Genomic DNA, 284,262 nt, shown 5'->3' with positions numbered 1-284,262 from the left:
GCCATTCATATTGAAAGCACCTTCTCTCTGCATATATATATATATATATATATATATATATATATATATATATATATATCTTCTGACGCGCGCCACTGGTGGTACCGCTACACGACGCAGAGTGTCCAGAGGCATGCGCGAGGGGAGCCTTGCTGAATACAAGCATCAAACTTCGCGTTTTTCAATACTGACAAAATGTGTTGTCGTTAGTTTGCTTCGATGCTAATCGCGTTATCGTCGACATTCGTCGTGAGTTTCCACCGGAATTTCTGATTCATGTTGAATAATCTACATTTTTCAAATTTATTCGGGAACGATTAATTCCATACTGCTTCAGTAAACCTCTACCAGTGTGCTGTAAGCCAATATCACGTGCATTAGCTGTGACCATGTCTTTCAGCTAACGAGAACTCAAGGTTGCAGGGCAGGTGTAACGACTCAGTGAAAAATCAGCCTGCCGGATCTGTGGCAATGCCCGAACGATGTCGTATACCCCACGCAGGTGACTGCCGCCATGCTGCTGCCCTGGCACCTGCAGACCCTCGTGCGCGAAATGCGGCGCACAGGCCAACGGCTCAGGGGACTACGACGCGTGTGCACCGGTGGCGCGCAACTCTCTCCGTCTCAGTACAAGGCCGTGCACGAGGCCTTCGGCGAGGGATTTCAAGCGCTGGCCAACGTGTACGCCATGACCGAGGCGACCACGGTGCTCTGTTCTCCTTCCCGAGAGCACGCAACTGGCTTGGACATGGGCTTTCCGGCGCCTGCAACAAAATTCAAGGTGAGCTCGAGCGCATTTCTGTTTTCTTTACGGTCAGACTTGGTTGCTTCGTGTTGTCGCTTTTATGCACGTGACATAATACGCGCGATATTTTGGTTTATGCAGCAGGCATAATGCGTCAGCGAAATGCTTCTAAGCTTTCAGGGCCTTCAGATATTCCATACTAAATGCGCTACAGTCAAAGGCCGAATAAAGAAGGCACCACACACGTTTTTTTTTTTTTCATTCCTGCTCGTTCGTCGCGCTACCATCATTTCATAATGGGTTTCTTCCAGCTTGCCCAAGTGTCAACTTTAGCAGACATCTTTCATTTTGGAGAATTTAAGGGTCCTTTTCCGCAGTGACTATTAATCTAGTGAGAATACCTACAATGCACTGCACAAAGCGAGATGAAATAAAGAAGACGAATGAAAGCGTGGTGGCGGTCACTCGCGTAGCCTCACACAGCCGCACAAATGTTCACGAATACGCCACTAGAGGCACTCGCGCATAGTCTCTATCTGCAATGTCGAAAAGGCACTGCAGTGCTAATCTGGGCTTGGAGTCTGACCCTTCACGCTGAAGTTGTTCGAGGAAAATCGCGTAATAGCCTCGTCTCAGTAGGTTGTCCTTAGAGTGTTCCTGGTAATGAAGAAATCCAGTACACAGGCAGAAACCTGATAAGCGCTTGTCCTGCGCAAAGTGTGCAATTGTTAAACTTCCAAGTATGAACCAACTAGGCTAACAATACGTTATGTTAAGGCTTGAAATGTCTGCGAGCGCCAAATTTGCGCCCGATCGAAGGATGGTTTTATCGTCCATTTCTTCCAGTGAGGTTGCTCAATATTAGCTCAGTATAGGTGGACTAATCGCAAATTTGGTATGCTAATGGTACTTTTCAAAGACAAGGGGTAATTTGAATAACGTTTTTTCCCTTTTCTTTAATTGCGCGCTTCGGGCCAAATTCTCCGTTTTAAAGAGCTTGATAATTCGCCGCGTACTTACTTGGCACTTGCAAGGTTGGAGGTATAGAAGTGAAGGGAGGACGGGCTCTCTGTATAAGTAGTTACATATAAAGGGAACTCTGACCAAAATGAAGATCTTTGGGTGAAAGAGAAGGGAACAGGTGAAAGCTTTAAAGTAGTGTTGTGGCGCTGTGTGAAGTGACCGTTGTAATTTGGTAGCAACGGCTGGTTTGAACACACATCGCATGAAGTTATGAGCGCACAGAGAGATTTTTCAGCGGCACGCTTGTATTTCGCTCGCACACGCTTGGAAATATTCCCCATCACCGATTCGATCTACCTGAATGTGAGGGTGCTGACGAATGGACAAAACAAGGATTCTTGTTTCACCCATAACAATGATAAATGTTTTGTGCATGGAAAAGGTTTTCAATGTGCGTAAAATAATAAAATTGAAACTACTGTTACACTTGCTAACGCAATATGTACATTTCCCGACAATTCAGGTGGTCGACAGGTTGACGGGGGAAAAACTGGGCCCCTATCAAACGGGCGAGCTCTGCTACAAAACGCCGACGGTGATGAAAGGCTATTACAAACGACCCAGGGAGACGGCCGAGTTCTTCGACGCGGAAGGCTGGTGCAGATCAGGTACAGGAGGATGTTTAACAACGCCAGCACTTTTGTGTGAACATCAATGGACTTTTAAAAACCCCAGCAAAAATAACCATTAGCGCGTTCGTAACCTTGTTCTAGTGATTACTGGTATGCAACAGATACTAGTTAAAGAGCGATGCTTTGCTACCACCGGGACACGCATCTTTTTCGCAACACACTATGTACACCAAATTAAGCGTCAGTTGAAGTATAAGGAGGCAGACTGTAGCATAGTGATGAATAAGCTAATTACTTGCTAATGTGAAAAGTGCATATTTTTGCTAGGGCACAGGCCGATCAAAATTAGAGCAAGTCTGCCTACTCCTTGTGATCATGCTGCATTCCATTCTCGCGCTAAAGTCTTGTATATGTAAGTCATCAGCTCTTTATTTGGAACCTATATTTTTTAAAGAGGCCTTTTTTCTTTCGATTATATGTACAATCCGTTTGTATATCATTTTTTAATCGCTTATTAGGTTCTTGCGACGAGACCATGAGCATTTCTAAGTCTCCCCTTTTGTAATTTTGCTTTAAACGTTATCTTCACCCACAAAACCAAAAAAAAGAGCTGTGTGGACTTGCTCACTGACTTTCATTTATTTCAGAAGTTCCCCAACATGTCCCTGCCACCCTGTTACGACCAATCAAACAAGAGAGAGGTTCACAGGAAGTTGAAGGCTTGAAGTGAAAAATGGTACAATAAAGATGTCACTGGAGCCGATGTATCGAGAAGCATGGGTCCTATACTCGCGGAGAACTTTTCTTGGCTATGAAGCGAAAGCTACAGGGCCGGAGCTTCTGCACATGACTGTATTCGTACGCAGTGCAGTGCGGGCGCGCTCGGCACCGGTTTCGGTTTCGCCAACGTCGTACAACCTCTCTAGTAAGGACAGATACAATCAACTCGGCGTGAGTCAATGTTTATTCACATCCGATTTGTACCAAGTTCTGAACAGTGAGCATCGTAGCCTGCGTCGGAGCTTCCATTCATCCGTATGGCGTCGGTTAGGTTTTGCACGCGCTACCGACGCTGGCGTTGGTAGAGCCGCGGCGCAGCAAGCGGCTCGCTCGCTCACTCGCTTGTACATGCTGAAGGTTGCGATTTCCAGATGGGCTCGCTTGGTTTCCGCGCAGACGCTGCAAACACTTTTTCTTTATGCTTCAACAGTCTTTTGTTGTTGAGGTTGGTCAACGGTCTCTCAGGGGAGTTAATTGACGGGGCAGCAAGCGACAAACACTCACTAGAAGACACAGAGTTACTATATGGTTATATTAACTCTATGCCAGAAGACGGGCGTGATTTCGCATTTGGTGAATGTGCAAAACGTGCGACGGTTTCGGGGGCGCTATAACGTGAAACTATTCCAAACTTTTCTATTCCAATTCTGCAATCAGCCCACCGCGATTGGTCAAAAACGTTTTTCGAACACCCCCACTTCAGCTGTCTGTCACGCGACGTCACGAAAACCGCGATAGTTCCCCATCTGATATGACGTGTACACACTGATTATGCATGATTTGGCCGAACAAAGCAAAATAGTTATTTCTAATTCGACGCCTTTTTGCCATTAGTCCTCGGCTATTGGTCAAAAGTTTTCGGGCTGCTCCCACTTCACCTGCCTCGCACGCGACGTCACAAAACCACAAGAACTTACCGCGTCAAAGTGACGCGTACGCGTTAAACATGCAACAATATGCCGAACAAAACTAAATTTTCTTTTGAATAGCCGCAGGCTGCACATTCCGAAAGGAATAAACATGGCTGCCGCCGATCGCTCCGGCACTGGCTACTCGCCCCTGCCAGAGAGCATGGGTTTATTTGCGTGTAATAAAACTTTTTGTGTGGCTGTGTAACGTTTTCGAGAACTTTCGGTACGTTTACGACCTCGTTCTGCCAATTCTTCTTTGCTGAGGATCCGTTTTAGCGTCATTCTTAAGCTTCCGTTGCATGCCGCCGCGATTGTCGACGAGGCACCACAAGCTAAGTAAGAGAAAGCGGACCAATCGCAGACGCCGGCCCTCTTCATCCAGTTATCGATATTCAGTGCAGTGGCTTGGACCCATCGAATCCCTCTCCACTTGAGCATGCTTCTCGCCTCTTGTGAGCCAATTAGATAAGACAAGCCGCTCAGTGCAGGCAATGTTATTCGTTTTTCAAGCAAACAAAAGTGGCCTCCTATGAACGAGGGGAGCATCTCATTGTTTGTTCAGACAACCCTGCGGGTGACCGCCCGATGCTTGCGTTAGCGCTTACGCAGATTTGACGTCAGAAGATTTGAATAAAACTTATTGGAATAATTTTACGTTATATGGCCCGGGTGTGCTAAAACTCGAAAGAGAACACTAAAAATAAAATAAAATACCAATAGCTGACTGGTGAAGATTACGTATCGTTTCAAACTAGGTGCTGTAAAAAACAAGAAGAATATTGTTTTCAATTTTCCACGTAAGAAAACGTCAACAAAAAGTGCGGGACTACTTCAGCAGCGGTGAAAGAAGTGCGCTTAGTTTCCTTAGTCTTCGCTTCATAGTCAAGAAAAGTTGTCCGCGACTATATTGGCCCATGTTGGCTCCTGCGACAATACTTGTCTTACTGCTGCCGATCGCTGCTAGAACTGGTGTCTCTCAATATGCCTCACCTTTCATTGCAATAGCATTTGTATTCACACTCCAGGCGAATTCCTGCCGTCTGCGTCGCCGTCACCGTCGGCGTCGCAGTGAGGTTCCGTATGAGTGAAAGCGTGTGAGGGAGAGCCGGCGAACAAAGTTCAATATCGCGTGCGCCAGCGAGGAACGCGGCCCGGATGCTTGCCCTCTCCTGTAGCGCGCGAGGCAGGGGGTCAGGCGAGGGAGGAGGGGCTTACATATTCTGTCACTGTTAATTTAGTTAGCAAGCGAAAGTTTAGAAGTTTACACGGCCGATAAAACTACTATCCTTACTTCGTATAGCTATTTACTAGTTTGCTATTGCAATCGGTGCTTGACCTTTCGGGTGGAACTGCGAATTTTTTGTACACCGTGAGCCATGCCCATGATCGTATGTCTGTCTCTTCCCTTAGGCGACGCAGGCTACTACGATGAGGACGGGCGTATCTACTTCGTTCAGCGCTTCAAAGAGATGATTAAGTGCATGGACAACCAAGTGGTTCCTGCCGAGCTCGAAGAACTGTTGCTGCGAGAGCACTCGGGGGATATCATTGACGTCTGCATCGTCGGCGTACCAAACCAGGACTACGGAGAAGCACCGGCCGCCGCTGTCCAGGCACGATGCGCAGATGGCACGAAGGACCTTGCCGAATTGTCCAGGCGGATAAAGAAAACAATCTCCGGTTTGTTAACTTTTGCCTGCGTCTGGTAAAGCTGAGCGGCTAAAATTTCCAAATTAATACATAGGTCTAGACATGCGATGATTGCAATGGATGCGATTGGAGCATTCAAAATTGTTGTCTAGAAACTGCAACATGTTCGTGCTAGTTATTCTCATGGCTGCCTAGAAACCGGAGCGGTTTTTTTTTGCTACTTTCATTTACTTTATTTTCACATGACGTAGTAAGCCTGAAAAAATATCAGTGTCTGCGGAAGAATGTAATTTTTGTATTCCATCGACGCGGCTCCTCTTCCCGCTCACAGCGCGATTCCTAGGTGCAGCGTCCGATGCCGGGCGCCACTGACGTGATCGCTGCGCCGTAGAGTGTCTGGTGGGAAAGCGTCCCCTGCGATGTGTTCCGGGCTGCTGGCGAGGAGTCATACGTCTACGTGGTGCTCCCAAGCGAGATAGAGGGCGATCACGTCAAGGCGTCAGCTATAGTCGCTGGAAAAAAATTTCAGAGTACCGCATTCGTTTTCTTTTCCCCGCGCCGCCGACGCGTTCATTGGCCCAGCTGTACCACGTGAGTTTGGAGTGCCATATACCTTCCAAGCGCCGGGCGGGCCGGCTGAGCGCAGGCAGCGCAGGTTCCCTGCGTTTTTGGTGTTCCGATTGTCGCGCTCGCGTTTGACTGCAAGGAAATCATGCCTGGCTGCTGCGCTTTCGGATGCAGCAACCGAACTGAGTCTGGAAAGACTTCTTTCTCGATTCCGACCAGGAAAAATGACCGAGGGCGTCGTTCTGCGTAGTTACACAGAATCGGGCGGGAGAACTTCAAGCCTACAAAAAACACCCGCGTGTGCGAGGTATAAGTACACTTTGCTTGTGCTTTTCGGCACTGTTCTAGAAGATATTTAAGCGAAGTGCACGAGGTGTTAGTGATGCTACGAAAATAGGAGTTCATTGCAGGGATCGCTCGCGTCTTGCACGTTTGACGCGGGCACACGGGTACGCGTTTGTTGCTCAACACACGCGGTTATTCCGTGCTCGTGGCACGCGAAGGCACACTTGTCGCGCCAGAATTCCGCGTCCTCACGTGCACCAGGTACTCGCATGATTTCTCCGCACACGTGAGCGCGCTCTCGCCTCGAATCGCTCGACTCATATGGCACTTGCTTTTCGCAGATCGTGACGATCGCAGTCAATAAAAACATGGTCAATACGAGGCCCATGATACTTCCTTTTTTCCACTTATCCTTTGCTCATTTATACATACGCATTTCGAGCTTGAAACCAATGGCCAGGTGATATTAACAACACATGCTTTAAATTTTGAGCTTGTAAGCCGAGCAGATGCAACGAACTGAAGTCAGCATACATATTATGTTTTATGTTGAAATGCTACGGTGCATACCCAAATAATGTTGTGCTTGATGCATAACAAGAAATACCAAACAAGAGAACACCCAGTAGCTTTAGTTTCACTCTGTCACTATGAATGTTACATAAACCGCTATAAAAGCACAAGAATTTTATACATCGCCTATGTAACTTAGAAAAAAGAAGTACTGCGTCACCAGCAGGCGTTCCTGCTTTTTTTTTTACACAGGCAGCAAATCTTGGCAGTCATAAACCGTCATAAATAAGTTGAGAAGAGTAGCCGCTCATGGAACGCACTAGACAGCCGCGTTCATAAATCGCAATGTAGCAAACTCTCGCTCATAATCAATGTACAGAAGTACATATACGTTGCTGCAATCACGCAAATGGCTCGTATTGGTCTTCCCCAAGATTTAGTGGGCAAAATGGTCATCGAAGTTGGTTTTTACGCCCGCTGTGCACAGATCGTGTTACGATCACGGCGCAAACACCGGTGCGCACATGGCAGTCGCAGTGTGTCGTGCGTATACAGCGGACGAAGTCGCCCGGCAGAATCGAGAACGCGCGGTATCCGTTTGCAAACTAAATTAAATGTAACCGATTTAGCTTGTGAAATTATACAGTAAACGTACGTGCCTGTGACACTGTCAGGTGTTAGTTTCGTCCTGATTGGAAACATTCAATAGAAGCCGACAACGGTCCACGATGTGCATGCCCAAAATCACAAGCTTGCCTCATTCTGGCTCGAAGTGGTGAAATGTTTCCTTCGTAGCTCGCTCCGCGAAAGCAAAAAAAAAAAAAAAAAACGCGTGCATAAGCTCCCGATAGCAGCACTAAGCTGCTGCCCACAATCGTAGCACAGTTCCAGCAGTAGACACGATCGGTGTGCAAAACAACCACCGGCTGCATTACTTCGCACAAAATATAACATTTTATTTTCGTTCTTAGCAACCATTATCTCCGGGCACAAAGTATTTGTACTTCAGTAAACACTCAACAGGATGTGTCACCGAATATCAAGCTTTTCGAACACGGCGGCCTTCCCGCGACGCAGTCGGCTTGGAAGGTATATGGTGGTGGCCGCTCAGTGCTGCCAGTCAAATCCTGACCTTTGCGGTACTCTGAAATTTTTTCCAGTGACTCTAGGCGTCAGCCCCATGATAGCGTCGGCCTTCATGGCGCGTCGCGGCCCGGCTGTCCGTGCCGATGACGACGTTTGGCTCGCGTAGATCGTTTCACCCTCCGAGAAGCCGAGTTCTTTGGTTCGTTCCGCTTGCTCAGGCGCATGTTTCGTCTTTTTGTGACTCAAGAGCATGTCGAGCGGATGAGTGGGCGGTGCGAACGGGGTGCGATAACGCTATCGCGTTCCACTCTTGAAGGCGAAGCTGAAGCGTCCTCCAATTTTTTCTTGTACGTGAAATGACGAATAATGTGCGCGTGTGCTTAGTGTACATTAGTCTTCTTCTAGCACTCAGCTTCTTCTCATGTTTACTGCAAGACGCTCACGTCATCTTGTTTTAAAGCGTAAATCTATACTAGGGTTGGAGCCGAGCTTCGCGTGCGTGTGAGCCTGCCATACTGCGCATGCGTCGCCCTCGCCGCCGCCTACTGCGGCGCATTCCAGAGCTGTGACGTGGCAGTCTCCGCAGACGCGCCGGCGCTGTGTGCGTCCGCTGCTACATTTAAGGCCTAAGCATAGTATGACGCAGCGTGAACTTTCGCACGCGTTACGTCACGTTTGCGGGAACAATAGCGCTTATAGTTCCACCCATGGTTCGACGCACTGGCGCCACCAACGTAACCAGACGTGGCCAACCAGGCCAACGCGCTCGGACGCCCACGGCGTCTGACGACGCTCGCCCGCGCGCCGATAACATCGGACAACGCGCCTTTACGACTGCGACGCCGCGCCGCACTGCGCATGCGCGAGGAGGGCGCACCGCGCCAATAAATGCGCGGGAGAGATGGTTGATGCAAGGTAAATATACCTGGTAGCGAAGCTTCCATAGGAGCCCATACGTTCAAAACATGGCGGTCCATCCGCGGTTCATGGGGCTTAGCGCCATCTGTATGTGGTGGGAACACTTCCGGCGGAAGAAAAAATAATGTGATGCCATGTCCGTTAAAAGCCGAAGTGACGTCATGTTATTTTCGAAGGCGCGAAATTTGTTTTGTTGTCCTGCTTTGGGAGCTATATATTCAAATGCCCCGCCATTCGACTTGATGGGCGTTTCGAGCTTTCAGCGTGGAAAGCGATGCAGGAAAAGGCCAGCCGTACGGTTGTCGAAATCGCATCCCTGCCCAGAACATACTTTCTTGGGTGCCGACGAAAGCTTTAGGTGTAGAGTGCTGATCCTATTGTCGGATGCCAAGCCCGTCGGCCAGCGCAGTCGCGCGAAAACAACTACACAATTAGCCGGCGGTCGTAACTCACTACTTTTGACTGAACAGATTAAGAAGCGATGAAGCTACCCGCGTCACCAAATTCAGACAAACTTCGACAAGCAAGAAAGCACAAACGGTGAGGGGGGCGTATTTCAACAGGTGAACTTTACGAGCGCGCCTCTCTGCCCATTTCAAGACGTGCATTGCATTGCGAGTGATAGTGGCGTTAACGCCCCCCCGTAGCGATGGCCGCTGTAAAGAAATGCATTTATTAATAATAATAAAATTAAATTGGTATTTTCTTAACTATTCACGAATATATAAAATTGACTAGGAATTTTATTTTCGTTGAATGAATCTAACTGTGTCTCGCTTGAATTAAAGAACGCGTATTTCTTTCCCAATGTTTGTTCCCTCCAAACATAGTCGCGCTTCAATCGCTGCTCCCATAACCCCCCATGCTGATGTCGGTGACAATCTGTACTGAACCGCTTTTCGCCCGAAGCTTCGCGACCTATTTGAATCGACCTTGGTTGATGCAGCGCGCTCCACATGTAGGTTAAGGAGAGTCGAGCCGCTGCCAGTCGGTGCAAAAGAATGGAAAATTAACCGAACATAAACGTACCTTTGCGCTACGTATATCCCGGCATAGCTAAGCTAAGCCACTGCCATATTTTTCTTCAAGGGAAGCTGGAGACCTAACAACAAGGCAGCCCAAATAGAAATCTTAGAAAATTCATGTGATTAGAGCATTGGAAAGCTGAAGGGTTGTTTAGTTGAGACAAATGACCGTGTCCGTGTAGATAAGACGTGGAAGAAAAACAGATTCTGTAAAATTAACCACTGAGAGGTGCAACCTCCAAAAAACCATATGACTCGTAAGTATACTCCCCGAAAGCAGATGAAAAGTTCACGTCATGGGCTAAACTTCTTTCTCGACGGCATATTTCTGCACTAATGCAGCTGGACGTTGGCTGACGTAGCAGGTCTTACAGTTTCTTGCGGCCACTCTCTGACACTTAAAATATAACCCATAAAAAAAAGCACTGATCATGAAAACGAGTGAGTGTTTTTGGAGAGCTCGCATACACTGATTATGAAATGTTCAACGTAAGCTATAAATTAGTAGCGAGATTATCGGTTTAATTGAGACAATTACGCCCATTGCCAAATCAATTCATTGTAAAAGAAAGCGATAAACCACTGTAACATGGTTTCATTCTAGAAGCGCGTAGCCTCTCCCCAGTTTCCGTTCATGTTTAATGCACTAGTACGGAGAGTGGTTTACTCTAATATCTAGGCTCGCTGTTCATTGAATGACTGGTGTTGTGCCTTTCTACAAAAACGGCTAACAAACATGTTGCGCTATCACTGCATTTAGGTGACATCTCCGCCTGCTGGACGCGATGTCCAACGCCTTCATCAGCTCTAAGCAGGCGTTTGAGCCGCCGAGTCCTCCTCTTACTGCGAGAGCAGCCCAGACTTCTTCTTCGAGCGGGCTTCTTCGAGCGGGGCAGCCCTTTAACGCGAGTGTGTGAAGGGCCCCGTGTCGTAAGAAATCTGGCGTTTGCATCGAACGTCGTTTCGCAAAAATCATTACGAACCACAACCACGACGGTCCTGAACCAATTGAATTACTCAAAGTAAAGTGCGTCAGAAAAAATACAACCTAAACACAACCTACAGACATGCTAGCGTCGGATTGTAATTTAATTATGCCAGAAAAATAAACCTGTTACACGCAAACTCAAACACAAAGCCCCTTTCCAGCGTTTCGATCATCCATATAGCAGCGCTGCCCGCTCGGTTCCTTGCAGCAACGCCATCCACATGGCGCTAGCCTACGCACATCTGTAAAGAAGGTGTGGTTGCCGGCAGGCGTAAAAAGCAGTCATGGATTTTTGAATCATAGGACTTTCCACTCTTAAAGGCGTTGCTTAGGTGTTTTCCAAATTTTTTACTATAAATGTATCAGAAATAAATATTGCACTATAGTTGCTATGGACAGATTAGGATAACCGCTTACCGTAGATGGAACACACGTGTCCACGAATTTGAAAGACATTTCATTACACATGTTTCGCCTGTGCAAACCTACTGAGGGCAATTTACGGAACTAGTTAGCTTCCGTTGCTGAAATAATTTATTTCGGTAGGCAACTCTATGACAAGCACTGACCAAATGTTGGTGGAATCGTGCAATGGGATGTTTTGCCTACGAAAAATTAATTAACTGTTTTCCGGATTTTTCTAATAAACATATAAAGATAATATGTGGAATATGAAGTGCACTGATCGAGGGTTCTTAATAAAGAAAGGTGCTTGAATTGAAATGAGTACAAAATAGTTTTTTACCGAGAAATAGGCATTGAAGATGTTGAAGCATTGAAGCATTGAATAGGCATGCGTCTATGTGTACAATGATGGAATCCTGGATGCCAATCAGCGACGTTCACTTGGGGGTGGCACTTTTATTTTCTAGTGGGCACTTGAAACGAATGACTTTGCATACTCAGTCCCTTTACGCATGACCTTGTTTATTTTATATGAAAGCTTTTATTTTGCTATATTATTTCCGCCTATTGGAAGAAAAGTTTCCACAAAGTTTTGTTGGACGACAATGGCAGTGAGTCTGCTTTACAGCTTGACAAATAATATTTGGACAACGTTGATACCGAAATATACGTAGACTGCCCAATGAAAACAGAATATTCAAAGCCACCGAAAAAGTGAAAGAGTGAAGGTGTGTCAGCCCAAAATCTCGCATTTACTGCTCCCAAAAACCATGCGTGTCGTCAAAGGGTTATCGAATGCAAGAAGACGTACAAAACCACGAATCACAGCTCATTGCCGCGTGGGATACGTGGAAATAAATTGTATCTGACAGTGCAAAGAACCGGCGGATTTGCATACCAATAAATATTTTCTATTAAGAAGTTGTAGAGACTCGTACAAAATTATTGTAAAAGAAAGAATTCGTTGTGCTGAGCAAAACGGGAACATCTTCATAACGTGCGCAGAAAAAACAAGGTCCACCTTCTAGTTGTCACCTTGTTGTCAACCTTCTGGTGATCGGTCACGTCCTTTCTGCTCGAAGGTAACTTACGAAGTCGGAAATAAAAAAAACTGACTTCGAGTGTTCTTTGAATTTCTGAACATCGGAATAAATATTGTCTATATCATGCACGTCAAACTGCAAGCTGACAAGCTTGCTAGGCCCGCTCTGGCATAGCTGCAGTTCTGCCAGGCAGTCGCAAGAGTTCTTTTCAAAACTGTTTGAGCTGAGATTGGAGCACAAGTCTTCAGCAGGTATACAGGCGCATAAGTAATGTGCACAAGACAAGCAGCTCAATTATACGAAAGCTCGAAAACCGCGTATTTATCTGCTGCAACATTTCGAATGTTCACTTGCGTTTCCCTACTGCAAGAAATTGCGTCATAAATTTTTACGGTGGAATCAGCTAATAAGCCCAAGTAAATGTTCGACTCCCCTTAAGGTACATAGAGACACATATGTCACAAAAAAATAAGATATGAACTATCAGAAACATTTTTGAAAAGTGTGTCAGTATTGTTTCGAAGGAGCAAATAAAGAAACAAACATAGTACATCGCTAATTTATCGGCTCATTGGCTTTGTACCTGAGGTGGTTAAAGGGTGATCCGCCTTTCTTGCGCACCCCGAATCGCATACGATTTCTAAACCTTTTTATTAGCTATTGCGTCGCGTTTGCTAGCTAAAGCAAAATATGAAATTTCGCATGAGCATTTGTTTAAATTATAGACTACTTCTCTTAGTAAAATTGTTTTTTTTTTTTGGTGACAATAAACTTAGATGCGCGGCAGTTAGGTGGTTAAGCCTTCAAAAGAAACTGCAGAAGCATAATGGATGGCATCCTGCTGAATCTGGCTGTTGCTGAAAAACGCCGTATGATAGCGCAATTATTGCTCATTTTGTGCTGGTGTGAAAGGCTGAACGCTGGCCGGTAGTCAACGTATCATGCATAACAAATAACATGACTCGCTGGCCTTTGATATATGCGGATTTACACCTACAGTCTTCTGGCACGTATGGTACTATGTGCATAGACGTAGTACGCCCATCTTTACAGGGTGTTTAGCTTAGTCGGGCCGCAATTTAAAAGAGACACGTGAGTTGCGAGAACGCAAGAATGTTCGCGGTCCTCTTGGACAGCAGAAACTATTTCTTTTACTATCATTTTAGGTAATTATTTACCAAAAGTTAATTACGCAACAGTTAAGGTAATAATTTAAACGCCAATACTTCAATATCGTAATTGTAGATCCTTCGGATAATCTTATTTTTTTGGGGGGGGGGGGCTGCAAAGAATGTACGCGAGGTTTGAAAAATTACCACGGGGTATACGCGCTTGCTCACGACGTCGAACTCAAAGGAAGTTAAGAAATAATTATCTTATTCCAAGTAGTTGAGCGAATACGGCCGTAGACGTTTCTCAGCTGTCGTTTGTAGCTTCACTGCTCGGAGCGCACCTCGAACCTTCTCAATTGTACACGTATTGATGAGTTGGCAGGCACGTTGCTTTTTTATTCATTGACGAAACGCCTCGAGCGCATTCTGGTATTGTCGCTCGGGCTCCAATGTGAGTAGTCATCACCGCTGAAACATCATCTAGAGCAATCAGCTAAGGTTAAACAGTGTGAAGACTGGACAAATCTCTGCTAGCCTACGGAAGACAAATACTAATTTGCGAATAGTCGACGTGTGCTGAGGTGCACTTCAACCTTCGTTCTGTTGTTCTAAGCGCGAGAAAAGATCGGCATCAATGAGTCCGGCTCCAGCAGTCAGGTCTTGATCCCGGCGCCGACAAGACCTGCACACTGGCTTAATAATGCACAATAAGAAGCAGGGTGCGTACAACGCTCCAGCAGGGAGCGCTTACGAAGCTAGATTTGACACGTAACAACGAGTGCGCATTTGTTTTGAAGCGAGACCAGCTGCACAACTATATAAACCAATCTACAACAGCGGGAATTAGTTCACACATCTTTAGGCAGCAGTAGCTATACTGTGAGGTTTTACAGGTGCTCCCTCCTGGTTCGTTTTTTTTTTGTGTGTGTTTGCCTCTTCGTTCGTTTAACGCAAATTCGCAAGAGCGAAAATTACTTGATGCGCCGTAACGTGACGATCCACTTCAGCCGCCGGGTTGCTTCATGCGCTTTGAAGGGACGCGGTACAATTTGATGCCGTAATTCCCTTTGCCGTTCTGACAATGGTAATCGCAGCAGTATCTGCGCTTGTTCTTTTTGTTCACACTCCTCACAGAAGAGCTGGAAAAATTGGAAAATAACGCTTTCAGGCGGGCCTGAGCCCAGTAAACGGAATAGTGAAATGGCGACGAGGGCCTACTCACTGGTGCTCACCGCCGCTGATAGGTGGCGCGACATGTACAGCCAAATTTCATTGCAGAGTGCCTTTAGAGCAGAAGATCCCTCCTGTGTGGGCGATTTGGCAGCGTGACTCATATCACGAAGTAGATTTGCAGCGGCGAAAGTATTGCTACACATGACCGTCTTAATCGTGCAACTCATATGAAGTGGCTATTCAAATATTCTGGTCTTTATGGAGGTCGTATTAAGATAGAAACGCAGTTGCAAACACAGGTCTACGCCCCTTCATCCAGTCATGATGACCAGGAAGTCGAAAGCTTCTATGAAGACGTGGAATTGGCGATGGGTAAAGTCAAAACAAAATATACTATTCTGATGGGTGGCTTCAATGCTAGGGTAGGCAAGAAGCCGGTTGGAGAAACGTCAGTGGGCGAATATGTCATAAGTTCTAAGAATAGCAGCGTAGAGTTATTAGTAGGGTTTGTAGAACAGAATAATATGCGGATAATGAATACCTTCTTCCGCAAGCGAGATAGCCGAAAGTGGAGGTGGAGGAGCCCGAAAGGCGTGACTAGAAATGAAATAGACCTTACACTCTGCGCTAACCCTGGCATCATACAAGATGTGGACGTGCTCGGCAAGGAGCGCTGCAGTGACCATAGGATGGTAAGAACTCGAATTAGCCTATACTTGAGGAGGGAACGGCAGAAACTCGTACATAAGAAGCCGATCAATGAGTTAGCGGTAAGAAGAAAAATAGAGTAAGTGCGGATCAAGCTACAGAACAGGTATTCGGTTTTAACTCAGGAAGAGGACGTTAGTGTTGAAGCAATGAACGACAATCTTAGGGGCATCATTAAGGAGTGTGCAATAGAAGTCGGTGGTAACTCCGTTAGACAGGATACCAGTAAGCTATCGCAGGATACGAAAGATCTGACCAAGAAACCCCAATGTATGAAAGCCTCTAACCTTACAGCTAGAATGGAACTGATAGAACTTTCCAAGTTAATCAGCAAGCGTAAGACAGGTGGCATGAGGAAGTATAATATGAATAGAATTGAACATGCTCTCAGGAATGGAGGAAGCCTAAAAGCAGTTAAGAAGAAACTAGAAATAGGCAAGAATCTGATTTATGCGTTAATAGACATAGCCGGCAATATCATTACTAATATGGATGAGATAGTTCAAGTGGCTGAGGAGTTTTGTAGAGATTTATGCAGTACCAGTGGCATGCACGATGATAATGGTAGCGAGAATAGTCTAGAGGAATTTGAAATCCCACTAGTAACGCCGGAAGAAGGAAGTCTTGGCAGCTATGCAAAGGGCAGCTGAGGAGGATCAGGTAACAGCAGATTTGTTGAACGATGGTGGGCAGATTGTTCTAGAAAAACTGGCCACCCTGTATACGCAATGCGTCGTGTCCTCAAGCGTACTGGAACCTTGGAAGAACGCTAACATAATCCTAATCCATAAGAAAGGGGACGCCAAAGACTTGAAAAATTAGAGACTTATCAGCTTACTGTCCGTTGCCTATAAAGTATTCACTAAGGTAATCGCAAGTAGAATCAGGAACACCGTGGACTTCTCTCAACCAAAGGACGAAGCAGGATTGCACATAGGTTACTCAGCAATAGACCATGTTCGCACTGTCCATCAAAGGATAGAGAAATGTGCGGAATATAACCAACCCTTATATATAGCTTTCATTGATTACGAGAAAGCATTTGATTCTGTCGAAACCTCAGCCGTCATAGAGGCATTACGGAGTCAGGGCGTAGACGAGCCGTATGTAAAAATACTGAAAGATATTTATAGCGGCTCTACAGCCACCGTAGTCCTTCCTAAAGAAAGCAACAAAATCCCAATAAAGAAAGGCGTCTGACAGGGAGATACGATCTCTCCAATGCTATTCACAGCGTGTTTACAGGAGGTATTCAGAGACCTGGATTGGGAAGAATTGGGGATAAGAGTTAATGGAGAATACCTTAGTAACTTGCGATTCGCTGATGATATTGCCTTGCTTAGTAACTCAGGGGACTAATTGCAATGCATGTTCACTGACCTGGAGAGGCAAAGGGAAGGGTGGGTCTACAAATTAATCTGCAGAAAACTAAAGTAATGTTTAACAGTCTCGGAAGAGAACAGCAGTTTACGACAGGTAGCGAGGCACTGAAAGTGGTAAGGGAATGCATCTACTTAGTGCGGGTAGTGACCGCGGATCCGGATGATGAGACTGAAATAATCAGAAGAATAAGAATTGGCTGGCGCGCGTTTCGCAGGCATTCTCAGATCATGAACAGCAGGTTGCCATTATCCCTTAACCGAAATGTGTATCTCAGCTGTGTCATCCCAGTACTAACGTACGGGGCAGAAATCTGCACAAAGTTAGGTGGGCGGATGAGATTAAGAAGTTTGCAGGGACAACATGGCCACAATTAGTACATGACTGGGGTAGTCTGGGCGTAATCAGGCTGATGATGATGATGATGACAGTTTCAATTCTTCCTGTCTTTTTAGGCAGGTGTCCTTGACCATGTCGCTATGTCGCTATTTTGTTTTTTCTCACAGAAAACTGCGCAGTGCACAAACACCTGTATGGCGGCGTCTTCTACGTGGACTCCATTCCAAAGACAGAGTCGGGCAAAACAAACCGTCCTGCTCTCCTCCAGAAATGTTGCATATAATAAAGTAGTTTGCCAGCCACACTGCTGCAATGCCTGTGCCATGGGGTACATATCAGCTAGACCACTAAAACAGAAATTTTTTTTGTTGTTTTTGTTTGCATAATTGTTTCTAACTCGTAACGCCTAAAACGAATACTCAGGCTATAAGAGAAGCCGTAGCTAAGGGCTCGCAACAGTTTTGACGGTGTCAGCTTCTTTAACGAACGCATGAACCTATGCCTACCAGGATTTTTGCGTTTCGTCCTGGTCTAAATGCGTCCGCTACAACGGTAAATCAAACCCATAATGAGAACATTATAGCTGGAGAACCAGAGCGGTGGGTATTCAGACGAAATTGCAATTACGCTGGAAACAAAGCAAATTATTTCAAATCTTTATGAGAGCATACAGCGCTGAAACCAGAATAAAATATCGGCATATGCCCCGTACCGCGTGGGTACAAACGTGAAATTGTACACATTTATTATCGACAGCGTGTATGCCTTCTATTATATACTTCGTACTCGTTAACAGCCCAATTAGTTACTCGGCCTCAGCAACATAGATTGAGCAGTCGAACTATAGCAGTTGCGAGTACTACGATGCATATTATGTACTATCGGCCAAAAAAGTAAACGGACCACGGCACCGCTGGCCGGAACGGCTGCGGGGCCGCACCGGGGCGCTGCTATCTCGCTCCGTGCGCTGACGGCGAGAGTGCCCCGAGTGACGCCAGACTTCGCCCTCTCTCTCTTACGGATCCTTGTCACGCTTGATAAATTTCTAGTGCACCGTTCGGTTGCTCTGCTGCTGACGGTCGCGACGAAGGGGACTGTGCATCGCCGGTAGTTTAGCACATGGCGCTGTCGAACAGTAGTGGACGGCCGCGGGGCGTCAAACCGCGCCACTGAGAAGGAACGAAGACTCGTTCTTAATGTTGTTTTGCTTATATTCACCATACCTCTCATATGAGTGCATTTCGCTGGCGTCCACCGCTGTTCGATTTTAGACAACACAACGAAAGCAGCCGCAACGGCGGCTACGGTGACGCGCGCTTGCAGGTGCCAAGCTTTACTGCCGGCGCGGGTTCTCTGTCGATATTACTTTTCCGGCATTGTCTCCAGCAGTGGGTTTATTAACTATAGCAGTGCGCCTATTCACACTGCTTTAATTCGCTACTTCAATACACAGTCCGTTATGAAACTCTCCTTATAAAAGTACCGTCAGAAAAAGATGATTGGAAAGACTAATCGGAAAGACAAGTCGCTCGTGAAAGTTTATTCACGGAAGAAAATAAAAATTGGGGTTCCATGCGTTGAAGAGGTCCTCAATGGGATGAAAATTCGCCGTCGTCCGCGATTACTTGGCCTACTCGCCTTGGCATCGAGTCATAGAGCGCGGCCACTAGCTCCGGACGTCCGCGTAGTGCTTCCCACCCTTCTTTCGCGGTATGATCCGCGGTGCCACAGCAAAAGCGCCAATAGGACACCGGCGTTCAATATTTCCTTTTAGAGCGCAGCTCTTTGGCGTCCGTTCCTGGGTTTCGCGTCGTCGTCGGCGTTGTCGTCGGCCTCGTAACCAGCTCCGCCCCCCTTTCATCCCCCCAGCGCTAGCAGCGACCGACTGATACCGCTGGATGCCGCTGACGCCGCTAGAGAGTCAAGATAACGTGACTGCATAGAACACCGTCGCCGCCATGCAGAAAGAGGAGGAAAGGGTCCCCCCCCCCCCCCTGTTCTTGTGTGGCCGATAGGGTGCTCTTCAGTTGCCGACGCGCCGGTTATTTCACGTAGGCCCCGGCACGTCGACGAATACGTGACCACCTTCCCACGGCTAGACCTGGTTCTTAGCGCTGCGGAAGCGAGGGTATCATATTGTTTGTGTCGGCATCGGCGGCGTTGTCCCTGAAACCAACTCCGCAGCTGGGGTTGACTCACTATCGGCGTCAGCGGCATCAGTCAGTCGCTGCTATCTCTTCCCTCCTCCCTTTATCGTGTTGTCCGCTTGCTGCGCGCGCTTCTGCCCCCATCGTTTGCCGCTGGGTGTACACGCCGCCCCCCTCCCCCCTCTTCCTGCGAGTCTCCGGTTGTCAAAGCGCCGGCTCGAACTTAATTCCTTTCTTCGCTCCTCCTCCAATGCAACCCCTGTGCGGTGGCAATCAGAGAGCCAGATCGGTGGCGGCGGATCTGTATATGTGCACCGCCCGAGCCGAAATTGCCGCTGCCGTTCGCCCTGTGCGGTGGCAATCAGAGAGCCAGATCGGTGGCGGCTTGACATAAAGACAAACAGCAATTTCCTAACACTTATGCGGGAGAACATCCCGTTCCTCTCGCTCGTAACGCGTCCCACGGCTGTGACAACCTCGCCAGGCACTTGTATAGATCTCGTCTTTGAGAATCAAGCATTGGTGTACCAAGTCGAACATATATCAGTCTATTTCTCCGACCACAAAGCTTCCTTCATGACTGTCAAGAACTGTTAGTGGAGTCTTTGTTAAAGGAATACGTGTGAAAAATAAAAAAAAAAATTCTGTGATAGCGCATACATGTGTTGCTCGATTTCTTTGCCTCAATCTATCGAAAAGGTGAAACAGCTTATTTGCTGCGCTCAAATTTCGCATTAGGAAGTAGCGTAATCGTCGGTAATTTTTTTTATTCTCTGGAACGGTGTCGGCGACGCGCTTTGTAGTGCGCGCTGCTATCCAGATATGGTTGTGTCCAGCCATTGGACACTGGAAGACTAGGAAATGTTTAAAAACGAGAACGGTCGCATTCGTTTCGTCGCAAAAATGCCATCCCGGGTGCCGATCGAGGAGAGAAGGCGCATCGTGCGGCTTAGCATAGAACGTGTCCCTCAGCGTGAAATCTGCCGCCGCACTAGGAGGAGCAGAACATCGGTGAACCGCATTATTCAAGCCTATAGGGATGAATACGGCAGAATTGCTGATGCTCAGCGCAGTGGGCGGCCAAGGCTTACAACGTTGGAAGAGGACCAACAGATAGTTGCTGCCGCTGTTGTTGACTCCTTTCTGAACGCCAGGGAAATTCGCGACGCACTGGACCTCAGTTGCTGCAGCGAGACTATCAGGAGCAGACTGCGAGAGGCAGGTCTCATGAACTGCGTTGCCGCTCAGAAGCCGCACCTGATGACGAAGCAGAGGGAAGAGCGACTGAATTTTGCCCGAGCGTTCGAGCAATGGACTGCAGAGGAGTGGCGGGAGGTCATCTTCACGGATGAGTCAACGTTCAGCACACGCTGGGACCAACAGCAGCGTCTGTGGCGTCCGTTGAACAGCAGGTACGACCTGTCATCCTTGCAGCTGAGGGAAGTTGCGGGTAAAGTTTGCATAGCTAGTCAGTGCTAAAAAATAGGGATTGTTTGCAACGCATACTAGCCTTAAGAACGCTGTACAGCCTCATTTCTCGTCTTACTGCATGACTACACGTAGGCGCAGTATTGACTACGAAGTGTTTCTTTTGCGTCATTGCATATTAGCGAGCTGAATGTTAGACAGGGTATGATTTAAGCGTTCATTATTTTCTTTTCTACAGCAGAGTGAGGTGGCTGCGCGTTAAGTTTTGTACCCGACGTATGTTAATGACTGCTCTCTCATATGCCCAGATATGACCCCGGCCACATCCACAGCGTGCTCAGCAGCGGCTGCTGCTCGGTTAGTGTTTGGGGCGCCATCAGTAAGGACGGCCTTGGCCCACTCGTGCGGATTGAGGGCTCGTTCACTGGGTCGAAGTACTGCGAACTCCTCGTCAAGCACTTGATTCCATACGTTCTGGACGGGCCATTCCGGGATGGGTGCTACGTGTTCCAGCACGACCGCAGCCCTGTGCACAAAGCCCGCGCTGTGAGTGCACTTCTGGAGAGCTACGCCGTGCGTCAGCTTCCGTGGCCGCCTAACGGGGCTGATCTTAACCCCATCGAGAACATTTGGGCAATGTTGAAGAAGACTCTTGCCTCACGGTGCCTGTGTGGTGGCACAGCGGATCAGCTTTGGCATGCCGTGAAGGAAGAGTGGGAAGCACTACGCGGACGTCCGGAGCTAGTGGCCGCGCTCTATGACTCGATGCCAAGGTGAGTAGGCCAAGTCATCGCAGTCTACGGCGAATTTTCATCCCATTGAGGACCTCTTCAACGCATGGAACCCCAATTTTTATTTTCTTCCGTGAATAAACTTTCACGAGCGACTTGTCTTTCCGATTAGTCTTTCCAATCATCTTTTTCTGACGGTACTTCTATAAGGAAAGTTTCATAACGGACTGTGTATTGAAGTAGCGAATTAAAGCAGTGTGAATAGGCGCACTGCTATAGTTAATAAACCCACTGCTGGAGACAATGCCGGAAAAGTAATATCGACAGAGGACCCGCGCCGGCAGTAAAGCTTGGCACCTGCAAGCGCGCGTCACCGTAGCCGCCGTTGCGGCTGCTTTCGTTGTGTTGTCTAAAATCGAACAGCGGTGGACGCCAGCGAAATGCACTCATATGAGAGGTATGGTGAATATAAGCAAAACAACATTAAGAACGAGTCTTCGTTCCTTCTCAGTGGCGCGGTTTGACGCCCCGCGGCCGTCCACTACTGTTCGACAGCGCCATGTGCTAAACTACCGGCGATGCACAGTCCCCTTCGTCGCGACCGTCAGCAGCAGAGCAACCGAACGGCGCACTAGAAATTTATCAAGCGTGACAAGGATCCGTAAGAGAGAGAGGGCGAAGTCTGGCGTCACTCGGGGCACTCTCGCCGTCAGCGCGCGGAGCTACGCGGAGCGAGATAGCAGCGCCCCGGTGCGGCCCCGCAGCCGCTCCGGCCAGCGGTGCCGTGGTCCGTTTACTTTTTTGGCCGATAGTACAAGACGATGAACGCTATCACGGGAAGCTGTCAGTATTTCACTCATTGTGACGTTGCACAAAAGTTACTTGCAGATGACCTTGCAAGTAAAACTGGCGCAATGAGTCTTCTTGTTGTCGCCTCAAAAAAAGTTCTGTTCTAGGAACATTTCGTTTATTATTTGCAGAGGAGACTTTTTGCCATTTATAATGAAACGCTTGAATCTAATTGTGCGGTTTTACGTCCCAAAACCACGATTTTATTATGAGGCATGCCGCAGTGGAGGACTCCAGATTGATGTTGACTGCCAGGGGATCTCCAACGTGAACCCGATGTGCGGGGCATGGGCGATTTTGCATTTCTCCCCTATAGAAATGCTGCCGCCGCGGCCAGGATTTGATCCTGCGACCTCGTTTCAGCAAAGTCTATGACGCAACTCCACAGCCGCTAAGCTACCGCGCCGGCTATAATGAAGAATTCCTCAGCCATTTCAAATAACAGTACCCATCGCAACACAGCTAGTTGCGCAGCCTGTAGCACCTGCCCATGTATCCCAAACATATGCACTGGTCAATGGTTACCGCATGCGTTTCCGGTGCACCTAGAATGGGCATTGGTGCTCAACATATGGCTCCAGTATACGCTTCATTTTCCTGGTTGGATTGGCGAATGCGCGATTTATGTTTACTTTAAGTAATATTTCATTTTCTTCTAATTGAATTAGCAATGACTTTTTCTGCACTATCTATTTTCTCTTTGTAACCTCACACAATGTGGGAAAGAAGACTTCCATGCTTCTGTATGGTATATCGTGGCTGTACCGAATACCCTGTGTCGTGCTTGTACAGCGGAAAGAATGAAAATGACTCCGATCTTTCTGAATGGTAACACACCTGAAAGCGATGGATAAAAGGAAGACGTGCCGTGTGTGTCTTATGCGTTGCTATCGTCCCTGTGTTTCGCTCTGCATTGTCTCAAACGCACTAGCCAGAGCTGCCATCTTGTATCCTACGTAAGTGTACCCTAAGAGAAAATATTTCCGTTATTCCTGAACACTAACAGTTTGTCAGAGATATTGGGAACTGTTGAATTTAAAAGTGAGAACATTCCACGAATGGCGCATTAGAACGTGACTAGCCTATGAATTAACCGCACAAAGCCGGAACACAGTTCTGCACAAAATGACACTCAAACTTGTTTTTCTTAGCTCTGGCCACGTATAAGTACAATGGTGCCAATAAAGCATGAAATGTTACTTAGCAAAAAAAAAGCAACCTTAATCATAATAATCATCATCAACCTATAAAATTGCCCACCAAGTGATCTTCAGTTACCCCTATCTTGTGGCGGCAGCTCATAACATTTTCTGCCTGCAAGCTTCACAATTTTATCGCACCAAGCGTAATTCTCTGCCGTTCTTGACAGCCCTTCCCTTCTCTTGTCACCCATTTTGTAACTGTAATGTACCATCTGGAACCTGCGTAGGCGTTAAATGCTAGCCCAGCTCCATTCATTCCCCTTATTATCAACTAGGGTATTGGCTAGCCCTGTTTTCTCCCTATTGGACACCACTGTGTCCCTGTCTCTAAACGGTAGGCTTAACATTTTTCGTTCCGTTAGTTGTGCGATTCCTTACTCAATTTCTTTATTACTCTCTCAGTTTCTCCGATATCTGTTAATTGAAAATCATGAAGAGGACCGACAAATAGAGTAGCACACTTTGGCATAAAGGTTATAAACATCGATAAAGTGCCTCGGAAATACTGTACTACGTTTCAATAGGTGGGCCTACATACGTCAATGGCGGCCTTGTCAGACTCGGCAGGTCACTTTTACCAGGTAAACAGGATGACGTCACGTGTTTTTGTTGTGCCCGGAAGCAGGCTTTAAAGGAAGAGACGGTAAAGAAAGTAGGCGCCGTCGTCTGACGTGCCTAGACATGGTTTAAAAGTTGAGGGGAAAAGAGTGGGAGAGTGAGAGAGCGACCAGAGAAAAATAATGAGCCGGTTTGGCTGCGCCAACCATCGAATATCGTGCGAAAGCACATTTTCTTCCGCCAACTTACGCATTACTAGGACCGACGACGATCTGGATTCGCTTTCCATACTTATTTCACACGCATGCGGGCGTACATGCACACAAGGCGAGGCGCAAGGGAAGAGTGACTAAGCAGTGCGGCACATGTGCATGTTTTGTAGGAAGTGGGTAAATATCCATGACGTCATTCCTGGCAGTGCGCGGGACCGCTGTCCAAGGAGAATGGAAGCAGAACCGGCCGTTTCGCCGGCACAGCAGACGAGGCTGGGATGCCCAGGGCAGCATCGAGAGGCTTATACACTGTTGCGAACTCCAGGGTAGCGTATCGTACTGCTGCCGAGCTGTAGCGACGCCTGCCTATCGAAGCTCGACCGACGTTACTATTGGCTAGCGTGGCGTTGTCGGCATGCTGCAGGCATCCCGTAGACCATGGCGACCAGGCAAGGACGAGACGATTTCTAGTGCGAAACTTGCACGGTTTATTCAAAGATTGGTTAAAGATGATAAGAAGAGAATGTAGTGATCTAGAAAAGTGCATTTCGGAGCGCCTTAAATTGGCTCTCTACAATCGTGGGAGGGATCTTGCTTCTGTCGTCTGATTCGCGAGAAGAGGGCCCCTCCTCCTCCGGTTATACCAAGCCTCTGGTTATACCGAGCCTGCTGGAAGAAAGAGGGCGTCCCGCCTCCGGCTATACCAAGCCTCAGGTCCCGGAATTGCAGACGCTTGTCCTTCTCTTTTGGGCGTTGCTGCTTCGCGGAAGTTCCCCTGTAGAGCTTGACAGTTCGAGGAAAGGGTCCCTTTAAAGTCTCTCTCTCTCTCTCACACACACACACACACACACACACACACACAAAAGAAGCCTAGAAACACTGCGGGGCTTCCGGCAGACACTCAAGAGGACGATGGCGAATTAAGAAGTCACGCTTCATTTCGACGAGGCACGGTGGGTGAAATCCTTTCTGCACGAGGTGTTAGACGCCAACCGTAACAGGAGAAGTCAGGCTTCAATTTGACGAGGCATGGTGGGTGAAAGTCCTTTCTGCACGAGGTGCTAGGTGCCAACCGTAACAGAAGTCAAGCTTCATTTCGACGAGGCATGGTGGGTGAAAGTCCTTTCTGCACGAGGTGTTAGACGCCAACCGTAACAGCATCTCCGGTGGGGGAGGAAGATCCCAACGCGTAGGGGCCAGCAGCCGCTGTGCGACGGAGCGGCGTTTCAGTAGCAGAATTCCCCTCAGAGGTGACGAACACTTAGTTCATAGCTGGTAGATTCCTGGGAGTTCTCATCATTCCTCGTGGCGCTCTTGTGACGTTTCTCCCTGGTCCGGTCCGGTGAAATTGGTCTTACAAGCAGGTCTCGCGACTTTTCGTCTCCTGCGGGGGCAAGCAATCACCCCAGAACAGTTCCGGACCCACAACCACAAAGCAGCGAGCACAAGGCCACCCTCCTCCGAGATACACCAGGCTCTTAAAAAAAAGAAAACCCGCTACACCTTTCCCATTCCTTACGCGCGGCCTCCTCCCCCCCCCCCCCCTGAACACTAGAAACAGCCATTTCTTGAAAGGGTTAAGACGAGGTTATTAAAATCAGCTAACAATCGACTACACTTAGGAAAAAAAACGTATGAACTAACGTAAAAATGCCACGGAAACCCGGGTGAGCATGAGGCTTTCGATACTCTAGGGGCAACGACTCAAACCGTCGGCATTGCCGTTAAGCTTACCCTTCTTGTAGCGAATATCGAAGGTGTAATGTTGAAGAGCCAAGCTCCAGCGCAAAAGATGGCCGTTTTTCGTAGGCATAGACTGCAGACAGGTGAGAGGACAGTGGTCAGTCTCTATGGTGAAACTTGAACCAGAAATATAGCGAGCTAGCTTCTGCACCGCCCATACTACGCAGGCGCATTCTTTTTCTGATGCACTGTATGCTTCCTCACGAACTGAAATCTTTCTACTGGCGTACAGTAGAGGGCGTTCGTTCTCGCCATCTTTCTTTTGACAGAGCACCACCCCCATACCCCTGTCGCTGGCATCACACTGAAGAATGAATGGCTTAGAGTAGTCGGGCGCGTTCAACACTGGCTGACTCGTTAGTGCTTTCTTCAGTATACTGAAAGCCTTTTCTTTTGCGTCATCCTACTTTACCGTTTGTAGTTCTGTTTTTCTGAGAGCATCCGTTAAAGAACTCGCAATCTCGGAAGAACGAGGGACATGTCTTTGATAATAACCCGCCAAGCCAAGGAATGACCTGATGTCCCGCTTGGTGCGTAGTTGTGGGAAGTTGCCTATGGCGGTCAGTTTAACCTCGGCAGGCCGACGATGACCTTGCCCTATTACATGACCTAGATAAGCTACCTGGGCGCGCCCTGATGGGCATTTGGGAGCCTTAACAGTTAAGTTGGCCTCTCGTAGACGACACAGCACAGTTCGCAGGTGTTGCATATGGTCCGCCCATTATGAAGAAAAGATTGCTATGTCATCGAGATATGGAAGTGCAAAGTCCTCCATTCTTCGTAGCACCTGGTCCATAAGGCTAGAGAAGCAATATGACGCATTCTTCAATCCAAAGCTGAGGACTTTCGGACGAAAGGTTCCCATCGGGAAAATAAACGCCGCAAGCCTGCTTGCCCTCTCGGTCAACGGAACCTGCCAGTACCCTCTGACTAAATCGAGCGTAGATATCAAATTAGCACTGCTCACATTCTCAAGCCTTCCCTCGATATGCGGTATTGAATAAGTTGGTCCTTCGTGATTAAATTGAGGCTGCGGTAGTCGATACATGGTCGCGGCTCCTTTCCTGGGACCTCAACCAAGATAAGAGGCGAGGTATAATCATTCTCTCCTGGCTCGATTACACCTAATTCTAGCATTTTGTTTATTTCAGGGGCCATGCCCTGACGCTGACGTGGTGAAACACGATAAGCTTTCGAACGAACTAGCTGCGATGAGGTTAACTCAATATCGTGAACGATCGCAGTGGTCCTGCCCGGTGTGTCTGAAAATACGCCTTTAAATTCAAACACGAGTTCCCTCAGTTCGGCCCTTTGATTTTGAACTACGCCTGTTCTACTAACATGTCAATAGTCTCGTGAATGTCTTTTGCGTCCGTCACTGCTGTTAACTCCGGAACGTCGACAGGCATCTCCTCAGGTTGGTAAAGGGACATGTTCACAATGGCTTCCGTCTGCTGGTGGGGTTTAAGTAGATTGCTGTGGTACACTTGGGTGGTGTCTCGTTTTCCCGGTACCGTGATTACGTAGTTTGTTTCAGATAATTTCTGAATTACGTCAGCCGGTCATCCCATTGAACCTCTAGTTGGTTTTCAATGAGGGTTTCAGGATCATTACCTTTTCCCCAACTTCAAAGCGTCGCGCACGAGCCGCCCTGTCACAGTAATGCGTAGCATTGCTTTGTGCCTTACGCATTACCTGCTCAGCAATCCTTGTGGCAGGGCTTACGTTCAATAACTTTCTCCTGCATTCTGCCTCTCGAGACATTTCAGGCTCCGGCGCTTGCCTGACCTATTCCTTAGCTCGCTGATAGCCTCGCTTAGTTGGTAAAAGTGACCTGCCGAGTCTGACAAGGCCGTCATTGACGTATGTAGGCTCGCCTATTGAAACGTAGTCCAGTATTTCTGAGGCGCCTTGTCGCTGTTCCTAACCTTTATGCCAAAGTGTGCTACTCTATTTGTCGGTCCCCTTCTTGATTTTCAATTCCTTAGGTCACTTTTACCAGGAAATACTCAAATATATATGAACAAAAGGCTAAAATAAGTTGTTATAAGTCATCACTTGCCTTTATTGACATGCCAGAGGTCAAACAGATGAACAAGGCTGGGGAACTCTAACTACTGTCTTTGCTTGGATGTGCCTGTCTTGTGGTCAAACTGCTAATTCATAAGTGCTGCTCGTGGAGTTTTTTTCAATAATCAACGCAGCCCTTGAGGCTCGATATGGCCACTAGACTTTACATCTATCGACTGAAGGGAAAGAGCAAGTATTACAAATCCAAGCTCATCAGCATGCACAGTGCTCTCTATTCAGCTAGGTTGAAGTGAAAAAGCAGGTCTTACAAAGCCAAACATTATCAGCATGCACAGTACTCTCTCTTAAGCTAGGGTTGTGAACTCTCAAGTGGACGAAATCTGGACGAGGGGGTGGGTGTTGGGTGACAAACGAGGTCCCTATCGACGACAGACATTAGTGCCACGAGCCGCCAGTCTGTATACGTGCACCGATGTTATTTTTTTAGTCTTACCATGCCAAGATTTACAACAAGAAAGGTGGTGTATAGTTACTTGGCTAACATAGTTACCAATACAGATATAGGTACTGTGAGCGGTTAGGACTTACCCACTAGAACCACGACAAAACAAAACTGCCTTTATGTTTACGACAATACTCACTCACAATGCTCACTGACCTGGAGAGGCAAAGCAGAAGAGTGGTTCTAAAAATTAATCTGCAGAAAACTGAAGTAATGCTTAACAGTCTCGGAAGAGAACAGCAATTTACAATAGGCAGCGAGGCACTGGAAGTCGTAAGGGAATACATCTACTTAGGGCAGGTAGTCACGGTGGATCCGGATCATGAGACGGAAATAATCAGAAGAATAAGAATGGGCTGGGGTGCGTTTGGCAGGCATTCTTAGATCATGAACACCAGGATGTCATTATCCCTCAAGAGAAAAGTATATAATAGCTGTGTCTTACCAGTACTCACCTACGGGGCAGAAACCTGGAGGCTTACGAAAAGGGTTCTACTCAAATTGAGGACGACGCAACGAGCTATGGAAAGAAGAATGATAGGTGTAACGTTAAGGGATAAGAAAAGAGCAGATTGGGTGACGGAACAAACGCGAGTTAATGACATCTTAGTTGAAATCAAGAAAAAGAAATGGGCATGGGCAGGACATGTAATGAGGAGGGAATATAACCGATGGTCATTAAGGGTTACGGACTGGATCCCAAGGGAAGGGAAGCGTGGCAGGGGGCGGCAGAAAGTTAGTTGGGCGGATGAGATTAAGAAGTTTGCAGGCATGGCATGTCCACAATTAGTACATGACCGGGGTTGTTGGAGAAGTATGGGAGAGGCCTTTGCCCTGCAGTGGGCGTAACCAGGCTGATGATGATGATGAACAGGAAACAAAAATGACAAACGAGCAAATTATCTGTCAGGCATTATAAAAGTGAAATCCGGTTGATTTATTGTTGTCCAGTAGAAAAAATGAAGTCGGGGCACTTGATCATCCTAATTGCATGAAGCCGGGACACTGGACATCTACTCAAAAGTCGGACATGCCCCGCTAAATTCTGGCCGTTTGACAGCCCTATCTTCAGCAGATGCAAAATAGCTTTGTGGGTTAGTTACCTAATTGGTAGTGCCCTACGACTATGATTTATGTCACTGAAATTTATGTCTTGCATTCGCTAGTCAATTATGTACGAGGCGTATGAATTGACTGGTAGTGCGCACTATAATACATTTCGTGCTGTCCATCGCTATACATGAGTACCTGATGAATCACTGCTGAGTAAGCTTGTACAATGTGCTGCTTGCTTTTATGATAAATTGTCAAGCTCCTGAAGCAATTTAAAGAAACTGAAAGCTAAACTTTAAAAAAAAGTAGACTTGTCTAACTAGTGCGGGTCTGAAAAATATCGTTAGCAGGGGGATTATAGCACCACAGCAATTAGATCTGTGTGAAGGTTTATTTTGGGGTCGGCATTTTGTATTATCACAACGTCAGAGTACAATGAGGGATTCCAGCAGGCTACACAAAATAACACTGGCTCAATACAGGGGTCCACTGTTGATGGCACTGGTGGCATGAGCTGTAGCAAAATTTGCAATTATGAACCAAACCCTAAATTGAAAACATAAAACAAGATTCCAAACCTCGATGAGCTCCACATGAATGATCGTGCTTGCGGATATTTCTAGGAGAGAATAAGTGCCATAAAGAGCAGAATTGCCAGGTGAGTCAGCACGCCCATGTCCTGCCAGGTGCAGTTGGCATCCTTGAAGTTGTTGAATCAACGTTTCCTGCTCCTTTTCCCACACTTATTAAATTTTAGAAAATGTCATGCTGGCTAGAACAGTAAAAGATGCAGTCTGCAGTAAAATGTTAAGCTATCAAAGGTGAAGCATATTGAGCATGCAAAGAGCTATGTGAACTGTTCAACAATAGAATATCGGGGAATTAGGTTATAGTAATCTTAATTCTAAATGAAAGAAAACCACTATGATGGCACAATATGCAGAATGCAGTGTAAATTCAATGTAAATGCCATGCATGCAAAGGTGAAGGGAGCATACCGAGTGTGAAAAATAAACAGTGCAGACTGTCTGCCAATCAAGATGTGTGAATTATAGAATTCATATTGAATGAAGTGAAGCATTTCTTAACACTTGCAAGCATAAAAAAGCACATAAAGATACGTATTACTCACGTCTTTTACTGCTGGAGCTAGGTAGCACGTCTGGTATACGAAGTACTGCGATGCACTTATGCAAGCAATATTCATTGTTTTGAAGAGCCGAAGAGCCTGAAACTTTTTGAAGGGCTACTTCCAGTGAAAAGTATGCCCCCAGCAATCAAAATATTTCCTTCAGCCTTTTCATTAAACAATGGTTGGCCTGCCCATGTAGCAGTGTGCTTTCCAGCACAGACAACAGTTGCTCTAAGCATAGAGTCAGTGCAGGACAGTGACACTTCAGTTTGTCTGGTAAAGCAGTGCGAGCATCTTTGAAACAGCTGCTTCAAGCATGATTCATAGATGTATTTTGTTTCACATTTATAGTCACTGGTTCCTACATGCACTACATCTGTGCTGTGGCTTTTATAGAAAAAAGGAGAAAAAGTTAAGTCTCATATCCAAAGCAAGTAATCACAGAAACAGAAAGACATGAAAAATATACTCAACGTTTCAAAGCTTAGGTCAGAAGGGCAGAATGTTTCATGTAGGTCATACGAAGTCATCATAGGTTATCATAGGTTATCATAGGAGACGACTAGTTTCCACACCAGAAGCACAAGCAACGCTCATTGATAACAAAACATGATACTTGGTTATAAAGTAAGTATCACATTTCTGCAGATAATAAATGTGCTATTGGATACCACTTTCGTCACTGACTTCCTCAACTATACTCGCGGAAAACTTCCTGTCGTTATGAAGGGAATGCTACGGGGGTGGAGGTTCCGCACATGTTTTACCGCGCCAAGTAGTCCGCCAGCGTTCACAGTGCTTTTTTGTTGCTCGGAGCAGCCGCCCAGTCGACGCAGCTTCCATGTGTGACGGTTTCCTGCTTGCCCAGACGCGGAAAGGAAAAGCCGTATAATTAAGCTAACTTTTACATTCAGCGGTGTGTTTTGTCTTATTTAACTGTTGCTAATGTGTTGTGTACGTTTTCACTTTCCCAATTTAAACTAACGTGGATGGAAGCGCGGGACTCTTTTCAGAAGCGCTCTCACTTGTGCGCTCTTTACCTGCGTAGCTTTTCCTTCATAGCCACAGAATTTTGTCCGCGAGTATAGGATACTCTGTTTTTAAGAAAAGAAAGATGCACTGGCATATACGCTAAGACTATGCGCATTCTACGACAAACTTCTCTGTCTACTAAGACAGTAAAATAACTACTGAAAACACATACCGTTCATCATATGTGATTAAATCCATTTCCTCATTTTTAATCTGTGAAATATCAATAAGGTCATCAAGCATAGGTGGTGCACATCCATGAACTGGTGAAGAAGTTCGAGGAACAGATTCTGTTTGCATTACAGCGGTCGAAACTGAAGCACATATTTGTGTACTTGGTAAACACAAAAGAACAAACATGCACAAAAACAATTTATAGGAATGTTGCCAGCAAAGCGTTTTAAAAATTAACTACTGCTACATGAGAGGAACACTTCAAATAAATGTGCACATAGAATTTAATACTTACCGATAGTTCTCACACATGGCTTTGTTGGCACTCCACGTGTGTACATTTGGTTCGGCTCAGTCTGTACACTGCTACTGCAGTTAGCCAAAGCATATTGTGATGTATTACTGAGCTCAACTTCTAGCGTCCTCTGTGTCTGACTGGCGCTACTATCACCTGATAAGGATTCAATAATTACACTGGCTGATGCACATGATCCAGCTATGGCTTCAGCAACAAGCTGCAAACAGAAAAATAGGTGAGATGTACAAAAGAGCTAGCATGCTAAAAGTCGCAGCAAGAACGTCATTGCTGTCGAGATGCGAAGCGAAAACAAGGATCCGGGGTCGGGAAGTCAGTTCCCACATTTCTGTACCAAATTACGTAACCTTTTATTTTTCACAAAATGAAACCACACGGCAGCTCTTGGCTATCCGTAACTACAACGGACCAATAAGGATGGGCTAGCGCTCGTGATGAAAATATTTTATAGGTCACCACGACAAAAGGCCGCGCGTTACACAGCTACTACCACAAAGTAAATACGTATCAGTACAAATAATAAAGCAGTCGTAAATAAACCCAAACCCGGTAAACATGGAAATGAGGATAGCGTAGCGACCTCAAATCCACATCAACAATGCGCTAGCACGTAGTCAGTGATACTTTCAGCCAGCGTTTTCTCGTGGCTTACGGCGAAGTTCAGGGTATGTTTTCCGTATTGTACAAAGCGCTCACGCAACCGGTAGCGTATGCCCGCAGTAAGCTGCCCGTGACAGGCGGCGGCCGATGAGTATTCTGTGAATCGTGACAATCAGCAATAGAGTGCTAGAGACCCGACGCTTCTCAAGTGTAAAAACAACATGCCCCGAGTGTATATATGTTGCACTGGGGCCGCGGCGCTCACCGAGCGTGATCTCGCCGATAACGGCACGTTAAAAATGCCGAAAGTGTCGCTGGCCAGGTGCCTGCGTGTGTAGATTGTTACTTGACAAGAGCTTATCCGTACTGTGAAGAAGAAGACGCGCCTCGCGGCACAGACACATCGCCAACGCGCGGCTCGGCCCCGCTCGCGCTGTTGATTACTGTCGCCTTTTTTGGACAGTGCTTCGGGCTGTCTCGCCGTTCCCGGTCGCCGCGCTTTTGCCTTAGGAGCCGCCAATAAACCTCTTCTCAATTGGTGGAGGTGCTGGGACTCAAACCCCGTCGCTTGTAACCCTGGAGCTGCGATCAAGAACGCTATCGCCCGCCATGACCGACAGCTCATCCCAAACGGCGCCGACGCCACAGTCCGTCACTTGCACCGGCGTTGCACGACAACGCGACCCCAAGATCTTCAGCGGTGCAGACGACGACGACGTAGAAGACTGGTTGGCGTCATATGAACGGGCGAGCGCGCACAACAAGTGGGATGATCCAGCGAAGTTAACCCACGTCATCTTTTATCTGGCTGGTGTTGCCCAACTCTGGTTTCACAACCACGAAAGTGACTTACCCACATGGTCAATCTTCAAGACAACCTTTACAGAAGTGTTCGGCCGACCCGCTGTTCGCAAACTGCGCGCTGAACAACGCTTGCGCGCCCGAGCACAGCAGACGGCAGAAACATTCACGAGCTACATTGAAGACGTCGTGGACCTGTGTAAACGAGTCAACGCGGCAATGCCCGAAGCTGAGCGAATTCACCATATACTGAAGGGCATCGATGACGGCGCTTTCCAGATGCTTCTAGCCAGGAATCCGCGCACTGTGTCCGAAGTCGTCAGCCTATGCCAAAGTTATGATGAGTTACGGAAGCAACGCGCTTCGACTCGGCGTGCTCTGGGCAGCGACGACTTGGTGGCAAGCCTTGACAGCATGTACGACTCATGCTCATTACTTCAACGGGTCAAGGACTTCGTGCGTGAGGAAGTTGCCCGCCAACTTTCTTTAGTCCCCTTCACTCAGGAGCCCACCTCCCGTCTTCCAAACACTCTCCGCACTCTCATCTCCGAAGAGGTCGCTCAAGTTGTCCCTTCCGCACACCATCAGCCGCCTGCAGCCACGAATCTCAACTCTGCTCTGGCAGTGCAGCCTGTCGCGACTCCTCCCACCTATGCGCAGCCAGTCCTGCCTGTGGCTGCGCCTCTTACGTACGCGCAGGCAGTACGCAGGCCTCCGCCTGCGTCTTTCGCGACCCATTCCCAACCGGCGCCACCGGAAGCCCATGCTTCATCTTGGACCGCACCGAGAGCTAATCCTTGGAGGACGCCTGATAATCGTCCCATCTGCTATTCTTGCTGCACTCCTGGACACGTCGCCCGATATTGCCGACGTCGGCCTCAAGCGTTCGGCGACGCCTCTCGGCCCTTCCAGTACGGCAGCCAGCCCTTTCGCCAATACGCCACTCCTTCCCACCAACCGTATGCTCGTGCTGACCTTCCAGAATTTCCTTCGCGTCGCTCGCCATCCCCTCGCCGACGCTCGCTCTTCCCAATGCGTCGGCGACCCGCACCACCTGACCAGGAAAACTGAACGTCGCAGTTCAAGAGGCAAGAACTGTGCCCCATTCGAACTGCCTAAGTCCTCGCGCCTGTCCTGCTAACGTGGTCGAAATTAGTGTAGAAGGTGTTCCTGCATTCGCTCTTGTGGATACCGGCGCAGCCGTTTCTGTGATAGCCGCCAAACTGTGCCGTTCGCTGCGCAAGGTGACCACGCCGCTTTCTGGACTGTCGCTTCGTACGGCAAGCGCTCAGCACGTCACTCCGCACGCAGCCTGTACTGTACAGTCGCGATCAATTTAAAGGTGATCGCGCGAGCATCGACCGGCGGCCTTCCAAGCAGCATAGCGGCCGATTTCGGAACTGCGAAGATAAAAATTGCGCTGCCTTCTTCCCCTGTTTTGCTCTTCCAGGCTGCAACCATCACCCCCAAGACCAACTCGCCACATTTTTGTGTTTGTTTCCCTTTCATGGCAATGATCTGTGTGCGTCGCTTCCTCATGCATATCTCGGCTAACAATGACGCCTCTGTTCAAAAGCTCATAACGCAATAGAAATGAATTCGCAGGTTATGCCGTGAATGTTGACGGGAGTGACAGCTTTTCAGGGAGCACCAAAAGAGAGAGAGGGGAGCTATCTGATGTTTCCCTCTCGACCGACGGTGATGACGTAACGTGGCGCTGCTCCTAGTTTTGGTCGCCGCTCGAGCGATCACCTTCAAATTGATCGCGACTGTACGTGTGCTTATTCACGGCATTGTTTACATAGTCGAGTGCATTGTTCTTCCCACCTGCTCGCATGACGTCATCCTCGGATGGGACTTCTTATCCCGTCATAAAGCCGTGATCGACTGCGCACGCGCCGAAGTTGAATTTTCCCCTTGTGACGCACCCTTGCACGAAGATTGTTACCGCCCTTCTAAACTTACCGTGCGTGAGGACACAGATATTCCACCTGGCTCCTTCGCTCTCGTACCCGTCTCTTGCGATGCCATCACTGATGCAACGGTCCTCTTCACACCTTCCGACGTCTTCATGAGCCGTAAATCTCTGCGACTACCCTTCGCAACACTTCACATGGCTGGCGGCTGTAGCAATATATACTTTTGCAATCCCCTCTGTGCGCCTATTACATTGCTCGTTGGTGAATGCCTTGGCATCGTGGAACTCCTCGACTCTTCGTCTTTGGTTGACGTCCCCGGAGACTCTTTTGATTTCGACTCCGGCCAGTCGTCTTCGATTTCCGCGCTTGAAGAGACGTCCAAGGATGCTTTCTCGAGTGCCATCGCCGATACCCTCACACCTGCCGAACGCGCCGACCTTCTTGATCTCCTGCACCACTTTAGAAGTTCATTCGACGTTTCACAACCTCACTTGGGCCGCACGTCGGAAGTGCAGCACTACATTGACACCGGTTCACATCAGCCGTCACGTCAACGACCCTACCGCGTCTCGGCCGAAGAGCGTCGTGTCATTACCACCCACGTGGAAGATATGCTGCGCCGTGACGTTATTCAACCTTCGCACAGTCCCTGGGCATCGCCTGTCGTTCTAGTTCGCAAGAAGGACGGGTCTATTCGCTTTTGCGTCGACTACCGTCGGCTAAATAAGGTAACGCGCAAAGACGTCTATTCTTTGCCGCGCATCGACGACGCCCTCGACTGTCTTCAGGGAGCAGAATTCTTTTCGTCCCTTGACTTGCGTTCGGGGTACTGGCAGGTACCGATGGCTGCAGCCGATCGCCAGAAAACCGCATTCATTACGCCCGACGGCTTATATGAATTTAACGTAATGCCGTTCGGGCTTTGTAACGCCCCTGCTACCTTTGAACGACTCATGGACAACACGCTGCATGGCCTCAAGTGGTCCATATGTCTGTGTTACCTCGACGATGTCGTGGTTTTCTCGCCTGATTTTCCGACTCACCTGCTCCGCCTCAGACTTGTTTTGACCTGTCTAACGAACGCTGGCCTCCAACTCAACCTCAAGAAGTGCCGCTTCGCCGCGCGAGAGCTCACCATTTTAGGCCACGTTGTGTCCAAGCACGGCGTTCTACCCGATCCTGCAAAACTTCGAGCTGTCGCTGAGTTTCCGAAGCCTCAGACCATCAAAGAACTTCGGAGCTTTGTGGGCCTATGCTCATATTTCCGGCGCTTTGTTCGGAATTTCGCATCGATCATGGCGCCATTGACTCAGCTTCTGCGCGGTGACACCACCCTCTCCTCCTGGTCCCCTGCATGTGACTCCGCCTTCGCTACGCTGCATCGTCTTCTCACCTCCCCTCCTATTCTTCGCCATTTCGACCCGTCGGCTGCAACTGAGGTACACACAGATGCCAGCGGGGTCGGTCTCGGCGCCGTCCTCGCCCAACGAAAGCCAGGCTACCCCGAATACGTAGTCGCCTATGCGAGTCGCACGCTGACGAAGCCTGAGGCCAATTACAGCGTAACCGAAAAAGAGTGCTTGGCCTTAGTATGGGCACTTGGCAAGTTCCGAGCATACCTGTACGGGTGCCCATTCGACTTGGTCACAGATCACCACGCGCTTTGTTGGCTTGCCAACTTGAAAGATCCCACTGGCCGCCTAGCCCGTTGGGCATTACGCATCCAGGAGTACGATATTCGCGTCGTATACCGCAGTGGGTGAACACACTCCGACGCTGACGCCCTGTCTCGTTCACCTTTACCTCCAGACTCGGCCTGCGCAACAACTTCCGCACACTCCATCTCATCTCTCGACATGGACTCCTTTGCCACCGCACAACGTCGTGACCCGTGGATCGCTTCTCTTTTCGACTATCTTTCTGGATCATCGACTATCCCTGTATCCCGAACCCTCCGACGCCAAGCAGTTCATTTTGCCATTCGTGACCAGCTGCTCCACCGACGCAATTACTCTCCTGAAGGCCGTCGGTGGCTTCTGGTGATTCCCCGCAGCTTAAGGTCACAAATATGTGCCGCTTTCCACAACGATCCACAGTGCGGCCACGCCGGAGTCTTCAAGACGTACGAACGAATTCGCCACCGCTATACTGGCGCGGCATGTACAATTTTGTACAAAAGTTTGTTCGGTGCTGTCTTGACTGTCAACGCCGCAAATCGCCGCCTTTACGCCCGTCTGGTGCCTTGCAGCCGCTCCCGTGCCCTACCACACCCTTCGATCGCGTCGGCATCGACCTATACGGCCCGCTTCCTATGACTCCAGACGGCAATCGGTGGATCGTAGTTGCTGTTGACCACTTGACACGCTACGCCGAAACTGCCGCTTTACCAAGTGCTACGGCACGGTATGTAGCCTTTTTCGTTCTACATCGCTTCGTGCTTCGACACGGCGCACCTCGAGAACTCCTCAGCGATCGAGGTCGCGCCTTCCTCTCCGAAGTCGTCAAAAGTTTGCTCTCTGAATGCCGTATTATTCATCGGACAAGCACGGCATACCATCCCCAGACTAACGGACTCACAGAGCGATTTAACCGCACACTTGGTGACATGCTGTCGATGTACGTGGCATCTGATCATGGTAACTGGGACCGCATCCTTCCATTCATCACGTTCGCGTACAACACCGCGATCCAGGCCACTACGGGATTTTCACCTTTCTTCCTCCTGTATGGCCGCCAGCCTACGCATACCATCGACACGCTCCTTCCATACCGTCCTGACGCCTCCGAGTGTCTACCTGTGTCCGACGTCGCCCGACAGGCCGAAGAATGCCGCCAGCTAGCGCGCTCCTTTACGGCCGAGCAACAGCAGCGCCAGAAAGAAAACCGCAGCGACACGCTTCCGAACACCACCTACGCCCCAGGCGTTCTTGTGTGGTTGTCTGTGCCTTTCCAGACTCCGGGGCTTTCCCCGAAACTCGTCCCAAAATTCGAAGGGCCTTACCGAGTCTTGGAGCAAACATCTCCGGTGAATTTTCTGATCGAGCCACTGTCACCATCTGAAGACTTGCGCCGGCGTGGACGTGACATTGTCCACGTCTCGCGTCTCAAGCCCTACCACGACCCTCTGCCTCCTGATTCTTAAGGCGCCAGGATGGCTCTTTTTGTCCGGGGGGAGATTGTGAAGAAGAAGACGCGCCTCGCGGCACAGACACATCGCCAACGCGCGGCTCGGCCCCGCTCGCGCTGTTGATTACTGTCGCCTTTTTTGGACAGTGCTTCGGGCTGTCTCGCCGTTCCCGGTCGCCGCGCTTTTGCCTTAGGAGCCGCCAATAAACCTCTTCTCAGTACCTTCAAATTCGTGCGCTGTAGGGCACCGTAGTGCAAAGCCCATGGCTTCAACGCGCCTATGCATCAACGCAAACGCCTGAAGCTATTCAGTTGCCTGTTTTATGCGAAAGCTTGTGGCTATACATTTGTGGCTAACTATGAAGATAACGGCTGCATATTTCAATAACCGATTAACGCTTACCTCCTTTCTGCTCCTCTTCGCGAAGGCGCTACGTTCTGGCAATAGCGGCTTGGAATGGTCAAAAATCGTGGGCACCGCGTCAGGCTTCAGCTTCCCTACTCGCGGCCTTGCACCTGTAGCTACGCCAAAATTCAGCGAGGGGCGCAGGCTCAACTCGTACCACTCATCTGTAAAATGCGCCGAGCACAGGAGACCAGTTGGCACGACGAACGGCGGCAACCCACTTCGCCCGTAGGCTCTTGTCGCCGGGAAAGTTGTGAAGAGAAAATGGTTGCACTCGTGAGAGTACGACGCAGCACGGCACAACCGCCCGACACAGTGCCTTGTGATGTCACGCTCACTGTGGCCAGCGCGTTCTGCCGCTGACGCGGAATTTTCAAAAAGTGCTGAATTTGATACTTAATTCACGATTAATTACGCGATTTTCTTATTCCTGCAAACTGGTTAAGAGCAAAATAAAGCACATGCTTTATTCTAAGACCACTTGTTTGCGTTTGTAAAATGACCGGACAATCCCTTTAATTAGTGGATTGTGCATTTCAGTGTTTTTGTGCATGTCCGCCGCTTCGAGCAGATAGCTCATAGACTATAATTGTGCAATTTTCCACGGGCAGTTTTTAAATATTTTTGAAGGTGTTTCCTGACATATCCGGAATATTGCCGCACAACTAGTAGGAAAGTCTGGTACAGTTGTTCATATCACACGTTAAAGCACGAGCATGCTGATAAACGAATTCTCATTCTTTATTTAGAAGCAACTTTAGCGGAAACTTTGATGCACTGAAATCGGCCTGTTAAAACAGATCTTCAATCTCCGCTAACCTGTCCTCCTTCCTAAAGTGTAAGCAGGAGTTGTATCACCCTACGACTGATCTATCACTATTTTATTCACTGTCCATTGTATAATTGAGCTTGTATATCAAAAACGCATTTGAGCAGGTTTAGCTAGCTAGTAATCAAACGCTTATTTCTGTCAATGTTACGGAGCAGCGAAGGAGCGGAGACACAGGTCAAACATCTACTTTGATGTAGCTTTCAACTTTCGCTCCTCTAATGAATTCGTTAAACTTGCCCTCGCTTTTCCTTTATGCATTTAGTAGACCATCCTACCAGACATGCTAACAACCCCGATCTCATTCTCAGGTCAAATTCCCAGGTTACTAGTGTCGTTACTGACATTGATGGATTCAGTGCTCACAAAATCTTGAACCTAACTATTAGCATCCCATCATACTTATGAACCCTTACTCCTAAGCGCCCCTTCAATTATTAGAAAGCCAACAGCACTGCCATTTTGCATAAAAAGAAGTGAGCCGTGCAGGCGGGACACAAGAGTAGAGAAGTGGATAAGACGTATTGTGCACTTCTCTACTCTTGCGTCCTGTCTGCACGCCTCACATCTTTTTTGCATAATAAATACTTACCAACTGGCTCAGCTTTCTGTCGTTCTGTGCACTGCCATTACCTCTAGTCTTAAGACGTTCTGCAATACATTCATTACCCACCGTGGTTGCTCAGTGGCTATGGTGTTGGGCTGCTGAGCACGAGGTCGCGAGATCGAATCCCGGCCACGGCGGCCGCATTTCGATGGGGGCGAAATGCGAAAACTCCCGTGTGCTTAGATTTAGGTGCACGTTAAAGAACCCCAGGTGGTCAAAATTTCCGGAGTGCTCCACTACGGCGTGCCTCATAATCAGAAAGTGGTTTTGGCACGTAAAACCCCAAATATTATTATTATTATTAATACATTCATTACTACTGTTTCCTCCCGCATTGTCGATGAAAACTGGACAATTTTCTAACACAATTATTGGCACTTATGCACGCTCGCATAACGCTAATCTCATTCCGACTTAATATATCAAAACCGTGGTGTCAGAGACATCTGCTAACTGTCCAAAATACAATTAAACGCTTGTTCAAAACAGCTAAGCAACTAAACATTCCTACATCTTGGTTAGGATAAAGTTCCTGCGAAACCGCATACTGTCATGCTGTCCGTAAAGGTAAGCATAAATTTTTTTCGTATGACTTACAGTCCCAAATGGCTAACAACCCCAAAATATTCTGGCGTAGCATTTCCAGGCTTCCTCTCCGAATATTTTAGCACTGCAGGATGAAACCGGTAATTCGATTGAAGAAAAATGTGCCATTGTTCTGAACAAGTACTTTCCATCCGTAGTTGCGATCGAAGACTGCTCAAATATTTCTAGTGTTGCTGAAGTCAACTATAGGCATATGAACCGCGATGGGTTAACCATGGAAGGTACGGCATCCGTAATAAGGAAATATAAAGTATTCACAAGCTCCGGTATTGATGGAATGAACCCTAAAATCCTCAAATTGACAATAATTCCTTGCGATTTATTCCTTTACCATATCTTCAACCATTTATTGTCCACTGGTACACTTCCGCAAGATTGGAAAAGTGGCAAGGTGATGCCCATCTTCAAAACTGGAAATAAAAGTCATGTAAATAACTATCGCCCCATAGCCGTGACTACCATCCCTTGCAAAATACTTTAACACATAACTGGCTCTAACATTGCGCAACATCTAGAAAATAACTGTTTCTTTTTTCAACAACAACATGGTTTTAGAAAAGACTTATGTGAAACCCATTTACAAGAATTCAACTTCTGGTATTTTCTAATATGGACGGTAACACAGAGACAGGCTGCATATATGTCGATTCTTCTAAAGCTTTCAGGCGTGCGACATCGCCTTTTAATTACTAAGCTGTCGTCCCTTAACCTTGATTCTTCAACTATATCTTGGCTCCGGAATTCTTCATCCTCACGCAGTAGTTTACTCGTGTTGATACCATCACCTCTCCGTTATCACACGTTACCTGTGGTGTTCCTCAAGGCAGCATCCTGGGTCCTTAATTATTTCTGATCTTAAGTTATGAGCTTCCATCACATATAACGTCTAGCTTTCGTTTGTTTGCGTGCGATTGCATACTATACCGTAAAATTATGACTCACGCACATCATCTGGTACTACAACCGCAGCTTGACACTACCACATTCTGCTGCTCAATGTGGCAAATGATGTTTAACACTGCGAAATGCAACCTAATGCCGTCCAGCCGAAAGCAGCTAAACACGACTTACACGTACTGTCTTACAATAACCCTATATTGTTAACGCCCAACTGCAAATACCTCAGCATTAACTTCACTTCTAATATTGCCTGGTCAACAGGCATCGAAAAAAATTACTACCACAGCATCAGACACACTAGGCTACCTGAAACATATCCTTCAGGCACGAAACCAAGCATACGAGACATTTGTTCCTCCACAACTTGAATACGCATCATCCATCTGGTCAACTAATCAAGTCTATCTAATCAGGTTACTGGAATCTCTGCAAAACCGCGCTGCACGTTTCATCGCTAGAGGTTATAACCGATACTCCAGCGTGACTAACACGAAGATTTCATTACCACTTTGGAATCACGCAGGGAGATAGCCATTCTATGTTTATTGCATAAATATTCTACAGCTTGCACGCAAATACCTTGCAACTGTCAAAACCACATAGCATAACTCGCAGACTTCTCAATCAACATAATTTCTTTTCCGCCGCACCCAAGCCTTTAACGCATCTGCGCTTCCACGTGAGATTACTCAATGCAAAGACCTCCCTGCTGTCGTGTGTATTCATGACCATGTGGTATTTAGAAACGAAATATTGACCGTCTAAGACTGTTCTTGCTAACCATATCAGGGGTTGAAATCATGTTTATACATTTCATAACAATATCAGGTAGGCCTACTCAAAGTTGTATAATATATAATGAGTATCTTATTTTTACAATTTTACATCCATGTTACACCTTATCAAGCATATTTTTTCATTGTATACTACCTCGTTCTCGAATTCCTTTTGTTTGTTTTTACGTTCTTGTTAAAAATTATTGTCTAGTTTCCCTCATATAGTAATTATACATGAAGCCTGCGAAGTATTTGCATATAAAATGTAGTGAAAAATGAAGATGGCTCAGCGCTCGTCCATTACTTAACGTGTCTTCACACTGAGCGAGAATTCGACCTAGCTTCGTGTAGCCTCAATAGCTAATGGGTCGAGTCGAACCGCGCCGGGCCGGGCCGGGCCTCAGACTTGCGGGCCCGGGTCTCCTACGGGCCAGGTTTAAAATCAGTGAGATGGGTTCAGGTGAGCCAACGCAAGACACTTTCGGGCTCAAGCCAGACCCTGGAAAAAAAAACCTCGCGCAGCACTCTAATTCGAACCTACGACCCGACGCTTAGAACCCGAGTGTCTTACTCACTAGGCTACACACCCGTCCTTTCCTTTAGTTACTGGGCTACACATTTTTTTTAAATACCGGTTTGGCAAAAGAAAATACAATGTGAGTATTACATGGCCATAAAAAACAACTAGTCAATGCCGGATCAGTGAGGTGTGATAAGAACGATGTAGGCTAGTCACTTTGTCCAAAGCACTTAGCCAATCAGGAGGATCACTCTGTGCACAGAAAAATTCGCGTATATATAACACACTTTCAATGAAGTATTCATGTGCTGGGGTCTGAACAATGCGCTCATGTCTAATATCCATACGCGTTCGCCACACACTGTGCATACACAGAAGCATTAACAGATCGACAGGCACTCCCTCTGGTTCCGCGCATGGCAGGAAGCGTATCCCGAAAGCACTTAAAGGCGATTCCTTTTTAAGGCTACGTTTTAGAATATATCACAAAAACACTGCGTCATGATAGTCCAAAAAGATATGCTCAGTCGTCTCCGGTTTTTTGCATATAACGCAATTCACAGACCAAGGTACAAAAATGCCTTTGCTTTGCAGCCACGGTTTCACTGGGAGAGTGCCTGTATGTAGTTGAAAAAAGAAAGATTTAACAGAAGCTCTTACCGGCATTCGTTTAACTCTCTTAAGAATATCTCGTTCTGAACCTAAAACAAATACTGTACGATACAACGGTACAGGCAAGAATACATCAAGAAGATCTTCGTACAACTTCTTACTAGTAACAGCGGCCAGATATTCACTAGAAAATCTTATTTTTAGTATTCGGAAAGACGCGACCGCTTCCCTTAAGAAAGCACTTAAAGGCATTGGCCCCGTATACATGGACGACACTACATAATCAGGCAATGAATCGCGCAGTCTGGCTTGAATCATTGTTCGCAGATAAGCATCCTTTTGGTCACGCAAAAAAAGAAACCTGCTTACAATCTGTTTGAGGAACAAATGTGACAACCCCAGCCCCCCATTCAACACTCTATGGAACAGATTACTACGACTTGTACGTTCCCATGTTGAGGCCCAAATAAACATCGCAAATATTCTATGCAGCTTTTGCACAGACATCCTCGTCAGACATAACGCTTGCATCACATAAAAGATTTTAGCGACTAAAAACAAATTACACACGGTGGCTCTTGCAAACATTGAAAAATTATGTCCTCCCCATTTGCCGGTCTGGGTTTTCATTCGCACTACTTCATTGTCCCAATATTCTTTGCTATCTCGATAATGTTCGAGGGGGAGGGCTACACATTTTACTGGGTAACATTTTTTAACTGCCGGGTTTTCTCGGTGTTGTCGCTTAGCCTCGGCCTCCTTCCTCCGCAGCGTCTCGTCCGGGCGCCGTCGGCGTTGAGCTGTAGCGTGCGCCGAAGACGCTGCAGAGCGTTCTTTCTGCCTCTGGGCCACAGAGTTGTCTTGACGCGTATGCGGGCCCACTTTGCTGTATTGCGGTTAAAGTTTCACAAGAGCTTCTCGGCTGGCGTTCTGACAATTAGCGCGCGTGGTCATGCTTGTACGATGTGAGGGACTTGGCGGTTCACTACAAAATCCCGCACGAAGTGGTACTACCCCAACTACTACACTTTGGAAGACTATGGCACAAACTCCCAGGATCTGTGTAGCTGTGTTAGAGTTAGTTCCAGCAGGCAAAGCTAACTGGCGGCCTTAGAATATAGCTGATTTTGTGCACCAATATGTGTGACTGGAACACAAGCAGGCATAGACATATTTCGCCATGTGCTGCTCAAAGTCTGAGGCAAAAGGAACGTGTACAGCTTTGCTAATGATATTCTTAAGAAAACGCATTCGGACTAAGGACATGAGTATTTTTATGTATATATATCGATGACGCCAGAATATCGCATCAAGTGTTCATATAATTTTTACTACAATCAAACGCGCTGGCCTGCACGTGATAAAGGCTTAAGGCTGTTGCATTCCACCTACTGAACACACTATTTCAACTAAACCCGCCTTCAGGCTGGTTTATTTGACATTGCTGTGGCCCGGGCGGACCAATAAAACTAGTTTCTTTCATTCTACTTGCTCATGTTTTACTCAAAGTCTACCGTTAGGTGCACATTCCTGCAGAATATACTAGAGCTGAACTTGCACTGAACGTTATCCACAATGGCTCAAACTCGACCAGGACGGCTGGCAGGGGCTGACAATCGTACCATTTAGGTTAGAACACCACTCCTTTATCCACCTTTGGCGGATCTCTCCAAATTACCGACTTGTTCTTGAAACATTATGTTTATTTCCCAGTATTATGGCCTTACACCATGTTGGCCAAAAACATCAGAACACGTTCGCGCAGCCTTATTTGCGGAAGAAACACTCTTACTTAAAAATTGTTTATTTATTAGGGTTACTAATGCACTATCACAGAATGAGTAAACAAGGCATTATGCTTCGAGGTTCGAGATCAGTGCGTTAACACTGAGTTCCCGACCTCGAAATTCGGAAATGAGGTCCAGTTTGAGGACTGCTTCTCATGATATGACTAATAATGATCGGGCCCCTCGGTTAATCCCCTTTCTTCTCGTTTATTACATAACGAGGGTCTCGAATCCGGCAACATTGATGCCTTCAGGTAGCATATGTGGGTTTATTGACCAGTTACCTTCACCCAACGAGATCACGTTCTCGTGACGCCTGCGGCAACAAGGACGTTCCACGTCCGCCGCCAAGGTCTGTGAGTGATGGCGCTGGCTAACACTCCCAGGGTTCTGCTAGTACACATAAATACCCAAGAAAGTGGATGGAGAAACAGCACCGCGGTAGCTCAATTGGTAGAGCATCGCACACGAAAAGCGAAGGCTGTGGCTTCGGTTCCCACCTGCGGCAAGTTGTTTTTTCATCCACTTTAATTTCCTTTAATTTATCGTTTCTTCATTACATTTATTAAGCACAAGTAATTTCCCCTATGTTGTCCTTGGTGTCAGTGTTTGTTGGCTTCTCATATGACTTACATAATGGTAGTTTCATTAACAGCCCCGGACCTATCTAATCTAAAAAAAATTTTAGTTCGGCACAATATGTAGGGAACGCAGACAAAAAGCACAGTCGGCTTGACAAGTAACTTCACTATACAAACATGCAAGTGTGCCGTGCGATTACATATTGTTTTGAATGCATGTATTCCCGTGTAGAGCTGGACAGCTGGAGAGCAGGAATCAGATGGCTCAAGAGAAGGGTAATTAGAGATCACGGACAGTGGCCTTCACCCTGCAGTGTGCAAAAAAAGGCTGATGATTGTTGGAGTTCACGCGATACATTTATAGCATACACATCATACACACTAGATAAGAAAATGTCAAAGTCGTTCTAGTGCTGTACCCGCCTTGGTTGCTTAGTGGTTATGGCGTTCGGCTGCCAAGCACGAGGTCGCATGATCGAATCCCAGCCTCGGGGGCCGCATTCCTGTGCCTGCTCATTGCGAAAACACCCATGTACTTAGATTTGGGTGCACGTTAAAGAACCCCAGGCGGTCCCTCTTTCCGAAGTTCCCCACTACGGCGTGCCTCATAATCAGATCGTGGTTTCGGCGTGTAGAACCCCATATTTTCTTTTAACGCTCAAGTGTATGGCTATAGGATGAGGAAAAGGCCAAAATGGAATAGAAGTCTGGCAGCTAACGCTACGTCGTTCATAGACAGAGGGGCTATTGTACATGTGCATGATTATCTATGGGATATTAAAATAGTATTACACTTGCGTGCATTTGCGAAAAGCTATATTGAACAAGTCGGAAAAACAGTGAATTATTTATCGATGGTTGCTGCGTTTTCGTTACCATAGAGAACTATATCATCAAAATAGATAAATTAACGCACTTGTTTAGCTCGAGTCATTTACTTGGAAGCATAAGTTTGGTGTCAGCATGATTGTATCAACATTTAGGAGGGATGATCAGCTCTGAAATGAGGAATATGCCAGATATTATTGCGCGATGGATGGACCTTTCCTTTCCGGGCTTAGTTGGACAGTAAGGCGAAATAAGGGTAATTGATTTCATGGTCTATGTATTACCGGCGGAATAGGCCACTGTGATAAGATTTCAATGATAGGGTTTGTCGCGAACAAATCTACTAGAGGAACGACGTGAGCGTGAAAAGGGACATCAGCACTCAGTGTATGACATTTTTGTAGCCTGTATAAAAGCGCAATGTCTGTATTTGTAGTGGTACTCCAAAACAGATGTGTGTAGGTCAGGTGCGACTCAAATAGGCCATTATAAATTAGTATCTTGATACATGTAGGCAAGAAAAAACGCAGATTGGCCAACATACTTGATGTTCTTGAAAATTTTGTCATGGCCTCGGTGATATTAATATCTCATATCTTGTTTTCTCGATATGTGACACTGAACCCATTTGCTTATAGCACAATGTCTAGTCCTGCATTACCCAGTACTGGGTATGGCTGTGATACTACGGGTTCCACAGTAGCTCTAAACCGCATCATTTCTTTTGAACTGTTCATGGTCAGCGACGAACGACGCTCTAGAACCACCGCTTATCAAGGGTATTATTGGCTTTTGATTTTTGTTCAATTATGATTGATTCAGAAAATAATGAGCTGATTTCTGACGCGTAGATAAGCAGCGACCGCTGTTGTCAGTGCGAACTGGATCCTTAACATAGGATTTCAATCATATAGAAACGAGTATGCCACCCTTCGAGTCGTGAAAAGCAATTGCTTTGATATCTGACGTACTGTTGTTTAAGAAAACTTGTTTCTTGTACTTCAGATGCTTCACAACAAAGTATAAGTTACCGCGAAACCTGTAGCCGTCATGTATTTGTAGCGAAATTCTGTGATTAAGCTTACTGAAGGCTTTTATAAATCTCCAGAGTGTACGCCGGTTTTTTAAGTCATCTAAAATAATTTTGTTCACCTATAAAATAAATTATTCTGTAGACTTTCCTTTCACAAGGATAAGTTAAGAAGCTAGAGTAAGGTTGCGTTTTTCAATGCACATTAAACAGTGTTAGATGCTAACTGGGGCTGTAGCTGCATGTGTGATCCTTCATCTGAAGATAACAGTATATTTTGCAATTTGAAAATGCGTAATAATGTTGCGCGCAGACAAAAAAAAAGATTCATAATATTTATTGAAACGGGCTTAATAACACTGCCGACAAGTTTAGCAGGTTGAATTTGAAGGCTGTCATTGTCGCTACTTTTCCTAATGCTCGAGGCGTAAATGAAATTTTGAACTTGAATCGCGGGGGCTAAACATGCACTTTTGCATCCGCTTGGTTCTGAATACATCAGAGAATGATAGGCGTATTAAGTGTTAATTACTCTAACAATGAATATAATAAACGCATTTGCTAATTTATGATCATATAATAGGTGAACCTCTAGGAAAGGTCATCTACCATTGTCATCGTTTTCGGATTTGGCAAATTTTCACCGATTCGCGAAGTTTTTTCTTTTAACGAGTTCAATGTGGGTCAGGTTACCCATGTTATCGGCGTGTGGTGGTCTTGTTATTTGACTTTAGCGTTTTTGAAGTTATGCTTCATGCAACTGATCTTGTTTCGATGTGCTTTCATATCCTCGAAGTTTATATCGTTACGGAAACTTTGATAGATTGTGCGCTTATGGCGTATTACCTTCAGGCAATGCTTTAATATCCATGAACTTGGCCCATATGGATGTTTGCGTTTGCGTTATAGAAAATTAACATTGCTGATACGCTTCCTATATATAGCGATATATACCTTATAATCATCCTAACATTATCTTAAATATAGGCACTTCCAATTACCTCGGCCAGGTGATGCTTTAAATTCTGTAGCGTGAATATGTTTATATTTCGAAAACGGAATGGTAAAGTTTCATGTTGCGTATTGTAAAATAGCGCGTGATGGATGAATATAATAATTGGTATACGCGACCATCAAAAGTCAGCAAAAGCCGGACAGACGGCACTACAGTCTTCGACGGCGCTACGTGGAGTACCAGAGCGACAGTGTCTGGGTGAGGACCCCGATAGGCCGACGAGTACTTAAACTTTTCTGACGCTATTTCCAACCCCGCAAGATCATTCGATGTATTGGCACCCTGGGCTTTGAGGTCGTGCCAGACGGCATTTCGCAATCATAGCGGTGGCACGCATGACCTGAGGTTGTCCACGTAGTGCCTTTAAACCTTTCGACGCCCACTGACGAACTCTGGGACTTTGCTTTTTATTATTGTTTTTTTATTAGCTATGCGTGCTTTTGTTTTTCGCGTTTGTGTTTGCAGCACAGGGAAGATGCTCTTTAAGCCTTTTTAGGTTCGTGGTTAAGTTTGTGTCTGCAGACCTGACCACGGGAGCGTCCGCCGAAGCGTCATCACGCCATATGAAGACAGATGAAAGATAGATTAAAGAATGAAAAATGATTGAGACTGAGTTAGAGAATAACAATATAATAACATTAATAACATAACATTATAGTAGAGGTTAATAATGACTAGTAATGAATAATAATGACTTGTAATGGCTACTAATGACTCCAAAATGACCAATATGTCTAACGACAGCTGTTAATGACCACAATTAATTAAAAATGAGTAGACATGTCTAGTAATTAGTAGTAATGACTAAAATGACTAATAATGACTACGAAATGACCAATATGCCTAACAACTTGTAATGACTACATTTCATATGAAATGACTTAAATGCTTAGTAACGACCAGTAATCACTAATAATGACTTGTAATGGCTACTAATGACTACGAAATGACCAATATGTCAAACGACAAGTTGTAACGACTACAATTTATTTTAAATTACTAAAAATGTTTGGTAATGACCGGTAATAAATAATGACAGAAATGACTTGTAATAAATACGAAATGACCAATATGTGTAATGACGAATTGTAACGACTAGAATTTATTATATATTACAATGCTTAGTAATGACCAGTAATGACTAATAACGACTGAAATGACTTGTAATGACTACTGATCACTATGATATGACCAACATGTATAACGATGGCTTGTAATGACCACAATTCATTACAAATGACTAACAATGCTTAGCAGTAAGCAGTAATGACCGAAATAACTAGTAATGACTACGGAATGACCAATAGGTCTAACAACAACTTGTAGCGACTACAATTGATTTTAAATGAGTAAAAATGTTTACAAGTATGCAGTAATGATCAATATTTCCTGAAATAACTTGTAATGACGATGAAATGACCGATATGTCTAACAACTTGTAACAACTACAACTTACTTGAAATGACTAAATATGCTCAATAATGACCAGTAATGCACAATAATGACTGAAATGACTTGTAATGACTACTGATGACTGATTACCAACAAGTCTAACAACAACTTGTAGCAACCACAATGGTTAGAAATGACTAAATGCTTGGTAATGTGCAGTAATTACTAATAATGACTGAAATGACTTGTAATTACTAATGACTAAGATATGACCAAGCTGTCTAACGACGGCTTGTGTTGAGCACAATTGATTACAAACGACTAATTATGCTTAGTAGTGAGCAGTAATGACTAAAAAAAGAAGACGATGAGCAAAACGAGAACAAGGTGACAGCAGGAGCCAACGTTTCGACAACTGGACTTCCGTTCAAGGCAACATATGCTTTCCTCGCCACAGTATACATAGGCGGAGTTCTAAAGTGGAGAGGGTGTAAGGCGGGTGGATGCGGCAAGGAACGCAGGTGTGTTAGCGGCGACTGTGTCGAATTGAGAATAAAGAAGTGCTGTGCAGCATGCCAGGGACACGACCATCTGTCAGCCGGCGTGTCAACGGCATGCACAGCTGCCCTCTATTGGCTGTTTCGCTGTTGGTCGTGGGCTATCGCGTCTCTGAAAGAGATAATAGAAGGAGCGGCAAAAACCATTGATCCTGAAAAAAAGAAAGAAAATGAAAGTAGTGAAATGGTATGAAAAATAAATAAATGAAAAAAAAAACGGAAACGCTTTGTCACCGAACTTTGTGTAATCTGTTTGTATGCGCGACGTGAATTGTGTAGTACTTTCTGGAAGACAGCCGGGAACCAGCGATTAGGCTGTAACCTTCGACGAGCAACGTATAAAAGCCAACGTGCTTGAGCCGCGGCTCAGATTCCGACGATCGCCGACTGTGCTCGCCGCTATTCTTGTGCTTTGAGTGTAGCCTGTCTTTCTGGGCACAGGTTCGGCCAAATGAAGAGCAAGTTTGGATTAACGGTTTTGCTACTGTGTTCTTCATCGTCACTGCAACGTGAAAATACGGTGGTTGAAATCAGCTGCTATAACACCAAATGGGAAGTATTTTATGCGAAGCATATTACTAGATCTAAACCCAGCTCCTCAGGCGCGGCGGTGTCGCCTTCAAGGCTGACCACGTGACACCATGACGTCACGACAGAGGAGAAACGGGGCTCCAACTCGCGCCGTCGCTCGCGGCGTCGCGGCGGTATATAAGCAGCTGCGCTTGTTTCTAGGTGGCTTTGGCTCAACTCTTGCAAGATGGGCTGGGTGGGAATCGAACCAGGGTCTCCGGAGTGTGAGACGGAGACGCTACCACTGAGCCACGAGTACGATGCTTCAAAGCGGTACAAAATCGCCTCCAGTGAATGCGGTGCTGCCTTAGAAACGAGCTAAGGCTCAGGCGTGCGTCGCTTGCTCAGGCGCACATTTCGTTGCCGCGCTGAACGCTGCGTTGCTCGACGCTCACCGCGTCCAATGCGGGGCGCGTAGTCGCTGCGCCGTAGCCCATTGTCTTGCACCCCTTGGCAGGTCGACGGGAACGCTGTCGCGTTCCACTCTTGAAGGCGAAGCAGAGTAACGCATGAGTTGTTTCTTTGTCTCGCCGAACCAAATATAGCCAAGCAACAGCAGTTCACCAGGCTAAACAGTGGTTCAACAACTAAAATAAAGGCTAGTATGCTTCGCATCCTGGGCTTAACCTTAGCTAAGCCACAGCCATTTTTTCTCTAACAGTGTGGCCCCCGGCGGCTTCACGCGCTCCCGTAGGCGGCGGATTGGACTGTCACTCCAGAAGCTTCAATACATAACCTCTTTGCATAGAAACGATGGCATGATTTTTAGCATATTGTTGGCTTGGATATGTTTGGCACGAGGCCCAAGACCCTGTCTTCTAACGCGTTCTTATGTTTGCGTTCGCGTCTCTGTCTTGAAGGGACGCGCACCGTAACTTGCTGCAATGGTGCTTGCGTTGAGCGTATGTAAGGCAAAAAACGCGGTTCTAAAATGTCTGTTCACTAACTTGTGCAGCAAATCCATGTTTATAGTATTCGCGCAGTATAGTAGTAGTATAGTAAGAGTCACGAGTATGGCATCCGTAACCGCAAACGTCACGTCATGGTCCTAACTGGTCGGGACAGCGTTGTTGTAATCCACAGACCCTGCCACTAAGGAATACGTGGCTAGGCATGGCTGATGAATAAGTAATTGCGAAGATTGGTTTTCAGTAAAGGTTTGTTACCAAGAACGGCGGGAGCTTATACTGCCGCAAAGGACGGATGCTGGGCGGTGACTCCAATCATTTACTCGGCACATCACACATCTACGCTGGAATTCAACTGGTTTCGCCAACACTTGCTTATTTTCTCTCGCCCCTAAGCTGCGACTTCGCCTGCAACCCGGGCCCCAGCTTTTCCCCTTTGTCGCCCGCTTCATTCCCAATCTGCTAAGACGGGCTTCCACTGATGCTTGCTCCTCCTCTTTCTCAATAAATGAAGGCATTCATTCCCGCATTCCTAAGTTACTGCAAAAAAATAGCTTGTCGTTATCTCCATAACCACCCTGTCTCTCACCTGGACTCTCCCATCGCAAAACAGAGTTGCTGTGTTGCAAATGGCTGGGCGTCACATATTAATTTTCTAGGAATGGCTAGTAACAAGGCGGGCAATTTTAGATGGGTGACGAGACAGTATAGAGAGCACCTTCTCTGCCATATCCACACTCAGTTCTCTGCTTCGTGAGCTACTATTAGCCGCTACGACGAAGTAGGAAATGAAAGAAACCTAGCTGGGCTGGTCACGGGCAGCTCTTTTTGGGTTCGTGATGCGTCCATTTCAAATATATATATTTCTTATCTAAACCTAAATGACAGCGATATAGGCGAGGTGAGTTACGGTAGCTCGTTGGCTTGGACTAACGACGCTCTTCACGCAGCACTTTCGTCTTATGCGTGTTTGCGAACGGGAATGAAAGACAGGAGGGTAACACGCCTTCCTGAAATGAAACAAATACAGTGTGGCCCGCCTCCACAACACCACCAAATTTAGGTTGGCCCACTCCAATAATACCACCTGCAAATCGAGGTTGGCCCTACCCCATATCCACCCAAAACTAACGCTGGCCCACCCCTCGATCACCTCAAATTTAGGATGGCCCACCGCAAATAACCCACCAATCAAGGTTAGTCCACCCATGTATCACCCCCCAATTCAGCTTGGCCCAGCCGCACATCACCCCCATGGTTAGGTTAGCCCGTCCCCACGGCACCCGCAAATTTAGGTTGGCCCACCCCCATATTATCCCCAAACTTAGCCTGGCCCACCCCTCTATCACCTCAAATTTAGGATGGCCCACCGCAAATCAGTCCCACATTTAGGTTAGCCCATCCCCATATCACCCCCGATTCAGCTTCGCCCAGCCCCATATCACCCCCATGGTTAGGTGGCCTACCCCCCACATCCCTCACAAATTTAGATTCTCCCACCCCCGTATCATCTCCAAATCCAGGCTGGCCCACCCCCCATATTCCCCCAAACTTAGGCTTACCCACCCCTATATCAGCTCAAATTTAGGTTGGGCCAGCCACATATCAGCCTCAAATTCAGCTTGGCTCATAACCAGTTCACTCCAAATTTAGGTTGGGCCACTCCCATATAACTACCAAACTCAGCTTGGCCCATCGCTGTATCACGCCCAAATTTATGCTGATGCCACTTCCAATTTCAATTTGGCCACCCCAACCCTTTTCATAAAGACCTATGTATTCATATGGGAAATGCGGCAAGTTTTGGGCGGTACAGACACGATTTCGCACGATTTTCCTACCAAATTGCTGGGGTACTAGCCGAAGAATGCTGCGCATTAAAAGCAACTGCACCGAGCGAGCGACGGCATATGTTGATCCTAAATACTGACGGCTAGCCAAGCTAGCTTCTCTGTAGAGCGACCGGGGCAGACACAGCACGGGACATTTATTCAAATGGTTTTTTTACGACCTCACCTACGGATTCATACCGCTTGGCTGTAGCGAACACATTAACAGTAGTTATTAATCCACACGCTCACATCTTCTCCTAGTTGGTGCATTTCTTATTTGGATGAATCTTTAGAAATAATTAAGCGACTCAGCTTAGCAGACCCTTTGTTCCGCACGAATGTTGCATAGGAATGGCACTGGCCACCGGGAGGCATTGTGGCCCAGGTGGACCTGATTCGCTGAGAGTATGTGTCGTCAAGGACAGGCGAAAGTCGAAGAAAACGGGCCTTCTAGAAGAACGCAATAAGAATAGCCATTTTGTTCTCCCAGGTTCCACGCTACAAAGCACGAAAGTTTATTTTTTTGCATAACACAAAGCTATGCGCAAGCTTCTAGTTATGATCTCCAATGAATAAAATCTTCATAAATGCGATGACTTAACAAATGAACACGACACTGCTATGCTTTAGGAAGGAAAAATAGAAAACATAATATTTCAAGAGAACCAATGAAAAACCAGAACCGAAAGCAAATCATGAGTTTTGTGTTTCTGCCATCTGGTGGGAGACTATAAAACTAAGTCCTATGCGTCCTTTTAAAAAAAACTGCGCCGCTGAAAAACCAGAACCGAAAGCAGATGTTGGGTTTCGTGTTTTTGCCACCTAGTGAGGGACTACAAAACTAGGTCCTATGTGGCTTAAAAAAAATGGCTGTGGCTTAGCTAAGGTTAAGCCCAGGATGCGAAGCATACTAGCCTTTATTTTAGTTGTTGAACCACTGTTTAGCCTGGTAAACTGCTGTTGCTTGGCTATATTTGGTTCGGCTAGACGGAGAAACAACTCATGCGTTACTCTGCTTCGCCTTCAAGAGTGGAACGCGACAGCGTTCCCGTCGACCCGCCAAGGGGTGTAAGACAATGGGCTATGGCGCAGCGACTACGCGCCCCGCATTGGACGCGGTGAGCGTCGAGCAACGCAGCGTTCGGCGCGGCAACGAAATGTGCGCCTGAGCAAGCGACGCACGCCTCAGCCTTAGAAACAGCTCGTTTCTAAGGCAACACCGCATTCACTAGAGGCGCTTTTGTACCGCATTGAAGCATCGTACTCGTGGCTCAGTGGTAGCGTCTCCGTCTCACACTCCGGAGACCCTGGTTCGATTCCCACCCAGCCCATCTTGCAAGAGTTGAGCCAAAGCCACCTAGAAACAAGCGCAGCTGCTTATATACCGCCGCGACGCCGCGAGCGACGGCGCGAGTTGGAGCCCCCGTTTCTCCTCTGTCGTGACGTCACGGTGTCACGTGGTCAGCCTTGAAGGCGACACCGCCGCGCCTGAGGAGCTGGGTTGAGCTCTAGTAATATGCTTCGCATAAAAGTGCGCAGCCGGAATCGAACCGCGGCTACCACGATGCACCACTACAGGTGCGCGCGACTCTACCACTCAGCCGCGGTTTCCGAGGCTTCGCCAATTGGTACGCTCATCATCTTATAGATACCACGTGAATTTTCACGACAGTGTTACAGAAAACGCTTTTGGGAACAGTGTTACGCCATGTGTGGAGAGTCGAGATAGGCATCAATCGAAAGCGGAGTCTCCGGACTACATACGCTGCACTGGGTATTACGATAGACGCTGCAGTTTAATGGCAGGCACGGTTCTTGTATCGAAAATCGAGTACAAATTTTCGTCGTTTCTACAGGCTTCCACTGCTAAATCTTTAACCGCTGTGGGAACAAAATTCTTACGTGCCATAGAGTGATCACAGCATTTGGCTCGTGCGGACTGTCTTCCATAAGACGTCTGTCACCTGCCTTTTTCGATAATCGACCTGCAGCGTTTGTTATTCGCGAAAAACCCGCTCGGTCCATTGAAAACGCGCTAGCTTCGTGCCGGGGCCGCTTGGGGCGCTAGTTGGTACGTGTCCACTAAAGCTGGATATGCGTGTAGTTAGGCCACTTAAGTTATGTTCGACTGTTTTCATTTGTTGTTTGCAACGACAACGGCCCTTTGTTTTACAGCAACAATGTCACTCTGGCCTTGTCGGCATTCGGGGAGAAATGGATAGCGGTTTGGAAAGGTAGTTGGAACTGCTTTGTCAAAATTTAGGAAATAAAAGATCAGGGCTCATTTTGACTCAGTAATAGCCAGGCAAGTCAGGGGTGAAGAGCCTGCGCTTACACGTCGTGCAGCGCTGTGTTGTTTTGTTTGTTTGACGTACGTTCTGCAGGGCCCAGGATCCCGAAGTTCGTCAAACGAGGCTCGACACCAGTACCCTTCAGGTTCTTTCAGCGTTCCTCATGGCCAGCGAATTGATTTCACCGGCCATTCCGAACTTCCGAGGCGAGGAGGAGCTGTTAGATACGGAACCTTTTCCTGAGCCTCCTTTGAGTTCACCAGACCACATCGAATCGCTCCACACCTAATTAGGGAACGCAGATGCAGATCTACCTCGTTCCCGAGGCGCGACACGTGCAAACTAGCTGGCGTCCCCCACCTCGCGCGCCGCAGATGGAGCTATTCACTGCTTGACTCTTCCCGAAAGTGTAGCGAGAGCCTGGCACTGTTCCAGGTAACCTGGGTCCCGAGGCAAGACGGCTCTAGTGCACCGTGAAGCCCTGGCAGCAATCCCCCCATCCGCCTTTGGGACAGCGCTTACAAGTCAGGATGGCAGTACCGCAGTGAGAAGTAAGCGCTCGGACAATTAGGGCCCAAGGAGCGACCCTGTGCGCCGGGTGTGACAGAATCGCACGGCCGCCTACCATTGGCCGAAAATGACGACACCTGAGCGGGTTCGCCGATTGGCCGAAAATGGCGTCACCTGAGCGGGCTCGCCCATTGGCCGAACGTGAAGTGAGTTCGAGACACCGAAGGGCTTAAAAGACACAGACCGGGAGCAGCAAGAGAGCATTCCTTCATTCATCTCTTTCGAGCTTCTTGCCACGGGCCGCAGCGTCCGAGTTGCTGCGGGCCCGTAATGACTCCATGACTGTTAATTTCTTGGTCCTCTCACTGTAAATAATGTAATTAAACCTCGAGTTTTTCATCGCGACGTCCTCCTCAACCTCGGCCAACTCCCTCACCTAACGGCAAGGTCCAAAATATTTGGGGGACAGCAATTGGGATTGTCCTCCAGATCCAACAGCACGCGCAGTCTTCGTGATGCTACGGACTTAACGTAGTATCAAAGAACTCAGCGAGCTCGCTTACTTCAACAACCCTCGTCAACAGTACATGATCAACAGAACAAGGAAAGACAGTATTACTAGTTTTACGTGAATTAGACAAAATTATGGCTTTTGATGAGCCTACCACAATTGAGAAATTGAATACGTGTCGGCCTGTAGGTGGGCGGCGGTCTTCGATAATCTGTGTGTCCTTAAATATTTTGCTGTAAAGAAGTGTAAAGAAGAAATACAGACTTCGGAATTTCTGCGAAAACGCCAGTGTAAAAATATTGCCTGTAGTTCAGGTCTGGTTAACCCTAGTTGAATTGCGAAATAAAGAGCTGCATGGCTACGCTTGTGGTGTTTGTGGTCAAGCGTTTGGTTTAGCTATATTGTATAAACATGACAAGGCACACTGTTCAGGTAACGATTAGGCTAGGTAAGTACTATTTTATTTGCATTTCTAACGCAAACGTCAAGAAAGGTTAGTTTCTTAACGGGAATAGATGCTGGCTGGTACATTTGAAGGTGTTCGCTTTCAGTGAAACGGCAAGGTGAGTAGCCGCACAAGGTGCACCTTGGGTGCCTAGGATGTCTTTGCATCTCCTTGCAAAAGGTAGTAAAGGACTCGCAGGACGGTCCGCTGTGCGCCGTGATCGTTTAGTACGCAGACAGCGAGGCGCACTGTTCAAGGACCGCAGCCCTGTTGGTCTTTCCAGATTCAGTCTTGGGCAATGAGTCCAGGAAGAACACACCGCCGTACAGGTGCTTGTGGAGGGAAAAATTTTCTGCGTAAATCGAGAACAAACAGAGAAATCTTACTTAAACGAAAACTACAAGAGTACTATTGTCGGCGTAAAAACTGCTGAGAAACGGCCGGCGTGTAGCAGATCATCATTGACATCACAAGGCCTTGCGGCGGCATACGCCACGTGTTCTACGAGATTAGTCTCGAACATACAGGGTGTGCCAGCGCACACTCAAAATTTCTTAAAGGCCTGCCTGTGGCATACAGCACAATTATATTTCGTGAGCTGGTCTACTCGAAGCGGCGGGCACTACTTGCACAAAAAATTTAAATGCCTAATCGCCTAATTAACAAAAATTAATTGCTTAAGATATAGGCTAATTGTCTTATGGCCCGTATGGTTTACAATTTACAAATTCCAGCCGTGGAGTTCGCAAGGCGTTCCACTTGGAACGAATTGTCAGGATGACACGAGTTTCAAGACATTAATTCGCGCACTTTTGGAGAAGAGCATTCGCGTTCCAGTCAGGGGGGGGGGGGACTCCGTATACATCCCATTGGCCGTTTTCGAGCAGACGCTCTTTCGACGCTAGCGCCAAGGTCCCCTTCAGTTACGGCCCTTACCAATGGGCGACGCATTAAGCAAAATGGCGGCGCACATGATTGTTTACGTTGTCATGGCAACAGCAACAGCAGCCGCGCGGCACCTCCTCTCCCAAACGTTTCTCTTTCCTTTTTGTTTTTATTATGCCGACCCGCTCCACCCCCTTTCCCCCATGCCGCGCGCGCCGCTCACTTTTTTTTGTTTTTACCCGTAAGCGGCGCGTTTTTTCTTTTTTATAGCGCGCTTGTTACCGCGCGCCACGCGCCAGCTCGCAAGCAATGCGCGCGCTACGCCGCGCATTGGCATTGCTTGCGAGCTGGCGCGTGGTGCGCCGTGGGCTACGCGTTGGCACGCACGCAGTCTTGCCCATACTTATATTATACCAGCATGTGCCGGGACATAGAAAAAATTCCACTTTCAACACAACAGATGTTTAGTCTCGCTTTATTGACTTCGTTTCCGAAAAGAGATTTTTCTTACATCGTGGTGTGATACACGCTCAAAAAATGAGCAAAAGTGAGAGGTGCATGACATATACAAGAGTACTAAAGACAAGAGTTCACAGATGGTGAAATAACAAAAGAAAGTGCTAGAAAACGCGAAGGCCATTTCATGTACATACATATAAAACAAGATTTTTATATAACGTCCTCAAGACCTAAATGTAGACGAGCTCCTGATATGTGCACTAAGATATTGCACAAAATTGGACGACGTGTATGACATAGTCATGACAACTATAAAAAGAAAAACTCACTAGTAATGGCAAAAACAATGACACGCAAAATACCTGAAAGATAGAATAAAATGCTAACATTGTTTGATTGAGAGCCATACCAAAAGAAAGCTTACTTATAAATCTGCACGAAAGTATATGAAATGCTTGACATGTTCATTACTGCTGAACAAATTGAAAAAAACATGGCAGAAAAAAATAACATTGTACTAAAAACTGAAACACACATTATCACATTATTTTGCACTTGGCCACAACTTGAGTAACGGTGGCAAGATAGTCGGCTTTTGCAGCAGCACATAGAAAACATTCGCAGAAAGGCTTATTCCTCAATCAAAGACCAGGTAAAACAGGCCAACACGACTCTTCTTTCTACCCGAATGCAATGCTTAGCAATAAAATTACGTCACCTAAGGCACTAAGTCGTACCTACTGGGCTCTCCCTTGTATAATAAACACGCACTACAAAAATCTGCATGTAGGACACTTGCAATGCTCATGCTTTCCAGAGGAAAAAAAAGCGTATCATGCCTACACATGAAGGTTGTTCGCGCGGTTTTCCCATCGGGGGTTACTGAGATAGTACACAAACACTAACAGTAATTTTGCAGCTGTTAGTCGGTTTGTAGAAAGTGATACACAGAAAAAGCACTGAGGGCGGTATGGAAAGCTGGGCAAGTTACTGAAGTTGCAGAATGAGACTTGGCACAGAAAAACACAAGTCACAGACCAGGTGACAATGAGGAGGAACATCTATTTGTCAGCTTTCTCTACCGGGAAGAGGCAAGTGTAGCACAATCAAGGCGCAACGACGTCCGGAGCCTCATGGAGTACACAAATGGACATGGCTGTATTCGTGTACATGCGCCTTCTGATGTCCTTGGGTCTGAGCGCTCACCTGTTGTCTTTAGGCACCCGGAACAACCTTGCAGGACTTGTTTTTGAGGTATTTGTGCACCACTGCACGATGCACGAGCGGTACGAGTCGTGAAACGGGTGAAACATCGCGGAGCACAAGCACACAGCTACCGAGGACCACAGAACTGACGAAACTAGCCACGTCGGTCAACGCACAGCAGCGCACGCATCTCGATGACAGTAGATAACAAAAATAAAGCGTTACGTAGCGGAATAAGCAGCAGCCGGGCCAGCGGGGATGGCACGGCGGCGCGGACGCGTAGACAGTCGAAGGAGAGGGAGTTGAGAGGGTATTACGAGAGAGGGCGTAGAGAGAGGATTTGAGCGTGGGGAAGGGCTTGGCCACTTGGATCGGCGCGCGTGCGCGCGACGATCTACGAGGCCGTGCAAGGGAAACGGATTTTTGCGTCGCCCATTACAGAGATGGCGCCAATTTCCTGTGCCACCGGAACCGGGGAGTGTCCCCCCCCTGTTCCAGTTACTTTTGCGCTTGAATGCATAAAACGACGTTTACTTAAGACAGTAACTGGTACGCCAATGCACTTCTCGGCAATGTGTGAGAATTATTGTCTCGAAACTGGTGTCATCGTGAGAATTCGGTCCATGTGGACCCGCCTTGCGAACTTCATGGTTAGAATCTGTAACTTGCAATATAAGTCATAAGGTAATCAGTTAAAAACTTAACTAGCGAATATCTATTGATTAGTCGATCATGCATTTCAATGTTTTTGTGCAAGCAAAGTCCCTCTCTTCAAGCAGACCAGCTCATGAGCTAGAATCGTGCTGTCTGCCACAGGAAACCTTCAAAAAATGTTGAAGGAATTCGCTGAAGCACCCGTTATACGGTGTATGCCTCGGTGGGATAATTAACGGAACTCTTCTTGTATTCTTTACCATCAAAACTGGTTTCACGGGCTCCTGCTCACTACCTTCGTACAGAACCTTGGTTTCAAGTAGGCTGGCTCGTAACACGTCATTCAACCTCGCCTAATACCTTTGCTGAAACATAAGATTGAGAAAACAAAAGGACAATACATACGTCCACCTACAGTGAACTAAAATTGCTTTATATACGCATACTTCAGTTCTAAGCGTTTTCGGAGATATTTGCGAAGAGCATACACAAGGCTTGTATCACTTGGTGGGCTAGTGGGGAAACTGTTGCAACACAAGCGGGAACAAACACATATGAAAGGCGTTCGTATTTATGTACACCCATGACCCGTAGTATACAGACCACCGACAAGCCGAAAGAAAATTTGTGCGTAATACAGATACAGAGACTGAAATGGAGGAGTGCATTGGAATGGTTTGCAATGCAAAGTTTGCATTGAAGTCCACGATTTCAAGTTAAATTCATAAATGGACGCCGAAATTGGCGTCTTCGTGAAATCTCTGGTCCGTATACTTTTTCTCAGGTTAGTGCATATGTTCATGCCTGTGTATAATCGTTCCCCACGATCTTTTCAATAAAAAGGAAACCATCAAAGTTTATCCTTTAATGCTCGGAACCCAACGTGCCGCCATAGGTCGGCAAATTCACTCATTAGTCCACTGATCACCCACATTCAGGCTCACCCGCAAGTCTGAGCCTAGATTAGAACGGCTAAGAGAAATTTTGGTGTTTCTGAGTCGGAGTGAAGCCTGGCTGAGCAAAAATTTGGCGAGTCTGAGTGCTGGTGGCCCTTCAGTAAAAAGTACGTTTTCTGACTCAGCCCGAGTGAGTTCTTCTAATTTCGCGGCAAGACGACGACGACGCTGACGGAGTGCACACGCCTCGTATGGGCTCCGTATATTTCAAACTCTTCTGGCCAAACAATCACCGCTGGACCTAAACTAACGTCGAAACCAGTTTCCGGAAGTCGTCAGCTACCGATCAAGACCAGTCCCGACGCCAGGGACTCAGGACAAGGGTTCCTACGACCACAAGATTGCTAACCCTAACAAGATCTTCAGATGCTCCGTCTGGCCGAGAAACAGGTGCGCCACAGCTACGAAGGTGCGCGGCGTCGCTGTCGCAGTCCCGGCTCCCGATGACTTCGCCCAACGACTCGCATCCCCGTGTGATCAAGTAAGCGCGCCGCCGCTCCCCTCATTATGGAGGTAGTAGAGGCTGAAGGCACGGAAATAGCCCCCGAAGAAGTTACCGTTGAAGCAGGGTGGCTTGTCAGCCACCGTAAGCAACGACAGACTACGCAGGCATCATCCCTACTCATACACGGATTCCTCCGTGCAACAGCAAGCGCACGCACCGAGAGTACCCAGCAGTCCGCACTACGCCCGCGCGCACTACGGCAACCACGACTTCCGAAAAACGATATCAAGATCGTGATAAGCCCAAGAGACGGTTTCAACGTGTCCAAATTAGGAGACGCCTAGATACGCGACTCAATACTACAGATCACGGGCATTGCAACCAAAGAAGCAGAGGACGACATTTACTGCTCATGCACGGATAATAACGGCATTGTAATTAGCACGCCAATCATGTCTAACGCCGAAAAATACTGCCGCATCCGCAGTCTCCCCATCGAGGCAGTCCACTACGCTGCTACAGCATACGTTCCACCGCCGGAGGACACAGCCAAAGGAGTCATACATAACATCCCTTCATATGACACGGAAGAAGACATTACCAACCGTCTCGTTTACAAGAAGAACCCTACGATTCTGCAGGCCCGACGCATGGGCAATACTAATTCAGTGCTCATCGTATTCGACGGAAAGCAAGTACCGTACCATGTCTACTACCGCGGAGAAGGACACAAATGATATCTACATAAGAAGCGCATCGAAGTCTGCGACATCTGCGGGACCGTCGGCCACAGGGCCGATGTATGCCCCACTCCAACCCAGAAGAAATGCAAGAGCTGTGACAGTAAATCCGCCGGCTGATCACCCCTGTCACCCTTGCTGCGCCCTCTGCGGCAAAGACCACCCGACTGGTGATAAGACCTGCCATCGCCGCTTCCAGACACCACACCTCCTACTCCAACGACGATGGGAACGCCTACGACTGGGACAGCAAGGAGCGGACCAGGAGACGCGGCCATCGACTTCTGCAAATGGAGACTCAGCTCTGCCAACACCGAAGTCGACACCACAGCCGCAGGCCCCCGAACACAGCAACTCACAAGGACGCAGTCGGTCTCGTGGACGCAGCCTCTCCCGAGGTCGCAGTCAGTCACAAGGACGCAGTCACTCCTGGAGCGGACAGGATTCAACACCGCCGCAGCAGCAAGGAAACGCAAGCCTTAGAACGACGACAGTTAAAGTGCAAGACGCACCCCCCAAGGTAAGCTGAATCAGCATTGTCTCCCACACAGGTCACACCACACAACCTATAGCAACCCCAGTGAACACAGTTAGTGACGCTACCATGCACAGCTTCATGCAGGAGCTCCGATCCTTACGTGCTGAGATACAAGACCTCAAGACAGAAAACGCTAAGCTCAAATCAGAACTTGCAGACACACAACCGAATCACTCACCATCAAATGCAGACATCCTAACTGTCCCTGTAATAGATTGCCCACAAACCACCCAACAACCAACCCCGCACAAACGCAAAGCTCTCGAACCAATCTCAAAAGCGGCAACATCAGCAAACACTTCAGAAGTAAATCTCAACTGTGAGGCCCTCACTGAGGTGCAACAGCGGATAGAACGCAATCTCAACGAAGCATTAGACTGTAAGCTTGCCACATTGCTCGAAGCCTGCATTGCAAAGGCTCTCGAACGCGCAATGGACAACCTCCTTACTGCGAAACTAGAAACGCTACTACTGTCCACAATTGAGCAAGCCTTTGCGGCAAGAGAACAACAGCGCCAAGAAAACATGGACGACACGCGCAAAGTGCTTCAGGACATGATCGCGACTCTGGCTCAAAATCACAACACCCGTTTGACAGAATTGGAAAACACCCTACTCCGTCCCATAGCAGGTCCCCTAAAGAAGCCGTACTCGCGTCCCGCCAAAAATGGCTGCGAGTAATCCAGAACGTGTTACCTATTGCATTTGGCAGTGGAACTGCCGGGGCTTCCGGCGAAAACGAGCACACTTAGAGCAATACATTACCTCTCTCGCACCACGTACTTCCCCCGATGTTATCGCATTACAAGAGACTGGAGAAGCGGCTAAGCTGTCGGGATACGCGGCATCCACGCAGTTGGCGATAACCGCAGGCCCCAAGTAACCACACTAGTTAAGCGAAACATTCCGGTCATACAGCATCACACAGGCATTGATACACCAGCCCACATTTTCCTGGAGATCATCCCGTCTGCAAGGCGCAAGCAACAGAGCCTCTTGATCCTCAATGTGTACAGCAGCCCCAAACAACATCGGTTTCTACGACTTTTCACCAAAGCAGATCAAGTAGCTAGGGGAGCCCCCCTGCTCATCGTAGGGGACCTAAACGCCCCTGCGGTGGCATGGGGATACCCAATGGACCGCCGAAATGGAAAACAACTATGGCTTGACGGACAGAATCTACGTCTTACTCTTGCCACGAATCCAACCTGTCCCACTCGTATGGAAAAGAGCGTTAGCAGAGACACTACTCCGGACTTGACATTCGCAAAACGAATTCCACAAGCAGACTGGATCAACACACAAGACAACTTGGGCAGCGATTTATTTAATCCTATTTAATACTTTTTTTACTATTTTACTGGTTTTGACTATTTAATCCAAGCAACTGTTCGAGCGGGCCCGCGAAAGCCTAAGGGCCGTCAACTCCACATAACGAACTGGGACGTTTTCCGGCAGGCCAGAGCCCTCACCTCTTTCTCGGGTACCCAACCCTCTTTCGAAGAATGGGTCGCATCCTTGCTGCAAGACGCGAGCGAAGCCACTAAATTGGTGCCTGAGGAAGCCAATCTGCAGGTGGCAGATAGCAAGTTACTGCATATGTGGGAAGCCCTCGCCAGTCTGCAACGCGTATACAAACACAAAAAGCTCAACCGAACGCTAAGGAAACGTATTAGTACTCTCACCCTTCACATCAAAGACTATTCACAACAACTTACTCGTCAAAATTGGCACAGCACATGCGAGAGCATGGAGCAGCAACCAAACCTGCCCAAAACGTGAAATATCCTCCGTTGCCTCCCCGATCCGGCCAACAGCAAGAACATGAGCAGCTGCCACACCTTCTGCTCCTTGAAGAGTCAGTTATAGCCAGCGAGGAAGCTTCACATCTTCTTGCAATCTTAAGACAGACTGGCATTGTCGACTCATATTGACATACTGCACGAACGTTGTCAGAGGCGCTCAGGCAGAGCAATCTAAGAGCTAAATCGCCAGACTAACCCCGCCTGTTGGTATAACCCACCGCCATCGCACGATTGTCGGTGCTCAATGCCACGATGCTGGCCGTCTGTGTCCTCAAGAAGCGCCGCGCTTCCCTCTTGATGGGGCTGGGAAAAGGCGTTGCGGACAGGGACAATGGAAAACTAAAAAATTCGCATGTAGATGATTCCATTTTGGCATCAAAGTCTGAAGTGCCCATCACGAGCTAAAGACCCTTTTCAATTGACTCGATGGTCTCCCAGATACGGTTAGCGCACTCGTAATTATTTGATACCTTCCTGTATCAATCATCTACCAGCAAGTGCCTTTCGCCCGAAAACTAAACCTAAACTTAAGCGCATTCTCCGTCGCAGTATTCTTTAGAATTGTTACGGGGAGAAAATATATGTATTCATATTATATACAGTTACAAGGTTATAGCTCAGTAGGCAGGGTAACACCGTCTACCGACCATCGAAACACTTCAACCTCCTCTTCACTTCCGAACGTCCTTTTGTCCACAGCGGCAGAAACTCGTACGTGACAATAACCCCCGGCGGCAGAAGCATCGTCTCGATGCTTCCTAGGGTGTCGAATCAGTGTACGAGATATAGGGCTTTAGTCGCGAAAAGTGCACGATATCAGTTCATGGTGGGGTAGAAGGCGTCGAAGTCACAGATGATATCGCATATGTGAGGCTGGTGACTTGGGTATCGCCCGACGAATCTTAACCGCGTGAATTGGCGGCGCATATCAGCTGTTAAGCACAAAGGCTGGCAGAGGACACGATCACTGCTCCGGCGGTTCGATAGACTTTTAAAAGCCACAGTGGCGCCAACGTGCGTGTTTGCCAATCTTTTAAGCACGCGCAAAGGCTCAGAGGTGGGCTTTCGTTCTGGTATGTTTCTTGTGCCTAGAAGTCGAAAGAAATAGGCATGTGCCGATCATGGAGTCTGCGCACATAGAAAATGAAATTACTTTTTAGTAGTTCGGCGAAGTGGCAAGTCGATAACAGCGCTTCAGTCAGGCTAAAACAAGTCATAGTGGAATTACGTTGAGCAAATTATTTTTTTCAGGTTAGGGACTCATGAAGAATAATATTTCATCGTGCGTTAGCTCACCCGTTCACGAAGTCACGTGCTTTTCGCGAACCGAGTTGCACAAGGTGCATGCATTGACGATGGTTGCGCTCACTCCAAAATAAGATTTGCTAGATATGACTTTAGTGAAGTGATGACGGCGCAAAAATTTGCCGCAGAATGATGCGGCCGAAATTGGAGTAGGTTAAATGATGCAGTAGTTGATATTTACGCGCCATTACTTCTCATTCCGTAATTAAACGCAGCAGCCTAAGTACCCTACAGCAAGTGCGTCTCAGATGCATAGTGGCCGTATGAACTAATAGTTGAACGAACCAGCAAGCGAGCTACTAAACGAGCGTGCGAACGACCAAACGAACGTGCAACTGACTAACAGAAAATGCAAAAACGACTAAGCAAGCTAGTGTACTAGCGGGCGACCGCGCGTCTTCTCTGCGAGTGCTCCACCGCCGCATCTCAACCGCCACATACTTTAAAGCTCACGGAAATTAGCACGTACGTCTCAAAGACCTGTGGGGCTGTCGTTGGCCGACGAATGCGCCCCGTAACTCGGTTTCGGGAGAGCACGCACGCTTTTCCTGCGTATCGCAAATCCACCCGGCGACCGCCTGCGACGAACAGGCACAAAAGGGGCAAACAAAGCTATTTGCTCTAAAGAACGCTAGTAAGTAAACACAACAGGCATATACCTGCTTTCCTAACATGAGTTCTCACGCTCGAGCCTCAAGTTTTGTGAAGAAGAAAGGCCTAATCTTAGAAGTTTCATAATACAGTTTTCGCACGTAGCCTCGCGTGCCCAGGAATTCAAAGCCTGTCGGCAAACAAAACGATCAAGTGCACCAAATACGACCACGTATTGCTTACATATACAAAATACACACCGCGTAGCAATGATGTTAAAGCGTGCAGATAAATGACAACATGCTCAGTGACCTGTGCAGTAAGTTATCCCGGCCAATTCGATGAACCAGTGCCTTTCTTAAGCCGTCGCGCTTACGGGACGATATTGAGAAGAGTTTCTTGCCTTTGCTGAAACTATATTGGCCTACGAAGGCGAAACAGGTCATGGCGATGGAAAATGCCGTAAAGCGGCTTCGCACTTGTCACGAAACAGTTCAGGACATTCGCAAACCAAAACACGGAAGAGCAACGGCGCCAACTTGTGCTCCTCAACAGTCGGTAGACGCTTCCCATTGTCCCAAGCGAAAGTGCCGGTGGAGCGCGACTGTAAACAAACGAAGCCGGCGCGAAGACCCAAGTGCTGCCATTAGGCCAACAGCGAGGCGGCGTCGGCGTCGGCCAGGTCGCGCGAAGATGACGTGGCATTCTTCAAGGTGTGTCCCTACTTTACGAAGTTTGATGGGTGCTAGCTCAGCACTCAGCCGCGTCGGTAGCGCCGCCTAGCTCGCGCTCTGAAGTTCATTGGCTCAGCCCCTTTCTTGCTCCAGGCATGTTTCCTGAATAAAACTACACGTAGCGACATTTTTTATCTTGCCGCCGCCGCTGCTACGAGGAGTCTAAGAGGAGGCAGAAGAGAAGGTCTGCGTCTACCAATTAAAACAGCGCCATCACGTGGTATTTTTCGCGCTCTCTTCTCTATTTTTTATTCTTTCCTGTGTCTCAAGCGCACTCGCCACCTTGACAGTTGGCCGCCGAGTTGCTGCGGTGAGGCATTCCGAAGGGATGAGGCATGTTGTGACGAAGTTTCGTGGCTACCCGCATCATTGGAGAAGTCTATTTAGCTTCGCTTTATTTGAAGGATTCCTTTTAAGGGTACTAAAGGTGCAAAAGTGTACGCAAAGACGAACTTTTTATGTTTTGTTCACGGGGTGTGGAGCTCATGCATTTGTAAGCTTATGCGCGGGTAGACTTGCGCCAGGGTTGCTTTCTCGGTTCTTGTTGATAGACAGACAGACAGACAGACAACAAACTTTATTTAATCCAGAGGAGCTGCTGTCAGGACCTCCTAACCTCCTAGTCTTTGTAGCCGATGGCCGCACCCACGTAGAGGACAGAACGCCGTGACGCTCCACCCTTTCCTGGGCCCTCTGGATAGCCTGGGCTTGCTTTTCCAGTACCATGCTTCTGATGGCCTCCTCCCATTAGGCCTCGCTGGCGAGGAAGTCGTTAGGCAACGCGGGACATCGCCAGAGCATGTGAGCCGTAGAGCAAAAGGTTTCAGTGCAGTCTGGGCAACTAGGGTCCACAATCCGAGTACATCTTACTGAGCAATCCCCGCAACGGGAAAGATCCCGTCTGCAGCATTCTAAGAGTGGCTGACTGACCTCTACTGAGCTTCGGATGAGGCAGAGGATAAATTGTGCGACCAAGTTGGTAATGTTTAGTACTTTCATAAAATGTGAGGAGCGGATGGTTCTGCTGAGTCCCTTTCTGCCCCTCCGGAGCCTCCAGACCGTCGCGGCGCGTGAGTTCTCGCGCACGGTCGCGGGCAAGCTCGTTGAGGTTTGGCAAGCCCTCGAGAATGTTCGTCCCCATGTGTGCGGGGAACCACGTGATGTAATGAGAACCGGAGCAAGCCCTTTTCTCTAAAATCGAGGCCACTTCTCGTGCGACGTTACCCGATTCGAAAGCTCTGATTGTGTCTCTCGAGTCGGTGTAAATGTAGGAACGCTCTGGGTCACACAAGGCCAGCGCAACCGAAATTTCTTCTGGTATACTCGCGGTGGCCGCTCTGATCGAGGCCGAGTAGCGAAGCACCCCCCGCCTGTCTACAACCGACAACGCGAACACTCTCCTGTTCCCGAACTGCGCAGCATCGACAAAGACCGCGGAGTCTCTGTCATCTCTAACTTTCTTCAATATGGCTCGTGACCGGGCTTTACGTCTACCCCCGTTATGATGTGGATGTACGTTCCGCGGGAAAGGCCTCACCAGGTAGGTCGCCCTCGTTTCTCGTGTCAGTGTTATGCGCCGGTCCTCCATTATCCTAGCAGCCATGCCAACCTCGTCGAGAATTCGCCTGCCAGCTTGGGTCGACGATAGCCTAACCACCTGGCAGTGACCTGTGCCTCTATGATCTCGTCTATGCTATTGTGCATCCCGAGTTGATCTAGCCTGTCGGAGCTCGTGGCAATAGGTAAGCCTAGCACTTTCTTGATGCTCTTGCGCATTAGGGTATTTAATTTGCTCTTTTCCGTTTTTGTCCACACTAGAGCTGACGCCACATAGTTAATATGACTCATAAGAAACGCGTTGTACATCCGAAGGAGGTTGTCTTCACCTAACCCCTTCTTTCGGTTGGACACCCTAGAATTAACCGCAACATATTCTCCGTCTTGGCTGTAACGTGGGTAATTGTTCTGGCATTAGAGCCCCTCGCGTCTATGAGCAGGCCTAGGATCTTAATTGAATCGACTCTAGGAATTGTCTGCCCATTATTTGCGTATTATACCACGGGCAGCTGGTTGAGGGGTGTTAGACCCCTAACCCCTTGCCTTGCGGGTCTGTAGAGTAACAGCTTCGATTTACTCGTAGACAGCGTGAGACCCGTGCCTGCGAGGTAAGCTTCCGTCTGGTCCAAGGCGGCTTGTAGAGCTTGCTTCATTTCAGCTAGGGAGCCCCCTGGGCACCAGATCGTGATGTCATCTGCGTAAAGTGTGTGACCTATGCCCTGGAGGCCGCCCAGCCTGTCTGATAGACCCTTCATAACTATATTGAAGAGCAGTGGCGAGATGACTGATCCCTGCGGGGTACCCCGAGCCCCTAATCCCTACACGCTCGCCCGAATCTGCCCCACCTGAATAGTAGCAGTTCTATTCATGAGAAAGGACCTGAGAGAGGCCTGGAATTTGACTCCCAGGCCTATCCCGGCCGTGGCCTGCAGAATGTATCTATGTAACACTGTGTCGAACACATTAGTGAGATCCAGGGCGAGAATCCCTCTCACGTCCCGGGTGCTGCTATCAAATATTTGCTTCCTTAGCATTAGCATAACCTCCTGCGTCGATAAGCCAGGCGGAAAACCAACCATATTATGTGGGAAGAGGTCTCTGCGCTCTATGTACCCGGAAACCCTGTTGAAGATGGCGTGCTCCGCTACCTTGCCTATGCACGAGGTTACTGATATTGGCCTCATGTTGTCCAAAGGAAGGAGTTTTCCTGGTTTGGGGATGAGTGTCACCATAGCCGATCTCCATCCGTCAGGTACCTGTCCTGTCTCCCATAACCTGTTGACCTCCTTAGTAGTTCCACTGCCTTATCGTCCATGTTTCGTAATAGCCTGTTAGAAACTTTATCCGCACCAGGAGCCGATCTGCTGTTTAAATTGTAGAGCACCGCCCTGATATCCGATTCTGTGAAAGGTTCGTCCAGTTCCTCTACCGTCGCGCACTCGATCTACGGATAATCTTCTTCCTGCGTCGGCGCTATAGGAAGGTATCTATCCGCGATCGCATTCAAAAGTTACTCTTCAGTACCTCCTTCCTGTTTGTGCCGGTGTATGATTTTACTAAGTGTTTGCCTTTGATTATGCTTTGTCTGCGCGTCACCCAGGAGGTGCTTGAGGAGGTTCTACTTCCCTCCTGAGCGCATGGACCCGTCTACTGCCGCGCAGACCTCGTCCCATTGTAGTCTATTGAGCTCCGCGCAATATCTCTCGATCTCTCTATTAAGCTCCGCAACATTTTTCCTCAGCCTGCGATTTAACCTTGGTATTTTCCACCTCATCAGAATAGACGATTTCGCCTCCAACAGATGCGCAGGGTGCGGGTCCATTCTTAGGACCTCCGCTTCTGTTTGTACTACCTTAGTAGCCCTCTCGACGTCCTCCGTTAGCGATTCAATAGCCTTGTCAAACGAGGAAAATGTGCTCCTTCGCTCCTTCCTAAGTTTCCTGAACTCCTCCCAGTCCGTGACTCGAGATACCCTGGCCGGTCGGGCGTCCACCCTTAATGTTACCGCTACCATGAAGTGGTCACTGCCCAGGTTTTCCTGCTTATTGGCCCACGTTACGTTACCTACGTTCCTTACACATGCCAAATCAGGTGTTGTGTCTCGCGCAATTGACGTGCCCAGCCTAGTGCGGAACCCTGGGTCCGTGATTACCGAAAACGCGAGATCATCTAGGATCCTCGTCAGGTTCTCTCCTTTTTTTTTCCTGAATTGTTTTCCAGATTTTTTTCCTGATTGCGCTGTCGTCAACAAGTGTATGAAGGTATGGAGTGCGTAGGCTGTGTGCTGTGATGCATCGTTCTTGAAACGTAGCACACGTTATTATTGCAATACTGAGAGAGCGTAGCTTTGTCACTCCATGCTTTTGTTAGACGCTGCAAATATATTTTGCGAGGACAAGCTGTTGATGAGCACTGTAAATTATTGTACTATTATGAGAAAGGAGGAAGTGGCTGGACAACCACTAGCGCAGGTTATCAACTGGTATATATTTGGAAAACGCTTATATATATATATATATATATATATATATATATATATATATATATATATATATATATATATATATTGTCACGAAAAGACAACTGCAGATGAACCCGGCGTAGGCGAGACAGACAGTTGTACAAGATGGTGTGCAAAACTCAAGCCGGCGTCCTCAGCCTCCACTTCTTAAGCGCCCGCCTCTTGCCGAGCGCGCGTTCCAGTCACAACTTCTTTCTCAGCGCTGCCTCATGACACCTAGTGGCATCATTCCCCCGCCAAAAGAAAAGCATCGCGACCCGATGCTTACTAAAGTAGAAAGGGGAAATATGGTAGTTGTATGAGATCGGGTTGGCGCCGCCTTAACGCGCGAAATACGGTTTGAGGCGAATAACATGCACTATCTCTGAGTGGTGCTGTCGACGCCGAGGCGACACGGCACCGTCGGCAATGCCCTCATAGTTCACTTCACTAACTCGGCGTATCACTTTGTAGGGTCCAAAGTATCTACTAAGCAGCTTCTCATACAACTCCTGGCGACGGATTGGAGTCCACACCCAGACTTGGTCACCTGGCTGGTACTCTACTTGCCGATGTCGAAGGTTGTAGCGTCATGCGTCTGTACTGTGCTGCTTCGTGATGTGTATGCGCGCCTGTTGACGAGGTTCGTTTGCGTGTTGAGTAAGTTGCTCGTCGTCGGAAGTAAGTGATGCGTCGGTGTCGCGCGGGAGAACAGCATCTAGTGTAGTCTGGATCTCACGCCTGTAGACAATACCGAACTGTGTCAATCGTCTGGTTTCCTGAATGGCAGTGTTGTACGCTAATGTAACGTACGGCAGGACTTGATCCCGTGTTTTATGCTGAACTTCTACATAATAGACAGCATGTCAGCAATGGTTTTGTTTAGCCGTTCCGTCAGTCCGTTGGTCTGCGGATGATAGGCAGTCGCCCTGCGCTGCTACGTGCAGCTTAGCTCGAATATGTCTATCAGTTGGGCTGAAAAGGCAGTTACTCTGTCGGTGATTACATGTGAAGGGGCACCATGTCTGTGGACTATGTGACCGATAAAGAACTGGGCAACTTCGTAGGCCGTGGCACCTTGTTCAGCTTTCGTCTCGGCGTAGCGTGTTTGATAATCTGTGGCGACTATAATTGACTTGTTTCCGCTGGCTGACAAGGGAAAGAGTCCCAGATGATCCATGTAGATTTGATCGAACGGCGCGCTAGGTGGTGCGACGGGTTGGAGCAACCCCCCGGGCTTCATAGACGGCGATTTGCTGCATTGACACTCACGGCAGCTTTACGCGTAACGCTTCACCGTGGTAGAAAGTCTGGGCCAGTAGTACGTCTTGCGTACTCTTGCAAGAGTACGTGAAAATCCCAAGTGTCCAGACGTGGGCTCATCATGGCAGGCTAAGAGAATGTCATCACGGAGGGTGGCAGGTACGACCAATAGATACTCTTTGTCGCTGGCACTCGCGTTTTTCTTGTAGAGGACACCCTTTCGGAGGCAGAAGGTCGAGAGACTGCGATAAATGTGTCGTGGGATTGTAACATTCTTCACTTCTAGGTGATCGATGAGAGGGCGTATTTCGGCGTCCTCGCGCTGCCGTATGATCAGGTCAGATGCGGTGAGGGCCCCAAGGAATGCGCCGTCTTCGTCCATGTCCTTATTGCAAGTTTCGACGGGAGTGCGCGACAACGTGTCCGCACCTTCGTGTTTTCGGCCCAATTTGTAGACGATGGTAACATCGAACTCCTGCAGACGGAGACTCCATCGAGCAAGTCGCCTGGATTGGTCTCGTAAGTTGGCTAACCAACACAAGGAATTGTGGTCTGTCACCGAAAGGCCGACCGTAGAGATAAGGCCGAAATTTCATGATGGCCCACACAACCGCTAGACACTCTTTCTCGGAGGTAGAGTAGTTGATTTCGGCGCGTGAAAAGGTGCGATTGGCGTAAGCGATCACTCGCTCAACGCCTTCCTGGTGTTGAACGAGTACAGCGCCAAGACCGATGTTGCTTGCGTCGGTATGCACCTCGGTGTCACCGTCCTCGTCCTAGTGAGCGAGGACGGGTGATTCCTGCAGGCGCTGCCGTCACTCGGTGAAAGCTGCGTCCTGCTCATCGGTCCAAAAGAAGGGTGTCTTCTCGCGTGAGGCGCGTGAGTGGTTCGGCGATCCGAGAGAAATTAGCGATGAAGCGAGAATAGTACGCACACAGGCTGAGAAAGTGGCTTACTGCTTTCTTGTCACGAGGAGTCGGAAAAGCAGCAACAGCAGATGTTTTGTCTGGGTCAGTCTGGACGCCGTTGGCGTTCACTATATGCCCGAGAAACTTCAGCTCTTCGTAACTGAAGTGACACTTTTCTGGCTTTAGTGTGAGATTAGCGAAGCGGAGCGTCTCAAGTACCGCCTCTAAACGCTTCAGATGTTCTTCGACGGTCGCGGCAAACATGACGGCGTCATCTAAGTATACTAAACAGCTGTTCCACTTCAGACCTGTCAGAACAGTGTACATCATTATCTGGAATGTGGCCGGTGCAGAACACAGACGGAATGGAAGTACTTTAAGTTCGTACAGTCCATCTGGGGTAACAAAGGCGGTTTTGTCGCGATCTCGTTCGTCAAATTCGATTTGCCAATATCCGCTCCTCAGATCTTTGGTATGGTATGATAAAACTTTAATGAAGGTCCTGCAGATCGTGAGCCTTCACGAAGCGGGCCGCTCCCACGTGGGAACCGGAAGGCCGAGCCTCTCGGCCGCATCGTGGGCCTGCTGGAACGCCCAGAGTTGGTCAGCCAGAAGAGGGCTGTGGAGAACCGCCTCCCATCTGGCCGAGCTGCTATGGATGGAAAATACTTGGTTCGTCACAGTCGATCAAACGAATCATCGATCCGCTGAAGCGGTTAAACGACTTTTTTGTGACGTTATTAAACTTTCTATAGTCAACGCAGAACCGAAGCGTTCCGTCTTTCTTCACGACGAAGACCACCGGTGACGATTTGGGATTGTTGTGTGACGTCATCGTCAAGCATTTCTTTCACTTGTGTATTAATCACGTTGCGCTCTTTCGCCGATACGCGACAACACAGTTGTCGTATGGGACGAGAATCGTCATACATGATTATTTGCTGTCTCGCGATGGGCGTCTCGCGTACCTTAGAAGAAGATGCGAAGCACTCGTTGAACCGAAGTAGCAACTCACGCAGCGCTTTCTGCTTTTCCTCCGATGGTCTGAATTGTTGTCGATATTGCTGAGTGTCTGAGCTGGGTTGTCCTTTGTCATAGACGGAAAGCATTCAGCAACGTCTGCTGTGGGCTCAGCGCAAGCGATAGTTGTATCACGAAATAGCTGCCGATGTTCCTGGCTGAAATTCCTCACGAGGAGCGCAGAACGTCCACGACAAAGCATAATGAGACTGCGGGCTGCACATACACCATGAGTCAGCATAAGAGAGGAATTGCCCTCTGCAACAGCTTCGCCGTCACGCAGATCGTCGCATACGACCGCTACCAGGACACTTGAGCGTGGTGGTAAAGTTGCACTGTCGGCGTAAACCCGAAGCGCGTTAAGTTGGCAATTGTCGCGGCTGTTCGCTGCTGTTTCTGTCGAAAAAGTCACTGTGCGCTCCCGGAGGTCTATAATGGCACCATACTCTCGCAGAAAGTCGACGCCCAAGATGAGGTCCCGAGAACAATCGCGGATTATAAGGCAGCTGTCTGGAAACGCAGACACACGAATTTGTACTCTGACCGTCCGCATGTCCAACGGTGTTAATATATTCCCGCGAGCAGTACGAATTTGCGTTCCAGACCAAGGCGTGATAACTTTTCTAAGTTCCGTCGCTAGTTTTCCGCAAAATATTGAGCAGTCGGCACCCGTGTCCAATAACGCATTAACGTAGATGGCGGCCGTCGAGCACAACAGGTATGTCTAGCGAGAGTCTGTCGCTGAGCTGGGCTGCTGTCGTCGCTGAATCGTGCTGAATAGACCGTGCTCGCGTCGATGGGAGTTCTTCGGAAGGGCGATTATCAGCGGCCTCGCCCCCGAAGGTCGCTGTTCTTAGTCTTCCCGGCGAGCGCTTGGCGATTGTCCCTGCGCTGCCATTGGAGAGCTGGGAAAGATCGCCTGGGGGATGGCGAGCAAGACTGCCGCCGTGGGAACAGTGGCATACTCTGCTGGTTCAGGCATTCTTCAATCGCCCTAGGTCTTTCGCCATATCTGGGCCTTGGTGAATCCGCGGAAAACCTTGCAGTCCGAGGCAGCGGTATGGGCACTCGCGGTATACGTGACCGGCTTCTCCACAGTGATAGCACAGAGGCCTTCTGTCCGGGGTACGCCAGACGCCAGATTTCCTTTCGAGCGGGCGCCGATCCTCCACACGTTGGATCCGTTGCACTGATCGGAGCGGCGGGACGTATGACGCAGCGTAAGACGTGGCGGGGACTAAATGGGTCAGAGCGGGGACAGGGACTCGCCCCAAAACTTCCGCCGCGATCCGCATACGACGGCCGCTGCAACTGTGCTGTCACAGGCGGCGCATTGCAGCTTGGAACGGGACCTTGGATCGCTTGCTGCACTTCATTTCTCACGAGGGCAGAAATCAAGCCCAGCGTGGGCTGGGGCGGGAAGCTGAGCCGTTGAAGCTTATCACGCACCACAGAGCGGATAAGGCCTCGGAGGACGTCCAGGTTTTCAAAGGGAATCGCGTCCGTCAGTGAAGCAGCGTTCGCGTGCCTGTCATACGGAGCTAAGCGCTGGTCCGAAGGTGAAGTAGCGTTTAATTGCCTTTCATAGAAAGCTGAGCGATGGTGTAGAATCTTTTCCATCGTGGTGGCTTTGGTCAAGAATTGAGCCACGGTCTTCGGCAGGCTTTGATCAAGGCCAGCAAACAGCTGTTCTTTAACTCCCCGCATTTGATGGCTTAGCTCCTTTTCCTCTGACATGGTTGGGTCCATCCGACGGAAGAAGCACGCCATATCCTCGACGTACGACGTCACGCTCTCATTTGGCAGATGAATGCGGGAATGGAGCGCCTGTTAGGCTCGTTCGCGGCGATGAGCATTGGTACATGTATCCAGCATGGCACGGCGGAACTCGAGCCACGATTTGATAAGCCCTTCTCGGTTCTCATACCAAGTGCGAGCACCGTCCTCCACGCTGAAGTAGACGTTTCTCAACTTTAACGCGTTGCTACATTCGTTTATTCTGGCAACGCGCTCAAACTGGGCTAACCAGTCTTCTACATCCTCGAAGATATCCTCGTGGAACACTTTCGGCACTCGGAGATTCTGCAGTAGGTACTGAGTTGTCGTTGCGGCCGTACCTTGCATAATGGCTCATGGAGATTCGACGTTTTTTTTTTCATACCAGTCCGTGGGGGCGTCGATGTTGTTGCGGAGAGATGGTCAAGCTCTGGGGGCAAACCCTCCGATTCTTCTGCTGGCCCGGTGAGCAGGTGTGTTCACTAGTATAGGAGTGGTACTGCTCCTACCAGGAGGGGCTTGTGGCATCGGAGGAACTCTACCCCGCACCTCCGCCAGTTTTGTCACGAAAAGACAAGTGAAGATGTACCCGGCATTGGTGGTACATGGCGTGCAAAAACTCAAGCCGGCGTCCTCAGCCTCCGCTTCTTCAGCGTCCGCCTCTTGCCGAGTGCGCGTTCCAGTCACTTCTTGCTTAGCGCTGGCTCGTGACAGCTAGCGGTAATATATATATATATATATATATATATAACATCCCTCGCGTCGCCAAAAGCCGTACGCTGAGATACGTAGGACGTGCATGGATGAATGACAAAGTGATCATTGCGAACATGTGCTGCGTGGGTCCGCTTTGTAACAGGTTCTTGCAATGCGACGCCAGGTTTGCTCGTCGCTATAGGCTGTGTTTGTGTATATATTCATGTGCCTTCGAATTATGTGCCTGTTGATAGTCTACGCTCGTGCTTGCCCAGTGGTGTTCCGGTTCCTTTCTTTCTTTTCTAGCGCTGGTTCTAAGAAGTCAATAAATGTAATGGAAATTTTCTCCAAGTCACTTTTGCGACAGATTGGTCAAAAGCTGCCTTAAACATCCGGCAGAAGCAATAAACAGCACATTCGCAAGAGAGACAACCTAAGCGTTTTACACTCACGTCGCACCGTACAAGGCCCACATTTGTAAGGTGCTCATTGATGGAAATCATTTGCATGTGTGACCTTCGTCCTTGCATGGGCTTTGCTTAAAAATGAAGTAGATTTTCCACTGTGACGTTTGCACTTGATAGCCAGCGGTACTAATTGGTCATAAAGGCGTATGACCAGTTTCACTACATGCAGAGATGCCGGCGTCATGACCAAACGACGAGAATAGTACAGGTGATCCGCGTTGATCACGCACATTTCTACAAGACGTTCTGGTTATTCACGTGACTAAGTCACGCGCCTTACGTTCAGCGATGGTTTTTCTAACGTGAGTAACTTATTAACCTGCACAAGTGCAACATACGGCAGCGCGTTGGTTACGCACATACAGCGCAAACACATCGAGTTATTGAATTAGTAGGTGCTACATGGTGCTACATGGTGCTACACACAAGCAAACGCACCGCCTTTCCCGTGTACCGGGGACAGCTTGACTTCATCGCTGCCCTTTTACGCCGTGTATTAGGTCTCTAGATAGGTAAATTAAGCTTCTGATCATTCACAAGAAATAACTCGCGAAGCGCCTTGATTTGTATAAGTCGTGACAGTGTTTTCGCCTGCAGGTACACTGGTCGTGGATGATATTGAACTCGCACAGAGCACTGACAGGTATAGTAACAACGTGCATATTACACATACATCATTACGAAGACATAGACTTTTGATTTTTGCGCAATTACTCGACCATAAAAGCAATCTGTCGACGAAACTAGAATCAAAAGGCTTGTAATTGAGAGCAGGCCGCCAAAGCAAAGCGGCAAAACAAGTGCGCAGTTGCTCGGCCGTAAAAACACAAAAATGATCAGCTTCTACCAGTTTCATAGTGTTCCGTCATCGCTACTAACACAGCACAGCGCACAATAAGCAAGCTTAAAGTACAGTAAATATCCATGCGCAAATGCCCACGAACTATTTTTAATATCACCACGCCAACTCTATAGCAGGGCGAAGCCGCGCGCCCGTGAGCGAACGAGCAAGGTGTGAGGACAAGCGACGGGGGAAAGGGCGAGTGGCGAGGAGAAAGATATGTCGGGCAAGGAGAAATGCCGCTATCTTTAGTTTAGAGGATTTATCTCCAAGCTCATGAGCGCGCTATCTCAAGCACCCGCTCACACACCGCTACTCGCTTGACGTCTATTTGCACCACTCTTTGATTCGGTTGTGCGCTACACAAATAATGTAGCGTGGTTGCGGCAGATGCGCTGTGTTGCGAGTAGGCCTCTACTAGCAGGTACAACGTGGACCCTCCAAAGTGTGAGCCCGAAGAGCAGCGGAAGAGTGTAAATGCACTGTAGGAACTACGGAGGCATGCGACGCGTACCGAAGTGGCGATGAAGTAGGCGCAGCGACGGGCCGACGATATATGCGCGGCTGTGGGCAGGCCATAGATCCCGCTGAGAAGGCTACGGAGATCAAGCGGGCGCATTGGAGGACCGCCACTTGCAGGACGAAGACGCCTACTTTCAAAGGCGCTTTGTTGAGGACGTATTTCAACGCGACAGCGTTAAGGAGCTCGTGTTGCAGAAAAGCCGGTGTCGTCGGCGTTCGCCGTGAGCGAAAAATAGCAGAAAGCAATTCATAAATAAAAGATTGGAAGATGGGAATCGAACCAGGGTATCCGGAGTGTGAGACGCAGACGCTACCACTCAGCCATGAGTTGGATGCTTAAAAGTGGGACAAAAGCGCCTCTAGTGAATGCGGTGTTGCCTTAGAAACGTGCCGTAGAAAGTTATACTGCGGTGTATATCGGTAATTATGAGCATGTAAATTACAGAAGTCGCAGTTGAACGAGTAGCGAAGTACATTTCCACTCCATTTCTTCTGCGCTTGGCGCGCACGCACAGCTATCTTGCGGCAAATACAGCATACCCCCTCCTCGCAATGTACAGCGCTGCCCCAACAGCTGGCGCGCCACTCGCCCGCTTCTCCCCTTCGTCTTCATGGCGGTTGCGGCCCGGCTGTCCGTGCCGATCACGACGTTTGGCTCGCGTAGATCGTTCCTCCCTCCGAGACACCGAGTTCTTTGGTTCGTTCCGCTTGCTCAGGCGCGCGTTTCGTGTTTGTGTGACTCAAGAGCATGCCGAGCGAATGAGTGGGCGGTGCGAACGGGGTGCGATAACGCTATCGCGTTTCACTCTTGAAGGCGAAGCTTAAGCATCCTCCAATTTTTCTGCGGTGTGAAGTGTACGGCCTACGTACAGCCATGTACGGCCCACGCACATGGCGGTCCTTGAGTCAACGTTCCTCCGAGAGTACGGGAGTTCATTCAGGCCTTGCTCCACAGGCAACGAAGAAATGCTCCGCATTGACATAGATAATCATTGAGGACGCTTCCTGTCGTAGTTTATTGTCTGTGTTTTCTTATTTATACATAGGTTACTGTTCATTGTACTACTAATGAAAAGGGATGTCGAGACGTTAGTGTGTAGGTATTTGCGCATGTATTGATCACTATTTCTATCTTTAAGTTCTCTCGTAATAAAGCATGTGCTCAAACTTGTTTTTTTTTACTCTCACTATTTATTTAAGATCCTAATGTGGGCCCTCAGAGATGAAATAACTCATATTGATGATGAAATATCCTTGTTAGAGCTGCGTCCGCGTTTTTCACACCTCCCTTTCTACACCCTACAACCTGCTGAAAGCTTCTTTGCATCTGTCGCGTTTTATATTGACACGTGTGCTTGTGTTTATCGGGCGACACGTTTCACTACCTAACAAATGTTATCGCACAGCGCCGTAGATGCGCCTGCATGTTTCCAATGTTCCAGAGTAATCGCTGGGACCTGCGTGCCTTCCACAAAGTTCTACGCCATTCCCATCGCGCATACATGCAATCAGATTACGCAAGGTTCGGCGACAACAGACAGCGGATAGAACCATCGATAACATGTTTGCAGCATCGGGCCGATGCTTTTTAAGAGGGGCGCATTGACACATGCACTTGTTTTTATCGGGCGACGTGTTTCACCCCCTAACAAATGTTATCGCACAACGCAGGGCGCGCCTGCATGTTTCGGAAGTTTCTGGAATGTTATCGATGGTTCCATCCGCTCTCTGTTGTCGCCGAACCTTGCGTAATCTGATTGCATGTATGCGCGTCGCGAATGGTGTAGAACTTTGTGGAAGGCACGCGGGTCCCAGCGATTACTCTCGAACATTCGACGACTGATGTATAAAAGCAGACGCGCTTCACCCGCTGATAAGATTTTGGACGATCGCCGAGAATGTTCGCCGCTATCGTTGTTCTTTGAGTGTAGCCTGCTTTTGAGGGCACAAGTTCGCCCAATAAAACGCCAGTTTCTATAATCACAGCGTGGCTGCCTTCTTCACCGTCACTAATACGTGACAATATATACTTGCATTAGGTACTAAGAAACGCCGAATGCTTTCCGCCGGAGAACACCTCGCGTATCGTAGCACAGCTTCTATTACAGCAATCTCTAAATGGCTACACGTTCTGCTATGAAATTGCTTGATAGACCATAAATGCTAGGCTCAATTCCCAAAAAGCATTTAGCATATACTGAATATATACAATACTGTAGTCGTTTCACTCAGTGCACTTTGTTTTACGTCTAATTTTTCATGATGCGCCGACAGTTCAAAATTTCCAATAAGTGGGTACAGTGCGAAGAAGTGAAGACGAAAGTTAACTGAATTGTCTTATAAAATCTAGATCTGCCAGATCTTGAAATTTCTTCTGTGTTATGCGAGGGCGCGAAGGAGTACTTGAATTTGGGAGTATGAGCGATGAAGACGCACGACAGCACCACAACTTGACTAAAAGTACTGGTACGCTTTAATTCCCGCGAGGTTGCGAAAATACTCATAACCAGCCTATACAAAGTGACAAGCGCCGTCAGCACCTGCCTCAATGAGCATTTATGAATAACGATGCTAAGTTCTCGCTGTTTATTCCGCTTAATTACAATCGCCAGTATAGCGACCACAAGAATAACGTCTACCTTTTGACTCAATCAAATTTAGTTGCAAATTTTGGCTGTTTTCCGAAGTCACATGTCATCCAAAGAGCGAAGGTAGTGCGCGACGTATTGGCATCACGAAGCCCGAAGAATCTTCAGGACGCGTGCCAAATCTATTTTGTCACAAATACAGCTTACCACGAATGGTAGATTTGATTCTGTTGGCCAAATCGACGAGTCTTTTCCGATCCTTGTTTCGAGGCACAACGGCGGCTGCCGGTGCCTCTCCGTACTTTGGGCAAGGTATGCCAACAACGCAGACGTCCAGCACCTCTCGGTAGTGCTCCTTGAGCAAGACTTCTTCAAGAGCAGCGGGCACCACTTGGTTGTCCATGCATTTGATCATTTCTTTGAAGCGCTGAACGAAGTGTATGCGTCCTTCCTCGTCGTAGTAGCCGGCATCCCCTGTGAAAAGGCAATGTGAAGTTTGAAATTCATGGTTATATTGCGCTCAGTTTTACAAACACGATACTAAGGAAGGACAGGACGTGGACGGACAGGACGTCCGTCCACGTCCTGTCCTTCCTTAGTATCGTGTTTGTAAAACTGAGCGCAATATAACCATGAACGTTCACCAACTAGCCCCCTTCATTGCTTTACTAAATGTTATTTCGAGTACATCGGGCTTCTACATCCCTAACCTTCCTCCGCTCCCACGTACTTGCGCTTCGTCCGTCCACGTCCTGTCCTTCCTTAGTATCGTGTTTGTAAAACTGAGCGCAATATAACCATGAACGTTCACCAACTAGCCCCCTTCATTGCTTTACTAGAAGCTTGAAATGCATTATCGTGGTGCTAAAAAAATTATAATCAGAATGTTTCACTTGAGCCTCACAAAAATACCTGACTTGCACCATCCTTCGGCGTCAAAAAACTCCCGTGTTTCCTTTGGTCGCTTGTAGTAGCTCTTCATTACAGTTGGAGCGCGAAAGCGGATCTCGCCTGTTTGATATGGACCGAGTCTTCTTTCTGTAGACATGTCGACAATCTACACGGAGGGAGAGAGAGAGAAAGCAGTTAGATAAGCGATTATTTTATTTCACGCGCTATTGCAGTCTCTCATTGATTGCCTCTCCCCATTCATTGGTCTGAAACTACACGGTCATGGAAATGATTGTTTCGGTTTCACACGCATTTAAAGCAGCCATGCGCACGCTTAGGGCCTGTGCGTGCCGTGAAAGCAATTCGACTGCTTTTACGGATCATTACAGTTATCGCACGTTTTCTCGCATTACTACAGTTATCGAGCTACTCTGGGGTCGCCAACAAAGCATACAGGGACTTTTTAGGGGTAGGAAACCTTAGCACTTCATATTCCCGGCAAACAGCTACCCAACTGCCACTTTCAATATTTTAATCTCTAAAAAACAAATACGTGCAAACTATTCATGTCATTTCAGTAACACCAGTTAGGACCCTACTTGACATTCTGTCCGTCGTCCTTACCTATCGATTATCTATATTTCTTTCTTATCTACCTGGCTGCCTACAGGTACTTTCCCAGCAACAATGCAGCACGAAGAATTATACTGACAGAAATAATTTTGTTCAACATTTGTCTGATTTCCATATTACCTGTTCTTTTCAAATAGTTATGTCCTTGTGTGACAGGTATTCCACCCTATCAACGCCTAGATTCCTTCCAGCTATGCCTAGGGAACTGACTCTGCGCACACAAGAAATTACACTTGATTCACAAAAACAATTAGGATCGTTTATTTAAGAAGCAAAGTCGATTACCGAAGCTCCGCGAGCCCTAAGTGCCATAGGGGTAGCGAATGCAGTCACCGGTATGTTTGCAAGTATATAGGATTAAAATGAGTATTACGTGAAAGAAAAGTTTATTTTTGGGGCGTGCACCAGAAGGCAAGAATGCGTTTCTTTTGCTTAGTTGGTGCAGCCATCGGTCCTGACGGACGCATGCGTGGTTGCTTCATGTTAAAGAAAGACAAAGGAAAGTCCAGCCACGGGAAACTCACGATTATAGGATACGGTAACGGGTCATGAAATATATAACAGAAAATTGTTTTGAAGCGTCTGATCGTTGATGTACGAGCAAGGAGAGCATATAGTGCGTGGTTCTGTTTTATTTGTTTGTTTATTTGTTTGTTTTATTTGTTTTATTTAGGTCTGGCAGATAGCAAGATTCTAGTGCTTGAGCTGGAAAACTCGACGACGTGGACAATATTTGCACGAAAAATTAAAACGCGCATTTCACTAATTAGTCAATGTCAGTAAGCTTTCACTAATTACTTTGTGGAAGATATTTCAATACACACATTGTAGCTGGTGCGACTCTAAGGAATGTTCACATAGAAAGATTGCTATGGACGGCATCATTTTTGAGACCTGCACAAACAAATAACTTGCAATAAAAGCAAATAAACTTGCAACTTGGAAAAAGAAACTTGCATTAACAATGCACGGCCTTTTCCATTACCTTTTTAACCAGGCGTCATTTCATTCATTGAGACCACATGAGTATCTGGACCTGCGACGTATCTCTTCGCAAGGTTTAGGAATGACGGTCTCGAAATTGGTTTTACGTGAGGATGGTGTAATCCCGCGTTTGCATAATTAAATACACACGACCAGGAATTAGCGAGAAGGCCAAACAGCGTCTCTAGCGGCCGCCCCTGCGAACGTGCGCGTTCTTTATAGGAGATCGTCTAGTCAATGTCAGTAAGCTTTCACTAATTACTTTGTGGAAGATATTTCAATACACACATTGTAGCTGGTGCGACTCCAAGGAATGTTCACATAGAAAGATTGCTATGGACGGCATCATTTTTGAGACCTGCACAAACAAATAACTTGCAATAAAAGCAAATAAACTTGCAACTTGCAAAAAGAAACTTGCATTAAAAATGCACGGCCTTATCAATTGCCTTTTTAACCAGGCGTCATTTCATTCATTGAGACCACATGAGTATCTGGACCTGCGACGTATCTCTTCGCAAGGTTTAGGAATGACGGTCTCGAAATTGGTTTTACGTGAGGATGGTGTAATCCCGCGTTTGCATAATTAAATACACACGACCAGGAATTAGCGAGAAGGCCAAACAGCGTCTCTAGCGGCAGCCCCTGCGAACGTGCGCGTTCTTTATAGGAGATCGTCGTTTTTCGCAAGTAACTAATCATTTAAACAATCTTTCGAAAACGACCCTAGGAAATAGGTTCTACGTGCCTAGCGCGATATCTCATGCATGTGGTACCATTACTTACGACAGAAAGCCTGTTCCAAATTTCGTGCGAAGTTAGAAGTTAGAAACTTTCTAGGCTTTTCGGCCAATAAAAAGCGATTTGCGATGCAACTATTATATCGATTGGTATATTCCCGGTGTTATATCGACTTCAGTGACTCAGCTTTCAGCTAGTTGCAACTGCAGCTTTTACATTGAGAAAAAAAGAAGCTGTTCCAAAACCGCAGTTTTATAACATAATTAATTGTGGTAGATATATAAATGCGGTTTCGCCTACAACAGCAGAACGAATCGATAGCCGAGACAATAAAAAAGGCGATAGTCGGACGCTAAGAACGAAGACAGGTTAATACTGCTGGTACCACGAGTGCGAGTTGGCAGGTTCGAGGCCGGCTGAGCTATTAATCATCCTATCCCTTTAATGCCAAGGTAGGCAAGAAGCAGGCTGGAGACAAGGCAGTGGGGGAATATGGCATAGGCACTAGGAATAGCAGGGGAGAGTTATTGGTAGAGTTTGCGGAACAGAATAATATGAGGATAATGAATACCTTCTTCCGCAAGCGGGATAGCCGAAAGTGGACGTGGAGGAGCCTGAATGGCGTGACTAGAAATGAAATAGACCTGACACTCTGCGCTAACCCTGGCATCATACAAGATGTGGACGTGCTCGGCAAGGTGCGCTGCAGTGACCACAGGATGGTAAGAACTCGAATTAGCCTAGACCTGAGGAGGGAACGGAAGAAACTGGTACATAAGAAGCCGATCAATGAGTTAGCGGTAAGAGGGAAAATAGAGGAATTCCAGATCAAGCTACAGAACAGGTATTCAGCTTTAACTCAGGAAGAGGACCTTAGTGTTGAAGCAATGAACGACAATCTTGTGGGCATCATTAAGGAGTGTGCAATGGAAGTCGGTGGTAACTCCGCTAGGCAGGATACCTAGCGAAAGAGCGGAGACGAAAGATCTGATCAAGAAACGCCAATGTATGAAAGCATCAAACCCTACAGCTAGAACAGAACTGGCAGAACTTTCGAAGTTAATCAATAAGCGTAAGACAGCTGACATAAGGAAGTATAATATGAATAGAATTGAACATGCTCTCAGGAGCGGAGGAAGCCTAAAAACAGTGAAGATGAAACTAGGAATTGGCAAGAATCAGATGTGTGCGTTAAGAGACAAAGCCGGCAATATCATTACTAATATGGATGAGATAGTTCAAGTGGCTGAGGAGTTCTATAGAGATTTATACAGTACCAGTGGCACCCACGACGATAATGGAAGAGAAAATAGTCTAGAGAAATTCGAAATCTCGAAGGTAACGCCGGAAGAAGTAAAGAAAGTCTTAGGAGATATGCAAAGGGGGAGGCAGCTGGGGAGGATCAGGTAACAGCAGATTTGTTGAAGGATGGTGGACAGATTGTTCTAGAGAAACTGGCCACCCTGTATACGCAATGCCTCATGACCTCGAGCGTACCGGAATCTTGGAAGAACGCTAACATAATCCTAATCCATAAGAAAGGGGACGCCAAAGACTTGAAAAATTATAGGCGGATCAGCTTACTGTCCGTTACTGTCCGTTACTGTAAATCAGGAACACCTTAGACTTCTGTCAACCAAAGGACCAGGCAGGATTCCGTAAAGGCTACTCAACAATAGACCATTTTCACACTATCAATCAAGTGATAGAGAAATGTGCGGAATATAACCAACCCTTATATATAGCTTTCATTGATTACGAGAAAGCGTTTGATTCAGTCGAAACCTCAGCAGTCATGGAGGCATTACGGAATCAGGGTGTAGATGAGCCTCCATAAAGCAAGCAACAAAATCCCAATAAAGAAAGGCGTCAGGCAGGGAGATACGATATATCCAATGCTATTCACAGCGTGTTTACAAGAGGTATTCAGAGACCTGGATTGGGAAGAATTGGGGATAAAAGTTAATGGAGAATACCTTAGTAACTTGCGATTCGCTGATCATATTGCCTTGCTTAGTAACTCAGGAGACCAATTGCAATGCATGCTCACTGACCTGGAGAGGCAAAGCAGAAGAGTGGGTCTAAAAATTAATATGCAGAAAACTAAAGTAATGCTTAACAGTCTCGGGAGAGAACAGCAATTTACAATAGGCAGCGAGGCACTGGAAGTCGTAAGGGAATACATATACTTAGGGCAGGTAGTGACGGCGGATCCGGATCATGAGACGGAAATAATTAGAAGAATAAGAATGGGCTGGAGTGCGTTTGGCAGGCAGTCCCAAATCATGAACAGCAGGTTGCCGTTATCCCTCAAGAGAAAAGTATATAATAGCTGTGTCTTACCAGTACTCACCTACGAGGCAGAAACCTGGAGGCTTACGAAAAGGGTTCTACTCAAATTGAGGACAACACAACGAGCTATGGAAAGAAGAATGATTGGTGTAACGTTAAGGGATAAGAAAAGAGCAGATTGGGTGAGGGAACAAACGCGAGTTAATGACATCTTAGTTGAAATCAAGAAAAAGAAATCGGCATGGGCAGGACATGTAATGAGGAGGGAATATAACCGATGGTCATTAAGGGTTACGGACTGGATCCCAAGGGAAGGGAAGCGTAGCAGGGGGCGGCAGAAAGTTAGGTGGGCGGATGAGATTAAGAAGTTTGCAGGGACGGCATGGCCACAATTAGCACATGACCGGGGTTGTTGGAGAAGTATGGGGTTGTTGGAGAAGATGATGATGATGATCCCTTCTTCGCTACTTAGTGCAGCAGTTTTCCGCCAGTCGTGATGTTGCAAAATTCAGGTCCTTTAGTTAATGTTTTTGTTTATTTGGGCGCTATAACGTAAAACCATTCCAAAATTTTCATTCCAATTCTGTAATCAGCCCGCCGCGATTGGTCAAAAACTTTTTTGGACAACCCCCACTTCACCTGTCTGTCACGTGACGTCACGAAAACCGCGATAGCTTCCCCTATGATATGACATTTACACACTGATTATGCACAATCTGACTGAACAAAACAAAAGAGTTATTTGTGAGTCGACGCTTTTTTGCCATTAGGCCTCGGCTATTGGTCAAAAGTATTTTGGTTGCACCCACTTCACCTGCCTTTCAGGCGACGTCATAAAACCGCAAAACCTTCCCGCGTCAAAGTGACGCGTACGCGTTAAATATGTATTAATATGCCGAACAAAACTTAATTTTCCTCTGAACAGGAGCAGGCTGCCCCGTCCCAAAAGAAATAAAGGATGGCTGCCGCCGATCGCTCCGGCACTGGCTACTCGCCCCTGCCTGAGAGCATGGCTTTATTTGCCTGCAGTAAAACATTTTGCGTAGTCGTGTAACGTTTTCGAGAACTTTCGGCACGTCTACCACCTCGTTTTGCCAACTCTTCTTTGGTGAGGATCCGTTTTAGCGCCATTCTTAAGCTTCCGTTGCATGCCGCCGCGATTGTCGGAGAACCACCGCCAGCTAAGTAAGAGAAAGCGGACCAATCGCAGACGCCGCCACCACCCTCTTCATACGGTTATCGATACTCAGTGCAGTGGCTCGGGCCCATCGAATCCCTCTCCACTTGGGCATGCTGCTCGCCTCTTGCGAGCCAATTGGATAAGAAAAACCGCTCAGTGCAGAAAATGTTATTCGTTTTTCAAGCAAACAAAAGTGACCTCCTATTCCTGTTCACTGTTTGCAATTAAAATAGGCAAAAATAGGAAAATGGCCAGCAGACAAAGACGCATTATTCAAAGAATATAGTTCAAGCTATATGACGGAGTGCATTTGGATTATATACCAAAGAAAGATGTCGCTGTACCAGGTCTTGGGTACAAATGAAAGCTTTCTATATTATTGCACAAGTTTGCTCGCTCACTACGAATCAGCAGCTCGAAACCCAAATATTCTATCTTCGATATGCAGCGCTCGTGTCTTTTTGGTTGAACCCTTATTCCCTTACAGCTTCATGAAATTTCAGAAATAATGAAGGTGTGAATGTTTTCTTGCCACGACAAACGCAGATAATAACGCAAGAAACATCCAGGGGCGTGTTAATGTAACTTGTCGTGTAAAAAGAGAGAACGGTTCCAACCGCAGATGCTTTTTGATTTACGCAGGCAATGTATGCAAGAAGACCTTGCGCTCGACTACAATCGCGTCAGTTGCTGTAGAATTGTGCTGTTGACTTCCTGACAGACTCTATTGCAGAGTCAGATCACAGCACACTCATATGATTACTGGAGCGATTATTCCGTAAATATGTGAGAACATTTTTATACCCTTAATTTACAGTGTTTGAAGAATTGAAAAAAACATGAGAAAGGACCGTGAGAGCTTGCTATAACTATGCGCTTAATAGACTCGCTTACGACCCATATCGGCTCGGTGGTTTTGTCAGGATCACGCTAGCGCCCACCGAGAAGCATTTATCATTTTCTCCACTGTCGGTAAATGAAATTGGAAAGTGAATGTTGTGCACGCGTAGCAATATGGCAGCTGAGCTTTTCATGCTGTCCCACTAAGCCACACATTCCCTCTTCTTGCATGCCACAAGACATGTCAATTTCGCCTTTGAATTTCGCCCTTTCAATTTCCCAGAAAGCTTGAGAGGCAGGGAGGTACACAAGGGGAGGAGGATAGGTCTGCAGGAATTCCTGACATTTGAATAAAGTTTCATGGGGACAATTTTATTACACTTTATTTCTTTACATACTTATTGTATTTAATTTGTGCAAATAATGATGTAATACGTGAGAGTTAACTGTTATAATTAAGATACATCACGTCTGCGATGGCTGTCCTCAAGATTTGCTAGGCTGAAGTACTGCATGACGCTGCCTAGAAGGTCATTCATGAAAAGAATCTGTGCAGAATGAATATAAAGGTGCTCAATGGCACAGCCACTGTCAAAAGCTTACGCGGCTCAAGTTCTGCGAATAATTTTGTTGCAACGCAGCTGGCCCGCAGCCCGTAAAAGCATGCAAAGCTGTTCTTTACTCTAGACCAGCGCGTTCTGTAAATCCGAATACAACGCTGCACGCCTGCACGCCTGCGTTTGAGATTCCGCGGTCCGTAAGCTCTTGACGCTGACTATACGTTCGAAAGGCAGTGGGGGGCTTTTTTGCGATACGTTATGACAAGCGCTGTCCTCTTGATGATAGACGACAGACGACTTCACAGCGATAGAATCTCAGCATACCCTTTGTTTAGTAACACTGATGATGAGTGAATAACCGGAGTAAATGAACATTGCTGCCTGATTCGGTACAGACTCGAGTGTGCTGCATACGTTCTCTATCCCTAACAATTTGTGCTAATACCATACCACACATTCCATACTGGCACGTCTCAAGTTTTTTCTACCAAATGATGCGTGACAGCTATTATATCAACGTGACTATGTATGTCACATGTTCGCGGTCGCGCCAGACTCGCCATGCGATAAATACATATTAACAGAACACTCTTTCAACAACGCCTTGATTGAGCAATATTTTTTCCACTTATGGTACGCGAATGGAACCGCATAAATCTATATGTCACAGACGCCGTAACATTGTCCGCTTTTACTGCAATGTTGTGACTGCACATAACCTGCCGTATCATCGTCATTGGCGCACACACTCTCTGATTTCCGCGCTAGTTACGTTTTCTTAGATTCCGGCACTTGTACAATGCATTTGCTTATCATAATAATTTCTTCAGGTGAGCGGTCAGGCGTGTACCGGATTTCTTGGTGAAGAATATTGCTCATGCTATCGCACATCACTTCGTTGTTGTACTTCCACTTGTTCGCCCCCTTTATTAGAATACCATTACAATGCCATAGCATTATAGGACCCATGATGCACCAAATCCGGCGAACGTCCACCTGTAACTTCCGATGGTACCAAAACCCACGTGACCAAGTGACCACGTCATGTTCCCAGCGCTGGACCTGCGACCGCTCGCACTGCGGCATCCCATGGCGTCGGTGGGACGCCGTGGCCAACACCCCAAAAATTGACTTTTCTCAATTCGCAAATTGAGTTGACCCACGATCAAAACAAACCTGTCCCACTCCCAAAATTAATTTGGCCCTCCCCAAAATTTGGGTGGCCCCCACCAAAATACTGAGCTTGCCCAATTCGTAAATTGAGTTGACCCATGTCTAAAACCGCGTGTTTACAGGAGGTATTCAGAGACCTGGATTGGGAAGAATTTGGGATAAGAGTTAATGGAGAATACCTTAGTAACTTGCGATTCGCTGATGATATCGCCTTGCTTAGTAATTCAGGGGACCAATTGCGATGCATGCTCACTGACCTGGAGAGGCAAAGCAGAAGAGTGGGTCTAAAAATTAAGAGGCAGAAAACTAAAGTAATGTTTAACAGTCTGGGAAGCGAACAGGCTGTTTACGACAGGTAGCGAGGCACTGGAAGTGGTAAGATAATACATCTACTTAGGACAGGTAGTGACCGCGGATCCGGATCTTGAGACTGAAATCATCAGAAGAATAAGAATGGGCTGGGGCTGCGTTTGGCAGGCATTCTCAGATCATGAACAGCAGGTTGCCGTTATCCCTCAAGAGAAAAGTGTATAACAGCTGTGTCTTACCTGTACTAACGTACGGGGCAAAAACCTAGAGGCTTACGAAAAGGGTTCTACATAAATTGAGGACTAGCTATGGAAAGACAAATGATGGGTGTAACGTTAAGGGATAAGAAAAGAGCAGATTGGGCGATAGAACAAACGCGAGTTCATGACATCTTAGTTGAAATCAAGAAAAGAAATGGGCATGGGCAGGACATGTAACGAGGTAAGAAGATAACCGGTGGTCATTAAGGGTTACGGACTGGATTCCAAGGGAGGGGAAGCGTAGCAGGGGGCGGCAGAAAGTTAGGTGGGCGGATGAGATTAAGAAAATTGCAGGGACAACATGGCCACAATTAGTACATGACCGGGGTAGTTGGATAATAATAATAATATTAATAATAATAATAATAAAAATAATAATAATAATAATAATAATAATACTTTATTCCACAAAGTCACAAAAAAGCAGCGTACATAACAGGCTTGCCAAAGCCACACAGGGCTTGAGCGACAGTGCCTGGCAGGCAGCGGAACAAGCACTTATTCAATTGACTTGTACTTTTCACATTTAAAGTAGTATATGAGGGAAAAAAATAAAGAAGCAAAAAAAAATTAATGATTCCCTGAGGCGACTAGTCAATTTGCCTGAGTGCTTTTTTAAACTTGTATTTTGTTCGAACGCATAAGTATGGCAGAGGCCTTTGCCCTGCAGTGGGCGTAACCAGGCTGATCATGATGATGTTGTTTAGAACCAGCATGGCTCCCCCCAAAAATTGCCTTGGCCGACAGCGAAAATTGACTGCCCAATTCGAAAATTGAGTTGATTCACTTTCAAAAACGACCTCGCACGCTCCCAAAGTGACTTCGGCTAACCAAATTTCAAAATTGACTTTGCTCAATTCGAGCACTTGACCAAGTGAAAAGTATCGCGCTACAGAGTCAGAATGATTTCGCATTCAATGCACGCAAGGATACTTAAATGCCTCTGTCCCCCTTTTTTTTTTTGTAACAGATTGCAATGCTGTGCCTAGTTGCGCTTCGCTTTTTTTTTCAGGATTATTTTCTGGTGTTTGCACACTGCGAATAATTCCTACGGCGTCGATTCTCTTTGCTTGGCAGGCTGCTTGGTTCGATTAGCAAACTGGTTGTAATCCTTCCTCCGTGGTTTTGCTTCCTTTGGAGTGCACAGCGTGCATGTTTTCGAAATGGAATTTTATTTTGTGCCTGTGAACTTTGCTTTAAATGTCCTGTCAAGAAGGTTACTTTCTTTGTTTTTCTCGAAATTTTTTTGTATGCACAAAGCGCTTGATTGCACAGTATTAAACTTTATCCTGTTATATATGTGCTCTGCGTGAAAAAGTTCATTTATTATTTTAATCCTACCCTGGCGGATATGCTTAGTTTCTCCTGGAGGTATACGTGCCTGTTTACAGTGGGTATGTTTTAAAATGCTGATGATTTTTTTCTCTTTAAAACACGATTGTCTTTCTGTAATGGCCATTTGCTATGCTCTCCCCTGAGCGGCAGTATTCAAAATAAATTAATAAATGAAATGAAAGCACCAGTCTGAAAACAGATAGGCAACTTATATTAAGAAATAATCCGCAATTGCAATATAACTTTGAAAAGATCTTTCATTAGATTGTCATTTAGTACAGAAGACGAGAAAATTTTGCGCAGAGAGAAAATCTCGGACTGAAAATGACATGATTAGGTTATTCGGAATGGAATGCTTCGAGTTTAGCTATTAACTGTGTAACTACGTACTTGAAAAAAATTCGCTTGTATGCAGGGTCGGAGGAGACCACCCAGCATCAAAGAAATGCTTTTTAGAGTTTATTTATTTATTTTCGCCATCAGTGTTGGAAGGAATTACAAAAGGGAATGGCTTGAGGAGGATAAACAAATATTGCATTGAGTCAAAAGTAACTTTCTTTTCATTGAATTTCAGTTGATTGTAAATAAAAAAAAATGTCAGTGCGCACCAGGAAGGAAGGAAGGAAGGAAGGAAGGTATTGCCTGATGTTAAAAAGAAATAAAAATGAACGCACTCAGCAATGAACGCATTCAGGTTACAGAATGCACGATAGTTAATGTTGCGTGAAAGCTGCTTTTATAATTATTTAGAATTTAGAATATGATGCGATACATTTTGCGATTGAGATATCATTTATGGAGAAAACAAGGAGAAGCGGCACAAGCTGCGTGTCGGTACCGCTTCGACTTCTTGTTTCCTTTTTATGAATAATATTTGTGAAGTAATTTGCAGATGATTATGTACTGTGTGCAAGAACATCTAATTTGATATTATTTTTCAAATGCAGACAGCTTGAAGCGCGTAGAAGACTGGTGTGTAACTCATAGCATGTCCCGGCACTTAAACAAATGTGTACACGTTAGCGTTGCTAGAAAAATATGACAAAGTAAGATATTAGTATTCATTAGGTGGCCGAGAAATAAAGATTGTTCATCGGTCAAATATTTAGGTGTCATGCCTCCTCACAGGATGGCTCTTGGTCATAATATGTTTGTGCCATAGTTAGAAGTGTAGGGCCCTTGGTTCACCGACCATGATCACTTTTTCACTCACTCCTCCTTGGCTTCTTGCATCAAAGTGCGAAACACGTAAGCATTAACGTAAAAGAAGCAGTGTATCAAGCAAGTTTTGCCAATTTTGGAGTAGGCTTGCCCTGTGTGGGATCCGTCTTGTGGTGTGCATAATAATGCATTAGAAACAAATTGTAGCGACGCTTCACTTCGTGAACCCGGGTTACGCGTAACCGTATGGATGCGGTTTCTGAGCCTCTAAGCTATGTAATCTTGCATGACACACCCACATTGTCACAAGCCGTCTAGAACGTTCTACAGAAGTCTCATAGGAAAGCCTAGCCAGCGCGTTTTCCTGGTCTTATTCGGCTCGTACCCGGCGCTTGCCGACGACGTCGGGGTCGGTTGACTCGCAATCTGCTGGCCGGAATTTGCGTTGCTACTCCGTCCTTCTCACTCAGCGCTTGGCGTTTCGATCGCCAGACGAACCTGGTGCATGCATAACTAACACAGTCTGTAGCAACTGCCGCAGATGCTTAATCCCCCAGCGCGCCTCCGCCTATCCTCCGCCTCCATGGCATCCGCCTCCTTCCTACTCCCCCGCCACCACGCGCTCCTCCGGTCCATCTCCAGGCGCCCTTCTTCTCCGACGCTCACTTCGCTCTCCCAGCTCGGAGGCCTCCGACATGATCTCGCCGATTTCATAGGCGCGGTATGTACGCTTGCGTGTAAAGATGCCACCCGTCGCGGCAGGGTCTGTACTGAGTAGATACAGCCGCTTTCTAAGGGTAACAGCAATGGAAAAAAAAATCTTCGTAGGATCATTTTGCTTGAACAACGAAGCAAGTCACGCATTAGACTGTCTTATTCAATCTTTTGTAATCGTAGAGGAATCTGTTCACACTATCCGAAGGCCCCTTGTTGGTTTTCTCGTGTAGAGAACATCTACTTAATTAAAGCCGTACATTTCCAAGATTGATAGTTTAATACGAATAACATCTTTTGGAATTCAAGAGGCGTTTCGAAGCTACAGATATCTATCTATCTATCTATCTATCTATCTATCTATCTATCTATCTATCTATCTATCTATCTATCTATCTATCTATCTATCTATCTATCTATCTATCTATCTATCTATCTATCTATCTATCCTCTTACGCCGATAGAGTGCCCCAAGATATCTACCAGCTTGGAACACTGTTCATGGTCATGATGCCGTCACAGTCATTCCGTCGTCGTCATTGCAGCTTTCTCCTGCCTCTCCTCTTGCCGTCATTGTCACGCCTTCTGCGCCGACCCAGCGGGCCTTCAATAGCTTACGCCACTACGTACGTGCCCCTCATGGTAACGCCGTCGTAGTCGTCGCAACATCGTCATTTTAGGTTCGCCTCTCGTCATGCCATCGTCGTCACCTCATCTCGTTCGCCATACTGGTCATATAGGCTTCGTGATATATTCACCGTCACGCCATTGTCGTCATACACTCATCTTTATCCGATTGTCATCATACTGTGGCCGTGCCATCGGCGTCGTTGTGTATTCGTCATAGAGTAATCGTTATGCTGCCACGCCAGAAAATGCGTCAAGTGCTGCGTAAACACAAGCTGCAGATATGATAGCTTCGGATTGCAATATGAATGTTCGAGAGAACATAATTCTATTACGGGGCAACTGAAAAACAACGCCCTGTTGCGGCTGCCGATTGTTGCGGCTGCCGATTGAGGTTTGTCTGAGTGGCCGCTAGGTGACGGTACTGTTGTTGTACAGGGTTTGCCATGATTTCAATTACGGTCGCCGCACAGGCTGTGCGACAGATGCGATGGGCATAGCGGCTGCGCATCAAAGGCCAATGGGGTTCTACGACCTACCCAGAGGCTGTACCTGGTTAGATACCGCTGATCCATGAGACTTTTTGACACCAACTTGTAGCACTTGGTAAGTGCATATCAGTCGCTGCCGCTTTTCAGCCAAGTACGTGTAGTAGGTGTATTTTCAGCAGGTGTATGAGCCATTGTTTAGGGGGGTGTCAGCCATTGCATTAGTCTTGCATGATGAACGGAGAAATTTCTTATTGGGTAGACATAGAAATGCTTATGCATTTCAAACATACATTTATCTACATATTATTGCAGGGAAGGGACCCAGAGGGGGACGGGGTTAAGACAAGATCATGATGTCATTATTATCTCGCAGCAAAGGTGTGGTGGGCCATTGGCTATACCGATAGTGACGTTGTTTCTCTCTAGCAGCAGACCACGCGTGCAGCAGTCTCTCCTCGACTTCCCAATAGGTTCAAAGATGTGTCCCTGTATTTAATTAAATGAAAGGTGCAGCCCCATTGTGTCACTTGTTAACTACAGCGCATAACCCAGTCATAAATACTATGATTAACGCATTAGAAAACACAAATGCGTAACATAATTCAGAAAGATTTTTGATGGACTAGCTGAATTAACACAATGAACCACTCATTGCACTTTCCATGATAGTGATCTTGCGAAGCGCGATGTGTGGCATTCCAAATAAACAGTGTGATAAACCCAAGCCAAACGTGTGGGTAACCTCATTCAGGAACACATACATGACCAATGATAGAGAAAAACTTGAATAAACCGTCGGAATTAAGCCAGTGATAAACACCGGGGCCGCACATTTCAGCTTCGCTGGTTTAGCATCTGTACAGGGTGCATGGGCAGTAATTTTTTCTGTTATTGTTTGTTAAGTATTGTATAATGTTGTGCCAGTAAAACACGTTGGGCTAGTTGGTGCAATGTATTGGTACTGCTTTTTTTGCTGGTTGTTTCTTAATGTCATGCCCTTCTTCCTTTTGAAGCAACTTTTTTGTTCCCCCTCGCATAATACTCCAACCTTGCAGCCTGCGAGATATATAAATAAATAAGTACATAAGCATGTAATTTATTCATCTGCATACACCTCGCACCATTCCTTGCTCAACAAACGTCACTGTGTTGATGTCTCGGAGCGTGCATCTACATTAACTGCCTTTTGCGTTTCGGTATAGTTTGTGAACAGTGTAATGCATAAAGATTACATGACATTAAGGTTGTCACCTATGCGGTGCATAAGCAAACCTTGCAAAAGATGACCTGTTGGTTTGTTGAAAATAAGACAAATTCTATATATCGCAGTCACTTTAACAGCATTTAATTGACCACTTGACAAAAAGTTCACTTCGCATAGATTCCAACACGTACACTGAATCTGCAGTTTTTTTTTTGCTTATTAATGTAGTCGTTGCTGCACGGCCACATTGTAGATTTGAAAACACAGTTAAATAAATTTGTTTGTGGCAATATAACAATATGCGTAGATCACTGCGATTGCAACACCAGAACTTGATACAAACATGCACACTGTAGGATGCAGACAAATGCTCAGGACAAACTCCAGAATGTTTGCATCCTGATACTTATGAAAGCGAACAGTTTCATTCCATGGCTGTCAATGAGAGGGAGAAAGAAAACTTAATTGTGTTTGTGGAACAAAAGCGCATTGATAAGCTTAGACATATTGTCATTGCTTAACACTTTCGAAATGAATAATTATAGGTTGCTATCGACATTGAAGCAGCCTTTCGACAGTAACAAAAAGGAATGAGTTTTTCGAGCTCTGAACACTGAATTGCAGGAAATGCAAGTATGCATAAAATTCTGCCAATGTAATCTGTTTAGGAATATCAAATTGGGATAAACATTGAGACCTACATTTGTACTTTTCTGAGCCATCTAGCTTGAAATTACTCCCATAAGCATGTTGTAACAATGTTGATCTAATACAGGTTAAATGCATGACTAGCTTAAGAAATCTGGATGGCTGCTATAAAAAATACAGTGTAGAAACTATAATATGTACTAACATTAATAATATAATAATAATATTTATTTCCACAAAACAGGCTAACCGTGAGCGGCGTGTGAGGCTGAGCAGAACGCTGAAAAATTCTACGGCAAGTGCGCCTGCCGTGGGCCTACGATCCTGCATTATGAATAGCGCGTATTGATATAGTTTTCTTGTTAGAAGTTCCGAGTATAGTAACAGCGCGAGATACAGGACACCAAAGTGGACGAGAAGCGTGCTTATAGAATGCTTTGTTACAGCGTACAGGTTTCTACAAAAGCGACGGTAACTGCTCGAAACATTTGATGCGTCGGCTTTTGCGCCTTTAGAAATATTTATAGAGGGCTCCCATACATATATTCGCAGCGCAAGCACGGCGATGGACGAACCAGGCTAGCGCTAAGGTTGAAATTCACAACACAATTTTCGTTCCACGTCGTAATCACACATATCATTTGAGGCTTCGTTCACGGGCACACGCGTGCTTTCGGGTTGGCGCTTGTTGTTGCGTTTGGCGTAAGAATATGGCTAGGAGGAGGCACCATATATGCGCAGTCACGGGCAATATACACGCATCATTTTTCCAGAAGCTGACGCCGAGCACTGGTAGCGCGATGATCTTGTTGGGCTGACACGACGACTTCGTGGCTGCCGAATTCCGAATACTGCATATGCGGTGAGGGTAGCTATATGAACTTGTCGATAGGTCATCTCGTAGATTATTGTAGCGCAGGCAGAACGAAATGGTCATAGAAGGCAGATGAGACACCCCACAGCGCTGAACCACCTGCGAACAGCTGTTTATGTGCGCCATGTCGCACTGAACTACAGAAACTGCCGTCGCGCACTCCAAGACAAATCTTAACTAACGTTTTTTTAAATTAGTAATCGTACATATTATTTGCTTCTTATCAAGAAAAGTCAATAATATTATAATGTAAACGTTTCATTCATTACAATAAAAGAATTAGGCAGCGTGTGCTACGAAACCTGGCAGTACGCAACCCTGGGCGTCGCACCAGTCGCATTGTTGAAATAGCAATAATGTGAAATGAGCCCAGTAAAAATCGCATTGCGACGCGTGCGACTCCACCGATTTTCGTCGTTTCAGTCGCAGCATGTGAAACAGCCTTTACTCGACTCTGCGCCGCCCACGCTTTTGCGTTTCAGTACATTCCTGATCGCGTAGTGCTGCGCTGGTTTTACTGGCTCGCGAAACTCGCATAAATTGGAGGTAGCAGAGAAGACAAATTTCATGTTATGTCGCGGGATGCCCGCACGTTCTACGCCACTTGACCAAAAAACACCTGCAGCGGCGAATCCGCTGCATTGTCTTTGCTCGGTGCTGCCATCTGTCGGGCGCCGTTTTACTCACTGACGACAGCAAAGGACTGTGATGGCGTATGCAACGTCACCACTGCCCCAATTGGGTGGCGGGAGATTTGAATTTCGAAAAAGGTATTCAGACCCGTCAGATACAATCTTCTCGTAAACTAGGTCTCTTCTTGGCACGAAACAAGCGTTGCAAGGTTTTTTGGAAAGGTATTTAAACAGTCCACGTCGACTTAGCATTTGCCTTAAGTGTCCCTTTAACATGGTTTGCGGCAGGAACCCGACGACCAAAGAAGATAATCTTGACGTCGCCACCTATATCCAGCGCGCCGAAGAAGCCCATCAGCTCGCCCGCTTGCTGATCAGGAACCAGGAAAGGACCGCGAGCCGGCACTACAATCTTCGACGACGCTCTGTGGAATAACGGCCTGGTGACCGTGTTTGGATCTGCATTCCAATTTGCCGACGAGGACTCAGCGAGAAAATGATATGGCGCTACTTCGGACCTTACAAGATCATCCGACGTATTGGTACGCTTGACAATGAGATCGTGCCAGACAGAATTTCACAATCAGATGAGCGCCGCGCACGATCTGAAGTCCTCCACGTGGACCGTCTAAGCCTTTCTACGCACCCTCTCGAACTTAAGAACTTGGTTTCTTTGTAGCTTTGTTACTCTTTGTATATTATGCGTGGTTTTGTTTTCACTTTCATACTTGTTTGTAGCATCGGGGCGATGCTTATTAAGAGGAGTACGTTGACACGTGTACACACCTATCCTTTTCCCGAGGACTGCATTTCTCCTATTAACTAAAAGTTATCGCTCCGAGCACAACACGCGCGCATGCTTGGAACTTACTGGAATGTTATCGAGGGTTCTATCCCTTGTCTGTCGTCACTGAAGCTTGTGTAATTTGATTGCGTGCACGACGGGAATTGTGTAGTACTTTCCGGAAGACACGCGGGCATCAGCGACTGCGCCGTACCCTTCCATGACTCATGCATAAAAGCCGACGGCCTCAACCGGCAGATGAGATTTTCGATCATGGCCGACGGTGTTCGGCGCTATCATTGCGCTTTGAGTGCAGCCTGCTTTTATCGGCACCGGTATGCCCAGTAAAGGGTTAATTTCGCCATACTTTTGCTATTGTGTTCTTCACCGTCACAACCACGCGACAATATGTTATCGGCAACGTTTAAGTAACGCTATATTTCATTGCCAAGCGTTGCACGACAATTGTTTAAATTTGTTCCCGTATAGCTTCGCGCTACCTTAACAGACGCGCGACTTGCAAATCGGAGCGATGTCTTAGTGAATGTTCAGTTCACCTGAAGAATTCCGGCTGAACGCTACTCACGAAGACGCTCGAAAATAATGCGATTTGCTTTCAGGCAAAGTAACGAGAGGCCATATCGGTAAAGAAACATTTATTTACAATCTGTATTATTATACACATGCCACATCAGTACCACAACTTGCACACCTCCTGATGCCCTAAAGCTTCACTATACACGGCCTCTCAACCGCATCCAATATTTTTCCATTGGAGCTATATGATACAGGATGAGCCTGTCGAACTTCTAATGAACGAGAACGCGAATCAGGTAGGAGAGCCTACTTTGCCTCTTTATTCAATCGGACATGAACCTGTAGAGTTCGCTGGCTGCATCTAAAGAGCACATTGAAAGTTTTTACATACCGGAAAGTTCCTTTAAAATACAAAGAAGGCCAACCCCATTAGAATTATACGGAGCATGCTCACAATGCCGGTCACTCACTTTTATCTGTGTCATTGGCGCGGGAAATCCCAAATCGATGCCGATGGCCCCCTTCCGTGACGGCGAGCACAGCAGGCCTATGGCTTCGGACATGCCGTAGACGTTCGCCAAGCATTCAAGCTCACTGCCGAAGGCCTCCAGGGCGGCGTCGTATTGTGGCTTGCTCAAGGCACTTCCGCCAGTACAGACGAATCTCAGTCCACTGATGCGCTGGCCCGTACGCCGAATCTCTTCCACCAGATATTGGAGGTGCGATGGAAGGAATACGGCAGCTGTCGCCTGGACAATAATATGCAATTATTGAATTATTTATTTATTGTGTCCACGAACGACCGCGAGGTCCTGGGGCTCGTACACAAGAAAAACACGACAAAAAGAAGGTAAACATGTAACGCAACTATGGCTAAACGTTGTGAAGAAGAAATTGATTGAGAAAACAAAAAATTGCGGCACAACACTTCCCGCGATGACTGTCGACAGTAATGCATTAGGAATTAATCAATGTCGCAAAAAGCTTATTGCCACTGTAGAAACCAGTTATGTATGAGGCCTGTACTGCAGCGGGGCACCTCTTTCGCGCTTCTCTAAAAACACTAGGCGCCATCTAGCACCGCCGCAGCGAAGCCTCGCGTGACATCGAAAATGCATGGCGCGCCAGTGTGGGCGAACGCTGAGAGCATAGAGTTTCTCGCTATAACACCGAGAGGGAAATTTGGCGCCACCGTCTATGGGAGTTTCTTAAGGGCGCTGTGACGTCATGGGAATGACGGTATATGTCTCTGCGAGGCTTGTGTTGGCTGGTATTGTAAGAGGCTTCGTCTAAAACGTGGAAATGGCTACACAAATAACGCGTCCTTAAAGTAAAATCTTCATAAAATGTTTCCAATTACGCAAATTGCATCTTTACTCACTTACAATGCATGACGAAGCGAAGAAAAGCAAGAACAGACGACAAACTGGGCTGCTTTGCCGTTCTCTATTCTAGACGCGTTGCACCACCTGTTGGCACTGCTAAAAAGTATATACGCATGGCGTCTCAGACAAGAAGCATGGCGCGCCCGTGCCTGTGAAACCTGAGCATTGTTCCCTCACTTGCCGAACACTTGGTGGTATTCAGCAGCGTAGCATTTTGGGATGCTTGGTGCATGATTTGAATAACAATTACTAGCACGCAGAGGAAGAGACAGTAAAATTCAGACACACACGAACAGTGGTTGGAAGTTAGCGCTCGTACTGTTCGTGTGTCTGAAGTTTACTGTGTCGTCCTCTGCGCACTAATAAGTGTTATTCAAAATTTAGTGGCACAGTGTCAGTGAGCCATGTTGGCGAGTCGTTCATTCAAGAGAGGCGCACGTATGCCCAGTGCATTTGTGGCACAGCCTGCAACTGCATCGAGTTGCTGTCCTTGAGGAACCTTTGTGATGTGGGTTTGAGTTCGCTCTGCATCAGATAACTTTGCGCGACCTTTTCCGTCAGTGACGAACGGCACACACTTACTGTCATTTACCCAGTGACCCGAGTTGGCATTAAAGAGATTAGCTGTAGACCAGCATAGACCGAATGGCAAATATCCAGCGGTCCAAGTCGGCGTCAAAGAGTTTCTTCGAACTGCGGTGCCTAACCAGTCCCCCGTCTGCAGTGGCTCATGGCGCGAAAGATGTTCGTTGAATAGCGGTACACATGTACCCATTTCCAATCATTTAGTGACCTAAGTTGATTCGATGGTTAGCTTCGATCCCTGTTAACAAGCGCACTAGACTGATGCACTATTGGATCCCTGACTAGCTAGTGACCCTCGTAGGCCGGTAATACGTCAGACACAAATGTAGATAGATAGATAGATAGATAGATAGATAGATAGATAGATAGATAGATAGATAGATAGCCCCCGGAAATTACATTATTTATAAAAGAAAACTAATGCAACGCATTACAAACAACTAGATACACTGTTACGTAATAAACAGCAATAGGAGAATAACGCACAAATGAAAGACGCAGAAAAAGTGAAGAAGGAAGGAGAAACAATTTCAAGTCAGGATCGGAGCACTGCTGGAAAGAAGGCTCTATAAAAAGTGCGAAGCACCGAAGAGAAATATTATGCGTGGTTCTGCTATCGCAAATACCAGTGACCAGCGGAGCCGGGGAAGGCCAGTAAAGTAGTGCCAAGCCCCACACTTACGGCATCTTCGGCTGGTCATTTATGAAATGGTGATAGTGATCTAAAGAAAGTAAAGACGCTTGATTCGTTTCTGAGCGCTCTAGAGCGTTCTCGCGAGCGGCGTTGTCCTGGGCTGGTTGAAAGATGGGGCGCGCCCTGCTTTCGGCTGGTGCTTCTCGATTGCTTTCCTCCATCTTCGAGCGCTGTGAGGCGCTACGAGCCCTGTCGTCGTATGTCGTCGGAGCAGTCGTCGAGATTGAAACGTCATCGCAGCGCCGCGTCGCTGCTGTTGGCGACGGCCCACCGTAACCTAGGCAACCTAGGCCGCTGCATGCTGGCGTCTCGACGAACGCTCGTCCCGCCGGCGCGTCCGTCGGTTTTCCCGGCAGCGCCGGGAGCTTTGTATAGGCGAAACATGGGACGTTGTCAGTAGTCACATGGTTTCGCATCTGCCATTTCCTCCTACGAGAGCCAATCGCACGTTCGGCTTGCGCGCTTGTCCTCTACCTCTGAGCTCGGGGAACGCCGGATCTGCCCGACTCTGTTTTGGGGGAGGCAGGCGACGAGTCGGAGATACCATTAGTCTAACTCTTGCTGGGCTTCCCCCAGCTTCGCTGGTGGAAGCCCAGCAAAAGCGATAGCAATTGTTTGCGATAGCGGAGGCACGCATAATTTTTCTCCGCGTTCCTTGCCCACGGAAGCTTTCACCTGCGTTCTGACTTTAGTGAGGCGAAATGAAAGCGCGCCAAGCGTCTCAACTCGCTGGTTTGGCCGCGAGGAGACCATAACTCAATGGACCACTCTGTGGCGTTCAATTACATACTATTGCTTTTTTTCTGCTGCTAGAAAAGAGGACCGCCGAAGTGAAAGCGCGGGTTTTTATCGGAGAGCAATGACGTCACACCACCTGTGTCCCTGCTGCGCCGCTCCTTCTTCCTCGCTAGGCTCCGCCATCCTCTCCGTGTCGCTATGCTGCGCGATGCTATTCTTATACTCTGCTTTCACTCTCTCTAATTTCCCTTCCCCAGCTCGGTGAAGCTGCGGACATAGCTGCGGAGGTCAAGCCCAGCGAGGCTCTAACAGATCCACCGTAAACGGACATGAGGAGAGCAAGATTTGGCATTTTGTGGAGAGGATAACCTCTGCTGAGAAAGGCAGGAACAGGGAAAGGCCTATTTTCCTTGGTAGTTTCTGCGGAACCAGAGTTGAAACAAAAACTAGTCGATCCGATCATGCAACAATTTAAAGGGTTAACATCGCGCACAGCCCTGTGTCCTCTTGTTCCTCACTCTCTCTGCATCCGTGTGTGCTGTCAACACTTTAAGATGTTTTAGCAGCTAGTCCACCGAACCATACATGTAATATTTGCATGAATAATGCTGTATAAAAAGAGGGTGTTGTTGCGACTACGTCTGCAGTAAAGTAAAAGAAGGGCAGGATGATTATTCAATTTTAAAAGTCGTTGTGTGAGGTCCACATACACATTTAAAAGGCCATTTGAATTACTTGCGTTATTTTATACCACTGAAATAAAATATTGGGAGAACGATGAATGCAAACAATTTCGGGAAGGTAAGTGGAGTACGGAAATCTTTTGAAAGTCCGCAGACGCAACCGAGCACTGTTAGATACGGAACCTTTTCCTGAGCCTCCTTCGAGTTCACCAGACCACATCGAACTGCGCCACACCTAATTAAGCAGCGCAGATGCAGATCTACCTCGTTCCCGAGGCGCGACACGTGCAAACGAGTTGGCATCCCCCACCTCGTGCACCGCAGGTGGAGTTATTCACTGCTTGACTCTTCCCGAAAGTGTAGCGAGAGCCTGGCACTGTTCCAGGTAACGTGGGTCCCGAGGCAAGACGGCTCTAATGCGCCGTGAAGCCCTGGCAGCAATCCCCCCATCCGCCTTTGTGACGGCGCTTGCAAGTCAGGATGGCAATACCGCAGAGAGAAGTAAGCGCTCGGACAATTGGGGCCCAAGGAGCGACCCGGTGCGCCGGGTGTGACACAATTGCACAGGCGCCTACCATTGGCCGAAAATGACGACACCTGAGCGGGCTCGCCGATTGGCCGAAAATGGCGTCACCTGAGCGGGCTTGCCCATTGGCCGAACGTGACGTGACTTTGAGACACCGAAGGGCATAAATGACAGACCGGGAGCAGCAAGAGAGCATTCCTTCATTCATCTATTTCGAGCTTCTTGCCACGGGCCGCAGCGTCTGAGTTGCTGCCGGCCCGTAATGACTCTATGATTGTTAATTTCTTGGTCCTCTCACTGTAAATAATGTAAATAAACCTCCAGCTTTTCATCCCTACGTCCTCCTCAACCTCGGCCAACTCCCGCACCCAACGGCAAGGTCCAAAATGTCTGGGGGACAGCAATTGGGATTGTCCTCCAGATCCAACAACTGGTGGCAGCGGTGGGATCGTCTCCAAATGCAACAACTGGTGGTAGTGCTACGGATGAACCTTCGTCGAGAGAAAGAGCCTTCGTCCAAAGAAGTGCCGAGGAACTTGGAACAGCGAAGAAGAGAGAGCCTTCGTCCAAAGTAGTCCTGAGGAACTGGGAACAGCGAAGCAGAGCGAGCCTTCGACCCACAGAGTCCTGAGGAACCGGAAAGAGCGGACTGATGAACCGGATGGCAGGGAGGTGCAACCGTAAGTGAGCCCGTGGTTCTTTTTTTCCTTTTGATTCGCCAGACTTCAAATTTTGTGGTTGTTTTGATAGTTCTAGGAATCGGGAATTTGTTGCATACTGTGTGTGCACAAATTAAGGAAAACAGTTCTAATCACCAGTCGGGGCAGCTGCCATGGATCTAAGAAGGTTGACGAGGTTGGACTTGTTGTCGGTGTGCGACGATTTGGGAGTTGAGGCGGACGAACAGATGAAAGAGCCAGTTATCATAAAGGCGATTCAAGATAGTGGCAATGATGATGAAAGCATTGAGATTGTTTGGGAGGTGATACAAGAACCGCGTGAGCGTGCGCGTCACGAACGTAAGCAAAAGCACGAGAAAGAGATAGCAGCATTGGAAAAACAGATACAATAGTTCCAGCACTTAAAGGAACAAAGACAACGCCTGTCTGAAAATTCTGTAGACAGTACAGAGCAAACCAATGACGGAGTATCTAGCGCATTTTCACCAAAAGCCGACGAGAAAAATAGTGCCTGTGAGATTAGCGGCCCATTCATAGCCGAACGGAAAGGGCTAGCAGCTAACGATGCCTTAGTGGCAACAGATGCTGTTAAAGGCCAGAGTGAGAGCGACGAGGTGCTGTGCCAACAGAGGACTGTAGAGACAGCTAGGCCAGCTGCAAACAAATTGGCACAGTTACTGCGCGTGTGCGTCGCATCTCATGGTATCGAGGTCGTTAGCGAGGTACAGGGTACTGTTGACCCGACAGACTCGAGCACCCATGTCAGGTCAGATCTGCGTGCCGAAGCGCAGTGCCAGCTGGACGATGCAGTTGAAGGCAGCTCTCAGGATTGCGAGCTGCATAGCTCAAAAGAAGACAACTGCATTGTTCAGGGATCGGTGCAGCTCTCCGCCAGTCTAGGTAGCCAAGAGAGAGTAGATTTAAATGAAAATCACTCAGACTGTGCGGGTAAGAGACTGATCCGGGTCGACGAGATGTGTACCTGCCAGCATGAGGCGCCAGAGGACGGCATGAAAGTGAGTGCGAGGAAAAAGCGCCGTAAAGATCAGAATGCGGTGAGTAATGTAACGCCGCCAAAGACGGCGACAAACGCAAAAAGACCGAGCGCGAAGAAAAGAAGGGTGCGGTCGTCGTTGACGACGTGTGCGCATCAAGCACGTTTTAGCTACCAGTCCAAAGGAGGCCGTGAGGCACGTTCTGCACGGACGCGGACAAAGGGCACGGGGCAGGTAAGTTCCTCGTCGTTCCGTCGTTCTTTTCGGAGTGCAGCATGTAGTGCGAACGAGCGCAAGGTGGCAAGACGAGACGAGAGGGTAAGGAGTCGCGACGCGGTCAGTGGAGTTAGTAATAAAAGCGGGGCGCCAGGACGCAAATTGGCAGGCGACTGTAACGTCTTGGAGGAGCTGATAGTGAGTCAGCCCTTTTGTTGTTCCTCGGTAGCCAGAGTAGCTTTTGCACCGCGACCACCTCGAGTACTGCTCAAAAGTATGAGTCAGTCGAAAACATTTGGAACGGGAGGCCAAGAGAGCTTCCGTAGAAGTAATACGTGTCATTTTGTTTTATTTGTGAGCATTTCAAAATTTCGCGATTTAAGATTAGATTTTCTTTCAATAAGTAACATATGAGCTTTATGTTTCCTTTGAGATGCTCCGAGATTTGAAAGATGCGTTTTATGTAAACCTGTAGTTTCGCGAGGTGTTCATTAATTAGTATATAGGTTTTCTTTTTTTGTGTGTGTGAGTAACCTGAAAGCAAAGGTTATCGTTGAAAGGCCTATGGTAACGCGCGTGTTTATTAGTTAACCTTCTTTTTTTTGTAAGTGTTTTTGTATTTTCTTAGGTTAAGCGCGTAGATTTTCAGTTGGTGCATTATTTCGTAGTTCCATTAGCGCGTGTCCTGCGCGGACGGAAGGAAGCAGAAAGTTTAGGACTGGGTTGCTCGTGTGTGTTGAGGGCGGCCGTATTCTGACTTCTCTAATAAGCGTTTGTGGAACGAGTTGTTAGCAGACGCATTTTTAAGGGTTCTGCGGTGTGCGTGAGTTAAGCAAGTTTAGTTGTTCTTTTTGGTTACGTGTCCTGTAGGGACTAAAGGAAGAAACGTGAGTAAGCGTAATGACAGGTTTGCCTACGACGCAAGTACGCGTTCTGAATAGTGACCACAAGGCTAGCGCGCTTGTGATTACGTACTTGTGAAATTGGCCAGACTGTTCAGTGGCAACAGTACGTGAGATAAATACGCCACTGCGCTAGGGTGAGAACTGGCTGTTCGTATCCAGCTTTTCTGTCAAAGACTTGGAAGCTCCTGCGTGTCCTAATCGACCCCAGCAGCAGCAAGTCGGCCACTAAAGACAGGCTCACGAAGATTGTACACACCATCCCGGGTACGGACACAGAGTTGATGGAAAAGCTCAAGACCAGGTATCTGTGCACGGACCCAGTCGTGGAACAACCGGAGTATTCTGGGCTGCCGAATGCGAAGCTGGACATCCCACTCACGAAAGAAGAGATCAAAGCAGAAATTGCGGCCAAGAGAAAAAATGCAGCTCCAGGTCCAGATCAAATAACAGCAAAGCTCTTATTTAACCTCAGCGATGACACCATCACCTCGCTGGTGGAATGCTTCAACGAGCAGCATTGGGCTACAGGAACGCTACCAATATCCTGGAAGACGGCCGAGGTTCGCTTCATTCCGAAGCCGAACAAACCCCTTAAGCTGGATAATCTTAGACCGATATCACTGACCTCGTGTTTGGGCAAGCTCATAGAGAGAGTCATCAACACGAGACTCAGTAGATACTTAGAAGAGAACAACCTCCTACCTAACACTCAATTCGGCTTTCGCCCTCACCTATCGACCCAGGACGCCCTCTTGTACCTGTACAAGGATCTCCTTGAGACACCACCCAAGTCACAGACAAGGGCCATCCTGGCACTTGATTTGAAAGGAGCGTTTGACAACGTTCCGCATAAAAATATTCTTCAAAGCCTCGCCGACACCAACTGTGGCGCCAGAACCTACAACTATGTCAAAAACTTCTTACCAGCAAGGCAAGCCACTATAAACTTCGGTGGAATAAAATCAGATCCCATCCCTCTAGGCCCTAGAGGAACTCCGCAAGGGGCGGTACTGTCACCCCTTTTGTTCAGTTTGGCTATAAAAGATCTACCAGGCCTTCTCTCCGAAATCCCGGGTATCAAACACACATTGTATGCGGATGATATAACTGTCTGGTGCGACTCGGGGAGTGACGCCGAGATCGAGGAGCGTCTTCAAGACGGCACTGGGGCTACCAAACTCCACGCCAACGGCTAAGCTCATGGCTCTAGGAGTACATAATACCCTCAAAGAGATGTGGGAAGCACAATACCTCTCACAACTCAATAGGCTCGCACTCACAAAACCAGGTAGAGATCTCCTCGAAAAGATCCATATTAATCTGCCCTATACGATAGACCAAAGGGAAGAGGTACCACGTGATGTGAGGAGACGCATCAACGTGTACCCCATTCCGCGGAACATGCATCCCGCATATAACATCGAAAGGAGAAAAGCAAGAGGGGAAGCCCTGCAGAAGAAATGGCACGAGCAACCTAACACCTTCTATGTGGACGCCGCAGGGCCAAAGAATGGAGTGATGACTATTGTGGTCTCAACGCCTTCAGGATTGATGGTGAATTGCGCCTCGATGAAAACATCCAACCCCACTCACGCAGAGGAAGCAGCTATTGCATTAGCTATAGCATCTAACCCCAACGCCGATGTGCTCACTGACTCCCAGAACGCCTGTCGCAACTTCAATAATGGATTAATTCACAGGTCAGGGTTGTCATTGCTGACTAAGCATCCACCCAGCCAAGCCTCAGTCATCTGGTTTCCCGGTCACCTGGAACTACCAGGAGGAAACGAAGCCGCTCACAGGCATGCCCGAGCTCTTCTATACCGGGCGTCTCCCCCTGATGACCGTGAAGAGTGCTGGGACCTAACTGCTTTAGCAGTCTATGCTGACAATCTCGCACCATACAGAACAGCCAGGAAGGAGTACCCAACACCACATAAATCCCTCGATAAGTTGGAAGAGAACACTCTTAGGAGACTACAAACTAATACATACCCAACGCCAGCTAAGTTACACCAGTGGTACCCTACACTATACTCCCCGCAATGCCCACACTGTGGAGAGGTAGCTAACCTCTACCACATGGTGTGGGCTTGCCAATTTAATCCCATAGTTGACCCCATTCCAAATCCCTCAAAAGAGCAGTGGGAGGCTATTCTCCTCAGCGATGATCCTGACCCTCAGCACTGGCTGGTGGGGAGGGCCAGCGCAGCAGCAGTAACCAGTGGGCTACCGGAATAGGCGGCCCACCCACGAGTTCTACGAATATCCTACAAATAAAAATGTTTTCAATCAATCAATTCTGGACACAAGGGTTTAGTTCGCGTGAGTGCCACCAGGTGGCGTACTCACCTTAAACTTTTCAAACTTCCCGCGGTGACGCGCGATGACGTCAACCAAACAAAAATAAAAAAAATTAAAAGCTATCTCTGCGCATTGAACTTCGCCACAATGCTTGTCCCGCCGGCGTTATCAGTGTTCTTGATCAAGCGTATTCGCTCGTCGGCTGGAAATTACTCGTCATCCAGCGTTTACTCGCGACGAGCAATTGTTGATTCTGGGCTTTTGATGCGGTTCTTTTTTTTTCTTTTTCTCTTTTCCCTTTCTTTTTCTTTTTTTTTCATCCTACGGAGTAAAGAAGCTAGCCTAACCGTCAGAAGCACTTCAGGGCAGCCTTTCTTCAGTCGGCACGCATTGTTAACGTCCGAACATCGCACAGCGCCTACTAGAGATGCCGTCGTGGACGGATTTCGATTTTCCCCTATCGAATTCGTTAAGGTGCACACAATTATTTCACTAGCGACTTTGCAATGCGCACTCATGAACAACCGCCGCAGCTGCAAATCTAGATGTGCTTAAGTATTAAGACATGTACATGGATATGTTGGTTTTTCACTTTGACACAAAAGTCACGACACTAGAGTTGAGCAAACTGCCCCTGTGTCGTGGCAGGGTGTGAGACCGGGCTAGTTGGTATTCCATGCTAAAGTGACTAGCGCAAGAGTGGCCACGGGACACTAAAGAGGGGACAAGGATAAGCGCAAACTTCCAACTGGGCGCTTGTCTTTGTAGCGTCTTTAGTGTCCCCTGTCTCTTGCGCTAGTCACTTCAGTCTGTGTCGTCGTCCGTTAGCATGCTATGGCCGAAGCTGCTCGCAATATTACGTCACATTTACTGGCCACCAGGCCAGGTGCACCCTTGGGTACGACATATACAGTACTTGCAGTTAGTTTCCAAAGTCGTCTCCTATGGCGGTTATCCACGTGCGTGAAGCAGGAACGCTCTTTAAGATTATTGTGCAGTAATATATGCGGGATTTGTATGTTCTCCACATTCTCTACCATGTTGCCGTTCCGCCTTGATTATATAGCCGCAATGTAGATTAGCAGCTATCGAACGCCATAAAGGCTATCCACATACTCAAAGACCCCCCGCACAACTCCTGACACTTAATTGTATTCAAGAGTTGTGCGACTGCCCAGGACATCTTTAACGAATGTTACGTAACACATTATGAGGTTTTACTTGCCAAAACCACGATTTCATTATGAGGCACGCCGTAGTGGAGGATTCGGCACTAATTTAGACCACTCGGGATTTTTTAACATGCGCCTAACCATAAGTACGCGGGTTTTCGCATTTCACATCCATTTAAATACGGCTGCCGTAGTAGGGATTCGATCCCGAGACCTCGTGATTAGCATCCGAACCCAATAAAAGCTAAGCAACTACGGAGGGGAAGGAATGTTGGCAGTATGAGGAAGGTGACAGCCGGCACGTGAGACAATTTGTTCGCATCCTCATTGCGCGAGAATCGGTACCATCTGTCGAAGAATGACACCGTAGAATGCACTGTATTCATGTGATGGAGTCCGCATCTAGTATTTCAGACCCGAATCATAGTGTAACTACCTACGACTAGGCATCTCGCTAATACGTGCATTTGCTTGACAGCTGCCGAGCGCTGGCGTCGGTCACAGGACCTACTTGGCCTTTCTTCAACACTTGCCGACATTCTCGCCTTATTTCGCACCATTGCGTTTCAGCTGAACTGCTTCAACAGCCAATTTATTTGTGCCAAAATTTGGCCACTCTGTCAACGTTATGGCTTCTTATTTTTAAGTCATCTTTTATATTTAGGGTAATGGTGTTATGAAATTTTCAGCGGTTTCACCTTTCCCAATATGCCCGCATTTTTGTCGGCCTCTGTTCATATTTTGGAGGATATCTAATAGACGTGGAAACCATTGCGTGGCGCCCTGACCAAGCTGCACAAAAAGTCATTTTATATCCCTGAGGTCTTGTGCAAGCTTCCGCCTTCTTGCCGTTCATCAACCTTCTGATTTCCCTGTCAACTGTATCCCATTTTGACGACTCCAATCCCACGGGAGTTGGCAACGATATAATGTCCATGGAATTAAAGACATTTAAATCAATTCTACTGTGGATAGGGCAGCCGCTTTTGCTCACTGTGAATGGAAATATTGCGTTAATGACCGCCATTCTTAGGCATTTAAATTGATAGCCACAAAAATTATGCCGATCCCATGCATGTGCGAATCGATATAGGCAAAGCTTTCTGTGTTTGTTGTCATTGTCATACGTAATCTCCACAGAGTAGACAGGCACTCTGTAATGAAATGCTGTCAATGTTTGCCTGATTACGCCTGCCATCGTGATGCAAATTAACGTAACTTCAACTCATTTTCTCAGTAATAAACGCTGAATGAAATGCTGACGTGATCCTAAACAAGATCAACAAGCGCCGTAGTGCTCGATCTGATGATGTCCCTATTCGTAAGCTTATATTCGTGATTCTTTTTTTTTTTTTTGGTGGGGGGGGCGATGTGTTATTGTACCTTAGAAATGTCCCTCAGACGTCTCTGATGTGCTCAATTTTATTCTCAAGTACCCAATGAAAACTCTCATCGCTGCAACTTCATGATGTCCCGGTGGCAGGCCACCATGGCATTTCGGGTAAGTATGACCACGCTGATTCATTTGGGTTGACATATACTATTTTGTGCGTCATACTTCGCCACATTCATTTTTAAAACTATGCCAGAGCTCGAAAAGGGTGGCCAACTCACTACGTCTCTTTCCTCTGTTTACTTCCGCAAAGTGTGTGCTTATCGCTGGGGTTACGAAATACGCCCAGCCGTATGCTACCAATCAAGCCTTTCTGGCGGCTGAGCAACTGAAGTCGCAGGCTTTATTCAACATGGCGTCGACGTTCAATATGGCTATCCTCAATTACTTTTCGCGGACTTCTCTCACCGCTTTCTCTCCAGTGTCATCTCTTGCACTACTTGCTCCTGCTAGACACAACACAAACACGCAACGACCTTAATGAAGTAGCAATTACATGTTAGTTGACATGCTATCGATGTATATTTCCGCTGAGCACCGGATTGGGGCGTGGTCCTATCTATGGTGACATTATCTGCCTACAGCCTCGCTCATCTACACCGCTCGTTACTCATCACGTTTCTTTTTTTCTTTTGTCGACAAGAGCATAGTGTGTTTCCTCTGAATCTGCTTTCGGCTTTAGGTGTGACCTTGCACGCCCGCTTATTCTCTTACGTTGACGGCGACCGTTGTCGTCATGCTGCCGCCTCATTCCGAGCTTCGCAGTCACCAGAGAGCACAGAAAGCTGTCTTCACAAACAAACCAACGGGATTCTAGCCCATCTCCCAAATGCACCATCTTGCATTTGGGAGATGGGCACTCTAACCATTACGCTACCACCTGCCTCCACCAATTTCTGTTTATCTGCCTTCCCACTTCACGTTTTTGCCGCAGACGCAGGCAGAACGGATGCAGAAACGAAAAAAAAGTAAAGATTGCTTGAGCCGCCAGCTGACACATGACCTGAACTTTGACAGATTATTCTCATTGCAGCGCATGTAGGCTTGCGGCTGCGTGCAGATTGTGGATCGCCTTAGCTTTATTGTAAATTTGCTTTCACCCACTCTTTTCAGCTAGAACTGAAATGGCGGACAAAAATAACACCTTCCGTTGAATATTTTTTTCTTGTTCTCTAGGTTTAAACCAAAAACGCACATTTACACAAATAATCATTTTTTTTTAAAATGGCATAAGGATACTATATTTCGATGTCATGTCGTTGTGTCAATACGGGCCGGCACCACGTATCGACGAAAGGGCATCACAGTGCCGATGCATGCGGCAGGTTATTGAATGAATAAAACAGGAAACGACTGTTTTTCTGTTCTCGCAACATATTGTTCACAGAACACAAGGCACCCACCACCATGACATTTTATTTTTGACAACAGCGACACACAATGGCGGACTGGTATACTTCCTAAAGGGGTTTCATTTTATTTTTTCATCGCAGAACCGCAACCACAGGTTGCGTCGCGCGTATACCGCAGCCACGTACTGTGGCCGCGCTCCTTTTTCTCTAACAATGTGGCCCCCGGCGGCTTCACGCGCTCCCGTAGGTGGCGGATTGGACTGTCACTCCATAACCTCTTTGCATAGAAACAACGGCATGATTGTTAGCATATTGTTGGCTTGGATATGTTTGGCACGAGGCCCAAGACCCTGTCTTCTAACGCGTTCTTATGTTTGCGTTCGCGTCTCTGTGTTGAAGGGACGCGCACCGTAACTTGCTGCAATGGTGCTTGCGTTGAGCGTACGTAAGGCAAAAAACGCGGTTCTAAAATGTCTGTTCACTAACTTGTGCAGCAAACCCATGTTTATAGTATTCGCGCAGTATAGTAGTAGTATAGTAAGAGTCACGAGTATGGCATCCGTAACCGCAAACGTCACGTTATGGTCGTAACTGGTCGGGACAGCGTAGTTGTTCTCCACAGACCCTGCCACTAAGGAATACGTGGCTAGGCATGGCTGATGAATAAGTAATTGCGAAGATTGGTTTTCAGTAAAGGTTGGTTACCAAGAACGGCGGGAGCTTATACTGCCGCAAAGGACGGATGATGGGCGGTGACTCCAATCATTTACTCGGCACATCACACATCTACACTGGAATTCAACTGGTTTCGCCAACTGTCGCTTATTTTCTCTCGCCCCTAAGCTGCGACTTCGCCTGCAACCCGGGCCCCAGCTTTTCCCCTTTGTCCCCCGCTTCATTCCCAATCTGCTAAGACGTGCTTCCACTGATGCTTGCTCCTCCTCTTTCTCAATAAATGAAGGCATTCATTCACGCATTCCTAAGTTACTGCAAAAAAATAGGTTGTCGTTATCTCCATAACCGCCCTGTCTCTCACCTGGACTCTCCCATCGCAAAACAGAGTTGCTGTGTTGCAAATGGCTGGGCGTCACATATATAATTTTCTAGGAATGGCTAGTAACAAGGCGGGCAATTTTAGATGGGTGACGAGACAGTATAGAGAGCACCTTCTCTGCCATATCCACACTCAGTGCTCTGCTTCGTGAGCTACTATTAGCCGCTACGACGAAGTACGAAATGAAAGAAACCTAGCTGGGCTGGTCACGGGCAGCTCTTTTTGGGTTCGTGATGCGTCCATTTCAAATATATATATTTCTTATCTAAACCTAAATGACAGCGATATAGGCGAGGTGAGTTACGGTAGCTCGTTGGCTTGGACTGACGAAGCTCTTCACGCAGCACTTTCGTCTTATGCGTGTTTGCGACCGGGAATGAAAGACAGGAGGGTAACACGCCTTCCTGAAATGAAACAAATACAGATGGGCCCGCCTCCACAACACCACCAAATTTAGGTTGGCCCACTCCAATAATACCACCTGCAAATCGAGGTTGGCCCTAACGCTGGCCCACATTTAGGTTTCCCATTTCACCCCAAATTTAGATTGAACCACTCCCATATAACAACCAAACTCAACTTGGCCCATCCCTGTATCACGCCCAAATTTATGCTGATGCCACTTCCAATTTTAAGTTGGCCACCCCAACCCTTTTTATAAAGACCTATGTATTCATATGGGAAATGCGTCAAGTTTTTGGGCGGTACAGACACGATTTCGCACGATTTTGCTACCAAATTGCCGGGGTACTAGCCAAAGAATGCTGCGCATTAAAAGCAACTGCACCGAGCGAGCGACGGCATATGTTGATCCTAAATACTGACGGCTAGCCAAGCTAGCTTCTCTGTAGAGCGACCGGGGCAGACACAGCGCGGGACATTTATTCAAATGGTTTCTTTACGACCACACCTACGGATTCATACCACTTGGCTGTAGGGAACAGATTAACAGTAGCTATTAATCCACACGCTCACATCTTCTCCTAGTTGGTGCATTTCTTATTTGGATGAATCTTTAGAAATAATTAACGTCCGGGCAGCGACTCAGCTTAGCAGGCCCTTTGTTCCGCACGAATGTTGCATAGGAATGGCACTGGCCACCGAGTAGCATTGTGGCCCAGGTGGACCTGATTCGCTCGGAGTATGTGTCGTCAAGGACAGGAGAAAGTCGAAGAAAACGGGCCTTCCAGAAGAACGCAATAAGAATAGCCATTTTAACGCGATAGCGTTAAGGAGCTCGTGTCGCAGAAAAGCCGGTGTCGTCGGTGTCGGCGTCCGCGGCGTTGGCCGTGAGCGATAAATCACGGCAGGCACTTCATAAATAAAAAGCAACTTCCAAGATGGGCTGGGTGGGACTCGAACCAGGGTCTCCGGAGTGTGAGACGGAGACGTTACCACTGAGCCACCAGTTCGATGCTTCAAAGCGGTACAAAAGCGCCTCTAGTGAACGCGGTGTTGCCTTAGAAACTAGCTGTTTCTAAGGCTCAGGCGTGCGTCGCTTGCTCAGGCGCACATTTCGTTGTCGCGCCGAACGCGGCGTTGCTGGACGCTCACCGCGTCCGATGCGGGGCGCGTAGTCGCTGCGCCGTAGCCCATTGTCTTACACCCCTTGGCGGGTCGACGGGAACGCTGTCGCGTTCCACTCTTGAAGGCGAAGCTTAAGCGTCCTCCAATTTTTTGTTCTCCCAGGTTCCACGCTACAAAGCACGAAAGTTTATTTTTTTTTGCATAACACAAAGCTATGCGCAAGCTTCTGATTATGATGTCCAATGAATAAAATCTTCATAAATGCGATGACTTAACAAATGAACACGACGCTCCTATGCTTTAGGAAGGAAAAATAGAAAACAATATTTCAAGAGAACCAATGAAAAACCAGAACCGAAAGCAAATCATGAGTTTTGTGTTTCTGCCATCTGGTAGGAGACTATAAAAGTAAGTCCTATGCGTCCTTTTAAAAAAAACTGCGCCGCTGAAAAACCAGTACCGAAAGCAAATGTTGGGTTTTGTGTTCCTGCCATGTAGTGAGAGACTACAAAACTGGGTCCTATGCTGCTTAAAAAAAAGTGCGAAGCGGGAATCGAACCGCGGCTACCACGATGCACGACTAAAGGTGCGCGCGACTCTACCACTCAGCCACGGTTTCCGAGGCTTTGCCAATTGGTACGCTCATCATCTTATAGATACCACGTGAATTTTCACGACAGTGTTAGAAAAAACGCTTTAGGGAACAGTGTTACGCCATGTGTGGAGAGTCGAGATAGGCATCAATCGAGAGCGGAGTCTCCGGGCTACATACGCTGCACTGGGTATTACGATAGACGCTGCAGTTTGATGGCAGGCACGGTTCTTGTCTCGAAAATCGAGTACAAATTTTCGTCGTTTCCATAGGCTTCCATTGCTAAATCTTTAACCGCTGTGGGAAGAAAATTCTTACGTGCCATAGAGTGATAACAGCATTTGGCTCGTGTGGACTGTCTTCCAGAACACGTCTGTCACCTGCCTTTTTCGATAATCGACCTGCAGCGTTTGTTATTCGCGAAAAACCCGCTCGTTCCATTGAAAACGCGCTAGCTTCGTGCCGGGGCCGCTTGGGCCGCTAGTTGGTACGTGTCCACTAAAGCTGGATATGCGTGTAGTAGGCCACTTAAGTTATGTTCGGCTGTTTTCATTTGTTGTTTGCAACGACAGCGGCCCTTTGTTTTGTAACAACAATGTCACTCTGGCCTTGTCGGCATTCGGGGAGAAATGGATAGCGGATTGGAAAGGTGGTTGGAACTGCTTTGTCAAAATTGGGGAAATAAAAGTTCAGGGCTCATTTTGACTCAGTAATAGCCTGGCGAGTCAGGGGTGAAGAGCCTGCGCTTACACGTTGTGCAGCGCTGTGTTGTTTTGTTTGTTTGACGTACGTTCTGCAGGGCCCAGGATCCCGAAGTTCGTTCTTCGGGATCCCGATCCCGAAGCCTCCTTCGAGTTCACCAGACCACATCGAATCGCTCCACACCTAATTAGGGAACGCAGATGCAGATCTACCTCGTTCCCGAGGCGCGGCACGTGCAAACGAGCTGGCGTCCCCCACCTCGCGCGCCACAGGTGGAGCTATTCACTGCTTCACTCTTCCCGAAAGTGTAGCGAGAGCCTGGCACTGTTCCAGGTAACGTGGGTCCTGAGGCAAGACGGCTCTAGTGCACCGTGAAGCCCTGGCAGCGATCCCCCCATCCGCCTTTGGGACGGCGCTTACAAGTCAGGATCGCAATACCGCAGAGAGAAGTAAGCGCTCGGACAATTAGGGCCCAAGGAGCGACCCTGTGCGCCGGGTGTGACACAATCGCACGGGCGCCTACCATTGGCCGAAAATGACGACACCTCAGCGGATTCGCCGATTGGCTGAAAATGGCGTCACCTGAGCGGGCTCGCCCATTGGCCGAGCGTGAAGTGAGTTGGAGACACCGAAGGGCTTAAAAGACACAGACCGGGAGCAGCAAGAGAGCATTCCTTCATTCATCTCTTTCGAGCTTCTTGCCACGGGCCGCAGCGTCCGAGTTGCTGCCGGCCCGTAATGACTCCATGACTGTTAATTTCTTGGTCCTCCTACTGTAAATAATGTAATTAAACCTCCAGGTTTTCATCCCGACGTCCTCCTCAACCTCGGCCAACTCCCGCACCCAACGGCACGGTCCAAAATATCTGGGGGACAGCAATTGTGATTGTCCTCCAGATCCAACAGCACGCGCTGTCTTCGTGATGCTACGGACTTAACGTAGTATCAAAGAACTCAGCGACCTCGCTTACTTCAACAACCCTCGTCAACAGTACATGATCAACAGAACAAGGAAAGACAATATTGCGAGTTTTACGTGAATTAGACAAAATTATGGCTTTTGATGAGCTTGATGAGCCTACCACAATTGAGAAAATGAATACGTGTCGGCCTGTAGGTGGGCGGCGGTCTTCGGTAATGTGTGTGTCCTTAAATATTTTGTTGTAAAGAAGTGTAAAGAAGAAATAGAGACTTCGGAATTTCTGCGGAAACGCCAATGTAAAAAAAATTGCCTGTAGTTTAGGTCTGGTTAATCCTAGTTGAATTGCGAAAGAAAGAGCTACATGGCTACGCTTGTGGTGTTAGTTTGTGGTCAAGCGTTTGGTTTAGCTATATTGTATAGACACGGCAAGACACACTGTTCAGGTAACGAATAGGCTAGGTAAGTACTAGATAACGTCTACGCAACGTCTCATTCCGACGCTCTCGAAAACTCAAAACGGTCTCTTCCGCATTTAAAGAGTCACTCCGGTACGTGGCACGACTTCTAGCCGCATCCTCGTTACGACGCTGCTCGAGTCGTGCGGCGCGTTCTTCTGGCGTCTCTTGAGCGCGTTGTCCCTTCCTCGCTTCGTTCTGTCATTAGCCGCGTTTACATGAATACGGTAGAAGCGTATCGTATTATCTTGCCGTATCGCATTCCGCTGATGCACCTCCGTTTACATGTATGCGCATCTCTCTGGCTGGCAAGCTAGCGCCGTCTAGTGTCACATTTGAAAATGAGCCCCACTACTTCCGGTAAGCATGCTTCCGCTGTCCCGCGCGAACAATCCGAAAGCGATACCATACGCACCGAGTGAGCTATGTGCTTCAGTGCGTCTCTGCATCTGCACGTCCTGCTTCTCTTGTCTGCGTGGATGAATTTGCATGTAGTTTGGTTTGCATTAGCACTTATCCGCTACCAAGAGCGTTGCCGACAAATACGGCTGCTGCACACTCAAGCTTTGCAACTTGGCGCCAGTGCCACAACGGCGTCGACTCTCAGCGGATTGGCGCTGATGCAAGGTAAGAAAAACGTCCTAATTATGTGGCCCACCCTTGTTTACGCGAATTGCGTGTTCTTTAAAAAAGAAAAGAAACGACTTATAACATCATGAGTTGGAAATATGATTATTTTGTAATCTGCACGTACCATGATCGATTTGATGCACTGAAAAGAAAGCGAGCGTTATATTGTTAAAAAAAAAAACTTTGTCACACGTCTACGGTGCTGTGAAAACCGCAGTTTTGTTAATAATCTACTGGCATTGCTCCTCCATCTATGTGAACCGCATTTATTGCAACATGGCATTATTTTCTTTGCCAAGTACTAGCCGCATTTTGTAGGACATGATGTTTCGTTAACACGTTTCACTACTAAGAAATTGTAAGGAAACGTTAGCTTTCTGTGCGCGCTTTTATATGTCCCACAAGCTGTGGCTGTGGTTAACAAAAAATTGAATATGAAGTAACAATCCACTGTAGTTCCCTGTGGAGAATACTGCATGTTTTAGGTAGAAATATGTAGAAATGCTTGCAGTGTTCCCGCTAATTTATTCGTGCATTATTTTACAGATCGTTTATCAAAAGAGCGGCGCAAGCGGTCTTTCTGGGCAAAAACAAGATGTGATGTATGGTGGTGTCGCATCGTCTTAGAAGAATTCACGGACAGCGACTGGAGGGAAAATTTCCGCATGAGCCGGGCTTCATTTTATGAGCTTGTCTCTCTCATGGGAGATTATATGTCACCCAAATCTGGCTGGGTGAGAGCTCCCTTGCCCCTGGAAAAGAGAGTGGCCATTGCATTGTACAAGCTAGCTAGTTGCTGCGAGTACAGGAATGTTGCAAACCAATTTGGCGTGCACAAAAGTACTGTAAAAAAGTGCTTTTACATGTTCTGTCGTGCACTTACCAAGTATTACTTGAAGACATTCATAATGCTACCATCAGCACAAGAAGCCACAGCAATAGCCAGAAACTTTGAGCTCAGGTGCCACTTGCCTCAAGTTTTCGGGGCGATTGATGGGACTCACATTCCAATAACTGCCCCGAAGAAAGGCTACAGAGACTTCGTAAACAGGAAGGGCTGGACATCGTACAATGTACAAGCCGTAGTGGATGACAGAGGCCTGTAAGTGTGTTTTAGCTATGCTTTCTAAACCTAAGACACCTAGACAACAAAATATAGGTTTCCAGTGCTGTAGTTATTCATAGTTCAGCTCAAAGCCAACATAAAATGCTAAGAGTATTGCAGCAAGATGCCATTTAGCTCACATTTGTGTGCAAGTCACTGCACCCATGTTCTGAAGAAAGGGCTTGACTACATTGTTTACTATAAATATGCTTTTATACCATGAAGGCTGCTGTGGATGACCAGGACTTGCATCTTCAGTTAATTTACAGCTAAGGACTCCTGCTACACTAAGTGCGTTATTTACTCAGTGATTTCTGTACAAAGTTGTGCAACTGTTGCGTCTTTCATATGGTGCATTCTTGCCTTACTTTTTCTCATGCATAGCTGAACACTTCCCCATGTTAGTGAGATTAGATAACAGCACAAAGCCTGGCATATCTTAAAACCTCCTCTGCAAAAAAAAGCATGATCTAAATGATGCCTAATTTTTCAGGTTTCGCAGCATCACTTGCAACGTGCCTGGATCAGCACATGATGCCACAGTGCTCAAGCTGTCCAACTTGTACCGGAGGAGCAACGACTTGCTGCCACAGGGAGAAAGAACCTTGCGCGGCTTCCAGATACCATTTATGCTGCTTGGCGACCCTGCGTACCCATGTTTGCCATGGATTTTAAAAGGCTATACAGGGGCACTCTCTAAGGAACAGGAGTCATTTAACGTTTACCATAGTTCAGGGCGCAATGTAGTGGAGCACGCATTTGGGCGGCTAAAGGGACGATGGCGCATACTTTTAAAACGCGCAGATACCAGCTATAAGTTTATGCCAATGGTAATAGCAGCAACGTGTATACTGCACAATTTCTGTGAACAAAGGCGGGAAAGCATCGCAGATGCGTGGCTGTCAGCTGTTCAAGATACGGAGCAAAACATCTATGTGCAGCCGTCTAACAGTCCTCAGGACCGGAATGCCGTCTATGCTATGAGAGACTTTTTGAAGCAGTACATGGCAGAAGAATTTCCTTTGCGCTCTGCTTCATGGTAGAACGTTAATAAAGGTCACGAAGTTAACATGGTAATTGTTAACACATTTTTAACATGTACCGAAGCAGAAGTACACTGGCCCTGTCTTAGATGACGAACTGCAATACGCCTATAAAAGTGAGAAGCAGTTACTCATTCATAAACTTGCAACCTGTTTGGAGATCACATGTTATGTGTTCAAATTATAAGGTGGTTGTGAGGAACAGAAGTTCCTAAGCTCAAGGTGTTCATTCCACCTTCAACATATCCCAGATAAAATGCAACAAAGTGTGAAAATAAAATGTTTATTAAGAACTGGAAGCACCATCTTGTCTGCTAAATTCAGCTTACAATTTGTACACAACAGTAACAAGGCAGCATTGCTTCTCATTAAGCAATGGAAGTGGCCAATACTTTCATGTAATATATATAAAAAATTTAAACAGTAAATGCAGGAGTAGTGGAAACACTGTCTTTGTGTACTACAATTGGTAAACATGTTTGTTACACGTGACAAAAAATAAATTTTGCTTAACTGTGAGAGGACATCCACAATAAAATGTGGCCACAATTGAGTGCGACCCGCTGCAAAAATACCTAGAGTGACTAGGCACCACAGCACCTTTTATCCGTGATAAAATGTACAGAAAATATACAGGCACTGTATAAAGTGTCCTTCACAACAAAAAATTGCCAGACTGGCTAGACATCACAGGTTCTCTTGACTATAATAGGAGTCATAAAAGTCATAAATGATGTAGGCACTTGACAGTGTCACACAGAAAAAAACCTGTGGCTAGCCACCACAGCTCTATCACAAAATACAAAAAAATATAGGCACTGCATGTAGGCAAAATGTCACCAGAGGCTAGACAACATAGCTTTTGTTATCTGAGATAGTACCAAAAAAAATGCAGGCAATGTATTTGGTCCAGCAAAACAAAGGAGTGAGTAGACAACACAGCTCTCTTACCTGCGATAAAATAGATAAAATACAAAAAATGTAGGTACCACATAAACTGACTGGCAGGCAGCAAAAAATAACCAGACGGGCTAGACAACCCACCTTTTCATATCTGATGAAATAGTAAGAAATGCAGGCAATGCAATAAAATGACCTACAGCGAAAAATAGCAAGAGTGACTAGAGTACAAAGAATGTCGGACAGCACCAGCTGTTTCCAGCACTTAGCATAGCACACTGAATATGAGCCACCTACAAATGAGCCGACCCAGAGCAAAAAATAACCAATGGTTAGACACCACAGATCTCTAAGATAAAACGCGAAAAAAAAAGTTAGTAAGGGTCGAGCAAAACAAAATGTGAGTGAGACAGCACCACAGACCCACAGAAAAAACAACGTAAGTGACTAGAGTGCTACAGTGCCTGTGAGCAATTTTTTAAAGGAACATCAGACAGCACCAGCTGTTTATAGCACTCAATGAAACACACTTATATGAGTCGCTTATGAGTGAGGCGACCTCGATGTGGTTGAGCCAGAAAAGTTCGGTTGCGCTGGCATGTCTTGCGTCGAGTTTGACGGGTGACATGGTTGGAAGCTTGTGATGTTGGAGGCCACCCCCGTTGTGACAAAAGGTCCTTGTGCAGGAAAGCTGAACACTGCTGGCTGGTGGCCTGTCATTTGCATCTGTTGGCTGAACACTTGTGACAAAAGGGCTTGAGTGCCTTGAAGGAAGGAAGTTGTAATGTTTGCCATGAGTTGATTCATGTTATTCCGCTCCTCCTGTAAAAGCTGCCGCTGCTGTTGAAATATCATGTCTGTGTGCTGTCTTAAGAGCTCAGCACTTCTGCTTTGCTGATCAGCGAACAGTTCACGCAGCTCCGAGTGCTTGCTGTATCTGGAGCGCTTCCTTGGTGGCTGTGAACAGCTGGCTTCTGGGGCTGCACGCAAACACAAGCAGTTGAATAGTTTAACTTTGTCATAAGAAACCTATTCCAGTACAGAACCTTTTGTTCTTTTCGCTTTGTCACGTCATGCAAATTTTAAGACTTGCTTGCGAAGAAAAGGAGCACTTTGGTTTTCCCTAATATTCTGCAATTTCAGCATCGCAGATCTTGTGACCTCGGATTGTAGTGCTAATTTACCCAAAATTGTATATATTTCTTAGCAAACGTTTTTTATGCACAGCACAGTCGCATTGCCCAAGTTAACGTTCACAGAATGTTTCCAGCGTTCTTCATTTCTTGGCCAGGTGAGCACGAAAAAGGTTTCTTAAAACCCGCCGTGGTTGCTTAGTGGCTATGGTGTTGGGCTGCTAAGCACAAGGTCGCGGGATCGTATCCCGGCCATGGCGGCCGCATTTCGATGGGGGCAAAATGCAAGAACACCTGTGTACTTAGATTTAGGTCCTCGTTAAGAACCCCACGTCGAAATTTTCGGTGTCCGCCACTACGGTGTGCCTCATAATCAGAAAGTGCTTTGGCACGTAAAACCCCATAATTTCAAAGGTTTCTTAACGGGCGTATGTGATTAGACAGAAAGGAACCAGTGACTTACAGGACTGTGTACTTCGGAGCGTTTCGACGTCATCAGCTTCACTTGCACACGTGTCTGCGAATAAAATAAATACGAACAGCCTTATAAGTAAGTGCACATTGCGCAGAGTCTTCTGCTAGTTTTCACGTTTAATTACAAAAAGAAGGCGGAACAAATACATATTAGGTATTACCTGCAAAGGCACCATTACATTCAATGTGCTTGCGTCTCCAGTTATGGTGAACATGTCCGCAGTGGCACATTTTATTTCACTGGCGCAAACAGAGCTAGGGTTTTCCAACAAAGTGACAAACGCCAGGCATGCAAATGACCACATATTCTTTTGTAAAGACCATACTCCTAAACGCGAGCCTACAACGATAGGAAAAGAAGTTCGTGAATTCACCAGATGCCCACCGCAGTGGGATCTGCAGCGGGCAGCATCGAGCGGTACACATAGGGATATCGATATCTTCGGTTGCAATCGCAGTTCTTAATCTTATTCGCGGGAAGCTTGTCTACATAACGCTTGCCCCCTGCGGTTTGTGTTCTCGCACCTTCTGGCCGCGCCTCTTCACAGCTGCGAGCTGCCGTTTGTACGCAACGTTCACGCGAAGTTTTACTCGCTTCGTACCCATATACGTCGTTGCTTTTGCGCAGTCCGCAAAGTACGCGAGTGTTATGCTGTATTCGCTTACCGGCTCGGGAGTCTTCACTTTCATCCGGCTCGTTACTGTCGATACCGTAATGCAGCGCTTGGCTCATAGGACGATGTGCGAGTAGAGCATTCATTTCAGAAAACCACTGCCAAGTGGATTTTCCCGCGCCGCTCTTGCTTTGCTCTAGCAGCTCCTAGGGCATGTCAAAAGAAAGAGAAAGGTGTTCTAAGCAACCAACACTATGGCACAGGCCGATAAGGGGAACAACTAAAATTGGAAACATACCTTATTGTATCTGGACTTCAGGTTCTTCCAGTGAGTCCGCAGTTGCTGCCAAGACCAATGGTAGCCGAGCGCGGCCATCTCGGCTTGTATTTTTTGAAAGTGTGCCTGATTTCGCTGACGCCGGGAATCCAACAATTCACTTATATTCATCTCACTAACTATAGCTAAAAAGGATGATGTTTCCTCGCGTGTAAAGGAAACGCGAGTTGACGCTTCCTCGCGAGCAACAAGACCGTGCGACGCACCTGCTCCTTCAGCCGCCATTTTGCTTTGATGTCTCGCAGTGCGGCAGCGGCCGCGGCGCTGGTTGGTTGGCCGGTTGTAATCCCGCAGCGAATGCTTTCCCATAATTCCTGATGCGATACGCTTCTGTTTACATGCGCCGCTGAAATGCGCATTCTCCATCTCAAACTACCCCTGTTTGGCGTATTGAATGCGATACGTCTTCCTAGCGAATTACATCGTTTACATGAGATGCGATACGCTTGAAAGTTAATACGATACGCTTCTGTCGTATTCATGTAAACGGGGCTATTGTTGCGTCTCTTTCGCGCTCTCCATAACGACTAAATATAGTCTGGCAAAGCGCATATATATATATATATATATATATATATATATATATATATATATATATATATATATATATATATATATATATCCCACGCGAGGCGACGCTTCTTCTCCCTCTACCCCTTGGCGGAGCACATATGGTGCAGCGAGTGGCGACGGCAGCGGCGTCGACGGTGGCGCCATCTGTTGGAGCGCGGCTGCTTCGTTGCTAGGCAACGGCGGCTCAAGGTCGCTCGTCGGCCACGGCTTATGGCATACGGCTGCCTGCATACGGCACACTGCGCGACGAGCCGAAATGGCTCGCTGGCTGGCGTAGTAAAGCTTTCGCTTTAAAATTAAGAAGCGAAGCCCGCCTAACAGGGAATCTTAGTGCACACCACCAAATGTCCTATAGACAAAAGAAGATTGACCGTTCACGCTCACGAAGCACGACCTATGGAATTGACAGCATCGCTGTAGAGCTGCACTAACAGCTTCAACACCGTAGTGCGCTTGCTGCTCCAGGAGTGGGGCATGATTGACTGAGTGAAAGGCGTTGCTGAGGTCGCAATACACAGCATCAACTTGCGCCCTTTACCTAACGGGCGGGGAAACCTGCACCATACAACTGACAAGGTTGGTGGCTGTTGAGCGGCTTGAAGGAAAACCATGCTGATTTGGAGCAACAATATTTTTTACACATATGATGATGATTACGATGATTAAAAATTTTGCGTATTGTGGCGCAAAGGCCAAGTATGGCCAAAGAGCACCAGGCCATTCTTGATCTGTTGGCGATGGAGGAATGAATAACATGAAGTAGATGCGGCGTGGCTATAAAGGGGCCTGAAACGGTCGCAGTAAAGTGCGTAAAATGTATATTGACACTCATACTTCTTTGTTTTTCTTTGGTGACCCCTTTTTACACGCTAAGAAATGTTCAACGTTATCGTTTCGCAAAATACGCGCCTGCATGTTTCAGACATTTCTCGAATGTTATCGATAGTTCTATCCGTCGTCTGTTGTCACTGAACCTTTCGTAGCGTGGCTGTATGCGTGACGCGATTTTTGTAATCCCTTGAAAGCGCGGCGGCATCAGCGATCACCCTGTAACCTTCAAAGAGCCCTGCCTGTATAGAAGCCCACGCACTTGACCCGCTGATCAGAACCCGCTGATCAGTGGACTTGGTGGCACCGACCAGACGACCATGCTTATTCCTGCTGTTTGCGTTGTGCAGATTGCGCTGTGGCCAAGCCGCCTCACAACTGGGCATGCAGGCCACACATATGCATGCAAACGGAACAATGCCAGTGGCTTCGGATGACAGAGCACGGGACAACAAATCTGCGCAGACTCCGATCACGATCGACGCCCTTCAATTACGCAGCGACCACGTCACGGATGCGCTCACGTCAACCTTATCAGGCACTCGGCCGTATATAAACCCGACCCATGACCCCTCCCGCTTCAGCGGACTTGGTGGCACCGACCAGACGACCATGCTTATTCCTGCTCTTTTCGTTGTGCAGGTCAGTAACTACTCTGTACCCTGTTTACTGGACAATGATGTAACGCTGACGGTGCTTCCAAGTCCACACTTTCTTGCAGTACTGATTGTTGAGTGCTATGATGTATTTAAGCTATTGCTACTAACATCGGGCGATGTCGAGCTTAACCCCGGTCCGACGTCAGACTCATTATCGGATACTCGTCCTAATAACGACCTTCTGAAACAAATTCTGAAAGAACAATCTAAAACCAACAAAACGTTAAAAGAACTAGTAACTAACTTAAAAAAAGGTTAAGTGAACAGTTGATAACATGGAAACTAGCTTTGCCGCAATTGAAAACGACATGGACCTACTCAAGTATTGCGAAGAGAAGTTGGCCAAATGTGAAAATAATTATGACACCACGAAGAATCAAATCGAAGATCTTGCATTAAATTGGACGATTTAGAAAATAGAAGTCGACGGAACAACTTGATTGTTTACGGCGTAACGGAAAATCCTAGCGAAGATATAGTTTCACTCGAAAAGTTAATGAGAGAAAATATTTTAAAAGAAACGCTAGGCATTGAAGTGAAAACCCTTGAATGGACTCACAGGATAGGTACCCGCACAAGTAACCGAGACCGCCCGATCATCCTTAGATTGTTTGATTACGCCGAAAAAACCAAAATCTTATCTTGCTGTTACAAACTGAACGACACACCATTAACTGTTTCCGAAGATTTTGCTAAGAGAGTTAATGAAATGCGCACGCACTTGTGGCATTCAGCGGTAAATGAAAGGGCAAACGGAGCAAAAGTAAGGCTAACATTCGACAAACTGAGAATCGATGAAAAAGCGTATACTTCGGACCCCGTGAAGAATATTAGGACTGAATTACTGCAGAAAGCAAGTCTTTCAAAACAGTCCCTTTCCACTTCGACTTCGCTGAAGTCTCGAAGAAAGTTTCGAAATGACAGCCCAGTACCAAAACTCTACGAATCCTTTCCCTAAATGCCCGAAGTGTGATAAATAGAGTTGATCAATTAGAAAACCTAATCCTGTCTTATCAACCTCACATTTTAGTAATAACAGAAACGTGGCTTAACCCTGGTGTACCTGATTCTGAAGTTATTCCTCCTTCATACAAACTGTTCCGTAAAAACAGAGGATCAAGAGGTGGCGGTGTCGCAATAGCAATTAAAGATAATATAAAGTCCTTAGAGCTTGATGGTATTCCCGACCATGAAAGTTTATGGCGCAAAATAACATATTGTAACGAAAACATAACTGTAGTGGGCGTTTATCGGCCCCCAAATGCAGCACCTGACTTCATCGACCAGGTTCATGATTACCTTTCAAAACATACTAATTCTAGATGAAAACTTATTATTGCCGGGGATTTTAACCTTCCCGGAATAGACTGGAACAACCGCGCGCATGATGGCCGTGATGTCCCAAGTTTAGAATCACTGCTAGACGTGGCATTTACGTTTTCACTGAGCCAAATGGTAACTGATAAGACCTGTATCATTTCAACATCATCATCTTTACTTTACTTAGTTCTTATAAGTAATACATTAGAAGGATCTTCCGTGTCCATCGAGAATGGCATTGCATACCGCAAAGCGCTTATTCTAACCTGTCCCGTTTCAACGACGCGAAAACACAAAAAACCACAACCTGCATACTTTAAGGATTACACACGGGCAAATGATCCTGCTGTACTAGGTTTCCTAGAATTCCAGTTTTATTAATTCAATGATATTAATTCAATGAACTAACAAATGTACAAGAACTCTGGACGCGTTTTAGAAATATTGTTAAGTATTCCGAAAACACCTTCATTCCTGATAAAAAGAAACGCGTTAACCGAGAATACCCATGGATAACACGTGAAATAATCCAACTAAATATAAAAATAAAACGACGGCGGAAAAAGGGAACCAAGTGCACGTTAGACAATCTTATGGGTACAATCAAACAAAAAATATCAGAAGGAAAAGCGCGTTTCTTTGACACTACATTACCTTCGTTTATGGCGCATGACCCTCACAAATTCTGGCGATATTTGTCAGATGAACGAGAAAAAATAACGCAAATCAAAATCTCGGATCATGTTATTCAGGACCCTAAACACATTGCTAAAGAGATGAATAACTTCTTTCAGACAGTTTTTACGAAACGTGCTACAAATGCAGCTTTAACACCTCACGATGTCAAAATACCTATGGAAGAATTAACTGTAAGGGAGCAGGGCATACTGTCTCTATTGCATAAGATCGATCTTAAAAAATCTACCGGCCCCGATCAGATTTCTAACTCATTCTTAAGTCGATACTCAAGCTGGACATCAAAGTATATATTTAAAATATTCACTCTTTTTCTTCAAACATCAGTGTTACTAGACGATTGGTGCAAGGCTGCAATAATTCCAATACATAAATCGGGCTCGAAATTAGATTTAAATAACTACCGCCCAGTGTCATTAACAAGCTCATGCTGCAAAATAATAGAACACGTAATATTTAAGTCAATAATAACTCACCTAGAAACAAACGAACTTCTATATAAACAACAACATGGTTTCAGATCAAGCCTGTCAACTATAACCCAACTCATTACATAGCTAACATACTTAATAAGAACGGCCAATTAAGTAACTTTTTGTTTAGACTTTTCTAAAGCGTTTGACATAGTTCCGCACCAGGATTTACTCACAAAATTATCGGCTTTTGGTATTAGTAATAAAATAATATCCTGGATCAACAGTTTTCTAACCAATCGTAAACAGAGCGTTTCAATCGATAATAATCTTTCACAACCACTCGATGTCTACTCCGGAGTACCTCAAGGATCAGTTCTGGAACCACTTTTGTTCTTGATGTACATTAACGATATCCAGTTTTCCATTAAAAACTCAATTCAGATGCGCCTGTTTGCTGATGACTGTGTCGTGTACACAGTCGTACACAACCAAGAAGACCAGATAGAACTTCATAGTTCACTGCAAACAATTTACTCTTGGTGCAACACTTGGGGCATGAAACTGAACACATCAAAAACATATTACATGTCTTTCACAAATAAGAAACTCCCGCTTAACTTTACATATTCGATCGGATGGTCAAAAATCAACAAATGCGACCAGGTAAAGTACCTAGGCATTAAACTCACGCCTAACCTTAACTGGGAGCCTCATATTTCGACCATGTGTCAAAAAGCCATAGGCAAACTATCCTTCTTAAACAGGAAACTGCGCGCAGCACCACCACACCTCAAACTAAATGCGTAGAAAACACTAATAAGACCATGCCTAGAATACGCTGATCTAATCTGCAGCCCTCGTCAAAAATGCCTTATAAATAAAATAGAACGCATACAAAAATGAGCCATTAGGTTTGTATATTCGGACTACAAAAGGCAGTCCAGTATCTCAGGTCTGTTAGCAAGGGCAAAGCTAAAATCCCTCTCGCAGACAAGAGCAATTTCGCGACTAAAATTTATCGATCAATTATACCATGGTCATTTCCAGATAGCACGTTCTCGTTACCTTCAAGATCCCCCAAAATGCTCAACCAGACTAAATCATTCCAAAACAATCTATCTTCCCCCAAGTCGTGTTAATGTTCACAAGCATTCCCTTTTCCCGTGGGCCATTTCCCAGTGGAACAAGCGATAACGATATTGTAAGTTGCTTTAATATCGACTCTTTTACTAACCGCATTCAGTGTATTGACTTGTCATCATAATTTTTTTCATTGCATTTCTGTACCACTCCTGCACGGGCCGTGAAGGGCCTGCAGTATATTCAAGTAAAAAAAAAAATTTGACGATCGCCGACTTTGCTCGTCATTATCGTTGTACTTCACTGTTACTTGTATTGCTTGTATTGATATGCACAAGTTCGGCCAATAAATAGTTACGTGATTGACAGTTGTCGCTATTTTGTTCACCTTCACTGCAACGTAATAATATGTAATAAGATACGGCGCGAAGATGTACGATGAACGCGAGAAATACATGGCGAAGGGATGATATATGAAAATATGTCCGTGATAATGTTTACAAGAAGCACGACTGCGTTAACTGAGTCATTGAATGCCAGGGTCCGGAAGGGTACGTGCTATACAAAACGGCACTATCACAGCAACAGCCGGTGGTGAGAGGGCACGGTCTCCATTTATTGGTATGATAACACCTGAAACAACATCATGCAAGCTCTTTATTAGCTCAGAGAGCTCTCAACAGTGGCACTCAGGGCCATGCGTTGGGATAGGCTCTGGTTTAACTGGGTCACGCAGTCATGCTGGAACACCACCAAGACGAAGCCGGTAGCAGCATGAATACCAAAAGCTCTGCAGTAATACTATCCTGACGGAATTCGTTCGTACTTGGATTAAAACGCAGCGTGACCAAAACAAGAACACGAAGAAACGCCAAACAACATGACACGCACTCACTGGGTTTTTTTGCACTAAGACTTGTCTTTATTATGCGCAGAGGTTTGCTATTTCACACCACCAGTTAACGGACAAAGATGGTAACACATGTTCAGAATATATCCAGATATCATTCTTGCACAGACAATGCTCAATCACTACCAACAAGAAAACAAAACACGTTCATCGAATTTTTCAATGTTAACTACCATCTTTGTGAAAAAAGTGTCGGTAGTATTCTGTCCTCCTGTAAGACGAGAAGGCGAAAGCCTGCCCATGCAAGCAAGAGTCATATCTCTTTCCGAGACGTGGATGAATCCCGATGATCCCACAGAGACACCAAGTTACCGGTGCTTGTGTGGGGCTCGGAGGTAAGGCAACTCAGTCGACTGTCGCCACCTGTTTCTCTTAGACCTTACGGTGCATCCTCTCTACAGGTAAATACAACAGCACTCGCGATCTATTTCGTTGCTCTCGCCAGCTCGGACGTCGCACCTCTTTCCTCGCTAGGCGAGCATCCTCGCACGGGCCTGCTACATCGCCGTCTATGCCGCTTCGCAGTGGATAGTATTTCCTCGTCTTCATCTTATGTGAGTATGAGCCATTGCTGTTGATGGTAGTTTTTAACCACTCGACTAAAAGCCGCTTTTTTCGAGTACGAACCATTGCAAAGAGCCACTTAAGGCTTTCACCCTAATATACTGCTTAGCTGAGTCACTGTGAAGTAAAATGAACGACTGAAGAACACGGAACGTCACAAAAGAAAACTTTCTATTTTGACATGTTACTTGAGCAAGCGTCTAAGTTGAAAAGTTTACCAATAGAAACGCGACAACCTTTACATGGACGTTAAACATTTCAAACATAAAAACATAAAGACAACTAGTCTCAGCGTTACTCGGTAAAACAGATGGCGGCCGCATTTAGATGACGGCGAAATGCAAAAACGCACGTGTAACGTGCACAAGGTGCGCGGTAAAGAAACCCAAGTGGTCAAAATTAATGCGGAGTCCCCCTACGTCGTGACTCCTAATAAGATCTTGGTTTTGGCACGTAAAACCCCAGAAAATATTATTATTCGTGCAAGTAAAACCAGTTGATAGTCAGCGCATGTGATGTAGCTTTGTGTTTGGTCTTGTCCTTGTCTCAGTAACGCTGCGCTTTTTAACCAAATGGTCGCAATAAACATGGATAGAACACGCCGTTCTCGTATGGTCGACTGTCGCAGTCTATAGAAACAGAAATAGCGGACTGGTACTGTATAATATTATGGTAAAAAAACTTGCACTTATAGCATAGCTGTGATCGCACCTTTCCTGGTTCATTAGTGTAAAGGTGTAGTACGGGCTGTTGCACCGAATTCGATATAGTCAGCCTGCGACTTTAGCACTACTCAGAACGAGTGCAATTATTTTCTCTATAGTGAGGAGACAGTTGCGCGAAAGTACCCATTCAGATTGCACGCGCATTCTCACGAATTCAAGTGAATATGTGTTTTTACTGAAGTTGCAGTGTGGACATATGAAATTAAGTATCAGAGCACATATGTTGGAGTACGAAAAGTAGTACGCTTACGGAGGTTTCCATTGAAAGTGTTCGGGTATTGCGCTGCGGCCTTTTATAAGAACCGGGTTGCACTTTCAGCGCCAACAGCATCTCTTTGATTAATTTTGTGTCTATTATAGATCTAGACTACCACGTGGTGCTGTATATGTCTAGTATATTGAATTGCGTAAACAAAACTGAAAGTTTAACCGAAAGGATGAGATATTGACAGCGGTAGCCACGTTTAAGGATTATGGTTACGCTCTTCGCGCGGTGTTGTAACTGTACGCGGGTGCGGCATGGCTTGAAACAGCACGAGACAAACTTCTGCTGGCTAGAAGGAAGCGTGCCCTGGGAAACGCGCCCTTCTCAGACGTCCATAAGCCAGCCGTCGGAAAAGGCTAGCTTCATGAGGGCCGCCAGTGGCGCTGCAGGGGTCGCACCTCGACGCCTGCCCACCTACCTTCTTTCTTTTCAAAACATAGGAAGGATATTAGGTAAACTAAAACCAATAGCTTGGTGGCGGAACCCACTGCCCCGTTTCAAGGTAGACGCTGATAGCACCCATCCATCCATCCTCGACGCTGCGTGAGATAAGACCGACGCGAAGCCGTCGGCATTAGTGAGCGTCCAGTGTAATATTAGATTCGTAAAGAGCACTGCCGCCAGTACCAGTGAATTTCTGTCAGTTGTAGATCGTGAGTCGAAATGTGTTTTTATTATTTTTATTGCTTTATATTAAGAGATATACAATGCGAAGGAAACTCTTTATGGAGGCTGTTTGAGCTCTGCTGTTATCGAAATTCTGACAAACAAATCTGTCAAGTCCATAAACCTGGTCATAGTAACTTTGGTGTTTCAATAAAATAACATATATCTAACATATCGAAGAACATTTTTGGACCACCACACCAACGCTGAAAGTGATTACGATGAGAAAAATTCCCCAGGAGTGTCTTTAAGAAATGCCATCGCAGCAATATGCCATACACTGTTCTTACAAATAGTATTGTCCAGATATCAGCAAACAAGAAATACACGCCAGCTTACTTATCATATTTCTTATTCCGTTCATATTTGACGTCCAACACCTAATCGCTTGCTAACCTTACACAGTCACTAACAAAATTTACGCCATAAGAATTTCCTTATCCGTGTTACATTTTGCTCGTGCTTTCATTCTACCAAACCTTATGGGCATGCATTATTATAGCAATAATAAATGGCTTTCTTGAACTGCCCGAAGAAGCGCTGCGGAGCATACAATGGCACATTCTCTTGCGATTAGCAGTCTTAGCCTACTTTAACTACTTTACATCTATGTACACATCAGTCTCTTCGCCGCTTATTAACCCTATAGCGCTGAGGACCCCGTGTCGAAAAAAAACCTAGCGACTGCGTAGTGTGTTCTGCGTTGGGCGTCGCTTCGGCAATTCGAACCACGCATACCCAACCACGTGGGCCCTCCATGTGGCACAAGAAAACTACTAAACTAACTGAATTTCTCGAGGTAAAATACGTAGCAAAATCGCCAAGTACGACTTACACATAACCTAAGGACTTGATAGCGTTGTAGTGTAATTTGATTACACGAGAATACATAATTCCAATACACAGAAACTCAAACGCAAACCCCTTTTAACGCGGCAGTGTTTTCAAGCTGCCGTTTGTGGTCTGTCTTAGCAGGAGCGGCGCGGCCCCTTCGGTTCTTTGCACACCATCAAAAAAAAAAAAAAAAAAGAACGAGAATGCTCGCCTTCGTGCATAGCGTTCACCGCCATTATTTCCCGGTGAACATTACGTTTGCATAAACTGCACTTGCCGGGAAGCGTGAAGCATTCCGGCATTTTTCGAGGCTTTCGAGTTCCACTCTTAAACGAAAACCTTAAGCGTCCTCAAAATTTTCAATGCAAACATTCCCTGGGAATTTCTGCAGTGCTGATGGGCATTTGAACCCGCATAGCTCGTATTCGTTTTTCTGAGAGGCAAAGTTTGTAAGCACAACGGAAACGTCCGAATCGCTCACCTTGTGCTTGCTGGCCGAACTAATTACGCTTTCGAAGCTGGCTTTCGGAGGCATCACTACAGTCTTCGTGCCCAACAGGACGCTAAATGTTATGAACAACAAGCCGGAGCCATGTGTTATGGGTGTTGGCGAAAGTACCACGTCCGAGTCGTCGTGCGGGAAAGTCCACCTGAAATGCAGCGAGTATGCGAACTTTCTGTTAATTCGAAATGTGAGTGGTCAAGACATTTCCGCTCCGACTTTAAAAATATGCAGCAGTGAAATGTAAAGTGACTGGGTACCTCAATTCGATATATTAAGACAGCGCATAGATTCATAGACTACAGCACAAAAGAAATGGAGATAGGTGCGTCATGTTACGGAAATTAACAGCGCAAAACAGACGAAAAATAAATCATCAGTTGTGAGTCAGCGCCACTGTTGTGTTCTTCTTTTGCTTCGTCCTCGTCTCCCTTGCGCTGTTAATTTCCGAAACATGAATCACCATCAACTCGCCCAAGTGTTTCTCGTCTAGTGGAGATAGGCGCGCAGAGCACATATTAGGAAACATGTGGGTCAGTGCCTGTAGGGAAAACAAGAATATTTCGCAATCTATACGACTCCCTATTCCAAAAAAATTGGCTGAAGGCTTAGCTTGGTTAAGCCTGGAAAATTGCGAAAGCGATACCCTTGGCTGCGCCTTGGTTCGGCTGACGGTGTGGACATGGTTGCCCTTTGTTAAACTTATGGCTATACATCATCCGACATAGCGCAAGGCAGCGCACCGACCACTGCGAGGAGCCGAGCTGTAGCCCCATTTATCCTCCTAGCGTGACGTCACACCAGCGAGAGCCCTCTCTCGGTAGCGCCGCAGCAGCGGCGCGCAAGGCTTGCCTCCACCATCGATACCGCGAGCTGGGGCCCCGTCTCTCGGTCTGGCGTGACGTCACACCAGCGAGCGCCCTCTCTCGGTAGCGCCGCAGCAGCGGCGCGCAAGGCTTCGCCTCCACCATCGATGCCGCGAGTTCGGGCATCGGGTCCCCAGACCGCCTCTCGGTCTGGCGTGACGTCACACGGTCACGTGACGCGCAGCTGTGTAAGGAGGCGCCACGACCACCGATGGGCCGAAAGTGCGAGCAGTATTGCTTTCGCAATAAAAACTTGTACACGCACTCGAATGATCAGAATATGCGTACCTCGCGCGACAGATTTCACTTCCGGAAGCAAGCTTACACACACGTGTACCGATGCCGAATATATATTTATTATCACGAAAGTTACGGCCAAAACTCCCTTGAAGAGAATTATCGTGGTGCGAAGCGTTATGCAGCGGCTCTATATGGGCGCGTTTGCGAGCTAAATCTCCTCGCTTCTCTTCTTTCGTTCGATTAGAGTAGCGCGGCCTATACCTAGGTGTTCTAGCGCATGACGCTCACCTTCCTTGGTCGAGGCACGTTCGCAGTGCGAAAAGAGGAGTAACTGCGGATAGGAGTCACTGGCTCTGTGTTCACAATCTTTGCACAATGATTGCACCAACGCGCCTGCGCGCCAGGTGCCTGCTACTTGCACGACGGCTGCGCTTCTAGCGCGTGAAGGGTGCGCAGCATAGAATTTTGTTTCGGGTGATGTGGCATTCGGGTGCAGAGTTCCCCGAGGCCCCCTGAATACGGAATGGTCACGCGGCTCACCTACTGAACCTATACTGCATAGGTAATAGAGGTTGTTGTGTGGAGTTTATTTTCAAACTGATAAGCTAGCTCATCCCTTCCAACACCTAATTTAGCTTGTCACTTCACTCCCCTAGCAAAAGCGAATTCGAGATTTATTTGAAAATTAAGTAAATAACGGCGGGGCGGCATATATCCTCAAGAGTTTTGGACATCTCTGGCATAATTAGGTCTAGTTCAATATTATAGCATTATTTTGCCGGATGTGTAAGCGAAAAATTAACTTTTAGGGCAAACGGAAAAAATAAAACTGACCTTTCATGACTTCGCTAAGAGCTTCTTACACGCGGTGATAATTTTTTTTTTAATTTTTGCGGTAGATTTTAAATTTGTTGGTGGCACATAACGTACTTCTGTTTCTCGAGCTAAATTATTCCTAAGCGGCGGACATTACTAATGGGAAATATCTAATGAACTATACACCGTATTAACAAAAACTTGCTAGTCAACTTCCTAATTATTTACCTTACGGCAATTATTTGAATTTATGAATTGTAGCTGGTGAGCTTACAGTACCTTGGCATTTGAAATGAAGTTCCCGGATTAACCCAGTTTGGAAATATTATTTCTTAAAGTGAGGGACGAAATACAGGGGTGTTCCTGTTACTCTCGTGCATTTTTACGGCGACTTTCATTGCGTATGTCTCCCAAGTGGTTTCATTCTGGAAATTCATTGCAAGTCAATACGCCTTGCAAAAGAATAGAAAGTTGGGTGAGTTGCTACGGTAACATATCTTTAGTTTATAGCGTTTCGGTATATCGTTTCAATAATGAATACTCCTTGCAAACTCACCTTCTAGAAATCACATATGGCAATATGTGCCGTAAAGTAATTAATTAGGAAGGTAAGTACAGAATTTGTTGTATTTAGTGGAATATATGTTTGGATTTCACGAGCAATCTATGTCCGTTTCTCTGAATATACGGGCCCAAGGCGTAGAATTGCATTATCTCGAACCGGCGATTTCTTACACATCATCCGATTTGTTGCTTCGCACTAAAATTCCTCGGTATTGCGGTAAAGGCGCCCGTAGAAATTCATTTGCAAGTGATAAAATACCTTCTCATGAAGCAAGATTGAACCATACCAACGCGTTTTATGAGGGTAAACACCTACATAACATCTTATACAGACTGATGGTGATGTGTGAACTAACTTAATTTAGCCCAAACACTCGATTTCGGTATATTTAATTATCAAGAAATTTGGCAGGGACGCGTAGGACTGCCCAGGCGTGGGAATGGGAAAACATCGTGTCCTTTTTAGACCTAGGAGTGCTGTGAACGCAGCCACGTTATAGACACATGACATGACACCACCTCCCCTTAAAGCGATTTGATAATTTGAAAGTAGCGACACTTTCATCCTCACGGCGCTTTCCTCCTAGATTCTCCTCGCCCGCCGGCTGTGCACGGCGCGCTCTTCCTCCTGGGCTCCCGCGGACGGGCCGGGCCGCAGGATTCTATGGAGGCGTGTTATTTTGGGCCAGTTGGGTGCACACGTGGGGTTGAAAATTTTGAGAAATGCTAATAACGGCATCGATAATGCTGGAGGCAACGTTTATGAGGAGGTTGGTTTTTTCTTAAAGCCGTATGAACGGGGTATACCGATGCAAAAAGAGCTTTGAGGCGAGCTCTATACTCCAGACAATTTTTCTACCACATGATCAGATGGTTTACTTCGTACGTCTGATCTAGTAATGCTTGTGACACATCCCTTTGTGTGTGGCTTATTAGGCGAAAGCCTTAGACCTCTGTTTCAAGGTCCCGTTGTGAGCTACAGAAAATATCGCGTGACCGAAGGAAGGCGGGAAGCGAACCAAAGCCTCCGCGTATAGGAGAGAATTAATGATTAGTAAAGTAATGATTGATTAGTGATTGGATTAAGATGAATTCGGGTGTATTAAGGAGGATTAAAGTCCATGAAGTGCATTAGGGTGAATGAAGTGGATTAAGGTGCATAAAGGAGCACTACGTTGGATTAAGGTCAATCAAGGTGATTAGGGTAGATGAAGGTGCGTTGAGCTGCATTAAGGAGGATTATAGTGGATTAGGATGGATTAAAGTGCATGAAAGATAAGGGTGGATTAAGAAGGATTAACGTGCATTAAGGAGGATTATGGTGGGCTAGGGTGCATTAAAGTGAATGAAGGAGAATTAGTGTGGATTAATGAGTTGGACTAAGGTTGGACTAAGGTATGAATTCGGGTGGATTGAGGTGAATTAAGGACGATTATAGTGAATTAGGGTGGATTAAAGTAAATGAGGAAGCACTAGGGTTGATTAAGGAGGGTTAAAGTGCGTTAAGGAGGGTTAGAGTAGATCAAGGTCGATGAAGGTGAATTAGGGTGCATTAAGGAGGACTTTCGTGTATTATGGTGGAATAAAGTGAATGAAGGAGGATTAAGGTCGATGAATGTGGATTCGGTGGATTAATGTGCATTAGAAGGATTATGGTAGACTAATCGGTCTTAATACTCAATGAACTCTAATTCACCTTAGTCCACCCTAATCCACCTTAATGCTCATTCATCCACTTTAATCCAGCTAATACTCCCAATCCACCTTAATACAACCTAATCAACCTACATCGCCCCTAATGCACCTTAGCCTACCCTGTACGGTCTTAATCCTCCTTTATCAACCCTAATCTATCATAATCAGCCTTAATCCTGCTGCATCCACCCTAATCCTTATTTATGCACCTTAATCCAACCCAGTCCTGCTTAATAGTCTCAATCTACCTTAATACACCCTAATCCACCACTATCAAACCTAATCCATCTCCATGGTCCCTAATCCACCTTAATCTACCTTTATCCAACCTAATCGGTATTATTACTCCTTTATCAGCCCTAATTCACCTTAATCCACATTGTTCGACCTTAATATTCCTGTATGCACCTTAATCGTCCCTAATCGCTGTTCATGCACCCAATCTACCCTAATGGGTCTTAATACCCTTTAATCAACTCTTCGCCTTAATCCACAGTAATCCGTCTTAATCCTCCTCCACCCACCATAATCTTCTTTAATGTACTCTAATCAACCTTAATCCTCCCTAATCTACCTTATGTCAATCACTAATGATTCATTAATTAACTTCGGTAATCATTCTCTTATACAGGGGTGGACATGCTTTGGGTCACCTCTGGCCTTCCTTGGGTCACGTGATACTTCCAGTTTAAAACGCGACCTTGAAACAGAGGTCTAAAGGCTTTCGTCTTAAATCTTTCAAAAAAATTCAATGTTGAATAACTAACGCTCATCGTCTGCAATATCACGGGTATACTTGCCACTAATTTTTTCAGGGCGCAAAGCAGATCTATAATGCTGTACTTCCGACTCAATAACAACATTTAGCGACGTGCGAGGTGATGTAGCCGCCCCAGAATATTAAGCATACTTAGGACAACCGCAACAAAAACGCTGGTGAGCAGGCCGGAAGAATAAAAAGAAAATGCAGCACTACGGGATGCTTTGCTACGAGCTATAAGAAAGACGCCTCAGCTCCGAAACAACGCTGTTCTTCGTCGGAACAAACTTCTTTCGGCCAATGTCATGCAGGCACTGCTTCCTGCGCAAGCCGTCACGCTTTCCTTGTGGTATCATAAAAACGCGGCATAACCATCTTCAGGCTTCTTGCTGCAGTTATATCTATGGTTATATGCGCAACAGCCCGGCATAGCTCTAGCACATAGAGCAAGAAACACACCGTACAACGGTCGCTACGCCGAGCTAAAGCGCCGAGCCAGCCGTGCTCAGGAGTAAAATGGCGCGAGCGAAAAAGAAAAACACAAGCGAAACTCAAGATCCGCGCGTCGCAAAGGGCAACGGCAGTGAGACCAATCGTCGTGCAGAAAAACGGGGCAAAACTGGTTGCCGCGGGGGAACGCCCAAGGGGCGAGGAGAAGGCGAGGAGGTCGCGCGGCGGCGGCAGAGTTCAAAGGGTGTCGCTACTTTCAAATTATCAAGGGATTTTACCTCCCCTGCGCTGGCTGCGCCATCCCATGCCCAATGACTCACGCACTAGACCACACCTCTAGCCAGCCAGAACCGTGGAGTCACCGTGGCGTAGGAGAAGCGTCTCGCACCCCGGAGGCCCGCGATCAATTCCCACCCAGCCCGAAATTTACGAAATTTTCTTTTCAAAGTCATTCATTTATTTTGTTTAGGAAACTCTGAAAATTTTGACGTCAATCCGAGGATATTTGTACGTGTTTTTACTCTTTGCGCCCTCGGCCACTTTTGGTGCCCTCATTCGGTCGCGTCGACGGATTTTCGCGTAATGGGCCGTATAATGCTTTCGTATTAAAAGTATTCGATGCAGGGCTTCGAGATACCTAAACAACACAATATATTATTTGACACGTGGCGCACTTGAAGTGCGATTAAACATAAAGCCGGCACGGGACATCACCATAGAATCAACCACGAGAGTTGTATGGCTTCGCTCAACATTTAATATCAAAATCAAAAACGCAATAATAAACACTTTCGTTCAAGAAGATACAACAGATAACTAATCAATGCAACAAAAAGAACAAAGTTTTATGTTTCTAGACCTGTACAGGCGTCACAACCTCACATGAAACGTATGTTGTCGCATACTAAGAGAGTAAGTGGTGCTATGTTCTCGCGTAGTTTTCTTCCTTAACGAATAGAGAATATTGCAAAGTTAGCAAAAATCTTTAAAATGAGGGGAATGTATGAATCCGTTCGATGGCACTGTGAGCGAAATAGATTGGACACTTTTCATCACCCCTAAACAGCTTCAAATCCAATAAGCTGCACTTTTTAAATGGACGGTAACGTCTGAACATGCAATGGAGTAAAATTGGTTTTATCTGTCACGAAGCGTAACAATTCTAAGAAACATTATTTCAATGAAAGATAAAGTGCACGAGACCGGGACTCATAGTTGCGCAGATTCAAGATGAATACCTTGACATTCCGAGGTTTGCCAGTAAAGCGTAGTGCGTCACCTCGACACCCTTGGGCAGACCAGTGGTGCCTGATGTGTACAGGATGCAGAGGACGCATTCTCGTGGGTCGTCCAACGTTGTGTTCTGGAACTCCGTCTCATCCATGTCCAGAAACGTCAATGTCGATACGAAGCCTTTCGCCGCCCCAGTGGCGAAGTATCCCTGGTTTTGAAGGACAAAATACTTCAGTGCCATAGCAAATGATTCACCCCTGTTTTCGAACTTTTCTTTCAGGCTACGTGGGAAATCTCGAATAGTACAACCTCAAAAGAGTGCTATCACGGGTTCGGTCCAACCGGATTATTGGCTGAGAAAAGTGTCGTGTATGTGTATTTGTGACGTTTGCGGACTTGACGGCGAACGATGGTGCGACCACAGTGCCTCGTTTGACGAACGGCCGGGGACGCAGAAGCTGTGGTTCACATTGAAGGGCACGTCAGGAAGGGGAAAGCAGTGCAACACCGCCATAGATTGTAATGCTCGCTACTGGGTGTTCAGACTCCGACATTGAAGTGAAGGTGGCGCACACTATCTTCTTTCAACAACTCTTACCACCTTATGCTAACTAGCTGATCCTAAACAAAGGCATGGTTCCCACGTCGGACAAGGCTATCAAACGGCTTTTTCTTATGCAAGAACTGATCACGGCTCTTAATTTGGTCAAAGCTTAAAGTGCACCGGGCAAAGATTTTATTGCGTGGGTGTTGCTGCTGAACCCCCTGCGAACCAGGAAAAGAACAGTTAAATCAACAGCTCAACAAAGTTTGGTTATTTATTTATTTATTTCAATAAGCTAAAGGCCCTAGTGGGCATTACTTAGGGGGCGGGTTTCAGGTGTGTACATAAATATCATTTATAAACAATATAAACCGAAAACAAGAATACTAACGACAAAACAAGAAAAAGGAAACAGCAAGTTGGTTTGAATCAAGGTGTTCAGAATACCATGGTTAAAAAATCAACCAAATACGTTCAAGACTGGTATTGTATTTGGTTGATTTTTTACCAGCAGATACCAGTAGTCATAGAGGAATTACGTAATCAAGGAGTCCAGACTACTTACGTAAATGCCTTGGAAAGTATCTACAAAGGTTCCACAGCTATCTTAATTTTACACAAAAAAGCACAAAAGAAAGGGATCAGACAGGCAGACACAATCTCTCCAATGCTATTCACTGCGTGCTTGAAAGAGGCATTCAAGCTATTAATCAGGGAAGGCTAAGGAGCAAGGATTGACGGCGAATATCTCAGCAACCTTAGGTTTGCCGATGACACTGTTCTATTCAGTAACAATGCAGACGAATTACAACAAATGTTTTGAGGACCTTAACAGAGAGAGCGAGTGAGAGCGGGGTTGAAGATTATTACACAGAAGACAAAGATAATGATGAATAGTGGGGGGGGGGGCAAGGGAACTAGAGTTCAAGATCGCCAGTCAGCGTCTAGAGTCTGTGAAGAGGTATGTTTGCCTAGGTCAATTAGTCACAGGGAACACTGATAATGAGAAGGAAAGTCACAGAAGAATAAAAATGTGTTGGATCGCATACGGCAGACATTGTCAGCTCCTGACTGGAAGCTTACCATTATCATTAAAAAGAAGGTGTACAATCAGTGCATTTTACCAGAGCTCACTTATGTGGTAGAGACTGGAGACTGACAAAGAAGCTTGAGATCAAGTTAAGGACCACGCAAAGAGCGATGGAACGACGATTGCTAGGCGTAACGTTAAGAGACAGAAAGAGAGTGGTTTGGATCATAGAGCAAAAGGGTACAGCCGATATTGTAATTGACATTAAGAGAAAGAAATGGAGCTGGGCAGCTCATGTAATGCGCCGGTTAGATAACGGTCGGACCATTAGGGTTACAGAATGGGTACCAAGAGAAGGGACACGCAGTCAAAGACGGCAGAAGGCAAGGTGGAGCGATGAAATTAGCAATTTCGCGGGCGCTAGTTGGAATCGGTTGGCGCAAGACAGCGGTTACTGGAGATCGCAGGGAGAGGCCTTCGTCCTGCAGTGGACGTAAAGCAGGCTGATGATGATGACATTCAAGACTAGTATAGAACATTTTGTTAAATAGCCATTAAAAGGCTAATGATTAATACATTCGAAAGAACACTGCATACATATAGCGTGCGAAGACTGTATGTACAACCAAGACAGACAGATACGGCTGCAATTACTGCACCATTCCTTTAACCTTGAGAGATCTGATTGTAGTTCTGCGACGGCGGCCGTGCAAATTATTTTCTTATATATAACAGAATCGTCCGCGAAAAGACGAACTGACGAAATTATGTTAGATGCTATGTCATTAATGCCTACTAAAATGAGATGAGGACCCATCACAATGCCATGAGGCACCCCTGATGGTACACGTGTTGGATTAGATATGTAATCGTTAAGTTTCACTTACTTACACCACCTGTTTAGAAATTATTCGATCAAAGCAGTCGTTCTCTGATCGAGACGCAGGTTGCGTATTTTTACCATTAGTCGATTATGTGGAACACGGTCCAAAGCTTTCGAGAAGATTATGAAACTGGCATCGTTGTAGGCGGACATATGTAGTGATTTCTGCAGGCCTGTCACAAGTTCTAAATCAGGCGAAATTCCCGCCGAGTGGAAGCAGTCCATGGCAAGCCCTGTGCCAAAATCGGGGAAACCCGCAAACGATGCTGTACCGCCGTTGTAGCAGGAAGCGACGGGGCAGGCAGAAGCTTTACGGCAACCTGGTCGTCGCGGATGTACGTGAAGCATTAGGAAAGCGTGACGCACGAAGCCGTAATCTCAGCACTCGAAGAAGCGTCCCTTGAATTCCAATTGGAAACATCGTTAAATCATTTCTGGAGCATCGAACACTCGACATCCATAGTGGTAACACATATCCGAGGACACTGACGAGCAATGTAGGCGTTCCTCAGGGCGCAGTTTTAGAGCCTGCGCTGTTTCCTCGTCATGCGAGGGCTCGCTGTGCATCTACGAAAGGCTCACGGCATCCGAGTTACTACATATGCAGACGACGTGACATTCTGCACGGAACCTGGCGGCCCTATCAAGAAAGCAGAAATAGCAACTAGAGCAATGCCGAATGCACTCGACAACTCAACGCATAATTTTAAAGAAACAGGCATGAAACAGTCTCAGTTAAAAACAAAGTAAATTTTCCCCGGTGACACAGCGCATAAAAAAGGAATAAGTGGAGCTTTACCTATGCTCCGTTTGGGACATAAGATGCTACGCTGTGGAAGCTCCGCAAGAAGTTTGGTCACGACAATGTGTATATCACTGAGTGCCTTTCGTCCATTCTTCGCTGCTCGCCAACAGCGTTGGCACACGCGTGCGTGTATGTGAGACTGCCGCGACGGGCTGTACACAAAAACCAAATCTGAAAAGCAACGAAAACCAAAATAGTCTAAAGGGACGCCTTAGTAGCCGTATACCATAGTTTGTTTGCTTATTTAAACACTTCTCATTCAGTACTGAGCCTATATACATAACAATTCTGCAGAACTGCCGTAAAGACACGTCGAACTATTTCTCAGTGCGGTCGCAGCCGCTGCGAAGAGTCTCTAGCGTCCAAAACATTGCACCTGATGTCTCAAACGTAGTATAGCTAGCCGGAAACTTGAAACATCTCCTGCATGCCACGTCAGGAAGAAAGGAGTATTTTAATGATTGGAAAATGTAGAAAGGTCGGCCGGATATTGGAGCATCTGGCCTGCTACTCTACGTAAGGGAAGGAAAAGAGGGGAAGAAAAAGGGTCACAATTGGGGGATGATAATGGGAGGAACGAAGTGAAGGACGCATTACACAACTGGTATCACAAGCGTGAGTCCAGGCCCGTGTCACCTAGGAAACGTGAAACTGCACGCATTGTCTCTGTCGTCTGCCAACTCTGTGGCCATGGGCCTAGCAAGAGGTCCTCCGACAGTGGTCCATATTGTAAATGTCTCAATGTATCTGCCATTGTCAGTCTTTCGCGCGCATACTCAGGGCACACCACGAGCACATGTTCTATAGTCTTTACAGTACCACACACTGAACAGTCCGGGGAGTCTGTCCGTCCAATAATGTGCAAATATTTGCGCGTGAAGGCGACGCCTAATCGCAGTCTATGTATCAGGCATGCATGAGGGCGTCGAATTCCACGCAGAATAGGACATTTCATATCGGGATCCAGCCTTTTAAGGCGGACGTGACGGACGTCTGGCTGGGCCCAGTATCTTCTCGTCGCATTCCTCATTAATTCCGACAGGAGGCATGTGATGTCCGGTCTGGAGAGTGGCACTACAGTTCGCAGGCCATTGCTGAAGGCGCGTCTTGCTGCAGCATCGGCCATCTCATTACCGTTGAGCCCACAGTGTCCCGGGATCCATTGGAACACTATGCGGTGGTGTTTTTCTTGAGCGCATGAAAGTAGCTCGGTGATCTGCAGTGCCAGAGCCTGATATGCGGTGTGGCGCAGGAAGCATCCCAAAATTTGCACCGCGGGTTTTGAGTCCGTGAAAATGCACAACTCTTGAGGTCTTTCCCCACATATGTGGCGAATCGCTTCCCGAATAGCCACAATCTCTGCAGCGGTTGATGTAGAATTATGGTCTAGTATGAAACCTCGAGTCATCTGTTGGGCTGGTATCACCACAGCTGCTGTCGATGCCTTTGGTGACGCGGAGCCGTCTGTGTAAACATGAACATATGTCTGGTATTCTGACCAGATGTACGCGAGAGCAAGTTGTTGTAGTCCACTGACGGGAACCAATGATTTCTTTAGTATGCCGGGGACATGTACGCATACGGAAGGTTGAACCATCACCCATGGTGGTTTGACGGGGTGATATGGAAGGGCATAGCCTGATGTTATGTGGGGAATATGGCAGCGGAGTGCACTTGTGAAACTGCTCTCCGGCCGCTCATGTAGAACCGACGTCAATGGATGGCAATGGTGTCGTGTTAGTAAGCGTAAATACACACGAAGTGAGTCAGAGTATTCGGTATACCAATTCAGGAGTTCGGAAGGGAAGTTACACGGCTCAAACAACTGGATTATGCGTGGAAGAAATTTCTACATATCATGAAATGCATATAGCAGTAGCTTGAACGAGGTTGCACCCATACGGCTCGCGCTTTGACGTCGGCAGTGCTTAATGTTGATTGCTTGTTACGGTGGGATATGCTTTGTCCTCACCAAAGCGCAACACAACAAGCTCGAAAGGATGCATCTGGAGTGTCTTCGAGTGATCATGGGTCTTCCCGACCACGAACTAGTAGGAGACCTGCATCGGTACGCGGGACTTACTCCACTGAGGAACAAGATCTTAGAACGCAACGAGGGACTTGACTGCCGTCGCCGCTACACATGCTCCGGAAAGTGCCTCCTGGTGTCGCTCCTTGGGTCAATGTACAGGTTCGAGTCACAAAACCTGCGACTTGCCGGCAGACGAACAAGCGTCACGGCGCTTATTTAGCCAAACTCGCAGAACGGGCTGACCTGAAAGAAAATGCCCTCTTCACAGATGCCGGCCTGGGATCCTACCAACTCCCGAGCTGCGCTGGCAGTCGGTGGTGAGCAGCAAGATATCTGCATCCACCAAGACCAGCAAGAATCGACAGTTAAAACACTTGAACTCTAGGCCATCCTTTGTGTCATAGAGAGGCCGACGGAAAAGGCTGAAAAAATTACGGAAAGCCACTGAAGGAAAGAGTGGACATATTCACAGACTTCTTGGACCCCATCAAGGCACTTACGAGGACGCCTACATTCGGAACGTGGGCGCATGATATCAAGGTCACATGCGTATTCCTTCGCCGGACTTATTGCAGAGGCATGCGAGTAGAGTGGACCCCAAGGCAGTGAGCCAGCATCGGCGACGGTGCGGCCCACGGTGCAGCGAGCGAGCTGTCATTTTGCCACTCATCTGCCCTGGACCCAGTCCCTCTCACTCATGTGCGTCTGGACGCGGAGGAGCCTGAATCTGCTAGCGAAACAGCAACTGAAGGTGAACGCGCCACCCAAATGCGCATCCTTTGCAAAATCCTTGGGGCGCGCATGTCCTCGCGCAGTAGGTCAGGACGGGCGCAGCACTCACCGCACTCAATTGGCCCGCGTATGCCGCTTCAAGGAAGACGCGAGATCATCATCAGAGGCAACGCCTGGACAACGAGGAGCAGACAGGGCCGAACGCGACGCAACCGCCAGTGACGTGCACTACTCACGACAACGGTGCTCGTCCGACTGTGAGACACCTACTGTAGGGCTGTCCCGGTCTCATGATAGGAATAAACACAAGGGACGCGGCATTACCTCACTGGTGGCATGGGCCGCGACACCCCCTCTGGCCAATGCTCAGCGAACGAACAACTCTTTAAGGTAGTTTGCGCGCGAGGCCGCCTTGATCGGCAGGTTATGAACATGTAGTTTCTTTTATGTTTCTTTATCCTCACCTTCGAGCGTCCCTCCTGCTTAAACCGCTCAGCTGAGCCCTCCTTTTTATTTAGGTTCATTCTCTCTGTCTCATCACTAAAGCATCACTTGAAACGCCAAGCCTTTGTCGTCTCGTTGTCGGTGTCCATTCGCTGTGCTGCTAGGTGGTTCACGTAATTCAGCTTATTCTGTTCTGTTATAGTGTATTAACTGCATGTACAGCAAGCGGCAATATTTTACTGACCGCGGGATGAGGCATAACACCAAGATCCCCCGGCTTCTAATGTTTAAAGGAAAATCGCGCTTTAATACGACAGTTTAGCCGACTGTCAGCTAGTTCGGCTGAAATTTGAATGTTGCAAATATTTTACTTCTTTCCTGAACATTGAGTACGTGTTTCGTTTGTAGTTTCGTGCTATACTGTTGAGTGGATAACTTTTGTTCTTGCACACAAAAAAAGCGTATTTTCCAGCCAATGAATTGAATGTGGTATTCTCTATACAAGATCAATCGTCCTGAAAACATTCTCATTGCTTCGATTGATTCATGGGGTCCACCATAATACCGACCACCACCACCGGTATAATGGTATAATATCGACCATACCAGGTCGCTGCCTGAATATTAGATTGTCTGAGCATAGGCGCTCGCTAACGGGTAATGCCTACTCGCATGTCGCGCGGCATTGCTCTCAGCATGGGTGCAGTCCAGTCTATAAAAACGCCACAATACTTTCCGCGCATAAAAATCAGACCACGAGGGAGATTATTGAGGCCTACTATATCAGGAAAAAAAAAAGTCGCGTTGTGTAAGCATGCCATCGTTAAATTTGCATGACAGTGAATTTGAATTTTTAAGCCGCCTCATAGTGTAGCATTAGATTACAGGGTTTTGCTTTTTTTGCCTGAGCACTGATAATGACGCCATCGATGGGAGAGCACGTGGCGATGGGTTGGGTACATAGGTTTGTGTATGCCTTCGAATGAAGTTGTGAGTTCAGCGCTGTCCTGTGTGTTCCTGCCTTCTGTCTTCGTATTATTGCGCTGCGTGTTCAAGATGTTTAACACCGACCCATCAAACAGATTTCCTCCTCTTTTTTTCAGATTGAAGTCTACGACAGCTGCAACAGTTACGTGAAATCGCACAAATAGCGATGTGTGCGATTTGTGTGTGCAAAGGAAGAAAGTTCCCGATGAATTGTTATGGTATAACCGGCTTTAAAAAAGAAAATATTTTAGAGAGCCACTCGCGGTGTTTTCACTTAAAATTGGATCTTAATGCGCAAATAAACACTTCGCACCTAATTATTGGCATATCCACTTTTTCGACGATCCTTACCTTGAGTTCCAAAGCGGACACTGTGTCTAGCGCCTTTTCGGAGAGCTCTGGGTCAACGAGGAGGTGCGTGCTGTCGCTGTCGGTGATCTGAAACAGCAGCTCCCCTGAAATACCGGCATGACATTTAAGTTCAATCTCCAGCCGGCGAAAGCTACCTAGTGAGCGAACAACAATCTCCATATCGCTAGATTTATTACAAGTTACGCAATAATCACATCAAGAAAGTGTATGTATAGCAAATAAACTTCACTATGATGACACCCCAAAAAACAATGTTACTCCGATCGCAAGTTATGGAAAAGGAACTCAAGGTGGAGTTTTACATAAGTAGTTCATTCAAATTAAAAAAAAAGAAGAAAGAAAACTCTGGAAAACTGAAGTTTTTTTGCTTATGGGGTTTTACGTGCCAACACTACGGTCTGATTATTAGGCACGCCTTAGTGTAGGACTCCGGAATAATTTCGACCACCTGGAGTTCTTTAACGTGCGCCTAAATCTAAGTACATGGGAGTTTTCGCCTTTCGCCCCCATCGAAATGCTGCTGATCCCACGACATCATGCTTAGCAGCCCAACACCATAGCCACTAAGCAACCACGGCGGGTCAGCTGTGCAATTCATTTCGTACTTGGCAGGGCTTAATTATTACTCTGGTTCACTGACAGACCAACCGGTTGAAGCACGTTGCTGCAACACAGTAGAAGGAAGCAGCGTCTGTTCAGGGATGTCGGCCCCATTCTCAACATTCGCCTTGTTACAGCAGCAATGTCTGATTGGTTCTTTTTTAGGGGGGGAGGATGAAGTTCACGATCCAGTAGAAATTGATCGTGCGACGACAGCGCAGTTCATTGATTAAAGTCCAACAAATTAACCAGAAACTTTAAAAGCGTAATTATTTCTGTAGAGCAGGTGCCGCGACCTATGGCGACCTGGCCAGGCGCACCACATCGTGACGGACGGAAACACTCCCTCAATACGTCACCAGGAGAAATCAATGGTTACATTATTCTGGGATGTCTCTGAAGTAAATAATGAACATTACAAGAAGCCGAAATAACGCCGAGCCATACTTGTTATGCCGATCATCTAAATATAAACATCCGCCCAGTAATCAGGCGTATACGACAAGGACTTCTGACTCCAGGTTTATTGTTTATAGCATGGCATAGCATGGTCCCATAATTTCGTTTCACTGTTAGGACAATCCTGCATATGAAATATGCAGGGTGTCCCAGCTAAATTTAGCCAGAGTTTAAAAATATGCGAATGCCACATAGCTGGACAGAAGCATGGTGATGTAGTCTACCGTCGCTTGGAGATGCTCAAATTACTTTTCCTTTCCGCCTAATTATATAATTAGTCTTAATTAATCAACTTTTCAATTGCCGCACGACTAGCTACTCAAGGCACGTTGCGTGCATTCGCGGGATTCTTTCACTGTCGGAAAAAACACTTTTATTTAGCACGTATTGAACAGGGAGTTTTTCATATTGCTCTAGAATTTTCTCATTGACACTTTTCATCTAATAATAATATTTGAGAAGTTGATTAAATAATAAGCACTAAGTATGTAATTATGTAAAATGAAAAAAAGTAACCTGGGTATCTCCAAGCGACGGCAAACAACAGTGCCTTGGTGCTCTCCAGCTACCTGGCATTCACATATTTTTAAACTCTGGCTAAATTTAGCTGGAACACCCTGTACATGTATCACGCATCCAACCAATTCATCTGATCTCGGCTTGAGTGATTCTGCGTCTTCAGACGGCTCAAAGGATCGGTCGGGTACAAGTATTTCCGAAGCGGCGTGGAGAACCAGACTGCTGTGCATGAGTGGAAATAGTTAAAACCGGAAGATTACTTCCCTCTAGGAATTCATGGACATGTAAAATATCGTAATTGGTGCGATGAACGTGAAGAAGGCTGCTTTGAAATGTGATGTATGTATAATAATTCTGTATTTTATCATTTGTCTCATCGTAAATACCGTTTTAAATAATTAATCATCATATACATGAAATGAACATCGTAGTGGAGAAGCCGCAATGTTTACCAACTTCAAATTATTCAACGACGTACTCCGACCATGCGCTGATGTGTTCGTGTCTGTGTATTTAGATTTTTATTTATTTATATTTTATTTATTTATACAAGTACCTGCAGCGTCACAAGGGCATTATTGCAGGGGGGGACAAATTGAAGAAAAGTGAACATGTGACAAAAACTTGATACAGCAGAGCACAGGTGGTAAAAGTAACAAAATACGTAACATAGATGAGTCATCTCGATGGCAAAACGGTCTTGTGAAATGCGGTGCAAATTTGCAAGAAAGAAATGGAAAGGGTACACAATCGCATGAAGTGCAATGCCAGCCAAATGATATAAAGAAAACGGGATAATATACTACGACAGACTGCGTGACAATAAAGACAGAAACTCTGAACACGTTTTACATTCACCAATGCTCCTGGGAAGCCTATTCCAGTGTGCGGAAACATGCGGGAAAAATGAATTACGGTAGACATCAGTACGGCAGCGCATTTCAAGGACTTTCAGCTCGTGATCACATCGTTTAGAGATGAAGTGGAAAAAACCCAAGAAATGCCTCTAGAAGTAAATGCCAAGGCTTCACCCATTTTCGAAACCCCAGAATAGGTTACTTGTGCAGGTATAACACTGTACAAACAAACAAAGATGGCTACAACACCCAGGTTCACGGTGGCTCTATCGTTTGTAGTGCAAGTTTTTCGTTTGTCTCGTAGGATCGAGGCGTTTCGTCGAACCCGAAAGGGTCCTTGTCGTCAATTACCTTATTTTGATCGGTCTCAAAGACTTCAGCGACGAAACCGCGGAAATGCTTGCGCTGTGCTTGCAAACGTCCGGCCTGCCAATAGAGCCGCATCTTTCTTCTTTCATTACATAGATGCTTTCTAGCGAGCTCTGTCATCAAAGAGGAGTGTTTGTGCGTATAGAGTCTTGCAAAGGTGCAAGCACTCGTTCGTGGCTTTGCTGCACTGCTACATGTACGATGCTTGACCGTTTTCGACCTTAGGAAACTCGGTACTGTAACTCGTTTTGCATCCCACGATATATTGGCGGTAACGTCTGCCGTACTTTAAGGGGGTATACGCTATGTTGTGCACGAACAGAATGAGGCTAAAAACTTTTCGGATATCTGGTCAATGTGTCCTCGCATAAAAAGAAATTATAGTTCCGTTTGCGATTCGGGATGAACCTTTCTCCTTTGCTGATCCATGGAAGAAAGCCGTCTGTGTCTGGGTTCGAGGTAGGCACCAGTCTTGGGAACATAGCAGACACAGACGCAGTCGGACAGACCGTAGCACTTAGATTGCCCTCTTTGGATCATGCGTTCACCCTCTTGCACATGCGTTTTAGTTTTTGTGGAGCGGAGAACAGTACTTGAGCATCATGAAGTTGGGCTGTATTTTTTAGTCTGTCAGACTAAGCACGTGAAAAAGTACGTGGAATGTGCTACTTCAGTAGTATACCAAACCCCACTAGATTGCGGAAAAGTGTGCATTGGGCAAACTGGACGTTGTCTAAATGATAGGTTACGGGAACGCAATTACACGTGCCAGCTTCTAACAGCACCTAGCAACTTGGCTGCACACTGCAAACAATGCAAATGCTCTCCGCTACTAGAAACACCGCAGTTATTGGCACATCAAAAACGAAAACGGAGCAAAAAATATGGGAGGCACTTGCGATAGCTAAAGAACGAGATGTACATAAGCACTCCGTCCATCGCGCTTATCGAAGCTGAGGTCTAGTTTGCCAGGGCGAACGGGTGCAAGTGACCAATGTACGCCTGGCCCAAAGTATGATCACATGCCGTCACCTAGTGATATCCTCTTGTCGCCCCCCCCCCGCGCCATATCTCCTTGTATGTAAGCGAGTTCTTCAACTCTATTAAACACTTGGTAGTTTGCTCTACGTATTTCCGCGTCCTGTCCTTCACTTTGGTAACACTAAGCGCAATATAATCATGTACGCCCACCAACTAGCCCCCTTCATTGCTATGCTGAGTGAAATCTTCCAGAAGCCGAATCGAAGATTAATGGACCAGAAGTATTTAGCTCCGTGCAAGCAGTCCAAAGCGTTATCTATGTGTGGTATTGGGTAGACGTCTCTTCGCGTGATCTTGTTTAAGTGGCGATAATCGACGCAGAAACGCCAAGTACCATTTTTTTTTTCACAAGGACGACAGGCAAAGCCCAAGGCCTGGCTGATGGTTCGGTGACCCCTTTGCGGAGCATTCTGTCCTCTTCTGATTGGATGACTCTACGTTCAGCATGCGATACACGATAGGGAAGGCGACGAATAGGATTCGTGTCTCCAGTGTTTATGCGGTAGTGAACAACCAATGTTTGGCTTAAAGGCCTGTCGCCGAAATCAAAGATGTCACTGTACGATTCGAGCACGAGACAAATGTCCGTGGCCTGTGCAGAGGTGAGGTCAGATGCAATCAGTTTGTCGAAGTCATCCGTTAAGAAACCAGAGCTATGAGCTGAAATTGGTGCTAAGAAACCGCTCTCGGCATTCAGACTCTCAATGTCAAATTCGGAACTACTAGAAAAGTTGGCCAAGAACATGCCGGCCGGAAGCGCTTGAGGGCGCAGGCTGAAATTCAGAAGCGGTAAAACGACGTCGTTATTAGTAACCGTGACCAGCTCAAAGCACATCGATGATGGGGCGAAGCACATATTCACCATCAGAAACCTGTGGCTGGGCGGGCAAATTGATGAGCTGCCTCGGGTGACAGACGCACACCGTGAAGCGAACACAAGTGCGATGGGGCGGTGCTCGGAGCATCGGCGAGTTGAGGCAGTTCCAAATGAAGAACGCCGGCTGTGCAGTCAATGAGAGCGGAATGAGTGGACAAAAAGTCCAACCCAAGGATAACGTCACGAGGGCAGTTGTCGATCACAGCAAGGAGAACAGTAGGGCGGCCGGCTATACTCAAAACGACGCTAAAGGTTACTATGAAGTCAAGCTAAAGTAATAAATCAATGCTCTAGAACGTGTACGGCGTCTATATAATTGCGAACAGAGCTTTAGTAACCGGGAAATTGAGGTAAATAGATGGCACAATTTGAGACCCTTCAGGTACATTCCGGTACTAGCTCGATGACGAAGGCACTCCTCATCATAATTTATGTCACTAGTATTCAACTACTCGTATTAAAAAGATCGTTTTATTAGGGTATAAGGCGGGAGAAAATGCTGCTTGCCTACTTCTGTTTGATTCTAAGAAAAAATAATATTTTGATGTTACCCTTCAGTAGTATGGGTGGTCGGAAGGTTTCGTTTTCGTTCGACTCTCCGCGCTCGACTCTACGCCGCGCGCCCTTTGGAGTTTCAGTTGTTTCGTTATCGCGTCGTGTTGCGCTGGTTCTGCTGGCTCGCCAAACTTGCATTTGGGGCAAGCAGCGAGAATGCCACGTCCATGTGATGTCGTGGGATGCGCCAACGGTCCGCGGAACTTGGCCAAGGACCGTCGCAGCAGCAATCCAATGTTACTTATCACTGTGTACCAACGAGTTAACCTCTCCGTTCGAAGTGGTTAAGTGCCGTACCTCTGACACAACGCGTTAGCTAAGAACCGAAAAATCTCATAGTGTGCTCGCTTCACTTTCGTCCAGAGGATTACGAGTTCAACACCGACTTACTGAAGTCGTGTGGAGTGCCTTTCAATGCAATGCTTTCCCGTAGCGCTGTTCCGTCGGTCTTGCCTACATTCTCCAAAGCGCAAGAACAACTGCAGGTCGAATACGGGTGGAAAGTGCGGCATTTGCCTTTCACGAAGGAAAAGCTACAAATGTGCGAATATGTACGGCCATGACATACAGTTGCCGTCGTAGTAGTACGCAGCGACGCCGGCAGCGCGAGTCATCAGCAGCAGGTCACGTTCATCAGTGCTTAAATCGCTGAAGTCGATCCCAGCATCGCGAGCCAATGTGTTGTTGTCAGGGTCGTCCATTGCAATGAGCGTCAAAGTTGGCGTCATAAAATAAAGAACCAGCTTATCGTCGCGCGCTTTCCCTTCCGCTAGCCACCATAATTCCCCTTTGGCGCTAATGTCGGCTCTGTCTTGGATCTGTTTCTGGCTGCGCGTTTGCATATTGCGCAGAAAAGTCGTAGCGCCGTCTGCGGGCGCCGTTTTAATCGCCGACGGCGCAACGTCACTATGAGGCCATGACGTCACCACTCCTCGATCGGGCAGCGGGCGAGTTGAACTGCGCTAGAGGAACGCAGACGCTTCAGAACGCATTTTCTCTTAAAATAAGTATCTTCTTCGCATGAAACACGCGTTTCAAGGTTTCTTGGATGGTATTTCAACAGTCCACGTTGACTTAATATTAACCTTTAGTGTCCCTTTAAACGCGCAGTACACATTCCAAGAACAACCAGCAAGCATTCGTCGGCAAAACGAAGCACTCGGGCAGCTGCTGGGGTGAGGGCCTTCTTTAGACGTCTAATTGGGCTAGCACAATTCACAGACAAGTGGGCTCAGTGTTGCGGAGTACTTGGATAGATACGCCGTCTATTTTAGCATCAATTACACTTCTCTTTGTGGGCACAGGTAGAAGATTTGCTGCAGTAGTAGGCAATGCAGCATCTCCTTCGAGGGCTGCATTTCGTAGTTTTCTGAAAGGCTGCGGTCAAAAGCCACAGGGGACGAAAGGCGACGTGGTTGCGGCGAAGGGGAAGATGGGCGACGTGTTTGCAGTCAACCAGACTGGTGTACTCGCGGCGATGGTGAGCGACTATACCACGTGATCCTAGCAGAGTTGTCGGCACTGTTGGACTCAGCTGTGGGCGAAATATTGCGGGTATTTCCATCAAAACGGCTCAGGTTGGTCGGCGTGCGAGGTATTGGGAATGAGGAGTTGCGACAGTATCGGGCAACATGGCGAATGCGGTGGCAGGTGAAACATATCGGCTGATCATCCGGAGTACTTCACTCCGTCGGGCTGCGATAACACGGAGGGAAGCGTCGGGGTGGAGCGAAAATGGGGGAATGGCGTTCGTTGGCTCTCGGGTTTGCGACAGCAAAGACAGAATGTAAGCCAATGTTTTCAAGTTCCTGGCGGACGATGGCTTGTACGAGGGGAACTGAAAAACAGTAGCATCAGGGCCACGCGAACAGGAAGCTGCTGGCACCATCGCATCCAGTTCACGTCGAACGATTCACACCGCGTCCTATGATGGCGACGCATGCTGCTGTGCGGGTTGACCTTCACACATCGACGTTGCGGCAGTATTGGGAAGCCTGGCGAATGGTTGCAAAACACGTCGGCTTTTCGCCTGCTCGAAATGTCGGCACTCTTTAATGATGGCATCAACTGTAGCACAGCTTTTGCACACGAGCATATTAAAGGTGTCGTCAGCAATGCCCTTAAGCACGTGCCCGACCTTTCAACTTCTGTCATGTCGCGATCGGCTTTACGACAAAGTGCTAGCACGTCCTGGATGTACGAGACATAGGACTCCGTGGGGGATTGCGCATGGGAGGCCAGTTCCTGCTTTGCGGCAATTTTATGGCCGGCTGGTTTGCCAAACAACTCTGTCAACTTCTCTTTGCATTGGTCCCAGCTGGCTAGCTCCTCTTCGTGGTTTTCGTACCACATCTTTGCCGTGCCTCTTATGTAGAACAACAGGTTAGCTAGCGTAATCGTAGGGTCCCATCTGCTGATTCCACTCACGCGTTCGTACATAGCCACCACACTCTTAACGTTGGGCTAATCAGTCCCGCAGAATGTTCCAGGATCCTTGGGTTGCAGAAGCACTACCGAAGGAGACATAGCTAGCGACATTGACATTGGAAGCAGCAACGACGTTGGTCCCGCGTGCTCAACGTCTTTCATGGAGGGCATGGTGATACGACGTCAGCTGCGGAGCTCCGTTTCCAGCCGTGGTACCCAGCACCTTATACCAATATTTTACGGGGATGTTGGGAGTATATTGTGACTGTATTTGCAATATATACACAAGCATCGTCAGTGTAGTTAAAGATGGCGGACCATCAACAACACGCAGCAGCCAGCATCTCGCGATCTTCTTCCTTGCTCTTCTTTTATCCTTCCCTAACAGCATAATGTGCGAAGTTGATGAAAATGAAACAACCATGAATTATAGTGAGAGAATCGAGCATGCAGTTTGCAATTTATTTAGGAATTACAAGTTTAACTTGGTAAAGAAAGTATCAAAAACCAGTTGGGTTGCAATGCCTGGCCTTGAAATCGTTGCACTACCGATGTAGCATACGAGATTAGTATACATAAGATTAAGTAGAGACTGCTTAAAAATGAAAAAAAAATTATGGGCTTTACGTGCCAAAACCGCTTTCTGATTATAAGGCACGCCGTATTGGAGGGCTCCGGAATTTTCCACCACCTGGGGTTCTTTAACGTGCACCTAAATCTAACTACACGGGTGTTTTCGCATTTCGCCCCCATTGTTGCTTGAAATACAGTTCGTATGTTATTTGGAGCTTGCTCTTTGTTATATGCGTAAGCAAACAAAGCCCAGGCTAACCGGCGGCACACTCGTTGCACAATCCATGCCGGCCCAAATGCTTTTACTGTCGCACATGTACGCGTGAGCATTAGCGTTCGAATGTCTGTAGCGTAAGTGACCAGAGTTGTGTGGGATCCCTGTAAGATACAAACTACCATCGATTAGTTCTGTCGCAAACAAGTGCCAGCAATAGAACGCGAATACACGCGTGGCTACGGCGACACGCTGAACTACGAATCACGTGTAAAAGCGTCGTTTCGCTTTCGAAAACTTGGCGTGGCTAAGAAACAATCTTGACTGGTTAATGACCGAAACAGTTGGACAGGCAACCACCAAAACAAATAGCTATTATTGTAGGGCTAATTTGCCACTTCGAAAAACATGAATCGCAAGAACATTGGCTAGATTACTTTATCACAGTTACGGCCACACTTGTCGTCTGCCTCCCACTAAGGCCGGCGTATAATCGCTGTCGGGCTCGCCTATCACTGTTTTCAGCATGCTTCCAGTGAATAACTAGATGCTCACTGCAAATCTAAAAATTCTGACAAAAATCTTACACGATGCTTTCTGCTTTACCACTTCAGGATTACACACTCTAGCAGGTAAGTTTGCATTGCACTGTAGGAGATAGGTACCATGAAAATTCGTTTTCAGTCCCTTTAGGGCATTCGGAACACTTGTGCTGTGAAGAATACTTCACAAACTAAATCAAACGGAGCTTAAGCCTACACCACTAGTTTATTAAAGTGCCAGCCTAAAGAAAGCACATTCCGTGATTTGAAGCGAAAGCAACATATTTATGGATATGAAAAGAAAACAATGGTCTACTTGCCGGAAATAAAGTCGTCCTGAGAGAAGCGTTTCGAACAAACCACCATAGTGTTTGTCATCTTTTTCCCAATGCGCAAGTTTCTTATCCATGTCGCTCTCCGTTGTGCGTCGTCTACTATACTTTCGGGAAAGATGAAATGATTAATTGCTGACTTTCCGCAGCGACGACGCACCCATAATGATACCCAACCGAATTCTTTCGACCAATCTTCTTTTTCTTCTTCGTCGGATTTGCGCGCGGCAGCCTCATGATGATTAGAGAACTACGAGGCAACGTTTCACCACACGCTTTTTTGTTCGAGCCCGCGGCTGAACCTAGATCGGCTGGTTCACGGCGCGGCCGCTTGGGGCCGAGCGTTCAGTAGGAGTCGGAATAGTAAGAGGAACTACAACGTACTCCGAGTGAGTGAAGGCTTGGCGAGGACTATGGATGCTCCAGCGGCGACGCAGCCCCACGTGGCGACAATGCTGTCGATGTTGTTCTCGACGTGGACGCAGACACGAGCACCAGTCCGGATTCCGTGCCGCTGGAAGCCAGCTGCGTAGCGCCGTAAACGGGACAGCAGTTCTTTCTTGGTCAGTGTGACAGAGTCGTCGGCCTGCGCGAAAAATAGCCACATCTTTAAAGTAGCTGTTATGTCGAAGCATATTACCGTTCCCCAAGCATACCCAGGAATTCTGGACAAGCGTTTGGTTTCCTTTTTCGCCACCACGTGGCGTATCCAGCTTAATGATTTGAAATTCGCGCCGTGACGTATGCCATGACGCACAACAAAAGAAAACATAATAAAAAGAAGCGCACCCTGAGACTGTTGCTTCACCTCGGTACTTAAAAACGAGCGCGCTCAAGTATCGGCCTTATCTGCTACTTGCCCGACGGGCAATGAGTCGACGATTTTGTTAGACACCTTGCCAGACAGCTCGTTGGCATTCCGTGTGAGATGTCTGGCCGAGATAATGGCTCCCGCAAAGCTTCCCTTTGGTTTCCTTCGTTGTATTTTCCTATTATTTGTACACCACTGCAGCCGTGGGCTTCCATATAGTCAGCTTTGTGTTTCGTGGGTTTCCGGTAGAACCGGAATGATTGAATAAGAGGAAGCTTTAGCTAGGGCCTATCTTCGATGCCGGCCGCTCAAATACATGTAAAAGGCATGATTTTGTGCGAAAACAGCTCAATGACCTGAATGAGAATTGTTGCATTTAAGAGAGAACGTGTAGCATTTAAGAGAGAACGTTAAATCAGTGATTGCAGCAGAAATAATTTTGATTTAGGCCATATAGAAGTATTGACAAGACGTCGGAAATCAGTAAATCTGAAAAAAGAATAGAAGTACGAAGTTTACAAATCCGCTTGTTAGCATCAAAAACTGGTATCACATCTCTATATTGGAGCAGCTCAATCGGGCAAGTTTGACGTATGAATTTATGATGTATGTGAGGTTGTTACAATGCTTGTCAAGGTTTTGCGAATGCCACATTCAGGAATTAGTGGTGTACTTAAGGGTGGCATATGTTATATCATTTTCGTCCGCAATAAATGAAATATTAGGTGCAGCTTAGAGAATTGCGACATTATTTTTTGTTGGTGAGGTGCGGGGTTGTATACTTCAGGTAGCGTTTCTTTAAATTTCGCATATTTTCAGAATTTAAAAAAGTGGAAGTTAAATAAAAATTCGTGGTTTCTGCAATCTCATTTTAACGGTCTCTTGTGAGTTCAACATAACTAATTAATTTCGGTGCAGTGATTGTGAGAAGAAACCATTGTTCATTTCCCATGTAGGAGCTAAAGCTTCCGGTTAGGTTCGATTTAGAATATTATTGCTGAAAGAAGAAGCAAGACGGGTAGCGTATTTACAGTATGGGGGCCGCAATTCGATGGGGGTGAAAATGCGAAAACACCCTTGTACTTAGGTTTTGGTGTACGTTGAAGAATCCCAGGTGGTCGAAATTTTCCTGAGTCCTCCACTATGGCGTGCCTCATAATCACATGGTGGTTTTGGCAGGTAAAGCTCCATAATTTAATTTTTTGTAAGTTACAGAATCAGGAGTAATTTACAGTAATTGGCAAAGACAATTACTGCAGTCTAGTTTCTGAAGCATTGTCTTCTTCAGTCCCAAGCTCCTGCTCATCTTCCTCAGCGTTGTGCAGAACTGTGTAACGTATTTCCACCTGGCATGGAAGCGCCATTCCGCTGATTTTTATGCTGAAACGGACTAGTAGCGTTTTAGGCAGCCGACAAGTACGGCGTCATGGGATGCCTGGATGGAGCGAGTAGTAGGTGCGGTCGGAGAGATCTCATAGGTTACGTCGCTTGCCTGACAAAGGACCCGGTAAGGCCGGAATAGCGGGACATTAGTTTTTTCGAGCGGCCGAAGCGGTGGCTGGGAGATCGCCGAAGGACAAGATCCCTGGGAACATAATCGGCGTCCCGGTGACTAATGTCACAAATGCTTTTCTGCGTTTTCTAAGAAGCACAAAGGCGACGGTGAGCAACTAGGCATGTTTCTTGGGCTCGAGCAATTACATGGCGGGTATACTGAAACACGGGCTCTTGAGTAGTAGGCAGTATTGTAAAAAGGCAATACTGGATCTCGGCCGTACAAGGAATAAAATGGCGAGTAACCTATAGTGTCGTAGCGTGATTAATTGTAGGCGAATGTGACAAAAGTGAGAGCAATATCTGAATCAAGATGGTTTTCAGAAACACACATGGAGAGCTTGTCCGTTATTGATCGAATAAGCCGCCCCCTAAGATCGTTCCCTTATAAAAATGAACGTTAACATTCTTTAGAACTCCTACCAACTTTCTATTAACCTTATTGACAGTCTATTAACATTTACATTCTAGTAACATTTGTTCATACACAGTCAAAAGACTTCCTTCTTACTTTTGTATAAAGAATATTTTCAATACACCGTTAACAGACTTTCTTCTTACTTTTGTATAAAGAATTTTTTAAATACACCGTTAAAAGACCTCCTTCTTACTTTTGTATAAAGAATATATTCAATACACTGTCAACAGACTTACTTCTTACTTTTGTATAAAGAATGTTTTAAATACACTGTTAATAGACTTCCTTCTTACTTTTGTATAAAGAATATATTTAATACACCGTAAAAGACTTCCTCCTTACTTTTGCACATAGAATATTTTAAGGTCCCCATCAACATGTATTTTTCTAACTTTTATCTCTATAACCACTTCAGTACTGCGTCAGAAGGCTCGTTACTTTTGTGTAAAGAATGTTGTACTATACATCATCGAACTATATTTTTTTGTTTGAAGGACATGTATCCTCAGTACGTCCACAGCTCGTACTGTTTGCCAAAAAATATTTAGAATGGGAAGTAACTTGAGAGTTCTTGATAAATTTTTCTAACACACATTAATGCCGGTATATGACATACTCAGGAGTCAAGCTCTTTGTTTTAAATCATAGTCCCAATCCAAGTCGGTAGCCAATTGTTGACGGAGTGCTCCTAAAATGTTTAAAGAAATATGTTCGTAAATTGTTAGAACTAATTTTTTAGAGGATCTACTGGACTACGTGAGCGTGCGGTGACGTCAGCACACTCCGAGAAAATTTGCTTGCGCTACACCACCTGACCGGTGTGATAGCGGACTACTGTGCAGGCCGCACACCAGTTACAGAGCTTTATCCCGGCCTTGGGGCTGGTTAATTAAAGGCCGATTTACGCTTGAGCCGTGACGCGTGCGGTCGTGCAGAAAACTGCGCATTTCGCCCACTGGTTCACAAATTTTGGCATACACTGGGCTCGCACGTGCAGTGTAAACCGAAGTGTGTGTACCAGTCTACGAAATGTGCAAATTTTCAACCGACCACATGCGTGCGGGCAGGCGGGTGGTGTGGTGTAAGGCTCGAGCGTAAATTTGCCCTTACCACGCACTGCTATTGCAATGCCACCAATTAGCTTTGCAAAGAGATAATTAGGTCAGTGCAATCTGCGATATATATAGTACGCCCTAAGCTGGAACGAGTCAGCATAGTAGCGTCATGATATTTGTTAAAAAGAAAAAGAGCCGAAACTCAGGGTAACACGGCGCTGGAACGTTGCCGCTCAAATGTCCAAAAGGCTGCAAAATACAACTACTGCTGAGTAAGAGCGGGTATTGACCTGAGAAGCGCACAGGTCGAATAGAAAGAAAAGCTGAACTCTGTGCAAGCAACACTTTTCTGTGAAAAAATAATTAGATTACTCTTACAGTGTAAAAAATTTAGCTTTCTACGCGTTCCTATTCGCACGCTTTCGTCCCTGCCTCCTACCGACGGCTTCTGCACATTAAAGGAAATAGGACCTTGCATCAAAGTGAAGGCAAAGTAACTATGTGAACTGATGTGCTTTATGGCGATGGTAGCTTGCTGTGTGTGAAAACAGATCGAAAAGAAATAATTATGCACTCTTAACATTCAGTGATCTTGCTTCACAACACGGCGACAAAATTTTGAGCTCCGACAAGGGGTCATCATGACATCCGTAATAATGGCATTCCGTATACCAACAGCCAGGATATCAAAGGCCATGCTTTTGCCGTGCCTCGGGCGTCTGAAAACTGCTGACGTCATAGTCGCCACGCTTCGGACATGTATTTGACTATAAAAATAGTACTACAATGTGCTTCACCGCTGGGTGCCAGGGAGCAATGTTTTGTCTTTGAAAGCAGCAAGTGCTAAAGGATGCTCTTGCGCAAAATAGAATATCCACATAATTTACCCAATATGATTTTATTTTTCTATGTGTATTACATTTCGAGAAAAAAGTCGGTTTTCAGAACAATAATTGTCTCGAAAGATAAAACTATACAGCCCCTAATGCCCAACAAAATTGAGCCGGCTGCCTTCTCAGATTTTTTTTTCAACCTCGGCCATGAGTTGCATTCCTCCCTCTAAGTGCAGTTCCCAGAAAGGGGTGCGTACACAAAGGCCGGCCACAGCTTTCACCAAGAGGCGAGGAATGTCTAGGTGTGAGTCAACCATCGCAAGGTAGCGGGGGAGGGGGGGGCATGTTTCGGCTTAAAGAGGGGCTTTAGTTCCGCGGCGGTCAAGGCGAAGCAGGTGGATGGAAAGAATGTCACATGCCTCCCCGCGCATGCGCAGAAATTTGACAGTTGGCCGAGTCGAGGCAAAGAGGGAGACCATCGCAATCGCCATCAGTTCCTTTGCGACGCCAGCATGGTACGGTCGCAGAGATGTAGGTGTTTCGTGGCGTATTGTAGCAGCAATCTAGCCGTTTTTGCTGCTATTTATGCTTATGCTGTGTTGTAGCTAATTCATCGATGCAAGCCAACCAGCAAGGTGTTTGCGAAGCCCACGGTGCTTTCTTCGTTCCGTGATGTGAGCGTTTCTGGAACTCTGCCAGCTGCGATGCAGTGTCGTGTGAAGTGATTTAATATTGGCACTGTCCGTGTTTTAAACTGCACAAATAGCGAACAGCTGTTCCTCAAGACTGCTATGCGCCGAAGTTTTCTCTATCTCCAAATTATAATAAAAGGTATGTTCTTTTCCATCATTTTTCACAAACATATTATTTTGATGTTCTTTTATTTCAGTTTCTAATGCCGCATTTTGGCAGGTTATTATAGCGCGAACTGTAACGACGTGAAATGTTTTAAGAACGATTTTCTTACCTTTTTCAGCTGCCCCGCGCTAAGGGGTTCGCTTGAAGTTGCTATAAACACGAAGCGTACAAACACTTCGTTTTCACAGCGTTCGCAATGACCTAAGGTCTGGTAAATATTGTCTGATCATGAACTCATTCTTTGGTCTTTCCTACTCTGGCTGCACAGGATGAGAAACAGTAAAATATTGAGCGTATAGCTTCACGGTTCACAATTACATATTTTTCAGCGAACCGGTTCACAATGACATAGGTTGCACTGCATAGACAAGTGCGAATGTGAAAGAAAATCATTCGCACCTGTTTAACCATTGCAACCTATGTCATTGTGAACCGGTATTTTTTGACACTGGTATTTTGTTTTCGAGTAAAAATAAACGAACACGTCAAATTACAGAAGCGTTCCGTATAATAAGGCGTGCTTAAAAATGCATCAGTCAGCCATTGCTTGCTATCACTGACGAAGCATTTGTGTTCTTGAGTACTGCTTCAAGCTCTGTCATCTGTTTATATAAAAGTGGATGACACGTTTTGCACATGCTCGGTGCAGCTAGCTGGCGCTGTTACTTTCATTCCTTCCGAAAATAACCAGCTTTGAGTAAGCGCTCGCGTGTCCACCTTCTCTGCGTCCGTGTCTATTGTGCGTGCTACAAATTTCACCATGAATAAACCATGTAATTAACTTTTTTAGTGAGTAACTCATTTATGCAGTTAATTGGTAGAGAAACCCATTTAGTACGCTTTCCTAATTTTAATAACACGTAGTAAATACAACGCAGCAAAGGATATGCATTAAATAATGTGCCCCATCCTTGCCATCTCCTCTGCAAGTAAACAGGGATGACGGTCACAATTTTATCATTCATGTGAGCCTTAAAAAGCTGTTCTATGTATGTGATATGCTAACCTGAACATGATGTTAACACTGACCATCTTGTTTCTGTGCAGGGTTGGTTCATTCTGCAAGCATTCTGAGAGATCAGCTTGCATAATCGATGCTTGCTAGATATTATGCGACAGCTGCCATGCCGTAATCAACTAAGTCATTATTCATTTATTTTTTCTTTTAATTTCTCTACTACTTCTCTCACAATTCTGTGTAAATATTTTTGTGTGAATAAACTTCTTTCAGGGCAAACTTGCATTTGTTTTCCATTTACGTGCACCTTCTAGGTTGCATACTGCCTTTTACCAACGTGTTCACACATACTGACAAATGTTTACACTATGCTACTAGGTCGTATGTGGGACAAATGTTACTAGAGGAATAGTAAGACGTCAATAGCAAGTACATAAGCACATGTAAGTAAAATATTGCCAGAGTGTTACTAAAGAGCCTAAAGACTTGTGTTGGTTGACGGTTAGTACAATGTTTACAGACCATCTATGAACATGCTTCAGTTGAAGTACGGTAGCCAATTCTTGATAGGATCCAATTCTTGATAGGATGTTACTAGGGTGTATAAAGACAAATGTTAATAGGTGATTGGTAGGAAGTTGGCAGAACGTTTACAAACATTGTTCAATTGGAAGAATGTTAATATGGCGTATAAAGAAAGCTTGTTAATGGGGGATTGGTAGGAAGTCAACAGAAAATATATGAACATTTTTCTTTTGAAAGAATGTTAATACGGTGTATAAAGAAAGTTTGTTAATAGGGGGTTGGTAGGAAGTTAACAGAAAATATATGAACATTTCTCTTTTGAAAGAATGTTACTAGGGTGTATAAAGACAAATGTTCATAGGAAATTGGTAGGAAGTTTAAAGACATCCTATGAACATGTTTCTATTGAAAGTTGGTGGCCAATTGTTTCTAGGGTGTTACTAGAGCGTTGTTAGGATGTATAAAGACAGCTGGTAGGATTTCAATTGACTGTTGGTAGGTTCTAGTAACAAACGTCTATAGACTGTCTAAAAAATGTTGCTAGAAATTTTTATAAGGGTTCGTCTGAGGGTGGGATGCTGTACGAAGTTTATGTTTGGTAGAACAGGAGCGGAGCAAGTAGACCACAACTGTAGAGAGGAAGGAGCGACCCCTGTCGGTAAGAAGTTGACGAGAAGCGCCGTGGTGAACATGATGTTGTGCAAGAGGAAGTAGGCTACGTCTGTTGGAAGGGCTCTGGTGAACCCGAACCAAGTTGTAGAATCAGTTGCGACGGCAGTCCATTTGTTGCATCAGCAAGATGTGGGGAAAGGGGCCAACAGTCGTACACCAACGCGATAAAAGGGTTCGGTAGGATTGCCAAGAGGTAGGAGTAAACCATCAGTGAGAACAGATGGCTTCTTCTGTAGTTGACGCAACTCACAAGAAGCGACGTAGCGGCGGGCCGATCGGTACAGACCAGGCCGTAAGAATCGCTGCCGGACACGGTCGTACGTACTGATTCCCCGAAGTGACGAAAAGTTGGTAGATCGTACAGCTTGGACAGAAGGATCAACAAGAGAAGGATCACATGATCTAGATGTGAGCTTGTACATGATGCCACGTATACCGGATCTCAGCACTCTTCGGTAGCGAGGTCAGCGAAGCACATAGCGAAAATGCAGAAGCAGAAGCATAGCACACAGGAACTACAGGAGCGTCGTCTAGGTGGTAGTACTAGCAGTTGGCATGTTGGTGTAAACTCGCACAAGCAACCGTGTACGAGTATTCCTGTAGGCGTAGCGCCCAGTGACCTAGGTGACCGGTAGGGTCTTTGAGGGACGAAAGCCAGCAGAGCGCATGGTGGTCTTTCGTGAATGTAAAGGGCCGACCATACAGGTAAGGGCGAGATTTTGCCACTGCCTAGAGAAGTGCAAAGCACTCACGTTCAGTAATGAACTAATTGCACTCATCTGGAGAAAGCAGACAGCTGGCGCAGGCAATGACGTGGTCGTGGCTTCGTTGACGTTCGCAAAAACAGGCACCGATTCCATGACCACTGGCATCAGTGCGGACTCCTGTTGGAGCAGTCTGGTCGGAGTGCGCAAGAAGGAATGGAAATGTTAGGAGAGAGATAAACTCCGAGAAGGCAGTTGCTTGTTCAGGACCCCAAGAAAATGAAACGTCTGCCTTCGCAAGAGCAGAGGGCGGGTGACCTCCGCAAAATTGTGCATGCGGCGGCGGAAGTACGAGCACAGGCCCACGAAGCTCCGGATATTTAGCACATTTGGCACGGGAAGCATCCGTACGGCACGAACTTTGCCCGGGTCTGGGCGCGCAACAGATGAATCAACAAGATAACCGAGGATAGTAATTTGACTGCGTCCGAAGTGGCATTTAGAAGAATGAATTTGAAGGCCAGCATTGAGAAAAGCAGAAAGAATGTGCGAGAGGCACCCCAGGTACGTGGCGAATGCAGGAGCAAAAATCAAGGCGTCATCTAAGTAACAAATACAGATGGACCACTTGAGGTCATGAAAGAGTGTGTCCATCATGCGTTAAAAAATAGCTGGAGCATCACATAAGCTGAAAGGCATGACTTTGAAATGATATAAGCCATCAGGTGTTATAAACACGATGTTCTCTCAATCTATGTTGTCAACAGCAATCTGCCAGTATCCGGAACAAAGATGGATGGAAGAAAAGTACTTTGCACCGTGGAGGCAGTTGGAGGCGTCATCAACGGCTGGTAGAGGATAAACGCCTTTCTTGGTGATTTTGTTGAGGCGCTGGTAATCCACGCAGAAGCGCCAGCTGGCGTCCTTCCTTTTAACTAGAACGACATTGGACGCCCAAGGACTGAATGACAGTTCCACGACTTCTCGAGATCATGTTCCTGACCTCCGTTTGAATTGTTTGTCGTTTGTGCAAGGACCATGACATGGTCGCTTGTGAATAGGGTGTGCGTCACCGGTATCAATACAGTGGGTCGTGAGAGAGGTCTGTCCTAACGGGCGACCCAAGTAAAAAATGTCGCTGAACGAGGAGAGCAGGTGGCATAACTGGTCGGCGTGGTGAGGCGAAAGTTCGGGAGCAACCATGTTTGTTAGGTGAGGAAAGACAGCCGGCAAAGAAGACGTCAACAGGGGATGGCGTAATATCAGAAGTCAAAGTTGAAAATTGCGAAATTTTAGTGAACCGTCTACGAAGCTGGTCGCTCATCGCAGAGATGCACGCGCCTGCATCTAGCAGAGCAGTGAAGGGACACCATCTACGTACACATCAAGGAAATCCGTATCCGTCGGCAAGGTCAGTAGAGCAATTGCAGTCGGGATCGTTCTAGCAGCGTCACTCCAAGGAGCTGCACCCTTCAGTTTCCCGTCGGAGAGCGGCGACGGTAAGCTGGGGATGGAGAGCGACGCAGCTGGGGCGAACGGGAGCGGCGACTATGTGGTGATGGCGATCGGCTGGTCGCGGTGGCTCGAGCGTTGTCAGGTGCGTCTTCAACCTCGGTGGGGAGGGATGGCGGGCGAGGATTCAGTGGCGGGCGGCGGTAGGAGCGAAAGCTTGGTCGAGAGTGGGCTGGCCAGGAACTTCGACAGTGGCGAGAGATGTGGCCCACACGTCCACAGTAAAAACAGATTGGTCTATCGTCATGGGTGCGCCATTCGGCCGGGTTGCGATAGCTCGGATATGGACCGCATTGGCTCCGGTGAACAGGGGCAGTGGCAGCAGACGAAGCAAAGTCAGGACGGCTGGCGGAGCAGATGGACGGAAGACCTACATTGGCAAGTTCTTGGCGAATGACCGACTGAATGAGGGACACAAGCGGCCGGGAATCGTCAAAGCACTGCGTGACTGGCGTGGCAGGAGACGCTGCTTCGATTTCTCGCCGAACGATACGGACGACGTTCTCAGAGGAGGTGGGCTCACGTGGTGGACAAATGTCTTCGCACGTCGATGAAGCTGCGGTATTAGGTAGACGCGTAAACTGTTGAACTATGCGGCGACTCTTCGCGTCTTCAAAGCGGCGACATTCATTAATGATCTCATTGACCGTTGTGATGTTCTTATAAACAAGCAGGTTAAACGCGTCGTCCGCGATGCCCTTTAAGACGTGGCTGACCTTGTCTGCCTCTGCCATATTGTTATCTACTTTGCGGCAAAGAGCGAGGACGTCCTGGATATACGCCACGTAAGATTCAGTGGACGTCTGTACACGGGTCCCAAGGTCCTTCTTTGCAGCACGTTGGCGGCCGACGGGTTTGCCGAACAAATCTCTAAGCTTCTGTTTACACTGGTCCCAACTCGTAATCTCTTCTTCATGTGTTTCGAACCAGACCCGTGCAGTTTTCTTGAGGTAGAATATTACATTAGCCAGCATAAGCGTGTTATCCCACCTGTTGTGTGCGCTGACCCATTCATAATTCTGTAACCAGTCATCGACGTCAACGTTGTCAATCCCGGAAAACATGCCAGGGTCGCGAGGCTGGGCCAGGATGACCGTCGGTGGTGACGACGGGGCCGCGGTTGAACTGTCTCCTTCGGAAGACATGGCGGCCAGGTTACGTCCGCTGCGGAGCTCCGTCTTGCTCAAGTGATTACCCCGCACGTCCACCAATGATGTTATGGGAAGGAAGAAGCGTCCGTCTATTTGCAGGTAGCTTTTAATGGCTGAGCCAGCAAGCGTAGAGCATCGATATTGCTAAACACTTCTTCGTCGTCTCCCAGACCACCGTCAGCGTCGTCTTCTTTCCACATTACCGACTGTGACAATATTATCACTTTCTGAAAGCGAAGCCGACGCAAAAAGGAAAAAAAATATTAGAAGCCATTCCACTCTGTGAAGATGGATGACCAGCTAAGCTCTAGCACATCACACAGGATTACACAAGCGGTCCTGTATTTATTTTCACCACTCTGGAAACGCTGCCAGTCGAAATTACAACACGAGAAGGGCACCCCATTCCGAGGGTGAACTCCATCAAAATTTTAGGACTTCTAATCAACGCCAAAGGCTGTAATGCAGAAGCTCTAAACAAGCTGAGCGCGCAGGCGAAAAACATACCAAGACTCATAACTAGAATCGCAAGCAAAAGGGGGGGACTCAAGGAGGACAACCTACTCAGGGTCTCCCAAGCTTTCTTTATCAGTCACATTACTTACACGGCACCGTACCTCAAGTGGAGCAAAATTGAAAAGAACAAACTCGACACACTCATCAGGTCCGGCGTCAAAAGAATACTCGGTATTCCACAATCCGCTAGCACATTAAAACTACTTGAACTTGGAATTCACAATACCACAGACGAATTAATTGAAGCACAGTTTATTGCACAGATCTCCAGGCTTTCGTCAACTAAGCCGGGAATGAAAATTCTTGATGAAGCTGGTCAACTCCCTATGCAGGCTCCGCTCAACCGACACCCCCTGTCTAAATTAGCCCGTGAAGGTATAAAGGTCGAGCCCGTGCCGAGGAACATCCACCCAATATATAACGAAGGTCGCAGAAGAGCGCGGGCTAGAGCCATCCTTCGACGAATAGATCCTTACGGGGCAGATGCATTCTTCGTTGACGCCGCCAAATATGGCAGCGAAGACAAGTTTGCAATCACGGTCGTTGACGCGCGCGGAACGCTTATCAGCGCCGCATCAATCTACGCCAAACACCCGAACGAGGCGGAGGAAACCGCGATAGCCTTGGCTCTTCAAGCCGCAAAAGGCCCGGCGTCCATTTTCTCTGACTCGCGCACGGCGGTCAGGGCTTTCTCGTCCGCTCTAGTTTGTAAACACGCAGCCAACATCGTTAACAGATACTTTCGTATTAATACGCGAGAAGAAACTGCAGGTCATATCAACATAGCATGGTTCCCGGCACACATGGACGATGCAACTAACCGAGCGGGTTGCAACCCTAAAGAGCGGGCCAACTGCCTGGCGCGTGAATTCACGAACCGCGCCAGAGCTAGCAGTCCGGCTCTCCCGCAGGATTGCCCCTTCAAAGATAAACTTACAACCTTTCACGAAATTACGTCACATAACAGACAAAGCAGGAGAAAATTCCCTCCCCCCAGTCCGAAACTGAACAGGGCTCAGGCTGTTACTTTCAGGCTTTTACAGACGAGATCGTACCTCACCCCGAGAGCGCTTAGTTGGATAGACCCGAACTTTCCGCAATCGCGCTCCAAATGCGGTCACGCGTGCTGCTCCTTCGACCACATGCTCTGGCTGTGCCCGTACAACGCGGGCTCCGACTTTCATAACGAGTCCAAGTGGGACGCCTTGCTGAAGAGCTCGGATTTCACAAGCCAACTACAGGCCGTCCAGAGGGCCCGCGACGTCGCGGAGAGTCACCATCTCCCTGTCCCGTAGTGGGTGGAGCCACCAACTTGATCGGGGAGCCTTCGGGTGCCCCCTAATTAAGTTCCTCAGGACACTCTAATAAAGTTCTTGTCACTGTCACCACTTGGTAATGGTAGTGACGATAGCCTTACTGTGATTACTGTGATATATACGGGTTGGTCCGGTTACAACCTTAGACAGATGTCTTGGCCAAAGTAGAATCTATGCACGACCATTGTTGGTTAATTGAGTTACTTCGAGTGGTGTAGCACTCCAAACCAAATTCTTCATGCACAAACTCAGTGAACCATTTATTTTCTGGTTTTCAAATGCCCACATTGAAGTCTTCAATGATGATCACAAAGGTAGTGTCATCGCAGCTAACCAATGCAAAGTGCGTGGTAATGAACTTCTCAGTACCACACTTGGGTGTGCCTGAATATACATATATAGACAGTGGATATCATAATTTCGTCTTTCGTTTGTACGGCAGACACTGCACTCCACAGTCGGTGCCTCTCTCCTCTTACGAGTCATGTTGTATGGTTGTACATACATTTCCGCCTATGCATATGCGGCAATGCCTTCTGCGCGTGAGACCATGTGCGGTTCACAAATGATTCCAGCATGCCCATCGACGGGAAACAATGCATCTTTATTATTATTATTATTATTATTATTATTATTAGTAGTAGTAGTAGTAGTAGTAGTACTAGTAGTAGTAGTAGTAGTAGTAGTAGTAGTAGTAGTACTATTGGCGGAGCACTTGAAGCCTGCTTCACCTCCGCCGCGTGACAGCCCGATACTTCGTAACCTCCAGGATCGGCCAAAATTCTTGCTCCCTGACACGACAAATGCATTTCGGGGCAGAGGTACACAGCTTCGCTGTGAAAGCGCCTGTACAGTCAGTATTGCCACCCTGTATTTTGTCTCGATGGCACCATCACCATCGGCACGGTCCCGCTAGGAGCTACTAGCGGTTCACGTTCGTTATCTTCCTTGCGTCTTGACGGCGATGACGCGCTAAATCTGCACTATCATTGCGTCGTGCACCCCTACTTCGCCCAAGCCAGCTTTCGGCGGCACACGTTCGCTTTTGTATTGACATCAAAGGTTCAAACTGCTTGATTTAGAAAAAAAAAACAAAACAAATGTACATCAAAAGTGCACTGGCCGCAGGGAACGTACTCACGGAGTGATGCTATTGATCACATTATCACAAAAGGCTGGGCTCTGTCAGGTCGCCCTTAAAGACGGTCTTTTTCAGCGTCAGTTATGCTTTCAGAGTTTATCTGTAAAGGATTTGTAAAATAGAAGCATGTTTATTAATTATTCGCTCAGCTAGGTAGTCTCGCGGACTGGCTCCAAGCTACACATGTCCGTTGCCCACCTAAGTTCAATTATTGACAATTTAATTATCGTACCTTCGTTTATTACGAAAACAACTGCTCAGCTTACTCCGTATGTAGAGGCTACTAATTTCAACACTGGAATGATAGCAATAATGTCAGCAAGATTTACATTGCTCTATTAAAATTTGGCGCCGTTAAAAAGTAACGGCCTGGATATTCATGGTGCAGTACCCTTCTGTTAAAGCAGGTGCAAATGCTCCAACGGGTTTTCTTGTCGCAATTCAAGTTCATCAACTTAAGCACATGCGCTCAACAGTACACTTCTGCTTTTACTACGGACTCTCCTACGTTATACAAGAAGCACTTCAGCGCTACGGTATATCACACAAGGTGTGCGAGAACATTGTGCGCGCTCCCGATTACACAAATGAACTTGGTGAGAGAGAGAGAGAAAAAACTTTATTGCTCAGTTAATCGGAGTTATGGCAGGTCTGGGTGGGGCCCTCAGTCCAGGGCTCCACTGGCTCTTGCGGCTCGCTGGGCTTGGTCCAGGAGGGCCAACTGGCTCCCCTGATCCTCGCGTGCGAGTAGTGCCTCCCACTGCCGTACGAAGTCTGTGACGCTGAGAAAAGGTGAATTGACGGTGCTTGGCCGAGCCGTACATTCCCACGTTATGTGAGCCAGCGTGGGTTTCGCGCCGCACCACGGGCAGGTGTCGGTGTAATATGTCGGGTGCTGCTTGTGTAAGAGGTTTAGGTGCGGGTATGAATTGGTTTGTATGCGACGCCAGTCTTGGGCTTGTCTTCTATTTAGTTTGCAGTGCGGAGGGCCGTAGGTCCGTCTCTCCCTCCTCTGATTCTCTAATATGTCGCGCACTGCGGACAGTGGTTCCTCTAGGGTTCTGGCCGCTGCTCGGTCGTTGCTTCCTCGAGCTATGCGGTCTGCCCTTTCGTTCCCGTCGAGTCCGTTGTGCGCGGGGCACCATGTAATGCCGTGGTCCAGGTCCAGTCGTGAGCCGAGTATTCTTTGGGCACTGCGCGGTAGCATTCCCCGCATAAAGAGTCGACACGCTGCCTGCGAGTCTGTAAGCACATGAGCCGACTGACCCTTAAAGTCGGCGTCTCGTATCGCCAGCGCTATTGCCGCTGCCTCTGCTGTGCATACCGAGGTAGTCTTAACCGTAGCGGTTATCGTGGTGACTCTATTGGTTGCGGCGATCGCGTAGAAGTCCCTGCGAGTGGTTGCACTCGCGTCCGTGTAGTAGACGGCCGGATCCTTGCCGAATCGCTTCTGCAGAGTCCTCGTCCTGGCCTGTCTGCGGCCTGCGTGGTACCTGGCACTCATATTTCGTGGTATAGGTGAGACATGGACGTGCTCCCTCAAATCTCGTGACAACAAGTCTGTTTCGTCTCCCCAGAATAAGGGTCGAGCGTTGTATCCCAGTCTTTGGAGAATAGAGCGGCCCTGGGGCGTAGAGCTCAGCCTTTCTCTTTGCGATATCAGAACTGCAGAGGCATGTTCTTCATATTTGTTGTAAATACCCAATCGCTCCAGGCGCTCCGTGCTGACTGTGTTCGGGAGTCCCAGAGCAGATTTGTATGCCGTTCTGATAAGGGTGTCCACCTTCTTCATTTCAGTTTGGTTAAGTTTTTGGAACGGCAGGCCGTAAGTAATGCGGCTGATCGCAAATGCTTGCACCAGCCTAATAGTTTCTTCTTCCGCGAGCCCGTTGTGGCTGCGTCCAACTCGCCATATCATACGTGCCACACTCTTAACGGTTGGTGTTAAGCTCCGAATTGTGGCATCGACGTTGCCATTCTCTTGGATAAGCAGGCCAAGCACTCTCATTTGGGCGACTTCACGAATGGCCTTGCCGTCGAGATGTAAGTCTATCCTTGGTGTGGTAGTTTTCTTATGACGCTTGCTGCGTACGCACATGAACTCTGATTTTTCGGGTGCGCACGTCATACCAGCGTGCTTGGTGAAGTTCACTACCTTGTTAATGGCCTCCTGTAATAGGTCTTGTTTTTCTCCGTAGGAACCCCGGTGTGCCCACAACGTTATGTCATCGGCATAGATCGTACATCCGAGGTCCCGTGCTTGCTCGAGTTCTAGGGCCAGTCGCCTCATCCCGACATTGAAAAGAATAGGCGACAAGATTGAGCCCTGTGGAGTTCCTCGGTTGGGCATCGCGAAGACGTCAGAGCGCGTACTGCCCAACCCAATCGTTGCCTTCCTGTCGCGAAGGAAGGCAAGGACGTACCGAAACACCCTTCCTCCGCAACCTATGTCTTCCAGACCTTCGAGGATTGCTTCGTGAGAGATCGTGTCAAACGCTTTTTTGACATCGAGCGCCACAACGATCCTGGCTTCTTTGCTTCGTGGCGGGTCCAAAACTTCGTCGCGAAGCATAAGAAAGGCGTCCTGTGCCGAGACGTGTGGCCTAAAGCCAAGCATAGAGTGGGGAAAAAGTTCATTCCGCTCGATGTAGTTGCTCAGTCGTGTTTGGATCACCTTCTCAAAAAGCTTCCCTGCACACGACGTGAGCGATATTGGTCTCAAGTTTTGCAGATCTCTGGGTTTAGCCGGTTTCGGTATGAGTATTACAGTAGCCTCTTTCCATTCTTCTGGCAGTTCCCCGTCGTCGCACCATACATTATCGTTGAAATAGGTCGCAAGCTGCCGCAGTGATTCCTGACTCAGGTTGCGCAGCATCGAATTTGTAATGTGGTCCGGACCCGGTGCGGTGTTCTTACGGAAAGATTGTGCGGCTGCATAGAGCTCTGCCGTTGTTATGGGTTCGTCCAGCTCCGCGTTGTCTGGTCCCTCATAGTTGTATTGCACTGATGTTGTGTCCGGTACTCCTATGTAGACGCTCTTAAGGTCCTCAATGAGGGCATCGGCCGTGCCATCGTATTCATTTTCAATTAATTTCAGTGTTCTGTTTGCGGTGGTCCGTGTTCCTGTCGGATCTATCATACTGCGCAGAATAGCCCATGTTCGCTTTGTGCTAAGCGTTCCTTTGAGTGCATCACAAAACTGAAGGAAATTGGTGTCCTGCAGCTGCTGCGCGTACTCACTGGCTTCCTGCGCAAGTCTGGCTATCCTGATCCTGAGTTTTCTGTTGTGTCTCTGTCTCTTCCAACGTTTGGTCAGACTTCTCCGCGCTTCCCACAGGTGTAGTAGATGCCTGTCTACTGCCGGTGTTTCGACTGTTGTCGATATTTCCCGTGTAGTGCTTCTGTGTATTTCCCTGATGAATTCCGTCCATTCTGTAGCACTATCGCACGGTGTGGCCTGCCTTTGCTTCTGTCTATAAGCTGTCCAATCGGTTATGGTGGCTTTTCCTAATCTATGGCGAACCCGCGTCGTGTTAACTGAGACACTAATAATGCAGTGATCACTGCCAAGGTCTTCGCCTAGGTTGGTCCAGGTAACACCTCTGTCATTGTTGCTGAAAGTTAGGTCCGGCGTGGTATCTTTGACTACACTGTTTCCCGTTCTGGTTGGTTCATCCGGTCGCGTCAGCAGGACCAGCTTATGCTCCTCCGCGAGGTCGGCTAGCCCTTGGCCCTTAGGAGTGCCTCGATCATAGCCCCAATCAGAGTGCGGAGCGTTAAAGTCCCCTAGGATAAATGCCCGGTCGTTGCTTTTCACTTTGCGCAATGCGGCCGTCACTAGCACGTCGAACTTTGCCTTCCTATCTCTAGGTGGGCTGTAGACGTTGGCAATAACTGTTTTTGGCTTGCAGCGTCTACATGGCCAGACCGTGAGAACCTGATGTTGGACACCGCAGTTAGGGACGTAGTCCACGCTCACCGCTATGTCCGCCCGTGTCAGTGCTGCTATCTGAGGATGGTCAGGGTGCGTGTGCATCTTGTATCCTCTGAGGTTCGGTATGTTCTTGCCTGGTTCTTGTATGCATATTATATCCGGGGGAACAGGCGTCGCATCTATAAAACTCAAAAGTGCTGCATGTTTAGTTCTAAGAGTCCTGCAGTTCCACTGCCAGACCTCGAGGTTTTCGGCTACTCTCGTGTGGCGATTAGCCATCTATAGTACTTTCGCTGTCGGTCAGCTCTCTCTCCTTAGGTGTGCGTGCAGGAGCTCCCGGGCTGGCACATTTACGTTTGTTCGGTCCCTCTTTCGTGGCATGAGAAGAGGAGTCCTCTATCTGTCGTTTGAACTTGTACAGCTCTGCGAAAAGAAGTTGGATTTGTCGGCATATGGTATCCAGTTTATCGTCTTTTCCTGTCACCTGTGGGTTCGCGTTCTTGGTTTCTCCTGGCTTGGCTTTGTTCGTGTGGGGCTCATTCCTTTGTTTCAAATCAGCTAGCTCCCTTCGAATTTCTGCAAGGCTGTCCTTTAAAATTCTGTTCTCCTCTAAGATTTTTTGATAGGCTGGACTCTGAGTTACTGGATCGGCAGTGGGAGACACTATTCGCGCCCAGCTTACCTGTTGTGACGCGATGGCCGCCGTCTGATGTTTGGCCTGCGGAGCCCTCTCCTGTTTGGGGGCTAGAGGCTTGACATTGCGTGCCAAGGATGTTGACCTAGATCTCTGACGACTCCGCCGCCTGGTACGCGATCTCGATCTGGATCTCGAGGTTCCTTCTTGTCTGAATTTGGAGGGGGTCCCCTCTTGCCGTTGAGGGAGCTCCGGAAAGTCACTGAGCTCCAATTCTTCGTCTTCTGTTGAAAACCACCGGGGTCGGTGTTGTTGAGCAGCTTTGTGCCCTCCGCTTCTCGGTCGGCCTTGCGGTCATGTTTGCTTCAGGCGTTTTGTGCAGCTTCGGTCGCCCGTGAGGTGCTGCCCCCCGCAAGCGGCACATCGCGGTGAGCACTCGTGTCCGTCTTCGGGCTCGAGCGCCCCACAGATTGCACACACTTTTGTGTCCGGTTGCGGGCAAACGTCCGTGTGGTGGCCGACGCTGTGACAAATCTTGCAAAACTGCACCGAGTTCATCAACTTAAGCACATGCGCTCAACAGTACACTTCTGCTTTTACTACGGACTCTCCTACGTTATACAAGAAGCACTTCAGCGCTACGGTATATCACACAAGGTGTGCGAGAACATTGTGCGCGCTCCCGATTACACAAATGAACTTGGTGACATCAGGCTCGGTTTCCTGGCGTCATTAAGAATAAGAACAGCTGCCTGGCGGAAATCAATGCAAAATTATTAAGGTGCATTGTATCAAATACAGTAGCGCGCACGTGTGTGTTAGAACAAAAAGTACTGAAGTATTGGAATGAGTGCTTTGCGGAATATATTTTAACTGGCTATTGTTAACACATAAAGAAAAAAATACCACTATTTTTTTTCTAGAAATATTGCTGATATACGTATGCAGTCAATGGAAACATGAGTTCCGACCTAGTGCCCGTGGTGGAAGCAGCCCCAAACCGCACGGCTACATTGGCAGACGAAATACTGGTTGATTAGGGTGAAAGTCTAAAGTGGCTCGTTGCAATGGCTCATACCGGAAAGAAGAACGACACAATCAGGAATGGCTCATACCCTCGTAAGCAAGCAAATATGCAATGGCTGAATATGAATGAAGAAACAAGAGGAAAAAAGAACGAAGGAAAGAAAGAAGGAACAAAAGAACGAAAGAGAAAACAAACAAAGACAGAAAGAAAGAAAGAAGGAAAGAAAGGAAGAAACGAAGAAAGAAAGAGAGAAATCTTATTTTGTTGTAGCGCGAGCTGACAAGGTCAACAGAAAGGCACATCTGACACACACAACGCTAACTTTCAACAACAGATTTATTTCCCATTCTCGTCGCTATATATACACCCTCGAAACGTCATGCAGCCCGTGTGTTGTCCTTGTTCAGCTTGCGCTACAACAAAATAAAATAAGCCGTACCAACAAGCCGCTATAGCGATCCTCATCGACAGAGAGAAAGTAAAAAAAAATCATGAGCCAATCCACTCCGTGAAGGTGGTTGACCAGCGAAGCTTTGTGGCACAGGAGACCGAGGTGACATAATTTTGAACAAAAGGAACAAACTCACTTATTGTCCTAATGGGTCGTCATTATTTCCCTCGCAACTGCAGTCACATTCTTTGATAATGTCAAATAGATGCACGAACGCCGCTGGGTTGTCGGTTGGGCCGGATCAGTGTGGCATCGCAAGGGATATATCTGCAACACGGAACGCTTAACCGCTCCCTTTTCGGTACCCACACATACGCAATGAAATCACCGATGACAACAGAGGCAGTGTCATCGCAGCTAATTCACGCAAAGTGAGTAGCCATGAACCTTACGGGACTATGAGTCGTTACATTTTTTATTGCTTACTGGGGTATGAACCATTGCTCACGGGGGCATGAGCCATTGATGATGGCATTTTTCGACATGCTGTTTTGTATGTCGTATGCGTGATTAGAAAGAATTTAGGCACTGTTCGCTTCACTTTGCTGAGTGTATGTAGCCTCTTCCTTACGGGGCTATGAGGCATTGCATTTTTTGCTTGATCGGGAGTTTTCATATTGCTATACAATTTTGTCACTGACACTTTTCACCTAATTATAATATTTTAGAATTTGATTCATTATTTAAGGCTAATTATCTAATTATGCCGAAATAAAAATAAATATCTGAGTATCTTCAAGCGATGGCAAACATTACGTTGAGTCTGTACAGGTACGTTGCATTTGCATGTATTTAATGTTTGGCTCAAGTTACGTGGGACACCCTGTATATACGCATAGGTATATACGAGAACATTGTGCGCGCTCCCGATTACATATATGAGCGTTGCTGACATCAGGCTAGGTTTCGTGGCGTCATTAAAAATAAAAACAGCTGCCTGGCGGAAATCAATGCAAAATTATTATGGTACATTATATCAAATACAATAGCGCGCACGTGTGTGTTAGAACAAAAAGTACTGAAGTATTGGGATGAGTGCTTTGCGGAATATATTTTAACTGGCTATTGTTAACACATAAAGAAAAAAATACCGCTTTTTTTCTAGAATTATTGCTGATATACGTATGCAGTCAATGGAAACATGAGTTCCGACCTAGTGCCCGTGGTGGAGGCAGCCCCAAACCGCACGGCTACATTGGCAAACGATATATTGGTTGATTAGGGCGAAAAATCTAAAGTGGCTCGTTGCAATGGGGGCTCATACCCGAAACAAGAACGACATAATCAGGAATGGCCCATACCCTCGTAAGCAAGCAAATATGCAATGGCTGAACTTGCATATACATTGTTTGACTATGCGTATGACTTGCTGTTGAATTGACACCATGTAATTATTCGTCTTTTCATTAAACATCATAATTACCGATTTCTCTCTGCTAAACTTAAGGCCTAGGCTTTTCGCTGCGTAGCCACAAACATTCGCTCGTGTATAAACCACATTCATTCTCGATAGTGGCAGAATGTCGTCATCACACATCATTCCGGGAACCTTCTGTTGCGCGATTTGTCAATTACTCATGCAAGATAAATCAGACCCTAATTCACTGTTCTGATTCCTGATGACGCCAGAAAACCAAGCCTGATGCCGCGAACGCTCAGAAATCTATTAGGGAGAGCAAATAATGCTACCACACACCTTTTGTGATGTACCGTGGCACTGAGGCATTTCTTGAACAATGTAGGAGAATACATTGTAAAGACAGAGGTGCATCCTTGGATGCGTGTGTTCTAAGTTCATCAACTTGAATTGCACCAAGAAAACCTGTCCGAGCATTCGCACCTGCTTTATTAGATGCCTACTGCACTATCATTATACAGGTGGTCTTTTTTGACGGCACCAAATTTTAAGAAATAGATCAATGTAAATCTTCCTGACATTATTATCATTAGAGTGTTCAGAGGGTAACCTCCGGATACGGAGCAAGTTGAACAGTTGTGTGCGTAATTCACGAATGTATGTTGATTATCTTTTAAATAATTGATCTTGGGTGGCTAAAGCGAATGAGTAGTTTGGAGCCTGCCTTCGACATTGTATAGTTGAGCGAATATATGCTTATGAAACATGATCCTGTAAGAGTAAGAACAAATATCTTGCAATTAAGCGCTCTCTGAAAGCCTCGCTGACGCGGAAAAATGTCGAGGGTAACGTCGACCTGACCGCTTCCAGCCTTTTGAGATATTGTCATGAATGACACGGCTCCGTGAGCATGTTTCTTGCGGCCAGACGACTGTCGATTTTTATTCACATTGTTTTTTCCGAACGCAAGCCGTTTAAAGTTGAAATGTCAATATAGCAACAAACGTGCGCTGCTGAAAGCTCGCTTGGTCACCGAAACGATACACGATCGAATGGTAGTGCAGATTTTGCGCGTCATTGCCTTCAAGACATTGCGCTGCCACCGACGGAAGCAAGATAACGAAGTTGAACTGCTTGGCAGCCTCTTACGGGCCGTGGTAGGCAAGGGCGGCATTACTGACATCGCAGGCGCTTTCTTTTTGCAGTGTCATTCGTAGTTGTCTCGTGCATTTAAACACGGGCTTTAATGGTCTCCACATCGCGTTTGTTTCAAAGAGTAGGTGTAAGCAGGAAAATGTTCGCTCACACCCGCAAACACGCAAATACCCTCGCACACACACACACGCACTCTCTCTCCCTGGCACGAGCACACACTCTCTTCCTCAAACGCATTCACACGCCCTCTTCATCGTGCCCATCGTACGCACAGATATCCATGCGCACACAAACACGCACAGTTATGTCCGCAGGCATGCATGCTGAAACACGAACAAGCACGGTCGCACATGTGTACATTCACGCGCCGCCATGCATGCGCCGAAAGCACGCAAGCGCACACACACATGCACTAACACGCAGATGCAGGCATGCACACACGCCGCGAACGCTCACACACACATACGCGCACTCGCGTGCAAGCATATGTACATACGGAGGCACTAGCACGCGCACACACTCTCCGCTGGCACGCACACTCACGCACACTATCTCTCTCCCTCGCGTATACACACGCTCTCTTTCCCTCGCGCGCACACACATGCTGGAAACAGTGATAGGTGAGCGCGACAGTGATTATACGCCGGCTGTGCGAGATTGATAACACAGAACTTAGTTTAAAGGAAAAAAAAACTTTAAAAGAACTTATATTCTGGTCATGCAGTACAGTTTAACAAAGGAAAACATCGCAGCGTAGTACGCAACGTCCGCTTTGTCTTGTCTCTAAACAGCGTCTCTCTCTTTCTTCTCTCTCACACACACACACACACACACACACACACACACACACACACACACACACACACACACACACACACACACACACACACACACACACACACACACACACACACGCGCGCGCGCGCGCACACACACACACACACTCTGTATCCCTCGCACGCAAACGCACTCTCCCTCACACGCACGTACTCTCTCTCCATCCGTCATACGCATACACACACACACGCGCGCACACACATACACACAATACGCACGCACAGATATCCATGCGCACACAAACAAGCACACATTTTTTCGCAGTCCTACATGCTGAAACTCGAAAAGCACACGTTGGCACGCGTACACGTACACACACGCCCACGCATGCACCGCAAGGGCCCGCACAAGCGCGCACACACGCAGGCACCCACATACGCTGCGAACGCTCACACACGTCGCGAACGCTGACACACGCATACACGCACTCGCGCGCATGCAAACGCAAATACGGAGGCACACGCCCGCACACTCATACACAGAGCGAACATGCGCATACAACCATACCCAGGCACGCTCAAGACATGCACATGCATAACCACTCTGTACCATCTCGGCTGCTTCTCAGAAGCCTGCACGTGCAAACAGGCTGCATAACACTCCCTCTACCAATACCTTTTCAATGTCAGCTGTAATAAATCGCTTTAAGGTTTAAATTTGGCGCTTTTTAAGCCAATGTGCCCTCTGGTGGGAGGGTGCAAAACGATTTTCTCCTGTCGTTGGACTTCACCGCCCCTGTCTGACTTTCTTTAACTGCTTTAACGTACCACCAATGTTCCGACTAAGTGCCAAAATGCATATGTTGCTAGAAGGGACTACCCTCTTGTTGTCGTCGTTTGAAACTTTTTGACCCTCGCCCTATATTCTGAAATATAAATTAGAAAAAAAAAATTCCCATTGAGTCACACTTGTGCGTTGCTGTGAAGTTCCGAAGGAGAATGTCCAGAATTCCTGGACATGAAATGTTTTGCGCAAGAAAACATCGCTAAGGCACGCAAATAATTTTTTGATAGGGAATGGTAGCGCGCTTTAACTATTTTGCTATCCTGTAAATGTGCATTGAGTACACTAAAATCCAGTTGATGTAACATATCCAAGTAAAGAATGTCGCAATGTTTCTTTTTTCTACCAGTCAGCCTTTGAGAACAAATTTTCGTTTACTACTGTTTCTAAATGTGCGAAAATAGAGGATAATTTTCAAAGCATTTTGGTTACACTACATGCATAGTCTAAGCGGAACATTGATGTACATTCAAATTTGTCTACTGTTGTTTTGTGTCACTGTGTTTCTAAGCACTAGAGAGCGATCCTCTTTCAGTAGTTCAATGTTCCCAATACCTGCTCATGATAGTCGTTGTAGTTCTGAAGTATCGTTGAAGTTGTTATCCCATCTTGCATGCAAACTGAAGGGAAGCTTATGCTGCGTATTTAAAAGCGGCCAGAAATTACGGTATTTCGTCAATTTTCCGAAACACGTTTATAGCTAGGATATTTCAACGATTTGTACAATGCCTTATAAACAACACTTTTAAAGGCATCTGAAATGTTGTACAGAAAGGAAGACGTCCGTCTGTTATCTTAAACTGAAGCTTTTTTTTCCGAACACCAGAAGTCTTTCGTGGCCATGCTTGCTAGTTTCTGCTGATATCTTTCCGAAATACTCATACTTAAAAAAAATTGGATCATGTGTCCGATGGTTCTCCAGTACAGAAGCCGAAATATAAGCCCGATGCTCCACTCATTAAGCTTACAATGGCAAGCATGCTTTTATCATGCTAACTCTAACTAGCTATTTGAGACAATCGCCGCGCGTGTCACATGGCGTAGCAAGGATACGTGAGAGCACACGCACGTGAGCCGGTTCCCTTTATGCCGAAGGAACAGGAATGATATGGAAAAATTTATAACATTTGAAAAAGGGCTGCACGCAAGTTTCGCTTCACCTATATTTCAAGATGTGCGTTGCAGCTGCGTAATATCTATATACATGAAGAAGACCCCAAATATGGCTTTACTGCCAATAGTCACAAGCGTCTACTGCAGCGCAACAAAAAAACTATTTGGAACTTAATTGAGTAGGCAAGTTCATAAATCAAACAGGATGCTTGAGGTGTGAGAAGTGCGAAGCGTCTGAAACCAAATCCCCATACCACAAAACATTCTCACATTTTAGACCATTAAGTCACAGGTGAAGTATTGTAACAAATATGTTATGAGCGTTCTGTAATGGCCCTAGTTCATTGCGCAATTTACCCTGTCGTCAAAGTGGAGGCATTGTTAAAAGAATATTCAGTCTTACAGAAGTTATCACCATTCACGCAAAAAGAAATACAGAAATTCAAGTGCTGAGGAACGAAAAAAAAAGAAAAACATTTTAGATGCCAAGAATACGCATGCGACGAAACTCCTAGAAGTACGGAAAACCTAAACGAGGGAACAACCAAAATTTTACACGATATTTTGACTGTGCGGAGGAGCTTCAATGCCAAAAGAATTGCAGCACAACCCATTTCACTATGATAGTCGACGGCAGTGCGTAAGCATTGAATCAATATTTCAACAGAATATATTGCCACCGTCAAAACTAGTTATGCATGAGGCGTGTACTGCGGCAGGAGTCAACTTTCGCGCTTCCTTAAGAACACTCGGCGCCATCCAATGCTTTCGCCGCGAAGTCCACGCGTGGCCTCCAAAACGTATGGCGCGCTGGTACGCGCGAACGCTGAGAAACACGTCATTCAGGAACCGGGATCCTCTCTCGCGCTTCTTTCTGGACGCACTCCGCCATCTTTTGACGCTGCCAACAAGTTCACGCATGGCCTCCGAGAGAAGACGCATGACGTTCCCTCGCCTGACGCACAGTCAGTGGTACAGACTCAGTGACGCAAATTGGTGAGATGTTCCCTTAAAAGCAGCACATACCAACTGTAATTGTGGCGCAGCCTGGTAATGCATGGCGTAGCTGCCCTTGAGGAGCCCTTGCGACATGGGCTCGTGTCCGCCAAACAATGCGCAAATTTCAAGGATCTTTTTCCTGATACTAAAGCGGCACATTCTCAGTGGCATATACCTAGTTGTCCAAGATGGCGTAAAAGACATTCAGTAATGAGCAGCACAAAGCTGCTGGGACGTGCCCAGTTACGGAAGTTAGCAACAAGAAGGTTCGTTAAAGACCAGCGCAGCGCAGACCGAATGGGACATACCCAGTACTCCAATTCGGCGTCAAAAAGTTTCTTCGCTGCCTACCCAGTCCCGCTTCCATTGCCACCCATGCTGGCGTGACAGAGCTTCGTTGAAGAGAGGCCTGTATGTACACATTGCCACTCAGTCAGTGAATCCAGTAGGTCCGGCAGTTGGTTTACAAATCTGTTCGTTCAGCAGAGCAGCCCGATGCTCTAACCACTCGACCACGGACTACTCAGCGACCCACGTTGGCGGAAAGCAGTTAGACATACACATACAAATACAGGTGCAAACATGGAAAGGCTGTTACATAGCCATCGGAAAGTGCGTAGAGGACCCTAACAATGGTAAGGCAATGAGATTGCAAAACACCTGTTCCACAAGAGCGCATTTCGAAAACACATCACAAGTTCAAGTGACTCTTATCGCTGCCTGATAAAGATAGTTTGTAAAAGATCATTGGCGATGTCTTCAAAGGTAAATGTCTTGTATGTCTTTTCTGCGTGTTGATGTATTGTGTGCTCACTGTCGTTGGGCACTAGAGGCGGCTCGAACAGAGCTCCAGGAAATACGCGTAGCAGTCAGACTGCGGAAAGCCGAGAAGCACCACCACTGCTTATGACGTAGCTATCAGAACCACACTTAATCAGCCCAGTAACGCGGCGGAGAGTCAACGCGGCATACGATGATGATGATGACGCCAAGCCGATGAAGAAAGACAAACGTACGATGGCGATAGTATAAAGATGAGCAAGATTTGCCCAATAAATGCCCACAATAAACAGGGTGATCCAGAGAACTCTTTTGAAAATTTGTAAATGTTGCCTGAGGCAAAGAGCACAATTCTAGTTTATGAGGTAATCTACACGAAGAGGCGTACATTACTTGCACAAAAAAATTGATATGCATTATCGACTATAACAAAAATTCCCTAATTCAGTTTTTAAGTAATTAACACATCACCCATATTGCAATTTACAAATTCTAGCCGTCGAGTTCACAAGGCGGATCCACTGGGAACAAATTCTTAGGATGGCACGAGTTTCGAGATAATAATTCCCAAATAGTGCGGACAAATGCATTGGCGCTCCAGTTATGTTCCTAAGAAAACATCGTTTTATGCATTAAAGCACAAAAGTAACTGGAACGCCAGTGCAATTCTCCGCGAAGTTCGGGAATTAATATCTCAAAACTAGTGTCATCCTGAGAATCAGTTCCATCTTGAGAACGTTCGCTCTTGTAAGATAAGGCACCAAGGCTGCCTTGTCTCAACAAAGCTCATTCAAATTCTTTTCACATTCAAACTACAAGCTGACTTAATTTCGCGGCTGAGAATAAGCTGTATTTCCCGCGTTGTTCCTTAAAAAATAGATACGGCTAAATTCCTGCTTTGGAGCGTGTGCGCACGTTTGGCACGGCTATCTTTGCTTCAAATAAAATTATGGGGTTTTACGTGCAGAAACTATTTTCTGATTGTGAGGCACGCCGTAGTGGAGGATTCCGCAAATTTCGACCATTTGGGGTTCTTTCACTTGCACCTAAATCTAAGTACACGGGTGTTTTTCCATGTCGCCCCCATCAAAATGCGGCTGCCGCAGGCGGGATTCGATCCCGCGATCTCGCGCTCAGCAGCCTAACACCACAGCCACTGAGCAACCACGGCGGGCGTGTCTATATCTGCTTTCTAAACACAGGCGGCCTCTATTAAATGTCGCTCTGAATTATGAGCCTTTCGCAACTTCTGCGTAAGCCATATATCCGATGACATGTTGATTACGATGATGGTTTCCGTACTATGGTACACACCCACAATGGGGGATCGCTCAAGGAGTATGCTCACGTATTGATAGCAATGATGATTTCCATAGTATGGCAGATACCTACAAGTGCGAATCAGCCAAGGAGCATGTTTGTAATGATGATTATCTTTATTAACGCTTTAGCATTCTTAGGATAATTCTCGCACTTTCCAGGGGCTATCTATGCATGTGTGTATCTAAGCGTTTTCCCGCCTGCTTGAGGCAACATGTAGTCAGTGGGGGAATGGGTAGCACATCGGGCAGCTATGCTGAAGTAACGCGGTTTGAAAGCAACCGTCGGTCCAACTTCGATCACTTGGAATGTGGAAATGGGTGCATACGTGCCGCGATTCAACGAACCTATTTCATGTCGACATCGCGCACTCTAGGGGCGGGTCTGATTAGCACCGCTGCCCCAAAAAGCTCTTTGACGTCAACTTTGAATACTGGGAATGTGCCACTAGGTGTATGGTAGTCTTCAATGAACCTCTTTGATGCCAGCTTCGGTTACTGGTTCAGTGTCAACAAGTGTGCGGCGCTCTTCAATGGCCGCCTTTGGTGCCAACTTGTGTCAATAGGTATATGCGAATAGAAATGTGCCGCTCGAGAAGGTCAAATAGGATCCCTTAAATTTCCCTCATGCGAGTGGAATCGAAATATTGTCACAGACGTTCCTCAAGGACAGGAACACGACGCATTTAGCAGGCTGCCTCACAAATGCACTATATATGTGGCGCTTTTCAATCAACGACTTTCACGTCGATGTTTTAGCGAGTTGTCCCTTGAATGCACAGGGTATCCGTTGCTCTTCATTGAACATTTCGCAAATTTGGGTCACTGATTATTATGTGTCGCTGGGTGTGAGGCAAGCGGGGAACAGTTCTGAGCGTTCAGAGATGAGAGACGTGGTGCGCACCGCACCACGTTTCTCATCACACAGGCCACGCGGGGATTTCACGGCTGTGTCGCTAGATGGTACAGCGTGTCCAGAAAGAAGCGCGGGAGATGAGTGCGGTTCCTACGTGACGCATTTCTCAGATGCCGTGCATTTCGCTGGCCACGCGCACGATTCGCGGTAGCACGCTAGATGGCGCCGACTAGATGGCGGAGTCCCGCTGCAGTACATGCCTAATACATACCTCGTTTCTACGGAAGCAATACGTAGTGTCGCTTTAAAGATTCAATTCCAACGCATTACTGTCGATATTCGTGTGATATGGGTTGTGACACATTTTTTTGTATCGCCCATACCCACAATGGTGGATTGGCCAACAAGCCTGTCGACGTCTTGATTATTATGGTGATCATATTTCCACGGTATTGCACATAATAACAGAACAACGTCCAAACAGCGTGTCGACTTGTTGTTTTGATGATGATTTCTATAGTCTGGCACATACAACGGAGAATCGGGTAAGAAGCGTGTCCACATGTTGATTTTAATAATGATGTCCACCCTATGACACATACCCACAGGGGTATAGGCCAAGAGGCGTGTCCCCGTGTGGATTACCATGTTGATTTTCAACGTTTGTCACATGTTCACACCGAGGAATCTTCCAAGAAGTGTGTTCGTGTGTTGATTATGATGATGATTTCCAAAACATGGCACATGCCCTCTACAAGGGAAACGGGCGGTACATGTCATGCCAACGCGAACTCACTGTTTGAGAGCTGGGGTGCTATAACGTAAAGCTATTCCAAACTTTTCTATTCCAATTCTGCAATCAGTGCTCCACGATTGGTCAAAAATCAGTTTGGAGCACTCCCACATCGCCTCTCTGTACCGTGACGTCGCGAAAACCATGACAACTCCCAATCTCATATAACCTGTGCCCACTGATTATGTATGATACGACCGAATAAAAAATAATTATTTCTAATTTGCCGCCTTTCGACAATAACCCTCTGCTATTGGTCAAAAGGTGTCAGCGGCACCCACATCACCTGTCTGTCAGTTGGCGTCACAAAACCGCCAAAATCCATTGCCTCAAGTGACGTGTACGCGATAAAGATGCATTAATACGACTAACAAAAGCGCATTTTCTTTCTGAATAGCCGGAGACTGCCGCGGTCCGAAAGGCATAGAAGATGGCTGTCACCGATCGCTCAGTCACTGGCTACTGGCACGAGCCGGAGAGCATGGGTTTATCTGCGTGTAACAAAACTTCTTCCGTGGCCGGATAAGTTATCGAGCCTTTTCAGCAGGTATACGACACCACTCTGACAACTCGTCTTTGATTAGTATCCGTTTCAGCGGCATTTTTAACAGTCCGTTGCACGCGCCGCGATTTTAGACAAGCCACTCCAAGCGAAATAAGGGAAAGGGGATCAGTCGCAGACGCCGGCACCAGCCTCTTCATCCGGTTATCTATTTTCAGTGCGCTGGCTCGGCCCCTTCGAAACTCTCTCCACTTGAGCGTGCTCCTCGCCTCTTGTCTGCTAATTAGATAAGAAATGCCGCTCAATGTAGGCAGTGCGAATCGTTTTGAAAGGAAACAAGAGTGACTTCCTATAAACGAGGAGAGCATTTTATTGGGCTTTTCAGGCAACGCTGCGGGTCCGATGCTTGCGTTGGCGATTACGCAAAGTTGACGTCAGGAGATTGGAATATAGACATATTGGAATAGTTTTACGTTACAGGGCGCCAGCACGAAATAGGCCTGCAAGTTTGTATATTATTTCAAACAGAAGTTATGTCGCTTGGTAACGCAAGCGAATAGAAAAACAGGACTTATGGAGTTGATGGGAGCGTGGTGATCATGATGATATACGATTTACATGCTATCGCATACCTACAATGAGGAATCGGCCAATCGTGTGTACGTGTTCACTTCAGTGGTGATTTCCGAGTACGGTGCACACCACCCATAACAAGGGTCCGCCAGAAAGTCGCTGCCACATTTAAATTAAGAAACGCAGGCCAAGATAAGATTTGTCACTTTTGCGTAGCACGGGCGCGGCGGAGAGTAGGCGCTCGCGAGTTTCATATAACCCAGAGACGCAGAAATGCAGTGACCAAATTTGTGGTACTGATATGCTTGCTGTACGAAAGCTCCGCTACATTCCAATATGTCCGTTGGAAATGCAGAATATGTTTGGCTGTGTTTTCGTGATCAAACATATTTGGTGAAATTTCGAGACTGCTAAGAAATTAAGAACGCAAAAGCCGCCTTGGTAGCGTAATAGCTACGGCATTGCGCTACTGAGCCCGATGTCGCGGGATCGAATCCCGGCCGCGGTGGCCGCGTTTCGATCAGGGTGAAATGAAATGCCCGTGTGCGCTGCATTGGGTGCGCGTTAAAGAAGTCCAGGTGGTGAAACTGTCTTCGCAGTCAGTTACTACGGCGTGCCTCTTAATCAAATCAAGGTTTTGGGACGTAAAACAACCGAATTTAATGTTTTATGAACGTAAAGTATTACGCACCGAAGACCCAACCTCGGTGTAAAGTTCTTAGCGGATAAATGCAAATCGTGCAGTGTCTTTATAAGTACTTCTTAGTTCCCGGCGCGGCGCTTATGATCTTTCGCGATGACCGAACCGCATAGCCTTATTGGTTCGCACCAAGCCTGTAATATAGCGTAAATTCGTATTGCTACCGAAAGCTGTGCCACAAAGACGACTGAGTGCACGTAATGCGGATATTGGTGTGACGTTTGCTGTTTGGTGTCGCGGAGTTATGGCATGTGTTGCGGCTTTCGACGTGTTAGAAGGCCAGGCAAGACTTTCAATCTTCAGAAAAGCAGACCACACAGAATGAACGACCCGCACGGCGTAGTCCGTAATTTCCAGCCAACCTCGTCTTACGCGCTGTGCTATGTTTTGCCATGAATTACCAACTCACCTAAGCACCTACTCTCGTAAAGGGCTGAAGCTTCCCTCATACAATAATACGCGTTGCGCATTCTATTCATGCACATTACTTTCTTATCTGGCTATTACCGACTCGCTCACAAGTAATTCTGCGGTGATTATTTTTCATCTGTTACGTTGCTCTGCATGTTTGCTGCGATGAGCCAGCGCACGAGGGATGTCGTAATTCTCACGTAGGCGTGCAGGGTCGGCTTCCTGTTCCACTCTGCTTCGGTCCTAATATGACTTTTTACACGCAGCCGTCACAGTCATAGCGGGTTGGCGAAAACAATAGCCTTGCTGTACATCGCGGATTAGTTTTTGCGTTAGCCTACGTTCACGCGCTTTTCTGAGTGCTCAATTATCTCACTTCTATGGGGTTTAGAAGCTACCGAAAATTTTTGCTGTGCAAGAAACGCTATGTATGATCTTTAAAAAAATTTATGTAGTATTTATTTCACTCCGCTCTAACTTTCGCTTTATTGATTACAATGCCAACGTAGTTCTCAAAAGTATTGAAGTGCGATTAGGCAGTTTAGTTCTGCATCTTCTTTGGCTTAAGTAACAGGAGATGCGTTTATCTGGCATTCATTTCTGGAAAAAGAACTTGTGCATGAGCTCTTTATTAATTTTCTTACAGTGTTTTGCATGGTAGGAAGCAGCTGCTTATATTGCTTATATTGCAATGTCAACAGACTCTGAGGCAACGAAATGGTCCAAATGCATGAGTGCATAGCTGTACGCGCTGCGTTTTTAACAAGAAACTCATGCGTGAGAAACACATATCACGTTGGTACAATTTGTAAGATTACTTTGCTCCATGATCCCGTATGTCACAAAATGGCCAGCAACGAGCGACAAAAAGCAGTCACAAATACATAGCACACCATTTGTTCTGTTGAAGATGCCTCGCGTAACAGGAGACGTTGACAGATGCCAGCCTAGCTTTCCTTCTTCCGATGAGATTCTGTCATGTTTTTCGTTTATTACTCGCCTGCTTGCCTTGCTGCATGGCAGATAGCGCATAGAGCCGACAAACTTCATAGCTAGTTCGGGAAGGCAGTTCGCGAAGAAAATTCACGTGCAGTGTCATTGAAAGCGGGCGACTTCGCCTTGGTTCATCCTTGCAACAGCGCGAAAAGACGGGACGTGACGAAAGAAAGGAAAAGACAGCGCTAAGTACCGATTGATTTTTTCATTGGAGACAGCAGGCTATACAATCTGCCTCGGCTAATGTTAAAGAAAGCTTTAAAGAGAATGGGTGCACGATGGTCTGTCCTAGCCGTCTTAGACCACCTGAATTATTTTTATGCAATATTTACTTGACTAGCTAGTGGTAAAAATGCAGTGTATTTATCTAAAGGCGTCAATTCTAATGGGAAAGTTGCCATTGTGCCCTAAAACATCTCGTTCCGTCGTTTCCAGCGCGCTATGTCCTGCGTAGTTACTTTTCGGCCGAAGAACTCCCGCTTCCTCTTACAGCCTGACTCGGCAACCAACTCGACGGGACAAACACTCGGTGTTTGTCCCTTCTAATTTTTGTTGATCGGAAGGTGCGTGTACAGCATTAAGATTAAAGCCTACGCATTAATTATGTCGCTGCCGAGTTAGGCAAAGAGCGGAGTTACTTCCTTCGCCTCACTTTTCAGGTGATGGTGTCCAGGCACGAGGGTGCGTAATTACGCTGCAATTACCGTATTTCGCATGCTGCGAGTAAATCACTGAAAAATAATAATCTAGCACATGGCACAGTGCAACCGACTGAATAAGGTATTTGAGATTGCAATGACCACTTTCGCATGCTACCTTATTTAAAGAAATCACAAGTTCAATATATATTATTTCTATCGAAGAAAAATTATCCGTGTGCAGGGAGAGGACTGATGATTGAACATCGTAAATCTTATCATCAAATAATGCACCATATCTTTTAGCACTTGGCTATCATTAGCTCAGACGTTCTATACGTAGGGTGATGCCCAACGTAATGGCCTTTACCTAACGCGCAAAGCATCGGCAGAAACAGAAAAGTCACCCTAGCTTCAGGATTTTAATACACCTAGACAGTGATGAGCTTTATTACAGTGTCCCGAGGAACTTGATTAGGGGAAACCAAAGGCTCCCCAATCATATTGGTGGCTCCGCCCACGAGGGTATAAGGAGGCAGTGACTCTCCGCGACCTCTCGGGCCCTCTGGACAGCCTGTAGTTGGTTCGTGAAATCCGAGCTCTTTAGCAAGGTGTTTCACTTGGACTTGTATTGAAGGTAGGAGCCTGCGTTTTACAGGCACAGCCAGAGCATGTGATCGAAGGAGCAGCATGCGTGACCACATTTGGAGCACGACTACGGGAATTTGGGGTCTATCCAACTAAGTACTCTGGGGGTGAGGTAGTATCTCGTCTGTAGGAACCTGAAAATAACGGCCTGGAGCCGTGTTCAGTTTCGGGCTGGGGGGAAACATTTTTTTTTTCTTTCAGCGGTAGCTACATCGCTAGCTCATAAAGACCTCTACTTCATTCTGACTACCATACGCCCTTATGATTTCCCTCGTGTTTTTATCGCGATGTCTGCACAATGTTACGGTATTATCACAGAAAAAAAAACAGAGATCTTCTCGGCCATGAGAAGGCTAGTGCAACAATCCGGTTTAAATCATACCGGCAGGTTCTTGTCCTGCCCGAATGGTTAACAGCGGATATGCTCCAGGCATTCCTCCGGTATATTTCTAACCGAGGCGGCCCAGGATGAGAAGATGATGCACGTAAACGCGAGTGTGAGCTCCAACATGAGCAAGCCACCGTCGTCGCTGCGTTGTATTCGCACAAACGTCGTCATGCCATCGTTCCATTGCCGTCATTCTGTCATCCCTATCCTACTTTTGGTATTGCGCTGTCGTCATGCCATCGTCTTTATTCCATTGCCGTCATTCTATCATCCCTATTCTTGGTTTGGTATCGCGCTGTCGTCAGGCCATCGTCGTTGTTCCGTTGCTGCCATTCTGCCATCTCTATTCTAATTTTGGTATCGCGCTGTCGTCATGCCATCGTCATTCTGATATAGCCGTCATTCTATCATCCCTATTCTAGTTTTGGTATCATGCTGTTGTCAGGCCATCGTCGCCGTTCCATTCCCGTCATTCTGTCGTCCCTATTCTACATTCGGTATCGCGCTGTCATGCCATCGTCGTTGTGGCATTGCCTTCATTCTATCATCCCTATTCTACTTTTGGTATCGCATTGTGACATTGCTGCCATTCTATTATCGCTATTCTAGTTTTGGTATCATGCTGTCGTCAGGCTATCGCCGTCGCTTCATTGCCGTCATTCTGTTTTCCCTATTGTACATTTGGTATCGCGATGTCGTCATGCCATCGTCGTTGCGACATTGCCATCTTTCTATCATCCCTATTCTACTTTTGGTATCGCATTGTCGTCGAGCCATCATCGCCGTTTCATTCCCGTTATTCTGTCGTCCCTATTCTACATTCGGTATCGCGCTGTCGTCATGCCATCGTCGTTGTGGCATTGCCTTCATTCTATCATCCCTATTCTACTTTTGGTATCGCATTGTCGTCATGCCGTAGTCGTTTTGACATTGCTGTCATTCTATTATCCCTATTCTAGTTTTGGCATCATGCTGTCGTCAGGCTATCGTCGTCGTTCCATTGCCGTCATTCTGTTTTCCCTATTGTACATTTGGTATTGCGATGTCGTCATGCCATCGTCGTTGCGACATTGCCATCTTTCTATCATCCCTATTCTACTTTTGGTATCGCATTGTCGTCGTGCCATCGTCGTTGAGACATTGCCGTCATTCTATCATCCCTATTCTAGTTTTGGTATCGTGCTGTCGTCAGGCCATCGTCGTCTTTGTATTGCCGTCATTCTGTCATCCTTATTCTGCATTTGGTATCACGCTGTTGTCATGCCATCATCGTTGTGACATTGCCGTCATTCTATCATCCCCATTCTATTTTTGGTATCGTGCTGTCGTTAGGCCATCGTCGTCGTTCCGTCGCCGTCATTCTGTCATCTCTATTCTACATTTAGTATCACGCTGTCGTCATGCCATCATCGCCGCCCCGCCGCCATGATATCATCGTTCTCGCTTTTCGGCTTCATGCATCAGTTGCGCATGTTGTTGTTGAGCTAGGCGTTTTTCCTTGGTCGTATGCTCTATTTTTCCATATGTTCACTAAACAAGAATAGTTTTCTTGACAAAGGCAAAGTAACGCTTCGCCTATACTGATTCTCACAGTTCGTGGCATATACAGATATATATTACCGCGCTTTTGCGTTCGTTAAGACGCGCATTCAGAGGCTTGTCTTTCCTGCATTTGTATCGCTAATCGACAAAGGTATTCTATGCAAAGCACCCACAGCAGAAGGAACAAACTGACATTTGTTCTTAAACATAATCGTTGTCGGGTGTAGCCTCGTGTTTTCGTCCCGAACCAGCAGGCATATTCTTCGAGCCCGAACAACCACCGAAAAGCCTGCGTTCACGCCAAAACACTCTGGAACGTTGCGCTCTTTCTTGTCTGCCACTTCACTTTCACTCACTTTGTCAACTCGCACACCTGCGTCATCTGGTAGGCTGGATCACTAAACTCTCGCAGCCGGTCCATATTTATTTATTTATTATTTGTTTGTAGGGGGGGGGGGTATATCAAGGTTTCATTATTCCCGCGAGGGCTGACCTCACACAGAGTGTCGCAGTACCACGTTTTGTCAGTTTTATTGGCCTGTCAGGAAGCTCAGGAGTGGATTTGCTGCCCTGGGGCTGCGCTACCTCCAGAAATGATGCTCACGACAAAATACTCAGGTCAAGAAACATCAGCTGGTTCCCTTCTCAAACCTTAATATGCGCAGGGACGTGAGTGCGTTACGATCACGGCGCATGCTTTCGGAAAGCTAGAAAAGGCGATAAGAGCATAAACACTCGCCGTTTTATTGTACTCTGAAATATACTTCCATTATTTTACATTATTCTATGCTGCGACTCCTACGCACACATCATGCTATGATTCCAAGCTTGCTGTTCTATATGCAAACCCTCATACGGCTACCAAGAATGCTATGCCGTTTGTGCAGAATAAAAACCCTGCAGTCTCAGAAAAAATAATAGATGCCACGTTATACAACGCCTTTCCGGTGCTGTCGCTTTACCGTCTGAGCAAGCCAGTTGGTTAGCGAGTCGCACGGCGATAGCGTATTATTGGACACGTTCGCTTCGAGTTGTCGATTTTTTGTACCCTAGTCCTGCAGAACGTTGATGGCGCGTTTTATATTGAAATTGCGTATGTTTAACATAAGTCCTAAAAATCAATACTTGTATCAGCATAGAAACTGACGTTAAGACCCGAAGAACCAGACTGCATAAAAATGCATAGTAGCTGGCCAAAGTGGCGCTTTATTGATTTTAGCAAATCATTGATGCTGTGAACTTCAGTGGCAAACGCTTTCGCCGGTCTCATCTCTGAATACCTTTTGAGAATTCCACCGCTTTATGATGTTCTTTGCTTTTTGTGCTATTGCAACATATATTCTTGAAGCATGAGCTATCTTAACAGTAAGAAACAATTATCCAGATAGTTTTCAACCGAAATTGTAAGCAAAGTCATCCTGGATTAAATGGTTTACTTTTCGCAGTTTCGCGCAATAATAAAGTGCGTCTTTTTCGTTCCTGGACATAATGGTAAATACTAAAATGTGGGCAACACATATAGAAATCTACTGCCCTACAAAAAGTTCACTATGAACATTGTACTCACCAGGATAGGCTTGTCCGAATCAACGAGAAGTGCCCTCTCGACGGCTTCATAGAAGGAGCAGTAAGGAAGTTCCACGTCAGGAAACGGGGAATAGATAATGCCATCCTCAATCCTAGCTTTCATTGCGAATGTGATCTTCAGCTGAAGGACAAATGTTCAGATTACTGCCCAAACATTTGTTATACGTGAAACAGGTAGGAATTGTGTGCTCAATAACAATGCTTTGAGAACGGTGTGCGCTTTTCTACCACCACCACTGCGATATACTGTCACGATGCTCGCAAAAACACGCTCAGCCACAAAGCGTGCAACGCGAGAAGCAGAGTATGTGAACGGGAGGATCGGAACGAAGCGGGGCTGTTGGCAAAACAGGCTTTCCTGCTCAGATAACGTGAACAGGGTAAAAGCTGAGCCGCGACGTTATCACGGAAAGCTTTCGCCCACACACGGCTAATGTAAGATAATTCTAGAACTTCCGTCCACTCGAAACTCCAGCTCCCGTCAGCAGTACGGCTGGCTTCGGATCTGCCTCTCGACAGAAGTAATGAATGCAGTTTATTGACATTCCACCCCAATTCTTTAAAATCGTAGCTTCTTTTTCACTCAAGAGGCGGAGCTCTGCACAATAGAAGACCTTCCCGTCTAGGAACGCTTCATAAAACGAGGCATGACGTTGGGCGTTCGCGAGGCCTCGCCCAAAGATAAGGTTCTTCATGAGTGTCTATCCTTTACGATATCGTAACTGATAACCGCTGTTCACTTGTGCCTCTCACCTTGCTGCTTTCACCCTTGTCGATTTCTCTCTTGCGATGATGGCCATGGCCCTATTGCCTTATATTGCCGTAACGAGTGGATAAAGTGTCTTGTGCGTTTATGGTAGGGTACGACTGACTGCCGCCCCACAGTGACTCTTGCGCTGCTGAAAAAAAAATGAAGAAACGGGGCCGCATCGTGTACGCAGTCACAAATGACGCTAATACGCGGAACTATATACAGGCATCATTGCGTTCGCTTATGGAACCGTTGGTGAGAATATCCATGAGCTTCTTATATTGGAAATCGGCAACAACGTGCACGCAAGTCCTTTTTTTTTTGCTTTCTTTCGCATAGATGTTCCACAAAACTTTAGGATAAAAGTATGAGCTTGTTGGCTTGGCAACTTCAGACGAAAGGCGCGAAAATGATGACACACCAAAATTTAACGCAGACATTTAATGATCGAATCGTGCGTATAGTTACAAGAAGTACATGAAGTCAATAGACTTGTTGGAAGTCGCACTTTACTGCTGTTGCACGCCTCGTGTGAGTGTCCTTCTGTGTGTGTCCGCGTTGTTTTCGCGCATTTTGCCCGAAAAAGAGCGCGGTGCTCTTTTCCATTTGTAGAAGACGCATATATCGTGCGCGCAAGTACCCGACCCCTTCGTATTACGAATTTTGCTCATGGGCGCCATATAGGCCTCCCAGCGCAGTGCTTCAGTTAGAGCACGTTTTCAGTATACTAGAGATATGGTGCTTTGATGTGTGGTAATCAGTGCTTTCTAATTAATTGAAATTATTCCAGATAGTTCAGTAACTCAACTTGTGACTAAACTTACGCACTGATACATATATAGTGAAACCCACGAAACTTGTACTGTACTATGTCTTTCTGATTTATCTTGAATCCTGTCCCCGGTCATCTCAGTGATTTCTAATTAATTATAATTATTCCACACACATCAGTTACTCAACTTGTAACTACACTTGTGCTTTTATATCATATATATCATCAAAACCCTGAATGCTATACCCTACCATAATTTTCTGTTTCTTTTTGTTTATTTTAAATTTCCTCCCTGGTCGTCTCAGGAGGTGAACCGGAAGTGCTACGAAAGAAACAAGAGTGTCACTCGATGCTCTTGTCACTAATAATATGACACTTATCCGCCTTCTGTGAACCTGTTGTACGCTAATTGGTGAGTTCATTTTTGCTGGCTATTGTTAGGTTGTTAGGTAATTAATTATCAATTACGAAGCACTCGCCAGAGATGCAATTACTCGGAATTATAGCGTTCCGTAAATGACGAAAAGTGGCGGGAACAGTCGGATTCCTATCTTACCTGTGCCACGCAACTATGTGCACCTCCGGAATTTTTCCTCAACTGCGAAGCTTTTCTTTCGAGGAACCTGTGTGGGTTCCCTTTGTAGCACTTAGCTACGTTCGGGTGGATGTCTGGTTTTTCCTGTATTAATTACTGCTCTCCACCTTGCGGGTTTCCGCAGAACTATTACGTCAGTCTTGCCTTTGCTTCTGAGTTATGGATAAATTCGACTTCGCCTGCCATTCGATAGCCGCCTGGCTAGCTCAGATGGTAGAGCGGCTGCCCCAGAAAGGCGGTGGTCCCGGGTTCGAGTCCCGGACCAGTACGAATTTTTCCTCAACTGCGAAGCTTTTCTTTCTTTCGAGCTACGGTTCGGTGGATGTCTGATTTTCCCTTTAATAACTATGTGCAGCGTTGGTTCTTGTAGTTATTTCAGGCGTCTATTTAGGCATTATGTCGTGAATACTTGACTGACTGAATAAACTTTATTGAAACCAGCAAGAGATGGTGGCTGGGCCTAGGCCTCCCACGTGGGGACGTCGAGGTGTTGCCTCTTCGCCGCCTCGCAGGCCTGCTGGGTCGCCCAGAGTTGGTCGTCAAGGTTGGGGCTACGCAGGGCAGCGTGCCATCTCGACGAGAGGGTCGTGGGGTTAGTGTCGGGGTATTGGTGTGTACAGTCCCAAAGCATGTGTGGAAGTGTGGCTGGCTGTGTCTTGCAGATATGGCACGTGGGATTGGGATAAATGTCTGGGTAGATCTTGTTATAAAGTTGTAACGAGGGGTAAGTATTGGTTTGTAGAAGGCGGAAAGTTGTAGCCGGCGCTCGGGATAGTTTGTTGTGTGGGCCGGGGAAGGTTCTACGCTCTAAGTAGAAGGACTTCACAAGATCATTGTAGCGTGTCAGGCGATCCCTACCGGTGGGGGCAGCCTCCCCTTCTCCCGCGCGGTTAACTAGGCCTCGCGCTAGGGAGTGGGTAACCTCGTTGAGGTTGGGGAGGTGCGGGTGGACGGTGCCTACGTGAGCCGGGAACCAGACGAGTGTAACCTGATGGTCGGTTGAGCGGGGCGCTTGTTGCAAGATGCGCAAGACTTGGTGTGAAATACGGCCGTTGATACAGTTATTAACTGCGGAGCGGGAGTCAGAGACGATGGTATGGCATGTTGGGTCTAGTGTGGCTAGCGCGATGGCCACTTCTTCAGCTTCCTCAGCGTGTGGGGTTACTAGGCTGATAGCATGGTGGAGAGAGCCTTCACGCGTGGTGACGGCTGCAAAGCGGGTACCGTGGGAATATTCGGCGGCGTCGACGAAACTCACACCGTCGTGGCGAGTAAGGGATTTGGTGAGAACCGTGGCACGTGCTGTGCGACGTGCGTGGTTGTATTCGGGGTGCATGTTTCTGGGGATAGGATCGGCGTGAATCCAAGCTCGTATGGTAGAGGGGATCTGGTGCTTATGGCCGTGTTGATGGTGGTAGGTGATACCGTGCGAAGTGAGGATATGGCGACCCGTAGCTGTGAGAGTGAGTCTCTCCAGCTGAGAGCGACGTTGGGCCTCGATGAGCTCGTCCAGTGTGTTATGGACGCCTAGTTGAAGGAGGAGGTCAGTGCTGGTGCAACTGGGGAGGCCGAGGGCTTGTTTATAGACACCGCGTAGGAGGATGTTGAGCTTGGTTTGTTCAGCCTTGTACCAGTTTAGATACGCAGCAACGTAGGTGATGTGGCAAATTACGAATGACTGGATTAATCGGAGCAGATTCTCCTCTTTCATACCCCCACGGCGGTTGGAGACCCGCTTCAGAAGTCTCATGGTGTTGGCTGTATTCATCTTGATTTTGGCGAGGGCCATGCCATTCGCTCCGTTCGCCTCTATGAGCAAGCCGAGCACACGGATATTGGTGACGAGGGGTATGGGGCTGCCATCCGTGAGATGAAGCGCAATGTCTTCGTAATGGCGTTTAGCGGTGGAGTATTTTGGACGGCGGCCACGGAGAGTACGCCTGTAGAGAAGGAGTTCGGACTTCGCAGGGGAGCAGCGAAGCCCCGTGCCTTGGATATAGGTCTCGACTGTTTCAATGGCGGATTGTAGTGCCATTTCTATTTCCCCGTCACTGCCTTTGTGGGCCCAGATGGTTATATCGTCAGCGTATATGGTGTGGGTGACACCGTCCACTCGCTGCAACTCCTTGGCAAGATCGATCATGACAAGATTAAAAAGCATTGGGGAGATAACGGAGCCCTGAGGGGTTCCCGCGCTGCCCAAAGTCTGGGCGTCGGAGCGGAGATCCCCCACCGAAAGGAAGGCCGTGCGATTAGAGAGAAAGTCTCTGACGTAATTATAAGCGCGCGCACCGATATTAAGGCGTGAGATGCGGTCAAGAATGGTGGAATGGGCTATGCTGTCAAATGCTTTTTCGAGGTCGAGGCCGAGTATAGCTTTAGTAGTACGTGTTCTATCTTTTAGTATATGGTGCTTAAGTTGTAGCATGACGTCCTGGGTCGACAGGTGGGCCCGGAAGCCAATGACAGAGTGAGGATACGCTGCAGTGTCTTCCAGATGGGTGCCAATCCGCGTGAGGAAGGCATGCTCCATAACCTTTCCCACACATGAGGTTAGTGAGATGGGGCGAAGATGATCGAGGCTAGAAGGTTTGCCAGGTTTGGGAATAAGGATGACCTTTGCTGTTTTCCAGGCCGGCGGAATGGCACCATTACGCCAGCAGTCATTGATATAATCTGTCAGGTGGGTGATGGAGGCATCATCCAGATTACGGAGGGCTTTGTTAGTGACCCCATCAGGCCCAGGGGCAGAACGGCTGTTTAATTTATGCAGGGCGGCTTGGATCTCAGCAACACTAAAGTCTTCGTCCAGTGGGGGGTTGGGGGCCCCGGTGTAGGAGCCGTGAGATTGCACTGGGCCCACAGGGAGATACTTGTTGGTGAGGTAGTCTAAGACTTGGGCGCGGCCCTGTTTCTTCCTTTCTGTATAGAGAAGTTTAGTGAGGCGATCTTGTTGGGAAGAGCGGGTGGCCTGACTATCGAGGAGGTGTTTGAGAAGCTTCCAAGAAGAGGGACAATGGATCTGTCCGTCAGCAGTATTGCACAGTTCAGTCCACTGCTGACGGCTCAGAGTGAGGCAATGGGCTTCGATTTCCTTATTGAGGAGGGCTATTTTAGCGCGGAGGCGCCTGTTGAGACGTTGCCCTTTCCAGCGGGATAGGATGGATGTTTTAGCCGCGAGGAGATGGGCCAGTCTACTGTCCATGCGCTCGACGGGGGCATCGGTGGTAACGGTGTGTGTGGCTGCATTGGTATCGGAGTGGAGATTTCGGGTCCATGCATCAATGTCCGCTATGCGTTCCGCGTGCTGGTCAGCGGATCGATGCTTGCGAAATGCATCCCAGTCAACCCAAGTGAACTCACGGGGTTTGGCAGTAACTGCAGCTATCCGAGGGATAAGTATGGCAATGATGGAATGGTCACTACCGAGATCATGTTGTGTGTTGCTCCATTGAGCGTTGGTGATGTTCTTGGTAAATGTCAGGTCGGGGGTCGTGTAGCGGGAAGTGGAGCTACCGAGGCGTGTGGAGAACGTGGGGTCTGTAATGAAAGTGAGGCCGAGGTCTTGGCAGTCTTTCCAGAGATTTTGAGCCGCCGTCGTCGAGTAGCCATATCCCCATACCGTGTGGGGGAGATTGAAGTCTCCACCGATAACGAGGGGGTTGGTGCCAGCTACGTTAAGGGCCTTCTTGAAGAGGGTCAGAAAACGGCTTCGAACTTTGGCAGAGGGATGGCTGTACACGTTAAGGAGAAAAATACTTTCCTTACGTCTCCTGGTGGGGATAAGTTCAACGAGAAGGTGTTCGACGTTTCGGTCGTGGAGATTGTGTTCGATGGCGGTGATTCTCTTGTGGACGAAAGTGCAGAGGCGGCGAGAAGCATGTGGCGGGATGAAAGGTTGGTAACCTGGGAGGGTGACCGAATCGATATGGGTTTCCTGAATCATGATGACGTCCGGTTGCCGGGTGAGGGTACGAAGGTGTTGACGGATGACTGGCTGTTTGCGGAGATAGCCTCGGCAGTTCCACTGCCAGATAAGTGTATCTCTGTTAGTGTGGGCCATGATGGGGATTGGGGGATGCCGTCAGGGGCAGTGCAGGGGTTTGGAGGGTAGGAGGAGCGGGCATGGGGAGAGTTTGTAGGTGGGTTTCAATGTTTGTGACGCGCTGTGCCAGTGCGAGAACGGCGTGTTGCATGGATTCGACTGCGTTCTGGAGTGTGGTCATCGTGCTTTGAAGTGAGACTAGCATGTCCTTAACCTCTGAGCGCACTTGGCCCGTGGCTCCCTCTCGGAGGGCCCGCTTTTTGGGGGCTGGTGTCAGTGGAGCGTCGTGGCTAGAGGAATGGGACGCTTCGGCGGGTGGTGTAGGAGCGGGTGTCTTGGATTGTTTGAGATCGCGAACCTCTTGCGAGAGCTTGTGAATTAGGTCGCGCATAATGAAATTTTCTTTTTTGAGGTGAGCTATTTCTGCGTTATCATTGGTGTTCGTGGACTGTGGAGAAGGTGTCTTGCGACCCTCTCGCGAGGCGCCCTTAAGGGCTTCTGCGAAGCTCACCTTGTTAGTAGGAGACTTGGCGGGTGGGGTAGAGGTAGATCTGGATCGGGAACGGCGATGTCTCGAACGTGAAGGGGTCCGGGAACAATGTTGCCTCGAGCGTGATGGAGTCCGGGATCTGGAGCGGGGCTTGGAGTTCAAGCGCGGGAAGTCGCTTTCTTGAAGGGTGGCTTGCATTGCAGCTCGGCGTTCCCCAATGCGCTTGCGAATAACGTATGGTGTCTTGTAGCGAGCCGTACATGATTTGTCCGCTGTAAGATGAGGGCCGCCGCACAGTGAGCATTTGGGGTTACACGTGTGATCGGGAGGTGGGTTGCGGACCCCACAACCTCTGCAGATCTTGTTATTGGGAAAAGGGCAGACATCCATGCGGTGTCCGAGGCGGCCGCATTGGTAGCAAATTTCTATTTGCTTGCGGAATAATGAGCATGGGATTAAGGTAGCTCCGTAACAGACCAGATATGGCACGTCGGGGCCACTGAAGGCGATAACAACGGTGGTTGTCGTTCCAATGCGTTTCGCGGCTAGTGCGAGGGGGTTACGGGTATTGACGATATTGGCGTTGACTTGCTGTGGGGTATCGGAGAGGGGGATTCCGCGGATGACTCCCTTCGTGGTGTCTTCGGCGGCCGTCTCATACGCGTTAACATCGTGCGTGACCCCATTGACTTGAATGGATTTTATGCAGACATACCGGTCGGCGTTCTGCAGCCTTGGCGTACTGACAACGACAATGTTTTGTTGGGTGTTGGGGCACACCGTGTCTTGTTGAATATCTGCTGGGCTGAGCTGTGCGGCTTGGAGAACGGCTGTAGTCACGGTAGGACTACCAATTTTGGCGATGTTGAGGGCTCCCTTGGGGCGAATGATAATCTTGATTTGGTTGGAAGGTAGCGGAGGCATACGTCCAGCCTTGAGAACTTGTGCTTTGACTGGTGCCCTGGTCTTGGAACGAGAACGAGTGCTTGAGGTTTGGGTAGAGTCAGTTTGGGGTGAAGAGTCGTCCCTCAGCTTCGCCGGTTGGCGAAGGCGAGTTGTTCGCCAGCCCGTCTCGGCGGCCACTTCGAGCTCCATGCTCGTTGCTGGGGCAGAGAAACTTGATCGGCGATACGGAGCTCGCTCGAGTGCGCGCCGCGTATCCGGTGCGCCCGGCGTGCACGCGCGGCGGTGGCGTGGGCGATTCACAAAAACGTTCGCAGCACAGGAAAATGTCCGTAGCACAGGGAAATGGAGTGTCCCACCTGAAAATGAGGCGTCTACGGAGTCCTGGTATCTTCACGAATCGACTGGTGTAAAAATTAAGCCACAATTCGCAAGAAAACGCTGCAAAATCATTTCACGAACACGGAGCCGACGCGAGCACGTCTACACTCCTCGGCGATCGCAGCGCCTCTCTCGTGAATACTTGGGGTAAAAAATTACTGAAGGCTGTTAACGTTGCTAATTTAGAGTGCCCAGTAAGTTTCTGAAGTGGCGTCAACGTGGCCTCTGCCATGCAATCGCTGATGGGTGCAAAGTTACTCCGACGCCTTGTCACATCTGTGGGAGACACAACACGCCCTTTCCAATCCTATAAACGCAGGGGAAAGAAGCAAGAAAGCTAATGTGAGAAGCTTCTTAAATGGATTAGCTTGAAACTGGTTGCAAGCTTACGTTTTTGTTTCTGTGTTACGAGGTAAGAAAAAATGAGAAATGCGCATTAGGTGAATTTCTTCACATATGGACGCAGGAAATAACTCGCGTTAAAGAACTGGGTGATCCATATACGCTTTTAGTTTCTTTTCGGACGAGAATCGGCGTATTCAGCATGGTATGGCCAATGGCACTGTCTTTTCAAGTATATCAAGTATATGTTGCTTGCCTGAAAGTCCAATTACGATCTAGCTATTTATGAGACTGTGAATTTCAGTTTTAATTGCGACAGCAATTGTGTGGACACTCCAGGCGCATTTCTGCGGCACGCATCATGGTGAGGTACCTTATAAAGTCCTACGGCGATAAAATCGTTGCCGCACGCCGTATGCTGTACGTGCGAGTGAATGGATGCGTGGGTAAGCCGGCGATCGGCAGCTCACCCACGAACTGAAAAAACTGGGACAAGGAAGGAAGCACACAACACACGCGCAGAATCACTACTGCCTATTTCTGAAAGCTGCAACAAATAAATAGTTGGAAAAGGTACAACTATCACCATATCTCAGGTTCAAAGTTCGGACGAGCAAAAACGTACTATGCGTCACAAAACGATATTTTCCATGCGCAGACCTTCAACAAACTGTGCTACGCAGCCACGAGAACTGCTGATCCGTGAAGGCTATTGATGGTTGGTATATGGGTCCTTCAAATTTTCTAGTTTAGAACACTTCTGCTATCTCGCGGTTTTATTCCCTTCTTCCTTAGAATAAAAGGTACATATTCTTTGCTGATTATTAGATAACAATACCATAGTACACTATTACAAAATGCATGAATTCATGGACACATGGTACAGGAACTTAAGTGTACACTCTACCCCAGACATCCAGTCCAAAATCTTTTCTGGTTTTCATACCTTGCACAGTAAAAGGCAGCCATTTTTCCACTGCAAAAGCATGATTTAGTAATGCAGCCTAACTTCACATTCCTGTATTGTCTCCCGGTAACAAAGGCCCTATTCTGCTAGTAACAGCGCAAAATGTAGACAAGAGACGAGACAAGAAGACACCACAAGCGCTGACTTTCAACAACGTTTATTCCGAAAGAAACACGGCTTCTTATAACTATTGCCCACACGTGTCGCAGTCACGTGATTGCACAACAAGTGAAACAAGCACTTTTTTCTTTTATGCACTCAAGATAGCGGTTGCACGTGCAAAAGCTCAAGTTCTTTTTTTGTTAGTAACAAGGACGGCGTGCTAACGCATTGGCCACGAAGTCTGGTAATCTCGGCTGCCTCAACTAGCAGGATGGAAAACCAACAAGCCCGAGCTGCTATTCTAGAGAGGCCCTATTGTGGCACTACGCATCGGGCAAGCATAAAAAAGAGAATTTTGCAACCCAGCATGTCATTTAGGAGCGCAGCTCTTAGATGGCCGTCCCTGCGTGGAGCGTCGGCGTACCTCGGCGTGGTATCTTGGCGTAACGGAGTGAACGAGCACAGAGAAAGATGAACGCGAACGCGGAGCGCAGCGGAAGATGAAATAAGAGCACGCGAGGAGGAAATTGGAGGAGGAGCGGAGGTAGAACGGCCTATGCATGCGCTGAGTTGCCGGTGGCTGAGGCATCCACCGACGCGTGGGCGATCTCATCTGCGCTTCCAAGGATGGGGGCATGATGTCGTGAGGTGGGGAGCGCTGTGCTCTTCCACGGCGTTTGATGCTCAGGTAAGTTCGCGGTACCAGCGTTGTGGTCTTCACCCGCGACGCTCACGGCGCGCACTCTCCGATTCCGCGCGCGCCGGACGACCACCGCGGGTTCGAGCAATCCGAGCCGCCATGCGTGCAGGGCACCGCGTCCGCGCCTGCACCGGTCCGCTTCGTGTGCCGACGCGCCGCTGCGCGCGTACGCACCCCGCCGGCCCCACAGTTTAGGGGAAGGCGAGAATGCGCGCGCAGCAAGGGAGACCCTAGGCAAAGTTCTCGAGAAGCCAGAAAGTACATTTATTGAGCTGGGACTCAATACAAACATCAGTTTTAATGTCACGTCCGAATATGAAGCTTGTTACACAAAACATGGCCGAATGGTCGCCGGTGGCCACTAACGGCGCACCGCGACAGAGAGAGAACAAAGAAACGAGGAACAAAGAACAAAGAACCCCAGCAGTAAGAAGTTGCCTATCCTTCGGTCAGCGGCCGCCATCGCGCGCCCCACAGCAGAGAAAAGGGAAATAGAAAGAAACGACAGACGAACAGACGGAGGCACGATCGGCAGACGCTGCCTCAGCACATCGAGACGACGGAAGAGTGCGCGCGCGCCCGCCGTGGCCGGGACCCCGACGAGCCGAAGTAACCATCGGCCGGCGGCGGACAAAGGGGGCCGCCACCGGCAGAGAGGAACACGTACGCACCTTCAGACGCCCCGATGTGGTCTCCCAGGCCCCGTCTTGCGCGCGCTTACCCGGAGTGCACGCAAGCAGGGCCCGAATCCCGCCAAAATGTTAGCCAATGGCGAAAGCCTGTTGACCTTCGCGTGGGCGGGATGACAGCAGAGTGACAGTGTTTTATGACCCGCTGCCACCCCGTCCAGGTAAGGAGGAGAAGGACACGGAGCGCCCCCCCCCCCCCCGGCAATAAAACGCTATGGCCTCCACACAACCATCGCGAGAGCCTGAAAAACGCCGCGAGAGCCAGAAACCCCACATCCCTCCCTCCTTGAATGATCCCTACCAATGCAAGGCTGGTGGCTCCGATGTCAGCCAAAGAAGAAAAGAAAACAAAGAACAAAGAAATAGTCATTACATCGCAATGCTGGAGCTATCCATTGGCAGCTAGAAACTAAAATTACCAGCTCCCAAAATATAAATAAACAAAGACATCAAAGGAAGAAAACAAGCTATCAGAATAAATTAAATAGGGAGGTCTGAGGTACACAACAGCAACACCAAAGAAAGTCCACACGAACCCGCGCTTTAACGCGAACATGCACAATAAAAGCATCCACCGAAGAAAATGTAAGAGTAACAATAAAAGACAAACACTTAGAGACATAATGACATTCGGACACAAACGCGGACAAGGGAAAGTGACAAAACGTTGGCCTATACCATCAATCAAAACAAAAGAGAATAACAAATGGTTCAGAAGATGTACAGAGAATGTCCGCGCTAAATATCTCCGGCGAGCATGAATAAAGCCCGCATGCCACGCGTGGGACACCAAGCCACTTTAACAGCGTCCGGCAACGCCTCTGGTGCCGGTGCTTCTGGCGGTGTCCGCTCCATGGTACAGCCATGATCCGCGCCAATCGTCGTGACCGCACAGCCCGATACACAGCCCCGCCGTCACCAGGCTTCGATCCAGGTCGACATCACCCGTTGATGCAACACGGCAGCGACAACGCACGCGAAACATTCTCGAAACGCAAAATACATAGATACAAATAAATGACTAACATAAAAGCAACACGAACCGTAGGTAAGGAAACACATACACAAAAGCAAAACGAAGGCGGCTAGGTAAGACACAAAGAATCAAGTAGCCTAACGAAGAAACACTGAAAAAAAAAAAGGGATAACAAGGACAGAGAAAGACGGATAGCAGCCTGCCTGATTGCAGCGAAGTGGATAGCTGAGAGCTTTCGAAGATAAATGGGCGGCTGATCCAAAGTTGTGGACCCGCATAGGCATGCCTCATCTCAGTGTAAATGGTTACTCCGTCTGAGTTCAGCCGGACATAGTAAACGTGGTCTGCACTAGCGCGATGACATACGACTTCGACGCTAGCGGAAATTCCTTCCACGGACGCACACTGTCCATCCGCGACACCAATCAAAATTGACTTCGACTACGCGATGCCTATGTAATGAACAGACGTGGAAGGTTCGGCGATAGACGAAGAGTCGCTCCACGCCGGGCTAAGTCACAGCGCGAATTGATTTTAACGAAAACCTTGGCGCTCTGATGACCGTGCGATACTTGCCGGAGTGGCGCTAAATCGCGTTTCTCCGGCGCCGGGGGTTACCACCTCAAACACAGCTCTCAGATTGCAGTGTTAGCGGGTGGCACGCGAGCTTCATCGGCCGAGCTCGTTGTGACTCCGCAGAGCGAAACCACCCGGGGCAAGAGCGACACACGCTATATCCGGCCCCGCGCGCCCGTTGCAATACAAGGAACGCTACGGCGCCCGCGCCCGTGCAATATACCAGCCACGTTCCGGCGCTCCGCCTCCCTGAGGCCGTCGAACAACTATGTACAAATATTTACAAAGGGGTCACTCTGCGGTCCTTTCGGCGCTCTTCGGGCCGTTTGAAAAAAAATACAAAAAGACGATTCCGACACCCTGTAGAAGGGGTGGCGGGTTTCGTTCCCCCGGCTGGCTTTCCACACGGGCTGTCCTCCCCGTCATCGCCGCGGGGTTGCGGGGAAGCGTCCCCTTCTGCGCACGCGACGGTGGGATGTCCGGGGCGCTTGCCTCTTCGCGGAGCTGGCTTTTTTTGTGGCTTTTGTCTCCGCTCGGCCATTGCGCTGCCAGTTTGGCCCCTCAATTGATGGTGCAGAAGGCACCACCACTAACCGGTCTGCCTAAATGGAGATCTTCGGTGACACAGGGCATAACAATAGTGCGTCAGCTATCACGGTTTGCATTTTGGCGAGGAAAGGCGCGCATCAACTGAGAACTGCTGGGCAGGCCACTGAGCCGCGCCAACAATAGCAAAAACCGCGTTTATCTGCAGAGTTAGCCGGCCTTAGAGGCACTGTTCCCGAGCAGTCCGCGCAATTAGCATCCGCCAGAATGGTAATGATGCTAGAGACTCACGGATATCCGTCGGACTCACCGAATCGTTGAGAAGATGGAAGGACGGAAAAGTCAGCCCTCCCGGTACGAATCGGCGAGACCTCGGGCCCCGCATGGTCTCCACAATCGAGGACGACTGCAACATCTAGGCGGCCACTTGACTCCTTTCCTCGTCCACGCTTCGCAGCACGGAACTTCGAAGCGGTTGTCCGATGCGCTTACCATGCTACTTTTACTGAGGCAAGGTATGGCAGGAAGAGCGAGAGGAAAATAGAGGAATTCGGCACACGGGGGAGAGACATGGCTCGGTTAACAAAGCGCGTTCGCAACGCAACCACAGCAACGCAGCGGCCCGGACACTCGGCGGCCAGAGGCTGATAAGGCCCCTGGCCCCACGTTGGGCGCCAATTTGTGGTCTTCACCCGCGACGCTCACGGCGCGCACGCTCCGATTCCGCGCGCGCCGGGCGACCACCGCGGGTTCGAGCACTCCGAGCCGCCATGCGTGCAGGGCACCGCGTCCGCGCCTGCACCGGTCCGCTCCGTGTGCCGACGCGCCGCTGCGCGCGTACGCACCCCGCCGGCCCCACAGTTTAGGGGAAGGCGAGACCGCGCGCGCAGCAAGGGAGACAATAGGCAAAGCTCTCGAGAAGCCAGAAAGTACATTTATTGAGCTGGGACTCAATACAAACATCAGTTCTAACGTCACGTCCGAATATGAAGCTTGTTACACCAAACATGGCCGAATGGTCGCCGGTGGCCACTAACGGCGCACCACGACAGAGAGAGAACAAAGAAATGAGGAACAAAGAACAAAGAACCCCAGCAGTAAGAAGTTGCCTATCCTTCGGTCAGCGCCTGCCATCGCGCGCCCCACAGCAGAGAAAAGGGAAATAGAAAGAAACGACAGACGAACACACGGGGGCACGGTCGGCAGACGCTGCCTCAGGACATCGAGACGACGGAAGAGTGCGCGCGCGCCCGCCGAGGCCGGGACCCCGACGAGCCGAAGTAACCATCGGCCGGCGGCGGACAAAGGGGGCCGCCGCCGGCAGAGAGGAACACGTACGCACCTTCAGACGCCCTAATGTGGTCTCCCAGGCCCCGTCTTTCGCGCGCTTACCCGGAGTGCACGCAAGCAGGGCCCGAATCCCGCCAAAATGTTAGCCAATGCCGAAAGCCTGTTGACCTTCGCGTGGGCGGGATGACAGCAGAGCGACAGTGTTTTATGACCCGCTGCCACCCCGTCCAGGCAAGGAGGAGAGGGACACGGAGCCCCCCCGGCAATACAACGCAATGGCCTCCACACAACCATCGCGAGAGCCTGAAAAACGCCACGAGAGCCAGAAACCACACAGCGTGTAGAAGTGAGATCTCTGCTCTTGCAAGTGACAGCAAGCGGTTACGAGTAATGGCCCAACCACTGGCATGCGTCCGCACGCTTCGGCACACGCCGATGTGTCAAAACTGTCGGTCGCGAACAACATGACGCATGGCGACACGCAGAGATTTTGCCGATTACCGATGCTAGAAGATCGGCGACGCGTCGCTAGCGTGCGCCAATCAGAGGCCGCGAGGATTCCGGCTGCTATGCCTATGATGGACCCCGATGCGAAAACGCCGAAACCAAGTTCATCCAAGTTGTTTGGATGCAGGACGTGCGCGACAGAGTTCCTGAAAGACAACAATATTGTGATGCTAGACCGAGAACGATACGACCGACGACCGTTGGTTGTGGCAGTGCGACATGGATCTGAGACGAGTTCGAAAGACGGCGACAAATCCAATCTGCCCAATTGGTTCAGCCGGTCTCAATGCTATCCTCTCGGAAAACATCCAACCGAATCACGATTGCCGCAACGCCTATGCATGGTGTGTGTATATGTTTCCATGCTCGAAGCGAATGAAAACATGCTTCCGAGCTCCCAAGCCTGAACAATCAGCACTCGCCTACAGCCAATGTTGTTTAAATCCCGCATAGGCCTAGTAGGACCATCGACTTCGTAACTGGCAAGTCTGCGAGCCCAGCTGAGAAACATTGTCGAAGGAAATTAATTTTGTGTTCCGTTTGGCGCTGCAGCTATTTAAGATATGGAAATCCTGACTTCATGTCTGGGGTTTGGTGTGGTGAATGAACTGTGCGGATCTTCGTGTGGTGAACCGCGGCGTCTTTCGTATGGTCTTAGGTGACTGAAGCTTAACGGGCGAGCTGTGCGCTGCTTCCAGCGTAAAGATAACTTTCAAAAGCGAAAGACACTAGTAGTCGAACACTAAGAAGTACGCACATCATCAGTCATTGAGTCCGTTTCAGTTCACAGAGCACTCTTCTATTATGCATGTGAATCCAGTTCAGAACAAGCTCACAGTATTCCATCACTCACATCTTTCAAGTACATGCGTCTGATGGGATAGTTGGGGATCAATCGCTCGAGCAGTGCTCAAGAAAGCTGACGCACTGAAGGAGACATGACACAGCGCTGCCATGTTTGAGTCAGCGTGTCCTTATACTGGATCGCTGCAAAAAGAAATCAACTGTTTGCAATATGTGCACCCTGTGCAATCCATAGGAGGACCTGCATCATGCAAGACCGATGCATGAAGCCCCGCATACTAGGATTGCTTCGATGCTTGCTTGAGAAACAGCACGAACTGAGTGGACGAAACTCTAATTGGCTTTTCATCTTTTCTTTAGTTTTTTGTTTATGGAAAGAGCAGATGGGTGTGAGTTCATTGCGGGGAAGAGGAGAATATGTCATCAGTGCTTTGTAGTCAGTGTGCTTAAACTGGTCAAATCTCTTCGCCTTCCACTAAAATGTTTCTCGCTACGATACTATAAACTATAGTCAGGAAAGAGAGCTCAAAAACCAAGTTCGTAATGAATCTCGGCAGAATGTGTTTGATTAACAAGATCACACTTCTATTGCAAGATTACGCTGGTATACAGTATATGCACTTGAAATAAATGAAAAAAGGGTGAACCAGTGGGCCTGGAATGACAAACTTTGTCATAGCACTCCAAAAAGTGCTATCATGCGTATAAGTCACAGCAAAACTCCTGCATGCCCAACGTACTTCCTCGGAAGCACCCCTATAATGAGTGTTCGGGGGGTTCCCATTCCGGGTGTACTTAACATTCAGCCCTTCTCCCGACTTTTGCGCTTGTCACCAGCACCGTCTCTAACGCTCGTCCCAATGTTGGGTTTGTGTCCCGTGTCTCCCTTCACTGTGGACCTGAAGTTTTCGGAGCAGTATAGGCTTCTATTTTCCTGCCACAGCTTGAGTACTGTTCATCAGTATTGTCCTCGTACAAAACTCACCTTGCTGTCCAGCTGGAGCTTGTTCAGTGCCGTGCAACACGAACCCTCTGCTGCCGTCTTTTCTGTCGTCGTAACCTCATGCCAGCCTACGAGGATCGCTTCAGTGCCCTCATGTGGGACACCCTGCAATACCAGCGCAAAATTGTACTAGTCTGTCTATTCTGCAGGATGCTTGATGACTCTCTGGACAGCAGTCACCTTTCTTCTTCAGTCCCTCTGAAAAAGCGATCAGCACTGCCTGAGCTCCATCACGCTTGTACGGCCTGACACGGCAACTGCATGCTTATATCTGGCATAAAGAGCTTTCTCTCCACTCCCCCAGCCATTTGACTCCCCTTTGCGGCCGGACTGAAGCGGCGCTCCTGCGCGTTGCGCACCCGTCGACTGTCCAGTTCTTGCCGTGTGTGTGCGTGTCTGTGTGTATATATCTTCTGCACCCACCAAATTCCTGCTCAAGAAGGTTGGCTAGCAGAGGCTCTAACGTACGGGCCTAAGCTTTCTTTTTAGCCTTGCCAGCCATCTAGAGGGCCATGTTACCGCTGAGATTATCATTATTAATATAATCATTATATTACAGTGATCACTACGACCACGTTGGATGTGTTAGCATGACACACGATTCAAAATATTCGTGAAGCCCAATTTCAGTTAATTTAGAAATGCAGTAGGCTCTGTGCAAAATCTTACGTTTGAAATACAACTCAATGCGTCGCATTGAGCTCGCAAATATCGTTGTCTTTAATATCAAAACTGAGAAGAAAAACGCCGCCATTATTGCCCGGTGGAAGTGCAGAATGTGGAGAATGTGGCGAACGAGCGCCCATGCTGTCTGGTTTCCTTGCTTATGTTCCGTTCCGGTGTGTCAGCGAAGACGTTCCGCACGTCTGCAAGCCACAGAGTTAGTATACTTCGTTAGCTGCTTCGTACATTGTACCAACGCCGTTGCGCCCCAGCGATGGGCTTTCAATGGGAACTATCCTTCGAAGTGCCACCGCATTTCTTTGTTTGGATGTCGACGTTCGACAGCAGGGCCTCGATGCGTTCTGCCTTCGCTCAATGAAGAGAGCATTGGAGTGACCGAGCTAAAGACGCAGATATAGTCCGGCTTAAAGCGGACGCGATGCACACGCGGTGCAGTGACGCCACATCCGCTAAACATCGGCAAAAATTCGACGCTCCACAGTCTTGAGTGGCTGGCGCGGGAATAGAACATGTCCTAGCGCACGCCGGAGCAGTTGGAAAAGGGTGCAGCGCGCCCCAGATTGGCTGAGCAGCGGCACACTGTTCGGTTTCACTGGGGCGAGCGTGTTGCGTTTGCGCCTTCGACAAACAAGCAAGCGCTCGGTCGACGCGCACTTGTCCGCTATCGCTGCGAGAACAACTGATCGCCGCGCGGCTGCGGGCCACGTTTAAAGCGCAGCTATAGTTTTAGCGAGCTTAGCATCTCCGGCATGACGTATCCGACATCACAAGCCGGTGCCTGGCACGCTGGAAGCTCCAAATTCGTCGACCGAGCAAACCGATCAGACAACTGCCGCCATCCGTATTAGAGGATGATCAGTAGCTGAGGCTTGGCACTGCCGGGTTAGAGGGGCGCGGTGCTGAGTGTGCGTTAACTCACCGCCAGACAGGGTGGACTGCCACCGTGATAAATCTTTGCCAATTTCGCGCTGACGGCATTGCATTCCTGTAGGACTATAGCCGCCACATCTACGCCATGGCCGCCGCGTCGCGTTTTCCTTCGTGACAAAGGCAGCATGCGGTTCCTGCTCGTTTCTGGCACTATATCAGAAGGGATTTCGTTCGTCTACTTCGATGCGTCCGATGTAGAGACGCTCGAAATATCTTCAAGATGATGCACTACCGCAAATGATCTTTCGTGAATATCGATAATTTTACCTTTAAACCTTACCTTTTCTTTTCGTACGCCATCGCGGCATATAACACTTATAGTGACCCATAGAAAGCATTAACTAAGGAAATACTGATAGGTAAGTGACCGTGCTGCTTTATTGTAGCATGTGCTGCTTCGTCAACTGCAGTTTACATGCTTTGTGCGCGTTGGCTGGCCCGCGTCGCACTTGCCTGCGGCGCCGTGGTGCACGCTTTCGCTTTTCAAAGCTGGGAGGGGAAAGATGTGTTCGGCCTTCCTCTACTCAGCGTCGTGTACTGCACAACCATTTCTCGTGCTAGAGTACGTATAAGAGCACCCGACGGCCACGCAACTTATCGGCATTCTTGCAACAACCCCAATCATGAGCTCAACAGGGAGAACGCAGGCCGAGAGTGACGCCCGTCAACTGGCAAATTATGTGCGAGCAATGCACCTGGCTGCCTAGGCGCAACGTCGCACAACTGAGAGATCATCAGTCACGTCATCATCAGCAGCAGCAGCCGCCGCCGCCGCAGCAGCAGCCATAGAGTTTCTCACTACATTACCTAGAGGGAAATCTGGCGCTGCTTCGCTGTGGTATGCATGGGAATGCCGGTATATTGTGGATTCGGATTGGCATCGTTCTCGTAGAGACAGGACACCTTGAAGACGCGCTTGGCAAGTACCGTTCCGTCTGTCACAATGATTCATTTTCTACTAGAACAGCACGTGAAAAGCTATTTTAGCTTTATTATTACGCGAAAACATGTTTTGTTTAACTATGAGAACTTGTTATTGTATGTACGACTACATGTTACGTAAAAAGTATCAGCGGGCCGCTATAGTTGGAGGACAGAAGACAAGGTTCGCGCTCGCTTTGAAACAGTTGGTCGTCTGTTCTTGCTTTTCTTCGCTTGGTCATGCATCGTGGGTGAGTAAAGATGTAATATGCGTGAATGAAAACATTTTATGAAGATTTTACTTTGAGAACGCGTTATTTGCGAAGCCATATCCACGTTTTAGACGAAGCCTCTTACAACACCAGCCAACACGAGCCCCGCAGACACATATACCGTCATTCCCATGACGACACGGTGCCCCTTTAAGAAACTCCCATAGACGGTGGCGCCAGATTACCCTCTAGGTGTTATAGTGAGAAACTCTACTGCGGCGGCGGCGGCGGCGGCAGCAGCAGCAGCAGCAGCAGCAGCAGCCTGGTTACGCCCACTGCAGGGCAAAGGCCTCTCCCATACTTCAACTACCCCGGTCATGTCCTAATTGTGGCCAAGTTGTCCCTGCAAACTTCTTAATCTCATCCGCCCACCTCACTTTCTGCCGCCGCCTGCTACGCTTCCCTTCCCTTTGAATCCAGTCCGTAACCCTGAATGATCATCGGTTAACTTCCCTCCTCAATACATGCCCTGCCCATGCCCATTTCTTTTTCATGATTTCAACTAAGATGTCATTACCTCGCGTTTGTTCTCTCACGCAATCTGCTCTTTTCTTATCCCTTAACGTTACACGCATCATTCTTCTTTCCATAGCTCGTTCCGTCGTCCTCAATTTAAGTAGAATCCTTTTCGTAAGCCTCCAGGCTTCTGCCCCATACGTTAGTACTGGTATGGTACCAGGGTTAGCGCAGAGTATGAAGTATATTTCATTTATAGTCTCGCCATTCGGGCTCCTCCACGACCACTTTCGGCTCTCCCGCTAGCGGAAGAAGGTATTCATTATCCGCATATTATTCCGTTCTGCAAACTCGAATACTAATAACTCTCCCCTGCTATTCGTAGAACCTACGCCATATTCCCCCACTGACTTGTCTCCAGCCTGCTTCTTCCCTCCCCTGGCATTGAAGTCACCCACCAGTGTAGTGAATTTTGTTTTGACTTTACTCATCGCCGATTCCATGTCTACATAGAAGCTTTCGACTTCCTGGTCATCGTGACTGGATGTAGGGGCGTAGGGATGTACGACCTTCAGTTTCTACCTGTTAAGTTTCAAAAGACCTGCCACCTTCTTGTTTATGCTTCAGAATTGCTGTATGTTACGAGCTATATCCTTATTAATCAGGAATCCGACTCCTAGTTCTCGTCTCTCCGCTAAGCCCCGGTAGCACAGTACATGCCCGCTTTTTAGCACTGTATATGCTTCATTTCTTCTCCCAACCTCACTGAGCCCTATTATATCTCATTTACTGCCCGCTAATTCCTCCAATAGCACTGCTAGACTCGCCTCACTAGATAACGTCCTAGCGTTAAACGTTGCCAGGTTCAGATTCCAATGGCGGCCTGTCCGGACCCAGAGATTCTTAGCACCCTCTGCTGCGTCACAGGTCTGGCCGCCGCCATGGTCAGTTGTTTCGCAACTGCTGGGGACTGAGGGCCGGGGTTCGATTGTTGTATTCATATAGGAGATTGGGGTAAAGTAGTCGCGTACGGTTCCACAATTATAACCGTATCCGCGTCGCTACCGCTTTGCCACCAGGTGCACGCGTCGTCTGCCTAGGCGCTATTTAATAGCTGCTCATAACAAATTAGGCAATTACCAGCCCTGCGGCTTAGCCAAGATTACTTTGAGAGCACACGCTACGCATTTATAGTCAATGTAGCCGAAGTGAAATTTCATTGCAGTTGAGCTTTACCTGATCTATTTGGTTCATTCTTCGAGGATCGTAGTAGCAGACATTGTGGGATACAGACACTGAAAGGAACGAGCAAATTTGGATGTAGCCGCACTGACAAATGATTTCTTTATCGAAATTCCGGCACTTTTTATTTGGACACCAAATCTTATCCCTTTTATATTCCGGGGGCTTCTCTAAAAAAAAGTGACTTCTTTTCTTACCAAGGCCACCGACCGTGTTCTTACACATTGCACTCCTGGAAAACTGGTAAACTTGCCAACGAGCATCACCCACGCGGAGAAGCCGCAGCCGACAAGCCTCCCTGATGACGCATGCTACTCTTGCCCCATCTCGTAGCCACAGTTGCCGCAGCACCCTTGCAATGCGTTAAGCATTCTTTCGCGAGCTCCCCAGCCCTGTCACGTGAAATGTAAGCTTCGAAGTGTAATACGAAGTGTAATGCTTCGTACCGGCATGAAAGTGCGGAATATGCAAAATTAGGAGATTTAATCGTTATAATAGTGTAAATGGAGATGATTGGTGGCTTTATAAGCGATGAGGAACAACATTAAAAAACATTCAAAAAGAGTAAACCCCTAGAGATACATAGGGCTGCATAGAAAATGCATGGCGAAGCTTATAGTATGGGTGGGCCAAGCGAAATTTGGGTGTTGCCCAACTGAAATTTGGGGTGGGCCAATTGGAATTTGCAAGTGGGCCAACATAAATTTCCGGGTATGCCAACTTGAAATTCAAGGGTGGACCAACTTGAAATTTGTATTTATGACAAGTTAAATTTATAGGTGGGTCAACTTGAACATTGGAAGGGGGGTAGCCCAAAGGAGATTTGGGGTTTGCACAAGTGAAATGTGAGGTTGTGCCAATTTGACATTTGGGGTAGAACCTATTGAAGTTTGGCGGTTGGCGGACTTGAAATTTTGTTGTGGGCCAACTAGAGATTTGGGGTGGCGCAATGTTCACTTAAATGCTGCTGAACGTCTTTCGAGATATGTAGTCCTCGCGGACAAGTGAGAGCATTGAGATGCATGGACCGTTTTTTTTTATCCTTTCAGAGGCGCAGTTAGAACGCACGTAATAGCTTGTGCGGACAAGGAACGCTCGCACTACACAGGCTTGAGAGAGCGACAGTGAGGGTGACATGTCATGGTGGCGATACACTCCCCCCTCACTCAACATCTCACGCGTTACTGCGGCAGCTTATATACCCTTTCTCCCGCTGTGCTTCGTCGAGAGACGCTCTTGCCAAGCGTTCCAGCTGTATTGGCGCGATCGCTTTGAAGGGGACGAGATGGGGCAAGAACTTCTGACAATTATCTTAAACAGCCTAAGCATTCTTTGCTACCAGAAAGGTCATAGGTCGACGCGCACCAGCTAAGAATAGCAAGTAAGCATAGGCGAAGTCAAAGTTGAGTCAAACAATGCTTATACATTAGTAGACAATTCTCAGAATTAGCGTCGCTTTTCTTCTCGCGCTTTCTGCCTACCCTCCTCCGCCTTCATGGTTCCGCTGGGCTCACCTTTCCGTTCCTCGCTGCTCCTGTTTCTCACCTCGTTCTTCATCCCCCGCTGCGCACCGCGTTCGCTCTCATCTTTCGCTGTGCTTCCATGTTCGGTTACGCCGGGAACGCCGACGCTTGCCGCAGGAACGGGCGCCTAAAGGCCCAACCACAAGGAACCAATTTTCAAAGTATTTTCGTCGTCAGTGGCGGGCGACACCGCGCGGGGTCGACCCTCACCGAGGTTTATTGATGGCTGTCAACCACAAGATGCCCCAGGCTTCGATGCATTTCAAGTGCGGCGCAATTTTACCAGGTCCTCCCTTCTTAACTGCCCCGAATTTAGTCTGACAATTTTGCACAATGTTGCGCTAACAGAACACTTGTCTTTTTTGTTCATAAAGAGGTCGCGTAGTTTTAAAACACAATAAAAATTGTATTTATATTTGTCGCAAATATATACAGCATTGTGCTTCTATTCTTTACTGAAACACCTAGCAAAAGCGACATAGCATGACCTGCAGCAGCCGTGATCGCTAGTGTGCACTCTGCGGCATTTCTTATTGCATATCCCTATCTGCCAGGGCTGGCACGCAAAATCTCTTTTGCCTACATTGTAGATACGACCAAGATTTCTCGATGGACAGAGAAGAGCAGGAAAAAAAAAAACACGCATAAAATTCCCAGCATGAAACTTTCTGAACCACCACTCGGAATTCAGTTTTTTTACGCCTCCGTTGCATGTAGTCTGCCTCCTTTTTGACCACCAAACCTGCAATCGCCTCCTATAGCCGAAACATGCTCAAACCGCCCGGCCATTCTGCCCGTGTCCGCCTGCGTGCGTACTGGTTCGGACGCCTGTGGAGGGTGCATCATGTCGCAAAAGTTGGTGTACGCACACGGATTGGGCGACGCGGTCTTTTGGCAGCTGGCAACCATTCGGCGGAGCAACGGTGTTCAAGGTTAGCAACTTTGAACAGCAGACGACACTGGCAAATTTTTCTAGATGTGCGTTCGAATTCTCCAGCCGCATGTGCTGTATTGACGGGGCCATGCTTGTTCGAAAGACTGCACAGACACCTCACCTGCGCCACGTTTTAAAGATGTATTGCCATCGCATCCTGGCGCAACGTGGGAACTATTGGTGGACGATCACTTTCAGTGCGCGCTGCATTGGCTGGTTAAGCAAAATCGTTCGAATTATCTGAAGTGCCGAGTTCTACGTCACGTGAAAGTGATAGTGCCACCGAAAGTGTTTCGTCTGAGAACCCCGACATATCGCTATCTGTACTCGGTGGTGTTCTGCGCGATGGAGCAGTTTCTACAGTTGTGCTAGTGACAGCTTGCTAGAACACGCAACGCATGCACAACTGTCGCGTAATACAGCTCCGCAGATTGAGTCCCGCCTCTCAACCACTGAGGACGCGCAAGGGGCTTCGAGTACAGCTTTCTGATTTCCTTGCATTTGCTTGTTCATGCTTCTTTTTTTACTCTGCCAATATCAAGAGTGTCCTTAAAGCATTTTGCTGCATGAAACGGCTTTTCCTTTCTTTTTGCATGTATAAAACCACCAAAGACGAAGCGCCGCATAAAACATGCCTTTTAGAAATGAAATGCTTGCCGCCGGTAAACTTTCCAAGCAAAATAAAGTCCTAACTAAAGCAGAAAAATAAAATATGTGCTCAGCCATAAAACAAGCTCCTACCGTCTGTAAATATGTTGTGTATAAGAGCTTAGTTTGATGCAGTAAGAAAGTTAAGTTCAAGCAGTGAGTTGCACAATTCGTCGAACTCGATGCACATTTATAATGACCACCTTGCACAGGTACGTACATATTTATCAGATGTTTCGAAGGAGAATATTTATATGAAAAGCAATAATAATTGATATTGCCCGTAAGACACCTTATTTAGAGTGAAATCAAATAAACACATTCTTTCTAGCCAAGTTGGATGGCCAATCTTTCGCCCCTTTATTAGACGTACCTAATTTAGTATTTAAACAATACCCCGCACATAACCAAAGTGCACAAAAATAATCACTATCTTGACAGCCATGCTCCTTCTCTCAGCCATGACAGCAAACAAGGATGATCGACTTGAGGCTGTTTTATGCTGTCAGCATCTGCTATGCATGTTGCATTTTGGTTATTTTTTCCTATATAAAAAATAAGCTCGCACAAGATGCAGATGACCAGTGAACTATTGTAAGCTCTACTCTGGTTAGTTTAGCTAGTTGGGCATGCATGTTATGTAGTAACTCTGTAGTTATCAATAAGGTGCTTGAGAACAAGGTAAGGACCGCGCAAATAGCGATGGAACGAAGAATGCTAGGCATAACTTTGAGACAGAAAGAGCGGTTTGCATCAGAGAGAAAACGGGTATAGACGATATTCTAATAGACATTAAGAGAAAAATATAGTGCTGGGCCGTTCATGTAATGCACAGATTAGATAACCGTTGGACCATTAGGGTGGTATAATGGGTACCAAGAGGAAAGAAGCGCAGTAGAGGACGACTATGCTGGCCTCGCGGATCGCACTTGACGGGATCAAAGCGTCCGCTGTCCAGCTAGATAACGGGTCGAACGCAGTTGAACATTTAAAACAAACTTTAATTACACTAAGAAGGTGAAAAAAGGAAGTCAAAAATACACAAACCGTTCAGTTTTAGCCCGTAAAAAAGTGGTCCGGTCTCTAGGGCCGGTGGGGCGAGTCTGCCCGTCCCGTGCTTTTCCAACCGCGGTTTCCGTCCCCGTCGCCGACCCCAGGCCCGGGAAACAACACCCGACACCTCGAAGCGTCGTCACTGGGTCACTTCCAGTAACCGAACGGAGGGAGCGGGCCCTTTCTCTCGCCCACAGTTTGGAGTCCGCGGGGGGTCAGTGAAAGAGAAAGCAATAAAAGTAAAGAAGGCACGCTTCCCCCTTGAAAGAAAAGTCTGGCCGTGCATTCGCGATGCGCACAGAACAACGACCGAAGACTAGGTGCTGCGACGAATTTAGGAAATTTGCGGGCGCTAGTAGGAATCGGTTGGCGCAGGACAGGGGTAATTGGAGATCGGAGGGAGAGGCCTACGTCCTGCAGTGGACATAAAATGGGATGATGTTGATGATGAAGATGATGATGATGAATAAAATGCACAGGCCAGTACCTGAAAGCAAAGTAAGATGATCAAGTAACTAAGCTTCTCAATGAGTTCACTGCTCTCGCGTTGTGTGAAAAGGTTGATGTGGTTAGTGGTTTTGTGGGTCTGTCTTAATTAGTAGCTGTTTTAACATGCACATGACAATGAAATGAAGGATCATATGGCGCAAAGCAGGGCAGCCCAATAAAGTGAGAAAACATTTGCTGCGAATTTTTATTTTCATAACAAACAATCGAATAGTTCTTTCGGTTTGGCCTTTTTTTTTAGGTACCTACGGCGCCCGAAGGAATACACAGTATGAGGCCGGCGTGGTGCAAACAACAAACTACTGCGCGCGCCGGTGTACACTAACAAAGAATAACCACACACGCTATTATACAGCAACAAAAATAACCGCACACGCTGTTTTACACCTAACAACAAAGTTCTAAACGACACTTGAAGTTTCAAGTTTGAAGTTTATTTCTTTCTTTACTACAGAAACAGGAAAAAAGAGCTAAAGGCCATGCGGCCTGACAGGGGCTCTTGCTGCTAAGCGCGTTCGGCTTACACGATAATTAAATGTACGAAAAAGGCAAATATAACACAAGAATGAGCAAGTACGATGTAGAAAATATAAATAAACAAGATAGTATGTACATTATACAATGACTATGTAAAAAGACATTTTATGCTTCAATTTTTGTTTGTTTGTACATTCACATTACAGTGCAGATAAAAGCATACATATATAGTGCATAAAGAACGTTAGTGCGATATCATTTTATGTATAAGTGATTTGATAATGTATGAGAAAGCTTTTTATACATTGCCTAAAATGAGGCGCACAAAAATCAATTCTTTGCTCAATGATCTTTAGTAGCCTTGGTGTTTGATAGTTTATATCCTGACGTGCGTAGTTAACGCGTAAATGGTATTTTTCTGATTTGATTACGTAATGGGTATCGAGGACAGGTGGGTATGCTGACAACATGGAGTCTGTGGAGTCTGTGTTTTTTATATGTAAGAGTAATCTACACTAAAAAACTTGATTTGCACTGATCAGTAACTGTTTCCCAAAGATATTGTGTATGGGTAAGTCAAGCGGCCTACCATGGTAGTTTTCAAAAAGTCGTGCTACTCCTTTTTGCGAGCTTAATAACTTCTCGTAGTTTTTGCTGTCGTTGTTCCCCAAATGAAGATACAATAACACAGCTTCGAGTAAAAAAGGGCGTAGTATATTGCTTTCATTTAGCTATAGGGTTGCGAAATGCGTCCGCTACAGACAGACGCGCGCAGAGAGAAAAGAACGAACTTTGAGAGCAACCGGCGAGCAGTCGAGTGTCGGTGAAACTGAGCCTTTTTTTTTTTTACGTGCCTTCCACGCCGAGGAGGCCGGCGCCGCAAACATAAACATCCGATCGTTGTGCAGACGTTCACGGCGGCGGCGGCGCCGGAATCGGATCCTCTACAGGGCTCCTACCTCCCCCCCCCCCCCCCCCCCCTGCATACAGAGGTCGCTGTTGTCGCGCTGGTGCCCAGGACAGGTGTTCACTTACGGGGCAGGGTACGGATGGGCGAGAATCGGGCGGGGAACGAGTGTCATATGCGCGGGTTTCACGCGGTCGATTGCAATCACGTTTTCACGGCCGCTCACAGAAACAGTAAAAGTCTTTTCTCCCCGCTGTAGCACTTTGAGCGGGCTGTCGTGCGGTGCAGTGAGGGCGGGCCGGATGCCTTCGCGGCGCACGAAAACGTGAGTTGAGGCAGCTAGGTCTATGCTTACGAAAACGTCGTAAGTGGAGTGCTGTCGAGCTGATGTTGGTCGCAAGCGCCTAAAGAGCGACCGAAGTTGTTCGACGTAGGCAGGAGGCGAGAGGTTGGGGACTGCAGGTGGTGCGAAGAATTCACCGGGTAGACGTAGCGTCGTCCCGTAGACCATTTCGGCAGCAGTATACCCGAGGTCCTCTTTTATCGACGACCGAATACCTGGTAGAACTAGCGGCAGGTCGTTGACACATGAAGTTCCAGCGTCGCGGGCGATGAGGGCGGCTTTCAACTGGCGGTGAAGCCTTTCCACCATTCCATTTTCTGACGGATGGTACGCAGTTGTGTGGATGTGGCGGATACCGAGGATGCTTGTTAACGCTCCAAAGAGCTCATTTTCAAACTGTCGTCCGCGGTCGGTTGTTACCACGCTGGGGCAACCGAAACGAGATATGGAACCGGCTACGAAAACGGACGCCACGGTGGACGCCGTAATATCGTGTACGGGAAACGCTTGAGGCCAGCGCGTCTAGCGGTCAACGCAGGTGACGATGTATCGTTTACCACGCGATGAAGGCAGCGGACGGACAATGTCGATGTGAACGTGGTCAACGCGAGAGTCAGGCGGACGGAAGGGTTCAAGTGGTGACTTGGTGTGGCGGGTCTTTTTGCCCGTTGGCAGCGCTGACACTCTCGAGCCCAGCGGCGGACATCCGCGTTGTTGCCGGGCCACGCATAACGGGAGGTGATGAGGCGCTGAGTGGCGCGAAGACCAGGATGGCTCGAGTCGTGTAGTTTGCCAAAAATTTGACGACGGTGCGAGGAAGGCACAAATGGATGGGCACAGCCTGTTATCATGTCGCAGACGATCGTACCGGAGAATGGCAGTGGCACCTCAGCAAACGAGGGAGATGTGGACCCTGCACGCAGGTAACACAGCTCGTTGTCAGAATATTGTGCCTCTGCGATGATGTCGAAGTCCACAGCAGCAGTGGAAAACGCGTCGACAGGTGACAGGGCATCGGCAGCCGCATTAACTTCGATGTACCGTAGGTCGACCGTGAATTCGGAGATAAAATGCAGGTGCCGAATTTGCCGGGACGTGTGTGTACTGTGGTTTCCGCGGAAAGCGAATGTCAGTGGCTTATGATCCGTCAGTACGAGGAACACGGTACCTTCGAGAAGGTGGCGAAAGTGTTAGGAGCTAGGAGTTCGCGGTCGAAAGTGCTGTATCGAGTTTCTGCCGACTTCACCTTCTGCGAAATGAAACTGAGTGGATACCACAAATTCTGCTGGAATTGTTGCAGAACTACACCAACGGCACTGGAGGAGGCGTCGGTGATGAGCCGCATGGGCGCGTTAGTTAGGGTATGCAATAGGAGTGTGGCGTGTGCCAGGGCATTCTTGGCTTCTTGGAAGGCGGCGTCTGCTTCGGATGTCCACTCCAAGATCGCAGATGGTGCCTTTGGAGCCTTCAGCATGTCGGTCAGAGGTAGAATGATGCGCGCTATATTAGGCAGGAACGGACGGTGGAAGTTCACAAGCCCGAAAAGTTCGCGGAGCTTGCGAGGCGACGTTGGGCGTGGAAAATCCCGCAGAGCTTGAACCTTCCTGTCAAACTAGTACACATAAATACCCAAGAAAGTGGATGGGGAAACGCCGCCGCGGTAGCTCAATTGGTAGAGCATCGCACGCGAAATGCGAAGGTTGTGGGTTCGGCTCCCACCTGCGGCAAGTTGTTTTTTCATCCACTTTAATTTCCACTAATTTATCGTTTCTTTATTTCATTTATACAGCACAAGTAATTTCCCCTATGTTGTCCTTGGTGTCAGTGTTTGTTGGCTTGTTATAATATGACTAATAAAAATCGGGCCCCTCGGTTAACCCCCTTTCTTCTCGTTTATTACATAACGAGGGTCTCGAATCCGGCAGCATTGATGCCTTCAGGTAGCATATGTGGGTTTATTGACCAGTTGCCTTCACCCAAAAAGATCACGTTCTCGTGACGCCTGCGGAAAAAACGACGTTCCACATCCGCCGCCAAGGTCTATGGGTGGTGGTGCTGGCTAACACTCCCAGGGTTCTACTAGTACACATAAATACCCAAGAAAGTGGATGGGGAAACGCCGCTGCGGTAGCTCAATTGGTAGAGCATCGCACGCGAAATGCGAAGGTTGTGGGTTCGGCTCCCACTTGCGGGAAGTTGTTTTTTCATCCACTTTAATTTCCACTAATTTATCGTTTCTTTATTTCATTTGTACAGCACAAGTAATTTCCGCTATGTTGTCCTTGGTGTCAGTGTTTGTTGGCTTGTTATAATATCATTCCCTCAGGTGTGACAAGGTGTCCAAGAAACTCGACGTTGTCAACACCAAAGACACATTTGGCTGTGTTGATAGTCAAGCCATGTTCCTGGAGTCACGAAAACAGCAACCGCAGATGGTCAGCGTGCTGCTCTGGTGAAGAACTTGCCACCAGCAGATCATCAAGATAGGCGAAGACGAAGTGCAGACCACGTATGACTTCATTGATGAAGCGTTGGAAAGCTTGGCCTGCATTCCGTAACCGAAAGGCATGCGGACATACTCGAATAGGCCAGAAGGTGTTGTGACGGCAGTATTCGGTATGCCCGCTGGTTCCACAGGAACTTGAATATATGCCTTGGCTAAGTCAATCTTGCTAAATATGGTTGTTGCAGCAAAAGCGGTAGCAAAGTCGTGAATGTGCGGAAGCGGGTACAGTCGGGGCTGGTGCGAGCATTCAATGCAGGATAGTCTCCACAAGGGCGCCAATCTCCGGGGTCACGCTTGGGCACCGTGTGCAGGGCAGATGACCAGCTGCTTGACGACGGGTGGATTATGCCCAACTGCAGCATGTGGTCAAATTCTCTACGAGCTGTGGCGGTCTCCAGCAAGACGTCGTGGATTGCAGGACGCTGGAGGACCCGTGGTGATGATGTGGTGCGTCACAGTGTGTCGCACCGGAAGTTCCAGGTTGCTAGGTTTGGTAAGCTGAGAAAATTCCCTGAGGATAGAGGCAAATTATGATGATGGCGAATGCGGAGCTGCTTGCGTAGAGGCGGACAGCGGTACGAGGATACCTTGCACGGAGAGGCTGGTCGTACAGTCCACAAGTTGACGGGAGCGGAGATTCACGTTTAAACCGAAATGGGTAAGAAAGTTCTGCCGAGTTCTTCCGAGTGGAGGAGTTGCTGCAAGCGGCTTCTCTCGGACGCGTGTGAGCACTATGGCCTTGAAATCGTCGTAATATGCAGCCGAATGTGGGGCTCTCATGACGTCGTCGAACTCATCAGCCACCTCGGAGGAAAGTGCTGAGACGATATGCAGGTGCATGCACGTTGCGATGTGACGCGCCGCATAATCGACGAGGGCATCTACTTGCTTGAACCACACGGCGGGATTCTTCGGCCAAAAGGCGGCAGCGGCAGCTGGGCATTGGAAATGGCGTCCGTGGCATCGCTGGCGGCAGGGCTGAGGAGCCGGGGGGTAGCTGCTCGACGCTGTAGTGTTCGTTTCGTCTTCCATCGCGTGTACTTTCTACGTCCGGGTCACCAGGCTATAGGGGCGCGAAATGAGTCCGCTATAGACAGACGTGCGCAGAGAGAAAAGAACGAGCTTTGAGAGCAACCGGCGAGCAGCCGAACGGCCGTGAAACTGAACCTTTATTGTACGTGCCTTCTACGCCGAGGAGGCCGGCGTCGCAAACAAACATCCGCTCGTTGTGCAAACGGTCACGTCGGCAGCGGCGGAATCGGATCCTCTACATTAGCCATAGTGGTATTAGATCACCAATTTTATACATACAGCCTACTACTTTGCTAAGATCATCGCTAAGCTTATTGACATGATTGTCCCAAGAGAAGTTCTCTTGAAACCTTACCCCCAACAACTTTTGCGTTGATACTTGTTCTACCTCTTTGGTTGAAATAAAACAGTTATATTAACGGGCAATCAAATGCTTATTTATCTGTTTAAATATTATGTATTTGGTTTTGTTTACATTAAATTGTAGTTTGTTTATGTACAGCCATTCAGATAATTAATTAAAGTAATTACTTATTTCTTTTTCTAAGCATTGCAGGGTAGAATTTCCAAAGAAAAGACTTCAGTTTAGTTCGGCATTCGGTAATTTGTTGTGGCAGGTGATTCCATTGACCGATGGTCTACGGAAAAAATTAGTCATGCAAGACATTCGTTCTACAATTCATTTCCCTTATTTCTCATTGACTATCACGTCTTTAAGATGCAAAATGAGGGGCGAAAGCTATGTTTCCCTGTCTAACCATGCCATGACAATAAATTTAGCAAAGCATCTAATCGCATGTTTTTTTTTTCTTCGCCTGCCTAATAAATCCCGTCCCAGTCCATCCTTAAGTATAAGAACATTATAATTAAAGTTATAATTACTATAAACAAACCGAGCTGCACAGTTTTGTACGAGTTGGAGCACATTATCAACAATTTCAGTTTGCGGGCCCCAGACCACACAGGCGTACACTAATAGGGATCTTACAATTAGTAAAGCAGTTCTGTAATTTTGGGAGCCGCTGTCCTTGCGGTTCGCAAGTGCTCTCGGTTACATATTCAGCCTGCTTAGTCCAAGTTAGGTCGGATGAAAAATAACCGCAAGATATTTATATTCACTCACTCGTGTTAGCTGTACACTAATGAACCAGGTATGCATTGCAATTACATTGAAAGATATGAGCTGACACTTACTGGTGAATAATGCGCAATGTGTTCTTCATAAAGCCGCAAGATTGGTGCGCTCTGTTACCTGGCCGCTACTCGAGTAGCCAAATAAATGGTGCCCACATGAGCACTGAGACAGATAGCACAAAAATTGGCAGTAAAGACGCCACAGTGGCTTCAGCCTCTATGCAAAATGTAAAATTGTTCCACGAAAAAAAAAAAACGTGCATTTTGGCAAATTGGGTGTACATTTACACGTACTCTTCAAATACGGATAACAAAATAACATTTCATTTCTTCCAGCATTGCTCACTATTGTAGACTTTATGGCCGCGCTGTGTGTTGGTATACAACCCGCACACACAGTAAAATAACCTGACAAATCAAAGCTGTGGTAATTCAGTACAGTGAAAGCAACTTTGCGCGCGGCTTAGAAAATATAATCCTCCTACATATGGAACACTTTAGCATCAGCCGCTTTCTTTACAGCTTGTTCGCTGTTACGCTTGAAGTATATATATAGTGCTACCACCAGAAACGTCTGTATTCCTGCAGCTGCGCTAGTATAGCTTAAGCTATGCACGAAAATCCCTTTCCATCACTCCGAAATGAAGGAGGTTTTCATTTGCTGTCAGAATATGCTTGTAAGCATGAATTTTCAGCATTCAAAACGCCTTTAAAATGTAAGGGTCGATTCTCTGCTTCGCTAGCGTGACATTTTCCATTTATAGCGCAAGATCACATCAATGGAGAGGCAGGACACAACAAAAATACTTGTGTTGAGAGCTCCCAGTCACGATGCAGGTAGTTTTCTGTGGTTTTCGGCCATGTATATTTGAATAAATCTGTAAACTCGCAGTTAATTTAAATAAACTGAGACACAATGTAAAGCAACGTTATGCTAAGGTTACATACTTTTTGTAACATCAGCTCTTTGTGCTACAGGTCACATGTATATATATGCACTATATGTAGCTGAAAACAGCATGTGTTTCTAATTTATAGCTCAGAATGATCAGTGCGAAATATACCTAATGTGTCGCGCGTACATATAGTTACTAGTCCAATGCTTTGCACACTGATAGCTTTGTTAGGTGCAACGTGAGTAGCACTTCCATAATGGACTGCTAGGTACAACATCCCTTTTGCACCTCTCCTTTGATATTCTGCGCTCCGACACAGAAGACAAGAAGCCAGTCTAGAATAACTCTTTACGTCAATATTGAAAAGGCAAGCAGGCTTTCGGCATCACACGTCTCCATTTATCACACATGGTACTTACTGCGTGTTTCGAACGTTCCTCTATTGCCAGTGGTATGTCTTCTAATGTGAAAATACCTTGTTCAGAATATTTTTACCTCTATATTTTTAAACACACCTACATGTTCTCTATGCTCTACATGTACAGATATCTTCTTTGGTTGTGGTTCGTGACGTCATTAGTGCAGTAATTGTTATGAAATCTGTGAATCAATAAAATAGAGAGCTTACTAAATATAAACAAGAAGCCTGCAGGCAAGATCATCATGACAAACCAGCTGAAATTGTTTCACAATTCTAAAGCTTTGTTACCCCTTTTAATGTCGCATGGTTGTGGCCGATATACTTGCGTAGGTTTCGGTCATTCACATTTCAAGTGTTCAGTGACGGTTGCATAAGTGCGACATCTTCCTTAGCCTCTGACAGTAAATGAAGTACATGTAGCAGGCTGAGTTCGGTGATTATTGGTGTAACTGAAGCGATGTATCACACCCAGCTTCCGCATTGTCGAACAGCTTACAGGAATTGGTCGTGGAACTATCGGTTCTGTGGCGGTCCACATAATTGACTGTTGAAGAGGGAGATTTCACTTGATCGAAAGAGCCAAGTGATAGTGACCCCAGAACTCATGAAACCAAATGCTGTCACTATGTATTACTGAAGAACAACACGTAACAGAATGATGAGCAGTGGCGTTATTTTCACGGCTATAAAAAGCAGTGTAGCTGCGTTCAATATTTCAAGGCTGGTATAATAAGTTGCTTCGAGTTGCTTAGATAGCATAATAAAGAAGACCGCTGTAACAAGCGATGGCAAAGCGTAATTAAAAAGCCGCTGCCTCAGGTGCGTCATTGCTATAAAGTACGCGTTAACACATGCAGCAGATACAGCCCATAAATTGCTTTACATAGAGATATGAGATGTTATATCTGCATACTGTGATAACATTTTTAAAAAGTAAACAGGCAAGGCCCCTCTTTCCGTTATCTCGCAGCGGAGCTGAAAATGGTTCGGTTAATGAGTGAAAATGTGTCCTCTGCCAAACAAAAATCAGCAAGATGGCCACTTAAAACGTCAAACATCCTACACAATTGGTAGCGGTACGTTTAAAGTTAGATGAAAGAATATTGGAAATACACCTAATGGGTACACTTTGCAAACACAAGTCAGTTCAAGGCACATTATACGGCACTGATTATCGGCTGAATCGACAAGAGGATAGAACCTCTTGCACTTCCCAGGAAGATCATGCTGGTACTAGTAATAAGTTGTCTTCGCATTAAACTAAAGCCTTGTGTCAAAATGGGCGACTCGAACCACACAATGTACTAAAGTGGATCTAGAAAGTACCGACAAACTTTCCTTTAGCTTATTGTGCCCGCATTATTAATGTGATTGTGGCTAGCCCCTGCGGAAGAACTGTCGCAAAATTTCCTTCATGCGATTCTACTGTCTGCTAGCAGAATATCATTGTTGCGAGCTCGGTTTAGCGGAGGCAACTAATGCACGTTTTGACAGCTTGATAACGAAGAGTAGACTGGCTTTATTCACCACTAAAACAGGTTTGCCGACTGGCTGTAGTGTAGCCCTCTCGGGAAGCCGCCTCCCTTCCATGAAAGAGCAGGGGGCAATAGCCCCAAATTAGAGGCCAGGCGAGGTAATTGAATTTCCCAGAAGCGAGAAACGGCGTATAGTGATGGACGCTCGCTACAAGGGCTCTCCGAACACCTAGAATGCCGGACGGTTGATGTGGTTGGTAAGCCGTGGTGTTATGAAGCGCTTGCCGAGCTGTCTTTCACTGTCGTTTTCGCCTGCTCATTAACTCTGTCCTGTCTCGTTCCTGCTTTCCATCGGCTTCAAAATTTCCTGGCAGATACGGGCAACCTTGCATGGCATCACCGACCATGGTTATATTTCGTCATGCCATCATTATCGTTTCATTGTCGTCATTCTAGTATCATCATCCCATTGTCATCATGCCGTTGTCGTCATGCATGACATTCGCATATTCCAACGCCACAAATTTGTTGAGCAAGGCGTTTACAGTTGAAAACATGTTCAACATTTTGTCGCGTGTTATATATTCGCAAATGGTCGCTGAACAAGAACGGAATTCTTCACAAACTCTAATGAACGCTTTGCTTAAACCGATTCCCCACAACGAGCGGGACCTGCAAATTTTTCTTCATACATAGCGCCAGCGCTAAAGAAAAGTTATTTCATCCCCCCCCCCCCCCGACGTGGCCGCAGAAAAACCTTCAGATTTAGACCACATTTTGCATCAACAAAGTTCGCTGACTAATAGCACCTGCCCGTGAAATTCGTTCCTGAATGAACATGTGGGAGGCGGCGCGAAGAGGTAGCCGCCGTAAACACGGTTTATCTAGGCCGGCCAGCCATGGTGGAACCAGATCTCGGGAGCGGGCGACACTGTGTCCGCTGAGTTTTAGCACGCCAGCGTGTTCTATTCTTATTCTTGTTCCTTTCCCTAGTAAAATCGCGCAACGCACTCTGGGGGATCGGCCATAATGGGTTGCACCATTTCACTAAGGAACACTCGCGCTACCTGCACGTGAGCCCGTTTACTTCTTCGCCTGCTCTCTAGATGATAGTCGCGCCGCTACAACGCCCCGCTTTTAGTGCGAAGCGCCATTGAAAATAAAGTCGAGTGGTAAAGGAAAAGTACTCAGATGGTGTCGTCATTGATTGTCGGGTTCACGCAAGCCGTGAGAAATGTACCAGGCAGCACCGGCAGCGTAGGTTGTGAGCGAGGCGCAGCCACAGTGATACCGTAGTGTGAATTCGCAACCGGCCACATGTTGTCGTAGATGTCCGGGCCTCTTGAAGTCATAGCTCCGAAAGCACACCGTCTGGCAGCTCGGGATTTGCGTGTAGATAGCGCAACTGTTGATTATTCATGCTGTTGACATAGAAGTGATTCTCGAGCTGAAGAAACCAGACGGCAGAGCTGCTCCTGAAAAACTTCGGTAGGCCATGCATCCGCGGAAGGTGTGAGCACAGAATATTGGAAGACTCGCATGCTGCTGCTTGCGGTGAAATCTCGAATGCAGATAGCATCATGCTTCTGGCACAGGCGTGCCTGCGAGAGTGAGAGTTGCGCCTAGTGGAGCCGTGGAAGAGCCTCTGAATTGGTGACGAGTGATGTGCCCCCGAACGGAAAGCAAACAGCTTGCGTAAACATCCAACGAAGGAGAGCGACGGGCCGTAGAGGAGCTGAAAGCACTCGCGTTTGGCCCAGCGAATTCTTTAGAAAGAGTCGTCGCGCAGCTATCTTTAAGCTGAGGAGGAGGCTCACGGATCGAGTACAGGTTTGATGCTGGGGCCCGAGCGTGCTGACGATCGGCAAGGGTGGACACAGGTGATGTGGGCTGACAAGACGCGGAATAAGGCGACGGTTCAAATGGCAAGAGCGGTTATGAGTGAGCGCTCGAGATACGTAGTGCGCAAAGACGGCTGCCTGCAAGTCCGCGTATACGTCGAGGCTGGGGGATGACAGCCGTAGCCTGGATAGCAGCCGTAGCCTGGAACCTTGTTGAGAAGAAAATGGCTGTCCAGCTGGATGAACCAAATGTCCGGCATGTCGATGTAGAATTCCCGGATGCCCTACATAAACGGCACGTCTGTCAAACCGCGTGAGGCCACGTCACTCGCCTTGGTAAAGTCGGCGCACTGACGCTGGCATAGGTGTGCTCGGTTGTCCGTGTCATCGATTTGTGGAAGACGGCGCGAAGAAGGAGCCGCCGTTGCCACGATTTAGGCCGGCCAGCCATAGTGCAGCTGGATCTCGGGAGCGGCCGACACCGCGGCCGTTGAGGTCGAGCGCGCTAGCGTTTTCTATTGTCGCGCTCGCTCCACGTGAGATCATCTTCGCCTGCTTTGGAGGCAGTAGTCGCGCCGCTACAAGCCGGCGCTGTCGGTTAAAGAAATATTTGAACGTCTCTTCTTTTTCAAAGCAACATTCTGTACACTACACATGAGTAATTACGGTCCCATAGACATGTCACATGTGTGATGTGTAATAATAATGTAATGCAAATAATGTAAAGCTTACACTAGAAAAGAAAAGAAAAGCTTTAGTAAATTACAACTATACTCTCGGTCATCTTTGTTGAGGTCATGCTCCTCAGTGGTGAAGTGACGACGATTGCCATGACTCCCTTGATGTGGCAGGCGGGTCGCACTAGGAGCAGCCACAAGGTGTTCGGCTGCAGCCCTGCTGGCCAACGTGCAATGCACGGATGAGGGCACGTGGGAAAAGGATGCGCCTGCTGTATAATGTCACACGAAACGACTGAAAGTAAAAAGCAAGTGATACGTGCTAATAGAAGCAAGAGTTACGTTATACCGAATCTATGTTGACATCGGACAATCGAGCAGGCACGGAAATATGTGCTTTATTCTTTTTTTTTTTTTCAATCACGAACCAATCATCAAGTAAAAAAAAATATAGCTTCCCCACTTCCGGGGCACGGCGAAGTCACGAGTACTTTAGCACGCTGGAGGTCTCGTAGATACGCCTCAGGAGCGGGTAGGTGCGTCCGCACTCCCCTCGCACATCGTCCAAGTCCACGTCGACAGCCGCAACGCACATGAAGCGCCAGTGCATGAGAACCTTGGCCGCCTTCTCGAAGACCGTGAACTGATCCTCGTGCGCAACCCACGTGTGGTTCTCGGCCGTGTAGGCGGCGTCGTCCTCGATCCTCTTGACGCGACCGGGCACCACAGCGCACACGTCGGAGAAAGAGGTCTTCTTTGGCTGCCCTGGCTTCACCGGGTCGCCGACGTCTCGTTGCGACGGCTGTCTGGAAAGCGTCGCCCCATTCAGTTTCACTTTCTGAATTTATTTATGAACTGGTGTCTCAAAGGAAGACGCATTATCTGACACAGCATAATAAAGAGTTCCTGATAAATTTTCATCATTTGGTATTCCCAACATGCACCCTGAGCTAGTGCACAAGCGTCTTTTGCGCGCAGCACCAATCCGAATTGGGCCTTTCGGGTAGGGAATCGAGCCCGAGACGTGGTATTCAACACAGTTACTCAGTAACTTGTTGTTCCATATTTGCTTTAGCGGCCCAAATATATGCAGTTCTCTCGAATAAGTTAAGAAAAAATGAGGCATCCACCCAATCGTAGCAATTGCTACAAAGGAAACCCATACGGGTTCCTCGAAAGAAAAGTCTCGCAGTTGAAGAAAAATTCGTCCTGGTCCGGGACTCGAACCCGGGACCACCGCCTTTCCAGGGCAGCCGCTCTGCCATCTGAGCTAACCAGGCGGCTAGCATATGGCAGCGCGAAGTCCTGGGTTCGAGTCCCAGACGAGGACCAACTTACCTTCAACTGCGAGGCTTTTCTTTCGAGGAACTCGTATGGGTTTCCTTTGTAGGAATTGCTACGATTGGTTGGATGTCTCATTTTCCCTTAATTGTTTCTCTTCACATTGCCGGTTTTCGCGAAACTACTACGTGAAGTTCTATTGAATCCTTGAAAGTATCTGCCATTTTTCCTCACTATTAAACAGCTACCCTGCTAGGAGATGCTCTACCGTCATATGCCCGGCCGAGTCAGATGACTCGGGGGCGTGCAGTCTGTTGTACTTCCTAAGGGGCTTAAAGGTTTGCTTAAACACAGGGCCTGGGGTAGTAACGCTTGGCGCCGCTAAGTTAACGCATTGTAATTGTCTTTATTATTATTATTATTATTATTATTATTATTATTATTATTAGTAGTAGTAGTAGTAGTAGTAGTAGTAGTAGTAGTAGTAGTAGTAGTATCGCACGTGACTAAAGCGTGGTAGCAAAAAATGTCACAGCTATATAGCTTCTCTCCACGCTCATTCCTGACCAGTGCTGAGACGCAAGTGTTGTGAGTGCGAACGCCTCATATAGCGTCTCGTCAACTCAGAGTAAACACGCGAGTGCGTGGCTTCGTCAGCTTCACAGCGCGGAGCACGAGTGAAGCTAGCGCGGCTGCTCCTCTGCAGTAGCGCATAGGGGAGTCAATTTGCGTCGAGAACTATACTTCTGGCAGCATTTTTACGATTGCTGGTAAGTAAAGCGGGGCGTGGTGCAAACGCGAGTAAGAGCGGATGCGAGAGAGAAAATCTGGGGGCCTATGCTCCTTGAATATCCGATTCGGCCTAGGCACTACGGTGGTGAAGTTTCTTTGCGCATGTTGCATGCGTTTGTACCTAGGCGTGCTGTCAATGCGGAGTTGGGTCGAATTTACGCTCGGACGCTGGCTGCCGGCGCAGTGAAACAAGGGCAGCAGCGGGCACTGACGTCCCATTTGGTGATCGCTGTGTGTGAAGGCGCGTCGGTCAAACTTCCTGGCGAGTGCGGCGCTGGTGCTGAGTTAGTCATGAAGGATTATATCTTTGTCGTGCCTTACGGACTCTACTTAAAAAAATATCATCACTGATTTGCCCGTGGCAGCGATAGGGGCCGTAGTAAAGGTTCGGATTTCTCTCCTGGACTTTCCAGGAGCAGTTTTGAGTGGTCCCCTTTGAGTGAAATATACGCACAGCGCCATAGCAACCACACTTGAACGGGATTGCCTAATTTCACGACGTGAGGATTATTCGCTTTGCGTCTCGTCCGCGTTAGCTTAGGTTAGCTTAGGTTATGGTCAGGTTTAGGTTAGCTTAGTTTACGTTAGCGTAGCGTAAAACCGTGAGGCTGGCGCAGCGTATTCCTACTACGTTATGTCGTGATCATTATTGTATTTCTGTATCGGCCTCTTTAGGTTAGGTTTACGTTAGGTTAACGTTGGGTTAGGTTAGCGTAAGGAGCGTCAGGTCGTTAGTTCATTGTATTCTCCTGGCGGTTGCAGGGGCGTCGAGCGTCACCGGCGCCCTTTGAGCAACTCGCGTTCAACCGCGGTTTCTAAAACGCTCTGCCTTCTAGATTTTCAATATATGCGGACCGGCGTCTTCCATGATCTGTATTGCTCCCACGGAAAACATTTGCGACGTTATGACCTGTTTCACCGCGCCGGCAGCCAGCCAAACTCGACCCCACTCCGCTAAGCTGGCACGCCTAGGGACAAACGCATACAACACGCGCTATGAAACTTCTCCGTAGTGCCTAGGCAGAGTCATATATCCAAGGAGCGAAAGCCCCCACATTTTTGCCCTCGCGCCCACTCTTACTCGCTCACCCGCTCACCCAAATCCGCAAGTGCCACGGCTCGCTGTACTTACTGGCAATTGTAAAGTCCCGTTCGGGCGCTTCAGGCCTGCGACTTGGTGAAGTAAACTTTGATCCCACGTGCTTTTGGCTGTTTTTTTAGAAACCCGCAAAGGACCAAACAGGAAGAGGGTTCGATGGGCAAACATAGCGTTTTAGTGGAACAACAGTAATGAAGGTGATAGCAGGTGAGTGAGGAAGAACATTCTACACGCTCCTCGACGAAACATAAAACATTATTTTCATCTCTTTGACAAAGACACAGTCCAGTTTCACCATGTACAAAAACCGATTGTATAATTTCCAGTAGGCCAGAGAATCTAAAGGAAACATTACACGGGCGGTGTTGTTCATACTGGTTCGTATAGATCCGCCTTACGATCGTTTTGCTTTGTTTCGTGATGTCACTTCTGCTGTGCACACGTCGTGGAGTTCGACGATGCAGCCGAACGTTGAGCATCATAAGCTGACACTTAGTATTTTGTGGTCACTTGATCGTCCTTAAAACGGTATGAATGTCATTACGACATGTGCAGCGATGACAAAGCACTCGGTGCAAGAGACACCTTGTTGTCATTCCACAGCTTTGATTTTGCGCAGGTGATATCTGGTCTATGATGCGTCGTTGTCCTTGCTTTACAGGATATCTGCACCAATGGTGGTCTTAATGCTCGATGTTTGTTGTTTGTGCCACGTAGGATTTTTTTAGAGTTAAGCAATTAATACTGAGAGCGGCAAACACGGCACCGGCGAGACGCTCTCCTACCTTAATTGCGCAGCGAAGATAGGCCTGTTGTTGTCTTCACCTGGGGCCCTATAACGTAAAACTATTCCAATATGTTTTTCTTCCAATCTCGTGACGTCAAATATGCGTAACCGCCGACGCAAGCATCGGACGGTGACCCGCAGGGTTGTCTGAACAGACCAATCAAATGCTCTCCTCGTTCATAGGAGGTCACTTTTGTTTGCTTGAAAAACGAATAACATTACCTACACTGAGCGGCTTGTCGTATCTAATTGGCTGACAAGAGGCGAGGAGAACGCTAAAGTGGAGAGGGATTCACTGGGGCAGAGCCAGTGCACTGAAAATATATAACCGGATGAAGAGGGTAGTGCCGACGTCTGCGATTGGTCGGCTTTCCCTTACTTAGCTTGTGGTGGCTGGTCGAAAATCGCGGCCGCATGCAACGGAAGCTTAAGAATGACGCTAAAACTGACCCTCAGCAAAGAAGACTTGGCAGAATGAGGTAGTAAACGTGCCGAAAGTGCTTGAACACGTTACACGGTCACGCAAGATGTTTTATTATACGCAAATACACCCATGCTCTCCGGCAGGTGCGAGTAGCCAGCGTCTGAGCGATCGGCGGCAGCCATCTTCTATTCCTTTCGGAACGGGGCAGCATGCGGCTATTCCGAAAAAAATGTAGTTTTCTTCGGCATATTAATGCATCTTTATTGCGTATACGTCACTTTCACGCAGTGAGTTTGTGCGGTTTTGTGACGTCGTGTGACAGGCAGGTGAAGTGGGTGCAGCCCGAAAACTTTTTACCAGTAGCCGAGGGCTAATGGCGAAAAGGGGTCGAATCAGAAATAACTGCTTTTATTTTTTCTGTCAAATCATGCATATTCAGTGTGTACACATCATATCAGATGGGGAGGTATTGCGGTTTTCGCGACGTCGCGTGAAAGACAGGTGAAGTGGGGGTGGTCGAAAGAAGTTTTTGACCAATCGCGGAGGGCTTATAGCAGAAATGGAATAGAAAAGTTTGGAATAGTTTTACGTTATAGCACCCCTGTGCTGGCTGGAATTTATTTGGTTTAGGTTGATGCGTGCGCCTTTGTAATCGTTAATACAATAAGTACGCGTTATTTTGCGTGGAGGGCACCGTGACTCTTGGGTGTACATGAAGCCTTCGTGGACTTCTGGACTGTTCATGAGGGATGTTGTCGAACCGCGTGTTGCTATTCGAACCGTTCGCATGTCCTGAACACTGTACGGAACCTCTTTTGGTACCCCTGTGGCTGCAACAGCTACTTTTACCGCGAAGCTGTTTGCGGCTAGGGTTTCGTGAAATTTTCACATGTGCGAGCAAAAGCTATCATGAAGATCATCATCAACGGCTCGTGCCACTGCTCTCGCGTTCGTCATCGTCTTCTTCCAAAGCTGGCTCCGATGCTGCTCGTCCTACTAGCGTCCCCATACTGTCTCTCCTTCTGCCAAGGCACTGACGGCACTGGCCCATTGTCAGTCGGTTCGGCGATTTTCGTCTCAAATGCTTTGCCTCAATATATCGCCCGCGCGTTTGTCGTCGTCTTCTTGCACAGCTGGCTCCGATGCCGCTCATCATGCCAACGTTCCCAGCTGACCCTCCCTCTGCGAAGGCGCTGACGGCAGTGGCCCACTGCAACTCGGTGCTGTAATTTCGGTCTCGAATTCTCGGTCTCAAACATATCGTGGAATGAAAACACGAAAGTATGTAACGAATGTGTATATAAAATGTATAACATGAACGAACGCGAATGTATAAAAATTAATGTGTGTGCGTACCTTACTTCACGATGACTACCGATAAAGACAATAAATGTGTTTATAACTTTGTTTAAAATTCTGTCACCTCTTTGTCGTTTGCTATACAGATTCGCTAGTCAGTCACCTACAAAGAGTAGAATGGCTCATGGCTTCTTTTGTTCATCCTTGTGCTTTCGACGTGTCCAGGACGATGACATGAGTTCATAGCTTATTCGGTTCCGTCACCCACGTCACTAAATCAGACTACTACAGGTTTTCGGCACGACAATTTTGCCTTCAGTAAGTACTTCGGTATCTATGAAGATTTGTTCCTTTATGCCGTTCTTTCTTTCACCTTCTTCAATGCAGTCATGGCTTGAAGCTTTGCTTTCACAATCGTTTATCGCTTGTATTTTTGCAACGTTTCAAGTTACAAGAGGAGTAACATGATCATTTTGCTTCGAGAGATTCTCAATATCAAGACTGATTTTAGACTTCAGTGCAACCAGTTTATCTCTTTATTCTACCTTAGGGATATATTCTTCATATATTTCGTCGTCACAAGTAGGGAGTTCGGTGTTTTCTTCTAGGAAACAAAGCCTCTCCTGAAGCATTTTGAGCTGGTTGTTAATGAGATGCAGTTGAAGCGTTGTGGCTACACAGAGGGCCGCATCAATATCGTAGAGCATAAGGCTTACCATTGTTATAATTATTGCCCTATCCATGGTCCGCTTAGCCTCCTTGTAGCAGGCGGCGGTCGGTGGATGGGTGAGGGCAGTCGCTTCCGTTGAACTCCGCTCTTTGCCATGGATCCAAGCGTGGGCTCGTCGACACTCGGTCCTGAGGGCTGCTCGGTCGTTGATTAATATAGCTCCCGCACTTCACGGCACCATTTTGTAGAAACCCGCGAGGACCACACAACACACCCGCTGCCGCGCCTGAGTGGCTACGGCGCTGCACTACTGCGCAGGAAGTTGCGGAATCAAATTCCGGCCGCGGCGGCTGCTTTTACATGGGGGAGAAATGCAAAAACGTCCTCGTCCCGTGCAGTGCGGACACATTAAAGATACCCCAGTGGTCAACAATAACACGAAGTCCTGAACTACGGTCTGCCTCATTTATTTATACACATTTATACCCCAGAATTCAGTCCCCACAGGAAGAGTGGTCGATAATCAAATATAGCGTTTAATGGAACAACAGTGATAATGAGCAGGTGAGCGACGAAGTCTCTACAGCTGTGTCTGCTAAGCCAGCCGTCGTATGTAGATAGCCGGCGGATTCTTCACCATAAATCAACTCTGACGAGACCAGCACACTGCTGTCCTTTGGCGAAGGAGGATTTAGCATTCTTCGTAACTGGGGGGGTGGAAACGCGGCCCAACTGCTTTTACTTGAAATAACCGTTTGCAGCTGGCGTCGCAGTTCATTGGGCTAAAGATGACGAAAAACACGTGATATTACTGTACATGAATGCAAGGATGGATTCCGCGCGATGATAATATACTACCAAAAGCGAAACTTTATTCATGGCAGCGTGGACTTCGCGTGCTCTTAGAACGTAGCTGACGGCACGAAACCACGCCTCCAGGTGAGAAGGCACTTGCACAGGTTGCTTTGGATATGTGCCGCACGGAAAGTAGGGAAAGGGAGACACAAAGTTGTGGCGGAAGCCATCTAAGATCATTATCGAAGTCAGCGAGTGTTTAAATGCAAATAGCATTCGCGGCATAGTCAGAAAAGCTTCCTTTCCGCCTATCTATAGCTATCTAGCTTTCCCACGAAAAACGTGTCGCGATATCAGGGGTGCTATTCTCGACACGCATGGCGGCTGCACGGCCACCATTATCCGCCATGTTTGCACTCTGATTGGCTGTGGAGAGCTCACGTGCCTTGAAATTTGTGCCGGGAAACGGAAGTTTTGCGAAATGTCATTTTGCGTTTTCATCAAGATGACGAAACGTGACGTGGAGCTGCAAATTTTATGGACTAATACATTTTTTGGTCCTTGGCAGATATATTGTGATGTTAGCGCTTCAAAAAGAATGTGAGCGGTAGCGTGCAGAAGCCAGTACAATGCATCTGCAATTGCGCGAATATGTGGTGGCGATCCAAGATATGCGCCATGCCAGCTTGCTGATTGGCTGAAGGAATATCTCGTGAGCAGCGTCACAGGAAGGGCTGTTTCGTAAACGTCATTTTGACGATACGTGACGTTGCGCTGGGCCGCCATTGCTGAGATTTTCCGCCATAATTTATGCTGCGACGAGCCGCGCGAATTATGCTAATGAGCAGCCATATGCAATGGCAGCCGAGAGGAATGCGTATCGCCACATTTCCCCGTCGTTTGGCGCCACGAAAATCTTTTGTTCATAACGCGTGCTCATAGTATTTGCACCGCTCTTGGGTGGTGTTGGCATTTGTGTTTGGGGCCATCACTTTTTAAAAGAATGCGTTTATACGAAATAATATTGGTTGAACATGGCAAACTTTCGTCAACGTTGTCCACTTTTCACTGCTGCATTTGTATTGTAATCAAGATTAATGCCTTTTTGCACAATCAAAAGTTATGACAACGGGCTCTTTCTAATTTATAGAAAGAAATGTACGCAAGGCGGCGCCTTGAAGTTTTCTCCCGCGGTGCGAGAACCAGCGAAATGAACAAGAGATGGCAGCGCCGGCGCTTGCGTCGCGCTAGTGGATATCTCTGGCGCTCGCAATGCTATCGGTAATATTCGGCCGTTTCTCAGCCAGCCGAGTCGGGCTGAGTCACTTGCGTTTCACAAGATAGCGATAACGTGGCCTAGAATGTGCGCGCATCACCACTGGTAGGTCGCGTATGTTGTCTCAAGCAAGAAAACAAGCGAGTTGGCGCCAACGTGCGATGACTCATTCCATTTCCCGGGGACACGCATCCTAGCTGTTGAAGCAGACGACGTATTGTACGCAGCAGACGACGGAAGCGAGAAGCGTTTTCGACCGAATAATCATATGCTTTGAGATAGCTGCTTTATTTTTACTGCGGAGGAAAACTGTTTTGCCTTACCGATAACGCTACATTCAGTGCCTTCAGTTCAGTTTCTTAAGCGAAACGTCAAGTTAGCGTCACGCTACGTAAGCAAAACTGGGCCACCAGCACCATTTTGTTTGCGTCGCGCCTACGTCACGCACCGAAGAAAATGGCGGAATGTCCAGAATAGAGCCCTAGATATACCTGTAGCCTTAAAAACTCTCAGGAGGGTTACGAGAGTGCGACGCGAGTGTGTAACTCTGGGGGAGGGCTTATCGCTTCCGATATCGGTTGGCTGTCTGAAGGAACGCCTTGTGTGGCGCCAATGAGAATTAAACCGTTAGGAGGGCTTGTCCAGTGTGCGCCACAAATTTTCTATGCGTGATACCAGTAGGCCCAGTATCAGTAGCTGCAAGTGATTAACGCTCTTTGATCTAATTAACGGTCGCTGCCCTCTTCTGGTTGGCTGACGAGACCAGTAGCTTTCATTACGCTGTTTCGAGAATTCTAGGTGCCTTTAGTAATTTCTAGTGCAAGATGACAAATCCTCCGCTTGCGAAATGTTAGTGTTAGTTGTGCACCTTATATGCTGCGGCATTTTAATGTTGTCACAGCATATTAGTCTGTTGCTTCGCAGGGAGGTTTTTTATTTATTTAAAGGGATCCCAAAACATAAGTTACAGTAGCTGCATTAGTAAAGTACCCCATTGCAATACCAACAAAAAAAAGTAAAACGCTCTTACCACCAAGGGAGGCTTCCCAAGCCAGAAAAGTTGCGACACCGAAAGAAGCGTGGCAATGCCAACTTGAATTTCCCACCGCAGTGACGTCATGGATGTTGACGGTGTTTAATATAGCACTGAATTTTTAGATTATTAAAGATCGATTGCAATGTATTCCAAGAGGGTCGAATAGAATACTGAGGAAATTTTAAGACATTTTACTATCAACAGGGCCCAAGCACGAAAACGACGTTGAAATACGCGACGCCACGCTGACCTATGCCGTCTGGGTTCTGACGGGATGTTGAAAAAATATATCTTTAACCTTAATTTCCCTTCCCAAAATTTAATCCAATCGCTGTGAGATTAACAAAAAGAAAGCATTCTAAAGATATTTTAGAAGTGTAAACTAACTGAGTGTTTGTCTTCCTTTATTCCCTTTATTTCTCCTTTAGTATCTGTAGTGTTAAAATTGGTGCAAACCATTTCTAATTCAAAGCTAGGTGAGAAGGTAAAGGTAAGAAACCTGAGTGTGAAGGCCGCGCCGGACAAGGCGAGCGTGAAGCAGGTCTTGGTGCTGAGCCTATGCTCCAGTTCTTCGAGCAGCCCCATGACGGTGCGACGTTTCGGCCGGCGGTGTGTCAAGCCAGCGTAGTCGAGCGGAGCGGCCAGCTGAGTTGTTCCTGACGACTCGTCCAGAAGGCCGTGGGTCTTGATGAATATCCGGTCCAGTGTGAAAGGCAGGTCGTCGTGGAAGATCGCGGCGGCACCGTACGGAAGCATGGCGGACAGCGTGAGGTTGCCCCTGCGGTGGTCTAGGTAGGCAGATGTGAAAAAGGCCACGACTTCCAGAGCGGCGCCCACGTCCCCGTGCAAGGCGTCACCGTCGAGCTCGAAGTTGAGGCCGTCAACCCGACGTCGCTCCAGCCACGTGAACAGGGAGTTCAGCAACTTGGATCCGTTTTCATGCATTCGCTTTGTCGATAAGCCATCCGTGAAGACATTGACGACTATCTTCCAATGGGGGAACAGGCTGTCTCGAATCTGGTTCAGCTGCCGAAGGATGGCGTCGTCCGTGGCATCTGCCAGGAGCTGGAATGTGGCATTTTCGAAGACAAGGCCGTCGTACACGATCTCGTTGCAGTAGAAACCAGGGAAGTGGCGTAGGACAAGCGTGTTTGGAGGTGGTCTTAAATGAAGGAGAAAAAGATACATAAAAAGGTAAGACAGTGAGATTATAAAAGCCACAGAAAGCCGTCTATCTAAATTCTACGTAACCGGTTTCAAAGACGAGATACTGCTCAAACTGAACCATTCGTAAAGGTGGGTCCGATACCAGCCGCGACCATTGCTTCTTTCTATATTTCGCCCTTACAAAAAAGCCTATTAACATTATTTGGGACTACCAACTGTCTATTTACTTTACCGACAGTGTATTTACATTTACATTCTTGTAACGTTTGTTCATACACTCTCAAAATACTTATTTCTTACTTTTGTATAAAGAATATTTTCAGTACACCGTTAACAGACTTCCTTCTTACTTTTGTACAAAGAATGTTTTCAATGCACCCTTAACAGACGTTCTTCCTAGTTTTCTATAAGGAATATTTTGAATACATCGTTGAAAGACTTCCTTCTAACTTTTCTATAAAGAATAATTTAAATACACCGTTAGAATAGTTCCTTCGCACTTTAGTATAAACAATATTTTAAGTACACCGTTAACATATCTTCTAGCTTTCTTCTAAATAAAAACTTTAGTACTCCGTCAAAAGGCTCGTTACTTATGTGTAAAAAATTATTTACTATGCATCATGAATTTTGTTTTTCTGAAGGACGTCTATGCACTGTAAGTCAACAGCTCCTACTCTCTGCCGAAAAATACTTAGAATGAGAAGAAACTTTCGAGTTTTTGATAACGTTTTCTAACACACATTAATGCCGATGTATGACATGCTGAGGAATCAAGCTCTTTGTTTTAAGTCACAGTTCCAATCCAAGTCGGTGGCGGATTGTTGACGGAGTGCCCCTAACATGTTGAAAGAAATATATTTCTAAACTGTTAGAACTAATCTTTTTAAAGGTTCTACTGGACTACCGTGAGCGTGCGGTGACGTTAGCACACTTTCGAGAAATTTTGCTTGCGATACGCCACCTGACCGGTGTGATAGCGGAGTACTGCACAAGCCGAGCACCAGTTACGCAGCTTATTCCCGGCCTTAGGGTTGGTTAACTAAAGGTCGATTTACGCTTGAGCCGTGACACCGCCCGCTTGCCTCAGGTGTGCGGTCGTGCGGAAAATTGCGCATTCCGCACAGTGGTCCACAGATTTTGGCATATACTGGGCTCGCACATGCATGGTAAACCAAAATATGTGGGCCAATCGGCGAAATCTGCAAATTTTGACCCGACCACATGCGTGCGGGCAGGCGGGTGGTGTGGCGTGTGGCTCGAGCGTAAATCGGCCCTTACCGCGCACTGCTATTGCAAGGCAACCAATTAGCTTTGCAACGAGATAACAAAGTCAGTGCACTCCGCGATATGAATAGTACGTCCTAAGCTGGAACATATATGCACAGTAGCGTGACGAAATTTGTTAAAAAAAGAAAAAGAAATTAAAAGAAGAAAGACAGAAAGAGCAAAGGCGGAATACAAAGAAAAGCCGAACTCTTTGCAAATAACACCTTTCTGTAAAAAAAAGAATGAAATTATCGTTACTGTACAAAAAGTGTAGCTTTGATCGCGTCCCTATTCGCACGCTTTCGTCCCTGCATCCCACCGATGGCTTCTGCACACTAAAGGAAACAAAGAAAATGTTGCATCAGAGCGAAGGCAAATTAACTATGTCAACTGATCTGCTTTTAGGCGATCGTTGATTGCTGTGTGAGAAAACAGATTGAAAAGGGATAACTATGCACTCTTAAGGTTCACTGCATTCGCTTTATAACACGGCGATAAAATTCTGAGCTCCGACAAGGTTTTGCGGTGCCCTTACGACACTCGTAATTATGGAATTCCAGGTGCCAAAAGCCAGGGTATCAAAGGACATGCTTTTTCCGTGCTTCGGGCGTCTGAAAACAGGTGGCTTCATAGCCGCCACGCTTTGGAGATCTATTTGACTATAGATGTACTACTACAATAGACTTGAGCATTATTTTGTGCTGGGCGTCATAAAAAAAATTTTGTCCTTTATAGTATGACCACATAATTACACCACAACTCAAAAACCACAATATAGTATAACCACATAACTAGCCCTATATGATCTTATCTTTTGGGTTTTTATTCCATTTGGAGAAACAAGTCGGTCTTAAAGAGAATAGTTGTCTCTAAGGATAACATTATACCAGCTCATAAATGCCCAACAAAATTAAACCGATGGTCTTGTCAGGTTCTTTTTCAACTTAGGCCATCCCTTCTGGGAACTACTTCCTCCCTCTCAGTGCCGTTCCCAGAAGGGGATGCGCATACAGAGGTCCGCCATACATATCTCTGAGAGGTGATGAATGTCTAAGCGTCAGTCAACCCTCGGAAGGTAGGTGGGTGGGGGGGGGTTGCATGGGTAGGCGTAAAAAGGGCTTTAGTTCGGCTGCGGTCAAGGTGAAGCGGGTGGATGGAAAGAATGTCACATACCTCTTTCGCGCACGCGCACAAATTTGACAGTGGTCCGAGTCGAGTAAAAGAGGGAGACCATCGCAGTTCCTTTGCGACGCCCGCGGGATACGGTCGGAGCGATGTAGGGGTTTGGTCGCGCACTGTAGCAGCAATCTAGCTATTTTTGCTGTTGTTTACGCTGTGTTGTGGCTGATTCACCGGTGCAAGCCAACAAGCAACATGCTTGCGAAGCCCACGGCGCTTTCTTCCTCACGTGATGTGAACGTTTCTGCAAATTCCCTGCCAGCTGCGAAGCAGTGTCATGTGAAGTGATCTAATACTGGCACTGCCCGTGTTTGAAACTGCACACTGAAGAAGTAGCGAACAGCTGTTCCTTAAGAGGAGGTTTAGCTCGGGCCCCACTCCGACGCGGCCTATTCAAAAACATGTAAAATGCAAAAACGTTCTTTTGAGATAACCCCTGGACCTATTTTGATAAAATTTGTTGCATTTGAAAGAGAAAGTTAAATTGTAGTGACTCTTGCAAGCAGAATTTCGATTTAGCGCTTGAATTTTGTTAAAAAAATTTTCCAATATTCGACCATTTGGAAAAATAGAAGCACTACGTTTACAACTTCATATCTCTGCATCAAGAACAGATATCGCGGTTCTATAAACGGCATCCATTAGATCATTGAAAGCGGACAAATTCGTTGAGTCATTTTACATCTTACGTCAATTTGTTACGTTCGTTACAGGGGTTCTGCAAAAGCTGTATTTCCATATTATTAAATTTTTCTATATTCATGTGTAACATATCAATTTTGTCCGCTTTAGATGTACTATTACATGCAATTACAGAAATGTGATATCATTTTTCTTTGTTCAGTTACAGAGTTGTAAACTTGATAATTTTGTTTCTTGACAATTTTCGATTTTTGCCAATCTTTAATAAATATTTACAACCTAACTCAAGAATCCGGAACAAGCACTCACTAGATTTTAAGTTTTCTTTTAAATGCCACAAACCTCGTCAAATTTGGTGCAGCGGCTGCCGAGAAAAACGAATTCTCCTTTTACATGTATTTAGATAGAGCACCCGAGCTAAAGCTTAAGCTTAAGACGGTACGGCGCAGAAGTTTTGTCTGTCTCCAAATTATAAAAAAGGTATGTTCTTTTCCATCATTCTTCATAAACATTTGATGTTATTTTGATTTAGGTTGCCTATGCCGCATTTTGGCAGGTCATTATAGTGCAAACTGTAATGCTGCCAAATGTTTTACGAACGATTTTCTTACATTTTTGAGCTACGCCGCGTCATGCGGTTCGCTTGAAGTTGCTATAAACACGAAGCGTACAAACAATACGTTTTCACAGCGGTCGTGCTGACTTAATGTGTGGTAAATATTGTCTGATCATGAACTCATTCTTTGCTCTTTCCTACTCTGGCTGTACAGAATGAGAGGTAGTGAAATATTGAGCGTATAGTTTCACGGCTCACAATGACATATGTTGCACTGGTTATACAAGTGCGAATGTGAATGAAAATCATTCGCACTTGTATAACCACTGCTACCTATGTAATTGGGAACTGGTAGCGCTTGACACTGATATTTTGTTTTCGAATAAAAATAAGCAATCACGTGAAATTTTCGAAGCGTTCCATAAAACAGGACGTCCTTAAAAGTGCCTCAGTCAGCCATTGGTTGCTATAACTGACAAAGAATTTGCATTCGTGAATACTACTTGAAGCTTTGTAACCTGTTCATATAAATATTGAGGACTCGTTTTGCACATGCTCGTCGCCGCTAGCTGGAGCTTTTATGTTCTGTGTCTTTAAGTGTTCGGTTATATTCTGTGTCTTTAAGGTAAATGAGCTGGGAGAGTGTTGAGGTATATGTACAGAATAACATTGATTCACAGTGGAGGTAGAGAAGTAGGAAGCTTACCAGCAACTATACGGCTTGTAGGGTGAGCAACATAGCAACAAAGAACGTCAAGTGGAAAGTCAGAGATGCTGAAATAATCTCATGGGTGGCGGCAATGGAAAAGACACCTGCCATGTGTAACTACTTAAGAGGAAAAACGAAATCAGGAAAGAAACGATTTATGATAACTCAAAAGGAAGCTCATTACTTTTCGAAGCGAGATCGGGATGCCTTAAAACACGCACCTAAAAAGCGAGATATAAGGAGGAAGAAGAAGCATGTGCTTGCTGCGGTAAAGCTAGGGAAACGATGGAGCACGTTTTATTGGAATGTGAAGACGTCTGCCCAGCGGTTGATTTAGGCACCACTGGCCTCCTTGAAGCCTTTGGGTTCAGCGAGAGCAGGGGAAAGTAAACATGCCCGCGATAAACATTAGTAATAGGCGATAGGAAGATTGGTGGAAGCAAAGTAGGGAAACGACAGAAAACGGAGACGTAAAAAAGCGAAGTTCGCATAGGGGGTCAGAAAATTTGGTTGTGGGAGTTCATAGTCTTTTTTATTTTTTTAACCTAGGCAGGACACTGGACAGTATAATAGCAGGAGCTGGGTGGCGCAACCCACCGCCCCGTTCCAAAGGGGACGGTCATAACATCCATCCATTCATCATCCATCCATCTTTCCAAAAATAAACAGTTGTGAGTAGACGTTCGTGTGTCTACCTTGTCTGTATCCTTGTCTGTTGTGCGCGCTACAAAGTCCACTATGAATAAACCATGTAATTGACTTTCTGAGTGAGTAAATAATTTACGCAAAAAATTGGTAAAGAAAACATCTTGGAAAGCTGGAATAGCCTTCCGCTATTGGTTAAAAACTTTTTTGAACCACCCCATTTCGCCTGTCTGTCAAGCGACGTCACGGAAACCGCGATAGCTCCCCATCTGATATGACGCGTACAGACTGATTACGCATGACTGCACAGAACAAAAGAAAAATAGTTATTTCTGATTCCACGCCATTTCGCGATTAGCCCTCTGCTATCGGTCAAAACCTTTCGGGCTACACCCACTTCACCTGCCTATCACGCGACGTCACAAAACCGGGAAAACTCATCGCGTCAAAGTGGCGTGTACGCGTTAAATAGGCATTAATATGCCGAACAAAACTGGATTTTTTTATGAATAGCAGCAGGCCGCCCCGTTCCAAAAGGAATAAAAGATGGCTGCCACCGATTGCTTGGCCACTGGCTACTCACATCTGTCGGAGAGCTTAGGTTTATTTGCGTACAATAAAAATTTTTGCGTGGCCGTGTAACGTTATCGAGCGCTTTCGGCATGTTTATGACCTCGCTCTGCCAACTCTCATTTGCTGAGGATGTGTTTTAGCGGCATTTTTAACCTTCCGTTGCATGCCACCGCGATTTTCGACCAGCCACGTCAAGCTAAGTAAGGAACAGCGAACCAATCGCAGGCGCCGGCACCACCCTCTTCATGCGGTCATCGATTTTCAGTGCACTAGCTCGGCCCCATCGAACCCCTCTCCACTTGAGCGTGCTCCTCGCCTGTCGTCAGCCAATTAGATAAGAGAAGCCGCTCAGCGCAGGCAACGTTATTATTTTTAAGGCAAACAAAAGTGACGCTCTAAATGAGGAGAGCGTTTGATTGGTCTGTTCGGAAAACGCTGTGGGTCACCGTCTGATGCTTGCGTCGGCGGTTACGCATATTTGACGTTACGAGATTGGAATAAAAACATATTGGAATAGTTTTACGTTATAGGGCCCCATTACTACATTTGATGTATCCTAAAGGCAATATTTTCTATTTTGACATGTTCCCATTGTTCAGTTTTTATCACAGGATTGATTTTTGATGGTGTGTGTCGTTATCCCTTTTTTGTGTTTTTTTCAAGCTTCTAGATTAGTAACATTGCTTGAGGGCAGCTACCATGCGATTCAATCCCGCATTTTGATTCTGCTTCTTGGAGTTGCTGTGATGTCAATTTTTAAATAACTTTAGTCTGTTCATCTAAAAGCATGTGTTCTTTACCGTGCAAAATAAGAAACTTCAGCACACTCCGCGTCCTAACTGTTCGTCATTGTATATGCACTTGCGAATTTTGTTTATGTACGTTCTATTCACTGCTGATCAATTTCTAGTTCATTAAGAACTTGTTCTGGGAGTTTTGGTCAATCTTGACGCGCTTTTAATTGGATGTAATTTGTTTCTGATATATTGTGCTCATACCTTTCATAACTATTATTTTTTCAATAAAGTGTTGCTTTGTGATATTCTGATGTCATACGCCCATGGCACAAAAGCCCTGGCCTTGCCGATTGTCAGGACACGGCCATTTCTTAGCGGGAAGTCATTCCCATTTTGGTAGTAAACATGGTTGCTTTATACCACAGGCGGTATTCGGGAATCATTTTTGTAGACACCTTACTTTTCATGTGAAATGGTCGAGGATGCGTCGGCTTCTATAAGCAACAGTGCCTGACACTGCGCCAGGTGCTCTATACCACTAGACAACGACGCTTCGACTCAACTGGAAGCCGCGAGAACGAGCTTTAGATTGCCGTAAACCTTTCGAGACTACTTCAAGACCAGCTTTTGATAACGTCTTAAAAGCGTTTAGAAATCATGCATCAAAAGCTCTGGCCAAGAGATTTGTGTCTTTCTTAATCCTAATTCAAGACCATCTTTTCGAATACGTTTTGAAATGCTTCTCTACATCGTCAGAAAAAAGTAAGCCCGACATTAGCAGACATATACGACGTGTCAACAACGAAGTTTTCTTACTGGTCTCTTCTTTATACCGTTTTTAGCGTCTCGGATAAACGCTATAAAAACGGCATATGCCTATTTTCTGCTCCCTGGGTTCAGGTAGAGTCTGCTATTCTAAGCGCGATGGTGAGACGGCCGGACGGCCAAAGCGCCAGCGCCTTATTGAAACAGGCTTCCTGCTTCCAGAGTTGCGCACCTTGTAGGTGTGTCGCCATCATGGTTGAAGCTGGTAACGTCAACATTACACTCTTAAGCAAAATTGCACCCTTTGGGTCGCATGTTGCCAGACAACAAAAAAATTGGAGGACGCTTAAGCTTCGCCTTCAAAAGTGGAACGCAACAGCGTTCCCCTCGACCCGCCAAGGGGTGTGAGACAATGCGTTACGGCGCAGCAAGCACTTACGAGGCGCCCCGCAGCGGACTTTGCACCCACCAATCGCGCGGTGAGCGTCGAGCAACGCAGCGTTCGGCGCTACAACGAAACGTGCGCCTGAGCAAGCGGAACGAACCAAAGAACTCGGTGCCTCGGAGCGTCGTGACCGGCACGGACATCCGGGCGACGACGCGCCTCGCACCGGTACCCGTACAGCCACAATGCGCGCGTGGTGCGCCACCTGTCGGGGCAGCGCCGTACACTGCGAGGAGGGGGGTCTTCTGTGTTTACCGCAAGATGGCTCTGGGTGTGCGAAAAGCGCAGAAGAAATGTAGCGGAAACGTACTTAGCTACGCGTTTAACTGCGACTTCTGTTACTTCCTTGCTCATAATTACCGATATACAGAGCAGTATAAACTTCTTCGGCGCGTTTGTAAGGCAACACCGCATTCACTAGAGGCGTTCTTGTCCCACTTTGAACGATCGAACTCATGGTTAAGCAACAAACAAAAAAAACTCATGGCTGAGTGGTAGCGTCTCCGTCTCACACTCAGGAGACGCTGGTTCGATTCCCGCCCAGCCCATCTTGCAAGTTGTTTTTATTTATGAATTGCCTTCCGGGGTTTTTCGCTCACGACCAACGCCGCCGACGCCGACGACACCGGCTTTTCCGCGACACGAGCTCCTCAACGCTGCCGCATTAATAATCGTCATCTGTCTTATTTGCATTTCCTTTGTTTAAGCTGCGAGGCCTACACTTCCAAGTCACAAACGGCATACGCGTTATCAGCATGACAGAGCCTTCTCGACAGGAAAGTCGCGAGCGCAGCGTTCTTAAAAAAGAAAACGCAAGAAAGGCACATGACGATTGTTCTTATGTGGCAAGATACGACCCAACGGGTGTAATTTTGCCTGAGAATGTACTTTCAACTTGAGTCCGTAGTGGGGTATCCATCGCCCAAAGCGTGGATATAGTCCGGCGTTTCCAGCGAGCTGGGCAGTGCCCGGCGAAGTCACACACATCTTGGCGGTGGCACCAGGATGGCCAAAAGTTTGCTCCGTGTACAGCTCGGCGCGTTGAAAGTGGTTCGCAGCAGCGCAGTGATCCGCCATTGCCGCAACGCCTGTGCGCACGTACGCGGCAAGCGAGCACTTTCGTGTTTGGCCAAGGCGCAAACTCAGCCCGCCCACTTCGGCGCACGCAAACTCTAGGCCAGCATACTACCCGTCAGCCGAGCCAGCGCATGAGGCTACGGCGTGAGGTACGACATTTATTCTCGTGCCAGCCGCGCGGAGCGCCACCAGTGACGCTGACCGCGCAACAACCGGACATCAGCCGCTAGTTTCATTTCCGAATATGGCGACTCCCTCTCCGCGGCCGGCTTTTCAACAAAATATAAGTGATTAAACTGTGCAGACTAAAATGGGCTAACTGTCCTAGCTTTTTTTTCATTTTTTTATAACTAGTACAATAATAAAATAAAGCAACTTTTATTGCCTAAAGAAAACGAAAGCGCTTTCTCTTTCTCACTCCTCAATTTATCGTTTCATCCCGAGACGAGTAGTCTGAGACGGCGACGACTCGCGGCTGCTCACCTAAGCTTGCGTAGTCGCTCATACTTCGTAGAAGCTTGGTATGGCTGCTGTTGAGTTGTGCGTGTATTTCTTGGCTTTGGCAACAATTTTCACTTTCACTGGAATATGGACCAAGGAAACTTCGGAATCATACCCATTAGTGGTGTGTAATGAAATGATTTAGGCAGACGAGCCGGTTTAAACGACTATGATATTCAGCGAGGAGTTCTTATGCCCCACGAAATTTGCAGATTATGTTTGTTGTTATGAAGTGCAATCCCTTGCTCTTTTTTGTTTTATTAGCAACTTTTGGATAAGGCAGCATTTCGGAAATGCTACTTATTTCAACCATGCGCCTAAATCCAACTCTATTATTGCTTGGATACAACATACTCGCCAAGGTATCACTTTATGACTACATATATAATCTGATGTCGTGTGCTATATTGCTTTCAGAATGAAATAGACACTGATTAAAATGCCCTTGAAGTAACTGCCACGTATCACACTAACGCCTACCTAGTCACTATGAACAAATGACACAACATCAAGTTCAAGTTTTAGCCATTACGTGTGCTTAGTCATGCCAGAACTACTATGCTGAATATCTTGCAGCTGTATACCGCATTTTATAACCTTCTTCAGCTAATCACATTGACACTGCCTGTTTACGTATTTCTGTTGTGCTATATCCAAGCATTCGCTCTCGCTGTGCGTTAAAGTGTCATGTACCAAACACATATACTTGGCCGCAGTGTGGAGTAATTCAACAATGATGTGTGGTAATTCAGCAAGATGCGCCATTAACGCTGACTTGAACTTATACTGCTAATGAGGAAGGGAACGGCAAGGCAATGCGCGGTGTCTTGTTTTGCCGTGTCTTCTTTCTGTTCGTGATATCTTGTGCACCGCGAGGCGTCGTTTTGGCTGGGATCGACTAGTACGATTCGAGACAACGCTGGCGGGAGGTGCTCCGTAGGTTGTGAAATACAAGTTGTACTAAGGGCAATAGATTGTAAAATGGGAATCCCATAGAGTTTCCTACAATATGCCACAGGGAACTCTGGCGCTGAAATTGTTGAGCCGCCATAGGAATTATGGGCATTTGACTGATCTTCCGTCATGAGGATTCAGACGTTCTTATGGCTTTGTTTAATACGCTTTACATTCCTTAATTGTCGTAAATTTCAGAGCAATCTATACTCTTCGAAGTGCAGAAGACGGTACGAATATGCACAATCGCTACTAATTGCAACAATTGATCTTGCCGAGGTGGCCAAATCGAAGCACGCCAAGTGTCTTCAGACACTGGCTTGCCCGCGATAAATCCGTAAAGCCATTTTATATCGCTTCTCAATGTATGTGTCCGTGGCGTAATGGTTTCAATATCGGGCTTCTGTGCTAGAGGTCTTGTGCTCTAATCCTGCCACCGGACAATCGTAATGTTATTTTAATTATTTGTTAAGCAGTGTATTGTTGGAAATGGCGGACCTACAATATCACGAGGCCAGTTGTAGCCACAAGGACGAAGATGAGGCAAATCTATGTACTTCCCGTAATTCACATGCTGGCTCAGCCAGCATGTGAATCCATTGCAGCTCCCGTAGGCACTAGCACCAGAGTTCCCTCGAGTAATCATTGTGTGAAACCCTATGAGGAATACGGTTCGCACATGCCACATCCGCCAGGTGGCGGTTGCAGCAAAGAGTGAAGCAAACAGGCGGGCACAATACTAGAGCAGTAGCTTCTAGATTTGTTTTATTCGAACGGCATTATTTGCTTGCTAACAATCAAAGTGATATGCAACGTCTGCCTAATACCTGTGGAGAAGAAGGTGAGCATTTCAGCTTGAAATTTACCGTTCAAGTATCAGGTCTTATACCTGCCGTGGTTGCTCAGTGGCTATGGTGTTGGGCTGCTGAGCACGAGGTCGCGGGATCGAATCCCGGCCACGGCGGCCACATTTCGATGGGGGCGAAATGCGAAAACACCCGTGTGCTTAGATTTAGGCGCACGTTAAAGAACCCCAGGTGGTCAAAATTTCCGGAGTCCTCCACTACGGCGTGCCTCATAATCAGAAAGTGGTTTTGGCACGTAAAACCCCAAATATCATTATTTATTATCAGGTCTTATGGTGCTCAATGAAAACAGTGCACAGTGTTAACAGAGGGCCAGGAAATTCTTCGGGAAAAGGTATACAAATACCTTGACATATGGGTAGGCGAAGGGAATAGATATATGGAAACAGAGAAAAGAATAACAGCAAAGGGGACGAAAAATGAGGCCATAATGAAACACAGAGCACCACGGAGATACGATAGGCATGAGGTGCTCCAGATTATGTGGAAAGGTGCATTGGCTCCGGGACCTACATTTGGAAAGGCGACTGCTTGCTTGAAGTAAGGGGCACATTGAGGACTCTATGTCAACTCGGGGCAAGTAGGCGCTCACGGGAAGATTACGAATCAAGGTATGCAGGCTGATATGGGCTGGACGAGCCTTGAAGTGAGGAGAGCGCAGGGTAAAATTGAACCTAAGTACCACTGAGGAATATGCAAAAGAAGCTAATGGGCTGCGAGAGTGTTCAGGCATTGGTGCAGGAAAAACAGGAAAAACATTGACTCACAGTGGAGGAAGAGAACTCAGACGCTTACCAGCAAGTATACGACTGGTATGGTGTGTAACATGGCCACAAAAAATGTCAAAATCAGTCACAGAGGCTCAGACAATCTCATGGGTGGCGGCAACGGAAAGAAAGCCTGCTATGAGTAGGTACACAAGAGGAGTAAACGAGATCAGAAAATAAACATTTATGATAACTCAAATCGAAGCTATTTACTTTTCGAATCGAGATCAAGATTCCTTAGAACGCTTACTCATAAAGCGAAGTACAACAAGAAGGAAGAAGCACATGCTTGCTGCGGCAAAGCAAGAGAATCGATGGAACATGTTTCATTAGAATCTGAAGGTATCTGCCCAGCTGTCGGCTTTGGCTCCTTTGGCCTCGTTGAAGTCCTTGGGTTTAGGGATAGCAGGTGGAAAGCAGACGCGTCCATATTAGCGATTAGCAAGAGACGATTGGCAGTTTTGTGGCATAAAAGCAGGGAGACCACAAACAACCAAGGTGTACAAAAACAAAAGTTCAAAATAGTGATTCACAAAATTTGATGCTGGTAATTTTTGTGTTCTTTTTTCTGAACATAGGCAGAACCTCAGGCAAAATAAGAACAAGAGCTGCGTGGCGCAACCCACTGGCCCCCTTCAAAAAGGACGCTCCATCCATCCATCCATCCATCCATCCATCCATCCATCCATCCATCCATCCATCCATCCAACCATACATACATACATACATACATACATACATACATACATACATACATACATACATACATACATACATACATACATACATACATACATACATACATACATACATACATACATACATACATACATACATACATACATACATACATACATACATACATACATACATACATACATACATACATACATACATACATACATACATACATACATACATACATACATACATACATACATACATACATACATACATACATACATACATACATACATCCGGAGCAGGAGGATTACGGGCGTGCGCGCACCTGAGGAAACCTTCACGGTTAAGGAAGCACACAATTGGCCTCGGGCTGGGCATGAACGTGTGCCACTCGGCCATCCACGCGTCCATCGGCTCTTCCTGGTCCGGTAGCTGGACGGCGCTGGCCGACTGCTTGTGGTGAGCCTTGCTGCCGCGCAACGAGGTGACAGCCACGCTGGCCACCACGGCACACGTGCCCACTACCGTGATGGCGCTGAACAGGTTCACCTGTGGACGGCAAAAGTGCCGCCGCATATGCGCTGACAGTGCGGATGTTCCACGGAACAAGAAAACTGACCCTGTAACTCCCACTGCTCCCATTGGTGTCCCTCGAAAAGAGCCGCCTTGGAGCATGCCCACAGAATATGTGGCAGATCCGCCCAACTCTTACATAATTTACATTGATCATTGTATTGCACTGGATATAATCTGCAGGTAACTGTATCCAAAGCCGACTTCCTGCCTGGTTGCACAGACTTGCCTGCCTGTATATTGTCTAGCTGTTTTTTTTTAAACTAAAGCTCCAGCTGTTTATAGCAGCCGGTACGGGAAACTCCAGAATCCGTCACATCTGCTGGCAACACTTTGCAAAAAAAAAAAAAAAAGGTGACTGGTATATACAGGGCCAGGGCGGCAATTTCGTTTGTTACTGTGCTGAAGGGACTCGATGTTGGCGGCGAATCGATATGTTTCGTCCAATTTGAACTGTCATGTGTGCTGCGATTGATCATTTATTGTTATATATACTTTTCTTTTACTTTTTAGTGTAAGGTAATGCGTTTGCGCATGCGCCTTTTTGTGTATCTGTGGGATGCTCTGTTTTTCGGAATAAACAGTTGTAAGTGTAGGGCTCGTCTTTCTTTCGCCTTTCACTGTCTTCTTTTTTTTTCGAGTTTTTTGTTCTAAAAAGCAACGTGCTTAGTGTAACGTCTGCCGAAACTGAGATTACTGGCCCAATTACAAGTATTGCAAATAGTTACTGAAACTTCGTTCTTTATTTATGCGAGGTTGGAAGCAGGTTTTTCCAGTGTCCTCAGTGAATTAAGGAAGACACTGTGTTTATATTTGTTGAAAACTAGAGGCATGTTATCGGTAATGTGTAGTCGAATATCAAAGTGTGTGGACTGTGATTAAGACACTGGTAGTAAATTACGTATTCAAGCTATTCAGAGCGTTATAGACGTGTTTTACGAAGGAGACAGCACTTGTGCTGCTGCCCAGGAAGAGATAGAAAGGAATGGATATCGAATTGAGCAATATTTTGGGGAACATTATGGTCAGTGTGCTCGAGAAGTAAAATGTGTGTGGACAAATTAGTCTCTTTGTAAAAAAAATCGCTGACCAGTGCTCGAAAGCATTAAATGCGGTCAAGGTTTCAAATGAGGTTGTCATAAGCAGCAAATTTTTGAAAGTATGTGGTTACGTTACAGGCAGGTAGAATTCTTTCAGATGTCCGAAAGAAACAACTACACTGAAAATCGCGTTGTGATACTGGAAGATCGCACAAGTCTGTTGTCTTTTTCAAAGCTTTCTTTGAAAACCCTAGTGGACTTTGCTGTCTGTGCGTGGCTAGTAAGCGCTGCTGTGTAGCTGATTAGCTCATTTAAAAAAATATGTGAATTACGCGCAAATGATATGGGATCGAACTTCGCTGCCCAACACAGAAGACCGACGCTCTAAGCCACAATCGCTTCTTTGTATTTCCTCTTTACTTGGTATAAGATATTTGAACATTAGTACAGATAAGGTAAAAATACAATTAGACGAAGTCTTTGCCCAGCGTGCCTAAATTAAGATTTTTTCATGTTCTACGATCAACCGAAAAGAGGTAACCAGGCTTTGTGCTTTGTATTGTTCGCGGATGCTATGCTTTCAACGGAGGTTTCCCTGATAGGATATATGTGAAGAATCGAATCCCAGCCACGACGGCCGCATTTCGATGAGGGAGAAATTCGAAAACACCCGTGTACTAAGATTTAGGTGCATGTTAAAGAACCCTAGTTGGTGGAAATTCCCGGAGTCCTCCATTAAGGCGTGCTTCACAATCAGAAAGGGGTTTTAGCACGTAAAACCCCATAATTTAATTGTTTTCATGTAGTCCTACCAACTTCAACATGATACATGGGACACCGTCTTCATTTTCCACGCACCGAAAAGCAATGCCATAACTCGCGATAGGTACGTATTTCTTTTTTTTCAATCTGCGCTGGCAAGATGCTTCAATGAATAACTGCGTCAAAACAATCAATAAACACGTGTTCTACATTTCGGCGCGTTTTACAATGCAGACAATTCGCTGTTTATGGGACATAGAGACCCTTATCAGTTAATCATTGCTTTGTAGGGAGTGTTCCATAGTGAAGTTAAAAAAAAATTTTGCCCCCATGTCTTGCGTTCACTTGTTTAACCCTGCTTAACATGTTCTGTCTAGGCCCTACATTGAACAAAGATCTGTGCAGAAGTATGGATAATAAAACACTAGCATGGCCCTTATTAAAGTTGACATGAAAGTCCTTTTCGTTTTACAGAAGACAGGCGCTTAAGCAAAAACGCACGTTCAGACAATAAAAAGAATGTACTACTTCCCGCCAAAATCCAGTCACATGTGAGCACATGTTCTACGAGACAATAAATTATTTATTTTACTTTAATCACATTTCATTATGTATTACACTGCTTTTAATTACAACACAGTAATAGTACGTATTACGTTGATTACGCTTCTTACTTTTCTAATTTCTATTATCTTCATTTTTAATAAAGTTTCTAAAAATTCGATTCTTTCATGGCGGAGTTAAGCGAAACACAAGTTGTCCAATGAAGAAATAACAGAAACAGCGACCTCAATCAACCGCTTTCAACTGAAACGGATAAGTTTGGGGGCGACGCGACCCGGCGCGAAGCGCAACTGAGGGGGGGGGGGGGGGAGGGGGGGTCTTTGGTAGATGCTGTTTTAGCCGCCGCTGTCCACTTAATAATCACACGCTGTTACTGCGATTTCGTTCAGCGTTACATATTTAATAGCAGGTTATACAAAAGTCGTTGTTCAGGGCGCATAAGCAGAGCCTGTCCACGTGCCACCTCCCGTCGCGGACGATCGTGCCACTGGCTGAGCGCTGCAAACGCGCTGCGAAGCCGCAAGCCTTATTCAACGAGCGCGCCAGTAACACGGGCCAGCCACTGACGATGAAATAAAAACTCACTCTTCGCCATTACAGACTGTGCACCTGCCACTATGACCCGTTAGGACGAAAGCTTAGCCGCAGGAAAAAGCAAAGCACGCCTTGCTCCGTGCTACCTAGGCAAAGCCACACTTACGAGCAAGATTCCGCATCAAAAGGACCTCATATTTCTCACTAGGGAGTTTTAGGGTTAGTCAAACGCAATAAAAAAGCTCTCGTGGTGATGACTCATCCTTCAAAAGCGAGCTAAATGATGGCGTCGAGTACACTTACTATGTAGTTAGGCACGAGCGCCTTGTCGCCTTTCTCCGGTACCTCGAAGTCTAGTGGCTCCCCGTAGTTCTCAAAGTACATCGGATCCTTCATGGTGCCTAGATGTAGAGCCTTCTGTGCTAGATGTAGATGCGGTGTCGTTCTTCTTCCTCTTCTTCGCCTATTGCACTTGCGCTGGCCGTCTCTTTAAGTGTAAAAATGAATGAATATATACGAATGGAAAGTTCCGTCCCCTACGCTGGGGTATGAGAAAATGGAGAAGTGTACATGTAAATAAATAAATAAAAGCTGCCGTATTCCCGAAGCTTTTCTCTCGTAATACCTGTCTGCCATTGGCCACCTAGCTCCACTTAAATTCCGGTCATTACAATTATCTGTCGTTTAGTCCTACGAACATTTTTAGAAGTATCGTAATTTTTTTGAATAGGTACCCGGATCATATTGTGCAATACGTAAAACTACTAAGGGTGCGTGAATATTGATTTTTGAGCTCGAGTACACTACCAATCGAACAGTGATGGGGACCAATTGAATCAAATATCGAATAGTTTCAGAATATTTAGCAGTCGATAGACCGTTAAAAATTTCCGTGGAACCCAATTCACAGAGAATGCCAACATTATTGCAATTAGCATTGACGCAATGTAGCGACACACCATGTTGCCACCGCCGAGACGCGTCATGTGTGAAGGCTGTGTGCAGCCGGGCTCCTCACTCGCGCATATAGTGATGGTGGTTTATTGGCATCGCTCTTGAAATGCAGCGGTGGCATATAGTCACCTAGCCTGCTTGATTTATTCAGGTACGCGATGCATGTTTTTCGTTCTAGCATTTTTGTCAATATTCTAATTGACACCAGGAAAAAAGAGTGGAGCCGGGCAGGCCTTATAATGCGTAGGATGGATAACCGGTGTGCCATTATAGTTACAGAATGGGCGCCAAGAGAAGGGAAGCGCATCCGAGGACGGCAGAGGACTAGCTAGGGCGGCGAAATTAAATGGGACGATGATTGAGGCCTAGGTGGCACGATGATTTGCAGGCGCAAGTTCGAATCGATTGGCGCAGGACAGGGGTAATAGGAGATGGCACGGAGAGGCCTTCGTCCTGCATTAGATAGAGAAAAAATAGGCTGCTGAATATGATGCCAGCGACGTTACCCTGACTGGCCTGTACGAGTTCGTCTTATCATAATCACCGTTCCATGTGTATACAAGGCTCACCTTGCTTTCACGCTATCCAACCAGATTTTTTTTTTTCATTTTAATCACTTGCTCTATGGCATTAGTCTGCAGTGCCTAGCTTTTCGACCGAGGTTTTCGACTAGCTGTATTGGTATTTGATCGGATGCGGCTGCTTTGTTATTAAGGTCATTTTCTTCTGCTTTATTCCAGTAAAATATTTCTATGCTGAATTTTGATCTCTCGGGCTTCTCTCTTCTTGCTGGATATCTGCAAATCGGAAGTACGCTTCCTTTCTTGCCCAAGTTATCCCTAATAACGTCTGTCGTGTACTGCAGCGCATCGTCTGCTTCGTACATGTTACCGTCTTCACTCCTGTAGCCATTTGCGAATTTTTGGTTGGAGCTCCGAGTGCTCTTCCATGGTTGCAGAATTCTTTTAGAGCGCCTTTGTTTCTTTTGCGAATGTTATGTACCAAACATTCATTGTGCATTTAAGTTTCTATTGCACGAACTCACTCGTAACGCTTTTCTTTTCACAGTATTTGTAGCATCTAAGGAGCGCCCCTTATTATAATCCCAACTCTTGATGACCCCTGTACGGGTGCTGACGCTCTTCTTTAGCTTTATTTATTACCTCGCTCCACAACCGACGTTGCTTCCTCTGTGAAATTGCACAATATTTTTCTGCGTCTCTCCTGTCTTCTCCTGTACAACGTCTACCAGTTCCTTGCATTCCCGTACTGTTGTAGGAAACGCCTCGATTTCCATCTCTTTGTTTTTGCAATCTTTGTCGCCCGCTTCTGATTCATTTTTAGCAATTATAATTTAATTGATTTGTGTTTTACCTTGAATCTCTCCAGATTTTAAGCTTAAACTTTTATGACCACTACCCAGGCTATTTTTTTCATGTTCGTCTATTATTATTTGGTCTTGTTAGACCATTTTCTAGGCTAAAACATAATCGATACATGACTGCCCACTTCCGCACTGCCGCGTTACTTGTCCATGACACTTGTTCTCGCTGTTATCTTCCATAAGGTTCTGTTCATCGCAGAGATCCAGCACTACAGAACCGTTGTTATCAGTATATCCGTCTAAATTATCCATGTGCGCGTCCGTATATCGCACTAGTATCGCCTGGCTCGATTTATTGAACTCATTAATATCGATTGCAATGCAATCAGTAACTTCCTCATTTTTATCTCTGCCATCACTACCAGTCCATAGATAAGCTACTCCCAGCCATGCCTTTTTGCCTTGCCATGTGCCGCTAAGCCATAAATGTTCCTCAGATGTATCGCTTAACCTCTGCCACTCCGGACCTCGCCTAATTCACATGCCTACACCTCCACCTTTCCTTGACCCAGTCATTCTGTTGCATTCTTAGGATACGAAATTGTCAATAACAGGCGGATGTTCCAAATCTTGTAGGTGCTTTTCGGTCAAGGCGGGCACGCAAATCGCTTCGTCATTCACTTGATTGATGTATGGCGCACCGCCTAGCGACAGAAATATAAAACAACGCAATATAAAATTCAGTCACCAGCGGCTGTCTGCGGCACGAGGTCAGTTATTACTGGAAATTAGGCGTGCAAGTATTTTATACAAACGAATATTTTTTTAGTAGACTAGAAACATCTTCCAATAACTATACCGTTCCCATATCCTTCCGGGTAGCACATACAGCGGAGCTGTATGTGCCTAGCCTCCATTAGATTTTACAATGGAGCTGTTGGAACCTCGCTGAGTTTCTCTTTGCGTCGGCAGCTTCGCCGAGCGGGGGAGAGAGAGATGAGAGAGAGTGAAAGCAGAGTATAAGATAGCACCGCCTAGCATAGCGACGCGGCGAGGGTGAGTAGAGCCTAGCGGGGAGAAGGAGCGGCGCACGCGCGAGCGAGGAACGCAGCCTAGATGCGTGCCCTCTCCTGTTGCGCGTGAGGCAGGAGGTTAAGGCAAGAGAGGAGGGGCATTATTTTCTGGCAGCTAAGAAGAAGAAGAAGAGTGCCTAGATGGCCTCCTCACCCGCCGCTCCGTACAGAGTGGAAACAACAGCGGCGTCTACTACCGCGTTGGCCACACGAATCGCGGACGCCGTAGTAGACGCCTTTGGCGGACGCCCCAGCTACGCGTTGCCGGCATATGTTGCCGGCGCTCATGTGTCTTGTGTGCGGTTTGGCAATACTTTACTGGCCTTGTCCCCATTTCCACTAGTCTCTGGTGTTTGCGGTTGCAGGGCCACGCATATTTTTTTTCAATTTCCGTCCCTCAAAACTCCTGTGCCTTCTATGAGGAGGCAAAGTAAACCAGTAAGGCATGCGCTGACCCCTACAGTAGCAAGAGAAAAGCTAAGAAGCCGCTCAATACCATAGCGTTTCATTCCATAATTGCTACAGGGAACTCTGGCGATAGTGTCTATGGAAGCTGCAATCGGGGCTATTCAGCCAGCATGGCAATTATATGAAGCACGTGGATTTGCCTAAAGTTGGTCCTTCTGGCTTCAGACAGTTTCGTGTAGTAAATAATTAAATAAACGTTATCAAATCTATCCGACGGCGGGATTCTAATACAGGACCTCTAGCACAGAAGCCCGATATTTAAACCATTACACCACGGATGCATGCATCGACAAGCGAAGCCCCTATAATTTTCTCGCGGGCAAGTGAGCGCGTTGAGGCGCTTGGCGTGCTTCGATTTGGCCACGTCGACAGGCCGAACCGCTGCAGTTACCAATTGTGTGTGTTACCAGGGGATGTGTCTGCACTTGCGAGATTGCCAATAAGGAAATATCATATCGACCACCTTCGTGGGGCGGAGTGGTCGTGAATTTTTTCAGTGACGCGCCATTCCCGCCCCGGCTGACGCTGCTCCTGAGGAACGCTGGTAGCGTTGTCATGGCGACGCTTAAGGCACGTCTACAGTTCGACATTGTAGGCGAGCGTCGTTCGACGCCGGGCGCGTCGGAGCGCGTTGACCGCGCCCACTTACATTGGCTGCACCAGGGCATCGAACCATCGCCTCCGCTACTGAAAAAAAGAATGACCAGCCGTTCCACTACCGGAAAACGGGGGTAAGATGAACTGCGCAATATTTGAACAGCGATTCGCTGGCAAGATTCTTGCAATATGAGTACGAGAGTTTCTGTGGATGCAGACACGAACGCGTGTGTTGCCAAATTTCCAAGGGGGGCTGGGTACCTTACTTTCCGTGCGGCTTGAAGGAAAAAAATAAAGAAATAGAATTCCACTAGGGAATCTATACCAATACCCCCCACCACACAAAGCGTTGACGAAGCAGGGAGCCGCAGGATGGCGTAGACTGCAGACGGGTTCCTTTCCAAATCTTTACATACTAAGCAGGATGTTCCCCACACAATATTGCGCCGTATGCCCGTGGTGCGGAGCAAGGCCAACACTATATCACATGGGAATGCGAGCGAAACAAGACATTCCACAAACATACAACACCAAGTGCGGAGCAATGGCTCACCACCCGCGAGCTAGGGGTCCAAAGGGCCCTCATAGCACACGCAAGCGAGGTGGCCCGACTCAGTGGTGCCCTGGACTAGGGGCCCACCCAAGGCTGAAGAGGACCCAAAGTTTTCAAGAATGAAGACTTCGTCCTCAACTCGCTAATATCTTAAAGAACCAATAAAGTTTTCCATTCCATTCCACTAGGGAACACACAAAAATTGATTTTATGGGTCGCGTACGACTGTCATGAAGTACAACGTAAACCCCCGTTGTATAGAAATTCATAAGGATACATACGAATGGAAAGTCAGGAGAATACTATATATACTTTTACAAACTGCAAAACCTCTTTGCTAAACCATCACTTTGATGTGTGCAAAAATAATAAAATATGGACGTATTAATAGCGCAGCTAGAACCTATTATGCATATATATCGAACGCAGTTTTTTTTCTCGTCCCAGCTGGAAAATACGCGTGAGCAAGGTACATTGCATTGAACAGTAAGACGAACAAATAATTGCAGTGATAATAAAGTACGTGCACATAAAGAGTAAGCCGTGATCGCAATTACTCGTACGTACAAAGTTCGAAAGGAAAAAGATTGTCGCAGCAGTGCGGGATGAAAACCGACGAGCTATCACCCTGCTGTTGGCAAGGCAATTGCTCACCGACTTTTGGTGAGCAATTATCTTTTCATCTTCGCTGTGGACTAACATCCGTTTTTTATATATACATAGCTTATCATTGTGATAACATACAACGTTCAAGAAGTACTATGAAACAATCGCAACTTGCACGTAATACAAACTGCTTGACTACAACAAATTACGAAAAAGAAGGCAGTTCGTAGAGTCCTAGTTGACACAGCTCACCCGGCGGATTTACGGAAATTGATTAAATATACAATCTAGCTCCATTTTAATTAATTCCCACTGCCGCTTGCACCATATAGAACTGCAGAGTTCAAACGCGACTGAAATTGTTCATCTGGCTCAATATCTTTGCACCAGTCCCCACTCTCCGCCAGATCAAACTTAACTTTAAGGAGAGCTTGCATTGTCTCATTCGACATATGGTTTCTGAAATCATATTCTTGTCAACGAAACCTGGCTTAACACGCGTAGGCGACTGCGTTCGAAAGAGGCATCGCAAGTAGGGACAAAGCAAGCTCAGACAGCACGCGGAACATTTATCGTTTAAAGCGACTTGAGAGAGAGAGAGAGAGAGAGATTTACTTACAGAAACGCAAAGAGGTCAGTCTGAGCTATAACTTGCTCTGGCCTGCTACTCTATACTGGGGAGAAGGGACAGGGAGGAAAAGGGCTGACGAATGATGATGTTGATATGAGGAAGAGGTGCGTATATAATAGTTCACAGCGCTGTGCCATCTCTAAAGCCGTGCGTCAAGCCCAGTACCTTGGACAAAGGCTATAGCGGCACTTGTTATCAGGGCTGCGCTGTTTGAATTAGGTGAAGGACCTAAACAAAACTCGTCTGATAGCGGCCTCTTATCGACTTACTGCTCGAAATAAAGATTGTTGCAAGTTAGCGCCTGTGTGTGTCAAGTCTTCCTTTCGTCCTTCTCTTTTCACGCGCTATAAGCCTCACTCTTATTGACGTTTGCAATGGGAGAGGCCAGTTGCTGTAGCTCTTGTGCGTACGCGGGACACACGGAAAATATATGATCAAGTATTAGTAGTACCTTACAGTATTCACACTTTGGGCTAGAATCACTGCAACCTATGAGATGTCTGTAATGGTTGGTGAATGCTACACTAAGGCGAGTCCGGTTCACCATGCTTATTTGGCTTCATTTGAGCTTGTGAGGCATATGAAATTTCATTTCTTGGTCAAATTTGTATACTCGCTTGCGTCATCGATCTGGTTGGGTCCAGTGGTCCAACGTACGGTTGCGTATTACGCGACGAAGTAGGGCGTTTATGTCTGTTCGTGAGAACGGAATGCGTACTTCGGAAGCGTTATTTAAAGTAGTTCTCGCTTCAGCGTCTGCCTGTTCGTTCCCTATCACGCCGCAGTGTGAAGGTATCCACTGAAAGGTGACATTGTGGCCATATCTATTTGCGTGGTCGAGATGCCCTGTAATTTTTCTAGCCATTGAATATAAAAGCTCCATCTGAGGACACAGCCAATTGTTTAAAAATCTGGCTTGGAATCGCAAAATGTTGTCTATGAGTAAGGGAGCTCCCTGGAGAGAAATCGAAGTGCCTCCCTGATAGCAGCAAGGTCTGCGGCAGTTGATGTTGACCTATGGTCTAGTATAAACCACCTAGGGTTGATCATACGTGGAATTACGAAAGCTGCAGTGGAGGCATATGGCGTGACAGAGTCATCGGCATACACCTGTACAGTATCTCCGTACTCTGCAGAAATGTGAAACAGGGTAAGTTGCTAGAGGCCAATGAATGCAACGGGTGACATTTTGTAATTCCAAGGACCTGCAATATAACGAAAGGTTTAGGCAGAAACCGCAGGGTTGTTCATGCAATGCAGGTGAAAGAAAATGTTGGCAAAATACTCTGATGACACGATAGGGTTCTTGAAAACCTGGAACCTCGGTGGGGGCAGGGAGTGGTGGCGAAAGATGGCGCCTATGTCGGGTCAATACGCGAAGGTACATTCGAAGAGGCTCGGAGAGCTAGTATTCACCGATAGGACAAGCGCGAGCTTCCGCTATTGTTCTATTGGTTGACGTGCATCGCGGGAGGCCCAAACATGTGCGCAATGCTTGAGCTTGAAGGCTCGCTAGCGTGCACACACAGCTAAGTCCCATGCCTGAGAGTTCTGGCATGCGGCACCGTATGCTATATATGCCCTACATATATGCTACATGTATGCTATATATGCCCTATATATGCCCTACAAATGCCCTACAACGACGGCAGCGTACGTGAGCGGAACCGGCGCTGAGGGTGACTGATTAGCGAGAGGTAGTGCGTCACTGACTTGTTCGTGTATGACGCGTCGTAGTTCCGGGGACAAAGAGGACTCAGACGACTGGGTAGCAGGCAGCAGTGACAGTTGGCGCGCCACTTCTTCGCGAACGAATTGCTTGATTTGGTCGAGGGAAGAAGAGTGGGCTGGAGCAGCACTGGAAGTGTCAGTTAAAGTCGAAATCGTGTCGTCGGGCGCGGCAGCTCGGCGCGTAGTAAGGCGTTGTTTGCGGAGCTCATCGTAGCTCTGACACAGTGTAATGACATCGTCAATCGTTTGAGGATTTTTCGCCAAGAGCATTTGGAAGGAGTCATCCTCTATGCCCTTCATGACATTCCTGATCTTTTCAGAGTCGGGCATGGCGGGACTAATGCGCCGGCAAAGGTCAACTACGTCCTCAAAGTAGCTTGTGAAGTTTTCAACCTTTTGCTGAGCGCGACTACGCAAGCGTTGTTCTGCGCGAAGCTTGCGCACAACAGGGCCACCGAAGACTTCTTTGAAAGAATGGGTAAATGCTGTCCAGGTGGAAAGGTTGGATTCGTGATTCCGGAACCACCGATTAGCAACTCCAGAAAGATAGAAGATGACGTTAGTCAGTTTAGCCTTGTCATCCCATTTGTTATGCACACTCACGCAATCGTATGACGAGAGCCAATCCTCCACGTCATGCTCGTCGTTGCCGCTGAAGACCGGAGGATCTCGTTGGCGTAGAGCACCGGGGCAGACGACAGGCGATGCCAGGGGAGGATCGGGCTTCGCGGTGTCCTGAGGCATGGCAGAAACGGTAAGGAGCGTCCGGCTGCGGAGTTCCAGGTTTGAGAACGGCCCAGCACCTCCACCAAATGTCAAGAGGCGTTATAGTCCGATTGCTAAAGCGCTCAGATAGCAGAGCACCGCAGCGAGAAAACACAGAGCTTCGGCAACACAGGCACAAGGCTTCCAACCACACGTTGTCGTCGTCTTTCTCTAAGCAGTGCCTACTGCTCGTTCTTCTTCAGTACACGTGAAACAATTGGAGTAATGACGACTCTGAGGGGCCCCATCTTGGTCTTGCAACGACGCGAATAACGTGAACAAAGCTCCTCAGCTTTGACTTGAGTGCGCCAGCGTATCTTGACACCAAGATAATGCGCAGTTTAGACTAAGCGAAGAAAACTGTGGTGTTTTACTGCAGGTATCGCTACTCCGTTAACTATTATCGGGTACCTGGTCATTCGTTCCCACGTGCATGCAATCACTGAGCATTTTTCTGTGGAGAGCTGGAGGCCTAGACGCCGCAGATATTGTGATTGTCACTGCACGTTGAAGCCTGGCACGCATTTGGGGACGGGTGGCTCCAGATGCCCATATGGATATGCCGTCCGCATATTTGTTCGTAAAGTTACTGCGTAAATGAATAACGCGGTATTTGCGAGATAACCAAGCAACAGGTTTCAAGGAACCCTTGAAAACCCTTTTGGGGACAAAATGCGCCCAAAAAAGTGCGCCCATGCCCAATTTCCTATTTCCATTTCTATTTCTATTTCTTGATTTCAACTAAGATGTCATTAACTCGCGTTTGTTCCCTCACCCAATCTGCTCTTTTCTTATCCCTTAACGTTACACCCATCATTCTTTTTTCCGTAGCTCGTAGCGTCGTCCTCAATTTAAGTAGAACCCCCTTCATAAGTCTCCAGGTTTCTGCCCCGTACGTGAGTACTGGTAAGACACCGCTGTTATACACTTTTCTCTTGAGGGATAGTGGCAACCTGCTGTTCATGATTTGAGAACGCCTGGCAAACGCCCCCAGCCCATTCTTATTCTTCTGGTTGTTTCGGTCTCATGATTCGCATTCGCGGTCACTACCTGCCCTAAGTAGATGTATTCCTTTACCACTTACACTGCCTCGCTACCTATCGTATACTGCTGTTCTCTTCCGAGACTGTTAAACATTAGTTTGCTGCAGATTAATTTTTGGACCCACCCTTCTGCTTTGCCTGTCCAAGTCAGTGAGCATGCATTGCATTTGGTACCCTGAGTTACTAAGCAAGGCAATATCATCAGCAAATCGCAAGTTACTAAGGTATTCTCCATTACCTCTTATCCCCATTTCTTCCCAATCCACGTCTCTGAATACCTCCTGCAAACATGCTGTGAATAGCGTTGGAGAGATCGTATCTCCCTGTCTGACGCCCTTCTTTATTGGGATTCTGTTACTTTCTTTATGGAGGACTACGGTGGCTGGTGGATACACTATAGATATCTCTCAGTATTTTTACATGCGGCTCATCTACACCCTGATTCCGTCAGGCATATACACCATCGAAACCACCCCCCGAACCGGTGTGCGCGACATCAGCCCACAACAACAGCAGCAGCAGCAGCAGCAGTGGGAAAGTCAAAGTAAGAGGCAAAGAAAGCTTCGCTTGCCATGCAGCCAACTGAGCCAAACCATGCAGCCAACTGAGAATTTTCGACGCGAACCCGCATAAATGTAACTCAGTTTCGCTATAACAGTCCAATTTGGCAGTCCTGCGTCGGACTCGTCGACCGATCAGACAACTACTAATGCCATCTGTAGTAAACGAGGATAAGTAGCTGAGAGTTGGCACGGCCGTTCTAGAGGCGTGCGTCTAAATGTCGTACAAAAATATATCACGTGACCTGATCAACGATTGTTTTGTAGCTTGCTACACCGCAACACAGGGGTAGAAATAAGCATCGTGCAGTAAAGCATACTAAGAGTGCAAAGGGCAAATAGATTTACACTGTGCTCATTATTTCCAATTGTGATGTATTTTGCAACGGAATCTGCTCGTGGTAAGCTTCATTGACAATTCTTTGTACATTACAAACTTCTATTGCAGGGAAGCTTACTAAAGCACATTTGCCATTATGGAACGCGTTATTCACCTTCAATGCAGGTGCACAATGCGGATTCATGCCCATGCTTTTGGCTGGACTGCACATGCCCTTTCAGAATTGATTCGTTGTTCATAAGTGCACTGGTACTTTACTCTAAAGTCGAGAGGTGAAGTTGATATGGAAGCACAATTTTTATTAAGGGGACAAGATGTTGACAAGATGGTTGCAGCACAGCTTCCTTTTTCTTTTCTTCCAGGCAACTTTTCTACTAGTAGCTAGTAGCTATGAGCCAGCACATAGTGTAAATAAAAATTGGACCCTGATTGGGAACATCACCTAATGCTCTCTGCAGTAATCTGTGCACAGGAGAAGTTCATGCCTATCTATAGTGAAACAAAATGTAGCATGACACGACAAAAAAGGGGGTGGGCTGCAGCAATACTAAGTGTTAAATGGTGCTTTATCCTTTCCCTTGAGTTTTCTGGTTTTGTGCCTTTAATTATGGATCCACCACAGAAACCATGCGAGTACCGAACTTGAGCTTGTTGGTTTCAGGTCTCATGGTGGCTACTAACAGAACAGTGTAATACGCGAACAAGGGTTTGGAGGCATCCAGTCACCTTGCTTGTTTCATGGTGTCGCTTCATGAGCACTGTGAGCCTCCAGATTAACGAGGAAGGGATGTTTGTTGCAATCGCTTCTGAACTCTATTGCCATCAAACTATCAATGCTCTCAATGACAACTTTTGGACAGTAGAATGCATGCACCCAGCAAATCTAAGAAGGAAGCATTCAGGATGTGCAAAGTGGGTCTTTTGAAGCTGGCAGCATTTCTGAAGGGGTTTTTCCTGTCTGCCCTCTTCATGGATACACAAATATGATTTCCTTTTTGAAAGGGATTGTTTCAGACGTCGTTACACGGCAAGAGTGCCGGGGCTTAGTAGCAGAGAAGCTTGTCTTTGCCCACTGTCGCCCCTGTGAAGCGCCTACTTTTTGGACGCAATGTGCTCTCTACGCAAGCATGCATTTTTAGCTTGTAAAGACGTCTATTACCCCTTGTCTCAAGCTGGTCCTTGCTGGTGTCACCACAGAAGGCATCGGGGATGTCGATGCACACTTGCAAAACACTGTTGAAACAAGTGAAACCTGATTAATGGAGCTGCTGTTTTCTTTTGTCCACTCCATCCTTGTTAAAGTGAGCAGTTCTTTGTCCGAACAAAAGGCATATGTAGTTGGTTATGCGTAGCCTGCGCACTAAGGCTTGTTGGCGTGTTATGACAGAGACCTGCCTGAGAACCTTAGCACAGTGTCTATATGTAAAAACCTTTTGATTAATTTAGTTATCTTTTTACAGACACTCCAGCCCCTTTGTGGGGCTAGTGTAGGAGTGGGTTAGACAAAAAGAATTCATACAAAAGCAAGTAAACAATAACATTTTAAAAATTCACGAGAAATAAAGCAGATGACGCAAATTAAACTCTAAATAACAGCAACACTGAGAGTCAGTACAAAAACGAGAATGAGTCTATACACTGTAACAAGAAAACACTTAAAATGAGGTGTAGTTACCTTTTAGCACGAAATCGTTTAATGCCAGTGACCTAATTGTTCTGGGAATTAAGTTCCAGAATTCAATAGTACGTGAGAAAAAGCTGTATTTAAATTTATTACATCGATCAAAGTAAGGCTAATATTAAGGCCATGGTGACTCCTACTTGACCGAGGAACAGTGGCGTTGCAACAGGGGGACCGGGAGGCCGTGGGCCCCAGGTGCAAGGGGCCAGTGGGGGTGGGGGGGTGTCATATAGGTCTGAAGACATCCCCCTTTCCACCGGCTACACCAGAGGGGTGGTGTGACAGAAGACCTGCGAGCCCCGGGTGCCAGATGACCTAGCTACGCCACTGCCGAGGAATATCTGAAGGACTAGATATGGTATGTGAGACACTATAAGAAAAATTGATGTTGCCATGTAGAAACTTCAATGACTCAATGTGACGGCGTATGGATAAAGGGGTTAGGTTCACAGAAGATACGGCACGAGAGGGTGAAAAATGGTGATTATAGCGACGATATATGAAGCTAATAGATTTTTGTTGTATGCTCTCAATGGAGTTAATCTCGCACTGCTTATGAGCGTTCAAGACAGGAGAATCATAATCTAGGATTGGGCGAATTTATACATTTATATTTATACAATGTATTATACATTGTATAATATATTATATTATATTATATTGTATTATACAATGGGCAGTTTTATACATTAGTAACTCAGTTTCCTTTGGAGAATTGTTGAAATTACGCCTCAAATACGCGAGCTTACTGATTGCTTTAATGCAAATGAAATAATTGCGCTTTGGCCAGGACATGTTAGTGGTAAATATGATGCCAAGATACTTGTATTCCGAGACCCTGTGCAAGGATAAATCGTTGAAAGTGTAATTGATCAATGAAGGAGAGGCACTATTAGAAAATGACATTGTCACAGTTTTACTAAGATTTATTTTTATTTGCCAAGTATTGCACCAGGTACAGAAGCTGACAAATGATGAATTTAGTTCAAGATGATCCTCCCGTGTATTAATCACGCGAGAAAAAACACAGTCGTCCGCATAAAGGTCTATGTGTGAGGTGACGTTTCGAGGTAAGTCGTTAATGTATAGTAGAAATCGTAAAGGACCAAGAACCCACCCTTGGGGTACACCAGAAGACACGTCATGCGAAGAACAATTAGTTGAATTATAACACACGAATTGTGACTGATGATAAAGGAAACTGGCAATCCAACTAACCAAGCGACAATATTTCAAGATAATTTTAAGCTTTATTAAGAGATTACAATGCAGTACAGTATCGAAAGCCTTGGAAAAATCTCGAAATATAGTGTCGACCTGGGTGCTGATATCAAGGGCGCCGCGAATATCACGTGAGAATTGAACTAGTTGTGTTAAAGTGCTGAAACCTTTCCTAAAACCGTTCTGATAGTTAGAAAGCATGTTATTCGATTCCAGAAATTATATGTTTGTGAATTATGTGCTCCAGCATTTTACATGAATATTTTGGTAATGAAATAGGTCTATAATTATATAAGAGCTGTTTATTACCATATTTGAATAATGGTTGAACTTTCGCCAGCTTCCATGAGGATGGAACAATGCCAGTATTGAAGGACTTTTGAAAGATGATGGTTAGATAGCGAGCAGACAATGAATAATGGACGAGAAAAGCATTGGGTATACCATCAGGACCGGTCGGTTTTTTGTGTCTAACTGTAGTATTAGGTTCAGTACACCATGCTCATTAATCATGATATCAGTAATCGGAGTTGCCATATTAGGAGGGTCAAAGGATAGAACTTCGTGGGTGTCTGATGTAAACAGATTTAAAGTAGGCAATAAAAGGGGCTTTTATTAACGGATCATTAGTTGTTTCATCCTTGACGATTGTCATGACGATGTGTTTATGTCTTCTTTATCTTTATCACACTTTGCCTGATGAAGCTAGCAACTGGGTCAACCAGATGTTCAACAGGCTTCCCACTAGCTTTCCCAGTGTCTCCTGTACCAGGGTGCTGCTCATAGATATCTGTTTTCTTGACCTTGCGCTGCACTTCAACCATGGCCACACCTGCCGAAACTATAGCATGCGATCAAAAAAGTGCTATACATCATGTTGCTCCACACTCATCACATGTGCTACAAGGCCTTGAGGAACACCCTATTAATTTACCCCCGCATCATACTGCATAAAGCTTTGCATGATAAGTGCTAAAATGAACATCTGCTGATTTTTCAGTGTTATTCCTACCCACCTTCCTGAAAGCAATCCTGAGTGTTTCAAAAGCAAATGACAGCTGCCGGACAAGAAGTGCATAAAGCAAGGGTCGCTATAACCACACATGTCACACAAAATGAAAAAGACCGCTGAGTGTACAGGTGGTTTGCATAATATCCAACAAGCTTGGTTCTCCCTTTGAAAGTGAGTAAAGTCAACTGGCCCCGATGACATGGCCTGTGATAAACTATGTGCCAGATGCTGTGTCCCCTGCAAAGCCGAAGATGTGTACGAGATCCTGACACCCCGCAGCGGATTCTACACTGGGCAAACATGTTAGTACAAAAACTAATGCCTTTACTAATATGCTAATAACATGAAAACGGGCAGAAATTTGGCTATTCATTGGGCCCAACTGCAGGTGGAAGCCAGTCTTCCATCAGATGTGTGTTGTTCACAGGAACTGGAGCTATACCAATGCAGACAAAAACAATGATGTTTGAAAGTAGTACAGCTGAACTATATTCTGCTCAAGCAGTGCTACCTGCAGCGCTGGTACCTTATAGCAACAATTCCTGACTGCACCACCATGCAAAGGCACTATTCTTGAATTATTAACTTCTATTATATTTATGGTGGCCATATATTGCAAGTACATATCACCCACATTGTGTGCAATAAGGTTAAATGATGTCAACTATGATAGCCATTCCTATTCTGAAATGCAACAAAAGAGCAAATATAGGCAACAAATTGTGATTCAAAAAGACTAAGGCAACCAGTGCACAGGATAAGTGATAGACTTCCTTTTATTGAAAAAGAAATGTTACACGTGTCATGCCACCAGCAGTGGGCAGCAATCTTTCAAGCTTGGGTGACAGAGGCAAAACTGAGCAAAATGCTACAATTACGCTCAAATGTAAAACGGCCTTGGACAAAAAAATGACATATTGTACAGAATGAAAGGCAATACTCTATCCAAGAGCGCTCTGTGGCACCACATACTTGGCATGGTGTAAAAAATGTTAACATGCCCTACCCATAAAAAAAGCAAGAAACACGGACAAAACGCCTTAAAATGCAATGTGCAGAGTCTGAAACCAAGGAAACACAACCCAAAAGTGTATTGCCAAGTCTTTCAATTATTAAAATTTTCAATCTGTCTCGTGACTTGTTAATGAACCTGCACAGCTGAACAGGAAAGAAAGCCCAATAGCAGGGCCGCAGAAAGTGTCGCCAAATAGATATACCTTGTTTACCAAGGATACCTCTGGTTTAGTAGTGGTCTGACCTTGTAACCTTATTGTTTTTAAGCTTTTCTTGTTTAGAACTGTTTATAGATAGGGAAAAATGATCACAAGAAGACCAGGTGTATGCATAGTCTACAAGCCACTGCTTTCTTACTTTTATTTTTTTCTCTACTTCTATACACGAGTATTTAGGTGACAACCGCACTACTAACATCCTACTGCAAAACACAAAATTAGGCAATTTGTTGCATAAAGAAAATTACAGTTTCACTCATAATGCGAAACAATGATGCAGTAGACGGTGAAATATGCGCAAGAAGCTTGCTTCATGCGGTGTTTGTTGAAGTGAACAATTGCCAATGCAAGTCAGTAATCTCCTTTAAAGAAGTAAAATAAGTACAGGTCGTATTTATGGGTGGAAATTGTGCCTCCCAATGTTGAAGTGGGAAGACTCGACTTTTCCTCTTCCTCTTTCATATAAGGACTTGGCCACTGGTATCCACCAAAACAACCCTTTAGCTTCTTACTGCTGAATTCGTTTTGGTTTTCTCAAATCAATATTTGAGCTACCCATTGCTAGGTCTCGCGCTGTGCTTGAGCAAAACAAGACACCAACAGCCATATCCAGTAAATCTGAGAAGCCAAGCACTAGAAGAAGATTAATGAAGCAGATGCACCCAATCACTGTTATTACATGTAAGAAAAAAAACTTTATAGGACTGCCTTCACAAGTGGGAAGGTGAACTTGAAGGCGTGGACGCCAGCTCTATATACACTACGCAGACAGTGAGCAGGTGTTAGCCAATCATGGCACCTGTTGGCTAGATCGCGCTCTCCAGTATCAGTACTCACCACTACTGTACCTTCAGCAGAGTGGCTGAAATGTAGAATTGTGGACTGCCAATCTTTTCATCGTATGTTTGAATCCTCGCAGCACAATGAGAACTTTATTTGCAACATTCTAGCAAGAAATTTAGGAATTCCAGTGACAACACCAGTAGACATCAGAACCAGGGGAGTTAGCCGATAGCAGCTATTGCTGTAAGAAAGAAGACTGGCATAAACACAAGTATTCAAATGGGCCCACTACATGCTCTTGTTCTGGTAGTGGTCCACTACTTGGATGCTACAGTTAATGATCTTGAATGAGTTTAAGGAGCAAGAACCTAGCCCAGAAAAGATATTGCACTTAACAGTTCGATCTAGTTGTACCATTTTCCCTATGCAGCTGTAGATAACCCTGTCCACACTTACCTAAAGCACATGAGTGGCATCCTGAAAATAAAAGAGGTTTTGATAATGCTTTGGAGAAAATTCATCTGTTTTGGCCTAGCAGTATATATATATATATATATATATATATATATATATATATATATATATATATATATATATATATATATATATATATACACTGCACATACTTGCAGTTGGTATACCTTATCACCAACTGTCAGTCACCGTCTTAGCTCATCAGCGAATCACTCCTGCAACCAAGTGTGCTAGTCCGGGTTTTACCTGCATTTCCACCTGTGCAGTTGGTAAAAGTCTTTCGCTGTTTACTCTAACTTCATATTTCAAACAATTGGCTGCATAAGAGGCTTTGCCAACACTGGCAACCCTAATGCCTGGGCAGGCTTCACGAGAGGCCACCAGTACCTTCTCGTTGCAGACTGTGCTCAACATCCTTCTTGGTTCAACTGTGACTAAGAACCCATATATCTTTCCTCCGAAGCGGCTGGTACTGGCGATGCTTTGATGAAGAAAGAGGCTGTTGCCGCACATGTCAACCATAGGTCAAAAACCAGTCTAGCGCAGGTCTAAATAGTCTTGTCTTTGCCAGATGCTGGTTCAGCCTCGCGAGGCGCATTCCTTCAGTCAATTTGCACACTGTCAATGTGAGAGACTGATCAAAGGTTGGCTATGGTGTTGGGTTTCTTGCCTGGTTTCGGTAGTGGCATCATGACCAAGTGTTTCCACTCTGTGGCGAATTCCAATATTCCAGATTTCATTGATTACAAGCAATAGGGCTTGCTTCCTCGTTTCGGCGAGATTCCTCAACATCTGCTGAATGACTCCCATCTTTACCACGTGCGCTTTAACTGTTAACATGCTCGAGAGCAACAACAGGTTCTGCCATTAAAAAGAGGCTTTCCATTCCTTCTTTGGCAAGTGGTCATTAAGGTGCGTACAACTGTGGTGACGGTCAGTCACTCTGAGGTGGTCGGGAAAAGCATCTGCAGCTTGTTCCTCAAATTTCTCAGATGTGCGCTGAAGATCGAGCAGCGTGTTTTCAATAGTATTACAATACTTCATTCATCCTGTTATAGCCGAGAATGTTCACCGCTTACTGAGACCTATACGTTCAGACGACGCGCAGTGGTCCATCCACTAGTCTCTGGCAAATTTCCAAGCATGACATCTTGCCTGCTCAGTCCTGCGCAGAACATTGATCAGGGTTTGTTGCGTGCAGCCACAATTTAAGTACGCAGTATGCAGGTTGGTTTGCTCACCCCAAAGTTGCAGCAGGTGCTTGTCAGGGCTGGATGTCGCCCCAGTAAGCTCTAGTGCGCATCTCGTTCTTTGCATAGTGTAAAGGATTGGTGTTGCTAGCGATCCTTCAACACCTTCACATTCTGCAGACTCAAGTACATCACGGAAGTGGTCCCAGCCTGAAACCCTGATTTTGTGAATGTGGCACATTTTCACCCCTACATCAAGTGTTATATCGGATAATGGCCGCTGCCTCTTGGGGCGGAGTCACACTGGCACTCTGGATGAAGGCCCCAGTTGTCCATGCTAGGTAAGTGTACTGCCCTTCTGGTTTAAATGGAAGGTGTAGCAGTTGCGACAGATAGTGCCATTTGTTAATTTGAGGTCTGTAGTGCCTGCTTCGTCAAGGTGGCATCCTCTTGGCATCGTCTTTGCATCCCCAATGTGGGTGATGTGCATTCAGCTCACCTCGACTCTGCTCTTCTGCTCTGCTCTGCTATTCTCTGCTCGGGAAAGCAAATTCGAAGATGTCAACACCAAGTTAAGTCGCCTCGGCTGCGGTGCCTAGTTTTGGGACCGAGCGAGACCAATGCCAAAACGGCTTGCTTTCACTGCCTTAGCCTGCAGCACACCACCACAACTTTCTGATCAAACATATGTTTATTTAAGCTGTTCTTTTCTTCCCCTAATTAAATAACAGCCTATTCTAGGAGCTGCAAACCAAGCTGACTTCAGAAGACTGCTGATTTTTTAGTTAATTCAGTAGCTTATTGCGTTGTTAATTTGCTAGTTGGGCGTGACATGCTTCGTGCTTAAAAAATAAACTCTTTAAAGAATTCTTGGAGTAATATGAGGACAGGCAATTCTAACTGAGTGATCACTGCTTTTCTCGCAAAATGTGGCAATGAGCTAGGCAGACGCTCTCACGAAAGCGTAGTGCTCAGGTTGTATGAGTATAGAAGAAACAAAATTGGAGTTGTGAAGTTCAAAGCCCTATATTTACAGCCTTTCTTTATACTGCTGACATTAGCGAGCTTTAGACTAGTAGACGCAAGCAGCATGCGTAAACAAGAACCCTGTTTGCCTATTTCTGGCACCCATGTGGTTTTCATAACCAAGCAGCACACGAGTCGCTTGCATCCTCTTATCCACTCCTATTATTTTCATTGTATGGCAACCGATATCGCAGTGAGTGTCATCATCCTGCAGGCATATGCTAGAAATTTTGAAGCACTTAAGGCGTGTCAGTTGAGTGTGTAAAGTACTTCACCACACCCTTGGTCACTAGACGTGTGTTTTCCAGTATTACTTGCTAGTCAACTCTTGAGGTGTTTACAATGTTTTTTCTGTGCTGTAAGATTAGTCTGACAGTCATAATAAAATTGTTAAAGTAAAGGTCTGGGCTGTTGTATTGGCCATGTCATTCTAAAACTGTTAGGTCTGACACTGTCAAAGCATTTGGCAACTTCAATTTGTTTATTTTTATTTATAGTTGCTAGGATATTTTACAAGATCTGAGCAGGGTGGGAACATACAAGTACATTCATACAAACATACAGTTCACGCAATCATGCCGACGCTTGAATTCAACATGGGAATAGGACAGAATGCATGAAAAAAGGAGCAAATAAACTATGTAAGGTTTAGTCATGAATAAAGGTGCGCCTGAAAACGGGCTAAATAATTTAGTGTAACAGCGTCATCAGGAAGTTTATTCCAATTAACTATTTTTCTTGTAAAATAAGAGTATTTGAAGCAGTTGCTATGAGGTGTTAACGGGGGTTACTGAGCTTCACCTCACTACATATATGTAATGCGCTGGGACCATTCGGCCTGTGAAAATAAAAATACCGGCAAATAGAGAGTTCGAGAGCACCTGAAGCGGGCGGAGCAGTATCTTCAGGGTAACGGGGACATCAAAGCTGGAACTAGGGCTGCCATACATCCCGTCACCGCAATACACTGTTTCCTTCATCGCATTACACAAGTGTGTTGCGGTGAACTTATTGCAGACAGATATACACATTCATTCGTCCCAATTATGCACAGAACCCTGCGTCCCATTGCTAAAACTAAGAGCGCGAAAAATGGGCAGAGATGCAGCTTAACATCACAGGACACGGTATTGAGCTCCACCAGATTGTGATTAACGCGCCTTTAATACCAATAATATTAAACATCTATACTGAGTTTTATTTCGTGGAATTCTGGCAGACCATGTGATGTCACTAAAGCTCCGTTATATTCACAGCACTAGGCAATAATTGCCGTAAAGCCCACGATAACAGTAAATCACATGACGTGACGGACAGCGCACTGGCGCTGAACACCATTGAAAACATGCGCTGCCCCATTTAACGGACGCGTGAACAGTTGCGAGCAAACACCACCTTAAGCATTATATTACTTACGTAAGTCGCGGCGAAGAACACATACAATACTTCCGCCTAGAACACCTGTCAAGGAAAGGTGCATGTGCGATGTGATGACGCTGCCGAAAAGGGCGAACACGGCGACGCTGCTGCACAGCGCCGGTTCGCAAATTTCATTGCCGAGGCGCAATGCCACTTGAATATTTCGATCGTCAGCACCACTGAATTCTTCAGAAATGCGGGTCTCAGACCACCAGAGTTCCCCGAGGCCAAAAGCCGACAAGCCACACCACTACTACTGCACGACTTTTCGCCAACAAATCCTGAACCCACTTTGGAGACATGATACGCATCATACGACCAGGGGCCGGCTTGGGCCCAAGATTGAACGCGCCACATGGAGCCACGGCATCACTTGGAGCTACTATCGCGCCTTCTCAAAAGTCCCTAAACGATTCTGTCCCTAGGCACCTAGGATCAGGTCACGTGACGGATTTTTGTACGACATTTAGACGCACGCGCGCTAGAGGGGTTCGTTACTAAGTGTGCTTAAAGCGTTGCGAAGTTTGCAACGGCGCACCGGTGCGAGACCAGTCGCAACGGCAGACCAGCGGCCGCCACCTACGTCCAGCGGAGTAGATATGACCGGCATGCCGCATGCGAACTCTTTCACCGGCGAGTGGCAGCAGGCAATAAGAGCGGGGAGAGCGCAACGTCACGATGACGTTGCGCCCTCCAACACAAGAAGAAAAAGAAAACCTACTGACCAGCGTCATAACAAAGCTTGCGCTAAAGGTAAACATCTTTGGTAGTTCTTTTATTACAATAATTACGGCACACCAAAATGTACAGGGGAGTTTATTTATAATGAAAGGCGATGGTACCATACGTTAAAAGGACGTGAATTGCTCATATGTTTGCGATTTCTTCACGCGGATTCCGAAGAAGTGAGGAGTAGTCTAGTAACATTGAAAATAGGAGGAGCTTCGCCGAACCGACGCCGCCGGCGCGCCGCTGCTGCCGTCGCTGCCATGTGGGCGGCAGTTCGCAAGCGGTGACCGGTGCGGCGTGCCGGTCAGGTTTCCGCACGTGTGTTTCCCGCTTAAACTCACGACCAGAAAGCCCACACTGCGGCCGTGACAATGCTTCGCCCATTTGCTCTGGCGGTATTCCATTCCGGCATGGTCTGCCGCCGCA

General features: G+C 46.9%; 4 protein-coding genes, 1 non-coding gene and 1 pseudogene across 6 annotated transcripts in view; 2 read left to right on the top strand and 4 right to left on the bottom strand.

Annotated features, from left to right (window-relative positions):
• The window catches only part of LOC142580026 (uncharacterized), a 73,481-nt gene extending 55,960 nt beyond the window's left edge, over window positions 1-17,521 (top strand). Inside the window, exons 6-9 of the mRNA XM_075690751.1 lie at window positions 503-781; window positions 2,232-2,376; window positions 5,442-5,711; window positions 17,391-17,521. Coding sequence (XP_075546866.1) covers window positions 503-781; window positions 2,232-2,376; window positions 5,442-5,711; window positions 17,391-17,506 — 810 coding nt within the window. The 3' untranslated portion in view covers window positions 17,507-17,521. The remainder of the gene's footprint in view (window positions 1-502; window positions 782-2,231; window positions 2,377-5,441; window positions 5,712-17,390) is intronic.
• A 40,753-nt stretch (window positions 17,522-58,274) lies between these two features.
• Window positions 58,275-199,251, bottom strand: LOC142580022 (luciferin 4-monooxygenase-like). Of its 2 annotated transcripts, XM_075690748.1 has the most exons (9): window positions 198,619-199,250; window positions 160,976-161,177; window positions 151,206-151,309; window positions 143,403-143,605; window positions 136,753-136,921; window positions 102,090-102,368; window positions 83,662-83,806; window positions 82,957-83,223; window positions 58,275-58,644 (listed from the first exon to the last, which is right to left on the bottom strand). In XM_075690748.1, exons 1-9 carry the CDS (start codon window positions 198,739-198,741, stop codon window positions 58,517-58,519), a joined length of 1,620 nt encoding a protein of 539 aa, XP_075546863.1. In that variant the 5' UTR covers window positions 198,742-199,250; the 3' UTR covers window positions 58,275-58,516. The 2 variants fall into 2 exon arrangements, with proteins under 2 accessions (XP_075546863.1, XP_075546864.1); XM_075690749.1 differs by lacking the exon at window positions 102,090-102,368 and having other exon boundaries at window positions 198,619-199,251.
• On the top strand, window positions 62,873-64,166 carry LOC142577670 (uncharacterized; annotated as a pseudogene).
• On the bottom strand, window positions 124,523-127,221 carry LOC142580021 (uncharacterized). The gene is made up of 4 exons (XM_075690747.1): window positions 126,697-127,221; window positions 126,451-126,604; window positions 125,774-125,827; window positions 124,523-125,157 (listed from the first exon to the last, which is right to left on the bottom strand). Exons 1-4 carry the CDS (start codon window positions 127,099-127,101, stop codon window positions 124,721-124,723), a joined length of 1,050 nt encoding a protein of 349 aa, XP_075546862.1. The 5' UTR covers window positions 127,102-127,221; the 3' UTR covers window positions 124,523-124,720.
• Window positions 199,252-236,437: 37,186 nt separating the features above from the next.
• LOC142578475 (uncharacterized) lies at window positions 236,438-262,820 on the bottom strand. Its single transcript, XM_075687858.1, has 4 exons — window positions 262,728-262,820; window positions 259,277-259,500; window positions 245,803-246,577; window positions 236,438-236,758 (listed from the first exon to the last, which is right to left on the bottom strand). Exons 1-4 carry the CDS (start codon window positions 262,818-262,820, stop codon window positions 236,438-236,440), a joined length of 1,413 nt encoding a protein of 470 aa, XP_075543973.1.
• TRNAS-GGA (transfer RNA serine (anticodon GGA)) lies at window positions 237,162-237,236 on the bottom strand. The gene has a single exon. It is a non-coding gene; the product is annotated as a tRNA-Ser (tRNA).
• Window positions 262,821-284,262: the final 21,442 nt, after the last annotated feature.

The sequence above is a fragment of the Dermacentor variabilis genome, chromosome 4, assembly GCF_050947875.1.
Source record: "Dermacentor variabilis isolate Ectoservices chromosome 4, ASM5094787v1, whole genome shotgun sequence".
Lineage (NCBI taxonomy): Eukaryota > Metazoa > Arthropoda > Arachnida > Ixodida > Ixodidae > Dermacentor > Dermacentor variabilis.
This window is presented reverse-complemented; position numbering and strand designations above follow the sequence as displayed.

Excerpts from the sequence above, each read along its gene's own strand:
- LOC142580021 (XM_075690747.1), bottom strand. The coding sequence starts at position 127,101 with ATGGAGAATGCGCATTTCAGCGGCGCATGTAAACAGAAGCGTATCGCA. Across the intron at positions 125,828-126,450 it reads AAGTGAAGACTCCCGAGCCG|ACACGTGTGCAAGTGAAGCT; the intron begins GTAAGCGAATAC and ends TTTTATTCGCAG. Across the intron at positions 125,158-125,773 it reads GCTCCGAAGTACACAGTCCT|CCCCAGAAGCCAGCTGTTCA; the intron begins GTAAGTCACTGG and ends GTTTGCGTGCAG.
- LOC142578475 (XM_075687858.1), bottom strand. The coding sequence starts at position 262,820 with ATGAAGGATCCGATGTACTTTGAGAACTACGGGGAGCCACTAGACTTC. Across the intron at positions 259,501-262,727 it reads CGCTCGTGCCTAACTACATA|GTGAACCTGTTCAGCGCCAT; the intron begins GTAAGTGTACTC and ends TGCCGTCCACAG. Across the intron at positions 246,578-259,276 it reads AACCGTGAAGGTTTCCTCAG|ACCACCTCCAAACACGCTTG; the intron begins GTGCGCGCACGC and ends CCTTCATTTAAG.
- LOC142580022 (XM_075690748.1), bottom strand. The coding sequence starts at position 198,741 with ATGAAAGCTAGGATTGAGGATGGCATTATCTATTCCCCGTTTCCTGAC. Across the intron at positions 136,922-143,402 it reads GCAAACCTCGGAATGTCAAG|GTGGACTTTCCCGCACGACG; the intron begins GTATTCATCTTG and ends GCTGCATTTCAG. Across the intron at positions 58,645-82,956 it reads AATCAAATCTACCATTCGTG|AAAATTTTTCCCTCCACAAG; the intron begins GTAAGCTGTATT and ends CGATTTACGCAG.